The following is a 288,358-nucleotide window of genomic DNA, read 5'->3' as shown; positions in this document are numbered from 1 at the left end:
CTCTTAGAGGAAACCTTGGTTGCGGGGAAAACCTCTAAGGTAACCTCTAACCTCTTTGAGGTTGAAAGCTGGCCCTTCAACCTGGAGAGGGATCTCTCCCTAAAACACAACTACTCTAGGTCACTGTAGTAGTAGGTTTTACTTTAAGTTCTATGGCCAAATTTGTCTACGGAATGATGAAATTTGGTTGGGTTGTATAGAAAATAAACCATTGGGCATGGAGTCTAGGCTTATCAGATGATGCTACAGATTTAATGAGAAAGACACAAAAAGCAGGGTAGCAATAACTCCTTTGACAATTTGAGAAATTTGGAAGAAGAGAACTGAAGAAAACAATATTTTATCTAACTAAACAACAAGTACTAATGCCTGAGAAATAATGAAACCAGATCATAAAGAATCCCAATTTCAGATACTAAGTTTTCCAGACATGAAGAAGGTTTTTAAAACAGAGAAAAAACGGATAGGGAACTACAACACAATAATTTTTTGCAAATGCTCATCAAACACTGTATATATTTAAGATCTGCTCAAATAATACACCAGAATGCTATCTTTTCAAGTAAAAGCCAACCTCGTTTCATTCTTTAGAAATTGTCTTTATAGACTTTACAACAACTATTCACAAGATTATAGCTTCAGACTTAATTACAATAATAAAAAAATACTAAAGTCTTCTAAGTTCACGTATCTGAAATATATATTTAAATTAATAATTTTTTTCTAAAATAAAACTATTTTTTGGAAAATATGTTAACATCTAGGCTAAGAAAAAGTATCTTCATAATATCTCCCTTGATGATAGAAACAGGTCCCTTACTGATAGAACAACTCCCTCACTTGCAAACAGGTCCCTTGCTGCAAAATAGGTCCAGTCACTCTTGAAAAACGCTCTTCTGTTAGAGCTCCTTCTTCCTCGGGTTTTATGGTGTAATTGCTGATGTTGCCATTGCCAATCTTTTTAGTTGCCCAAGTTAAGAATTTCGCTGACATACTGACTGTCAATGTTTCCTCCTTTGTCTGTTTTCAGAATGTGCTGATAATGAGAACGTCAACACTTTTTTTCTGCAAAATTCGCTGACAACGGAGACGCCAACACAACCCTTCAAAATTCGTTGACAACAGAGATGTCAACACAACCCTTCAAAATTCGCTGACAACAGAGATGTCAGCTCTTCCCTGCATTTCTATATGTATAACGCTGTCAGGCACATAATCAACGATAAGCCAAAATTTGTTGTTTCTCAATGCATAATCAAAATTTCAAAATGACCCCTAGCCTCTTAGCTGAGGGTGTTGGCTGCCTTCAGAAGCACATCTACTTTCTCCATTCTCTGTCTTTTGCTTTGCCTGGTTTCCATAGGAACTTTCCCCTTGGTTGCTTTATCTTTGTTCTTTTTAGAACCTGCAATCTTTTTTCTGTTGATTATAAGGTCCTTTAATGGCATGTTGTCTACGTCAATTACCTCCTTGGCCAATTCTGGATTGCTTCTCAACTTTATTTTAAACCTTAATTTGTTTTTTGGCCTTGTATGGGGTCTTTTGCCTCCTTTAAAAGTTTCAAACAATGGAGTTTCTTCAACTTGACTCTCAACTTCAATTTCCTTTCCTTTAATATTTTCTGGTAAATTCTTGTCTATAGGGGATGCTTCAAAGGGCAAACTTACAACCTGAGGAGAACTGATAGCAGAGGGTAAATTTTCAGGGGATGCAGGGTCTAATTTCTTGAGCCTGGCACTTCTCCTTTGATAAAATTTAGGGATTTTAGGACCAGAGGATGATGAAGGGATATTTGTGTCTTTTTGGCTAGGGGTTGGCTCAGTGGGAGCTCCTACATGAGTCTTCCTCCCCTGTTTAATACCTTGCTTCCTTCCACTTCGAGATTTAGGGCGTTGAGGTTGAAAACCTCCCCAAAATAAGAAATGACTCCAAGTTCTCCCTGATTTGGCTAGTTGGTTTTCAATCAACAATTTGAACAGAGCTTTATGGTAGACAAATGATGCAGGCAGAGCCTGCAATACCCAGGATCTCCATTACTCATGCGTGTAAAAAAAATGCGCCTCAAACATTTCCCCAATTCAATTTCCATACACGGCAATCTCACAACTGCCCCATTTTCCATGCGGAAGTTTATCTTTCATGTGGTTCAAAACATTCACCATTTGTTTCAGGCTTTCATTAACGCCATCATATATGGAATAATCTCAAATGCAATATTCAGCAGCATGCAAATTCAAAACCTTGGAAGCCTTCCATTTAAAACCCAATTCATAACTCAATAAAAGATGCGCCATACCATCATTTCAATCCACATAAAACCTTCCATATCAATAAACAATCTCATATATATATTTGTTGGATTGCGCCCTTACCTTTAATCTCTGCGACAGTCATAGACCGAATTCTGCAGCGGACAAAGCTCGTATATCTATCTATCAAAACAAAACGTTATTCAATCGACGGCCTTACACAATATATATATGCTCAGTTACACATACCCACAGCATCCTCTTTGGTGTGAAGGCTTAAAAGAAGTGTCCATTTGGCGGATTAAAAGCGATATCTTTCCTTTAATGTGGATTACATAAACGCCATATACATCCATGCAATACATAAGGGAATCATCATAAACAAAGACTCCCTTATCCAGGACTTCTAATTGTATATACCTTCATGTTATAATTACCACGCAACATATAGGTATACGCTAAGGCATACAGCGTTACTCCTTCCTGTGCAACCGTGGCTATTGATACATGACAGTCATAGTCATTAAGTCGCACAACCAATTTTATAAAACCTTGTTTATGACATTCAACCTTCCACCGCAAGCAAACATACAACACCAAAGAATATTTCAAAGGATTTTTAAACATATAATACACAGAGAATAACTATTCACTTACGCCACGCGCTGGATGTTCTTTCCTCCCCTCTAATATCGCCGCTTGGCTCTTACTTAACCCAAAGGCTCATACATATATATAACCACGGAAAGTTCTTTATCTCCTCTTGCATCGGCGATGGTGATGACTGCTCCTTACCATAGATAACAGCTCCTATGTGATGGACCGACGGCTATGTATGCTTCAGCATTTTACAGTGTTTCGGATCGTTATATTTACAAGTCGCCATGTATCTCTGCTCCCTCCATCAGGTTCGATATACATATATATCACAAATAAACACACGTTTAACTGGTTTGTAGAACCTTCTTCCCCAATGTCGCCTCCTCGGTAATTAACCACACAGCAGGTGTATAATTAATGAATATTCAAAGGTTATACAATATGCAGACCATAGAGATATCCACTCTCGTCTTTACTTGGAGATAGACCATATAAAAATAATATATATGTGAAGGTTTAATACGCTACAACGACACCTTCCCCATACTGATACGCTTTTGCTACGCCACTCCGATCCGCGTTCGTTGCTCCAGAAATTAACACCACAATTTCATTTAGCACAGAACATTGGCATGTCAATGAGCTTGTAAGGAGACCATTCGGAACTGCAATCATGTTCTACGCAGTTATGATTGTGTAGACAGGCCATCGCTTGACTGCTCACTTTCCTGAAACTACAAACACTATCGATGCACATGACACCATTCACCGCGACGCTTTAAGTCATTATACATCAAACGACAGGCAACTATTCCACAGCATGTGCGCATAAGAAAACAAATAGGAGCCATTAAACATAGATTTCTGCCATCATGGATAGAACCAAATCTCAGAATTCATTAAGCAATCAGGCTCATACAGAACATGCTCATAATTACATAAAAACAAACATTCATACAGAACTTTACATTCATGGCCAGATATGCAAATCCATGGCCCTTTTACAAACTGCCAGAAGGCTTCCAAGGAGAAACCTTGCTCCTTCTCACACTCACTCCTCACTCTCACTTTTTCTCCAACTTCTTCCTGTTTACACAGTTTAAAAATATCATTAAATTAAATGCTCAATCCCTTCAATTCCTCAACAAACCCCTAAATCTCTCAACATCCCTAAAGGATAGCTCTTTATCCCTAAAATCCTTCCACTAATTAAATTCCCTCATATCCTTTTATTAAATAAAAAGATATTTACAATAGATCCTCACATTTTCCTATTTTACTCAAATTAATTTAATAAAATATCAAAAATCAACACACCCCCTTTTAACATATTTACAAAATAAAAAACCGCCCTTGATGCTCCTGCATCAACAAAATGAGAATAAGGGTCGGTTCTGGCTCTAAAACAAACGACCATGTGTTTTAAACTCTCTAGTAAATAGGAACACTTGTTCATCCTAACCTGACCAACTAAATGTGCTAGGAAATGAAAGTGGTAAAGATTTACTTGGTTGAAATGCCCTTCACATGTGAAGTACTATTAAGTAATGCGAAGCAGGCCATTCCATTTATCCTCTAGCTATGATCTTTCCACCCTTGTCTTCCAATTTTTGTCTTTGAACTCTGTCTTCAAGAAAAATGGGACATCAATCCTAGCTAATACATGGCTTCTAAAAACCCGCTTTCCATCTATAGGTAGGGTCATAGTCTTTGCTATTATCTCTTTTGTAACTGGGAAAGAGAGTCTGCCAATTTCCACCCAGTTTCCATCGAAACCCTGAGCAAACACATGAGGTGTGGTATCATGATAGTCTGTGCATTGATGGAGGAATTCCTTCCACCTTGCTTGCTGAAATTTTTGTTGGATGTCAGGATAGATCATAAAAAGGTTAGGCATCTTAGGCTCAGTTCTGTTAGCCTTGCCGCTTTTTCCCATTTTGCTGTGTGCTCAAACAGAGGAAACTTACCAGGATTTGATCTTGGATTTCTGTGGAAAACTCGGATGCAATCTTGCCAGGCGTAACCAATTTCAAAGCTAATAATAAAAATTACTAACGGTGAAATGACTTAACAACAGGGTGAATAATTACAATGCAAGGTAAATAATTACAAGGCTGGGTTAATAATTATAGTCAGGAATATTTTCTTTAAACTTGGGATGATTATTGAATTAACCATATCCTATGGCGGCCGAAAACATTTATTTAACAAGTACATACTCCTTTGAGCTAGACATGACACGTTTCCAAAAACCATCATTTACGCTGCTGACATGGTCAGCGCAATTTGAAAAATCAAATTTTGAAAATTATTTTTGTGCTAATAGTCAACTTGTCAACTAAACCCGAAATACTGGTAACCCCATTTTCATCGCATTGTTTTGAAGAAAAACTGCTAAACCATCAATAAGCTAATAATCTCACTGACAACGATTTCCTTGTTTATTACAAAGGAAAAATGTTGATACAAAAACTGTCAACATTTTCTTAAAAGACTTTTGATAAAGCAAAATGTGATAACAAGTTCCTTTATTTAAGATGGATTAGTTAGTATTTTTGAATTAACCTTGGCCTTGATTTTTTTTTTTGTTTATTTATTGATTTATTTTAGTTGACCTTCATTTATTCCTTTAATACCTTATTGTTAAATTTGACCTAATTTAATTTATTTTTTGTATTTTTAATCCTCTTTTTAATAGATTATTCTAATCTATTCCTTTTTAATAAATATTTTATTTTTATTCAAAATTAATTGTTTCATTCTAACCGTTAGAATTAATTATCTCTTCATGATGCTATCTTTATTTAATCTGATGCCTAGATCCGATTCTCCATCTTGTCCTGATAATGAACCAGACTAGATGGTTCAAAACATGTCAACATAAATTTTCTGATGTGATATTTATCGAAAGATTTCTCATATTCAGTGAAAAAATTGTTAGATGTTGGGATGGGTCCCCTAGTGTCAATTTTGGGGCAAAAGCCCAAATTTTATTGTATAAAGATGTAAAGTATTCACAAATTATGGTCACGGAGCGCGTAGATAGTTAGAGAATCATAAAGGGTTTTACCCTTCATTATATAAGTCAAGTCGGCTTTTTGAGGATCTGCCCAGGGTTTACGGACCATGGGATTTTATAAATAGGTGTGTCTTAGAGAGTCTAAGGCATAAAGAAAGGGATGAAGATGAATGTAATGGGTTAGTAGAAGAAAAAGCGTAGAAGTCTTAAAGTAGAAGGAAGGCTCTGCAGCTATGTGCACAGAGGCTTAAAGTAGAGTCCGTAGCTGAGTGTGCGGACCCCTGCATCTGAGTGCGCAGGGAAGTCTTGAGTCTATAAGATGAACTAAATATTAATAAAGAAGATTATTGCAAAAATTCTCGTGTTTATCTCTTTACTTATGTTTTATATGAATGTGCTTATGCTGTGATGAATGATAGGTTTATGAAATAATGATGTATTGATGCGTGACTTTACACAACTTATGTTGTTACTCGAACGCAATTAATATTAATTGTTTACGCAAAGATTATCTTGTCGTATGTTAAAGTTATCAAACACTTAATCCGATCTAAGTAACCACTGGGTTAAGAGTAATCTTTGATGTGCGTAAGTAGTTGAATCGTCTATTCAGGGTCTACGAAAGACAGTCGTAGACCTTCGCGGAGGTCTAGAGGCTGATTAAGGGAGTTATATCGATAAGCCATAAAGGCTTGTCGACCTGCATGAAGACAGATTTAGGGCATTAAACGACATCACACTGATCTCTGGGTGTGAAAACTTGGTTCTAACATCCCCCCATACTACTTCGGGTGAGACTTCAGTCTGTGCTCCACAGATTGATGCTAAAAGAGCCAATAGTGTAGGGATTTGTTTGGTGCAACTAACTCTGAACCTAGGTCAGGACCCACTAAGCCAACAAATGGTTCCATTGCTGGGACTAGGATCTGCTTAAGAGATGTGTGATGTCGCATCATTGGAATCCAACTGAGAAAGAGATTGAAAAGTGGTTAGATCAGAAGATTGATGAGTTTGTGGCTCAAGAAAACAGAAATTTGCGCTTGACAAAAGAATAGTGGTTGGACATATACTTATATACATATATAGAGGAGATCTTCTTCTGCACCTTCTCGATCAAACTATATGAGTGGATCGCTAAATTAGCAGATGACCAAGGAAGGTGGAGGCTTGAAAATCCAATATTGTGGACCCCAGAGCTAGTGCGGAGGTTGGAAGCCTCTGAAGATAAGATTACGTGTGTTGTTGATCATTGGCTTGATTGATTCATAGGATGATTTGTGACAGAATTTGCGGTCGATACCTCAGTTAGCTACAGTGAAGCAGGGCGGTGCTTTTTCAGAGGACTGCAAGGTAAGTATTTGAAATCTTTGAATACTTGGATTAAAATTCTCTTGTGTGAAAAGCGGGTTATGCCACTACCTTGATGTTTGGATCTACGCGAAGTGGATGAATATTTAGAAATCAAGAGAGAGTAGGTCCTAAATAGCTCATTGATAGAACCTCCTTCGAGCGATTACGAGGGAGTGGTACAGGCCTCACCACGAAGTGCTGTACAGTTGATAAAGTAGGGTTTTTCGTGAATATCTCATCCACCCACGCCACCTCCACCTTCACCTCCACAACATACACCTTTGCCCACACCACTACAACACATATTTAATTAAATTTGGAATTAAATAGTGGATGTAGAATTTCAAAATAACCAAAAAACTCAATTCTAATGATGTCCTTCTAATAAAAAATTTCCAATTTTAATGAAATATGTGTTTTACCACTTTTGCCATCATTCAACATGTCAAATACAATGAAGCTGCCCGTTTTCAATGATCCAAATGGATCCAAGAACACTCTCCAAGTCTTGAAAACTTGGAAAATCATGCTAAAGACCAAAGAAAACTCCAATGAGAAAACCTTTCAGAATGGGGAAAAACACTATCGGGAGGCAAAAACACGTGAAATCAGTGAAAATAACAGAGTATCAAAGGTGGATCAAATGAATGCACAATAGTCATCAGATCTGGCCGATTGATGGTCTAGATTTGATTTGCAATTGCAATCGGCATAGGTAGACAACGGGTATTGGCGCAGACCACATGACACTTGTGACAGTGATTGGCGGAGTTAATCTGGACCGTCGATCAAGCGCACAGATCGACAACCCATATTACATCGCAGGATCGCTATCGGAGGAGTGCTTACAAGGGCCCGGGGGTTATTGCGATGAGCGATTGCGATATCGCAATCGGAGCAACCATTATGTGCGATCCGATGAACTGGACCCGATGGGTTTATCGGTAATATTTCATAAGGTTTGAGGTCCGCGGAAAAGCCAATTTTAATGCATTTTCACAGTATTTGGTTATTAAATGAAATGCAAAGGATGAAGGCCAATGCGATAAGCCGGACCCAAAAGGGTCCCTTAAGGCTATTACATGTTGTTTCAAGTCCGGAGAAAGACCATTTTAATGTATTTTCACGATTTTAACAAATTTCAAAAATACAAAGGGGAACTTTGGAGCAGGGCCGTTGCAACATGCAATGGTGACTTACAGGAGGACCTGATAGGAGGATAGGGTAGATTTAGGGACTTTTGAAGTCCGAAATGGACTATGCTTTGGTGGGATTTCACAATCGTGAATGCATTTTCCCGTGTAAAATAGAAAACAACTGCTTTTGTAATTATACAAGATTTCATGGGATCGATGCTCTCTTACGTTACCAAATAGGTGGTCACCTCCCCTTTAGGCATTATGAAATGATTTTGTAACGCTGGAAGAGGGATTCGGGCGGACAGAGGCCCGGGAGACAGAAATTCGAGAAGGAGAAACACAACCCAGATTAGCTTTAAAACCACAGACTGAGAGCAAACAGGACAGGCAGTATTGAAGGCAGTGCCAAGACAGAGTTAAGACAGAGACAAAGAGTGATTTAGAGAGTCTATGTACTCAGAGAAATCTTGTGAGGTTCAAGCAAACTCTTACTCTTCCATTTGTTGTGTATTGAGTCTCAAACTGAGCTCATAATATTGTAAAAACTCTGCTTGAAGACATAATAGAGAGGCCACCATTGAAGGCTGGACCAGGAGATGTAGCCCAGGAGTATTGGGTGAACTCCTTATTAAATTTGCTGTGGTATGTGTTGTCTATTATGTTTTCTTTATTGCTTCATTGTCTATGTGTTTCATAATCCTATCGATCCATTGCATAAAATAACATAGAAAAATCCATGCACATGAGTCTGTAAAACCTTATTAATTGTCTTAGATCTCATTATCAAATCAAGTGGTATCAGAGCTTTAGCTTTACTGAGGTTAGACAAGCTTGTGCTGGATTGGTGAATGATAACTAGGTCAAAGCTCAAATTAGGAGAAGGAGAACTGGTTGCAACTAACCCAGAAATTGGTAGAGTCTATCCTAGGAGGGAAATTGCAGAAGAAAACCCCTTGGAATCAAACTCTCAGTTCATGGACAGCTTCATGATCATGAGAGCCATGGTAGAAGAAATGTATCGAGAATTTAAGAAAGGTCGAAGTGAAGACTCTTCAACCTCCAAACAAGACAAACGAACAGAAGAATCTCTTATAGATGGCCATTCTGAAGGCAAAGGGAAAGGAAAATAGGTTCCTCTGTCCACACCTCCTGACAGCCCTGATAATAAAAAGAAGAAAACATCTCTGATTAAATTAGATGTTAAATTTTATTTGCCAATATATGATGGAGAATTAAATGTAGAGAAGCTAGATATCTGGATTAGACAGATCAATGTGTATTACAGGTGCAGAGCATTGATTCAGACAGGAGTAAAATTCAGCTGGCCAACCTACGCCTTGGAGGAACTGCTTTGGTATGGTGGGAAGGCAAGACACAAGCTGACTTGAAGAAGCATGGTAAAATTCTTTCTGTCTGGAGTGAATTTGTTTATGCAATTAAAAAACAATTCTATCGACTAGCTTATATGCAGCAAGCTATGATGAGTTGGCAAACTCTTCACCAACTAAAGGGGCAAAGTGTACAAAGCTACACCCAAGAATTTAGAGAAAGAGCTTTGATTCTAGGCATTTATTTACACTCACCTGAAACTTTGCTGAAGTATATAGGTGGTCTACACAACTATTTGAGGCACACCATTCTCATGTTTAACCCTACTAACATAGATGAGGTATATGTTCAGGCTACCCATCTAGAGGTTAGAGGCAAGAATGTGAACCTAGAGATTGGGGGATCATCAAAACCCACTGCAAGAAAGAACAAGGAGAAGAGGAAGCATAAATGGAAAGAGAGGAAGGAAAATGCTATAAAAAAGGCCAAACCTTCATGCACTCACTGTAAGAAGGATGGACATGATGATGAACATTGTTGGTCTTTGCATCCGGAGCTGAAACCCAAGAAGTTCGATGGCAAGAAGAAGAAGACAGATGTTGCTATACAAAAATATTTGGGGTCAGACTCAGGTGATGAAACAACAATCGCAGCCACAGGTATAAAAGGTAAAAAATCTGAAGCATCTACTAGTAATTCTGCACAAAATATTGATAGTGAAGAAAGTGATCGGAAAAGACATGAGCTTTTTCATTTCAGAGTTATTTCCAAGCATAAAATGATTGATACTTTGTTTGATAGTGGCTCACAAGTAAACTTAATTTCTAAAGCAGTTGTAAAGAAGCTGGGATTACTAACCACACCTCACAAGAAGCCATATCCATTGGGTTGGATATGTGATAAAAAAAAGCTACAAGTGACTAGACAATGTAAACTTAGGTTTTCTTTTGGGTCAGCATTTGTAGATGAGGTTGAGTTAGATATTGTTCCTTTGGATATATGTGGAATTGTTTTAGGAAGTCCTTACTTGTATGATAGAAAAGCCATTTTCTATAGAGCTAAAAATAAGTATCAACTCATTAAATATGGAATTAAATATATTGTAAGAGCTCATAGACTCAAGCATAATTATAATCTCATAAACTCGAGGCAGATGAAAAGAATCGTAAATTCATGCAAGCAATTTCTATTGATGGTTGTAAAGGAAAAGGAACCTGATAAAACCAATGTATTTGAAGGTTGTAATGCTAAACAACAAGTTGATTTAGAAAAATTTGTTTCAGAATATGATATCCTATTTTAAGAACCTAAAGGTCTGCCACCCAAAAGGGAAATTGTACATGATATTAATTTGCAACAAGATGCTCCATTGCCTAACATCGGAATGTACAGGTTATCTACTTTAGAGAATGAAGAGATCAAGAAGCAAGTATAGGAGCTGCTCGAGAGAGTGTTCATAAAACCAAGCACATCACCATGCGGATCTCCAAGCGTGTTGGTGAGGAAGAAAGATGGTTCGTGGAGGATGTGCATTGATTATAGGGCACTGAATAAAATAACGATCAAGAATCGTTATCCCCTTCCTCACATTGATGATCTATTGGATCAACTGAAAGAAGCTGTTTACTTTTCCAAGTTGGACTTGCATAGTGGTTACCACCAGGTCAGAGTAGTAGAGCAAGATGCATGGAAGACTGCTTTCAAAACAAAGCAAGGGCTGTATGAATGGCTAGTTATGCCTTTTGGATTAAATAATGATCCTGCCACTTTCATGAGAGTTATGAATGATGTACTCAGACCTTTTATTGATGATTTTGTAATTTTATATTTGGATGACATTCTTGTTTTTAGTAAAACATGGGAAGAACATTTGAAGCATGTAAAGCAGACTCTAGATGTTTTGAAGAAAGAAAATCTCTATGTTAAATTATCAAAATGTGAATTTGGTAAAACATCTTTGAATTATTTGGGTCATATTGTAGGGGGTGGTGAATTGAAGATAGATCCCTCTAAGGTTGCAGTCATTGTAAACTGGCCTAAACCCAAATCTGCTACAGAAGTTAGAAGCTTCCTAGGAGCAGCACAATATTGGAGAAAGTTTATTGCTAACTTTTCCTTAATTGCAGCTCCCTTACATGCTTTAATAGGATTGAACAAGGTGTTTCAGTGGGGAGGCAAATAGTAGAAAGCCTTCGACACCTTGAAAGAAAAAAATTAGTACAACACCAGTACTAGCATTGCCAAATCTTCAACAACCATTTGAGATCGAAACCGATGCCAGTGATTATGCCATGTGATCTGAAAATCACTGTTGAGTGATCTCAGTTAAAGAATTATTGAATGAAGGTATTACAGACTCATGTGCTGGTGTGTGTCTATGTTATTTTAGGCAACAGATTGATCAAATTGAAAAATACACAGACATTGGAAAATGGAAAACAACAAGAGAAACGCAGTAAGCAAATGCAAGAACACAATAATTAATAAGGATTTCACCCTATTCTCCAGGGCTACATCTCCAGTCCAACTTTCAGTGGTGGCCTTCTTTTATTGTGTCTTTAAAGCAGAGATTTACAATGAGGAGCTCAATTTGAGTCTCCTGAAATAAAAATGATGCTTGGCAGGGTGGTTCTTGGATTCCCCAAGCCACTAGAGTACACAGACTCTTTTCCTATCCAAGTCTTGACCTCTCTAGTCTTTAATGGAAGGAGCCCAATGTGGTGCTATATTCTCGATAGATCCTCTCAGGTATTTCTTGAATCTCTCAAGCTTTCTATCTTCTCGATGCTGCCTTATGCTGCAGGTTAGGTCGGCTCTTTGTCTTTCTGCTTCTTGCTTTACTGCCACTTCTTTGCTCTCGCTTTCTCTCTGTCTTCATTCTCCTCTCTGTCTATTCATGGCTAAAAGCCAATATGTCTCATGACTGCTCGCTTCCTCTTCCACCCCCGTTGGATCGTCTGTTGCTGCTCGCTTGGAGTTCCCTGTCTCTACGTCTTCATCAATGGCTCACAGGGAGTGACCACTTGTCCTCTTACGAAATGCGCCAGCTCTTCCTCATCGGTTTGGTTTTTCGGTTACACTGTGGAACGAGTCATCCACCAACTCAACGATCAAATCGGACGTCAAACTTCTCTATGCTGCTGCTTACTTCCCCTCTCAAATCCGGTTTCTTCATCGGGCACAATCTCCACCGTCAAATCGAGCCCCCAGATCCTACGACATTCACTCATTTTGCGCGGTTGACTTGCTTGACTGTTAATGCACGATGAGCGATAGTTTTCTCTCTCATCTACCTGCCACACGTCGAGCACTGAATGGAAGTGCTCGTTTTTCTCCAGATCCGCTTATTGCCCAAAGGTGCCCTCGATATACTACCCAAGGGTGCGCTTTCCCCACGGTTTTCTTGGCTTCCATGCGACCGAGTGCTTCGGGGCTTTTCCTTCTTGAGGGGTTTTGCCCAATGATGTGCGATCATGCATCAGAAATGGCCTCCTTTTCCTGATTTGGGCTTCCCAAGTGCCAGTTTTTCCTCCTGCGCGGTCTCCATGGGCCTCAGTCAGCGCGCTTTGACCAAGGTCCTCGTCGTTCCTCGCTGGCTGCAAACTACCATTGTCCAGAGGTCTTCCTGATCACTATGTGCTCGAATTCGAAGTCTTTCCTATTTTGACATAGCCATGGCTCTGTAATAATCTTCATGGATCCAATTCGAATCACGACCTTCCCACTGAAGAAGCTTTTGGACCACCAAAAGTTGGTTCTCAAGCATCGACTAAGTGAGGGTACAATTGTCTCACTTGTCCAATCTCTATCCTCTTTGCACTGCTCGGCTTTGAACCTTTGAGCCTGATTCTGAGGTACTCAACATCTCCCCTCCGTGTTGTCCTCACCTTCTTGTCCAGCACTGTGTCTTCCTGCAATTCATTAAGATATTCAGGTAGCAGGTCATCAATAGAAGGCAATTGACTCCGTTCTTCAGGATCCTCAATCAGTGAGGGTTCAAACAATATCAAGCAATCTGCATTTACAACTGAGTAGATGTGCATGTAAGCTGGGAGATCAAGGCGGAAAGCATTCTCACCAATCTTCTCAAGTATCCTAAAAGGTCCATACCTGATGGGCTTTAGCTTTTTACCTTGACCTTGCATCCTGTCCTTGCTGATGTATAGCCAGACTTGGTCACCAATTTGGAAACTATGCTCCATCCGATGCTTGTCATGCCTTGCCTTGTATTTGGCTTGGCTCTTTTCTAGCTATTCTTGTATTGCCTGGTGGATCTCTTGGATCTGTTCAATGAACTTAGTTGCCCTGTCCACATCACTGTGTCCCTCAACTGTAGTGTCTTTACCAAAGACAAAATCCAAAGGAGACCTTGGTGTGAAACCAAAACAGGTCTCAAAAGGAGATCTCTGTGTAGAAGAATGTTTTGCTATGTTGTAAGCATGCTGCACATAACAAAAATGTTCATCCAAAAGCTTAGGATGTTTTCTGCAATACCCTCTGAGTAACTGGATCACTGTCATGTTAACTACTTCTGTTTGGCCACCAGTTTGTGGATGAAAAGATGTGCTTTTCTTCAGTTTGGTGTCCATCAGTTCCCATAGACTTGACCAAAACTTCCCCACAAATCGGGCGTCTCGATCAGATACAATGGAAGTGGGTAATCCAAAATGAACCCATACATGTTCAAAGAACAGTTTTGCAATTTGTTCAGCTGTAATATGTTTATTACAAGGTATCAAAATACACATTTTGCTGAACCTATCGACAACAACATACAGATAATCATGACCTTTCCTAGATTTAGGCAGTCCTCCAACAAAATCCATGGAAACACTTTCCCAAGGGTGAGAAGGAACTGGTAATGGAGTGTACAAGCCTATTTTTCTATTTCTAGGCTTGCTTTTAGCACACATAGTACACCCTTTTACATATCTAGAAACTGTCTCATTCATTTTTGGCCAATAACAAAATCTTTGTAGCTGTGCAACTGTTTTACTTACCCCAAAGTGACCTGATATTAGAGAAGTGTGTGCTTCTCGAATGATCTTTACTCTTTCAGTTTGTGGAATGCATAACTTCCCACAATGGTATAAGAGTCGGTCCTTTACATGATAGTCCAATTCTTCTACTCTTCTGCCTTGACTTAAAGTTGCATATATATCTTTAAAGTCTATATCTTGAGCTTATTGTTCAATGTAACTTTCATGTAACATAGAATTATGCTTAAGTATGGTAGATGCACTTATAATGGGTCTAGATAACATGTCTGCAACTTTATTATGTATGCCCTTTATATATCTGATGACTAAATGAAATTGTTGTAGAAAACCCATCCATCTATAGTGTCTTGATTGCTGCAACTTAGTTTGGGAGTGTAGATATTGAAGTGGTTGATGATGAATATGTATTACTGTCTCTTTGCCCATTAAGTAATGTTTCGAGTTTTTCACACTCTGCACTAATGCATACAATTCTTTATCATATGTAGGATAGTTAACTAGTATAGAATTAAATGTCTCAGAATGATAACATATGGGTTTACTGTGCTATGTCAACACTGCTCCCATGGCATAGTCACTAGCATCTGTTTGGATCTCAAATGGTCTTTGAAAATCAGGCAGTGCTAGTATAGGCGCTGTACTAATATTTTCTTTCAAGGTGTCGAAGGCTTTCTGCTGTTTGCCTCCCCACTGAAACACCTTGTTCAATCCTGTTAAAGCATGTAAGGGAGCTGCAATTAAGGAAAAGCTAGAAATGAACTTTCTCCAATATTGTGCTGCTCCTAAGAAGCTTCTAACTTCTGTAGCAGATTTGGGTTTAGGCTAGTTCACAATCACTGCCACCTTAGAGGGATCTATCTTCAATTCACCACCCCCTACTACATGACCCAAATAATTCAGAGATGTTTTGCCAAATTCACATTTTGAGAGTTTAGCATAAAGTTTTTCTCTTTTCAAAACATCTAGTGTTTGCTTAACATGCTTTAAGTGTTCTTCCCATGTTTTGCTAAAAATCAGAATGTCATCCAAATACACAATAACAAAATCATCAAGAAAAGGTCTGAGTACATCATTCATTAATCTCATGAAAGTTGCAGGAGCATTAGTTAAGCCAAAAGGCATAACCAGCCACTCATACAATCCCTGATTTGTTTTGAAAACAGTCTTCCATGCATCTTGTTCTGCAACTCTGACCTGATGGTATCCACTGTGCAAGTCTAACTTGGAAAAATAAACAACTTCCTTCAATTGATCTAAAAGATCATCTATGCGAGGAAGGGGATAACTATTTTTGATTGTTATCTTATTCAGTGCTCGGTAATCAATGCAAATTCTCCATGAGCCATCTTTCTTTCTCACCAAAACGATTGGTGACCCACATGGTGATGTGTTAGGTATGATGAACCCTTTTTGGAGCAACTCTTGCACCTGCTTCTTGATTTCAACATTCTCTAAAGCAGACAACCTATACATTCCAATGTTAGGAAATGGAGCATCTTGCTGCAAAATAACATCATGTACTATTTCCTTTTTGGGTGGTAGACCTTTAGGTTCTTGAAACAATATATCATACTCTGAAACAACCTTTTCTAAATCAGCTTGTTGTTCAACATTACAGCCCTCAAATACATTGGTTTTATCAGGTTTCTTTTCCTTTACAACCATCAGTAAGAATTGTTTACATTAATTTATCATTCATTTCATCTGCCCCGAGTTTATGAGAGTATAATTATTCTTGAGCTTATGAGCTCTTACAAAGTATTCGTTTTCATCTTTAAAAAGTAGATATTTTTTCTCAGCTCTATAGAAAATAGCTTTTCTGTCATACAAGTAAGGACTTCCTAAAACAATTCCACATATATCCAAAGGAATTATGTCTAACTCAACCTCATCTACAAATGCTGACCCAAAAGAAAACTTGAGTTTGCACTATCTAGTCTCTTGTAGTTGTGCTTTATCATTCAAACATCCTAATGGGTATGGTTTCTTGTGAGGTGTAGTTACTAATCCCAACTTCTTTACAATTGCTTCAGAAATTAAATTTACTTGTGAGCCACTATCAAACAAAGTATCAATCTTTCGATGTTTGGAAATAACTCGAATATGGAAAAGCTCATGTCTTTTTCTCTCATTTTCTTCATCAATAATAGATTGTGCAGGATTACTAGTAGATGCTTCAAAATTCTTACCTTTTATACCTGTGGCTGCAATAGTTGTTCCATCTCCTGAGTCTGACCCCAAATCCTTTTGAATAGCTGCAGCAGTCTTCTTCTTCTTGCCCTTGAGCTTCTTAGGTCTCAACTCTGGATGCAAAATCCAACAATGCTCATCATCATGCCCTTCCTTTTTACAGTGAGTGCAGGAAGCCTTGCTCTTCTGTGAAGTATTAGCCTTCCTTGCTTTCCATTTTTGCTTTCTTTTCTCCTTATTCTTGCTTGTAGTGGGTTGGGATGGTCCCCCAACTTCTGGACTTCCATTCTTTCCTCTAGCTTTTAGATGAGTAGCTTGTACAGATACCTCATCTATACTAGTGGGATTAAACATGAGGATAGTGTGCCTCATGTAGTTGTGTAGACCACCAATGTACTTCAATAGAGTCTCTGGTGAGTCTAATGAGATTCCTAGAATCAATGCTCTCTTTCTAAATTCTTGAGTGTACCCTTGCACGCTTTTCCCTTTCAACTGTCGAAGTGTTTTCCAATTCATCATGGCTTGTTGCATGTAGGCCAATGGATAGAACTGCTTTTTGATTGCAGAAACAAATTTATTCCAGACATAGATAGTCTTACCATGTCTCTTCATGTCAACTTGGGTCCTGGCTTCCCACCAAACCAAGTCAGTGCCTCCAAGGCGTAGGCTTTCCAGCTGAATCTTTCTCTTGTCTGAATCAATACTCTGCACTCTGCAATAAACATCAATTTGTATAATCCAATTGTCCAACTTTTCTGCATTCAACTCTCCATCATATATAGGTAAATCAAATTTAACATCTAGTTTGATCAAAGATGCTTTCTTTTTGTGTTCAGGGTTGTTAGGAGGTGTGAGAAAGCTTTCCTCTTTCCCTTTTCCTTTTGAGTGGTCATGGAAGTGAGACTCATCTTCTCCTTTGTCTTGCTTGAAGCTTGATGAATCTTCCTCCTTATGTTTTCTAAAGTCCCTATACATTTCATCTACCATGGACTTTATGGCTAGGAAACTATCTATGAATTGAGGGTCTGGCCCCATAAAACTTTCCTCTGACATTGTCTTCTGAGGATAGAATCTCCCAATTTCAGGATTAGTTTCAACCAACTCTCCTTCTCCTAACTTGAGCTTTGATCTAGTTAGCATTCAACAACGAAACCAACACAAACTTGTCTAACCTTAACATCCTAGCACTCTGATAGCACTTGATCTGAAAATCACTCTTGAGTGACTTAGTTAAAGAATTATTGAATGAAGGTATTACAGACTCATGTGCTGGTGTGTGTCTATGTTATTTTAGGCAACAGATTGATCAGATTGCAAAATACACAGACACTGGAAAATGGAAAACAACAAGAGAAACACAATAAGCAAATGCAAGAACACAACAATTAATAATGAGTTCACCCTATTCTCCAGGGCTACATCTCCAGTCCAGCTTCCAGTGGTGGCCTTCTTTTATTGTGTCTTTAAAGCATAGATTTACAATGAGGAGCTCAATTTGAGTCTCCTGAAACAAAAATGATGCTTGGGAGGGTGGTTCTTGGATTCCCCAAGTCACTAGAGTACACATACTCTTTTCCTATCCAAGTCTTGACCTCTATGGTCTTTAATGGAAGGAGCCCAATGTGGTGCTCAATTCCCAACAGATCCTCTCAAAAATTACTTGAACCTCTCAAGCTTTCTGTCTGGTCGATGCTGCCTTATGCTGAAGGTCAGCTTGGCTCTCTGTCTTTCTACTTCTTGCATTACTGTCTCTTCTTTGCTCTCGCTTTCTCTCTGTCTTCATTCTCCTCTCTGTCTGTTCATGGCTAAAAGCCAATCTGTCTCATGACTACTCGCTTCCTCTTCTGCCCCCATCGGATCGCCTGCCGCTGCTCGCTTGGAGTTCCTTGTCTCGGCGTCTTCATCAACGGCTCATAGGGAGTGGCTTCAGTATTTTCACTCACAAACCAAATTGCAAAAATCAAGACACTATAGGTGGATGGGTATCCTATAATAGTTCCATTTAGTCATCAGATATAAAAAGGGAATACACAATAAATATGTTGTCCAAACCAATCATAAATGCATCTACTATACTTAAGCATAACTCAGTCATGCATGAAAGCTATATTGAACAATATGCTCAAGATATAGACTTTAAAGATGTATATGCAGCTTTAAGTAATGGAAAAAAGGTATAAGAATTGGATTACTATGTTAAAGACCAACTCTTGTATCATTTGGGAAAGCTATGCATTCCACAAACTGAAAGAGTCAACATAATTAGGGAAGCACATACTTCTATGATATCAAGTCATTTTGGTGTAAGTAAAATAGTTGCACAGCTGCAAAGATACTGCTATTGGCCAAGAATGCATGAAACAATTTCTAGATATGTAAGAGGGTGTACCATGTGTGCTAAAAGTAAGCCCAACAATAGAAAACTAGGCTTGTACACTCCACTACCAGTTCCTTCCCGTCCTTGGGAAAGTGTTTCCATGGACTTTGCTGGGGGATTTCATAAATCTAGAAAAGGACATGACTATTTATATGTTATTGTGGATAGGTTCAACAAAATGTGTATTTTAATACCTTGTAATAAGCAGATTACAGCTGAACAAATAGTGAAGTTGTTCTTTCAGCATGTTTGGGTGCATTTTGGGTTACCCACTTCCATAGTATCTGATCGAGACTACCGATTTGTTGGGAAGTTTTGGTCAAGTCTGTGGGAATTGATGGACACCAGACTGAAGAAGAGCACTGCCTTTCACCCACAAACAGATGGCCAAACATAGGTAGTCAACAGGACAGTGATCCAGTTGCTCAGGGGTTATTGCAGCAAGCATCCCGAGCATTGGGATGGACATTTATGTTATGTGAAACATGCTGAAAACAATGTTAAACATTCTTCTACATAGAGATCTCCTTTTGAGACCTGTTTTGGTTTTATACTAAGGTCTCCCTTGGATTTTTGTCTTTGACAAAGACATAGCAGTCGCTGGACACAATGATGTGGACAAACCGACCATATTCATTGAACAGATCCAAGAAATTCACTAGGAAGTGCAGGAACAGTTGGAAAAGGGTCAAGCCAGATACAAGGCAAGGCATGATAAACATTGGGTGGAGCACATATTCCAAGTTGGTGATCAAGTCTGGCTGTATATCAATAAGGACAGAATGCAAGGTGAAGGAAAGAAACTAAAGCCAATAAGGTATGGGCCTTTTAAGGTACTTGAGAAGATTGGTGAGAACAATTTCCACCTTGATCTTCCAGCATACATGCACATCTATTCAGTGGTAAATGCGGAAAATTTAAGATTGTTTGAACCTTCTTTAATTGAAGATCCCAAAGAGCAAAGTCAATTACCTTCCATCGATGATCTGTTGCCTGAATACCTCAATGAGCTGTAAGAAGATATAGTTCTGGATAGGAAGGTGAGGACTATGCATAGAGGGAATGTGGATTACCTTAGGATCAGGCTCAAAGGTTCAAAACCCAATAGTGCCAAATGGATAGAGATTGGACAAGTGAGGCAGCTATATCCTCACTTAAGCGATGCTTGAAAACCAACTTTTGGTGGTCCAAAAGCCTTTTTCAGTGGGAAGGTGTGATCCAAATGGATCCAAGAACACTCTCCAAGTCTTGAAAACTCAGAAAATCATGCCAAAGACCAAAGAAAATTGCATGAGAAAACCTTTCACAATGCGGAAAAACACTATTGGGAGGCAAAAACATGTGAAATCAGCGAAAATAACAGAGTATCAGAGGCGGAGAAAATGAATGCATAGTAGCTGTCAGATCTGGTTGATCGATGGTCCAGATCTGATCAACAATCACAATTGGCATAGGCAGATAGCGAGTATCGGCACAGACCACATGACACTTGCGACAATGATTGGCAGAGTTAATCTAGACCATTAATCAAGCGCGCTGATCGAAAACCCATATTACATCGCAGGATCGCTATCGGAGGAGCGCTTACAATGGCTCTAGGGTTATTGCGATGAGCGATTGCAATATCGTAATCAGAGCAACCATTATGTGCGATCCGATGAACCAGACCCAACGGGTTTATTGGTATTATTTCATAAGATTTGAGGTTTGTGGAAAATCCAATTTTAATGCATTTTCGTAGTTTTCGGTTATTAAACAAAATGTGAAGGATGAACGCTGATGCGATAAGCCGGACCCGAAAGGGTCCCTTAAGGCTATTACATATTGTTTCAAGTCCAGAGAAAGACAATTTTAATGTATTTTGGCGATTTTAACACATTTCAAAAATACAAAGGGGAACTTTGGAGTAGGGCCGTTGCGACATGCAATGATGACTTACGGGCGAACCCGATAGGAGGATACGGTGGGTTTAAGAACTTTTGAAGTCCGAAATAGACTGTGCTTTGGTGGGATTTCACAATCATGAATGCATTTTCCTATGTAAAATATAAAATGACTGCGTTTGTAATTCTGAAGGATTTCAAGGGACCGAGGCACTCTTACATTGCCGAATAGGTGGCCACCTCCCCTTTAGGCGTTATGTAATGATTGTGTAACGCTGGAAAAGAGATTCGGGTGGACAGAGGCTCGGGAGATAGAAATCTAGGAAGGAGAAACGCAGCCCAGATTGGCTTTAAAGCCACAGATAGAGAGCAAACAGGACAGGCAGTATTGAAGGCAGTGCCGAGACAGAGTTGAGACAGAGACAGAGAGTGATTTAGAGAGTTTGTGTACTCAGAGAAAGCTTGAGAGGTTCAAGAAAACTCTTACTATTCCATCTGTTGTGTATTGAGTCTCAAACTGAGCTCATACTATTGTAAAAACTCTGCTTGAAGACATAATAGAGAGGCCACCACTGAAGGCTGGACCAGGAGATGTAGCCTAGGAGTATTGGGTGAACTCCTTATTAAATTTGCTATGTTATGTGTTGTCTATTATGTTTTCTTTATTGCTTCATTGTCTGTGTGTTTCACAATCTTATCGATCCATTGCATAAAATAACATAGTCAAATCCATGCACATGAGTTTGTAAAACCTTATTAATTGTCTTAGATCTCATTATCAGTTCATTCAAGGGCTTGGGAAGTGAGGACTCAGATTAGTTTTGGTTCGTTGAGAAGGCTATATGGATGACACAAAATATTACAGATGATCATATACAGAAGGCACAATTGGTTACTACTTTACAAGATCGCGTGTTGACATGTTACATTAAGTAATTCATGGATAACCCATTAGCACCGTTAGTGGACACTCAGATTGCTCTAAACAAGGAATTCAATAGACCTAAGTTTGAATCACAATCAGCCGTTGGATTCAAGCAAATTGTGGTGATGATTGGTGAAAATCCCTAGGAACTGGATTAGAGACTAAAGTGTGGAATCCAAAAAGCCAATATGAATCTCACAGACAGTCAACACTGTGATTGGTTTATAGCTGTGCTCCTACCTCAATTGAGGATTGATTTGTCACAACAAAAGATAGGGACTAAGGCAGAAGCATTGGAGATCACAATGAGGTTACATGAGACCCCTATCGAGGACGCGACATTAGGAGTTCAACAGATTCATGTGGAGTTGCAGAACCTTTGCTTGGAGTTGCAGAGCTTGAAGAAGGAAAAAGCGGCTCGACCAGAGGTGCATGAAGAAGTTTGGTTCCTAAAATGTAAAAACCAGGGGCATGATAAGGATCAATGCCCTATTTTCATGAATTATATGGCATGGGGAGGGCCCATGCCTCTGAGGCAGGAAGCCCTAGAAGGACCAAGTATAGGGCCCACGTAGTAGTAGGAAAACATGTAACAGACAATTGCCACTTGTTGCAAAAATTTGTGCAGGCACCCCAATAGTTATGTTGCAATTTCTGTAAATTAGTGGGCCATGATGAGCATAACTACCATAGCTATGAGTTAATGATGGAGAGAACGCTCATGTATCGAATATAGATAGAAACTCGGCCTCTAGATCAAGGCATTGGGGGAGTGCGCGGAGGATATTAGGGGCGCGGACGAGGCCGAGGAGGAGGAGGAATTAGTAGAGGTCGAGGATAAGTTATTTGCTACAATTACAGAGTACAAGGACACTACGCACGGGAATGTATGAGCCAGATTCACCCATCTTGCTGATACTATACTCAGTTTGACCACACGATAGAAGAATGTCCTATACTGATAGCTAAGATGTAGGAGAAGAAGGCGCAACCTCAACAACCCACCTGTAATTTACTGATGATGAGGGCCAAGCCCCACGAAGGGCATCCCAATGTGAATATCGTGTTGCGAAGCGAAATGATGACTGGTGATGATAAAGGAAAGTAGCCTGAAGAAAGTGAGAGGGTTCACAAGGCTCTAGAAAAAGAAGTTGGATTTGACCTGGAGTGCACAAAGGAAATGTTCATGGAAGCAAGGAAAAACTTCGATGAGGCCTATACTTCAGGAAGTCAGGACAAGATATCTAAAGAAGTTGACCCCTCCATGCTTACCACATTCTTGGAGACTTGTATGAAACTGCTATGTGACAACAAGGCGGTGAAGGGGTACAAGAACTGATAAATAAGTGTGCTGGTAAGGAAGGTGCTCCTGAAGGACACCGCGTAGTCAGAAATATAGGAAAACACAAGGCAAGAACAACACGCGAGATGAGGCTTACCGCGCAAATAGGAGAGTATGAAATGGATCAGGTTATTCTGGATCTAGGGTTGGATGCGAATGTTTTTTCTAAACAGACATGGGAAAGAATGGGGAGACCTGTGCTGCAATGGTCCCTAATTTAGCTGAGGATGACAAATCAATAGAATATTATCCTTATGGGGAAACTGCACAGAGTAACCATAGATATAGAAGGAGTGAGCACGTTGGCCAATTTTGAAGTAATAGAGATTGTTTATGACAACAATCCATACCTTGCACTCCTGGGAATTGATTGGGCCATTGATATGAATGGAGTAATCAATTTAAAGAAACAGACGATGTCGTTTGAAAGGAAATCGCTCTGCATAGTAGTCCTACAGGACCCTGCAGAAGGACCGTACTACACTGAATCGGTTCGCGATTATGAGGAAAGTGATGATGATTTGGACCAGATTTATAAGATAACAATGAGAGATCAAGACTGGTGTTGTGGAGGTAAATCCTCTTTGCGGACAGAGATGATCCCTACTAGCCCAGACCGGGTCTAGCAACAATCACACAATGCTATCACGCAAGTTCCTAATTGCAAATAAAAAGTAGATGGTGAGAACCTACTTGGATTCCAACGCTAGTGTTCGTCGAAGAGATGTCGCCTTCGTTCCTTTGCTTCGGCCGGTCACGATCCACACGATCTCCGTGATTAGATACCTGCACATGCAAAGAACAACACGAAAATAAGCGTAAAATCTAGTAGATGCAATTATATATCAGTGAGAAAAGATATAACTCAACATCAAACATGAAACAATGAGAGTGGAGCCATAATGATAGTCATCTATTATTAATAAATAACAGAGAAGAGTACAACCAAAGTTCTGACGTCAAATCCTTCTTAAGAGGGTCCATCCAGCAAGTCTCTCAAGCATTCACCCTTGGAGGTAGATCTCCCAAGACAAAAACTCTCTCTCACACAAGTTTACACAAGAAGGAAACACTTCACAACCTTCCTTAAACTCTCTAGCAATCCCACACTTGTCACACCAACTACCTATCAAGTTCACACACTAGCAGCAACACTCCAAGCACTATCAATTCCAAACTAGCTGCTCATGGCAATGGTAGAGGCTTAAATAGGAAGGAGTCTCCATGAATGGTGGGAGGATGAGCTTATCTCCAAGGAAGGTGGCTCAAATGACGAAACAGACATGCTAGAGAAGGGAGGGCGACATTTACAAGGCCAACAACCAGGTCTGGAGTCATCTGGAAGGCCGGCTGTTAGAACAAACTCGCCCAAACTGGATCAGCGCGGGTCCATAACTGCACTGGAGCGCTGACATCGCAGCTGAATAACAAAGAAGGTCATGTCAGTGCGATCAGATAGAATAACAGAAATGCTTTCACATGAAATTCGACCAGCGCAGGAAACCCGTGTGCTTCTGCGCTGGCAGTGCATTCCGTCTGTTATGAAGCGCTCGTCAGCGTGTTTATCTTGACAACAGTCGCGCTGATAGCAAAAACTTTGGCAAAGTGGGTCATTTGGCAACATTAGAGAGCATGAGCATGATTAACTTGGACTCATGACACAATAGGAAGACTGACAGGGAAACAGTGACAAATTACTGTGTAACAGATGCCCCCTAAAGCATGAGGCCCGAGAGAGTGGGAGGGGTGAAATGCTTTACGAAACTGGTTGAACTGGAACACCACCAGGAAGAACCTGCACGGATGTACATCTGATAGTTCTGATAATCAATTCCATGTAGTCCAGGCATGGGCGCAGCCATCCAAAAGACATACGAAGGAGGTCTGTGGTATGGACGCAGCCATCCAGCTAAAGAGACCATGATGATAATAAAGGTATGGTCGCAGCCATCCATGAAGACTCAGGCATGGGCGCAGCCATCCATCAATGGGTCATGTAATGATTATAATAATCAACAAAATTGCAACCTGGATTGCAATAGACAAAATCCAGGGTCTTGCGCTCCATCTCGACCTGAACAAAGTACAAGTCCAAGCATGTGAATATGGGAGTTGAAGTGGAACATGCAAGAACATCGTCTGATTGCCAATCAATAATGAAAACTGTTAACAGATGCGAGAGGGACCACCAATAATGACAATGGTCCTCAAGGTACTATAGGTACAATCCACGGCGTGCGAATCAATGAGCTGGCGTCGAACACCCGCAGAATCATTCGATCGGAGGCCAATGATGAAAACCTCGCGTCGAACACGAAGAACCTGCCATTGAGGCATGCAGGCTCTAAGGCACCGAAGGGAGTCTCTAGATCAGCTTCCTGGATAATGAGCTGAAGTCGACAGGAAGTGACCTTGATCAAAGGTGGGCCATAGTGTTTCCCACATCATTGACACGAGACAGAGGAAGAATGTTGTGGTGAATCAGAAGTATGTGAGGTATCAGAGAGAGGTTGTAATTCTGCAGAGGTCAACTTCTCTTGAACATATCGGCGGCACGACAGTGGACTTGGCAGTATTTGACATCAACGGATCAAAGGTCATGGTGACGAGGCAATGAGTAGATGAGAGGTCAAACAGGATAACCCAAACCCATGGAGGCTAGTGTAAAAACAAGATGAGATGTCCCCACCCAGACATGAATGCAGACAAGTGCCATGTTCAAGAGCGACATACTGCCGACATGACAATAATTATGATTCCATTTTCCCCACCATTCCTGGCAGGTACCCAGATTATTTTTGGATGACAATCTTGACGGGGATAGCATATGCTTGGAAGGCGTCATTTCGACGGAGTTCGATGTCATTAAGTTTTAATGAGTTTGACAAAGGGAGAACTCGACGTCCTTTCCTGTTTAGAGAGTCTGAAAAGACAGCAGAAAAGAAAACTCTAGGGGGGTCCTTTTTCATAAAGTTGTGTCTCTCGAGCCCGAAAAAGTATAAAACAATGCTTGAAAGAACCGCCCGACCAGTATGATCGAGGAGTACTTTTCGTAAGTAGTGACTTCGACCCGAAAAGGTAGAAAAGCGGTCAAAAGTACGTCGTTTTGGAGCCAATAACGAGTTCGAAACGACAAAAATCTGGCAATCTTTTTTAGTTTAAACGGTCGAAAAAAGAGCTTTAAAGGCGACCGCCTCTCGTTCTTTTTAACGAGCCGAGAGGGGGGCTCGGCCATCTTTTCTTATTTTACGTCGAAAAAGAGCTTAAAGACGACGTTTCGGGATCAAGTGTGTATAGGACCGTCGTGATTCCACCGGTATGAGAATCTGCACAAGAAACACCGCACGCGTAAATCTGTTCGAGATAATATGTACCACATGCATAAAAACATAGTAAAACTATATTGGCACCAAGAACATGGTAGAAAACATCACAAAAAACCCACATTTATGAAAAATAATACTTAATTATGAAATTTTACCATAAATAGGGGGGTAAGAAAGTTTTTTACCATTGTTACCATTTGGAGCTGTGGAGGACGTGGTGGAGTTGCGAGGTTGACGAAGAAAATTCCATCCCGTGCATGAATCAACCATCCCGAAGTCTGTTCCAGGTAGGTTCACCATCCTCTGCACTCCATTTTGAAGTATTTTAGCTGCATTCTAACAGTGGGAAGTGCTAATTTGGGCGAATTTTTTTGAACTTCAATTCGCTCTCGGTCAGCGCGGATTTCCTTATCGGGTCCACGCTGATCGAAAAATATTTACACAGACCACCCCCGGATTAGCATGGAAGAGTGATGTACTTCCACGTTGACCCGGGAAAAAAATCAAAGGGTGCCATGATCAGCGCGACTGTTTTTAAAATAGTCGCGTTGACGCCGCGAAATAAGTTTTTTAACAAATTGAACGTGTAAAACTTTATAGACAGGACCCTAATGAATTTTTGTGATCATGAAGGGTAAAATGGCTTTTGTTTGGCAGGAGCGAGCTCACGATAATGAGGATATAGCGGCATTTGCTGATGTTGGGTGCCGTAATGCAATGCGGGCGTGCGGGGTGCTCAAATTCTTCCTAACTCCGCGCCTGCGAGCGCAGCCTGACCTTCTCGAGTTCCTGATCAGAGCTTGGAATCCTACTGATGGGAAATTTGTGATTCGAGGCCAAGACATTGAGTTCGACTATACCGATATCTATTTCCTGACCGGGTTATCACGTCGAGGTGAGATGCCCATCCTGGAGGGGCAGCGACCTAGTGGTGAAACTCTGGATATGTTGATGGCCAGGGTGTGCCCACAGGCACGTAAAACGCGGAGTGGGAAAGTAGCTATTCCTACGGTGGAGGACATCATCCTTCGGACCGTACTCTTCATGGTGACTCAGGCAGTGGGATCCTTGGCCAATCACGAGGCTTCGAAGACGCATCTTCTATTGGCTCTCGAATGTTTAAATCCCACCATATTCAACTGGGCTGTAGCAGTAACAACCAGTATGAAGAGACAGCTGACCAACTGCCGACGTGGTGAGTCGAAGCAGTTTGGCTATGGGTCGATTTTAGTCCCGCTCATGCTGGAGCGGGTACCGGCATTACAGCTACAGGACATGGTCGTGGATCCACCCAGAGGCCCCCGAGAGACGAGGGCCAGTCGATGGGGCCATGTCATGCCACGAGGAGGTGGCGGCCGACCAGTGGCATGGGGAGTATACTTCCGAGAGTGGCTGGATCGACAGACTATTTTTGTGGAGGACTGGCCATATGCTGGCATAGACTTCCGTGGAGACCCAGACATGCCGCTGCCTACTGGAGAGCAGTGGGACGATGGTGGTAAGCCACTTGATCTCTTTTTGATTTTTTATTTTTGTTAATGTTTTTGATTTTTCATGTACATGTCTTAACGATGAATGCTATGGTACGCAGATGTAGGACCGGCGAGACCCCTTGGTTTGGCCCCAGAGGCGCGGAGGGATGCTCAGGGCATCGGAGCTCTAGCCCTGGCTCCTCCGGGAGTCAATACGATGGAGACTGTGATACAGAACCTCGAGGGTTTACTGGCAGGGATTCCAGATTACCAGGGGATAGAGGAGGTCCCCATAGCATCTCAGATCCATACAGTGGGGGTAGAACCCAGGATGCACCGCCTTTTGAGGCGGGTGGCACGGGCGGCTGCAGAATACAGAGAGCATAACCCACCACAGTAGACATATAGGTCTTTATTTCCTACTGATGGTTTTTTTTTTGAGAGACATGTGCCTCAGATGTACCGAGAACACGGGCCTTATCTAGACATATACACTTATTTTTTGAGCGCCTTGGTGCGCCACACGATATATATATATACATATTCCTATGGTTTATTATTATGCTTTTATGTGCTTGCTTGTATGATGTTTTGATTATAAATTACGCAAATGTCTATCTAATACATGATTAGCTAATGCATCAGATAATGTGTTTAATCGTCGTGGAATATGCTGATATGTGATAAAATCAAAATTCTTTTCTAACAATTTAACACGTAAGTACAACCTCAAAATGTGACGGTCTCTGACGGAATATTGCCCATTGAGCTGATGGACGACAAGTTGAGAGTCTAGGTTAACAAGCAATGTACGAATATTGAGATTAATCGCCTCGGCTAATAATTCAATAACAACACTATATTCAGCGACATTTTTTGTAGTACAACCTAAACACACACCTTGAAGATCTATCAACTTACCGTGAGGATCGTAGATCACCCACGCCGCAGAGGAAAAATTACGAGTGCTGCGGCAGGCACCATCAGCGAAACCCATATAAGGTGCACCCAACATCTGCACAAGAAGCAAAAACACAATAAGGAGCAATCACGCTTTTCATACCAAGCCGAAAAACATGAAAACATACACACACACACACACACGCATGTACAAATCAAAGCGCATGAATCATGCATAGTACTTTTTCAAGTACAGCCCATTTCGGGGCTTATCAAGAGGATTACCTTCGTAGTCAACTAGCTCGTACGCCCCTTTTTGCAATACTCTCTTTACAATGTAAGGGCCTAGCCACATGGGCTCGAGTTTGCCTGCCCCCAGCTTGTCATTGGCTTGGTCGTATAGCAGGACAAGGTCTCCCTCAACAAAGGAACGAGGATGAACGGTATGGTCAAAATGAGTCTTGACTCTCTTCTTTTGAGCTTCGATGGCTAGAGAGGCTAGGCGACGGGTCTCGTCCAACCGTTCTAGATAAAGAAGCCGTTCCTCCACCGGAGTGGTGTTGGGAAGCAACTCGACGGCTATTTTCAACGAAGGAATTTCACATTCGATAGGAAGGGTAGCCTCCAGTCCGTAAACTAGTTGAAATGGAGTGAAACCGGTGGCATCCTTCACAGAGGTCCGGTAGGCCCACAAGGCGGGAAACAACATCAGATGCCAATTAGACTTATGCATGTCAACAGTACGTTGAAGCATCGTAACCAAAATCTTGTTCACGGCTTCAACCTGGCCATTAGACTGAGGATAGTACGGGGTCGAACTATCATGCCGTAAGCCTAGTTGGGTTGTTAATTTAGTCATCATGTGATTACGGAAATGCTTTCCATGATTTTTGACGATGGCCTGTGGTACTCCGAACCGCGTAATAACATGATTGAACAAAAACTGCGCCACTGTATGACCGTCTTCGGTTAATGTGGGCATCGCCTCGGCCCATTTTGTAAAGTAATCGACGGCAACGATAATAAACCCATGCCCCCCGGCCGAGCGAGGCTTACAGGTTGTATAATCAATGCCCCATTTGGCAAAAGGGCCTACGGTCACTACAGGGTGCAGCGAGGCCGGTGGCGCACGCATCTTCCGCTGGTATATCTGGCATGCATGACATGAGCGGACAACAAGAATGCAATCCTTAAAAATGGAGGGCCAGAAATAACCAGCGCGAAGGATTTTTTGAGTTGTGGCATATCCGGACATATGGCCACCACAGGCGCCAGAGTGGTAGTCATTCAGGACTTTCTCAGCCTCCTCGAGGGTAAGACATCGACGAAGAATGGAGTCAACACCGAGATGGTACAGGGTGTCCCCTATGATCCGATAGGGTTGAGATTGATGGCGGATCCGTCGCCGCGCATCTTTGGAGACAGCGGGGCGGAAAGAGGATGTTTGTAAATAAACGATAATATCCCTGTACCAGGGATCAAGGGTGCTGATCAGAAAAAGAGTTTCGTCCGGGATATGATCCTCCAAAAGAGAGGGTGCAAAAGGAGATGGCAAAGAACAGAGTAATTCAGCAAAGACCAGAGACTTCTTAGACTTGGCAGCAGTAAATTCCAAGTCAAACTCTTGGAGGATTACGATCCATTTCGAGTATTTGCCCCCCAGCAACTGACGCAACAAAATGTACGTCATCGGGTTGCAGTCAAAAATCACGGCCGTGGTGTGCAACAGGATATAATGCCGGAAACGTTGGACGGCGCAGACAGCGGCCAATGCCAACTTCTCAACGTAAGCGTAGCGAGTTTCCGTATCCAGGAGGTTGCGGCTGAGGTAATAGATAACGTGCTCATTGTCGTCATCATCATCCTGCACGAGAACCATGCCGATAGTGGTATCGGCGGTGGCCAGATAGAGAGTATAATCACGATGGTAGTTCGGAGGTCTCAATAATGGAGCAGAGACAAGGAGGCCCTTGAGTCGCTCGAAAGACTCTTGAGCGATATCGTCCCAATGAAAGGGTGTGTCTCGCTTCAACAACCGTGTGAAACCCTTAGCCACCTCGGCATAATTCGAAATGAATCGTCTAAGGAAATTGGCTTTGCCCTGCAAGCTCTGCAATTGCTGTAAAGAAGCAGGGGGAGGAAGATTCAGAATGGCCTCGACTTTGAGGGGATCCAGACGGATGCCTTCTCAGGAGACGATAAACCTGAGTAGTCGGCCTGATTCAACACAGAAGACACATTTATGAGGATTGAGCCGAATACGGTAGTGTCGACAGTGGAGAAAGATCTCGCGAAGATGGGAAGGATGGTCCTGACGCTTGACTGAATGAGCTGGAAGATCATCCAGGTACGGCTGTACAATGTGACGAATGTCATGAAAGGCATAGGACATTGCACGCTGGAAGGTGGCGCCGACATTCTTTCAACCAAAAGGGAGCTTCTTATAGGCAAACGTGCCCCAAGGACAGATAAAAGCGGTCTTATGTTGATCAACGGGCGCAATATTGATCTGGTTATATCCAGAAAAAACGTCCATAAACGAGTAGATTTCGCTTCCTGCACACTCATCAATGAGCTGATCGATGAAGGGTGTAGGGAAGTTATCCTTAGGACAGGCGCGATTAATATCACGGTAATCAACACAGACTCGAATAGTACCCTGATTTTTGTTCACAGGGACTATATTAGAGACCCAATCCATCAGTGGAATGGGGTAAATGAAACCAGCCTTGAGAAGCTTTTCGACTTCTGCTTTGATGGCTGCGGCCTTTCGGGGGTGCATAGGGCGTAGGCGCTGACGAACAGGCTTAGCACCTGGATACGTAGGTATCTCGTGCACCACTATACTAGGGTCGATGCCGGGCATTTCTTCGTAGGACCAAGCAAAGACATCATGAAATTCGTGAAATAGGTCAGTGTAAAGTTGAACTTCCTCTGGAGTGCAAGTGACTCCAATGTAAATGTGCTCAACAATCCCTGGTTTCATAGAGATGTTGATGGGTTGGGTTTGCGTAATGTTTCCCATATTGCCCTCAGAAGATACTTGGTAAATTTGAATAGGTGTTTGAAGGGGCGAGGATGGGATACATGAAGCAAACCGTTCGAGACATGCGATCATTTCCTGATGGGCAGGGAGAAACGAGGAGTGGTGGTGATGATCTGACCAAGGGGGCTCTTCAAGAGACATGGTCTCTATGATGGCTTCATCAGAAGGAAATATTTCCTTTAACGGATCCGAAGTAGCATCATCTCCAAGCCAAGGGAAATGAACATACGAATCGGGAACACCACTCGGAAGAGCAGGTTCAGGAGGGGGAGCCGATGCAGCAACGATTTCGACGTAGTTGAGCTCGGCAGGACTCAACGGCATCATATCACCCCATGCTTCTACCTGATTAGCGGGAGGAAGGACCCACGGATCAGAACGCACGGAAATCATGTTAATAGGGGCAAGATTCGGAGGTGGGAGTGGAAAGACACCCATTAGGGCGGGATCCTTAAAGAGCCCAGCTCCCACACTCTCGAATGATTTAGAGGTATGCTCCATGAACAAAACATTACCTTCGAAAGAAGAGGCGAAGAAGGAGAGTTGGTCCACCGTGACAATCTTCCCTTGATGAGGGAAACGAATGACACGGAAAAGGGAGGAAGCCACGGCTTGCATGGCATATGTCCAGCTACGTCCGAGGAGGAGGTTGTAGGTAAGATTAGCGTCGACAACTTCGACCTCCACTTCTACCGTCTTCCCTTCCAAGGAGATGGGCAAGTGTTGGAGGATACCGTAAGGACAGGACTCTCTTCCATCAAAGGCTTCTAACGTCGTAGGAGACTGGCTCAATGTTGGAGAACCAATAGCTTTCCAGCAAGCAACAGACATGATGCAAGTTGAGGCACCTTCATCAATGACTGTACGATGAATCGTTTTACCATTGATGATGACCTGTATAAGGAAAGCGATTTGGTGAGGCAGTCTCGGCGTATAGCCCTCGAGATCAAAAGAAATCAGATCCGAGTCTATGCCACCGATGGCCGATAGCAAGGACTTCCTCTGGGAGGGGCAGCTCTGGAGGACTTCTAGAGCGGACATAGCAGACAGAGCCTGGGCTAAGTCCTCAACAATGCTGTAGTGCTGAGCAACACGAGCATTCAGGTTGTAAGAAGACTTCCGGAGTACACCTTTTGGAGGGGGTCGGATTGTCGTCTTAGTGCTGGGTCATTCGATGTGGAGTGGACCAGAACTGGACGGAGGAGCGCTGGAGGGGACCTCCGGCTCTTTCCCGGCATGAGATGGATATTCTTTCGCTCGAGTGGTGACATGGATGGGAATCGTCCCAGCCATGAAGACTTGAGAGCTGAATGAAGAAGAGGTTGCGATGGATCTGCCACCATTTGAGTTTGCTGAGAAGGGAAAGGTTCTTTAAGCACAGTGGGAGTCCCAGGGGCACCTTTCAATAATCGACTAACTTCAGACTGCCTAGGGCAGTATTTAGTGTAGTGATCCTCATCACAGATAAGACAAGGATACTTAGGTTTACGTTTGGCTCCTTCCTCAGGTGGAGGTTTAGGGGAGTCCTGTTTGGGCTGTTCGGATTTATTCTTGGATTTCCCTTTCTTTTTCCCTTTCGAGGATTTATCTGCCATGGTGGACTGAACGACGTTTACCTCGGAGGTACTTCCAGAATTAGATTGGCCCTGAGAAGCATTTCCATTAGAAGCATTCTATTTTTGCTTCCCAGGGTCCACGGATGATTTCTTGGGAGACGCGTTTACAGAGCCAATAACACCATCAACAGATGGCTTTGGCGGAGCTTTGGATGTTCCGGGTCTCGGGGCGTCTGGAAAATAATCATATAAAGTACCTGACTGAGAGTATACCAAGTCAAGGTACTGAGCACGCGCGATAGCTTGCTCTTCAGTTGCACAAGCTCCCATGGCGATGTCTCGTGCAATTGCGGGGACAAAGGAAGTCGTGAACCAATCGGTCAAGAGCTGATCAGGGATCCAAAATTTGATCAAGCGACGACGCCATCTCCATTCATGTATATGATCGGATATATGCGTGGTCGTGTCCTGTTTGAGAGACGTAAGGAGATGTGTCCCTGTCTCATACCGAATGGGTAACTGAAAATGAGTTAGGAAAGCCATAGCCAACGAGTTGAAATCTTGAAATGTTCCGCGATTCAACTCAATATACCACTTAGAGGCTGAGCCGGTGAGAGTCCTTTGGAAGAGGCGGAGCCAGATGGAGTCATCAAGCCATGAGTTGGATGAGCACCAAAGGTGATAGGTCATGACATGGGCTTGAGGGTCCTCACCAGCTTTGCCATCGAATTTCGGGCAATCACCGGGTATCTTAGTTGGAACTGGTGGCCAATATGGATTATGAAGAATGGGATCATTCGTTAACTTGGACACATCTGGAAGTTCCAACGTCGCTAAGAAAGGAAACTGAGGATTAAAGGACATTTGTGGCTGTGGCAGAGAGGTAGTACCAGGGTTCCAACCAGGTGGTGGTTGCCCCCACGGACTTTGTCCGGATGGGCCTGGCCCATAAGGGTTCTGCCCATAGGGATTTTGTCCATAGGGGTTCTGTCCATATGGATTCTGTCCATAAGGATTCTGTCCATATGCAGACAGTTGACCCTGGGTCTGCCCCCCAGCACCCCATGGATTAGCAACTTGACCTGCAGGTGCAACGTACTGCTGTTGATAATTCTGGTAAGGAGTGACCTGCATCTGTTGATAATTTTGATAAGGGGTAAACTGAGTTTGTCCCTGGGGTTGCTGGTAGCCATACGTTTGCTGAGCTCCATACTGAGCCTGATAAGAAGGCTGCGCTTGGTAAGAAGGTTGGGGTCATGGCCCACCTTGCATTTGATAACCAATTTGAGTTTGGGGCCCAGAAGGATGTCCTTGAACAGGTTGAGCTTGGACCATCTGGCCGGAAGGTTGGCCTGGTTGGGCTTGGGATGGACTTGTTTGCCCAGAAGGATGTGCTTGCTGGGTACCAGGTTGTCCTTGAGCCACCAAGGGTTGTCCTTGTGGAACAGATGGTTGAGCGGGCTGGACGGCCGGTTGACCTTGAAGTTGGCCAGCCTGTCCAGAAGGATGACTAAGCTGGGCAGTGGGTTGGCCTTACTGCGTAGAAAGCTGACCTGCTTGCCCAGAAGGATGAGTAGGCTGAGCAGTGGGTTGGCCCTGCTGTATGTAAGGCTGCCCCCTTGCCCAGAAGGATACCCCTGTTGGAATGCCGGTTTCCCTTGTGGAATATAAGTTTGTCCAGCTTGTCCAGAGGGATAACCCTGCTGGATACCAGGTTGGCCTTGTTGGATGTAAGGTTGTCCTGGTTGTCCAGACGGGTAACCTTGCTGGGTACCAGGTTGCCCTGGATAACCAGAAGGTTGACTCAGATAAGTAAACGATGGACCACCAGCGGCCGAAGGTTGTCCCTGATAGGGTTGTCCTTGTGGGCCCCCAGATTGTCCTGGGTAAGACTGGCCATAATATTGCTGCCCTTGGGGGGCTTGCACATAAGATGGCTGGCCTTGGTTAGGCGGTCCTTGAAGCTGTGCAGGCATTGCTTGGCCTCCATGGAAAGAGTTGGTACTAGGGTCCCAAGCAATGGATAATGGTACCGAAACCTCAACGAAAGGTTGAGTAGGCAAGGGTTGAGAAAGTTGAAGGTATTGACCAGTAGAATCGTAATAAAAGAGTGGACCTTGCGTGTTCGGATCCTGAACAGCTTGTCCATAGGCATCATATGGCCCCCCTCCTGGAACGGGACTAGAAGAGGGTGGAGCACTTTGTGCAGGGTGGACAACTCTAGGCGAGAGTGCCGGCTGGCCATTACTCACTTGACCGTGAGGGGGACCAGCACTAGTGTTCAAGGCTGAAGACGTTGTTACGGCACTAACAACCGGAGTTGAATGCGCTACACAAACAGTTGGATTCATCGGAACTGAAGTGACAGGTGTAGTGTGGACTTGTGAAACAAAAGATCCCGTGGTGGGAGTGATATGGGGATCCCACATGGTCGAAGCAGGAGTCCTGGCACTTACCCTATCCCTCAACAACTGATAGTGTGGGGGGAGCGGAGAAGTAGCTAGGATGGGAGTGTCGATATTCAACAATACAGGTGTCTCACTCACTCTAGGAGATGTCTCATCCATGTGAGAGGTAGACATTGGAGACGAAACACCAGGGGGGGTAAAAGGAATATCGTCCTCGTCAGGCTCCCAGATGGGGTTCCAATGAATTTCGTAACCTTCGTCGTCCGGAGCACGAGAGTTGATCGGTTGGATACTCGGGATAACAGGAAGAGTATCACTTACAACCGGTACCTCAGGAGCAGTGGAAGACGGAGACCCTTGATCACTTGGAACGGGAGTCGACGGTTTAGCCAGGATGACAAACTTCAAACGAGACCTAAGGGAGTCTAACGATAAAGGACCCTACTCAAACTAACGCACACAAGATCTAACCAGGTAATGTTTATCGTGGCCAAATGAATTTTAAGACGCAAGGACACAACTTGACCTTTTCATGTTTTAAGAGTCGAGAAAAGGACAAAAAGGTGACTCTAGTCGCCTTCGAATGTTTTGTGAGCCCGAAGTGACAAACTGCTCAAGTGAGCCTTTTCTTTTAGGGAGTCCGAAAAGGATCAAAAGTGACTACTCTGGAGAGACTAGGCAAAGGGTTTACCAAACAAATCCGTAAAACTGCATATACACCTTGGCAGTCATATGAAAACCAAGGACTTCCCGTACGGCAGTCAATCTTCCCGAATGCTGTGTTCGGTGTAAGGCGGCAGACACGGCTTCCTGTGGATAAAGGATGATAACCTAGTGGGGTCTCCCCTATATACGCGACGGTACGTGGGAGCTCAAGTCCGTTCTAGACCACTATCGAGCCACAAAAGGAGGAATCACCCAACCGTAGTGTGAAACAACAGTGACTAGGTTTAACGACGCCGGAGCACGTCTCTAGCCTAGACCTCTAATTAGTGAGCGTTATGTTCCAATGCATTTTTAAGTTCATTCAGTTCATTTTATGGTTGATCTTCGATTAAGTTTCAATTTCCAGGTCCTACCGTATGTAATCTCTCACAATTTCCTGAATGCAAACTATATGCCAAAGAATATCATTTCGTTCGATGAATACTAACTACGAGAGAGTTAAGGATTTTTCAAACAAAATGACCACAAACAAACAAGAGGTAGTCTAATGCAGCTAATGACAAATAACCGAAACTTTTCTTTGTTTTAAATTGCTTAATCAATGAAAAGATTCTAATTTCAATTAACTAATTCAACGCAAAAGAGATTGTTCGTTTTATTTTCAATGGCAAAGTGCACTAAACAAACTTCTGAGAAATAATAACAAACAAATGTGAAAAGAACTGGTTGACCCCAAACAACTGTAATCTGTGCCCGGGTAGTGAGAAGTAATCGAAACAATACAAAGACTGGTTCAATAACAATCACCTAGACAACCAAGCAAAGCAAGCAAAGAGGAAGGTTTTCGCAAAACCAAAAGGCAAGTAGTAAACGAATCTTTGTGAACGAGTAACCAAACAAAACCAATCCAACGAAATTGGGATGATAAAACTAGGTCACAAGACACAAAGACAAGATTCGCCCAACAAGACTTCCCAAGAAAGTGATTCAATCTTCAGACAATAGAAATCAAGTCATAAACCAAGTGAAAGAAGCAGGGGATAGCAAAACCAACAGCCTCAGGAGGCAAAATTGAACAAATTCAATTCTACAGGTATCAGCGCGGGTGATACACAGCAACAAAGCGCTGATCAGAAACCACGAGTAGCAACAAAGCGCTGTCAGCGCGGAAGTACACGGTTTAACCGCGCCGGTCCGATTTTCAGAACCGTCGCGACTGTTCAGTGTATAAACGCGATGATCACGAAGTCAAAGAAATAGCTATGCGATGGCAGTGCGGCTGTTTTATTATAAACCGCGCTGAGGCTAAAAAACAGGCACAATCAAGCCAAAAGCTCCCAACCCAAGGCAATCACTCTTTAAAAAATGAAGGCACCTCCCAGACTGAACCAGGAAAGCCAAAAAACAGAGAAACTAATCCCCAATCTTTGAAAAGAGAGAAAAAATCAAACTCAAGGACAAAACATGAACACAAAAAGACAAAAGCCAGCTCCAAGCTGTTCAGTTTGTAAACCAAACAGGAGATGGACTGAAGTGGCTTTGATCTACTTCGCTAATGCAGAGCAATAGCGTTTCGAAGGCTACTTGGTCATGCTTTAGGCTCCGTCCAAAGTTTACAAATCAAACAACAAGGTAAAGAAAGTCTCCCCAGTGGAGTCGCCAAATTGTTGTGGAGGTAAATCCTCTCTGCGGACAGAGACGATCCCTACTAGCCCAGACCGGGTCTAGCAACAATCGCACAATGCTATCACGCAAGTTCCTAATTGCAAATAAAAAGTAGATGGTGAGAACCTACTTGGATTCCAATGCTAGTGTTCGTCGAAGAGATGTCGCCTTCGTTCCTTTGCTTCGGCCGGTCACGATCCACACGATATCGGTGATTAGATACCTGCACATGCAAAGAACAACACGAAAACAAGCGTAAAATCTAGTAGATGCAATTATATATCAGTCAGAAAAGATATAACTCAACATCAAACATGAAACAATGAGAGTGGAACCATAATGATAGTCATCTATTATTAATAAATAACAGAGAAGAGTACAACCAAAGTTCTGACGTTGAATCCTTCTCAAGAGGGTCCAGCCAGCAAGTCTCTCAAGCATTCACCCTTGGAGGTAGATATCCCAAGACAAAAACTCTCTCTCACACAAGTTTACACAAGAAAGAAACACTTCACAACCTTCCTTAAACTCTCTAGCAATCCCACACTTGTCACACCAACTACCTATCAAGTTCACACACTAGCAGCAACACGCCAAGCACTATCAATTCCAAACTAGCTGCTCATGGCAATGGTAGAGGCTTAAATAGGAAGGAGTCTCCATGAATGGTGGGAGGATGAGCTTATCTCCAAGGAAGGTGGCTCAAATGACGAAACAGACATGCCAGAGAAGGGAGGGCGACATTTACAAGGCCAACAACCAGGTCTGGAGTCATATGGAAGGCCGGCTGTTAGAACAAACTCGCCCAAACTGGATCAGCACGAGTCCATAACTGCACTGGAGCGCTGACATCGCAGCTGAATAACAAAGAAGGTCATGTCAGCGCGATCAGATATGAATAACAGACGCACTTTCACATGAAATTCGACCAGCGCGGGAAACCCATGTGCTTCCGTGCTGGCAGCGCATTCCGTCTGTTATGAAGCGCTCGTCAGCACGTTTATCTTGACAACAGTCGCGCTGATAGCAAAAACTTTGGCAAAGTGGGTCATTTGGCAACATTAGAGAGCATGAGCATGATTAACTTGGACTCATGACACAGTAGGAAGACTGACAGGGAGACAGTGACAAATTACTGTGTAACAACTGGGTTAATCCAACAACCGATGGATGAATTCCATGGGATCGTGAAAGCTCTTGTACTTCAAATTTATATGAAGAATTGGAGCACTTGAAAAATAGGTTGCACGAAGTATCTACACTACGCTGTAATATGATGACTAAATCGTTGCATTGTGTATCATCCAAGGTAAGAATTTTGCCTTATTATGATGGTCTAACTGATGTAGATAAATTTTTGGATGCATTTGAAAGGAAAGTATCGAAGAAGCATCGCTTCCAAGTGTTGAATTTGGCACTACGCGCTACACTTGCACGGTGGTGGGGTACGCATAAAGACAATTTTGGCAAATGGCATGAGTACAGAAGAATGATAAGATTGGGGTTTGGTCACCCGAAAGTTCGGCTAAATTAAAAATACGATGGGTGAAATGATCCATGCGATCATTTAGCAAAATGGAATAAGTTTCATGGAACGAAGCCGCAGTTGGAGTGGGTGCATATTTTCTGTCACACTTTAGACATCGTTCCTATGAATTGTTACTTGGAAACAAAGCTCCACCATGGTACCACATAGTGGGACATCTTAAGAGAAGGATTTTTGATGACCTTCAACTTTGAGGATGGGTTCAAAAGCATCGACAAAGCGCTACAGGAGGTTAAGGCAACAATCTTAAGAATACCGTAGGATCCTTTAGACTTGATTCACCTAGATTGGAGCACCAAGTTGTGCCATGCATTGGAATGCTACAATGTGACTGCTGAAGAAGACGACAAGGATCCAAGGAATATTAACATTACGGAGGCAGAAGGCCACCGCGAAGTGGAGGGACCACATATAGAGAATCCAGACATCACCGCACCATTGAAGACTAACAAGTGAACATTGGCACAAAAGCAGAGCCAAAGTTTGTGAATATTTGAGATTACTGGGATTATGCCATAGTAGATAAAGTCATTGAGTTGCTCCACGAATACCAGGATTTGTTCCCTACCAAATTTTCAGACCTAAAAGGTGTCATAGGAGACTTAGGCGTGATGAAGATTACCTTGAAGCTGGACACGAAGCCGATCAAGAAAAGGCCATATCGCCTTAATCCCAAGTATAAAGAAAAGGTCTACTTGGAGTTGGATAAGATGATTGCAGCGGGTATTATTGAACTGGTGGAGGAATCTGATTGGGTGAGTCCAATGGTAATTTAAGAAAAGAAGCAGAAGGATGAAATAATAATTTGCGTAGATCTTAGGAAGCTTAATGATGCTTGCATTCATGATCCTTTTCCAACTCCTTTCACAGATGAGGTATTGGATAATGTTGGAGGGAAGGAGGTATATTCATTCACTGATGGGTTCTCTGGATACCATCAGATTAAGATCGTGCCAGAAGACAGGAGTAAGACCACCTTCGCAACAGAGTGGGGATGTTTCCAGTATAGAACGATGCCTTTTGGCCTTAAGAATTCATCGACGATCTTCTTGCGTGTAGTCATCGCGACGTTCAAAGAATTCATTGACAAGTTCTTGGAGGTATATTTTGATGATTGGACAATGTTTGGGCTAGTAAACTGCCATGTAGCTATTTTGCACTTGATGTTGGATACATGGCGAAGGTATCAGATTGCACTAAACTTGAAGAAATGCTTGTTCTGCGTCCCTTTCGGAATCTTCCTGGGTAATGTGGTATGCAGGTAAGGACTTATGGTGGACCCTGCTAAGATCGCAATAATAATTAATTTGGAGGCACCGAGAAGTGTTAAATAGCTACGCGCAACACTGGGCCACATTGGGTACTATTGGAAGTTCATTAAAATTTATGCCCAGGTTATCGTGCCTATGGAGAAACTGCTGAAAAAGAATGCTACATTTTGTTGGGATGAAGAATGTCAGAGGATCCTGGATGTATTGAAGGAGAAAATGATCACCATGCCAATCCTGGCTTTCCCAGATTGGAAGAAGGAATTTCATGTGCATGTGGATGCTTCATGTATTGCGTTAGGAGCAGTGCTGACACATGCTAGTGAAGGAGAATTGGATCACCCTATAGCATTTGCGAGCAAGAATTTTTCCTAAGGCTGAAAAGAATTACTCGATGACCGATCACGGAGGGTTGTCTATGGTGTACACACTCCAGAAGTTCAGACATTACCTACTAGGAAGACATTTCAAGATGTACACATACTAGTCTGCATTGAAATATTTAGTTAATAAGCCTATGTTGGGGGGGAAAATATGCAGATGGTTGTTGTTCTTTTAGGAGTATGATTTCAAGGTGATTGTGAAGACAAGAAGGTTGAATGTCGGGCCAGACCATCTGTCGTGCATTGAAACTGGAGAGGAGCCTACCAATTTGGAGGAAGGGCTGCCTAATGCACAACTCTTCGCGTTGCACATAACAGATAATCACTTTGTAGACATTATCCACTTTCTAACTACAGGGATGGCTCCAGAAGGATACAACAGTTAACAGAAGAAAGAATTGGTGGTATGTGAAATAAACTTTTCGGTAATTACAGGCCATTTGTATCCTTGATGATTTTGAATGGAATAGTATCCTTGCTAAAGCTCATGGAGGAGCTGCGGGAGGGAATTACGCAGGAAAAGCAATAACGTAGAAGATTCTACGTGCTGGATTGTGGTGGCTGACACTGCATAAGGATTCTAAAGCATATTGTAGGGCATGTGATTCATGTCAGAGAATAGGTAGGTCATCATGGAGGGATGAGCTGCCTTTGAATCCGCAGGTGTCATTACAACCATTTGAAAAATGGGTAATCGATTTTGTAGGACCGATTCAGCTTCCAAGCAAGAAGATAGGTGCACGGTATATCATCATCGCGATTGAATATTTGACCATATGGACGAAGGCACAACCCGTGAAAGAATGTACTGGGGAAACAAAAACGAAATTCTTATTAGAATATGTGTTGACCACGTTTGGTTTCCCGAAGGTTTTGATGAGTGATCATGGAACATATTTTCTCAATGAAACGATCAGTGCGCTGACAGAAGAGTTCCAAGTTTATTACCAGAAGAGTACACCATATCATCCTCAGGCCAATGGCATGATTAAGGCTTTTAATAAGATATTGGAGAATGCATGGACGAAGGTTTGCAACTCGCAGTGGAATGATTGGGACGTGCGTGTACCAGCAATGTTATGGGCATACATAACCACTTGCAAAAATCTTACCGGTCAGAAACCTTTTCAATTGGTCTATGGTGTGGAAGCTGTAATGCCTATGGAGTATATCGTGCATAGTATACGCATAGTGTCTTTCACAGGAATGGCGGACCACAGAGCCTTATAAGATCAACTCGCGCAAGTAATGGAGCTCGAGGAAGATAGGTTTTTGGTTGGATTCCATTAGCAGGTTCAGAAGGAACATGAAAAATCTTGGCACAAATGGCACATCAAACTACACACCTTCAAGGTAAATGATTTGGTTTTATTATATGACAGTAAGTTTGATAAGTTTCCAGGAAAATTTCAGATGCACTGGCTGGGGTCATATGTTATCAAAGAGATTACAGATGGTGGAGCAGTTCATCTCGTGAAGTTGAATGGAGATCCATTTCTAGGAAGGGTAAATGGAAGCCGATTGAAGCCATACACTAGGGATCTGAATCAATGACTACATGATGGTAGCATAGTCTTAGCACTCCATGCAGTTGTAAGGAGGCGTGAGACTATAAACTACACTACCTGGTTTATAGAGCTACACGATAGGGGGGGTGTGCAAAAACGAATGATGTCACAGTACCAGAAGAAGCGTGAAGGGCGCTGCGCTATAGGAGGAGAGACCGCGAAGTGTAGCCAGAAAGTAACCATTATAGTCACTGTTCATGATTTGATTGCCAGGAAATGGTTAAGAGGAGCGAGGGGGTGGTATTTAAGGCATTTAAGGCTAAATCCTTTGGAGATCTGTTGCCAAATTAGAATTTATGAACGAATTTTTGGGGGAACGATCGAATTTGAATTTGAATTCACCTATAAATTATGCATGGTTGTCCAGCGAAAAACACTTTGTATCCTTAGAATTTCTATATTGAGTTGTCGACTATTTATGAATCCTTAGTTTTTCACTAATTTAGTCGTTGCTTCTGTATTTGATAAGTTACCCGAGGATACCCAGTGGTTTATTCTCAGCATGATGTCCAAACCAGGAGAGACTGTTAGTACTGGAGGGGCTGTCGCCTTTGAGGGAGCTGCTCCAGAGGTAATGAGCAGGTAGGCTCTAGCTGTTGTGCCTACAACGCCGAGGTCACCTAGGCCAAAGCTTACACTAGTAAGAGAAGCATCCAAACCTAAGAAGGACAAGCAGAAGAAGCCCATGCCAGTGCACGAGTCACCAAGGAAGCATGTTGCTATACAAGCCCAAAAGAAAGAAAAACCGAGCGCTAAGGATATAGGGAAAGTGGTGGATTTGGAGGCTGAGGAGGGCGTGAAGGACATAGACACTAAGGGAGTGGATCCTATATCCAAGTTTCCAGATTATATCCCTCTGCACAAGGGAAAAGTGAAGGTCAATAAGGACCCATATACAGGAAAATTCCTCCTCAATACACCTCTGTTACCGGAGAATGTCAATTTTTCCCCATCTCAAGCTGGAAGACTAGGATTTGGTGGACCACAAGAGGTTCCCCTACTTGGCCACATAAAACTAGATGAAGAGGGTATTTTACAAGGAATCAGGTGTCACTGTGCTAGAGCCTGTGGAGTGGATTTGCGGAGTGAATCAGTCAGGGTTGCTGAACCTGTTATGGGTGCCCCACTACCACTGCTCCAACATCAACCTCATTGTGATCAAGCAGCTGTTGACCTGGTGCATGACAACTGTTTGTGGTTGAGCGCGCTGATCCCCATTATTGATATGCTAATCCATCAGATCACGATGTTGCCACACTAAGGGTTAAATCTGACCAAGGAGTTTGGCGAAAAGATGAGCGAGCACGATCTCATTGAAAAGATGAAGGATAAGTTAAAATTAGTAAAGAAGCCGCAGGGGTACTCGATCACCTCTATCGCCGTTCCATGCAGATCCTTGCGGGCAAAGTCATGAGAAAATGTCGTGTGGACGAGGTTCCAACGCTAGTGATTTCTTTGGCTGCCCAGTGCGTGGAGGGCGTGCAGTTTAACTAGGTGCACTAACTTTGTAGTGAGTTCCTCGCAAACTGTCAAGAAGCATAGGATGAGAGTAAAACATTGCACTATTCGTGGCTGTTGCTTTCCATTATGCTCATCACTTGGGATCTACTGGAGGATTGTCAGTTTCCTCATGTGGATAAGGATTTGTTGGAGGCTGTAGAGTTTGCATCCCTCTCGGAAGAAAAGGATTCCACACACGTCACATAGACCAAAATCTTCTGGGTGGTGATGGAGGCGAGCATTTGCATGGTCATCAACCGGAAGGCACGGTTGTCACCAATGGTGTTTGAACAACTCTTGGAGTACGCTGAGTTCAAAGCATATTTCCACCATGTCTACATCCAAGCTTGGAAGGATCCGCAATAGAAATGGTTCAACCTCCCTTACTTGGCCACAAAAGATATTATTCAAGAAACAATTAAGCTTTGGTCGACAGATTGGAATTCTCCATTTGATCTGGCCATAGGCACCAACAAGTTCGTGGAAAATAAAAAGAAGGAAGCGGCTAAGTAGAAGTTTCAATAGTTGGCTGAGAAGTGGAGAAAAGAGGTCGAGGAAAAGGCCTGGGTGGAAGCGGAGCATGCTACGAAGTAGCAGGACGAACAAGAAGAGCGCGACTCCAAGTGTAGAGGTAAGTCTCCTTCACCCCAAATGGAGGAGGAATATCAATCAGAGCAAGGCGATGGTGGTCAGGAGGAGCAGGAGAGAACTCCCTTCCAGATCAAAAGGTACAGGGACTAAGGAAAGGAAGGGCCGTGAAAGAAATAAAAAGCTACCAAGCCATCACTGGATGCCATCACTCTGATTGATGGTGACCTTAATGAGATTAGTGACAAAGTACGCGATACCACCGTAGAATTGTTGCAGCAGTTTGAGTAGCAACAATAACAGGCAATGAGTACCATTTAGAAGGATCTACGCAAGCTGCAGATTTAGATGACTCAGATCCAGGTAGGTGCAAGACATACCAGTGCTGCATCAACAAGTTTGGCACCGAGGATCACTTATGCAGCAAAGATGGTTCGATCAGTGGATCTTTAGGCAGTCGCACTGCCAGATGGATCCTTGAATGCAGAGGCAACCTATGACAAGGTCATCGTGAGTTCTTTGCAGAACATAGACCTTGTTAGTGTTAGTGTCTTCACACTTCCATTAGTGATCAAATTGCTCTTTTGAATGCACATTAGGTGTCCCATCCGATCAGCTGCATTCCATTAGGTCATGGATCAACTGATGGTAGTGGTTTCATGTCAATTTCCCTCATGACATTCACCTGCTGACCTGTTCACACATTTTTTTTAGTCATTTACTGTCATTCTGTTTCAGTTCATTTATAAAAATCAGTTTTAGGGTTTAGTCTCACTAGGTCTTAGGGTTTGTCATCACAGTCATCAAATTTGAATAAAAAGGTTAGCAGGCACATGAGGAGGATAAATAAGTTCATAAAATCATAAATTTACTTCTGTTATGCTCAATAATTCTTTTTTACCTCAAAACTATGTTTTGAGGTGAAAACAGAGTTTTTCCATTATTGTACAAATTTCATGTAATTTCAATGTTTCTATATGTAATAAGTGTTCCAAAAGCTGTTCCTGGTGACCTGGTGACAAAGTCAAACTCCTGCCATTCAAAAAAAAATCAATGTAAAAGTCCACCTGCAAAAAGGAAAAAGTCAGAATGTAAGTGAAACAGAGCATTTGTGAAAAAGCTAGCAAAACATTAGAAAAGTGGGTTTGGTTAATGAAAAATTAAAAGAGAGGGATATAAAAGCCAATCCATTTGTTTAAGACTTCATTGTTGCAATTGAAAGTGCCAAAAGGAGAAAAATCGCGTTTTTGAAGAAAGAGGGAAAAAACAGAGGAAAATTTTTGTCATATTGCTGGCGCTGTGCACCTGGGCTTTGGCACTGCACACACAATCGGCATTTCGCACCTGTTGCAGGTTTTCCACTGCATTTTGGTCTGGCATTGCGCACCTACTAGGTGTTGTGCACTTGTTCCTCACGCTGCGCACCTGTTCCAAAAGCCAGAAAAACTTCAAAACTCATCCAAGCCTCCTAAAAATGAAGTTAAAGCTTGTTCCAAGTAAGTAAAGCCTTCCTCCTTGCTCAGGAAAGTTGTGTTTGTATCTTGGGTGTTTGTGGTTTCCTTTAAGCAAAACCTTAGCTAAATTGCTAACATAAACTCTAGCTATCCTCCAAACTGTCTCATAGATTTGCAAGGGTACTTGCTTTCTACTGTTTCTATTCCCTTAATCTATTTTCCCTAAAATCCCATTCCCTCTCCCAAAATCATTAACATTCACTCCCTAAACCCCACTCCCATTTACCAAACCCTAGCCCTATACCCTATTCCCAAACCCTAATTCCCACATCCTATTCCTTCACTACATCCACTTCATTATTAACCCCTCATTCCACATTCATAATACCATTCACTCCCCACATTTCCCAAAAAGAAACCCCTCCTCCTACTATTCACTTCCTATATACACTACTCACCTCATATTTTAAAATCTCTTCATACTCATCTGCTTTCACTTCAAATTCATAAGCATGGAGATAGATTCCGACTATGAGAGGGAAGAGGAAACTCTTAGTGATTCTTCCAGAGAGGCTCATGTACCTAGAAAGCCACACAAAGGAGGAAAGATCATCCGGGAGGAGCCCACTACTCTTACAGAATTACTTGCTTGTCCTCTTGCTGTAACTTGCTTTAAACATCAGTCTTGTTATCAGTTTTGTGAAATGGTAGAGAGGGTGAAATATCATCATGAGCTTGCTAGGTTGTTTGCTCTTCATCTTCACAATGGCTAGGTGAACCTGTTAAACACACACATGGCAGAAAGAATATGAAAGATCAAACATGAGAGTACAATTTTTATTAACAAGAGATATACATTTATAGTACAACATGTGACCATTGGGTTCCACATCCCAAGGTCTCTTGGACTACTTAGTCTATTCAGCTTCCACACTAACCCATTTAGGATTAGGTGTCCAACATTCACCCCCTTAATCCGAAGGGTTATGTATGAGTCCAAGAAGAGAGCTGTAATACAAAATGTGCAAAAAAATGCATGGCAGCACTAGGCTGAATGTGCTCTATGAAATGTTAGTATAAAGGGCGGTGGTTTAAGGATGACCACCAACATTGGAATGCTTAGTGTAGTTCTCGGAACTCTTCCAAAACTGGCAAGAAGCTGAAGTCTTCTGCTAGAGGAAGTGTTCCTATTGTTTTGAAGAGGGAAACCTTCAACCATGAAAGGGAGGTCTCACCCCGCATAAAAGGGAGAACTTCAACCTGAAAAGGGAAGTCTCAACCTATGATGGTTTAAAGATGATCAACAACTTTGGAATGCTTAATGCAATTCCTGGAACTCTTCCAAAACTGGCAAGAAGCTGGAGTCTTCTGCTAGAGGAAGTGTCCTCAATTTTGTTCCTGGAATTCTTCCAAAACTGGCAAGAAGCTGAAGTCTTCTGCTAGAGGAAGTGTCCCAGATTGCCAACTGAAGGCATGCTCAAGGGCATCTTTGTTTCTGGCTACAACTCTGAAACTAGTGTGGCAGGTTGTGGCTCAGGCTCGCTTGATGTAACTTTGAAGCTTGTAGATGACCATCATTTCCCCCCTGTCAGATACAAGGTGAGAAAATGGAGAAAACTCAACTGCAAGACTGTTCAATACTCTGGAACAAGTTCTGACATGTCTTTGGAATATCTTCTTGGCTGTTGATGCCCATTGCCAAGAAGCGATCCATCCAAGATGAATCTTTGTTCTTGCAGGACATTTATTTCTGAAGCATCTGTGTGAAGAATGGGTGGTTTTATGACAATTCTTACATGGATGAAGATCAAAACAATGATCTTTCAAATGGCCAACTCGATCACAGTGTTGGCATTTCACAATCTGTTGTTGTTGTTGTTGCGGTGGAAGAGGAGTAGAAACTGGAACAACTGGAGGTGAACTGTCATGAGGAGCAACTGAATTGTCATGAATAAATCCAGCACTCTGAAACTGAATGGGATTTGAGTAGTCTGGGATATGAAAGGACAAGTCCTTGTCATATCCAAGACCGGTTCTGTGCTTGTTGTGAACAAGTTGTTCCCAAGGTCCGATGATGGGCTTGGGAAGTGTAGACTGAGTTTCTGCATCTGCATGTACAACTGCTACTTTATTGGGCACTGGATTTGAATGAACTTCAACAATATTGTCTCGCTGTTTATGGGAGTCTGTTTCAATCTTCTGAACAAAAACAGATTCAGAATGATGACTCCACTGCTGTAATTCTTCTTGTTGTAGCTGACATTCAAGCTGCAAAAAATCAATCTTTTCCTGTGCATTTTGTAGACATGTCTGAATTTCTGAGAGAGATCCTATGCTGATTTGTAATGTGTCAACAACAGTAGATTGTATAAGAGTTTTCATGAACTCTAATACTTCACTCATTCTGGCCATTTTTCTTCAATGTCAGATTTACATTTTAAAAACTGATCACAATTATTACTTAATGCAAAAAAGTAATATCCACTCACAGTACACAGCAATATATTGTATAAATGTGCAACAAAAGAATTAGGGAATCAATGCATATATATGTAGACAAAAACTATAATGGGTTTTAAATACAATGCCACAATTGGGGCAGCAGCAACTGCAAACTTGCTTTGATCCTTCAAGTACTCCTTCACTTTCAAATCAGAAATGATGGCTATCAAAACTTCAATAATTATAACACCATGTCATGGGCATTGGAATGAATCTCTAGCATGCTGAAACAATGGTGATAAACCTCCTTACATGTCCAAATACTTAGCCAACTGTATAGTGCTGGTCATATATACCATATTATTTTACCATGACCTTTCAAGAGCCTTCCAACTATGCACAGTTTCAGGAAAACCTCCAGGAGATTAGAGAATACTCGCCATTCAGGCATATGCACATTCCAACGCACAATTCATACTTTTCAATGCTTCAAATGATGTGTATATAATGCAAACTATTCCACGGCTTCAACAAAGGTGGCATATATCGGACTTTTAGGAATAGGTTTCCATGACAGCGCAGCCCTTCAAAACAGTTCAACTCCCAAAGAAAACATTCATCGATCAATATAGCACAACATACATACCATATAATACTAAGAAGTCTTCTAACAAATGCAAAGCATACACTGTCTAATACCACAATCCAACAGAAATTGTTAAGACACCGTTTTTCACCATACTATTACATATATGCCACTTTTTCACTGCAAATTTTACATCGGAGGCAACACTCCAGGGACCGAGAATCACTACAACACATTATCAATACAGCCCTCAAAAGTTCAACAGACTTTCCAACAAATATATACCACTGCTTGCATCAAAGATGAAATATTTGATGCCTATGACCGAAATGAACCGCTTGAAGGAAACAACCAAGAGTATATATTCAGGGTGAAGTCCCGAGACTTGCTGCAACGGTAAGGCTAGCGCTGTTACAAATGAGATCGCGTGGTAAGTCGGGAACTGTTACATAACCATTACATGACAGGTCGCGGGGATAGCTCAGTTGGGATAGCCTGAGCCAGATCTTGGATTCTACAAGATGGCAAGAGATTCTTCAGCTATCAACGTCACCTCAAGCTTTGGCAACACTTGGCAACATTGTATCGACTAAAAGCCTGAGAAGATTATTCCACCTTGTGGAGCGTTGCTATAAGCACCATGAGCCTGTGCTTCTTGTCGGTGAAACTGGAGCTGGAAAAACGACAGTTTGTCAATTACTGAGCCTTGTTTCGGATCGGTACCAGAAGCAACCTAACCTGTTCGAGCAGCACCTCTTTACATGACGTGGTTCCTATCTCATGGGTTTGCATAATACCAATGGTTGGTAGTATTCGTTCGCTTGGAACAGCTTATTTAACTTTAACGCGAGATTATGGGCTCCCTACTGTAGTCAGTTTGGTGGCTCGCTTCTTCAATTCATTAATAATCGTTCAATACTGTGAAGCAGCCTTAAGCTATATATAAATTGATGAACGAATTTGGTGATAAGAATACCATATAACACATTACAACTAAATAAACAACACACTGAGTCATCGGTAGGACCTCCATAAGCTGTGATATATGCTTAGTTTGGATATGGCATTTTACAAGTCTCTTGGAATAGACCGTAGAACGCCCGTGCTGCGGATTCCTTTCGACTTACACACCGCCTTAATGGACTCTGTTGGCACTAATCGTAACTTCAGGAGAACTTGCGCTCTGCCTTTCAATTTATTCTCCAATTCTTCATTGTTGAGATCTTCTGTTTCCAAACCATCAGCCAGGGTGGACGTCGCCACTTCCAGTTCAGTAATACGCTACACAAGCTCCTGGTCTCTCACAGTTGAAGTGGTGTCATATTCTTCTATAGTGTTCATGAGCTGCAACAACTGTTCCCGTTGCGTGTCGATGGATGTGAATCGTCATTCATGTGAAAAATGGCAGCATTGATACGCATTGATACACATTCATTTGAAATGTATTGAAACAGTGATTCATTTGAAACCATTCGAATTGATACGCTGAGGTTACACCATTCATTTGAAACCATTCGAATTGATACAAATTGATACAAATTGATACCATTACATTCGATATCATGAGCAACATTTATTTGAAAAACACATTGATATGTACAAATACTCAAAGCAACAAACGTATTTCAGGCAGTATGAAAAACAGTTATGTTACCGGTGGTATGTTGATTCAATAGAGGCGTTCTTCTGCCTTCCGCTCTGGACCAAGTAATCATGCACCAAATTAATCCTTAAGAGGACAGAGGCATTGAGGACAGTGCTCAGGTCAGAACGACAGAGGACAGTGATGTCAGTCAGCAGCGGATTTTAGGTAGAAAATTCTCAGGACAAAGCACATGCAGTGTCAGGAGCAGCTAATTATATGGAGGAGCAGCGCAGGCATTGTCAGGGGTATGGAGGTGCTTTTATATGGAGAGCAGACACCAGCAGCAGTATAATCAGGTTGCAGCTAAAATTGAGCTGAACAAATATTCATGAGAAAATATTAATGAATTTCATGGCAGAAATAAACTGCACAGAAAGGCCATAAAACAAATGGCTCAAGTTAATTATGCAGGGCAGGAATACACCTTCTTTGATACCATGTTAAACACACACATGGCAGAAAGAATATGAAAGATCAAACATGAGAGTACAATTTTTATTAACAAGAGATATACATTTATAGTACAACATGTGACTGTTGGGTTCCACATCCCAAGGTCTCTTGGACTACTTAGTCTATTCAGCTTCCACACTAACCCATTTAGGATTAGGTGTCCAACAGAACCTTTGTGGTGTCTCTTTCACCTTGACACCTGACACCATTGCAGTAGCAACAGGCATCCCTAATGTAGGTGAACAGTGGAATAAGGGACAACATGTGGGCAGAGAACATTATGAGCCTTACATTAAGGCTGGATATCACAGGGAAATCAACATGGTTTCTCCTTTCAAATACTTGTAGAACAATTATGCTCCTCTCATGAAACTCATCATCAAGTATTTCACCTGTGAAGGAAGGTTTTCCCACCTATATACATATCATGTCAGATTGTTGATGCATTTCACAAGAGTGAGGATGATGAACCTCCCATACGTTATATGTAGGAATATTGAGATGATGGCTCTCTATGTGCAAAGGAAACCTTTGCCTCAGTGTTATAGACATTTTTGTGCCTTACAGCATGAAGCATGAAATGTCCATAATCTAAGGGATCCAAAGTCCCTAAACATGTTGTTCCTACCCCTAGAGGAACAAGGTCAGCAAACCACAGCACTAAATATCAGTTCTCCACCTGAAAACACTCAAAAACAAGCTAATTCTGGATCATGTCAACTGCTCCACTGAGCATCTGCGCTGAATGTCAACTGCTCCACTCTGTACCTACGCTGAATGTCAACAGTAATGAAGGCTACCTGCGCTGGGCGAGTTTGGCCAAGTGGCACAGTCATTCCTCAAGGTGTCAATGCCCAGGAAGCTTCCAAAATGACACTTGGATCAGGGAATTCGCCTTGTGATGAGTAAGAGGATCTAGATCTCCAAGTGGAAGCAAGAACCTCCAAGTGGACTCAAGAACTGAAGAATAACTGAAGTGGGAGAGGACACTAGTCAGCTCCATGCCAAGCTCAAGCTGACTCATCCTTTCTCCAAAAATCCTATATATAGAGCTCTCTCATGAGGTCTATGGAGGCGGGAATCTTGTGAATGTAAGGAAGTGCTGTTGGTTTGAGTATAGAACTATTGGGTGATTTGCTTTGAAGGAGGTGAAGAGGAGATTTCTTTCTGCTGGGAGGTGATGCTGGATTGGGCCTTTTATGGTTGTATCACTTCCTGAACTTTACTTCTTCCATTAATAAAGCATTTGAGGTTCTTCTATATGCATGTGTCTCAATGATGTGTTGTTATACTTGTGTATTTGATTTATTCTAATCCTTGAATCAATTATGAATGTATGCTTCTTGTAGTTTCCCTTTCTTGTCATTTTACAGGATCTTGGTGTAGCTGGGCCAGTGAAAGAGCAAGGAGCTGGGAGCAAACAGCAAGGAGAGAAGATTGGATCAACCATTAGCGAAAGACATCGGTTAGTGGATCTCTTTCTCCCCTATTTTACTTTCATAAAGAAGAAATCTTAGATAGCTTTGCTTCGATTGTTGCTGAGGTACTATCACCCTTAGAGTGGGATAGGGTCATTCCGTATTGGATACTTTTCCCAACAACACTCAGCAATTCAACAACATTTACCATTTCTCACTGATTAAAATTGTTTTTTTGCATCAACGAAGCTTGCTAAACATACCATGGAATACCTTCATTGCCCATGAGATTTTCAAAGGCCCTCAGGTGATTCCATCAATGCCTCAAGAGGAAGGAGGACCATCAAGATAGCCAGATGTTCATGAGACTGAAACTACAGGTGTGCCAGTGTTTGTCACTTATGAGAGAGGCACCGGGAGGCTTTTTGTTGCTGCCAGGCGAGTACTATCTCCAGCAGGGGTGGAAGGGGTCTCGTTTTCTTCACCAGACCACAGGAAAATGTTATCTTCACTAGGGGTGAAAGGGACTTTGCCTTCTTCTCCAACTATACAGGTTGGCCAGCAGTCAAAGAGCAAAGACAAAGGGAAACAAAAGATGCATGAGGAGGGCCCTACTAAAGGGCAAGACAGAGATTTTATTTTGATTGAGGAGGATGTCACTGATTTGGGCTCTCAAAGCTCAAAACTCAAGGACATGATTATCAAAGAGAAGGAGGCTGAAATATAAGCCTTATCACTTAACCTTGAGAAGTCCAAATAGATCATCAACTATCTTGAGTAGGAAAACAAGCAACTGGAAGATAAGCAAGCTATTATGGAGCTGCAAATGATTAGAGAAAATAGGCAAATGGCAAAGAAGAGAAAGATCAAGATGACTTCCCTTGAGTAAGAAATTGAGGATGACCGGGACTCATGGTTGGAGAGGGCAAACATTCACCTAGAAAATATGCTTGAGAAAGCCAACAAAGAGAAGAAAATGTTGCTCCATATGGCTTATCACTACCTAACCCGGAACAAAATTTGCAAAACAAGGGTGAAGAGGTTAAAGGTTAAGCTAAAAAGAGCTTTGAGGAGCAAAAAAGAGAAAGATAAGCTCAAGATCTTGGCTGAAGCCTCATTGGCCCAAAAAAGCACCTAAAAAGGATCACTCATGCCAAATTTCAAGAAATTTGGAGCATTTTTTGTCATTTTTGAATTTTTTAATGCAAAAAACAAGTTTTTTCAGCAGTGGCGTTGTGCTTTTGTTGGGGGCATCCATTCGCAAAAAGGTTTATATTTTTGGAATCAGTAGGGAAAATATCCATGATCATAAATGGCTGAGAATTTTGGACAAGTTATGGGTCTCCAAAAGGGCAAAAAACACCCAAAAAGTGCCCTCTCTGCCACTTTTTTGCCACACAGGAAGTAGTCTTGGGAGATTCCATTTTTGGAGGGGCAAATGGACTCCAAATTCAGAAATTCAAGTTGTTCCAGAATGTAGACTCACCAAGATTTCCAATGAGCTATCCTACACCTGATTTGGACTTCGGGAAGCCTTCCAAAAGTGGCCTAGAAAAAGCGTTGTGCATAGGATCAGTGGCGCTGCACATAGGAGGAATTTTGCTAGTTTTGCCTGTTTTTCCAGATTTCGCCTAGTTTTCTCTGCAGTTGACTTTTTCTTGCCCTCTTGGTGAAATTATCATGGTGAATGATGTAATTTGATGTAATTATGGATGTAAAACACTTAATAGGGTAGATACATCAAGTCAAAGGTGGTTTTGAATTGAATGAATTGGTTTCCTTGGTTTTAGAGGCAAGCTGTTCCACTGCCTATATTCCTGTTCTTAGTTTAGATATGGTTGAAACCGCCCCTTTTCTCATGGATTTGACCCTGATAGCTAGATTGAGTAGTTTCCTTGCCTATATCATGTACTTTTTGATTCATTTGAAAAGGTTGGACTTTGGCAGTGTGATCAGGAGCTCAGGACCAAGTGTCGTAAAATGGTCAAAAATAGAAGTGCTCAGAACTGATTTGAACCTGAACGACTGGATAGAGCTCGTCTTCCTGATTTCGGTGCCGCAAATGGTTCGGAAAACAGTCACCGTATGAGAAAGTTATGCCAAAAAGAAAAATGGCCCAATAACATTGAAATTTTCAATTTTTTCAAAAAAATTTAAAATAGAATATTCTGCAGAATATTCTTGGGAATATTCTTTTTGGGCAGGCCAATCAGAAGCCACCATGTGGCAAGCCCGGAGGCCGCCACGTAGCATGGATGACATCATGATGATGTCAGCAGATTTTTTTGGGGATACGTTAAAATTTTGGTCGAATTGTGGTTTGAACCCACGACCAGTCAAACATCATTACCACGTCTTACCAATGAGCCATATAGTTGGGACTTGTTTGAATAGCGGCGGAAATTCCATATGTGTTTTAACCTTGAATGGGTGGGGCCCGAAGGGGGCCAGCCCCTAAGTGGCCAGCCCCCCATACCATGTGATTACGCGCCCATAACCGTGGGCCAGAACATTAATCGCTAGCACGCTATTCAATGCAGCTTAACCACCGCTGGAAAACGCTCACATGCAAACTGAACTGGCAGTCCACTAACGGTTAATGCGTGGTTAAGATGGTGGAGTTCTTGGGCGTACCACCAAATTTTGGCGGACCCGCCATAATTGGCGGAGTTAACTGGACACCAACTAAAGTTAGCTGGAGTCTTTCTAGGACCAGCTGGCAGTTGGGAGTAAATGGCCATAACTTTGGCTAGGAAAGTCCTTTTTGGACGATTTATTTATTTATTTTGGGTCTCTTCAACCTTCTGAAGCCATTGGAATAGGTTTCAAAGCCATCTGAGGTCGTTTTCAGGTGTTTTAGCTTCGTGGAAGTTCTAGGAGCCACTAGGGCCAAATCAGTTTGGGAGCTGCATTGGGAATTGTGCAGCCATTGAATGTGGAACGAAGGTCATTCCTGAAGGTTTTCAGCATTCTGAATCCATTTCTACAGCTTTTTTTTCCTTTTGAGGCATCCTTTTCATTGTTTAGCTTCAGGGAAGCTTTCAGGGCCACTAGGGCCATTTCTGTGCTTGAGCTGTTTGGGGGCTATGTTCATCCATTTTTGGTGATTCAAAAGCCTATTTCTGCTATTTTCAACCTTTTGAGTCTAATGGCAGAGGTTTCAGAACAAAGTGAGGTCATCTTCACCTCAAAATTCTCCATGCAAGTTTAAAGGGCCACCAGGGCCAATTGGGAAAAGTACTGTATAATGTACAATTTCACTGTTTAGTGCTTGGGAAAGAGCATGTTTAGCTAATTCCTATCTTCTGATTCTGTATTTACAGTCAGATATGTCTTTTGAGACACTCATATTTTTGTATTAGCCTTTGTAGCATTTTTAATACAAGAGGACAAGCCTAGTTGGAGATGCTTGGTCTAGCAGATGTAGCTCAGAAGGGGTGAACTGCTTTATCATTTTGATGTCTTTATTTGCTGAAGATGATATGCTAAACAAAACTGATATAAACTATTAAAAAACAAATATACATAACTTGCATACACACATAATCACCTATTCATCTGCAGAAAGTTATTTGTCTTATTTCGCAAGACATCAAACTTCAAGTATGTGTATGTCAAAGAGTTCTAAGTGTTTACTTTGTTATTTCTTTAGGCAGAGCCTGTAGAGGGCCAGGTAGACTTTGGAACTCATCCTCTCTTTAGAGGTGACATGTCCGGTGAATGCCCCTATAGTCTATCTCTGTATAAGAAATAAGAAGTTTTCACATTTCTAGAGGTCACTTGGAGTGTATAGCTCACATTTGAAATTACGGGAAATGGATACCTTGCACCCTTAAACAAGTACATTCCATGTTCAGATCAGATGGTATCAGAGCACCAGGTTTGCTTGACTAACATCACTAGCTTGATTGTGTAGCTTGAAAGGTGTCTTAAGCAGTGTTGAAGATTGACTGCTTTATTATTCTGCAAACTACTTGTTGTTTGAGTTTGTTGAAGCTCTTTTGTTCATTTTTATAATGACAACTTCCATAAGTGAGTTCTCAAAATCATCCTCTTTCACAAGATTCTTTGATGAAGGCTTGAAGCAAGAATTTTTCATCATGATGAATATGGTGAGAGAAATGTATGAGGATGAAAGAAAGAGCTCTAGACTTCAAGAGCAGTTGAATTCCATGAGGGAACAGAAGCAGTTGCTTTCTGACCAATTGCAGGAAATGGAAGGCCGACTTCATATTGCAAATATGAATCTAGAAAGGATGCATGAGTTGGAGACACAACTCCTTGTTGCCAAAGAAGCCTTAGCCAAGTATCAGCTTGAAGAACAGGTAAACAATTCTAGTTTATCTTCAAATTCTTATAAGAATGTTTATGTTGGTTCTTTTGAGAAACATACCAGAGGCATAGGGTCCAAGTTGATGTCCAAAATGGGATATGAAGGAAAAGGATTGGGCAAACATGCACAGGGTATAGTTGAGCCAATAATGATTGAAGTAAGGCCTAAGAATTTGGGTCTTGGCTATGGACAATCTTATGGAGAAAGTTCCAAAGCAGCCATGAAGGCAATTGAAACAATTCCTAGAAGGAGTTTCATTTCAAGTTCTTTATCTCAAGGTTGTAAAGGTTGTATCCTTGAGGAATGCAATAGTTTGAAACATGCTTTGCAGGAAGAAGGTGTGCATAAGAATGCACTTGAACAAGAGAATTGTGAAAGCTCTAAAACCATTGAAGGGATTGATGGTGTTCCAAAAGGAGCTTCTTCTTCATTTGATTCACCTCCTCATGAAGGTAATGAAGGTGAAAGGGAAAGGTATAAATCTAATTTCAATCATATTTCCTTTGATAATGTAAAGCATGGAAAATTTCCACATAAGCATTGGAAAAGAATTGCATGTTCTTTTTGTGGTTTGGTTAACCATAGTGTTTCTAGATGTTGGAAAAGAATGGCCACATATAGGAAACTTTTGAAGGAAAGGAGGCAAGAAGCCAAAATTCCATTGAACAATGCAAATCATGCTGTCAAGAAGATGAAAATGGGTTGCACTTATTGCCATAAGCAATGACACACTGCTGAAAGGTGTTGGACTATGAATCCAACAATGCTTCCACGAAAATTGAAGAATGTGGAGAAAGAGTATGGCAAGAATGGGAAGGAATTTTCCATCATTGATATGTGTCAGGATGATACACATGCTGATATCGATGTGCAGTTAAAGGAAGTGCCTTTGAAATGGATTGGTGAGAAATGGTTAGAATTCTTATCCAATTAAAGTTGCATGTCTTTTGATTGAATGCATTTCTTTGTTAAGGGAATGCAAGTTGCAGGATGGTAAAAGATGAGTATGATACTCACTCTATCGCAACGAAAGTTATATTCATTTCAGCTTTGAAAGTACATGTACATGTGATCGAGGATATTGTACTTATGATTGTACTTAAGATAAAGTTGAAGGATAAACTGCATGCATGAGAATGATATGCATGAGCACAGGGATCATGATGATTTCCTTGTATTTTAAACATGTATGTGTGATTAACTTGAAGGGTTGATTACTTTGTTTTTAACCATGCATGTAATGTAATATTGACTTGGAAAAAGTTAATTTGATCTCCAAGATTGTAAAGAGGAGAAATGATGAAGTGTTTCATCTTTGTAAAAGCCTTCTCATTTGGGAGGCAACTCTTCTTCTGGAGTGGAGGTGCCATGGATGGGCATCGTGACAGCTGGCAAGCCCACATGTTCAGGGGAATATTTCAGCTCATATATCAACAAGTTTCATTGCTGGTTCCTGCAATTTCAGATTTTTCTGGCGAAAGAACTTGGTCGGGATTCGACGAGTACTTGGCTTATGCAGCAAAAAGTCGCCATGACGACAGTTGGCAAGGCAGGACATTTTGGCATCAGTATGCTCTTTTGGCTGAATGGAAAAGGATATTTCTGTTCCTCAAGTGCTGTACAGTTCAGTTCAGAGATTCAGTAAGCTTTTGGGGACCAAAAGCCTTCTCATTTGGGAGGTGTGATCAGGAGCTCAAGACCAAGTGTCGTAAAATGGTCAAAAATGAAAGTGCTCAGAACTGATTTGAACCTGAACGATTGGATAGAGCTCATAATCTTGATTTCGGTGCCGCAAGCGGTTTGGAAAACGGTCGCTGTATGAGAAAGTTATGCCAAAAAGAAAAATGGCCCAATAACATTGAAATTTTGAATTTTTTCAAAAAAAATTTAAAATAGAATATTCCGCAGAATATTCTTGGGAATATTATTTTTGGGCAGGCCAGTTAGAAGCCACCACGTGGCAAGCCTAGAGGCCGCTACGTAGCATGGATGACATCATGATGACATCAGCAGAGTTTTTTGGGCATACGTTAAAATTTTGGTCGAATTGTGGTTTGAACCCATGACCAATCAAACATCATTACCACGTCTTACCAATGAGCCATATAGCTAGGACTTGTTTGAATAGTGGCGGAAATTCCATATGTGTTTTAACCTTGAATGGGCAGGGCCCGAAGGGGGCCAGCCCCCCATACCATGTGACTATGCGCCCATAACCATGGGCCAGAACATTAACCGCCAGCACGCTATTCAATGCAGCTTAACCACCGTCAGAAAACGCTCACATGCAAACTGAATTGGCAGTCCACTAACGGTTAATGCGCGGTTAAGATGGTGGAGTTTTTGGGCGGACCGCCAAATTTGGGCGGACCCGCCATAATTGGCGGAGTTAACTGGACTCCAACTAAAGTTAGCTAGAGTCTTTCTAGGACCAGCTGGCAGTTGGGAGTAAATGGCCATAACTTTGGCTAGGAAAGTCCTTTTTGGACGATTTTTTTTTTATTTTGGGTCTCTTCGACCTTCTGAAGCCATTGGCACAGGTTTCACAGCCATCTGAGGTCGTTTGTAGGTGTTTTAGCTTCGTGGAAGTTCTAGGAGCCACCAGGGCCAAATCAGTTTGGGAGTTGCATTGGGAATTGTGTAGCCATTGAATGTGGAACGAAGGTCATTCCTGAAGGTTTTTAGCATTCTGAATCCATTTCTACAGCTTGTTTTTCCTTTTGAGGCATTCTTTTCACTGTTTAGCTTCAGGGAAGCTTTCAGGGCCACTAGGGCCATTTCAGTGCTTGCGCTGTTTGGGGGCTATGTTCATCCATTTTTGGTGATTCAAAAGCCTATTTCTGCTATTTTCAACCTTCTAAGTCTAATGGCAGAGGTTTCAGAACCAAGTGAGGTTATCTTCACCTCGAAATTCTCCATGCAAGTTTAAAGGGCCACTAGGGCCAATTTGGGAAAGTACTGTATAAGGTACAATTTCACTGTTTAGTGCTTGGGAAAGAGCATGTTTAGCTAATTCCTATCTTCTGATTCTGTATTTACAGTCAGATATGTCTTTTGAGACACTCATATTCTTGTATTAGCCTTTGTAGCATTTTTAATACAAGAGGACAAGCCTAGTTGGAGAGGCTTGGTCCAGCAGATGTAGCCCAGAAGGGGTGAACTGCTTTATCATTTTGATGTCTTTATTTGCTGAAGATGATATGCTAAACAAAACTGATATAAAGTGTTAAACAACAAATATACATAACTTGCATACACACATAATCACCTATTCAGCTGCAGAAAGTTATTTGTCTTATTCCGCAAGACATCAAACTTCAAGTATGTGTATGTCAAAGAATTCTAAGTGTTTACTTTGTTATTTCTTTAGGCAGAGCCTGTAGAGGGCCAGGTAGCCTCTGGAACTCATCCTCTCTTTAGAGGTGACATGTCTGGTGAATGCCCCTACAGTCTATCTCTGTATAAGAAATAAGAAGTTTTCACATTTTCAGAGGTCACTTGGAGTGTATAGCTCACATTTGAAATTATGGGAAATGGATACCTTGCACCCTTAAAAAAGTACTTTCCATTTTCAGATCACAGAAGTGTTGGACTCATTGAACATTTTGTATCAGCAGTTGGCAAGGAATAAAACCAGGTTTCACAACTATTTTGTGGGATTCTTGTGACAGAGAGTTTTGTGTATTGTTTCTTCTTTGTAATGAGTTTTTTCTAATGTTTATATGTATCCACATCTCTCTTTTTCTTCTAAAGTAAATGAATCAAGGTGAATAGACAAAATACACTAATTTCCAATGCTTTGTCTTGGGAATGCATTTGGTTTTCAATGTTTTCAACTATTTGAAGAGGATTCATAGTTTCTTTATGCCCTCCTCAACTCCTTAGCTGTCTTACTCTACCACCTCAAATCCTTTGCTAGTACATGAAGCTCTTGTCTACCCTACCCCACAGGACATGACTATATTCCTGAGTTGATTTCCCGGATCTAGGCTGCCTTCTCCAATTGATCCAGTAACCAACCATAAAATAATCAAACAAAATCCTCTGAACTAATATACCTAGCCTAAAATTAGCATTCATTTCAGTCATTTCAAGCCCTAGTTTCCATGTTCTAATTGAGATTGACAAGGAGAGAGCCCTCTCCCGACCTAGTAGGGCTAGCTACTAGGTTAAGCGTGGTTTGATGTTACCCTAGACCTGCCTTCCTTCAGCCTGAGGTAGATTTAGGTACTAACAAACCTCAACTGAGCCATGCTCTCGAATGAGTGTCTTCACGTGCTACAGGCAAGTGTGATAGAAGAGTTCAGAGCTAAGGGAGCAACGCACGCTTAGCCTCATCAGTGAGTATCAGGTGAACAACAAACAAATGTTCGTTGAGAAGACAAAGGCACTGAAGGCCAAGGACACAATCTAGGTGCATAGTGCTTAGCTGGCGGCCACAGTGGCAGAGGCATGTAGAACGGTGCCAGAATTGCATATCATGGAGGACGCACCATTGGAGGCAAAGATCAGAAAGCTAGTTGTGGGCATGCGCGATGCTAAGACAGAAGTGGCTAGAGTTTAGTTCGAGCTGAACCTAAAGATAAAAAAATTGGAGTTGAAGTCACAGCCTTCAACCCCGCTAGAGGTAAGGGAACAATGTGAACCCACTGTGAAAGATGGAGTCATGTTGGTGGATTCCATGGTCAGGGAATGCACCGTGCTATTTGAGCAAGCCAAAGAGGTAGTAACGACTCTATAGGAAGATCCTAACCTACAGAGATTGAATGCAAAATTCCGCAAGCTCCAACATCAATATGATGAAGTGAGGGAAACGACGTGCACCGTTGCTACAACACAACACCTTGTCACGCTGCAGGAGGCGAAGCAACTACTTACACATATGGAAGCAGCGCAGAAGAAAGAGGCAGTCCTTAAGGCTAGATTGGGGCCTTGCCTGGATGATGCTTACATTTTCTCCACTAACATTCAGGAGAAATTGGCGAACTTGCAAAGTACACAACATAAAATCAAGCAGGATAGTGTAGGACCAGTCATAGAGCATTTGGTAGAGAAGATTAAGAAAGAAACCGCACAGAGCGTAGGTGAAGTAGTAGTTGCACAAGTGGAGCTGGGGAATCTTTGCAGTAATGTTTCTGCACCAGAAAAGTGACTCGAGGGCGAGTCACGATCTTTGTGTTGGGGGGCATGTTGGGATGGGTCCCCTAGGGTCAATTTTGGGGCAAAAGCCCAAGTTTTGTTGTATACAGATGTAAAGTCTCTACAAATTTTTGTCGCGCAATGCGTAGATAGTTAAAGAATCATAAAGGGTTTTACCCCTCATTATGTAAGTCAAGTCAGATTTTTGAGGATCTAACCATGGTTCGCAGACCATGGGATTGTATAAATAGGTGTGTCATAGAGAGTCTAAGGCATAAAGAAAGTGATGAATATGAATGTAATGGGTCAGTAGAAGAAAAAGCGTATAAGTCTTAGAGTAGAAGGAAGGATCTGCAACTATTTGCACAAAGACCTAGAGTAGAGTCCACAGCTAAGTGCGTGGACCTCTGCAGTTGAGTGTGCAGGGAAGTGTTGAGCCTATAAGATGAACCGAAAATTAAAGAAGATTATTGCAGAAATTACTGTGTTCATCTCTTTACTTTTGTTTTATATGAATGCACTTATGCTATGATGAATGATGGGTTTATGAAATAATGATGTATTGATGCACGACTTTACACGACTTATGTTGTTACTTGAACACAATTAATATTAACTGTTTACACGAAGATTATCTTGTCGTATGTTAAAGTTATCAAACACTTAAGCTGATCTAAGTAATTACTGGGTTAAGAGTAATCTTTGATGCGCGTAAGTAGTTGAATCGTCTATTCAGGGTCTGTGAAATATAGTCGTAGACCTTCACGGAGGTCTAGAAGTTGACTACGGGTGGTATATCGATAAGCCATAAAGGCTCATCGACCTACGTAAAGACAAATTTAGGGCATAACACAACATCACTATGATCTCTGGGTGCGGAAACTTGGTTCCAACATCCCCCCATACTGCTTCGAGTGAGACTTCAGTCGGCACTAAACAAATTGATGCCGAAAGGGCTAGTAGTGTAGGGATTTGTTTGGCGCAACTAACTCTGAACCTAGGTTAGGACCCATTAAGCCAACATTAGAGCTTAAATTACCTTTGAAGTCTTATATTTCCAGAGAAATTATTATGGAAGCACTATCAATTATTTGCACAATCTTGAGCTATGATGATGATAATTTTGTAGTTGAAGTCATTCTAGGGTCTATTCTTAGAATAATCTAGTCAACAAAGTTCAATTATATCTGTTACTTATCTGATGCTATTAGTGAGTAGCTAAAGGATTTTCAAAATTGGAAATGCTTTAGAAATCAACCTTACTTAATTTATCTTCTCATATATTATCAATCAACATGTTACCCTCATATCAAGCAAATTGGATTAGAAAGGAAGGATTCTTCTAGCCTATGGATACAAAACTTGAAAAGAAACAAAAAACATAATGATTTCAAACTATCTATCTGTGGATGATTTCATGTTTTATGTGCACACTTTGTTTTATAACGAGTCTCCTCCTATGATATTTTTTTATTAACGTAATTATTCAAAAGTGATGCAGTCAAAAGAGGGGAAGAAGAAGCAACATATAAAAGTCATTGAGTATTCATTTGCAAATAAGAACAATGAAAGTGAGATCAATGAAGAAGAAGCAACATATAAAAGTCATTGAGTATTCATTTGCAAATAAGAACAATGAAAGTGAGATCAATGAAAATTCATTATGATGGAACTCCAAACAACATTGAAGGTAATGCAACAATTGAATGTATAATGAAACGATACAAGGAAAAACCATCATAAAATTATTTTTTATTTAGTTTACCAGAAATACCTTATTAGCATTTGCAACAAGATAGTGTAAAGACTTCAATAATTTTTTTCAATGTTCCTCTTCGATCCTACCAGAGGAAACATGATAATCAATACACAATGTTGAAACATTTTCAAGCAAAAGAGTTTTACACATTCGTCATCTGCACCGCCATTGTTTTCACGGCCTTAAAAAATATTTAAAATAAAAATAAGGTATGAATCCTAGCCACTTCACATTTTCCTGTTCAAGCCTTGAAGTTTTAAAGGAGGGGAAGCAGGTCCATTCTTGCATTATTTGGGCTTGAGTATGTTGGGAATTCCATCATTACCATGTATGAGAAATGTGTGAGCATAGAAAGTCCATTCTGCCTGTCCAATAGAATGCCAAAGCATGATTCTATTTCATGGAATACAATGATTACGTGATGTGTGAAATGTGGGGTGAATGGTTTCTCTCGCCAACTGCTTGATGATATTCTTCAATGAAATATTGGAACTACAATGATAACAAGAAATGAACAACATGGTCATCTAGAAGATGCTGTAATTCTTTTTGAAAAAAAAAATAAAAATCGTCAGGGTATGCACAAAAGGGACATGGCCATAAGGCTTTGAACCACTTTCATCAAATTCATTGTGTTAGCATGAAACTCTCAAAACTTGAAGAGCATGGTTAAGGATCAAATGTGGAGTTTTCCAATTATGCCAATTGAAGATGAAATATCTTTGCAACATCTTGAATGATTTCCCATCAACCGAGTCAGACATATAATAGTGTTGATGAATACTTGTCAATGCACTTTCATTTGATCCATGCGGACTACTTCTTTTCATTGAGGTGTGAAATTCAAGAATTTCACAAAAATCTTGTGCCAGATACTATAGGAAGATAGAGGGAAGTGAAATTCATGCATAACCAATGTGGGGATCAAGGTCTAGAGCACTATATCCATGTCAAAACAATGAAATATAGTCATATAGATTGGAGCTCATCGAAACAAATGTTTTCTAGCTCATTGCTGTGCATTTCCTTGAATAAATTTCAGAACCTTTCGTGGGTAATTTTTAAGGAGCGAGACAACATTCTAACTTGATCTCTAGATAAATGATATGATGTGCTTCTTCACAATCAACCAGTTTTTTATTCCCTTCTTCATACCATTTGGACAATGAGCCTCACCTCACCTGCAAAATCATGATTGATGATGTAATCTAAGTTTGATGAGATAAAAGACACATCTAAGAGCCAATTGAAATACTTGTACATGTTAAAAATCAAATAAAAATATGACCACAAAGCTTCTAAATGTGGATCAACAAAATTTTAGTTCTCATTATGGAGAAGCAAACATAGTCTTGAGTGTTGATACATTGTTGACTGCCAAGCTTCTATTTGGCAAATTTCTATTGGATAAAATCACATTGAATCAACTATAAATGTGGACTTCTAGAACCTTGCATGAACCACAATCATTAGATTACATGATGGAGGGAAATTTTGGACAGGTAACCAGTTTCTTCATATGACTTCACCTTTGGAATTGAACTGTGAGGAGAATGGTCTTTTCAAAAGCAATAGTGAAAATACTATTATTCAATGGTGATAAAACAAAATGGTTGAGTTCTTTGACCAAAATTTTCAATGCAAAGGTCCAAGAGCAATTGTAATTAAACAAAGTCTTTCAGTAGAAATCACATGAGAGAATTTTTTGGCCAACGTGTTTCGAACCAACAAGTGTGGTTCATCATCAGGACTAGATTTCTACCAAAAGACTTTGTTTAGTTCATTATGGATCACAGAAGCTTGAATAAAGTAAAAGCAATTGTAATGTTCCCAAGAAATTAATTGTTCAAAAGACAAAGTAGGATATCAATCCTCGTAGACTATAGTCCTTGATAAAGAGAAAAAAAACCAGAACACCTAATGTCTGGACAAGTTTTGGGGCAGCTGGGCAAGGAAACCCAAAATTAAGGATTGGAGTAAAATTTACTCAATTAATTGAGAAGAAGAGACCCCTCTAGGAAATCTATAAATATATAAGGTTTTATTTCATTTGATCGTCATGGTGGATCAATTTATCTCTATTTTCTTGAGCCTGAGGCTCTCAAGGTTTTATGACCCCTTTGCCCCTTCCAATTTTGGTGGTGAAATATTCCACCCTAGTTGACAAAGCCTTTTTTCTACTTTTTCCTACTTGTTCCGGGCACACGAAATATCATCTGGAAGTCAACAAATTTCTTTGCTTGTTGGTTTATTAAATTGGCATAGTAATATATATATATATATATATATATAGATAAGGACAATGAAAGTATGTTATTTCTAGATCTTGGTTTTGGGACAGGTTTTTCCCTCCATATAGAAGCAACAAAATCTTTAAGTTTTGAAGTAACGCTTGATAGAAAAATTGAAATCTTCACTGAAAATTTAAATCCACATAGATCATAATTCTCTGTGGAACAAGCCACAAATGAACCTCTCTGTGGCTAAAATACTTCTAAGATTTGAGTAACTCATTGAAGCAAAGTGATGATCAACTAAGAACACTGAGGTAGTAATATAATTCTGGGCTGATCAATCCTACTAAGGTAGCGGGTCTTTTGTAGAGGCTTCCTGAGGCATATGCCTGACCAAGTTAGAGTACCTACACAAATCAACATTATGGTAGAATAGATATTTTCCTGAAGTGAGACGTAATCCTCCTGGGAAAAAAAAAACTCGACGACTGTGATTTGGACAAAACTTTGATAGCATCTGTGATCCAATGATGTCATCAGTAAAAATAAAGGCCTTTCAGGTTGGATTGAATCCTCACAAATATTGAAGTTATGAAGGAACGCAAAGTAACAGGTCCCAATAATTGATCTTTAGCTCGAATAGATGTCATTCCTGAATCACCAAATAAGCACCAAGAGCACTTGGATAAAAAGAAATTCCTGAGACTCTGCGAGGGTTTTCTGAGAGATATCAGGTCATCCCCGAAGTATCGTGGTATAAAAAACATGTGTGAGAGTCTACCTAAAAGGCAGTGCCTAACCAGCTTGCCATAGGGCATTAAATACCCGGGGATATGCAGGCTGGTTAATGCGATAACACGGGAGCGGGGAGTTTCTGCATTAAATAATATTTGGACTTTCGCGTGTTATCGGGCTAACCAGCTTGCATATCCCGGGCATTTAATACCCTATGGTAGGCTGGTTAGGCACTGCCTACCTAAAATGGGTCAATTTCTCTTTGTGAAGCAAACCGTCAAATTCTTTGTGTGTAGGTTCCTATTTAGTATTCATAGGGATATGGGGCGTACCCTATTTTAGCTGCAGACAGTTTGAGTAGATACGCTAATTTTCAGTGGACATATCATATTGAATCTGAAATCGGTTGTCGTTTGAATGAAAACAACTAATATTGATGGATTATGAACAATGACATTATTATTACTGAAAAAAACAATGAATTGTCATTGAATGTGTAACAAGAGTATTATATTTTGCTATTAAACATGGTTTATCTCATCACTGTATGAGTAATTTTTTTTTTTTTTTTTTAACAAAAACAAAAAGAAGAAGAAGGGAGAACCTAATTATTTGAAGCCATAGAGAAGAAACCCGCTTAGGATATTACAGTGGTATTAGAGTAGAGATTTTTCCAACCTAGATGGTATTTAAAAATGGAACCACTAGAAACAAATTTCTGGCATAGATCTACAGAATCTTGGAGAAAGTTGGACGAGAAACAAGCAGATATTTTGAGGAAGATGGAAGAGCAGTGAAAAGAAAATATCAACCAGATGCAAGAATGGAATAGAATATTAGAAGAATATAACAAAACTCTCCAACATCTAAGAAAGAAAACTTAGGACTATTAGAAATCATAAAAGGAGAAAAATTTTCTTATGTTGATAATTACTTATGATTTCGTTGTATTACTTATTTTCTTCTTTAATGTCTTCTTATCATCAAGCAATTATAAAAAACATAAACATGTATATCAAGGACACAAGATGTAGGCTCTCATCTAGGGAAAAACCCCTCTCTAGGGGAAAATCCAAAATTCTCTCTCTTCTTCAAGAAATAAATCAAATGAGACAACCATGACCCTTTGACCAAGACAAAGACCTCCTCTAATACACTAAGTTACCCTCCAATGAAGACAAGTCAAACTTTTAAATTTAAGTCAAGGAAAACATCTTAAATGAAGTCAACTAGGGTCTCGACCTTCTCTTTCACTTCTACAATTTTTGGCCCTGCAATACTTCAGTCTTCAGTTCACTTGCGTGTGCCATAAAGTCACAAATTTTGGCTTCCCTTTGATCAGATAAGTGTCTCCTCTTCTTTGCTATGATCTTCCTTCTCTTTTTGGCTATTCACACTCACTTCTTTTACTTGGAACTATTGATCAAATTACTTGCTTGGATTCCTTCCATACTAGGTTTGGTTGAAGGGAAAGTACCCCTAGGGTCCTTTGGGCTAAGACTCTACCAGACTGAAAATTGCTTATTCAAAGAAACACACACACACAGCCATCTTTTTTTACTTTTAAGCAAATTCTAATGTTTAGGGTACATACCTAAGGTCCTACGTTCGAGAAGACCGTTAGGGTGCAAACCCTTCTTGGAGTTCCCTTCTTCTTTCTTTGACCTGAACACCTTCAGCAGGCTCCAAGCAAGCTTCCTCCCGGATTCATTCCAGCCTCAAGCCTCCGACAAGAGCTCCTTCCAAGTCTTACTCAATGATGATATCAAGGATGAATGATCACCAATACACATGGAAACAAGGGTTTCCTATGCAAGATGGGGGAAGTGCAGAAAGCACCAAGGACTTCAGACCTAGTCTAAGGGGAAAAATCTCAGCATAATAATCTTGCTCTCCTTTCTCTCTCTCTCCTTGGCCTTCCCATTGATGTCTTTTTATACCCTCTCCAAAGTAGTTTTTTAGTTAGGAGTTGGTTGGGAACAGTTGGGCCACGGGCACTAACAGGTGATCCAGCAGGTAAACCCGCGATCACCGCCCGAAAAAGAGGAAATTATATTTTTTTAAGTGTTTTAATAGATACACGCGGGTTGGGTATGACAGACCCGCGTGTACACGCGTTTAACTCAGGGCAATGTCGCGTATAGGGAATAAAACACTGTTTTTAAAATTTTTGGACCAGGTCTGGAAGGAGGGGTTGCCCTAGGCCATGAGTGCAGCATCACAAACCATAAGAGTGAGATTTGGAGCTATAACAGATTCCCCCTAATGTATGAGGTCAGAAGGGGAACATGATGGCCGAAATATATTAAGTAAGTACAAGGAAAGGAACTCTGTAGAAAAACCGAGGAGGACTTCACCAGAATTCAGCCTGCCAAGCCACCGAAAGGAGATCAGAAAGAAACACCGTCTGAGGCAGGCATACCCATGCTCAGGAAAAGTAAAGCATGTCCGCATATCAAGTACAAGCGGATCCACTAAGTATACAAGTATAAATGACTGGAAAATACATAATGGATCATCTGATCATAATGAGTAAGTACATGTCTGAATATCACATATAAGACTGTCAATGATGCTGAAAGATGCAACGGATCACTGATATCAAAGACTGATCCAAAAAACGGTACCAACTGAACATGATGGAATAGGATGGTACTACACTGCAAACTCAGGTGCCAGCATATAGGATGTCGACGTGACTGACTGCAACATATAAGGTGGAGTGGTATCAACTAGCAGTAACAGGAGCAACTGTCAAGTGAACCAATGAATGTTGATACAACCTGAGGTCTTCACCGACTGCCGTGGTACATTTCTACACCATGGGAATAAATGATCTGAAGTCGACCATGTGAGAAATCGTTTGATTACCGGTCATTGATGTATACCGTTAACAAACGCGAGACTACTCACCGATAGTGATAATGAGCGTCAAGGTACCCAGTACAATCTAACAAGTGTGAATGGATGAGCTGAAGTCGAACACCTGTAAGAATCTATCAATCAGGAGACAATGATGGTTTCCCACTGTCGATAGCGAGGAATCTGCCACTAATGACTGCAAACCCCAAGGTACTACCAAATGGACTCTAGATCTTTGCCCCAGAGCAATGAGTCGGAGTCGATAGGGAAAGATCCGCTAGAAGGAAGGCATTAAGGCATCCTTCATCAATCTAGCGCGAGTGTAACCCGTAGGCCAATAATGTGGAAGGAATCGGACGAAAAAAGATGTAGTAACCCAACCGAAGTATGTTTCCGGCGTACACAAGATGTGGCTAGCGCACGGCAGAAACCCTCTGAACCAACCAATAATGAAAGCTGACACAGAGGCGAGGTATCCACCAATAGGGTCAAATGGAAACCAAAGTACTGCACGAATCCGAATGTGTGATAATGTATGCTGACGTCGAACACAAGGGAAACCACTCAGTCAAAGACCCATGATACTGATCGATGCTGAGCACAAGGTGACCTATCAATAATGAAAATAGGGCCAGGGTGCGGCTCTAGGCCTGTCCTCAGAGCAATGTGTCGTCGTCGATAAGGACAAGACCCGCCAGCAAGAAGTCAATGGGGACCTTCTCAAACCGGCACGAGTAAAGGACCAATATAACTGATGTGATGATAGACATGACACTGACAACCAGGGATGGCCGACTGAAAAATGAGTCAAGAGACACTGCAGAAAGGCCGACTCAGGTTAACTTCCCTTGAACAAAAGCACGACTCAATATGACTATGTGGCAGCATATAATGAATCTGTATAAGTCCGTCATGCAGGAGGCACGAACGAACCCTCCATATGATTGGAAGAGATAACCAATCGGGGGAGAACTGACTCGATAACAAGGTTATGGTGTACCTAAGTCAAACTAAATCCCACCCATGCGGAGGAGACTTTGCTTTGAGTGCTTTGTTCAAGGGCGACACGACTGACTCTAGCTGCCAACAATAAATGGAAATAACGTCCCTGTTCCCGCTCTTTTTTGGAATATTTAATTTTTTTGTCTTTTTCTGATAAGCTGGAAAAAGAATAAAAGAATGCTATGGTACAGTGGAAAGAACGAGTGTCAGTGAAACAGATGATCTAGTTCCTGGGAAAGGAACATTCCTATGCTCAATGCAGGGAGGTGAAAACTGGTTGGTGACACTCAAAGGTATGTTCCTTCCACGGATCAAGGTATGTCAAGCTGTAGAAGTCAAAGGTATGCAAGGTTGATTTTTGCAGACATCATGGTCAAAAGTTGGCTTAAACATGAGTCCAAGTGAAGCCGGCTATAGGCCAAAAGGTGCAAATGGTCAACATGCAATGCAGAAGTACAACTCAACACACATAGGAGCCTCTAGGGTATAAGGCCAGAACGGAGCGAGGAAGCAAAAAGGAATGAGTCTTCAACGCATAAGTCATGGCAGGACTACAGAGGACTCCCGAGCCTACTCAAAACGAAGCAGCATGGGCAAAAAATGTCAGTGAGGTGCTAACTAGGATGCCCATGTAAAAGGATGGTTCTACCATCATGTCATGATTTAAAGAATCGGCGAGTGAAAATGGCTTGCGAACCATGACATGATGGGGTCGACCCTACGGCAGATGTATCGGTCAAATGGAGGCTAGTATGCATAATGCAACGGAAAAATGGTGTCCCTAACCTATATGCCAGTGAGAACACGATACCTGCCATGATGGGTCAGCAGTCATGGAACCGTCTCGAACCGTCGAAAAATGTCCAAAATGTCCTGAAAAACAACTCAATCTCGACATTCCAAGCTCCCAAGTTAAAAGTGACATGAAACCAAACAAAATAAAATTTTGAAAAACTTATAAAAAGAAATTTTGGACTTACCATTTTCACCGTTTGACTTGGAGAGCAAATTGTGGAGCAAAAGGAGCAAACTTCCCCGTGACTTATTCAACCGTTCAAACTTGCCGAAAACTTCCAAGTAAGCACTAAACTTGTCTTGCAATCAATTGTGATAGTTTTTAGGAAGTTTAATTGATGTTTCACCTTTAGATTTTTGCAAAAAATTGCTCTGCGGCGTACACGCGGGTTGGATGTATATAAATCGCGTATACGACGGCCCTACACGCAACTGTGTATAGGGTAACCCGCGTGTGCGCAGCGAAACATTTTTATACATAAAACTAATGGATGAAAATGATTTTTTCTTCCAGGATGACTCTCACATGGCGTGAAAGAGAGCACTCAGCTGTAGATAATGAAGTCATGAATAATGATGAGGCATTAGATGCCTTACGGGGATGCGGATTGTTAAAATTCTTCAAGTTGCCGAATATGAAAGCAAACGTGTGTCTGCTCGAGAGAATCATTGATTATTGGGATGTCGAGGAAGAAGCTTTTATGATCGATCAGATGCCACTCAGGATAGAAGTGGAAGATATATATTTTATCACGGGCCTTTCCCGAAGGGGAGAGGTAGTACACTCCCGGGGCAGGACCCGGAATAGCCTCAGTGTAGATGACTATGTACAACTTTACTGCCCAGGTCATCGGAAGGTCGGGAGTCAGATCTCTATCCCACACGTGGAGAGTTTGTCACTGCGGATAATCTTGTTCACCATAGCTCGAGTGAATGGATCATCCTCACTACATCAGGCATCACGAGTCAACATGAGCGTAGCAGTGGACTGTCTCACCACGGTGTTTGACTGGTGTACTCCTCTACTTGCCAACATGAAGGAACAGCTTGCTTCTATCAGGAGGGGACAGACCAAGAACTTTGGGTACGGAACCATTTTATGCACTTTCTTCTTCGAGAAGGTTCCCGCACTCCGCCCCAGGGTAGCAGTTCCCATCAGTAGTCCACGTGATCCACGCATGGGCCGGTGGGCTGACTTGATGAAACGTCTGGGGGGTGGGGAAGTACCCAGGAATGCATTTGACGACGACTTTTTTGCTTGGTGGGAGCAACAGATCATCGCCATAGACGACTATCCCTATGCCGGACTGGATTTCCGAGGAGATCCTGATCTAGTGTTACCACCAGATGCAGCATGGGGCGAGATCGGTAAGATTTTTTATTTTTATGATTTTATGATTTTTAGGATTTTTCAAGTATAATGATGAACTTTGAAAAATATTTTTTTTGATGAGATTCAAATGACTAATATGATGATCATGTTCCAGACATTGGGCCCGTGCGACCAGATGGATTCCCACGGCATGGACGGCGTGGCCGAGGAGCCGAAGAGGAGGCTGCGAATGCGGAAAGGACCCTCAACAACGTCCAGCGACACTTGGCGAGATTGAGCTACCAAGTACCGATGGCCGAGATAGAGGACCTTCCTCCAGATATGCAGCGTCATGTGGTTGGGATGCCACGTGACTGGGTTCGCGTCTTTCGGCGCGTGGCCACTGCTATAGTTAGTTATTTAGCTGCTCATCCAGAGCTGAGGCATTAGATATGCCTGACATGATTATGGGCATTTGAGTCCCAATTTTGTATATTTTTGGACACACATATGTACACTCGAGACGCTTTGCGATATATATATATATATATATACAGTTTGACTTTTTGATGCATGATTTTATGATGATGAATGATTGATATGCCAGTCTAATGCTTGATTAGCGATAGAATAAGCTAACCAATTTTGAGATCTTGGAATGTGCAAATAATTAATGTAAGTAAATGATCTTTGCAACAACCTCACCCTTAAATATTGGCAATATAATGATGGATCTCTAATCCGATAAATGTTATTTAACTAAGACACTATCAATTGAGAATCAAGATATACTACCAACGAGTCAATCCCATAAGAGATTGCCTCAGATAATAAATTGATAACAGTTGTATACTCGGCCATATTGTTTGAAGCAGGGCCGATACACACGCCTCTCGATGTCATCAACTGACCAGTTGGGTAATAAAGTACCCAAGCTGCGGAAGCAAGATTCCGAGTGTGCCGACTAGCACCATCGGCGAATCCAAAATAAACCAAATCATCCATCAACACCTGCCAAAGCAGACCAAAAAGTGCTAATATCAGAAAAGGCTCGATAAGATATGTACAAATATACATAAAATACAAAGAAGCCATTGCCTGGTAAAAACTAAGCAAAATACTTCTTTAAATAGAGCCCATTTCGGGGCTCCGCCAGCTTGTTTCCTTCGAAATCAATTAACTCATACGATCCTTTTTCTAAGACTCGTTTGATAATGAAAGGACCGTACCACATAGGCTTGAATTTGCCTGCCCCCAAGGTGTCCTTATCTTGGTCATAGACTAAGACAAGGTCACCTTCAGAAAAGACACGAGGACGGACAGACTTATCATACTGAGTTTTGACCCTTTTCTTATGGGCCTCATTCATCGTGGCGGCATCTCGACGCTGCTCATCGAGATGTTCCAGGTGAACTAGGCGCTCCTCGAGACTCGAAGTCTCAGGAAGAAGCTCGACAACCAATTTCAGAGATGGAATTTCACATTCGACCGGAAAGATAGATTCCATCCCGTAAACTAACTGAAAAGGAGTAAAACCAGTAGCCGTTTTGACGAAGGTTCGGTATGCCCAAAGAGCCAGATACAACATAATGTGCCAATTGGACCGATTTTTATCGATTGTCTGTTGGAGTATCGTCTTAAGAGTTTTATTGACCGCCTCGACCTGTCCATTGGCCTGAGGATAGTAAGGAGACGAATGCTCTTGATGGAAACCTAATTTAAAAGCCAATTCGGACATTAGTTGATTTTGGAAATGACTGCCATGGTCAGTGACAATCTCTCTTGGGATACCGAATCTTGAGATAACTTGATTGAAAAGAAACAAAGCTGCCGTGTCACTGTCGTTCTTATAAGTAGGCATGGCTTCAGCCCACTTCGTGAAGTAGTCTACAGCCATGATAATGTACTTGTGATTCGCCGCTGAAGGCGGATTACAAGTCGTAAAATCAATACCCCACTTAGTGAAGGGACCGACAGTGACAACGGGAAAAAGGGGAGCTGGATGCGTGCGCATCTTGCGAGTAAAAATTTGACACGGGTGACAGCGTTTGACCGCTTCCACACAGTCTTTAAAGAGTGAAGGCCAAAAGTAGTCGGCACGTAAGATGCGCTGGGCTGTAGCAAGCCCTGATAGATGACCACCACAAGCTCCACTGTGGCAGTCATTGAGAACAGACTCTGCTTCCTCTAAGGTTAAACAACGTCGAAGAATTGAATCAACCCCTCGACGGTATAATGTGTCACCAATGATAACATAGTTCTTAGCCAGGTGACGTAACTTGCGACGTTCATCCTTGGAGAAAGTAGAGGGAAACTTCGAAGTCTGGAGATAAACAATGATATCCCCGTACCAAGGGTCTTATGAAGAGATGAGGAATATATGTTCGTCAGGTAAACTTTCCTCATAAACAGTATCCTCTCCATAAGGAAGCTCAGAAATTGGCTCCGCGAAGACCATAGATTTCTTAGACTTGGCGGACAATAACTCGAGGTCGAATTCTTGTAAAATGACTATCCATCTATTATATTTTCCCCCAATCACTCGCCTACTGAGGACAAATTGAAATGGATTAACCGCTGCTAAGACAAAAGTTTTGCGTAGCAAAATATAATGACGGAGCCTCTGGACAGCATGGACAGCTGCCAAGGCCAACTTCTCAACCGGAGAATAGCGGAGTTCAGGGCCTATTAAGCCTCGGCTCAAATAATAAATCACGTGCTCGACGAGAGCATCGTCTTCCTGAACTAGAACCATACCAATGGTAGATTCTGCTGCAGCGAGATATAAAAGGAAGTCTCTACCATAATCCGGTGGACTCAAAAGCGGGGCAGAGACTAATGCCTTTTTCAAAGCATCAAACGACCGCTGCGCAAAGTCGTCCCACACAAATGGAACTCCTTTCCGTAGCAAACGCATGAACCCTTTAGTGATCTCGGCGTAATTTTCTATAAACCGTCTCAAGAAATTGGCCTTCCCTTGAAGACTTTGAAGTTGACGGATTGAGGACGGGGGAGGCAACTGAACTATTGCCTCTACCTTGAAGGGATCAACCCGGATCCCTTCATTGGACACAATAAACCCTAACAATCGACCGGATGTAACCGCGAAAATGCACTTATTGGGATTCAACCGGATTTTATAGAAACGACATCGCTCAAAGACTAATCGAAGATGACTAGGGTGATCTGTTCTCTTTCGAGAGCGAGCAGCGAGATCATCTAGGTATGCTTCGATGACATGTTTGATGTCGTGGAAAGCGTAGGACATGGCCCGCTGAAACGTGGCTCCAGCATTTTTAAGACCAAAGGGCATCTTTCGATATGCAAAGGTACCCCAGGGACATATGAAGGCAGTCTTATGCTGATCCTCAGGACGAATAGAGATTTGATTATAACCTGAGAAACCATCCATAAAGGAGAAAATCTCATTACCCGCACACTCGTCAATAATTTGATCAATAAATGGCGTGGGGTAATTGTCTTTTGGACAAGCCTTGTTTAAGTCCCTAAAATCGATGCATACGCGGATTGTTCCTTGCTTTTTGTCCACAGGGACTGGATTCAAAACCCAATCCGTAAGAGGAACAGGGTATATAAAACCCGCCCTTAGCAGCTTTTCAACCTCAGCTTTAATAGCCGCTGCTTTCCTAGGGTTAACCGGTCGAAGCCTTTGACGAATTGGTTTTACGTTTTCGTACGTCTTGATCTCATGTTGGACTATAGAAGGATCAATGCCGGGCATTTCCTCATAAGACCAAGCAAATACATCGCGATATTCCTTGAATAGGTCGGTATAAATTTGAATTTCTTCAGGGGAACACTCAATTCCGATGAAGATATTCTCTATGATGTTAGGATGCTTCGAGATGTTTATAGGTATCGTCTTTGAAATTATCGACATATTACCTTCAGCACATGTGTGTGTTGGAGCCAAAGGGTTCGATATCGTACAAACATCACTACCAACGAGCTCGGAGAATCTAGATTCCACTTCCTGCAATGGAGGAAGAAAATATGAACGATGGTGTAAGTCTTCCCAAGGTCGATCTATACCCATCATCACTTCGAGGATTGCTTCTTCAGAAGGTAGAACCGAATCCAAGCAGTCCATAGCAGAGTTAGAATCAAAGCTCCAAGCGGGGGCCACATGACCATCTAACTCCTCTTCGGAAAAAGGAGTAGAATGGTGATCTGCAGAGTCTACGATATACTGATATCTAAGCTCAGCTGCAGATATAGGAAATGCCATTCCATTAACTTGTCCTTCAACTAATGTGGTCGTAGGTGAAGGCAAGGTCCAAGGGTCGGAAAAATAATGAGTTCGAAAGAACTCTTCTCGAGAAGACTCCTTGGATGATGAAATAGCATTGATTCTTGCAAAAGGAGAGGGAAGATCAAACGTACCCATCAATGAGGAATACATCCCTACTCCTAAATTCTCAGTCGGCGGGCGAGGGTTATCCACCAAAGGAACAGTAGAGTCGGAAGTTGCTTGAGGATCGATTGGAGAATAGTCCAATTGATCAACCTTAATGATTTTCCCCTCATGAGGAAAGCAAATGACACGAAACAGAGTCGATATAACGGCTTCCATCTCGTACACCCAGTTCCTTCCTAACAGGAGATTATAATCTAGGTTAGCATCTACGACTTCAACTTCGATATTAACGACCTTCCCTCCAACACATATAGGAAAGGCCGGGATAATCCCATGCGGCTTGTGAGAATGACCATCAAATGCAGTTAAGACAGTTGGTGAAAGAACAGCCGAAGGTGAACCAATAGCCTTCCAACATGACATGGACATGACACACGTGGAAGCTCCTTCATCTATAACGGTGCGAAAAATATTGATTTTTCGGTATGTTGACTTTATCTGAAAAGCCATATGATGAGGGAGTCTCTTTTTGACATTTGACATGTCAAAAGAGAGCACTAAAGAGTTAGCTGGATCGACTGATCCAATGGTGGAGAGTAAAGCACTTCTCTGAGACGGACATGACTGGAGAACCTCCAAAGCGGACATAGCACACGGGCTTTGAGCCAAATCCTCCACAATGGAGTAATTTTGGGCGGCCCTAGCATTAGGGTTAATCGTCGCGCGTTTGGCGGAACCTTTCGGTATCCTAGGTATAGTCTCAACAGGAGGTCGCTCAATATGAAGGTCATTACCTCCGGGAACAGTTTTATCTTTAGATGTTTCAGCTTCACCATAATCATGTGACCGAGTAGTCACGTTAACGTTTGAACCCATCATAAAAACATTTGATGCTTTTTCCCCTTCCTGGTTGCCCCCTGAGGAGGTCCCAGGATTCGAATTCGCGCCAGCAAGAAGTTGCTGCCCTTGGGGAAACGGGTTAGTTAACACAGCTTGCGAACTAGAAGTCCCTTGCTGTCCTAACAAGCGCTGAGCATCTTCAATTCTAGGGCAAAGATGGGTTAGATGGTCCCCACTGCATAACTTGCAAGGGAACTTAACTTTCTTTCTCGACTCACCTTTACCACCACCAGCGTTGTTGCCGGATTTATTTGCATCTGGCTTCCCATCCGAATTCTTCTTTTTACCACGTCCTTTCTTTTTCCCATTGGAATTTTGATTTCCTTTGGGGTTATCGGATTGGACGGCGTTAATGGAAGAATTTTGGGAGGCTTGAGGATTAGACATTGTGACTTGGTTGTTAGGAGCAATTTGTAATGACAACTGCTGCAATTGATTCAACAAGTTCACTGTAGTCGAGTCTACTGACCCCATGATACCATCTGCGTGCGGACCTGGCTTTGGCTTAGCTAAATCAACCTTAGATCCAGGAGCATCTGGCAAGTACTTTTGGAGGATCCCAGACTGAGAGTAGATCAGTTCTAACTGCTGGGCCCTGAAAATGGCTTGCTCCTCATAATAGACCCCAGACATGGAGACATCCTTGGAGATCTCGGGTTGCAAAGACTTCAAAAACCACTCTAGACGGTACTCCGGAGGGATTTCGGCTTTAATGAGCCTTTTTCTCCGTCTCCATTCCTGTATGTGATCAGAAATGTGGGTTGCCTTATCCTGACGAAAGGTAGCCAGAAGTTCAGTTCCGGCATCATAGCGGACAGGCAACTGGAAGTGATTCAAGAAGTTATTAGCTAAGTCTGCGAACGATGTAAAGCTGCCCCCTGGCAACTCTATATACCATTTAGCCGCATTACCAGTCAAGGTGCGCTGAAAGAGTCTCAACCTAACCGAATCTTCGATGAGGGAGTTAGATGAGCACCACAAATGGAATGTGGTTACATGATCGCCCGGATCTTCACCACTCTTCCCTTCGAATTTTGGAATGTCCGAAGGGAGTTTGGTTGGGACCGGAGGCCAGGCCGGATTGTATCTGATAGGGTCGTTCGTTAGCTTAGTGAGATCTGGCAAGTTTAATGTTGCCAGAAACGGAAGCCTAGGAGGACCTAGGGGATTCCACCCAGACTGGGCAGAACTCCCAAAGTTCTGAAAAGATTGTCCTGGGATTTGAGAGGCACCAGGCTGCCCCAAGTGACCAGTAGAACCGGCTGAACCAAAAGGCAAGCCTTGTGGTCCAGCAAAATTCGGAGTTTGACCAACTCCTGCCGTATAACCTCCATAGCCTGCAAAGTTTCCTCCTAAAGAATGGTAAGGGGTTGATAACCCCTGATATGGGTTCCAAGCCGAAGCGAGGGGAGGAATACTTTGAAACATGCTAACCGTGGAATACGACCTACCTCCTTGTTGGCCGATAAATGGATTCGCAGTTCCTGCGCTACTAACCCCAGGGTTATTCCAACCTTGGAAAGGATTGCTGCTTTGTCCTATTGAAGAAAAAGGCATGGATCCTACCGTTGGGTTGGAATGTGGGATATGACCACTTCCAAAAGGAAAACCCTGGAATGAAGCCGATCCGCCCATCATGGACGTAGCGGCACTGAACGGAACTGATGGAATACCCTGTGATTGGGTGCCAAAAATGAAGGAACCAGTACTAAAAGCATTGGTTTGGGCATTTCCACTCGTGGACGGAATGGAGGTAGACCCTACCAAAGATGTGCTAGCAAACGATCCGAACAAGGAAGCGGAGGGGATGGAAATGGTTCCTCCCCCTTGCACCGATGTTGGGGTTTGCATAGTCGCAGCACTCGTAGAAGCCATGCTTCCAGTAGTGATCATAAAAGGTAAGCGCGTAGCGTAACCTGGACTCGCTGGTCTATGCGACGGAGTCCCAATGTATTGCAATACGTCTGGATAACTAGATGGTAGTGGAGAATTTGGAATCACTAATGATTCTGAAAGTTCTTCTACCTCTACGTTGTTCTCCGCTTGAAAGCGAACTCGAGAAAGGATTGGAGTGTCCCTCTCTTGTTCAGAAGTGCCAGGCCTTGCTTGGCCGCTAATATCCCCGAGAGGAGGATCAATCCCCGATGCGTCAACCGGCGTGGGACGGACCCCACTGGTAGTATCTCCTCTGCGCCTTCTAGGAGAAGGCTCTAAACTAGGTGGCGAGAGACCACGAAGTCTTCGAGACCGTCTTGGAGACCGGTCAGCCACTTTGAATTTTTTGTTATGATCTAACTAAAGACTCAAAAAATTAAAAGCTTAGCCGACTAGGAGCACAGAGCACACAGTATAAAGTTCCTAAAGATACAGCCAGTCAAACAACTTTCAAGTATTTCCGCTCCGGGTGATTGAGACCGGACACCAAAATATGAGAAAGTGAATCAAAGGGCCTTCCGAAGATAGTCTGGGATGATGAGGGCCCAGTCCTATCAGCGAAGGTATCAGAGGAAGTTACGCTGACCTCCTAACAACAGCCTGCGCCGGTGCAAGCCCCCAAGCTTCGCAAGGGTGCCCTCTGGAAGTGCTGTCGAGAGTGATACAACGTCGACCTCAGGTGCCACGGGATTCCCCTCCGCAGCCACCTATGCAGATCCCTAGGAGAGGCAACTATGGGTACCAACTCGTCGCAGAAGCCAGGCGGAACAATCGTGAGGTAAGTTCGGACAAGTAGGAGAGGGGGTATCTCTCTTCCCTGTCATCACAGACCCTCGTGCTTAACTCCCAGATCCGGAGCTTTTTTGGTCTTCCTAACGCTATTGGATTTACTCTCTTTAATCAGACTCTTATGTTTGACGTTTTATGTGGCCTTGGAGAGTTAACTCTCCATTCGCCTAATCCAAGGCCCTAAAATCCTAAACTTGTTGGTGTAATAACTAAAACAAAAAGTTCTAGTGGATTTTAATTAAGCGCTTGATTTTATTAGGTTGTTCTTTAAGTCAAAGGTAATGGAGGTGAAACTTGTGGTGTTTTATGGACGCAAAAGAAATTAATAAAACTTAGCTACATGCATATGCACTTTTGTTTTCGATGAATAGCAATTTCTATGAGGTTCAGAGGTACTTGTAATATAAACAAATTTTCTTTTTCTTTTCAGACTCCACACTCACAAAAACTAACAAAACTAAATATGCCTAAAAAGAGATGCAAATCTTACCCTAATGCAAGAACTAAATGTGGATGCAAGATTCAAAGACTACTCTAAAAACAAAGAAGGAAAGTTGCTGCTTTACCAAATTTTGTCTTGCCACTGAAATGCTTAGATAGAAGTTGATTTGTTACTAATCATTTCGTCCAAACAATAAAAACAATTTTTAAGATAAAAAAACAAAGCACTTTCACTTCACGAAAAAAGGAAATCAAATGAGAAGCAAGTTTAAGAAAGCGAAACTCAAAAACTTTCAAAAGATTTTCTTTCAATCAAACCAAAAAGTCTTTTACAAAGGAAAGCTCTCAAAAATACTGACACTAATGATTGATAAACAAGCCACCAAACACTTTTGTGAATTGACACCTTTCAAATGATGAAAACTCAACAAAAATACAATGTGTTCGAAATCGCTTTTGACAATCACAAGCAGCAATGAAAGTCCAAAATATCAAAAGACGAGTTTCAAGAAAATGGTAACAAACAAATTTTCCGAAACAAAGGAGCAAATGGTCATAAAAATGATTTCGTTAAGCAAACACAAATGTCACGAAAACAAAATGGACACAAAGATTGAAGACAATCTTCCCACTCTGCCGAAACAGAGCAATCAAGATTCTTAAACAGAAATCTTGTGTGTCAAAAATCAATGACGCTTGCAATCAACGAAAAACAAGACTAGCACTCCTTATAACTAGAGAGAGTTCGAAACAAGATGCCCCCTGTTAAACAGAGAACTGTCACTGGGAATTGACTGTTTTAAACTGACCCAAACCACCAGACAGACATTCAGCAAAAAGAAAAATTATAAATCTTGAAAATTATGTGATATACGCGCCTGCAATTATTTGCAGAATGCGTGTATACGCGACTGTAACTAAGGAAACCTGCGTATACGCGGGTTTACTTAGTGCAACTTGCGTATATACGCTTCTGTAATCCAGAAAAAGTGCGTATCTGAAGTCTTTCAAGAAAAATAAAAAAACACAGACTGAAAAACTGGAAAAGCTTGTAGTTCAAGAAAATATCAGACAGTCAGAACCAACAAACAGAGGGACTGAGCCTTGATTGGCTTGAGGACTACCCAAACTAGGAACAACAAGAGTGTTGTCCCCAGCGGAGTCGCCAATTCTGGTTGAAGGGAAAGTACCCCTAGGGTCCTTTGGGCTAAGACTCTACCAGACTGAAAATTGCTTATTCAAAGAAACACACACACACAGCCATCTTTTTTTACTTTTAAGCAAATTCTAATGTTTAGGGTACATACCTAAGGTCCTACGTTCGAGAAGACCGTTAGGGTGCAAACCCTTCTTGGAGTTCCCTTCTTCTTTCTTTGACCTGAACACCTTCAGCAGGCTCCAAGCAAGCTTCCTCCCGGATTCGTTCCAGCCTCAAGCCTCCGACAAGAGCTCCTTCCAAGTCTTACTCAATGATGATATCAAGGATGAATGATCACCAATACACATGGAAACAAGGGTTTCCTATGCAAGATGGGGGAAGTGCAGAAAGCACCAAGGACTTCAGACCTGGTCTAAGGGGAAAAATCTCAGCATAATAATCTTGCTCTCCTTTCTCTCTCTCCCCTTGGCCTTCCCATTGATGTCTTTTTATACCCTCTCCAAAGTAGTTTTTTAGTTAGGAGTTGGTTGGGAACAGTTGGGCCACGGGCACTAACAGGTGATCCAGCAGGTAAACCCGCGATCACCGCCCGAAAAAGAGGAAATTATATTTTTTTAAGTGTTTTAATAGATACACGCGGGTTGGGTATGACAGACCCGCGTGTACACGCGTTTAACTCAGGGCAATGTCGCGTATAGGGAATAAAACACTGTTTTTTAAATTTTTGGACCAGGTCTGGAAGGAGGGGTTGCCCTAGGCCATGAGTGCAGCATCACAAACCATAAGAGTGAGATTTGGAGCTATAACAAGGTTGAATGCATTGCTATATATAGTGGTTTGAAGTTCCTCTATTGGGCTGACATGGAGAGAGGGAAGGCTGATGTTGGGCATGGAATCCCCCCAAGACAGTTTTGACCGAATCTTTTTGTAGAAGCTCCATGAATTGCGTGCATAGAGTGCGAAAGTATAATAGAATCACAGGGTTGTTCGCCCTAGTTGTTGTAATGTAATGTCGGCTGGATAGACCTACCCATGGTCCATGGACCATGGGATTGTATAAATAGAGTGAGGCTATAAGTTTTAAAGGGGAGACATGAAATCCAGAGAGAGAAGATTGAGTCTAAGTGTAGAGTGTGTCATTGGGTTGTAGAGTAGGAGAAAGGTTCTGTAGCTGAGTGCGCAGAGGCCTAGTAGTCCACAACTGAGTGTACGGACCCCTGCAGATGAGTGCGCAGGGCAGAATGAGTCTGTAATAGTTGGAAGAATCAATAAAAGGAAAGTTTACCATATTTCTGTGCATCTTTTCCTGTTTCAATAAATGTTTGGGTATAATTTATACTATTTATATGATGTGCGAGCTTATTTGAATGTTTTGTATAACTAATTGTAACATAAGGTGTCCAAATACGTGAAGGTAATTAATTGGTATAAGAGAATAAGTAAGGTCGCAGGTGATAACCCTGAGTAGCGCGAAAGCTCCACAGTCCCTAGCTAGGGCTGCATGAAGGCCGTATATCAGGGTGTAAGGGCTAAGAAGCACGTGAAGGCACCTACGTGCAGAGACATCTAGTGAGACCAGTCGAACCTCTCAGACATCTCAAGGGTGTGGAAACCTAGTTCTAGCACCCTCCCATACTACTTCGGGTGAGACCTCAGTCTGCACTCCACGGACTGTTGTCGAAAGGGCCAATAGTACTGGGATTTTCTTGTCCAACTAACTCCGAACTTGGGTTAGGCCCCAACAAACCAAAAAATGGTTCCGTTGCTGGGACCAGGATCTGCATAAGAGATGTCTGATGTCGTATCACTGAAATTTGACAAAGAGAGAAATTGAAGGTTGGTTGGACAAAAAGATTCATGAGTTCGCGGTGCAGGAAAACAAGAATCTGCGGCTATCAAAAGAAAAGTGTTTAGACTGCTACTTATATACAGAGATCCACAAAATTTTCTTTGCATCCTTCCCCGCTGAGTTGTATGAGTGGATCGTGAAGCTAGTAGATAGCCAAGGAAGGTATAAAATCGATAAACCGATTGTGTGGACTCTAGAATCGGTGCACCGACTGGAAGCATCAGGGGATAAGATCACTTGCGTTGTCGATCATTGGATCGATTGAATCATAGGAGGATTCATCATCAAATTCGCGGTAGATACTTTAGTTAGTTATAGCGAGGAAGAACGACGCTTCCTCAAGGGACCGCGAGGTAAGTACGTTAAATCTTTAAACACTTGGATTAAAATGATATTGTGGGAAAAGAGGGTTATGCAAATAAATTGATGTTTGGGGCTACAAAAAGTGGGAAAATCAAACGAGGGTAGCGCAGAACCACAAACTAGCCCATTGATTTCACCTCCACGAGGGAGCAGAGAAGAGCTCACAAAAGTCTCGCCAAAAAGTGCGATCAATCTAATAAGAAAGAGAATTCTGCGCATACCAACTCCACCTATGCCACCTCCAGTTTCACCATTTACACCCCCGTCTTCACCAATACCAACCCCGCCACCATCGCGAAGTAGTATGACAAGCGCAATAAAGCTACCGGTGTTCAAGGGAGTAGGGAATGAAGATCCAGACCAATTTTGGTTCGTGATAAAATCTGTATGGGAAGCACAGGAAGTCATGGATGACAATATAAAGAAGGCAACATTGGTCAGCGCTTTGCAGGGTCACACGCTAACCTAGTACATTAAGCATTCCAATAAAAATCCGAATGTAGGAATCATGGATATCCAAGTGGCACTAAACAAAGAGTTTCGTAGGCCAAAGTCAGAGGCACAGTCAATCATTATGTTCAAGGAAATAACAATGCTACTAGGCGAAACCCTGTGGGATTTAGATCAATGACTGAAGTGCAAAATTTGCGAAGCAAACATGACGTTAATAGATGGGCAACACCACGAATGGTTTGTAGCATCGTTAACGCCGCATCTATGGAATGCGCTGTCGCAACAAAGGCTAACCACTCAAGCCAAGGCCTTGGAGGTCGTAATGAGATTGCACAAGACCCCGATACAAGATCCTAACCTGGGAATTCAGAAAATTCACGCACAGCTGCAAAACTTGTGCCTAGAGATGCAGAGTTTGAAACAAGATAGGACAACCCGACCAGAGGTGCGCGACGAGGTATGGTGCATAAAATGCAAGGGTCAGGGGCACGACAAAGACCACTGCCCGGTGTTTGTGAATTACCTTGTGGGAGGACACACAGAATTCACAATAGTTGTTTTGCAATTTCTATAGATCCATAGGACTTGATGAGTGCACCTGTAGGAGTTATGAGTTGATGATGGATCGAACTCCTACCTACAGAGTTCAAGCCAAAACACGGCCCCTTGACTGGAATGCAGGGTTAGCTTGAACCATATTTGAGGGACACGGACGAGGCCGAGGTGGAGGGGGACTAGGAAGAGGTCATGGACAACTGATCTGTTACAATTGCGGAGGTCTAGGGCATTATGCTCGTGATTTTACAAATCCAACATGACCATCATGTTTGCATTGTACGTTTTTCGATCAGGAGATAGAGGACTGTCCCACACTGATAGCAAGGTTGCGTGACAAGGGAGCACTCCAACCTCCCTCGACCTAGAACCTCCAAATGATGAGGTTTGAGCTGTGTGAGTAGGACCCTAATGTAAATATCGTGCTTCGGAGTGGAATTATGAGAGGGGATGACAAGGGCAAGCAACCTGAAGAAAGTACCTGGGCTCGCAAGGCTCCCACGAAGGAACCAAAATTTGATTTGGAGCACGCTAAGGAGAATTTCATGGAAGCTAAGAAGAGCTTCACGGAGGCCTCCATTTCAGGAACTAAAGATAGACTGGAGCTTGAACTAGACCCATCGGTGCTCACTACGTTCTTGGAAAAATGCATGAAGTTGCTGCACGACAACAAGGCTGTAAAGGGACTACAAGAACTCATAACTAGATGTGCTGGGACCCCGCCAGGAGAACCACCCATAGTCTAGAAGCTTGGGAAACACATGACGTGAATAGGAAGAGAGATGAGATTGACTGCGTAGATTGGGGACTATGAGATGGACCAAGTGATTCTGGATCTAGGATCAGATGCGAATGTCCTACCGAAATAGACATGGGAGCGCACGGGCAGGCCTGCGTTGTAATGGCCTCTTATCTAGCTACGAATGGCGAATCAGCAAAAGATCCTACCTATGGGGAGATTGAAGGGAATCACAGTAGATGTTGAATGAGCAAGCATGCTAGCAGATTTCAAAGTGATAGAGATTGTTGATGACAACAATCCATACCCCATGCTATTAGTAATATATTGGGCCACTGATATGAATGGAGTGATAAATATGAAGAAGCGCAAAATGATCTTTGAGAAAAAGTCACTACGCGTAGTGGTACCCTTAGACCCTGAAGGACCGCACTACATGGAGCCAGTGCGTGACTACGACAACGATGAAGATCTGGACTGCATCTACAAGATAACCGCACAGAAGAAAGACTGGGTAAACCCAACCGCGGATGGTCGAATCTCTTGGGAGTGCGAAAGCTCCTACATATCATATTTTGACGAGGAGATAGAACGATGACAAAACAAATTACACGAGGTAACCATGCTCAACTGTAACATGATGACAAGATCACTGTGCTGTGTAGTGACAAAGGTAAGAGATTTGCCTACGTATGATAGGTTAAGTGAGGTGGATGAATTCCTAAGAAAATTTGAAAAATAAGTACCAGAACAGTAGCGACTCAACGCTATGAAATGGGTATAGTGCGCTATGCCTGCAAGATGGTGGGGTATGCACCAACAAATTTTTTAGGACTGGAGTGAATACAGAAGGATTATGCGCATATGATTTGGGAAGCCACCAATGTGATCCACAAACAAGATTATCGGACGAACTGGCCAGCGCACCCACCTATCCAGGTGGATACAGGCATATGGTGTGGTAGGAGACACGATGAGTAAGTAGTTGCGAATAAGGCAATGGCACAAACAACCCCTTTGGTTGGAACCATGGAGTATGAAAAGACCAAGTGCGCCGAAGGACATCCATGCAGAAGCCTTTAAAAAAGTATGTGAAGCGCTGAACAAGGTCCACAATGAGAAGTAGACTGACTAGGAGTTGTGCGTACCAGCGGTTCTATGGGCTTATAGGACCGCGTGTAAGAACCTGATGGCATAGGCACCCTCGAGGCTAGAATATGAGGCAACCGCTGTAATCCCCATGGAGCAGGAATTGCCTAGTCCACGCATGGCAACACTAGTAGATATGACGGCTCGCGGCGCCTTGAAAGAAGGGATCACACAGCTGAAAGAAGCAGAACTTTTGGGACTTGAGGAAGAAGTCCAACAGGGAAATTTTAGGCTCCAAGAACTTGAGAAAGAAAAGGTGCGATTAAGGAAGAAAAGCGCTCTGGTAGTAGCGGAAGTCAAGAAGTTTGAGGATGAGATAAAGGAATATTTTCTCGATAAGAAGACCAAGGTGACAAAATAGGGTGCACATGCTCCCAATGAAGAGATTGGCGCCTATCGCTGCAAATTGATAAATTTGATGCCTGGGCTTGGACCACACATTACTAAGAAAATCAACCACGGTAGCGCGTTGCAGATGGTAAAGTGCGGGATGCCGCTTGTAATAATGAAGGGTGGGTATTTCCCAGAAAAGGTGATGGATGGCAGGATGAAAATTTAGACAAGTGGTGCGACCACCTGATTAGCTGAGGGAAGTACAACCTTAGCACTCCAGGTAGTTGAAAGAAAGAACGAGACTATAAACAACTCTACACGGGAGCTGCGCGCAGAAGCAAAGAGTCACAAGGTCTGCGACCACGCACGGGGGGCTGTGTTGCCGTGCAGTTTGGCCAGAAAATGACTGTTGAAGTCACTATTCACGATGGGATGTGTTTGGTCAATTTAGTGTGATCTAAATTGCTATTTAAAATGTAAATCTGGGGTTCGTAAACTGACGAAGTGAAGTGTACTATATGTACTAGATAACCATTTCCTTAATCTTTTGTCGTTTTTGAGTTTTTTTTTTAGTTTGTTTTTGGATTTATCTTTCCCTAATGTGTGATGGCGAAAATGAAAGTGAAGTATGGAGTATGGATGGTGATGGTGGTTTCTATAGTGATTTTCTCAAACTTGAAAGTGCTCAAGAAGAAAGCTTTAAAACAACTAAACTGAAATCAATTCTTAAGAGAAAGTAAATGTATCAAACAGTGAACTAATGACAATGGCCCAGTATCCTTGCTGCTGAATGAAAAGAAAGTAAAAACTGAACTTAAAGCAACTCAAACCAAAAATAAAGCAACTAATTCACACTACTTAAACTCTTCAGATCCTTTACCCTTCAGCTCAATCTACCTTGTGGGAAGTAATCATGAATAAGTCAAGCAATATGCTATCTAAATGGCAAGAAATTAAATTGCATAAAAGAAACTAGTCACACTACTTTAACTCTTCTGGTCCTTTACCCTTCAGCTCAATCTACCTTGTGGGAAGCAACCATGAATAAGTTTAAGCAATATGATAACTAAATTGCAAGAAATTAAATTGCAGAAAGGAAACTAATCACACTACTTCAACTCTTCTGATCCTTTACCCTTCAGCTCAATCTACCTTGTGGGAAGCAATCATGAATAAGTTTAAGCAATATGATAACTAAATCACATTACAGTTAGTAATATTCTGATTTCTTGCTAATAGAGTCACTTCACTATAGAAAGAAACCATAAATTGATGAGCAGTATGATATCTAAATAACAAAAAAAAAAAAAAGCAAATCACAATCTTGAAAAGACAGTACTGAAATTAAACTTCAGAAAATGAAAGTTAGCAGGAAGGACAAGATGATCTCATATGTCAATAGTTATCAAAAAGATGAAAATTTGCTCGGGCTGCCTAAGAAAACCTGCAGAAAAGCACTGATCAGTTGACAGTTATAAGAAAACAGAGGTGAAAATATAAACAACAGTGAGTTAAGAAACATCAAATAGTGTGTTATGTACAAGCTAATGATACAAGAACATAATAAAACCAAATGAAAACTTTACAAGGCTTCAACGCGCAGGGGCCCTCTGCCACTTCAGCCGGTCAACAAGTAGTCACACGAATAAACTCAGAAAAGTCTTCTCATATATTAAAACAGCAACATATATAAACAGTGGGGTGATAACACAACAGTTCAGAATTTACATATCCAAAAGATTCTTTACAGCGTTCATTGACGCGTTATTTATAATGAAAAGTGATGAACTAACTAACTAGATTCTACGCTATTGACTGTGTTGTCAAAGACATGTAGATCCCTTCAGCCGAGATCTAGTGTAACTGTCATCATGTCTATTAAATCTCCGGAGTGGTAACTGTTGAATTCAAGTTACGGGAATGATCTCCAGGTGTGCCGGTGTCTTCGTGAGCTGAGGACTGTGCCACGTAAACGTTCACATGCTCAAAACAGAGATGTGCCACCGCTGAACTCCTTAGTTGGCTTTGCCTTTGACCTTCGTTGACCGTGACCTTCCATGGATGATTTGGCTGATTTGAAGGGACACGTTCCATGTATCCGTCACCTGGAGCTTTCCCATGTGGCTCGTTTCTTCATAGGACACCTGTAGCACAGCTTTTAACAAAATAGCTGTGGAATCCTGTGCTGGCTGCGGAAACCTGTGCTGGCTGCGAAACTGACAAGTTTCCGCAGCTGCATGAACAAAAAAACTAAACCAAACAACAGTCATAAGCATAGTCAGAAAACCATGTAAAAAGCTCTTTTTAAACTACAATGCAATGATTTAACAGCTGGGTGGACGAAATAAGTGGAAAAGGAAGGCTGAGAGGGTGTATAGGAAGGTGCAGGTTTGAGGCTCAACATACCCCCACTATGAAGGTGTTGCATGTCCTCATGCAACCAAAATTGAGTTATTTCCCGCTAATCCATATGTTCTGATGCTTCTGCAAGGACATCTAGCCCTCTTTTCTTCTTCCTTGATGCTAACATCATCCTTGGCTTCCTGACTAGGCATTTGAACTTGAGGTTAATCAATGCTCTGCTTAACTTTTTGCACTTCTTCTTCAGTTTTCTGTTTTTCTTTTGCCACAGTCCTAAATGGAGCAAAGTGTTATCATGGAAAATCTTGTCTACTTTACTCTGCTCTTTGAGTGCTTCATTTTCCTGTATGATATGCCTATTTAGGACTTCTAACTCAAATATTTCCTGTTTCAAAGACTGAACTTGTGCATCAGGTGGCAGAGAGGTACTTGGTCCTGCAGTTGATTGTTCTAAGGTTTCCAGGTAATTGTATGCCTCTTGCTGATTAGAATCTACCTCAGGTGTCTTTCTCGGCCTAAACTCAAAATCTGGTGGAGGAGGACTGCTCTCTCTTTCCGGCCGAAAAGGGCTTTTCTCATGTGGAGGACTTGACTCAATGCTTGGCTGAGTTGGAGATTTCTCAAGTGTCTCTTCATCTAAATCAATAAAGTGAGACTATTTTTCTTTGGTTTTATTCCCCTTCCCTTTTAGCCTAGTGCTCCTTCTTAAGTATGAACTAGTACTCTTCTCTTGTGCACTCTGTTTTCCTTTTTACTTTTTCTTGGCTATGGCAGTGGCTTGAAGATCTATTAATCTTTCTGACAGAGGTTGATAATCCTCTTCTACGGATTGCTCAGGGGATGGATAGACCTCTTGAATGGTTCTCTTTCCTTTTTCTTTCTTCTGTTTCTTACTTTTAACTCGGTCTTCTTCTTCTCTTTGGACAGTTTCTTGAATTTCTATTGTAGGGGAATCTTGGACTGCAATGTTTTTTTCTTTCCTCCTAGTTTTCCTTGGAATTTTTGGTGGACTGCTTCCAGAGGCCTCAGACGGCTCTTGGAATTAGTTTCTTGTTAATAATTTCTCCCATGTATCCTTAGTTTTCTTCAACTGATCCTCAATAATAATTTTGATGAGCCCATGATGGTAAAGATGAGGTTCAATATTGCCTACATGTTTTTGAACTGTAAAACTCATCTTTTTCAAACTTGATAGCAGAAAATGAGGCAAATTAAGAGTGTGACCGTCTATGAAATTCATCATCAGTCTGACATGATACATATACATAGAGCCAAAACGACCTTCACACGTGATAAATTTCTGGATGACTAACAGTAGACTAGACCATTCCTCTTTTAATACATGAACATGGATGCCTCTTGTAAATACGGTTGTATCCATACCTTGGTTTTGTAGCATGGTTCTCCATATTTGATCGTCCACACTTCTATTTTTAAACCACCTTTCACCTTCTTGAGGTAGGCCCGTGGCAGCTGCTACTGTGGCCTCGGTCATTGTGAATTTCAAGTCTCCAACCTCCACTGTTTGTCCATTAAAGGACCTTGCAAAAGCTTTGGTCACCTCCTTGTTATAGCCTTTAAACTTCTGGATAAATCGTAGCCATCTGACTTTCTTCAGCAATTCCTTAACTTGAGGATAACCCTCCAAGTATTTTGGTCCTTCTGGCTCAACTCTCAGTAATTTTCCCATCCTCTGTTTTAAATTCCACTGGGAGTTCTTCTGCGTGTGAGGATTAAGGGAAAAAAATAGCTCTGTTACAGGTTTAGGATAACTGTAGTGACTGCAATCAGGGTTTAGAGCAAACTGTAGTGACTACAGTCGGAAATAGAGAACAGTGAATGGAAATACCCAAATTACGGGAGGAACAGTGGGTGAGCAGTGGTAAATGAGTTCGTAAAATGAAATGTGGACACATGTAAGGAGTATGGTATAAGTGGAGTATGAGTGGAGTGATAAGCGAGTGGAGTAATGGCAGGATTATTTCGAGTCGGATGACTGTGTATGAGATTTTACACGTCTCAACAGACGGCTGCGGAAATTACGGCTGGAAAGAGCCGTAATACAATAGGTCACGTCTCAAGAGTACGGGTAATAACTAGAAGTGCAGTCATACTTGAGTTCAAACTCGGAGTAATCATGAGACCATTAGGGAAATGAATGCGAGGTGTGTGGAGTGATATTGCGGAATAAGAGTGATAGTGGGCTAATATATCAAATCATTGCACATAGGAGAACCTGTTATGGTTTAATAACTATACGTAATTATGACTTGAATTGTTATTTGATAAAGATTTTTGATCATACCTTTGGAAACTTTGTCAATTCTTGCTCAAGGCTTCTAACCAGTTGCTCTTCTTTGATATCTTGGAGATGCCCCATGTCTTTAGCTCAATTACACCTGCATTTCATGATTATGGTACTAACAGTTGATTGTATTTTTGAAAACAGAGTGATGCTGGCTGCGGAAATCGTTTCTGGCTGCGGAAACTGCTTCTGGCTGCGGAAACGGTTCCCAGCTGCGGAAACTGAGACAGCACCCCTTTGTCTACACAAAGATAGTTAGAAAACAACTAACTGAATGAAAATAGTCCTGAAGGGGATTTTTTATTGATGGAGTGAAATGGAATGAGTGAAATGAAGTGAAAATGAAGTGGAATGGAGATGAAAATGAGATGGAGGTGAAGTGAAATGACAAGTGAGATGAAGTGAAGATGGAAAGAGAAGGAGAGGAGATTTTTTTTGGAAAATATAGAGTGTCAGGTGTCCCTGATTTTCACTCTATATTTTCTGCATAAGACCGCCAATCTGCGATTGGTTTTCAGGCTTATACACATTTTTTTTTATTTTATTTTTTTATTTTTTTATTTTTTATTTTTTTTATTTTTTATTTTTTATTTATTTTTTTCAAAAACTGAAAGAAACAAAGATTAGGCTGGTGGGAGAGAAGGATTCTTCTCCACCAGCCTTATTGTAGAATTCTCTTGGAACATTTTGACAAACTCCTCTTTTGAAAGTGGCTTATGATAAATCTTTAATCGGTGGCCATTCATAATAAGAGGAGTCTGAAATTCATCAATGGTCTTGATTCTTACTGCTCCATTGTTAAAGACTTTATCAATCTCATATGGCCCAAGCCAATGAGTCTGAAACTTCCCTTTAAAGTCTTTAAACTTGGAATCAAACAGTAAAGCCCAATCTCCCTATTGAAACTTTCTCTCTTTAATATATCTGTCATGCCACTTAGCTCTTTGATGTTGAACTAGATCAGTCTTTAAAATTGCATCTTGTCTGATCTCATCTAGCTCATTCAGCTGCTCCATTCTGTGCTTTTGGGCTTCTGATAGATTCATCCCCAACTGAACTGCCATCTTGAAAGTCTTGACTTGAAACTCAATGGGGAGCAGGACTTCTTTCCCATAAACAAGTTCATAGGGAGAATGTCCTGTTGTGTTCCTCCATGTAGTTCTGTAGGCCCATAAGGCTTCAGGAAGCCTTTCTGCCCAATCTCTTCTGTGTAGATGAACAGTTTTGGTGATGATGCTCTCAAGAACTTTGTTTGTAGATTCCACTTGACCATTTTCTTTAGGATGGTAAGGAGTAGATTTTCTGTGCTTGATTTTGTATTCTTCCATCAGCTTCTCCATCAAGTTAGATGTGAATTGACTTCCCTGATCTGTCACAATTTCTCTTGGGACACCAAAACAAGTAAAAATATCCTCAAAAATAAATTGAACAACTGAATTTTCAGTGGCAGAAGGAAATGCCTTGGCTTCTACCCATTTAGTGACATAATCAGTGCAAACCAATATATATTTCTTTTGTCTAGATGGTGGATTAATGGGTCCAAAGAAATCTAAAGCTCATTTTTCAAAGGGTTTGATGAGTACTTGTGGCTGTAATGGCATTTCATTTGAAAGAGTCGGTCTCTCAACTCTCTGGTAGCTGTCACACCTTCTGACATATTGTTTTGCATCTTTGAAGAGAGAAGGCCAATAATATCCTAAAGAAAGGATTTTATAGGCCGTCCTCTTGTCAGCAAAGTGCCCACCGCATGGTTCATCATGACATGCCTTGAGGATGTCAGGCATTTCATCTTCTCGAACACATCTTCTGATCACACAATCTAGCCCTGTTTTAAACAATTCATTAGAAATCCATGAATAATTTGAACTCTCCTGAATAATTTTCCTTTTCTCATTAGGAAATAAGTGTGGAGGTAGCTTCCCTGTAACCAAATAGTTAGCAATATCTGCATACCAAGGAGTCTTAGTAGTTACTGCAAACAAATATTCATCTGGAAACTTATCCTCTATAGGAGAATCTTCGTTAGTATTTTGGATTCTAGACAAGAAATCAGCTATTGTATTTTGTTTCCCTGGTCTATCCAACACAGTAATATTGAATTCTTGTAAAAGTAAAAGCCATCTTGTAACTTTGCCATTAGTAACAGGTTTGTTCATGAGATATCTAATTGCAGAATGATCAGTATGGACAAAAGTTTCATAGCCTGTTATATAATGTCTAAACTTGTTGATTGCATGAACAACAGCTAAGAACTCTTTCTCAGTCACAGTATAATTTAACTCAGTGGGAGTCAAATTTTTACTGGTGTAGTAAATGGCATAAGGAACTAAATCCTTTTGACCCAACACAGCTCCTAGAGCTGTATCTGAAGCATCTGTAGAAATATGGAAAGGAAGTTTCCAATTTGGCCCTCTCAAAATGGGTGCTTCAGATATTCTTGTTTTCAAAGTTTCAAATGCAGATTGACAATCGGGATCCCACTTGAATTCACAATCTTTTGTAAGTAATTTGAAGAGTGGAGATGCTATTTTGGTGAAGTTTTCAATAAATCTTCTATAATATCCAGTAAATCCAAGAAAACTTCTAACATCTTTTTGACAATTTGGAATAGGCAACTCAGAGATGACTTCAACTTTTGATCTATCAACTTTAATCCCATCCCCTGAAATATGATGTCCTAAAACAATCCCTTCAGTAAACATCATAAAGCATTTCTCATGACTTAATGAAAGGTTTGTTTCTTTACATCTTATAAGGACTTTTTCCAAATTCTCTAATGCCTCTTCAAATGTATTACCATAAACTGTAAAATCATCCATATAAACCTCTACACAATCATGAATTAGATCAGAAAAGATTCCTAGTACTGCCCTTTGAAATGTTGCGGGTGCATTACATAATCCAAAAGGAAGTACTCGGTAAGCAAAAGTTCCCCATGGATAAGTAAATGTGGTCTTGTCTTGATCTTCAGGTGCTACCTGAATCTGATTGTAACCACTAAAACCATCCAAAAATGAGAAATACTTTTTGCCTGCTAAAGTATCTAATACCTGATCAATAAAGGGTAGAGGAAAGTGATCCTTCAAAGTTGCTTTGTTCTATTCTCTGTAATCAATGCAAACCCTCCATTTACCATTCTTTTTAGGTACTATAACCAAAGGAGAAACCCACCGGCTATCTAAAATTGGATAAATGAAGTTTACATTAAGTAACTTTTGGAGCTCTTCTTTCACTATCTTCCTAAGGTTTGGATTCATCCTTCTTTGAGGTTGTCTGATTTGTCTACTATTTTCCTCAATGTAGATGTGATGAATGCAAGTCTTAGGGTCAATACCTTTCATATCGGTATACTCCCATGCAAATGCAGTAGAATGTTTTTGCAAGATTTTGGTTAGCTCTTCCTGTTGTGATTTTTCCAAGTTTTTGTTGATATTCAATGTTTTTCCTGGAAAAATCTCAATGGCGGAACTACCAAACTCTTCCATAGAGAAAAGGGACATTTGTCTAGATGATAGACACTCAATGTCAGAATCCAACTGAAATTGTGTGTGGTCATATTCTGAAGATGTTTCAAAGTTTTCTAATGTGTTCAGAATTTGACTATCTTCACTGATCTCAGAAATGGTAAAGACAGGTTGTATAGTATCTTCATCATAAACCCACTCATTATCTCCTATTTCTGTAATTGCTTTTGCTGGAGGACACAGATTGAACTTCTTTGTCGAATTACCATCAGAAATATACATATCCCCAGACCTACAACTGATAAAAGCATTAGCTGTGGCTAGCCAAGGTCTTCCTAAGATGAGAGGATGTCCTCCTAAATTACTCTTGGGAGTTAAAATCATGAAATCTACTGGATATTCCCAAGAGTCTAAGGAGACTGAAATGTCTTCTAATACACCATCTGGTTTAATAATTGATCGATCTACAACTTGCAATAAAGTAGGTGTAAAAAGAAGATTAGGAAGTTTTAGCTGTTCCATAGTCTGTCTACTCATGATGTTGATAGCAGCCCCTAAATCAATCAAAGTATTTGGTATTTCTACCCCATTGATATGTGTTTTGACAATTGGACTACCGGGATCTACACACTTCTGCATAGTAATTTTTCCCATCATGATATCTGCAATTTTTCCTACCAGGTGGATTCTTCTTGTATCTCTTGGTTTCCTTCCTGGTCTTTTAAGACTCGACTCCTTTATTGTTTTCGCTAGAATAGGAATCTCTTTAATGGCTTGTAACAAGGGAATCTTGATACAGACATTCTTCAATTCCTCTAGAAAATCATAGTCAGGCAACAAGATTTGTTTTTCCACCCCTTTGTCAATTTGTAATATTTCAGGAAAAGGAGGTGTGGATGAAGATGCAGGTTGCTCAACTATAGGAGTTGTGGGGGTTAACTCTTTTTCTTTTTCTTTTTGAGTGCTTGGGTTTTGAAGAGATGCTTCAGAACCCTTATTGGCTTCAAGAGAATCTTCCTTAGAAATGCTTTGATTTTGAGCATCTATAGAAGGCTTATCTAGGACTCTACCTGATCTGAGTTGTACATCATTGAGAGGAACAATCATATAGGCAGGAAATTGTTGACCTTCCGTCATGTAAGCATTTTGAGGGTTTTTGTTATTGGGGTTTGGCAATGGCTGAGAAGGAAGTTGATTTGACTTTTGTTGGAATGGAAGCAAGAGTTGAGAATTTGGATTCTATTGAGAAGGTTGTTGTTGTTGTGGAAATGGCAATGATAGTTGTGGGTTTTGATTTGGAAGTTGTGGAGCTTGTTGGTTTTGAAAAGATGGAGGATATTGATAAAATTGAGCAAATCTCCCATAAGGATTTTGCATACCTTGTACCCATGATTGAAAAGGATTTTGAGGTTGGGACCAAGGTTGTTGCCAAGGATTCCAATTTGGTGGGGGTTGAAAATTCATAGAGTTGTTAAACCCTTGATTTTGTTGCCCCTACCAAGGTCTCCTTGCAACAAAACAGAGAGACTCGATTGTATTTGGATCTTCTTGAAAGACAGCTTTGAGCCCAGGAATTGAAGGACAATCCTTGGTCTCATGATTCTCTGAAAAAATTACACATGTTTCTACAACTTTTGCATCCAAGGGACATTCCCTTAGAGCATGTTTCTTTCTACACTTTGGGCAAAAGATGGCCAAAGCCTCAGCTTCTGCTTTCTGCTTATTGTGAATCTTAAGAGTGTCTAGTTGCTCACTAAGACTCCCTAAGATGTCAGTCTTGAATTCATCAAGCATGTTGCCAATCTCAACCCTACTTACTGATCCAGTTGCAGATTTGTTTGCTCTGATGAGAGAAGGATCTCTAGGCCCTTTTTGAGTTTTAGATTTCCCCCTTGAGAGATGGACACATAGCTCTGCTATATCATGAAGTGGAAGTTGAGATATGTCTCCTTTTCCCATCATGTTCAAAATATCTATCCATTCATCTCTAATGGCTTTTAATAGAAGGGCTTTCAAGGTCTCCTCATCTAAGTTACTTATTTTTTCTCTTTTCAGGTTGTATTGAAATCTTTCAAGTAAATCCTCCAAGTTTTCATCTTCTCTTTGCACCATTTTGAATACCTCATCCTTGTGATTGGTGGGAATACAATAGTCCAGGTACCTATCCAAAAATGTTTGTTTCATATCATTCCAAGTCCTAATGGATTGAGTGAGTAATCCCATGAACCATTTCAAGGCTGCTCCTTTCAATGTTGAAGGAAACAGTTTGAGTTTTTGAGAGTCTTCCAGATAATCACAAGTTCGACACACGACCTCAAACTCAAATAGAAATGTTTCAGGGTCCTCATTTCTTAACCCATGGAAGTTTGGGAGATGACATGGTGAGATGTTTTTCATTGTGGCTCGGGAGTCCTCATTGACTATAGGAAATCCGAATGAGTTATCTCCATCCCTATTTCCCCCAATGTTACCTCTACCTCCTCCATTATTTCCTCCTCCTCCTCTACCTCTACCAAATCCATTTTCTCCTTCCTCTGTCATGGTAGTTTCCCTGGAGACTTCAGAGTCCTCTGGTTCCTCTACTAAGGGTGAACGAGAAGGAATTTCTCCCTCTTCTTCTTCAGATGATTCTACTTCTTCAATTACAATTTGTCTCTCTGTAGAAGGAAGGAAAGGATCTCTTTCTAATTCAGATTCGATGGAAGGTGTGGGAGAGTCAACTACTGCCTCTTGAATTCCAAGAATCCTAGGGCTAGGAGTGTAAGTTGGAGATGATGGAGGTGTCTCTTGTCTATTCCTTGAAGTAGACGGAGTTGTAAAAATCGAACTCTTGGCTCTAGCTAAAAACCTTCCCCTAGAATCTCTTGCTCTATGCATGTCATTTTTTTTTATTTTTCTTCAAGTCGGGCTAATAATTCTCTTTTTGATCTGCCAGGTTACTCTAGGTGCAAGAAGAGAGCATACTCAAGAAACTATTAAACCAATAACTTTCTCTTTTCTGATCCTCCAGATCACACTAAGTGCAAGAGGAGAGCATACTTTGAGAGGTTATCAATTTTCCTTCCTTGAAATTTTCTTGTTTTTTTTTTAGAAATTGGCTACCTAATTTCACTTCCCCGGCAACGGCGCCAAAATGTTTGGTCAATTTAGTGTGATCTAAATTGCTATTTAAAATGTCAATCCGGGGTTCGTAAACTGACGAAGTGAAGTGTACTATATGTACTAGATAACCATTTCCTTAATCTTTTGTCGTTTTTGAGTTTTTTTTTTTAGTTTGTTTTTGGATTTATCTTTCCCTAATGTGTGATGGCGAAAATGAAAGTGAAGTATGGAGTATGGATGGTGATGGTGGTTTCTACAGTGATTTTCTCAAACTTGAAAGTGCTCAAGAAGAAAGATTTAAAACAACTAAACTGAAATCAATTCTTAAGAGAAAGTAAATGCATCAAACAGTGAACTAATGACAATGGCCCAGTATCCTTGCTGCTGAATGAAAAGAAAGTAAAAACTGAACTTAAAGCAACTCAAACCAAAAACAAAGCAACTAATTCACACTACTTAAAATATTCAGATCCTTTACCCTTCAACTCAATCTACCTTGTGGGAAGTAATCATGAATAAGTCAAGCAATATGCTATCTAAATGGCAAGAAATTAAATTGCATAAAAGAAACTAGTCACACTACTTTAACTCTTCTGGTCCTTTACCCTTCAGCTCAATCTACCTTGTGGGAAGCAACCATGAATAAGTTTAAGAAATATGATAACTAAATTGCAAGAAATTAAATTGCAGAAAGGAAACTAATCACACTACTTCAACTCTTCTGATCCTTTACCCTTTAGCTCAATCTACCTTGTGGGAAGCAATCATGAATAAGTTTAAGCAATATGATAACTAAATCACACTACAGTTAGTAATATTCTGATTTCTTGCTAATAGAGTCACTTCACTATAGAAAGAAACCATAAATTGATGAGCAGTATGATATCTAAATAACAAAAAAAAAAAAAAACAAATCACAATCTTGAAAAGACAATACTGAAATTAAACTTCAGAAAATGAAAGTTAGTAGGAGGGACAAGATGATCTCATATGTCAATAGTTATCAAAAAGATGAAAATTTGCCCGGGCTACCTAAGAAAACCTGCAGAAAAGCACTGATCAGTTGACAGTTATAAGAAAACAAAGGTGAAAATATAAACATCAGTGAGTTAAGAAACATCAAACAGTGTGTTATGTACAAGCTAATGATACAAGAACATAATAAAACCAAATGAAAACTTTACAAGGCTTCAGCGCGCAGGGGCCCTCTGCCACTTCAGCCGGTCAACAAGTAGTCACACGAATAAACTCAGAAAAGTCTTCTCATATATTAAAACAGCAACATATATAAACAGTGGGGTGATAACACAACAGTTCATAATTTACATATCCAAAAGCTTCTTTACAGCATTCATCGACGCGTTATTTATAATGAAAAGTGCTGAACTAACTAACTAGATTCTACGCTATTGACTGTGTTGTCAAAGACACGTAGATCCCTTCAGCCGAGATCTAGCGTAACTGTCATCATGTCTATTAAATCTCCGGAGTGGTAACTGTTGAATTCAAGTTACGGGAATGATCTCCAGGTGTGCCGGTGTCTTCGTGAGCTGAGGACTGTGCCACGTAAATGCTCACATGCTCAAAACAGAGATGTGCCACTGCTGAACTCCTTAGTTGGCTTTGCCTTTGACCTTCCTTGACCGTGACCTTCCATGGATGATTTGGCTGATTTGAAGGGACACGTTCCATGTATCTGTCACCTGGAGCTTGCCCATGTGGCTCGTTTCTTCATAGGACACTTGTAGCACAACTTTTAACAAAATAGCTGCGGAATCCTGTGCTGGCTACGGAAACCTGTGCTGGCTGCGGAAACTGACAAGTTTCTGCAGCTGCATGAACAAAAAAACTAAACCAAACAACAGTCATAAGCATAGTCAGAAAACCATGTAAAAAGCTCTTTTTAAACTACAATGCAATGATTTAACAGCTGGGTGGATGAAATAAGTGGAAAAGGAAGGCTGAGAGGGTGTATAGGAAGGTGCAGGTTTGAGGCTCAACAGGATGCTCGACTTGAGGCCAAATGGAGTGGGTGGCAGGAATTTAAGATGCGATTTATGGGCAAGATTTTGGAAAATCTACCGACAAATGAGCATTAATGAACTAGATTTGGGGGCAACGATCGAATTCAAATTCAAAAGGCACTATAAATTACAAAGGGCTGCCCAACAAACAACACTTGGTTATCTGTGAATTGAGCTATTGAGCCGAGCCCTGTGTATTTTGTGCAGAGCATTAATTGAGCCCCTAAGTTTGCGAGTGCTAGATTTCTAGATGGACATGATGGCAACAACTGAAGATGTTAGGGAGATACCAGAAATAACTGTTGAAGAGGTCGCGTAGGCCATAACTATGGGGGATTCTCCAGAAGGCACCGAAATTGTGGCAGAAATCTTAAAATCACCACGCACGCCAAGACCCAATAAGGAAAAACAAGCGATGGTTCCTGTATGGGTGTCCCTGTGGAACCTGATGCGCACCAAGCTGACAATGGAGGACAAGGGTAAACCATCACCATCGAAATTGATGATGAAGAAGAAGACCTAGAGGACCTGATTATCGCAAAAGATGAGGATCAAGGCATGGAGGCGGAAGCTAAGCCTACACCCCCCCCCCCCCCCCCCCCCCCCCCCCCAACAAAGTTGCCTATTTATGTGCCCCCATGGAAAGGAAAGGTTAAAGTGGCTAGGGACATTGGTGAGACCAAGAGCTCGCTCCAGACCCCACTCCTCCCAGACAACATTATCTTTGAGGGCACACACTTGCGATGGGTGCCGGGCTTAAAATTCGAATATTGGGATCTCATTGACCACGAGAAGTTCCCTCACCTTGAGACCCCACACCTCATGAAGCCCAAGCAGAACACCATGATGGGGGTGATAGAATTAGAGCCGCGGAAGTGGTTGCGCAGAGTGGAAAAGTCTAGGTTACTAAATCTGCTCTCAGTGTTGCACTTCCACTGCACACAAATAACCATTTTCTTCATCAAGCAGCTACTCTTCCTGGTGCATGATGGGTGTTTGTGGCTGGAGGAGCCCATCCCCATCACGAAAAACTTGATTCACCACATTTCCTAGCTTCCATGCAAAGGAGAAGACCCCGCAGTCATATCGGAAGGGAAGAGCAATAACTTGGCCGTCACGGAGGCCATGAAGAAAAAGTACAAGCTAGAAAAGAAGAAGAGGGGTTATGCCATCTCCAGCATCAAGGACAAAGTAGTATGCGTGGCAACCCAAATCCTAGCAGGAAAGGTTATGCGCAAGTGCCGCGGGGACGAAGTATCTGTGCCAGTGGTAGCATTGGCTGGGCAGTGCATGGAGGGGGTCCAGTTTAACTGGTCCGCGTTCCTCTGCAAGGAATTCTTGGAGAATTTCCATGAAGCCCAGGAACAAGGCAAAACGTTCCACTATGCATGGATTCTGCTGTCCATAGTGTTTGTGGCTGGGGAATTACCGAATGATATTCAGTTCCCCATAATTGATAGGGATTTATCGGAGGCCACGAAGTATTCTTCGATGAGGCCTTCACCATCACAACAGAAATTGAAGGCAAGCTCGCACACATGTAGGGGATGCACATACTGATGCAGAGAAGCACTTCCGACATAGAGGTCTCCGAACAACGTATGTAGCAGATCTAGAAAGCAACAGCTCAGTGCATTGCTGACCTTGTAGCAGTTCAGACATAGTTGGAGGGATTCTGTGCAAAGATCTCTGCACCGACAAAGTGAATTGAGGGCGAATCACGTTGTTTGTGTTGGGTGCCTATTGGGCATGGAATCCCCCCAAGATAGTTTTGATCGAATCTTTTTGTAAAAGCTCCGCGAATTTCGGGCACGGAGCGCAAAAGTATAATAGAGTCACAAGGTTGTCCACCCTAGTTGTTGTAATGTAATGTTGGCTGGATAGACCTACCCATGGTCCGCAGACCATGGGATTGTATAAATAGAGCGAGGCTCTAAGTTTTAAAGGAGAGACATGAAATCTGGAGAGAGAAGGTTGAGTCTAAGTGTAGAGTGTGTCCTTGGGTCATAGAGTAGGAGAAAGGCTCTGCAGCTGAGTGCGCAGAGCCCTAGTAGTCCACAACTGAGTGTGTAGACCCCTGCAACTAAGTGTGCAGGGAAAAACAAGTCTCTAATAGTTGGAAGAATCAATAAAGAGAAAGTTTACCATATTTTTGTGCATCTTTTCCTTTTTCAATATATGTTTGGGTATAATTTATAATGTTTATATGATGCAAGAGTTTATTTGAATGTTTTGTATAACTAATTGTAACATAAGGCATCCAAATACGTGAAGGTAATTAATTGGTATAAGAGAATAAGTAAGATCACAAGTGATAACCCTGAGTAGCGTGGAAGCTCCATAGTACCTGGTTAGGGCTGTGCGAAGGCCGTATATAAGGGCGGAAGGATCAAGAGGCGCACAAAGGAACTTGCACGTAGAGACATCCAGTGAGACCAGTCGAACCTTTCAGATATCTCAAGGGTGCGGAAACCTGGTTCTAGCACCCTCCCATACTACTTCGGGTGAGACCTTAGTTCGCACTCTATAGACTGTTGCCGAAAGGGCCAGTAGTATCGGGATTTGCTTGGCTAACTAGCTTTGAACTTGGGTCAGGCCCCAACAAGCCAACAACTGACTTGGTGGAGGAGGCTATACTTATAATTTTGAGTCAATTACAAATTTATTTCTTGATGTACAAAGCCCAAGAAGGGTCTATTACATGATGACAAGGACTATGACTCATGACACAAACCCTAGAAGCACTTAATGGCTGCTTTGACCTAGAAACAAAATGAATAAAGCATGAAACCCATGATTATAAAATATTTTTTTCTTTTATAATATTTTCTTTTCTTTATTTTGACAAATACATTACATCATGACTTAAATACAATTATGAAGACCGATACTAGTTACATTTCTCAACACTCCCTCTTAACTAGGGAGGTATTCATAATTTTTCAATTAGTACAAGGTTGACCTCAATTTGAAATGTTCTAAGAAGAGTACAACAACATACCCAATGTTAGATACCAAACTGCCAAGGTATTACATCAAAGATCTAAGTATCAAGACACTATTTCAAAGATCCATTAACTCAAGGATATAAGTGTCATTTCCAAGACAATAATACAAGGATCTAAGATACTAATAGGGACTAGGTGTTATCAAGACAACTTGCCACTATAGGTACCATTAGGCTACAACCCTAGTATCAATCCATTTGGATATAGATACCATCTAGGCCTCCATGCCAAGGCACCCGTTGAGAAATCTAGGGCATTATGATTAGGTGATTTCTCTTGTAATGATAATTGCTTGTGAATGCTTTTTACTTATTTAGATTATTATAGTGTTATTATTCATCAAATAGTTACCAAAGAATAGACAATAAGGATACAAGAGACACAGAATGTAGGCGATCATCTAGGGCCAAAACCTCTCTACCTTGAGAGGAAAACCCAAACGAATTCTTATTCTTATAGAAACTTCAAGTGACGAATTCCAAGACCAAGACCTGATGGGACTCCAAATTAGACATAAATTAAGGCTAATATGACCATCCTTTGGCATATTAAACCTCTCCTTTTGCATTAGATAATGTATTTTTAACTTTAATATGTTCATTAGGGAGGTTTATGGATAATTGTATATTTGTGCCTAATATTATTTATTTTTGTGGAATATTATGAGAATATTGGGCAGATTATGGAGATTTGGAGGAGGAGATAATCTAGGGACCTGCTCCCTACTACAGGAGGATCAATATTAAATGATAAATCAACAATATATTTTGGAATTATGGCACAGATTCTGGAGCTCCAACGATTGCGAAAATCTAGGAATGTGTTCCCTGCCATTTAATGCATATTCCTAGTATTGGGCACTGGATCCACTAATCAAGGGATTTTGGTGGGGAAGTATTCCTCCTTTCATGGGGGATGATTCCTAATCATTTTGTATAAGTACCAAGTTGAATTTTCCTCTAGGGGTTTATTTTTATTAGTCCTCATGTAGAGAGGACTCATATTTTTGTAGCTCCACTTTCATTTCTTGCAGGGATGTAATTGTATTGATGGAAGTAATGACGATTGGCGACATGCTCAGCTTCTAGATCTTGGTATCCTTCATAGGAATCTGAGTTTCCTTGGGCTTGGCCATCCCAGGAGCCTCAAAACCTTGTATCATTTACTTTTCTTGTTTTCACTTCTTATTCACATGCATCTCTTGTTATTGTTTTTTATTTCTACATTTAGTATTGATGATTTCCTGTTGTAGGATTGGGTTAAATGGTTGAAGTAAGTTCTGTTTTCAGGATCAAAAGCATCATTTCATTCTTGTAACAACTTTGGAATGTCATAGTAAGCATTGAGCTACTTGGATTAGTTTGCTTATTCCCAAATCTAGATTTCTGGAAGTCCCTTGTGGAATATAGCAGTAAATCTCTGCTATTTTTTAGAGCATGCTAATGAGCTTCAATAGAGTTGATTCCACTTTCATTATATCAAAAAAAAATTCTAGTTAATAACAAAAATTACCCCATTGCATTTGCACTTCATTAGGTTAGGCATTTGATAGATTTACTAGCTCACTAGTTCTCGAATTTCTAGATTTTAGACTAGTAATTTTCTGCTATTTTTTAGCATGGGTTAACAAAGAAATTTTGAGTGATTCCACTTGGTATGGAGACCTAAGATATCCTAGTAAATAACAAAATTTTTCCCATCCAATTTGGATTTTATTTGCTTGGTCATTCGGTGAATTATAGTTTCATGTAGTAAATCTGATGTTTCCTGTAGTACTCTTCTAGCGAGTATATACTTGCCCAGATTTGCTCAAAAATATTGGTTTTGGTCCCTTGGGTTGACTCATGACCCATAGGGTCTAAATCCATGATTAAGGAAGACTAAAGACCACTTAGGATTTTCCCTTTTACCCATGCAAAACATTTTAGCGATTTAGGTTAATGGACAAATTTATGAATTGGATAATACAATGATGATTTTCTTGATTGCCACATCCAATGAACTCTGTTAATGGATCTAAACTCTTTGAAATTTAATGGTTGGCATTTATTCCATGATCTTTACTTTATGCAATTAGAATAGGTTTCTTTCCTTGTGTTTTCTTTCTTCAAGTAGGGTAAGGTTTCCATTTTGAGAATTTCATTTTCTGCAATTAGTTTAGGATTTGATTTCATTACATGCACTCCATTACATCATGACAACAAAGGAAGGACACATTATAGTGCCGATACCTCTTAATTTTGTACAAACCCTAGGTTGATAATTAAAGTTGGTAGCATTGGGAGTTGTAGCATTCTTGTTGCAATACCGAGGCTCATCAAGACCCTTGATGAAGATTACTCCAAGACCGAGTTACCCTTATCCTTAAGTCATAGAAACTTCTTCCTTGACTTAAAATTTTACCTTAGCAACACTCTTACTACAACTTTGTCCTTCCTTACTGCAATTAAGCTCACTTGCAATTTTTGCAACTTTTCACTCCTCCCTTCAGAAACCCTAGGTTACATGATAGAGGAGATAATGGAGAGATCTATTCTTCTTTTCCTTCCCTATGCCTTCCTTCCTTTCCTAGTTAGCTTAGCCTTCAAACTAGACCTTGTTGACAACAATATTTGATACTAGGACGTGACTATAATTCAACCTTTCTTCAACATATTAGAAACCATAGATATTTTTACACATGTGGAGAGAGGTCACCCAAAACAAATCCAAAATTTCTCTCTTCCTTCTTTCTTTTGTCCTCCTTTATCTCACACTTTCTCCCCTTCACTTGAGTTCAAGTGCCAAGTGTGTAGTAGGATTTGAGAGAAGCCGAGTGCCTTCTTATATAGGATTCTTTTCCAAGACTTGAGGCCAACTTGTCATTGACCTTAGGCCACTTAATCTTGGTGAAGGTGGATTACTTCATTGGAGGACGACTTGTTGGAGGTCCTTGGACTTGGTCTTGGAGGATATTTATAATATTTACAATGAATCAAAATACATATGTAACATGCCCAAATGGGTCTTTAATACATGATATTGACTCAATAAATTTTATGACTTGATGACATTGACAATGGGAGCTTTAACTAAAATAAAATTCCTGGAGCATGAAACCCATGTCTCAAGCATAACAAAATGATTTTATTTTTCTTCTTTACATCAATTATATAAAATAATGATTACACATGTTGTTATGAATACTGAACCTAGTTACATATTTCAACACTCCCTCTTAACTATGGAGGTATTCATAATCCACACGAGGTACTTGGACATTCTCAATCTGAAGAATTATCATAAGAAAAGTTGGATTGGTAACCCATTTACATAGCATCATATCATCCCTCATTGTCACATAGCAAGGCCTTGACTAATAGATCTATCTCTCCATAAGATCAAAGCATAATACTGGCAAGACCAATAATTATAAACACCCTCGTCATTGTCTCTCTCAGAACATACTCCACCTGGGTTCTCTCAGAGTATGTTCCACCAAGACTATTCTTATCTTGGATTCCCATTCCTCAAAGAATATCGGTCCTCCATGACTTACTCTTGTCTTGGATGCCCTAACACATCCTCAAAGAGTATTGGATGTTAGATGCTTACCGTAATCCTCCATTCTATCTTCCTAGGTGAAGACAAGAATGATGTGTCTTTCTCTCTTCATGGCCTTCAGTAAGACTTATGACTGTAAGTCCTAGTCTAGTGCATGACACATGAAGTAGAGAACCATACTTGTCGCTCCCTCTTAACTAGGGATGAATAACCCATTCCATAAGAGGAATGTACCCAAACTCCCTCTTAATTATGGACTTGACCAGGGACTTGCTTCCAACAACTCTTTTGGTGGAGATCATAGGACAACCATCTTCTTGTAGAACTCTTTCCTTTGATGTCATGAATTTCTTGTTTGTCATAGAGTCTACATCTTTTGGGACTTCCTCGTCGGGAATAGAGCATCCAACAATTTCATCCATGAGTCAGTCATATCATTATTCCTTTCATTGGAAAGTGATCCATTAGTCCATATCTGGTCATCTTTCATGCCATGTTTCCTTAAGGATCTTTCATCCTGCTACATGGACATCAATTGCAGAATACATCCACAACTTTTTCTTTGGCAGCCCTACATAAGCCCATCCATATATTATTTAAAATAAGAAATGAACATTAAATCAAAGTTACCTTTGTGATGGTATTTCATCATGACATCTTCCTATGAGCATCAACATCCTGCATACATATTGACACATCTCCAAAAGATATATGTTGTCAAGGGTCTCTTTATTTTTCAAACTTCATCAAGGTATTCATATCTTTCATGGAGATATCATAGTCAAATATTCCAGTCCTTGGATGTTGATTGCCTCTTCCATAGTTGCATATTTCATGATCTCTTCACTTTTTTCTTCACACATTTCTTTTCCAATAACTTCCAATCAGAGTTCCTCCAATTTTAGTCAACCACCTCATATTTCATATGAGGACATATTATGTTGATTTCATCTAGTCAATGTGTGACCCATGCCTTCCTGCATCCTTTCAAAATAGGAGATCCTATATTTTGATCATGCTCTTGAGATAGAGAAATTATCCATGTTATCTGCAACCATATGACATGAATCTATTTTATCAAATAAAAGCATACATACCTCATTATCCTTTTAAGTAATCTAGTCTTCCTTCAAAAACTTCCTTGATTGAAATAACTTCAATTCTTTGATCTCCTTCACTTATTTAAACATCATACCATCATCCCATGAATTCCATACAGGTTGGAATTCCCGGTGAGACACTTGCTTCTTCTAGTAGGTGAACCTTCCAATGAAGATTCCAATAGAGGATCTTGATCATCTTCATCCTGAAAATGCTCCTTTTGAATGATGTATGATGACCTCTATGCTAGATGACTTTATTTTTCCCATAAGTACTACTTATGCTTCTAATGAGGTTACCAAGAGCTACATATTTCTATATGTGACAACCATAGGCTCCTATTTCAAGTATCTTTCATGCTTCTTTATGATGATGTCACGATCTCTTGCTTTCAATCGTATGCTTCTATGATGCCATCTCCTAACATGATGCATCCTATCATGCTTCTAATGATTCCTACCATGATAGTTATATTTTACAACATAAGCTTGAAAATAAATTAGGTGAGGAAGACCTATCTTAACAATATTAAAGATCTTATACTTCCTCCATATTGAATTTATTCTTTGCAACTTCTTCCACTTCTTCAGTGATTTGGGCTTCTTCCCTTCTTCGTTTGTTGCTTTCCTTCTTTATATTAGGACAATCTCTCTTGAAGTGACCATATTCTTGACATCCATAACATTGGATCTGTGACATATTTATCTTCTTCTTTTTCTGAGGACCAACCTTGCCAAATATCCCTTTGCTTCTTGACATGACAAAAAAAATTTGACCCTGCTCATCTGATATTGTATCAATTTTTTCCTTCAACTTGTTTTCTTTAATGTTGCATAGTGACAAAAAATTATTGAATGGTATAGATTTCTCCTCTTCATAGGCCTTTGATACTAGGTTTCCTTGTTCATCATTTAGAGCATTTAGAACAATGGTAATCATTTCATTATCGGATATCATCTCTCCTAGATATTGAAGTTGATTCCTTATTAGATATGCTTTTGTGAGACATGTAGATATCCCTTCATCCTTTGATGCTTTCAATTTTCATAGATCAGATCTTAGTGATCTAATTTTTCCTGTCGTGCTGTCATGGAATAGTTCTACTTGCTTATCATATATCCCTTTTGATGTCTCCAACTTTTTTATACAAGGGATGAGGGAATCCTCGATGGACTCTATAAGAATCCTTTGAGCCCTTAGATCCGTTTTCATATATTTAGATATTGATTTCCCTTCAGATGGTTTAGATACTTTTCCATTGACGTGATCAATAACTTTATTTTCCTCGAGGACTAAGTCTATCCTCCTTTTCCATGCAAGGAAGTTCGATGGCCCAATAACCTTGTTGTTCTCGTTGCAAAATGAAGTCATTTTACTAGATTTAATTATAGAAATAAAGATACTTACTTGTCAAGTGAAGATGAAATCTTAAACTTGACCCCTTTGTTGATGATGATTGATGACTTATTGATGATGTATTGATACTTCTTGTATGATCTTATTTAAGGATAAGGATTTTCTTTTGAGATGTAATCGTTTCCCTCAAAGAGAGGGAGATTGACTTGATATATTTGATGATTACAACACCCTTGATCTAGCTACCCTTGGATGAGTAGTCTTCAAGATGCTTCAAATCCAAGTCCTTCCTTTCTTGAGTAGAGATAGGGTCTTTGAGGTCTTTTTCTTTGATGATGACTTGAGTGAGGATCCCAAGACTTCTTTTGGTGAAGACTTCTTCTTCAACCTAGGGTTTTGACACTTCCTTGTAGATATTGACTTCAAAATTCTTTTTGGATGAGATGATATTATAGATCTATTATGATACTCTTCTAAAGTTTCAGTCCTTAAATTCTTGAGTGTCCCTTGTTGATATGCCCTTCCTTGATTTGTTACCTTAGCTTTGATATCATGTTGAGAAATCTAGGGAATTAGGATTAGGTGATTTCTCTTATAATGATAATTTCTTGTGAATTCTTTTTACTTCTTTAGATTAGGTTCTTCTTTATATTATTCTAGTGTTCTTCTTCGTCAAACAATTTTGCCAAAACATGAACAATAAGGAGACAAGAGACAAATAATTTAGGCGATCAACAAGGGCCAAACCTCTCCAACTTGAGAGGAAAACCAAAACAAATTATTCTTATTATAGAAACTTCAAGAGATGAATTCCAATACCAAGACCCTTGACTGAGATTCCTCCAAGACCAAGTCACCCTTATCCTTAAGTCAAAAAAAATTCTTCCTTGACTTCAAATTCAACCTTAGCAACACTCTTACTTCAACTTTGTCCTTACTTACTACGATTCGGCTCACCTACAAATTTTCAACCCTCCCTTCAGAAACCCTAGGTCACATGAGAGAGGAGATAATCGAGAGATTTATTCTTCTTTTCCTTTGTTATGCCTTCCTTCCTTTCCTAGTGAAATTGACCTTCAAACTAGACCTTGTTGACACCAAACTTTGATACTAGGATGTGATTGTAATTCGACATTTCTGTAGCATATTAAAAACCCTAGATATTTTTGCATGTATGGAGAGAAGTCACTTGTAACACCCCCTCCCAGGTATACCCAAAGTAACCATGCCAAACAGGGTAAACATGAGGACATATGCCACTACAATCAGATTCGACCTCCTATGTCACCTTAAGGAAGTGGAATCGATGAAACATCACATACAATCATCCAACATCATCAACAGAACCCTCAATGGACAAGTCAACCACTTAGACAACATATCCCTGGGTCCCACTGCTGTTCTAAGACTCTTAGGCCATAATGGGTCTCACGCTATGGTTAAGGGAGCGACATGAAACCCAAAGTCACTCTCACAGCCTTGCCTACCAGTGACTATGGACCAAAATTGCTAGTTTGTGCCAGCAACCTTGGCCTACCTGCCACTAACTATGGACCAAAATTGCTAGTTCTGTGCCCGATATTTAAACCACTTTTCTAGTCCGGAATCCTGGCCTCTGCCCAAAACTTGTTGTAATTTCCAGAATTCATTGAAAACATAATAACAATGACGATCAATCGAAAATCACCCTTAGGACTAGGCCTGAGAATCCCCAACTGAGACTTACATTTTGTCAAACACTTGGCATCAATGCAACCTACAGGTCTAGGATACAAGACAGAGCATAAACGACTGAAACAACCTATGAAACATAACCAGAAGGATCACCTCCTTCTCCATTGAAATACTACATCATCCATTAGGTCTTGTATCCATCTATTTAACAATTACAAGTAAATACATGAAATAACCATGCCATTAACCAATCATTCAACCATGCTTATAACCAACATAAAACCATATAAATATCATAGATATGACAACCATTAAATCCACATATAAATCAGTGAAAAATTAAGAGAAATTAGCTTTTATTAATCATAGGCAAATTCGACCAGGTTTGGTACTTCCACGTACCACCCACCCATAGACATGGCTGAACCATATCTCTCTTTCAGCCAGTCACCCCTGTGCCATATTCCAAGCATGAATGTCGGATCTCATAGAATAACCAATCCAAGAACAACCAAGGGAGTCCAAAGGTTAAACCACCTCCACCCTCATCAAATGTGATCACACCAAAATTGGTGCTCTGATCACAAGCTAATAGAACTTGGAATGCCATCCAGAATCCATCACTATCCTTGAGGAATTTTCCGTCTCCTTGTCTCTCAGGCTTTACTGCAATCCAAACCTGGATCACTAGGCCCTAAATTGAGACATCTCCCTCAGACTTTACCATGTATCTTACCAAAACCAGTTAAGGGATTCCTAGACCCTTGTGGAATGAACCTCTAGACCACCTTCGCCTCGAATTCTGAAATCCATCTAGAAAACCAAAGGTCAAAAACTGAAATGAACATCCCAACATACCATGGTATCTAGAAAAATGCTAGGCTAGGTTGAAATCCACTGTCATAATCTGGAAAAACCCATGCCACCAACAACAAGAGAACCATACACCAACATGTAAAGCCATGCATGTCCAAACCATCTAGGAAATCACACATGCAAAAGGTTACCTACAAGTATTCTTGCTGAAGCTGCTTGATCCTACTTTCCTTTCCTTGATCCTTGCTTTCTTTTCCTTTCCTTTCCTTTCTCCAAACTAGAGTGCTCTAAGAAAACTCTAAGTGACCAAGAGTGAGAGAGAGAAAATAATGAGAGAGCTCCAAACTTGAACTAAAAAAAGGTTACCAACTGATCCTCAGAAGACTTTTTATGAATGAGGCCTCTATTTTCTTCATTGTCCATTATTTTCCTTCAATTTCCTCCTCACATGCAACATGTGACCTTTCACCTTACTTTTTTCCTAATTTCCTTTATTTTCATAAATAAATGTGCCAAAATTCCTTTTTTCCTTTTAATGCCTTTGCCTTTTCCTTTTCCAATTTTCCTTAGCCAAAACACACATCCAATGATGCCCACTAGGATATATTTTCCCAACATTCAACTTGGATTACATGACCCTTAACCATGGTCTTATTTTGCCTTTATTAACCTTTATTACATGAAATTTTCACTAGGGCTATTACATAACCCTCCCCCTTGGGGAACACCATGCTCAGTGTTAAACCACACCAAGACCTCAACAAAACCGCTAAAAATCAAACATACTGCCTATGGAGCTTTATAACTTAGCTCGTTGTTGCATTTACAATGAAGAACCTGCTCAAAAGAAAAACATTGTGACAACATGACAAGATAATAACCATACAACTTATTGGAGCTTTATAACTTATCTCATGGTAGTATTTACATCCATATACATATACATATACAAATACCAAAATATCAGCAAAACACATGCCAAACATAAACCAACATCAAACCAAAACTGCTTTGCCTCAACCGAGAAACAATGAAGGATATAGGGTCTGCATCTGATTAGCCATCTACCATGTAGCTTCTTCAAGCCCAACGTGCTTCCACTTTACTTTAACTTGCTCTATGGCTTTGTTCCTGAGCATGCGATGTTTCCACTGCAATATGTACTGAGTCTCCGACTGGAAATATCCTTCTTGCTCCAACTGCAATACAGACCAATCAATAACATGATCAACATCCTTTATATACTTCTTAAGCAATGAAATATGGAAAACATCAAGAACTTTCACTGTTGGAGGTAGTGCAAGTCGATATGCCATTAGTCCAATCCTCTCAAGGATCTCAAAAGGCCCGCAATACCATGGTGCCAACTTGGCACATGAACCAATCCTCAAAGAGATTTTCTTGGGCTTGATGCACAAATACACATGCTCCCCAACCTAAAACTCTTTGAACACCCTGTGCTGATATGCATAACTCTTCTGTTTATCTTGTGCTGCCTTTAGATTCTTCTTTATAACCTGCATTTCCTACTCCATGTCTGTCAAGATGTCCAGTCCAATAAGTACGAGAGCGTTACAAATTCATCCATACAATACCTTGAAAGGAACCATCCTCAAGGGCTCCTGATAACCATTATTGTATGCAAACTCCACCAATGGAAGATATTCCTCCCATTTCCTCTGTTGGTGCATCACGCACATCGTCAGGATATCTTCCAAGATCCTATTGATCCTCTCTGTCTGACCATCTGTCTGCAGATGGTAAGCTATACTGAAGGTCAAATCTATACCCAAGCTTTCAAATATCTCCTTCCAAAACTTATAAGTGAACTTTGCATCCCTGTCCGACACAATCATCTTTGGAGAACCATGTAGTCTCACTAACTCTCTGTTGAACACTTGTGGTACATCATTGGCTGAATATGTAGTCTTCACTGGAATGAAGTGATCTACCTTGCTCAACCTATCGACCACGACCATAATAGAATCATGTTGCCTCACTGTCCTCGGAAGACCTATGATGAAATCCATGGAAATAACCTCCCATTTCCATTCCATAATTGTAATAGGCTATAGTAGACCACCTGAATGCTTACATTCTGGCTTTACCTGCTGACAGTCTAAACATCTAGCCACGAACTCAACCACTTCCTTCTTCATATTCAACCAATAGTAAAACTTCTTCACTGCCGTCAATGTCTTATGATATCCTGGATGACCCAAATATGGTTTCACATGAAACTCCCTCAAGATAAGATTCTTGAGCTCACTGCAATTTGACACATAGATCCTGTCTCAAAACCTCACCAAGCCATCTGCCGTGAGACGATAGTCTGCATCCTGATCACATGTACCTGTACTCTATTGTAACCTGTGCATGATCTCCATGTATTTGTCATCCTGCTGTCCTGCTTGCAAGATCCTATCCTATAACTCTGTCCCATAGGAGCTTATAACTGATATATGATTTATCTGTACCTTCCTGCTAAGAGCATCTGCGACCTGGTTCTCCTTTCCTTTGATGTATCTGATCTTGAAGTGAAACTCACTAAGGGTAGCCAACCATCTAGCTTAACTCACATTTAGATTTGGCGGGTCAAACAAATACCGCAACCCAGTGTGATCGCTCATCACTGTAAATCTCTTGCCCAAAGGATAATGTCTCCACATATTCAATGCATGTATAATCATTGCTAGCTCAAGATCATGCGTTAGATAGTTCTGCTTGTGCTCATTTAGTTTCCATGACCCATAGAACACTACCTATCCTTTTTGCATGAGAACTCCACCAAGTACCCTCTTGCAAGAATCTGTACACACTACAAACTCCGCATCTAGATCCACAATCTTTAGCACTGGTGCATGTGTCAATAACTGCTTAAGATGCTCAAAACTATCTTCACATTCTACCATCCACTTAAATTTCTTACCTTTCCATTTCAATGATGTGATAGGATATGCAATGCGTGAGAGGTTCCTGATGAACCTCCTGTAGTAACCTGCCAATCCCATTAATGATCTCACCTCATCTACATTCTTAGGAGCTACCCATTCCATGATGAACATTATCTTTTATGGATAAACTGCTATGTCGTCCTTGGAGACAACATGCCCCAAGTAATGTACCTCAGTTTCAAAGAAGTTGCACTTGCTAAGATTATCATAAACTGATGCTCTCTTAGTAATCTCAACACTGCTTCTAAATGTTCGACATGTTCTTCCTCATTCTTAGAATATACCAATATGTCATCAATGAATACAATAACAAACTTGTCTAAATAAGGACGCAACACACTATTCATCAAACACATGAATGTAGTTGGAGCATTAGTCAAACCAAATGGAACAACAATAAACTCGTAATGCTCATAGTTGGCACTGAATGCAGTATTGAAGATATCCTCTTCCTTGATGCGTACCTAATGGTATCTCGATCTTAAGTCGATCTTAGAGAACACTGCTGCTCCCTTTAGCTGATCAAATAAATCATCAATCCTCAGCAAAGGGTACCTATTCTTGATCGTTACCTTGTTCAGCTGCCTATAATCAATGCACAATCTGAGAGTACCATCTTTCTTCTTTATGAACAACACTGGTGCGCCCCAAGGCGATATGCTAGGTTTGATGTATCCTTTGTCCAACATTTCCTTTAGTTGCAACTTCAACTCTACCAACTCAAGTGTGCTCATCCTGTAAGGTACTTTCAATGTTGGAGCTACCCCTGGCACTAACTCAATAGAAAAGTATACCTCCCTATGAGGTGGCAACTTTGAAATTTCCTCCGGAAATACATCCTGAAACTGCTGCAAAACTGGGTACCTTCTCAACACAGTAGCATCCTCAGCCTCCTTACCCTTGTCACTAGAAATGTGTACTACAAACATCACACAACCTTTTCTGTAACTACACTTAGCCTGCATAGTGATAACCATCCTAACTGATGTAGGCTTCTTCTTTCCCTACAAGGTCCTCTTTTCCCCATTATCATCCACACACTCAATGGACTTTTTGAAGAAATCCAATTTGGTTTTGTAAAGATATATCCAATCCATACCCAAAAGCATACTATATGAACCCAATGGAAATACATTCAAATGATCTACTCTAGGCATACCATTTAACTCAAATGCACAAGTTCTTACCCAATGGTGAAATCGATTCTTTATACCTGTAGCCAACTGTACCAACCAAGATTCTGCATGCACTTCTTTTCTCAAACCACACTTATCCACCAGGCTAGGATTAATATAACTATAGTTAGATCCAGGATCAATCAAAATAGAAACAACTTGATCACAAATCTTACCATCCATCTCAATGATCGATGCTTGATGATCTGCTTGCCTGTTGTCCACAACTGCATAAATCCAAGGAATGCTATGACCAACATCACCAACTGTATGCGCCTCCTGAGCATTGTATATATGGGGTCTAATACCACTTTGATAGTGCGAACAATCCCTCTTACGATGATCCTTACCACATATCCAACACTGCAATGGTTCCCTACCATCACCTCTAGTTTGCTGCTCTCCATGTCCCTTCTCAGCTGTATTGAATCTCTTGTAAGGAACTGCATTATCTTTCTCACTCGCATCTTGAGGTATTCCTAAATTTGGTGGCCATTTTCCTTTAGCTTTTTCATTTCTCTTTAAGTCATGTTTCAGCTCAAATTTGCACTTCGACTGCTCATAACAGTGCTTCAACTTTCAGATCGCCTCCTCCAACGATCTAGGTTCATCGAACTCAATCCGATCTTTGTATGCAACTAACAATCCACTGATGAATCTATGAACCTTGGGCTTCTCCTCTCTGAGGTAAGGCACATATCTCAAAAACTCCAAAAATTTGCTGGTATACTCCTCATCTGTCATAGAACCCATCCGTAACTCATAAAACTCCTTATCTTTGTCATCATAGTACCTCTCAGACAAGTACTTCTTCTTGAAGAACCTTTCAAATGCATGCCAAGTTAAATCATCTTCATGAATACCTTTAACATTCTTCACATCTTCCCACCAAATATATGATTTACCTTTGAGACTAAAAAGGGATATCCTTGCTTTCATGTTTTCTGAATAATCATGCAATCTAAAGAATTTCCTCATGCCAAGCAACCAAGCCTCCACATCTTGCGATTTCTTCATCTCTCCATCAGAGGTAGGTGGCTTTGCATTTTTGAACTCATCCAGCAAGTGTCCCCTATCATTCCTCCTGTATGGATGATAATGATGATGATCATGATGTCTATTAGAACCAAAACTAGAGTAATACCTGTGCTTGTCACCCATACTATCCGGAGTTTCCAACATCCTGCCATATTTGATAGTGTTAGATCTATCTGACCTATGTCTACCATGAGACTTGCTGCCATATGCCCCATTAGTTTTGTCCTCATGTCCATGGCTGATTCGAAGAGGTCCCTATTGTTGCAAATCTGACAAACTTTGAAGTAATATCACATTCACCTCTGCTTGTTTCTCTTGTGCCTGCATGATTTTGTCATTGTCTTCTTTGCAACTCCTTATTTCTTCCTTCAGGCTTCTCAATGTGTCTGCCAAGTCAGAAGAGTGCCCCACACCATGCTACCCATCTGATGCATAGGGAGATTCTATGTAGTCTACCACCTTGCTAGCCATCTGATCTCTTTCCTACAAGGCATACTATGTCAGCTAAACCAAATCACAATAAATCAATGTACCTTAGCATAAATCAGGGAGGATACATTGTCTGCAAGATCATCAAATTAGCGTGATACATGTACAACATAACCATAATAAAATATAGACATATATCAATAAGTGCATCAACACATAACCATCATACTAACTAGGGTCCAATCATCAATGCAAGACCATATCAACAATGCATGCTATGACCTCATGCATGACAACAACCATTACTCTAGTATACACACTGCCTCATGCAACTATCCACCTGCATACGAAATGCCTAATCAAATACACATATACATAAACACATGTAGTCGAGCATAAGCAATTAATTCTTAGAATCAACCTATAAAACCGATGCATGTAATCAAATAACCAAGAATGCAACCCAATGTACAAGGATGTAATCAAGATGCATATAATTTTATAACCAATCATATACTAATGATGATGCATTCCATAAAATCGACATCAAGTTCCTCATCATAACCTTAATACTACCATGATCAATATGATGCAATGCAATAAGCACATGGAACACAAGTGTAAGAGCCACACACGCAAATGACATGCATGCATGAACAACACATTCACCCATATCTATAGCACTAGATATGACCCAAAGAGAGCGCAACCATGCTCTGATACCAATCTGTAACACCCCCTCCTAGGTCTACCCAAATTAACCATGCCAACGGGGGTAAACATGAGGAGAGACACCACTACAATCAGATTCAGCCTCCTATGTCACCTTAAGGAAGTGGAATCGACAAAACATCACATACAGTCATCCAACATCATCAACAAAACCCTCAGGAGACAAGTCAGCCACTCAAACAACCTGTCCCTGGGTCCCACTACAGTTCTGCAGCTCTTAGGACATAGTTGCTCTCATGCTATGGGCAAGGGAGCAACCAAAAACCCAAAGCCGCTCTCATAGGCCTGCCTTCCAGCGATTGTGGACCAAAATTTCTAGTTCTGTGCCAGCGACCCTGGGATTTAAGCCACTTTTCTAGCCCAGAATCCCGACCTCTGCCCAAAACTTGTTGTAATTTCCAAGATTCATTGAAAACACAATAACAATGTTGATCAATCGAAAATCACAATCAAGATTAGGCCTGAGCATCCCCAACAGGGATTGACATTCTGTCAAACACTTGGCATCAATGCAACCTATAGGTCTAGGATACAAGACAGAGCATAAACGACTGAAACAACCTATGAAACATAACCAAAAGGATCACCTCCTTTTCCATTGAACTACTACATCTTCCATTAGGTCTTGCATCCATCCATTTAACAGTTACAAGTAAATACATGAAATAATCATGACATGAAACAATCATTCAACCATGCTTATAACCAGCATAAAACCAAATAAATATCAGAGATATGACAACCATTAAATCCACATATAAATCAGTGCAAAAGTAAGAGAACTTAGATTTTATTAATTGTAGGCAAATCTAACCAGGCTCAAGACTTCCACGTATCGCCCGGCCATAGACATGGCTGAACAAAATCTCTCTTTTAGCCAGTCACCCCCATGCCATATTCCAAGCATGAATGCAGGATCTCATAGAAAAACCAATCCAAGAAAAACCAAGGGAGTCCAAAAGTTAAACCACCTCCACCCTTATCAACCATGATCACACCAAAACCAGTGCTCCAATCACAAACGAACAGAACTTGGAATGCCATCCAAAATTCATCACTATCCTTGAGGAAATTTCCATCTCCTTGTCTCTCAGGATTTACCACAATCCAAATCCAGATCACTAGGCTCTAAACTGAGACATCTCCCTTAGGCTTTACCATGTATCCCGCCAAAACCGGTCAAGGGATTCCTAGGCCTTTGGGAATGAACCTTGAGACCACCTCCACCTCGGATTTGAAATCCAAATGGAAAAAATCAAAATGAACATCCCAAAATACCATGGCATCCAGAAAAAGGCTAGGCTAAGCTGAAATCCATTGTCATAACCTGAAAAAACCATGCTACTGACAACAAGAGAACCATACACCAACATGCAAAGTCATGCATGTCCAAACCAGTTAGGAAATTACACATTCAAAAGGTTACCTGCAAGTATTCTTGCTAACGGTGCTTGATCCTGCTTTCCTTTCCTTGATCCTTGCTTTCTTTTCCTTTCCTTTCCTTGCTCCAAACTAGAGTGCTCCAAGAAAACTCTAAGTGACCAAGAGTGTGAGAGAGAGAAAATAATGAGAGAGCTCCAAACTTGAACTGAAAAAATGTTACCAACTGATCCTTAGAAGCCTTTTTATGAATGAGGCCTCTATTTTCTTCATTTTCCATTATTTTCCTTCAATTTCATCCTCACATGCAACCTGTGACCTTTCACCTTACTTTTCTCCTAATTTCCTTTATTTTCATAAATAAATGTGCCAAAATGCCTTTTTTCCTTTTAATGCCTTTGCCAATTTTCCTTAGCCAAAACACACATCCAGTGATGCCCACTAGGATATATTTGCCCAACATTCAACTTGGAATACGTGTCCCTTAACCGTGGTCTTATTTTTCCTTTATTAACTTATATGACATGAAATTTTCACTAGGGCTGTTACATCACCCAAAACAGATCCAAAATTTTGCTCTTCCTTCTTTCCTTTGTCCTCCTTTATCTCGCATTGTCTTCCCTTCACTTGAGTTCAAGTACCAAGTGTGTAGTATTCCTTGAGAGAGGTCGAGTGCCTTCTTATATAGGCTTCTAGTCCATGACTTGAGGCTGACTTGTCATTGACCGTAGGTTGACTTAATCTTGGTGAATGTGGATTGCTTCATTGGAGGCCAACTTGTTCGAGGTGTTTGGAGTTTGTCTTGAAGGATCTTTAGACTCTTTACAATGACTCAAAATACATATGTAACATGCCCAAATGGGTCTTTAATACATGACATTGACTCAATAGACTTTATGACTTGATGACCAAATCTAATAGCTCATAATGGGAGCTTTAACTAAAATAAAATTCCTTGAGCATGAAACCCATGTTGCAAGCATACCAAATAATTTTATTTTTCTTCTTTACATCAATTACATAAAATCATGATTACACATGTCATAAATAAGATCAAACCTAGTTACATATTTCAAAAACACCAACCCTCAGGGATCCATGTATCATCAAGGTCAAACACTAAAACAAAGCTCCACAAGAGCAAGATACCCTCCCACACTAGGATCTAGACATCATCAAGGCTAGACAACAACTAAGATCTCAATACTAACTAGGCCATGATGTCCGGCCAAGTGCCATTATACATGCAATTTTATGGTACTCATCTCTCCCTCTCAACCAAATCATAGATATCCACCAATCCAAGCATGCTTATTAATTATTTAAACTTCTCAGGGAGATATCCACACATCAACTACTTATTCATCCGTTAGAACATCCATTAGCTTCATGACCCCAACTGGTACTAGTACATTATCATCAATATATTAGTATAAAATCTGGTGTCTTCAACCATTATGATGTTGCTTAGTTCATCACTTTATCCGAACAAATATCCATGGAAGCTTCCTTCTTCAATTTATTTAGTAGCACCAAACTCAGTGTCAACACTTCTCAAAACATCCGAGTCTTTGTTCACGACACATCAATATTAGTGATCACTAGTGTGTTGGCCATTCCAACAACTGTATTCTCCCAGCTACAAGGCTCTTTATTTTGCATCATATCATCATCAAATAACTTCAATCTTCCAAAAAAATCATTCTTCATATGACAACAAAGTCACCTTTAAATCAACAATGTAAACTTCAATGTCATTGGGGTTGGGTCAAAGCATGGAACTAGGTTACACTTTTTGGTAAGTGAGGGTGCGTTTAGGTGAAAAAAGATGGTTCGATCGAGCATTTTAAGCACTCGATCAAGCTATTCTTAAGCACTTGATTGAACTCCTCGAGTGCTAAAAAAACAACTCAATCAAGCATTAAAACTAAATCTCGATCGAACTCATGTGTAACCCTAGGAGCTCGATCAAGCCTTAAAGCTGAAAATTTTAAAATTTATGTAAATATCAATAATGATATGCAAACTTTAAAATTGTAAGTATTTAATAGTTAAAAAAAACCAAATTTAATTACTAATTACATTTGAATATGTAATTAACAATGATGTGGATTAATTTCTCATTACATTTCTAGCGTTTTGGTGTATAGATTTGAAAAAGAATTCTATCCCACTTGCAATTGAAATTGTAATATTCTTATATTTATAATTTGGTAACTTAAAAATTAGTTTTTAATATGATTTAAATTTTCAATGTTATAATTTAAATAATAAATTTATTATAAATATAATTTAAATAATAAATTGATTAAACATAAGAAAATTTATCAATTTGATTTTAATAAATATTATAATTTTTTATATGAATAAGTGTAACTCAAAAATATGAGTTTGGTTGGAAATGTATATTTTATAAAATTCATTGAAGAATTAATAAACACAATTCCCTTAGTCATAATCATATCTATTAAATTCAAACTATATATATATATATATATATATATATATATATATATATATATATATATATATATATATATATAGATATATCCACTTGTTCAGGAAAAGAAATGAGTGCAGTAATAATTAACATAATAAGTAAATTTATCAATTTGATTTTAATAAATATTATAAAATTTTTTATATGAATAAGTGTAACTCAAAAATATGAATTTGATGGTGCTGGAAATGTATATTTTATAAAATTCATTGAAGAGTTATAAACCCAATTCCCTCTGTCATAATTAACGTGCTTGTAATAGTTGTAAGTTATAATAAATATAGTTGTAATGGATGCAATGGCATCTGCGGTTGGAAATATCTCTCAAAATGTAAAATGTGATTGCACTCAATTCGTTTGCACAATTGCAAAGTATACATAGAAATTTTTACTTCTGACTTAGGTTTGCAATATATATTTTTAAAATAATAAAAACATAAGGAAATCATAAATTTTAAAACATTATTTGACTAATTTGAATTTGAGTAATCTAGATTTAAATGTGTGTATGAAATTATTTTTAAAATAATAATATTATAAAATTTAGTTTAGTTTAGTTTTATTTATTTATTTATTATAATTTGATTTATTTTTATTGAAAATTTCTACATAAAAAAATTATAAAATGATTAAGTATAAAAATATGTTATATTTAAAATCAAAACAATAAACAATTAAGAATTTCAAAGTTGAAAAAACAAAGTTAATTTTTTTATATAAATTTATCTATATATTATTATAATTATTTTCTTGATGAAATAAAATAAAATAAAATTTGGATTTATAATTAAGGAAAATTAGAGTTTGGAATATATTTGAATATTTATAAAAAATATTTTTGTGGAATAAATAATTTTTATAATTTGTTTAAAGACAAGTATTGAGAGGATTCATTTTTTCTTTTTCTTTTTTTAGATAATTATGATAGCTTGATCGAGCCTTTGTTTAAACACCTTAAGAGCTCAATCGAGCTATTTGAAATTTGAATTTCAAACACTCAATCGAGCGTTTTAAGCACTTGATCGAGCTATTGAGGGCCTAAAAAATAGAGTTTTAGCTTCTCTTCTACATATTTCTCTGCAACACCATTTTGTACCCTAGCAGATTCCAAACAGAATTTGTCCTTAGGTGGTGGAGTTGATCATGTTGGATTGGCGAAGGAACCCTCTATCCAATGGCATATGAGTTTGACATTTTCGAATTCATATGATATTTTTTATCTAATTTTTTTTAAACACAATGCTTGAAACTTTTTTGGACAGCTTCAAAGAGGCTGAATAAAAAATCAATAACATGAAATATACAAAACACAAAAATTTAAAAAAATAGAAATATCTTCATTTACCAATCCTCTTCAAAAGTGTACTCTTGGTTTTTCAAAAATATAATTTTGAATAAAAAAATATTTTTTTAATATGAAAAACTTATCTCTCTCCGTGTAGATCATGCTCATATATATATATATATATATATATATATATATATATATATATATATATATATATATATATATATATATATATATATATATATATATATATATATTACACATTTTAGACTAAGTTATGCTACATGAACACACACATACCTCTTAAGATGTATGAAAATTTGCAAGGACAAGCGTTTCATTTAATGGAAAATTGACATATTATATGACACTAAATATTTTTGCAAAAAAAAACATTAGGACAACAACATAATTCTCCACAAATTTTATTTTTACTCTGAATCAAAATTCACGGTGCTTATATGAATTTTGAGGGCTTCAATTCGATAAAAGAGGAAAAACTTGAAATTTCATCACCACATTTGGCCCAAAAGTGTAACCCATATTCATGCATTTTCCCGGTCCTTACAACTACCTCTTTTCATTACGCTCATTACAAGGTCATCATCAAACACGAAGCAAGATTACAACTTTACAACCTCTTGCAAACTATGCCCCTGCAAATCTTAACAACAAGTATAACCAAGAACAAACACATGAGAGCATGAAATTAACTTTATCAATCTAGGGTTATCATGATATCACAAGGAGAGCATATAGAGTTATCACAATGTAGATAAAACACAGACCTAGTTAGAAATCAACTAGGGGTTACACTTTCATGCCCTAAATTCTTACAACAATCTTTGCTAGGGTTTTTTCACAAACCGTAGATGCCATCATTAAAATTAAACTAGTTAAAGTTAGGGTTTCATGCATAACAAAAGTAATTACACCTAGGGTTTCATTCCTAGGATCTTATATCACCTTCAACAAGAGTTTTGTTATAAACCTTGATCAAACCCTAAAAAGCTAAGGTTTCATCATATGTCCTAGATACTATCAACAAACCCTAAAAGGAAAGGGTTTAATAATGAACCCTAAAGGTTAGGGTTTTACCAAAGTGAACAAAAGATAGATAATATGACAAGGGTTGATTTAATCTAGAGATTAAGCACCCTAGCCATACAAGAATCTTTGTGATTCTATAGTAAACCCTAGACATAAGAGAGTTAGCAAATCAAGAAGATTGTACTTTCTTATATCATGAAAACATGTTACAAATATTGTCATCTTACACATACCTTGAGTTGCTTCTTTCACAAACCTTAAAAGGCTTCTTATCTTTTCAACAATTTTTCTTACAATTCTCCCTTTGAAGACTCCCTCTAAATCTAGCCACAATCCTTTCTTTCATCTACATTATTTAGAATATACCTTCCAAGGAAATTACAAGAGAAAGGATTATAATTGAGAAATAATAATAAAGATAAAGAAATCAAAATAATGAAAAAGATAAATAATACTTATATTTTGTAAGAAGGTGAAAGCTTCTTCTTGAAGGGCTTCCTTTTTCATGAGATCAACATTTATTTTATGACCTCAACATTTACTTGACAAGTACCACCAAAAGGATACAAGTAGAAGAGTATAATTACAAACTAGGGATTTCATAGACTCTTTAGAGAAGGATAAATTCTTAGGGTTTTTCTAATCCAAACCCTAAGTTTCTAGACTTTATCTTTCAAGACATCAATTCTAGGGTTTCGAATCCAATTCTGTACTTACTAGGGTTTCCGATTTCTCTCTAGACTACCTACAAACCATAGATACCCAAAACTTAGATTTCTATGAGGGAATAAAGTAGAATAGGGTTAAGGTGATCAGAAGGAAGAAACATGGCTATGAGGACGAGCGTGTCAAGGTTCCCAAGCAAGGTATAGTTACAAGAGAAGGGGGGTCTGCCATGGGTGATCTTAGTCACTCCTTTCGTTATCGTGGATGAAACAGGCTCCCATCTCATCTATGGCACCAAAGAAGACCTCTTCCCTCCCTGCGAGATATGCTGGGCCTAACTCAATGCCCTCTATGAGATGGATCAGTGGGCATGGCACTATGCTCTTTGCGACACCCTTAATGGCCTTTCTGCTTAGATGGCCGCTCTCTTTTCTCTTCCTCGATCCTTTTCTGAGTTGTCCTCCTCCTTTGATGATTTGGAACTCCAAGGTGATGGATCAAGATATCTTTTTTCTTGCAGCGATTTGAGAATTTTTGGGTTTTTTGGGCCCCATGGTAGATGTGGTAATGATTGCTCACAAGAAATAAAGCATACAAATATGATTAAGGACGGGATAGGGTAGGGGAAGCTGATCTCCCAGGCAGAAATGTTTTGCAGCAAATGGAAGGGTCCTTCGATTGTTTGCTACTCTGGAGGTCCATATCTGGCATATCTATCCATTAGGATAAGGGGTAACAACAAATCGATTAGTTTTTATGAAGAAATGAGAAATAATGATGGGTCCTTTGTAGACCCATCAATAAGTTGCGAGAAAACTTTTCTTTCTTGTAAGGATGAAGATTTCTAAATTTTTGAACAAACCCCAACATGAAGATCGATCATCTTGTGGACTCGAATGGATTCAATGGTGAGAGATACAAAATTGGCGATATATAAAAAAATTGGTTTCCTAATAGAACTGCAAAACCTGATCTATGCGGGCAGATCCATGCAAGACCAAAGGCACTTACAAGATTATGGCATAGAACAAAATTCCTCGATCATCAATAATTTTAGGTTTTGGCGGGGCTCAATAGGATCTAATATCCCCAAGGGTCCGGGTTTAGCCAAAGGACAAACCAGTGGATCTATGTCATTCAAACACGCCCTCAAAGGAAAGGTTGCAACATTAGGTAAACTTGAACAAACCCTCAATATTCATGGGCCCTATATTGTAGAGAAGATGAATGATATTTCAAAAATAATATTAGATCTAGCATATATCAATAATATATGTACACCATATCAATCCTAGAAAATCATTTGCAGGTTCAACGGTTTCTGGCTGAAACCTGTGAATATTTTTCAGTGGATCTTTATGACTTGGACAGTTAACTATGAGATTCAATTATGCTCAAAGGTTTTCTTCATAGTAAAATTTGAGTCATCAGAGATCTTAGATCAAGTTTTACATGATGGTCCTTGGTTTTGGGGAAACACGAGATTATTTATCACCCCATGGTTCCCAGATTTTGATGCTAATATAATGACGATTTCCAAAATACCAGTCTGGGTAAGATTGCATAACTTACCCCTCCACTTCTGGCATCCAAAAGTACTGGAAGGAATCGACATCAGGTTGGGGAGATACATTAAGATGGATACACAAATAACTAAAGAAGAAATTTATACTTTTTCCAGGATATGTGTTGAGGTAGATCTCAGTAAAGGACTAGCTGATCATATCCTTTTGACACAAAACAACCACTGCTGGACCCAGTTCTTAGATTATGAGAACACTTCATTTAGATTTTGTTTATGTCTTCAAACTAGACATCTACAAACTACATTTCCTTTGGCAAAGAAAGGTCCCAGGAGGAAAAATAAACCTGTCAAAAATCCAAAGAGATGACACTTCCAAACACCACAACCCAATAATGAAGAGGAAGAGGAGGACTTGAGACCACCCATCACTGAGAAAATCCCAAATCCATATACATCCTTAGCGAATGAAGAATTGACTCAACATGAAACTTGGGGATCAGCTTTGCAAAATCCAAGAGAAGAAGATCACTCAGGCCAATAATTGTCAAAGGAGAAGGAGATAAGGATTCAAACATCCTTATATATCTAGGAGTTCAGACTCAGATAAGGAACATATGAGGCAGACAAAAGAGAATCAACTAATTATTATAACAACCACTCTTGATCAAGGAGGATGGCGAAAAGTATAAAAGAAGAAAGGGAGAAAAGGGTGACTAAGATTTTCTTCTTAGCCCTAATTTTAATTTTAATTTTTTAGTTTTTTTTGCTCTTTTTTATGGGAACCATCTTTTTGAGTGGTGCATCTTGGGAATGCACTATGTACATCTACTTATGTAACTTTTTATAATTAACAGAAATTTAAAAATTTTCTACGGAAAAAAAAGAATAGCGTTAAGGTTTCTCAACTAGGGCTAACAACCTCCAACATTATGAAGGATACAAACCCTAGAACCAAAATGGGATTTCAAAACCTTAATATAAGATGGATTATACCTTATAAGAATAAAAACAATTATACATAGCTTAAGAATTACATACCTTATTTCTCTGAGATTATAAGAAGTTTGATGCAAAGGTCATGATCTTCTTCTTCCAAAGATGTTGAGTTCAAGGACTACTTGAAGGACTTCTTCAAACATGCTTCCTTCCATTTTAATATGGATGCAACATCTCTATTTCAAATATTTTCACATGATTTATAGTTCACTGTAGATTTGATTTCTGAATCATCTGAAGATTTGAGACCACTGCTGAATCAAGGTGTCTTGTAGTGCTTTGTATTATCCTCAAAACATGTCTCAGAATTACTGCCAATGTGGATCATATTGTCATGTTCAAGATTTTTCATTACTATATTTTTGCAACATAGAACCATGTTGTAGTAGAAACTCACATAAAATAGTAAAGATTGTTATCATATTGTTTGAAATTATTGGATAGAAGCCTCAACATTTTAGATCCTTATGAAAAAACTTCGGATCCTCATGATAGAGCTTTGGATCCCCCAACTTGCAACTTTATATTGTAGCATATTCTTGTCAATTGATGTAAAGGAGGTATTTTATAAAATGCTTGCATTACTTGATATGCTCTGGACTGTATATGACCTCCTTTGAAATTTCAAAATGTGTCTCAGAAGTTGTAACACAATTAATTCAAAATTATTTATAGAAGAACTACCAAATTTCTTTAGAGATATGCCAACTCAAAGTAGATGACCAGAGTCAAATATCTTCAAGCTTCATTTTGACTTCTACTTCACCTTAGCTTCGATACCATGTTAGAAAATCATAAAGGCAAAAATATTTTATTATCTTGATAATTACTTGTGATTTCTTTGTATTTCTTATTGTCTTCTTTAATGTCTTCTTATCCTGGAGAAATGATCAAAAAAATAAACATGAAGATCAATGTCACAAGTTGTAAGCTATCACCTAGGGAAAAATCCCCTCTCTAGGGGAAAACCCAAAATTCTCTTCTCTTCTTCAAGAAACATATCAAATGAGACAACTAGGACCCTTTGACCAATACAAATACCTCCTCCAATCCACCAAGTCAGCCTCCCATGAAGACAAGTCAAACTTCCAAAATCAAGTCAAGGAAAACATCTTAAATCAAGTCAACTAGGTCTCGACCCTCTCTTTCACTTATGCAATTTTCGGTTTTTGATCTTAGTCATGTACCTTTGGTCCTACAATAATTCAATATTTAGTTCACTTGCAAGTGTGGTAGAAAGACAAAAATTTCGGCTTCCTTTTAATTAGATAAGTGTCTCCTCTTATTCGCTATGATATTCCTTCTCTTTTTGGCTATTCACACTCTCTTCTTTTACTTGGAATTGCAGATTGAATTCCTTGCTTGGATTCCTTCCATACTAGGTCAAATGCATTGCTATATATAGTGGTTTGAAGCTCCTCTATTAGGTCGACATGAAGAGAGCAGGGTGACTTGATGGAGGAGGCTAGAATTATAATTTTGAGTTAATTACAAATTTATTTCTTGATGTACAAATCCAAATAAGGGTCTATACATGATGAAAAGGAATATGACTCATGAAACAAACCCTAGAAGCACTCAATGGGTGCTTTGACCTAGAAATAAAATGAATAAAGCATGAAACCCATGCTTATAAAATAATTTTTTCTTTTATAATAATTTTTCTTTTCCTTTTTTTGACCAATACATTACATCATGACTTAAATACAATAATGAAGACCAATACTAGTTACATTTCTCAATAGCGATGACTTTTGGAATAGTGGCAAGAGAAAAAAATCAAATGATGTTAATAATAAGCCCGAGCATGAAAGAAAAAGTGCAAGAAAAGTGGAAGCAAAAGGGAAAGCATGGACATGGCTGTATCCCTCTAAACAGAATGAAAGTCCTAAAGATGAAACCATATCTCGTGAGAATGGTGCTGATAAAAAACAACCAAATCTCAGGGAACATAATGGTTGTCTCAAGGAAAAGGACACCCTTTTTGATAACCACATTGTTCAAATTTCAGAGATGCAAAATACTGAAGGAAAGATTGAAGGTATCCTTTGTAGGGAGGAGGGTGAAGATAGAAGTACCGCCTTTGATAGCGTGATGACAGGGTTTCACCTTGAACTCAACTAAAAAACAAAGGTACGTTCCAATGTTTGGTCATGGCTATATAAGAAGCATGAGGAAAATATTTAAGCATATGCTTATGATCATTTAGTATATACAAACACTAAATATAGAAAAGTCATAGGATAGTGAGTCTAGATTGGCCGACCCCATGGCGATTCATTGGAAGAAAAACGTGCTGACACCATAAAGCATATGTTGAAAATAGCGACAAGAAATGCTAAATATAGAAATGCTAAAAATAGCATTGCTATAAATAGAATTTCAGGATAAATTCCAATTTTAGTTAGTCCCTGAACTAAAATTGAGAATTAAAATTCGAATTTGATCTTAGCAGTTGTTTGAAAAATAATTAATTAATTCATCTTGAGTTAATTAGTTGGAGAAAATCAAACATGAAGTCTATGTGAAGACATGCAACAACTTTTCCTTTGATTGAGGAAGTAATCCCTTAATTAAGGAGATCAAGATGAGTTGTACTTTGAGTTGTAATTAGTTAGCTCAACTAACTGAGATAAGTCCAATTAGATTAGTTCCAACAGTTTGTGGAATTGATTGTGAGTTCAGTTAGTTAATGCATGCATGCATGTAACTAGTGTACTTCAGATAACTGAATATTCTCTCATAAATAACTCATGCATGTCATTTCAGTCAGAGACCCAGTTGAGATCAGAGGAAGGGACAATGTATTTTTAGTTGCAGGAATATTCCCATGAGGATATCTCTTGCATGCAGAAGGAATTCATTCCTTGAGGATTGCGCAGTTTAGTCTGAGGACAGTGTGGCTAGAGAGGACCTAAGAGAAACTGCACAAGGAAATAGGAGGCTTGGAGGACTAAAGGAAGGCATATGTTGTGTCTATTCAGTCTATGAGCAACATTGAGGGATTGTACTGAGAGCTAGATAACTTGTGAGCTAAAGCTTTGTGTAATCCAGAGACATTTCCACTTGTATGATAATACAGATAGCGGGGTTTTTAGCTAAGGCTCTCCCTAGAGTATTCTTCTGTGTTTCATGTGTGATTGAATCTTCTTCTCTGTTATATTTGTTCTATTTGAACTTGCTCAAAATCGATTAAGCTTCCACAAGTTAGACTATAGAAGTAGATTAAGTATTTTGCTTTAATACATTACATAATCAGTTTACTCTATAGTGAAATTTATACATGGTATCGGAGCAAAGGTAATCAAAGTAGAGAACAATATACAAAGAAGGGCGAAGTTCGAAGTTTGAAGTTCTTGATTATAGAAATCAAATTCTTATCAGATCTCAAATTTCACCAATGGCGTTCAACGGTTTGAGACTCGAGTATGCCCTAGATGGAAGCTCAAATTATATAGCTTGTAAGGATCGCATGGAAGTGATATTAGAAGACAACGGTTTGAAGGACTTCATTGATCAAGAAGTCCCCAAGCTAGAAGTTGTTAATGCCCAATAATTGGTGGAATGGAAGAAATGTGTGGCTAGAGAAAGGAGGATTCTTTTGGAGGGAGTCCGAGACCACATTGTCTTGAGTCTCCATGGGAAGGAGACACCATTTTCAATGTGGAAAACATTGAAGGATCTATATTAGAACAACAACGATCAGAGGAAGTTGGCGCTGAAAGATAAGCTTCAAAAAATCAAGTGCGAAAAGGGCGACACGATCTCTACATATCTGAACAAGCTCACCACCTGCAGGGATGAGCTTGGATGTGTAGGAATCATGACAGCCGATGATGACATGGTGAGTCTTGCTCTCCTCGGTCTTCCTAAGAGCTGACATAGCTACCAAGACTCAGTAAATGGAAGAGAGAAACTGCCAGATTGGGAAAGACTTTTGTTGGATCTGATGCAAGAGGAGATAAGGAGAAGCACCAAAGATGGTTCTTCATCAAAGCATGATGATGAAGAAAATCTAGCCTTAGCGAGTAAGGTGAGGAAAGGGAAAGGTAAGGCTTCCCATTCCAAATTGTGTTCTTCGCATGGTGGGAAGAAGGTTGACAAATCAAAAGTGTGATGCTTTCATTGTCATGAGGTGGGCCATCATGCTAGGAATTGTCCATAGAAGAAATCCAAGAAGGGATCCTCGAAAGGATCAAATGGTGAGGCATTGTCCTCATAGTTCAAATTGGATTTCACCCTCATCGCATGCATGGTTTCATCGATGGTGGGTTATGTTTGGTACCTGGACAGTGGAGCCTCATTCCACATGACTGGTGATAAGATTTTATTCAATACCTCGGAGGAGAAGGACCTCCAGATGCGCATAGAGATGGGTGATGATGGAAAATACCATGTTTCAAGTGAAGGCACATTGTGTTTCAGAGGGAGCATGTAGCTCCTCTCACCCTGACTAATGTAAAGTATATGCCTAGACTAAAGAAGAACCTGGTATCTGTCACTATGTTGGAAGACAAAGGCTATGATGTAGTCTTTAGTAAAGGAAAGGCATTCTAGAGGCACATCGGCATGAGACAGACCAAGAGGATTGGGATTCGAGTAAAGAATCTCTACAAGCTGGAGGTAGATGACTATGTTGCATTGAGTTCCAAAGAAGAGTTGGTGCAAATCCAAGATATTGGCGAGCTATGGCATAGAAGATTGGGCCACTTGCACCATAGGGCCTTGAATATCATGCAGCAGATTTCTACTGGAATTCCCAAGGGTAAATTGGAGAAAGTGGATACATGCAAAGGTTGTACCTTTGGTAAGTATGCAAAATCTTCCTTTCAGGATCAAGATAGTCGAGCTAGAGCAATCCTAGAGTGCGTTCATACAGATGTGTGTGGACCATTCTCGACAGCCTCCATTGCTAAACAAAGGTATTATGTTATTTTCAATGATGATTTTTCTCGTAGACGTTGGATCTACTTCATGCAGAAGAAGGATCAAACCTTCTCAAGGTTTTGTGAGTTCAAAGCCTTGGTTGAGAAAGAATATGGAAAGAAAATAAGGGCCTTGTGAAGCAAAAATGGTGAAGAGTATGTCTCTCAACAATGTAAGGACTTCTATGCAGCAGAAGGAATTAAATGGGAGTTGACGACACCCCATAACCCACAGTAGAATGGGGTGGCCGAAAGGAAGAATAGAATGATTGTGGGAGTAGCTCGAGTGATGCTGCATGACCAAGGCCTACCACTGGGGATGAAGACACCAGAGGAGGCTTTCTCCGGGAAGAGACCAGATGTGAGTCACTTCAGGATCTTTCGCTCATCGATATTTTTCCATGTGACCAAAGATGGCCGGAAGAAGCTAGAGCTAATAACTGAGTTGGGGATACTTGTGGGGTACATTGATACACCCCACAACTATCGGGTGTTTCTTGCCTACCAGTCAGAGGACAGTAGGTAGAGATTTGAAGTTTGACGAGCAGAAGGCCATGCAAGTTTCCCTTGAGAGTGAGCTTAAGTTCCATGTAGAGGAGGAACTTTTGGTTCCTAAGGAGGAGGAGCCTCAGAGTAATGCGGAGTAGCTGCATGCAGAGGATCCAGGAGTGGAGACATCCACTCATGCAGAGTCTTCCAGAGATGTGTGGAAACACTCAAGGGAAGCTGACAGATTGTTGATGGATGCGAGAGAGAATGTGGGACAACCATCTTCTCAGCACAGACAGAGGAGGTCACTTGAGCAGTACATTGGTTACATGGCCCTGGATGGGGAATGTATAGAGACCGAACCATCTTCCTTTGAGGAATTAGTGCAGCAGCTAGTCTGGGTTGATGCTATGGTGGAGGAGTATGACTCCATAGTTTGGAACAGTTTTTGGGATGTTGGACCAGAGGACAATTCAGTGGTGAGTTCCTGATGGCTTTACAAGGTAAAGCAAGTAGCTGATGGTAGTGTTGAGAAACATAAGGCAAGGTTTGTTGCCCATGGTTTCTCAGAGGTTGAGGGGATCTACTATGATGAGACTTTTGCTCCTGTAGTAAGGTACTCATCTATCAGATCGATGTTGGCACTATCAGCTCAAATGGGTTGGAAGATCTATTAGATGGATGTGAAGACTCCGTTCCTCAATGGCAAGATTGAGGAAGAGGTGTACATAGAGAATCCGGAAGGTTTTGAGACCTTCGATCGTGAGTCGCATGTGTGCCGACTCAAGAGAGCTTTGTATAGGCTGAAGCAAGCACCTCGTGCTTGGTACACCAGGATCGACAACTATTTCATCGGGTTGGGCTTCACCAAGAGTGAAGCGGATGTGAACCTATACCACATCATGGTAGAAGGTAAGCCATTGATCATTGTTCTTTGCGTTGATGATCTGATATTGACAGGTGATGATCAGTTGATCCAGTCTTGCAAGGAGAACCTTGCAAGAGAGTTTGAGATGAAAGACATGGGTCTCATGGAAGTGTGGCAGAAGGATGGGGAAGTGTTTGTGTCTCAAGGCAAGTATGCCAATGAGATACTCAGGAGATTCCACATGGAGAAGTGCAAGCACATGCAGAATCCTCTAGCAGGTAACTGGAGGAGGGAGGATGCTACTTCAGGTGAGGTAGTAGCTACTACTATTTATTGATAGCTTGTGGGTTCATTGATGTATTTAGTGAACACACGACTAGATTTGTGCTTTGCGGTGAACCAACTGAGTCAAGCTATGGTTCAACCTACCAAGCTGTTTTGGAAGGCAGCGAAGCATGTGCTGAGATACCTTAAAGGCACATCTCAGTATGGATTATGGTACAAATGGATAGAGGGAGTGAAGCTTCAGGGCTTCACAGATGCAGATTGGGCAGGGAGTCCATCAGATCAGAAGAGCACTTCAGGAGGAATTTTCAAACTTGGTTCAGCTACAGTTTCTTGGTACAGCAAGAAACAAAGGTCAGTTGCACTTAGCTCAGTAGAGGCTGAATACATGGCTGCTAGTCAGGCAGCATGTGAGGCCATTTGGATGCGGAAAATTCTAGTTGGATTGTTTGATTAGAGGATGGATCTAACTGTGATCTATTGCGATAATCAGAGTTGTATCAAACTCTTTGAGAATTCAGTATTTCATGATAGGTCCAAGAACATCAATATCCAGTATCATCATCTTCGAGACTGTGTGGTGAAGAGGATCATGTTGTTGCAGTATATTTTGACCGAGGAGTAGGATGCAAATATTTTGACTAAGGCATTGTCAAAATGAAAATTCGAGTTCCACAAAGGCAAGATCGGGGTGACAGATAATCCCTTTCTTGTTGAGAGGGAGTGTTGAAAATAGCAACAAGAAATGCTAAATATTGAAATGCTAAAAATAACATTGCTATAAATAGCATTTCGAGATACATTCCAATTTAGTTAGTCCCTGAACTAAAATTGAGAATTAAAATTCGAATTTGATCTTAGCAGCTATTTTAAAAATAATTAATTAATTCATCTTGAGTTAATTAGTTGGAGAAAATCAAACATGAAGTCTATGTGAAGACATGCAACCGTTTTCCCTTTGATTGAGGAAGTAATCCCTTAATTAAGGAGATCAAGATGAGTTGTAATTAGTTATATCAGTTAACTAAGTTAAGTCCAGTTAGATTAGTTCCAACAGTTTGTGGAACTGATTGTGAGTTCAGTTAGTTAATGCATGCATACATGTAACTAGTGTACTTCAGATAACTGAATATTCTCTCATAAATAACTCATGCAAGTCAGTTAGGTCAAAGACCCAGTTGAGATCAGAGGAAGGGACAGTGTACTATTAGTTGCAAGAATATTCCCATGAGGATACCTCTTGCATGCAGAAGGAATTCATTCCTTGAGGATTGCGTAGTTTAGTCTGAGGACAGTGTTGTGCGTGAGAGGAGAATTCGCACAGGTGGCAGCCAGAGGACCCAGGAGAAACTGCACAAGGAAATAAGAGTCTTGGAGGACTGAAGGAAGGCATATGCTGTGTCTATTCAGTCTATGAGTAGCATTGAGGGATTGTACTGAGAGCTGGATAGCTTGTGAGCTAAAACTTTGTGTAATCCAGAGATATTTCCACTTGTATGATAATACAAATAGCGGGGTTTTTAGCTGAGGATTTCCCCAGAGTATTCTTCTGTGTTTCATGTGTGATTGAATCTTCTTCTCTGTTATATGTGTTCTATTTGATCTTGCTCAAAATCGATTAAGCTTCTGCAAGTTAGATTGTAGAAGTAGATTAAGTATTTTTCTTTAGTACATTGCATAATCAGTTTAATCTACGGTGAAATTTCTACAACATAGAGAGGAATATCAAGATGTTATCATATCTTTAGGGCAAAAAGAGAAGGATTCAGGGCCCGAATCTCTTTCCCCAAGTGTTTCCTCTTGCAACTGTAAAGGTTTTAGAAGGAATTTTACTGATTCTTTGAGAAAGAGTTCACATATACTTAAAAGGGGATTACTTATTTGTTATTATGAAGGCTATGGCAGGAAATTTCTAGATAGCTCCAAGTTGAAGAGACATATTCTCATCCATATGAGAGAAAAAACATTTTATGTGTTTTCATGCAGTTTGTGGCTGTGGAAAAATATATGCACATGATTGCAAGTAAAAAATTCCACACTAATTCCACACATGAGAGGAGTTTGGCCAATACGATGAAGCTTTCCCCTTAGACATACAGATTCATAAACTTCTTGAAGGTGTCAAAACTTCTGATCACCAAATATTCACTACTTAAGGAAGCGGTTTTTCTTCATTTCAAAAGGACAAAAAACAATGGCAGTGTCATGAACATGCAGGAAGGGTAGATTTAACCTGGTGTTGTACCTATAAAATGTTTGACACAACTCTGAAATATAGGCCACAATTTACCCTTCATTAGTTTGGTAAATGATTACTTAATGACACTTGAAAATGTTTGGGATGGAAATAGCTACAACAAATCTCTTTCAAAGGTGTTTAAGAACCTTCAGATTGGTATCACACACCAAGATATCAGAGAGACACTGAGAGTCACCTTTGTAGGGTCATCTCTATTTTTAGTTTTTATATATGGTGTGCAATCAATGATCCAATAGATCCTACTATTTTAACATCTAAGAAATATTGTTGAACATTAGAGTTTGGAAGGGCTTTGTCATTCTAGGATTATTTACTAGGACCTGATTCAACTAATGGTGCAAGTATAGAGCCACCGAGAGAGAAAACACACTCTAATGGATCTTTTGTTACTGTGATACCAATTAAAAAATCAGTCAATCAAGTGAATAAGGAGAGTGGTTCAAGGATTTTATTATCTTCTTGCATAATTATTTGTGCTTGGGTTCCTCTGGCTCACAAGTTGAAGAGCTTATGCGATATCAAGGCATTGTTAGAGTATCTTACTTGTGAGGGTGACATGCTTTATGGAAACTTGTGCAAAGTGGATATTTTTAAATACAACAAGCATTATTGATGGTCAAAAAAAATCCTTGTACTTGTGCATTTATTTCTTGATCACGATCACTTTCATATAGATATTATGTCTAAGCTTGGTAGTAGTTTCTCCCTTGGACCATTCATTGTGGTATTGGTTTCTTGCACTATTCTAGCTATGGTTGCTACACTTCCTCTTGGACAATTTTCCTTCTTTCACATTCTTCTCATAAAAAGGGGTTTCAACACGTATGATTATATTGTAGCAGTGAGGGAGCAAGATCAACAAAATATGGATGGAGGAATACAAAATCCTAAAATGTCACATGCAACCTCTGTCTCAACATTTAGTGGTCCGGGCTCAATTAATGCTTTAAAACATGGCTTGTGGTGTAATCCCCCATGGTTTTTGGTTGAGGGTCAGCATGTTGTATTTCTAGTAGATAAATATCAAGTCCTCAATCAAGAAGGGTAATGGAAGTATAAAGAGGATGCCTAGTGAACGAATGACACAAGGACATAAGAGGCCTGTGAAACTAAGTCCTTGGGCCCTTCCTCATATGAATGTTGAAGAGGTTTCAAGGGTAGCGAGAAAAAGGTCCAAAGTTCTGCATCCCATATCCAAACAAGATGGTATGACAATGATAGAAACATACATTAGCCTACAAAACAACAATAAAGATCTAAGCATATAATTAAAGTATTTAGCTGACAATAAGAGATGAATTTACAAGCATGGTAGGACACAATCTTCCATTAACCATTTCCCTTTTGCAAGGTATTTAAAGTCAACTAAAGTTTCTTCTGAATCTATGAATAAGTCAAATTTCAATGGCAACAATGGTATTATGGATATCAACCAGCCAATTATGGAGGGCTCTGTTGGACCGACTTCTCTATAGTTAGAGGCACGTAGTGCACTTCAGCAGTAGGAAATCCATATGATCCAAGATAGGGCTTTGACTTCTCCCAGTCCATCATCTTCTCCTTTCATCCCACATTCAAGGTCATCAAGTTTCATTAAAGACAACCTAGGGAAAATGAACACAAAAAAGAAGACTATGCTCGAAGATTTACAAGTCATTTCGAAGAGTACTTTTCGGTGGGTCCAGTACATCGGTCTAGTGGACTTCTCATTGCTTGAGGATAACAAATGTGGGGAAGGGGGGACTATAATGTTCCTAATAAATTAATTGTTCAAAAGATAAAATATCCTATTGATCCTCGTAGGCTATATTCCTTGATAAATTGGAAAAACCCAACACACCCAATCTCTAGGCAAGTTTTATGGCAGTTGCAAAGAAACCCAAAATTGGGGATTGGAGTAAAATTTACTCAATCAATTAAGAAAAAGAGACCCCTCTAGGAAATATATAAATATATGAGGGTTGATTTCATTTGATCATCATGGTGGATCAATTTATCTTTATTTTTCTTGAGGTTGTGGCTCTCAGGGTTTTAAGACCCCTTTACCCCTGTCAATTTCAGTGGTGAAAGATTCCACCCTAGTTGATAAAACCTTTTTTTCTATTTTTTCCTACTTTTTCTGGCCATAAGAAATATCATCTAGAATTCATTGCAGTACCAAACAGAGTTATTTAAGCACAATTTCCATGCTTTGGTTAGCTACTTGGATGATCTCTTCAACCATGTAGTTCTTGAAGATTTTCCACAGGTATGGTCACACCACATCATCCACCCAATCCAAAAATCAGGTTCTAGCTCAAATCCCAATAACTACAGAATGATCATGGAGGGCCACACGTTCTCGAAGTTGTATGCTATTTCTCTACATAAGAAGCTCTCGATTGAACTTGAGTAGAGACAACTCAGAGATAGGGGACAAACATTTTTTTGACTGGCTCATCAGACCATTGACCACATCTTCACCCTCCTGGCTATGATTGAGGAGGCATGACAATGCTCTTCAAAATTCTATTGTTGTTTCGTAGATTTTCGTAAATCTTTTGACTATGTTTCGAGGGAAGCCTTAATCCAAAGACTCAAAGATATTTGCATCTTTGTGACCATATTAACAACTATTATGTGCCTATATGAGTCTGTCCTTGGTCGTCTTCACGTGACTCATTGGATGTGTGATTTCATCCGAAGCACCATTAGGGGTAAATAGGGTTGTCCATTGTCCCATACCCTATTTGGGATATATATTGATGAGTTGGAGGCATTCCTACACAAACATATCTAGGACACAGATGGATTTCTTCTTCACCAGGTGTTGATATCTATTATACTCTTTGCTGACGACGTGATCTTCTCTCCTCATCCCCCGGTGTATTACAGAGGAAGTTGGATGCCTTAGCTTTGTTTTGTGAACTTTGACAGTTGACGGTCAACCTAGGTAAAACCAAGGTTATGATCTTCAATGGGGTGAAGAAAAATTCGGACCTTCACTTCCTATTCAGAGGGGAGGAGGTTGAGATCACCAAAAATTATACTTACTTGGGGGTGCAATTATTAGGTCCTTGCTTCTGTTTGTGACCAACGCTTCAACCTCGAATAAAAAAAGGATATGGATCCTTAGCCCTTCTTGAGAGATAATTCTTTCGACATCACTTCCCATTAGGGGAATTTTGAGGTCTAAAATGGGCTCCTAAGAAAAATAACCAAAACAAAATTTATAAGAACCAATAGGATTCAAGATGATGATGTCAACCATGGGGGATGATTCACCATTTTTGGAATAAAAAAGTAAATAGATTAAAAAATAATAAAATAATAAAACTGCTTTTTCAACTCGTATTTTCAACTTATCTCCCTAAGGTTTTACTCAAATTTTGAGTGGGAGTACTCATTAGATGCAAAATTTAATTCCTCATCCAAGGATTACCCATGTTTCATACTTTCAATGGACCCCCCTACATGAAAAAATGAGAAATACATGAAAAAACTTGATTGCAATAACATTTTTCATGTATTTCTTATTTTTCATGTAGTAGGTCCATCGAAATTATGCACGTGTACTCCTTGGACGAGGAATCAATTTTTTCATCCAATGAGTGTTTTTGCTTGAAATTTGAGTAAACCCATAGGGAGATAAGTTGAAAAATTAGTTTTTTCATTTTTCCCTCTAAAATTTGATGATGTAATCTAATATTATTTTATTATTTCCACTATTATTTTATAATTTACTTAGGAGGCCCATTTTAGACCTCAAAATTCCCCTAATGAGGACAACTCGTCCGAGATGAGCCTCATGGACACCTTGATCCGTCCCACTGTTCTATGTGGCTCAGATATTTTGGGACCGTCTTTAGTTGAGTAAGATTGGACTTTAGCTGAGAGAGTCCGGATTCTTCTTCTCCACCACATCATTAGATGGAAACAGATATTACCTCAACACATCATCCTTACAGAGTTTGGATCTTAGCCCTTTTAGCTTGAGACGGTCTTCAGATTGGTTTCATTCTTGCATTGTGTTTGGAGCTTTGAAAACTCGATAAAGAGTAGGGACTACTATCCTTACTTGGCATATTTATCTTCTGAGACTATTTCTCATTCTACTCTCTTGGGTCAGGATAGATGTTGGTTTACAGGAATTTCAGATCTCGTAGAGTCAGTGGGCATTCAGTTGGATTGTCTCCCTCCTTTCCAAGATTCCTTAGGTGCACCTAATCTCCTTTTACCTACTCGACAGGAGCTGAAAAAGATCACCAGGGAGGAAATCTACGTGCAGTTCATCTAGGTCAATTGGGTCAATCCTCTGGGAGGCATGCGCCCAAAGATGGCCTTATATGTTGAGCACTTCTTGGAGTTGAGAGATAGGCTCATTGTTCAACCCCAGTATATGATTCTCCATTGGATGCATGCTCTTCACATTCCTCTAGGCTAGTTTAGAGTAGGTTCTCATAGAATTTGGGTAGAGATAGATCACTAGATTGATAGATTAGACAAAATCTGCTAGGCATGTCATTTATAGGAAGTGGAGATTGAGGTGCACTTCATTTTTGGATGCCTTGTCTACTATGAGATCATAGGAAGGTTCCATTGCTTGTTTAGATATTCTTAGACCTGTTATCACTCAGGTTGTTCCCCAAAAGTTGTAAGAAAAGGGAATACGACTGAGGTAACCACTAACCAATCTGCAGCCAGAGAGGGCTATCTCTTTATGATTTAGCTTTGTTTTGGAGTATATTAGGCTAGTTATGAAGTACAAGTATTTGTTTGATTTTTGGATGGTGACATTCAATAGAATGGGGGTGTGAAAATGAGAAGTTCAGTCCATTGGGCTAATGGAGTTGTGAAGGTGAACTACTGGGTATGGTTTCTTTGACAGAGGGAAGAACTACAGAGCAAGGTAATTAACCATGGAACAAACTGTAAGCTGAAATCAGGTGAAATGGAGTCAGGGGGTGAAGGGCAATCAAGAATCCTTCATCATGTTGACAGAGGGAAAGTGGATGAACATTGCCAGGGAGCAGTTAAGAATTCCTTAGCTATATTCAAGATGTAAGAAACAGGGGAAACAAGAGCAATCAAGAATTCCTGCTTATGCTAGTCCTGAAGAAAACATTTAAAAATAATAGGGATTGAACACAGAGTACAGTTAAGTAAGTTTTGAGTTATTCTTTTTCTTTGTAATTTAGAATATGATATATAAATGATATATAAAACATAGAAATAGTAAAACATGAGTTAAAAATACTTATTGATCCATGAAATAATTCGAGAATTCTGCAACATAGTCTTCTGCCATCAATTCCACAACCAGAGAGTTCAGCAACAAAGCATTCCAACAACCTTTTATTCAGAAGAGTTCTCAAAGTTACAGCGCAGTTCCAGAATGGTATCACCAACCCCTAATACTTAGCTTGGGGAGGTATTTGTACAAAAATGTTTACAAAATATCTCAAAGAGATAATATCTTGCAATAACTTCTTTCACCTACTCTACAGGAGAAGTAAATGATCTTGAAAACAGGGAGAAATGAATGCAGAAGTAAGAGATGTTGTGCTGGCCGCTCAGTTGGTGAGATGCATTGATTATTTGCTCAGCGAGTCGGCCAATGGATACTTTAATGACATTCCGCGCTGCTGGCGTTGCTTTCTTGGGTGCTTTAATTGCGCTTTAATAGACCATTGCCCAGCGTGATTTTTATCTGCTCTTTTCTCCACTTTATGATATCTGTTGTGTTCTGGGAAAAATAAACAAAACTTTGAAATCCGCCTACAAAATTTCCAGCATACTTTGCCACCACTGGTCATCTGGTAATTGGTGTCTGCACATTTTTATTAGAGTTTCATCAGCATCTGTGTACCTGAAGAAAGTAGGCTGGACTGTGAAAAGATGCCTCACTTCATGCTCAATAAAAAAAAAAATTTCTGAATTGTCATACAGGCTCTGTCCAGATGGGAGTGCCTTCTCTCCTGCAGAACTTGATGATGTTGTGACTTGATTATCCACATATGTATTCAACCCGTGAGTATAGTATGCATGTGTCATCAGTCTATAGTCATTGGTTAATAAACTGGGCAGACCCTTTTCCTCCAAAGCTGTAAATTTCTGTGTGAAAGCATTTATCTCCATTTGCATGTCCTGGCACTTCCTCTCCAGATTTTATATGAAGTTCCTCATAGTCAGAACTCTTTTAATTGTTAGGATGGTGCTTGTCCTGTCCCTGATATCCAGTGTTGCCAGCTCTTCCTTGGTGTGGGTGTTCAAAAACTGTATTAGCCTATTGGCCTGTTCGGGCATGTGTCCCAATGAATCCCTGGCCTTTTGAATTTCTACTTGAGTTGCTGTCACCAAATCAATCTGCTCATGAATTATCTATATTGATTTCCATATATCAGTGATGGATTGGCCAATGTTGGCCCACAAAATGCCCCTGATTTCTCCTAGAGGCTTGTCTAAGGAGAGGTCCTTTTCCAATGCCTTTACTTTATTCTCTAATTCTTTTACCTCCCTTGTTTTCTCTGCCACAGTAATTTTAGATTTGTCATAAATTATTTCCAACTTGGCCAATTTCTATTTAGCATCCTTTAATTCTGATACTTGGAGTCTTAGATCCTCCATAGCCTTTATTAATTCCTCAGTGGTCATGGTAGTGCTGCTACTTGCTGTTGTTGTCGCTGAAGTACTTGGTGTTGTTGATGCTGGGACAGTAGGAGGGACTGTTGTTGTAACTGGCGGAGGAGAAGTTGTAACTATTGGAGCTATTTGAGATGGATGGGAGGTCGACACTCCCTGCTTTTCCTGTAGTGCTTTCTCCAATGCCTGCTCTGTTTCTGCCAATCTCTCATTCACTTTCATTAGTAGGTCCATCATGTCTTTGTGTGATTTCTGCTCAACAATATCTGTAGTTTGGGGATGCATGGTAATGGGAAACTTGAGCTGTTTCCTGAGAGCTGCAATGTATTCTTCCTTCTTTTTTATTAATGCTTTAATGCCTTTGGCATCCTTGGGATCATGTCTCAACTCAATGATAATTTCTTCCAAGGATTTTATCCTGTTATCCTTGGCTAAAGAGGAAGCCTTTTCCAACTCTAATTGGGCAGAGGTATTGTTTAATGAATTCTGCAATTTGTGGGCCAAGAATGCCTTATCTGCCAATGTGGAGTATACCATTTCTCCAGTTTTTTTATGCAACTCAATCTGGTCCATTGGATGAATGTCTTTGGCTAATACTTCCATATTGGTCTTGATGTAATCAACAGCTAACTGTGGTTGCTGCATCTTGGGCTTAAAGTGACTAAGAATCATCTTTCCTTCTTGAATGTCATATGCCGACATTAACCTTTGTTGATTTGTGGGGGCCATCTTCAGTAAGTGATTATAAAGTTGAATTCTTATTGGCTCATTCTTTGCCTTTATTTCAGTAAATGTCTTCTTAATGTCAGAGCCTTGCCTGCTTTGTGGCCTGGCAGAAGAGAATTCCACACTATGTTGTCTTCCGATCTCCTGCCTGTGTGAACTGGCCGATGTTTCTGTGACTGGGGATGTATCCTGGCTGACTACTCTTTCTTCCCTTAGACTATCTGTGGTCTCTTGAATAAACTCCTCCTCTGATAGGGGGTTCAATCTCTGCCTTTTCTCCCCTGGTTGCTCTGCAGAACTACTGATCGGTGTGTCTTCTTGCCTGTCCCTTTTCTTGCCTCTTTCCTCATTTAGAGGAGTTTGTAGTGCAGGGATTTCTGGGGCCTTTGTCTGAGCTAGAGGAACCTGCCCTTGGCCTTGTTCCTTTGATGTAGCTGGTTGGTCTGTCATTATGTCCTGCTCTGAACCTATTACCTCCTTGCACTTCACTGACCCTGTGCTGGGTTTTTATGTGGGCTGTTGAGAAGTCCCGACAAAAGATGTATCACCTCCTGTGCGTCGGGGCAGCTTGAAGGATACCTGTCCAAAAGAGTCCAAGTCAAGTGTTTTTTCAAGCTCTTTCATGGATTTTTCCAATTTTTCTTCCTCAGTAATCTCTTCAACTAATGTGCCTTCTACCCATTCTTGTTGGTTAGCATACTGTTGAATTTCAGGGATCTTGTGGTGAACATATGCTGTTAACTTGTTTTTCACTCTTTTATAACTTATGAAATGTTCGGGGTCATATGGTGCCCAAAAAAAACTTTGTTTCAACTTAAGTTGCTCCCTTAAAATCTTGTCAGCCTCTTCCCAGGCTTCCCTTTTATTGAAGACAAACGGGCCCAATTGATTTCTTATTTTTAGCTGTGCCTTTTTCTTGGTAGCATAGAAATGAGTCAAATCTGAGCTAACAAATTGCCTAAAGTATTCCAGGGCAAACAGTCTCATAGGCACATACTTTGGAAGTTTATAGGGGCACAGCTCACAGCCATATATCCTGATCTCTGTGTGATTCTGGTAAAAGTACCAGTCACCTATACTGTAGCCTTTTGAGAGATGTAAAATTTTCTGCATTTCACCAGAGAGTCTGGCAGGAGGAGTTGTCATCAATAAAGAAGAGGTTGGATGTATGAACAGGTCAATGAATTCACAATAAGTATAAGGGGAGTCACTAACACGGTGGAAGACTGAGGTCCAGAAGATTACAGACCTTCGCTCTCCTTTGAGATCCAATTTTCTAAGGGGAATTTGAAAACTATCTGGTTGATTGTATAGCAATAGATGATATATGTATGATGTGTATTTAAACACTCTTTCTCTATCCAGGCTCATGAATTGCTCATGGATCTTATCAGCTATGAAGGTGGCATAATCATATTTGACTGCAGGGGTTGTCCTGGAGTAAACATGGACAACAAAACTAAGGTAGTCTCATCAACATACTCACTGGTTTTAAATCCCAGGATGTAGGAAACCATGTCTACAATGAATTTTCCTGCTTCAGTGAACCAAGTATGCAGATAAGGAGGAGGTTGCTGGGGTTGGCAATTTGGTTTCATGAATAATTGAGCTATTCTAGTTATCTCTGCATTGGGCAGTTTGGCACCTTAGTCAAGCAAGAATCCCATGGAAAGAGGAGCCAGAGGCTGAGTTGGCTTAAAATGTAGCATCTCATTTATATATTCAGGGGTAATGTAAAATAAGACAGTCCCAGATGGAGCCATAACTGCTCTTTTAGTGGGGTCATAATTGGCACAGCATAAGTGGATGATATCAGGGAGCACATTTACTGAGGGAAGGTAGTACATGAGCATGTTGGACTCCCAAATTCCATAGACATCGGTATTGTTGCGGTAGCTATTCCTAATTTCACAAAAAGCTTGGAGGTGAGGCTTGTCACCAATTAAGTCATTAATCTGGAAATCTCTGTCAACAAGGGGAAACCATTCCAATTCTTTGTGTGGTGCTTTGAGGGGCAATATTGAGGGCAACAGGCACAGGAGTTTCCATGTTTGCTCACTTTATTTTTAGTTGTGGAAGTCGGGTTTTTTGCGGAAAATGGACAAAACAGGTTGTTTGCGAAAAATGGAAAAAACAGGGATGGTTGGGGTGTATTTTTCAAGAGCTATAGACTGAATTTGTGCGATTTTTGGTTTTACGGATGTAACTCAGAGAAAAAACTGGAAATACACAGGGTTTGGAGGCAATTGAGTAAATACCTGTGTTTTTGGGATGCATACGAGAGTAAATGGCAGGTTGGACAATGATTTGCAGAGCAGGATGCTGGATTATGGAGGCCAGGTGGCGGACTGGAGCTCCTGTAGTCTCCTGGACGTAAATTTGTACGCAATGGCTTTGTAATAACAATGAACAGAAATGAGCGAAAACGACAGTTTAACAGGCTTTTTTAACAAAATTTGGCTTCGCGGGCTTTTGGCGCGTTTTTTGGGTGACGTCAGCATGACGTAATATTTGTTGTGTAGCAGGGTACGGCAGGTGACGTGGCAGATGACGTGGCAAATGACACGGAGGTGAAGTGGCAGATGACGTGGGTGATGATGTCAGCGGGGGGCGGTAAATGGTATTATCCCACACCGCTTTTGGACAAAAGCTGTTTTGGGCGGAGGGGTCGCGATAACACTGGGCGGGCACCACGTGTTTCTTGTATGACAGCAAAACCGCCATTTTCCCAAGCACAAATCTTTGGCCATCGGAGGGGTTCTGATATTGCTGTGGGTCGTCCGATGGGAAAGCCCAGATCGGATGGTTGATAGTGGATGGAGTTGGCGGAGGAGTATGGCATGGGGACCCGCCATCAATTTAAAACATTTTTCAAAGGTTTGGGGGTTATTGTGGTTGATTGCAGGGAGGCTTAAGTGTTGATTAACCAAACGTTAATCAACCCTGATAAATGCGCGCGCGAGGAGGGTTGTGCATAAGGTTTCAGATAGACCTTGGACCCCCTTAAAACATTAATACATGGCTATAAATAAGCCCGGGGCGAGATATTTAAAAATTTGGGGGTTTTTATGTATTTTACAAAGTATGGGTATGGGGAGAACTATAGGGGTTTAATATAATAAGGTTAATGTGTCAATATGAAGGGTATTTTTGAACAAAAAGGGCTAAGTCGTAGAGTCAAAGACTTAGGCTTAGGAAAATAAGAGGGTGCTAAGTTATGAGTTGGATAACTTATGATAATGGACCAATAAGACTTTTTACACAAGAAATGTGGCTTCATGTTTTAAGCAAAATGTTATTTTACTTAAACATTTTCATGAAATGGAGTATTCTTAGGAGTATTGAGTAGATCTCAACATCCTTGAGGGGATGTTAGTAAATGTTCTTGGAGAAATGAGGAGGGAAATTAGTCATGCTTCAACTATTTTGCAGCCACCTTGCCATGGAACTTATGATATCCATGAGATAAATCATTTTCAAAGGACAAAATTTCTCACAAACCTACTTCAGCAACACCAAAACTGCCTACCCAGCCTAATACAACTAACATTTTCTCTTCCTTTTGATTGGGTGCATTTAAACTAGCAAACCTTTACCCTTTTCTTTTCTTTTCACTGCAATTCTATCTAAGTCTGCCCTTATTTCTTCCAGGGGCTCAGATTTAACTGTTGAGCACCCTTACTTCTCTACCTAACTACTTATCTGCCAAGCTTGAACTGTTTGGACAGATCTTATTCTCTAGTTCTAAAACAAGAAATTTAAACATGGACTGGCTAGGATTAAGCTGTTTTGGCCATCCATCAACTGTGGCAAGAGTGAACTGATTGCACACAAGTGAGATTCTTTTGCAAAAATAGGACAATAGTGGCATTTTGGATTAGCACACTTTCCTGGTCTTTTCTTTGGGGTTCATTTTCTTTCTTTTTGACCAATTCATTCTTTTTGCCCTTTGATTTTTCTTTTAGAGCATACCCTCTTTTCATTTTTTAAATTTTTGATTCTTTCAAAATATGGAACCTTTGCAGCATGGCAAGGATGAACATATTTGGCATTTCATCAGTCAATCATGAAATATGACACCTATTGGTATAGGAGAATAACAAGACCCTCACCAAATTTTTAGGTATATCGATCAGAGATGTTTGGCCCTATGTATGTAAGAGTCTCTTAGGTTTTGAGCGCATATTCTTCAGCCTCCCATCAGACCAAACCCCATAGATAGGATCACGACATTTTTGAGGGTACTACCTTCAGACAAGGGCACAAAGAGACTGATGGATACCAGTATACATCCAAACACTAGATCAGTGAGGATTCATTTGACCTCACCCCACCAAACGAGATCTTAACAACATATGCATCTTTGATTTGTTCATGGGAGACAGACTAGGTCCTGCAAACCTCATCAGCGAGCGAAATCCCCCATGCAACAATTTAGTGGATAGTCCACACTTTCCACCGGAACTTCATCGAGCCAACAGACTTTTTTGAGTTTATTCAGTGTTCTTCATTTATCCTTAGATGTTAGGAAATATGGGTTTGATCCTCAGACCTATTAGCTCCTATATCTTCTCTTCCAAATCCAGATGTTAGTTTACTTCATGCATTGTATCTTTTATAAGAGACTGTATGGTTCTCTCGCTTTGTATGGACATGATTGTACTCAACATTCCATTTGACCTACTTTGTGGTCAACAGTTGGACATAAATATAATTATATTATATTATCTTATCTTATCTATTGTTTGGTTGATTAAATTAGCACAAGAATATAAGGACAACAAAATTTTGTTATTTCTTGATCTTAGTTTTGGCACAAGTTTTTCCCTCCATATAGAAGAAACACAATCTTTAAGGTCTGAAGTAACATCTGGTAGAAAAATCGAACTCTTCATTGAAACTTTAAATTTGGACAAGTCATAGTTCTTTGTGGAACAAGCCGCAGGTGAACCTCTATGTAGCTAAAATATTTCTGAGATGTGACAGAATATCTGAGTAATTCCTTGAAGCAAAGTGACGATCAACTAAGGACGCTGAGGCAGTAAAATAATTTTGGGTCGATTAACCTTACTGAGGTAGTAGTCATTTTGAAGAGGCTTCCTAAGGCATACGCCTAACTAGGTCAGTGTACCTACATAAATCCATGTTATGGTAAAATAGAGGGTTACCTAAAGTGGGACATAATCCACTTGGGCAAAAAACTCGATGACTATGATTTGGACAGAACCGTGATCCAATGATGTCATCAATAAAAATAAAGATCCTTTAGGCTAGATAAAATCCTCACAAATATTGAAGTTATGAAGGAACACAAAGTAACAGGTCCTGAAAATTGATCTTTATGTCGAATCGGTGCCATCCCCAAATAACCAAATAAACACCAAGGTTTCTTGGATAAAAATAAACCTGTGACTCTGTGAGGATTTTATGAGAGATATCAGGTCATCCCTAAAGTATCAGAGTCTACAGATTGTGTGCGAGAGTCTAACTGAAACGGGTCAATTTCTATCTGTGAAACAAACTGTCAAATTTTCTATGGTAATCTCACCCTTTGAGGTCAATTTGAGTAGCTGTCTATTTATAATTCATAGGGATATGGGGTGTACCCTATTTTAGTTGCAAATATTCTGAGTAGATACGCTAATATTCAATGGACATATTGTATTGAATTTGGAATCAATTTTTGTTTGATTGATGTAGTAAGATTGATGGATTATGACCAGTGGCATTATTATTATTGAACAAATAGTGAATTAATAATGAATGTTTAATACGAGTATTTTATTTTTCTATTGAACATGGTTTATTTCATCATTGTAAGAGTAAAAGAAATTTTATTGTAAAGAAAAAGAAAAGAAGAAGAAGGGAGAACCTGATTATCTTAAGCCCTAGGACATAAATCTACTTAGCATATTACAACAGTAGTGAGGTGCTTGAATCGAATTGAACATTTTCTGATTGAATTTTTATCCTCATATGGTTTTAGTGTAGGTTTGGATGATTTGGTTCTTGCTCACTATGTTTCTCGGAGAAACATATTTACAAAAGAGCTAGGAAATGAGCTTACTAAAATTTCTAGGCTTATGAAGCATATGGGGGTAGGAAGATATGATAATGCCATCATTTCATTTCAAAAGTGGAGAAACATCTACTTGGAGTGCAGGAAATTTTTACGAAGGCTATATCTTCCTCAAGTTCCTTTTATATGATGGTTGATAGTGGAAATTCAAGATATGCAAAGAAAATGGTTCAACAACTTGACTTCTTAGGGATTCAAATGTTTAAAGGGAGGAATACTTTTCCTGAGATTTATTATTTTTTTTTTCACATCTTCCATTCAATGGTTCTTTTTCTTTCAATCCACAAAAGAAAGATGATTCAACTGAAGTTTGTGGACTTGTTAAATCTTCCTATGTTTTTGGATTAAATCCCTTTGAGGAATTTATTCATTAAAAAAAACTGGGAACACTTTTTTAGAAACTAATGGCCTTTCTACATGATCTGATGATCTAATATGATGGGATAGTAAAAAATTATTGTTGAAAATTATTCATTCGGTTTGAATATGAGAACAAAAACTCTTCAATAGCATGTAATTCATCAAACAAGAGGGAGTATGTGAGTTTCTTGGATCATTCATCTCCAGGAGAATTGTAGGGACACTGGATGTTATAGCAATTGCAAACCCGAATTACAAAGCACTTACTGATTTCGTTCAAAAAATATTTCTCCTTGGGACATCCTTAAAGAAATGTTAATGAGTAGATGTCATTATTCCTTACAACCAAATGATCGACGTGTAATTATTCACATGATAATATTTTGTGTTGATGAAACAAAATTTGAGTAGAAAGATACAAGAATTCCAGAATCTTTGAAGAGGATTCCTTTGGAATATTTTGCTCTCTAAATTGTTGTTGAGTAAGTGGATCTGTGTGTTTCATTTTTCGTTTTAAGTTTTTTTACATATAATCATAAAGATATCTTACTCTCCAGGTCAATCATCTAACCAATTTAATTTAGAATTAATTTTTATATGTGAAAGTTGACCTTTATAAAAACTTGTGAATGAATTGCTTGTTGTTTTAAGGTCTCTAGTTGATGATTGTCTTTACCTTTAATATTAAAGAAAACTGCACTGTAGAATCTTGAATATTCTCTCCCCAATTCAATGATCCTCAAAACTGTTGAAATAATGTATGGTTCAAATTTGAATAGCTCAAAAACTAGTGCAAATTTTCTTGAAAGAGAGTCTTCAAAAGAAGAGTCACTTTTAGAATCAAGCATTGCAACAAAGGCATGAACAATATTTTTCTTCTGGCACTATTAGGAATGGAATTGAGTCAATTCATATATCTTATCTATGTCATTGGATTTATTTATCTGATGTTGAAACATCATTGACCATTGACAATATTGAAGGAAATGATGGTCCAAAAGGTGTAACTTCCAAAACAACAAAAGATCAAGCAAATACGCCAAGTCCTATTTCATTTAGTAAACTTGCATTGGATGATGTTTTGTGCTGCTGATGCAAAATGTTACTGTATCATCCTATAGTCCAAGATTCTCCAATATGATTTCAAGGAAAGATGAATATACAAAGTGATTGCCTTTGGATATCTAGTTCATCAATGGAGGCAGAAATGTCCAATGTCAATTTGTTTATTGATAGTGGTGATGAAGGGAGTGAAAAATGCATTAAAGAGTAGAATGACGATGAGGGAATCCATGAAGATTATGATGAATAGTTGCTTAATATGGAAAGTGAGGATGATTTCCCACACAACAGTTCTTCTTTGTGTTCCTTCTAGTCTGCAGAATGGCCCCAAAGTTATAGAGAATGAATGTATACATATAACATTGTTGCATCTTCTTTGGTTGGATGAAATGCCAATCAATATGTGAACTCCAAAGTTCTAAAAAAGATAGTTTATTAACATAGGATGCAACTTATTGGGATTTTATGAAACCATAACTTATAAAAAGGAGGGATTTGAAGAAAATCTAGGGTATATACCACTCTCTACATAAGGTGAAAATAAAGATGTATTTGCTAGTGTTGGAAAATTGCAATATAACAACTATCAATTCATATTTTCTTTATTCCTTAATACTTTCTTATGAATCTTATTTATCTCTTGTGTTTCTTTATTATATCTTTTCATCAAACAAATATCAAGGTCAAAACAATTAAGACAATGGACACATATATTAGGCTCTAAGCTAGGGAAAAACCTATTGAGAAATGTAACTAGTTTCGGCCTTCATAATTGTTGTACTCATTTCAATACACATCCTATATAACAAACAAGAAAATAAAAGAAAACAATATTATTATTAAAGCATGGGTTTCATGCTTATTATTGATGGTCTTCTAAGTAAAAGAATGTTTTTCATGCTTCTAGGGTTGTTAGGTTCAGGCAAAATATAATTGTAAAAAGAATTATTTTTGAGTCTAAAAAGTATTGGAAAATCCTAAAGTACAAGTCAGCCCTGGTGGCATTGAGTTAGCCTAAAGGAGGGAATTTGAACCCTTGAGAAAGATATATAAAGAATTAGTTCGACCTCATTTGGACTCACTCATCCATAAGTTCAATCTATAGTTGGGAAGTTGGAAGAAGGAGAGCAAAGGTATAACAAGAGGAAAAAGGATGAAAATATCTTTTTTTGGGGCTCTATCTCTCTCACACATGTGAAATTATAGGGTTTTTGGGTTGCAGAAAGAGGTCAAAGTTGTAGGTCTGATTTCCAATAGGACAAAGTGTAGTAACTAGTAGCTAGAAGAGAGAATACTCTATCTAGACTTCATTGACCTTGGGAATACCTATATTTATCTACGAAGGTTCTAGGAGGAGGATGGATTAGGGTTTTTGAGGAAGCTGCAAGGCCGAAATTGGAGGGTCAAAGTTGTAGGACGAGTTGCAGTATTGAAGCTGGTTGGTGCAGAATCAAGGAGGGACATGAGGAAGGGCTGACTTGGTACTAGGAGAAGGACTTGGTCTAGGGTTTGTGTCTTTGTATCTCATTTGAAGCAGATTCTAAGAAGAGAATAATTTTGAGGTTTTCCCCTTGGAGGGGTTTTTCCTTGGATGAGAGCCTAATATCTGTGTCCTCTATTGTTTCTATTACTGTTCTTGATGTTATTTGATGAAAATATCTAACTAAAGAACATAAAGAAGATAATTAAGATTCACAAGCAAATATCAAGGTTAGGGAAAATAAGATTAATAGCTGGCACTATCCATTTATAATATGGTATCAGAGCTAAGGTGAACAAGGGAGGCAACTGGAAGGACACTAGAAGGAACTAATTATTAATGGGAAGGGAAAAGGAAACTATCAAGAAAATACGAAACAAGAATACTTCAAGAAGGATTGAAGACTAATTGGCAGAAGACTTAGAAGGAGGGTTTCTACTAAAGAATATCAATACTACATCAAAGGAAAAGTACAAGAAGGGTGTTGGTATCTCTTGAATAAGTATCTATTTGGAATACATATTTGAATAAGGCATCAAGGATCTTGGAAGCTATTGTTTGAAGAATCCAAGGAAAGCATATTTCAAAGACATTGTTGAAGACTCTTCAAGGATATTGAAGGCATCAAGAAGGTTGAAGACATCATCAAGGAGAATCTTGGACATCATGTATCATATTATTACATCATGTCAGAATCTATAGGTCACATGGGTTCTTTCTGCAAAGAGAGAAATAAGCTCGTTGGAGCATCAAATTATCTAGCATGGAAGAAAAGGATTGACATGATGCTCATAAAACAAGAAGTAATGGTCTATGTTACTGGGGAAATTACTAAACCAAGCAAAGACAAGACACAAGAAATAATAAAGTACAAGAAAGGGGAAGTAAGGGCTCAAAGGAAAATAGTCGAAACTATTAAATATTTTATGGTTCCATTTGTTTCAAACTTAAAAACTTCCCTATGTATGAGAAGCTCGTGAATTTGTACTTTGTAAGAACAATAGGACAAAAGATGTCTTTGTGGAACAAGTTACATAAAATGTTGAAATTAAAGGATGAGGATGTGACATCCTTTCTCATGAGAGTCTCTCAACTAAGAGGCCATTTGCAAGGAATTGGGGAACCATTTACTGATTCTAAAGTAACCATCTGTGATCTAAGTGGATATTGGTGGCCACCTTCCTATTCCACTTGGACACCCACCATTGTTTCTTTTTAGTTTCCTTAATTGTAGCACAACTTACTATTTTTGGCATTTTTTCGGGTTCTGAACTTTTAGAGCCATTTTGAGGGAATAAAAGACGTTTTTAGGGAAACCATAAAGACCAAGAAAGTACCAAACCACTTCAATTATTTTTTTCATCCTCCACTTCAAGATATTTGAAATGAGGTATTATGATAGCCAAATGAAGATCGTATGCCAAAGTTACGACCCCAGGAAGTTGATGTCCCAATTTACCCAAAGATGGCCCACAGTTTTGGTGCTTCATCTCCTAGGGTAAGGATGTTTAGGTTTTTCCATCATTTCTAAATAATAATTAGGTCTTTGAGCCTCATTGTAACACAGTTCAGAGGCATGTAGCCACCACATCTCTTCTAAGAGATAAGCTACCATCGCTTGAGCTAGTTTATTTTTATTTCTGTATGTAAGCATATTTTAGTTCTTTGATATTAATGAAATGAAGTTTTATTTATACTACATCTCTATGTATATGGGTATTTCTATATTTTGTTGCATTCCTGCATAAGTCCAGAACAGTGGTATCGGAGTGGTCTGCTCTTTCTCTGTTTTTCTTTGTGTTGGCTTGTTGGGGCCTGACCTAGGTTCAAAGTTAATTAGCCAATCAAATCCCATTACTACTGGCCCTTTCGGCAATAGTCTACAGAGTGCGGACTGAGGTCTCACCCGAATTAGTATGGGAGGGTGCTAGAACCAATTTTCCGCACCCTGGAGATGTTTGATGAGGTCAGCTGGTCTGCGCGCAGCTTGCCTCATGCACTTTCCTGATATTCAGCCCTCGCACAACCCTTACTCAGGGTTGAACCCTATGCTCTATGTTATTACCCAAGACCTTATTTGTATGTTCCAATATTAGTTCGTTAAGTGCCTTAAGTTACATTTAACAGCATAAATCATTCATACAAATGCGCGCTGTAAATAAACCATATAATTGCAAATAATAACAATCAAGCATTAACCCAAGAATAGATACATAGAATTAGAATCAAACTTCTCTTTATTATTTCCTTTCTCGGTTACAGACTCAACTCCGCCCTGTGCACTCAGCTGCAGGGGTCTGCGCACTTAGTTGCGGACTACTAGGCCTCTGTGCACTCAGCTGCAGAGCCTTCTCATACTCTACGACCCAGAGCACACTTACGCACTTAGACTTGCTCTTTTCTTCATTATCTATTCATCCTCAAATGTCATGATGTCTTTTACAACTTAGAGCCTCTCTCTATTTATACAATTCCATGTTCTGCAGACCATGGGTAGGACGACATTACATTCCAAGACTAGGGCGGACAACCTTATCACTCTATCCTACTTTCACGCCCCGCGCATGCAATTCGCGATATTTATAACAAATTCTGGTAAAAAATTGGGCTTTAAGACCCAAAACATGCCTTGGGGGGATTCCATTCCCAATAGGCCCCCAAAACATGGTCACTGAGCTACTGCTTCCTGGATCTGTTGCATGCATTATTCTGAAACCTTTGTATCAGGAATGCTTTTCTGCATCTATATGTGTCCCCCTTGCATGTGTTTATAGTCCCACTCTAGCTTCTGGGTCCTTGGAGCATGAAGACTGTGTGACCACTGGTTAGTCAGATAGCTGGGCCACTCGCATAGGGCTTTAACCTGCTGCCATTCACCTTGCCTGGGAAAGGTTCACCATTTAGTTTGACTAGCTGTACCGTGCCTTCGTTTGTGACTTCCTTAACAATGTAGGGTCCTAGCCAGTGTGTTTGGAACTTCCCTAGGAACTTATCAAACTTACTATCATACAATAGTACCAAATCATTGACCTTGAAAGGGCATAATTTAATATGGCGATCATGCCAGGCCTTCTCACGTTGCTTTTGTACCCATTGCTGAAAACCAGCCAGGAACTGTTCCTCCTCAAGTTCTTCCAGTTGCACGAGTCTTTCTTCTAAGGCTTCATGGTCCGTCATACTTGTTATCATTGCTATGCATAGACTTGGTACAATATATTCCATGGGTATGACAGCTTCCACACTGTAAACCAACCAGAAAGGTGTCTGTCCTATCAGTTTCTTGCATGTCATCTTGTAAGCCCATAATACTGCAGGTACGCACAGGTCCCAGTTGGTCCTCTACACATTGCAGATTTTGGTTAGCGTAGCCTCCCGTATTTTGTTGAATGCTTCTACTATCCCATTGGCTTGTGGATGATACGGTGTACTCTTCTGATGATACATCTGGAACTCTTCTGTTAGCACACTGATGGTTTCATTTAGAAAATGTGTTCCACGATCATTCATTAAGATTTTTGGGTAGCCAAATCGGGTAAACACGTGTTCAAACAAAAACTTCACAGCCGTAGCGGTCGTGCAGTCTTTGACTGGCTGCGTTTCCACCCAGCGAGTCAGATACTCTGTCGTGGTGATGATGTATCACGCGCACGTTTTCCCATGAGGTTTGATAGGTCCCACAAATTTGATTGCCCATTTTTCGAAGGGCTGTAGTGTCAATTGTGGATTCAAAGGAATCTCGTCCCTCTGCAATGGTTTCCCTATCCTTTGACATATGTCATAGGCCTTACAGTGTGCTTTTGAATCTTGATGAAGGATTGGCCACCATAATCTTGCGTGGAGAACCTTTTGCGCAGTTGCTTGTCTTGCATAGTGTCCTCCTGCAACATCCCCATGTTCTTCTACGAGGATCTGACTTCGTTCAAACTTAGGTATGTACCTTCGCAATATATCATCATTTCCCATTTTGTATAGGTGCCCCGCGATGACAGAAAAATTTTCTACATTCACCACCAATTCCTTCTTCTGCTGGACAGAGTATTCCTTCGGTGTAGTTCCCGTTGTCAGAAAATGGATGATGTCCTCAAAGTGTCCATCTGCTATGCACACAGCAAAAAGTTGTGCGTTGGGTAGTCCTTCCTCCAGACTTGTAGGTTCCTCTCCTGTCTCAATACGCAACAAGTGATCCGATCCCATGTTCAGTCGTCCAGGCTTTACTACGATCTCAAAGTCATATTCTTGGAACAAGAGGAGCCACCTTCATATGCACCCCCAACACAAGCTTATTGACCAAGTATTTTAACACGGAATGGTCGGTATACATTTTTAAATGTCCTCCTAGCAAATAGTGGTGGTATTTTTGGAGCACGTACACCATAGCCAATCCCTCGCTTTCGGTTGTGGAATAGTTCTTTTCTGCTTTAGACAACCTGTGACTTGCGAACGTGATAAGGTGATCCAAGCCTTCTCCACCTTCTTGTGTTAGCACCGCGCCCAATGCTATACATGATGCATCAACATGGACATGGAACTCCTCATCCCATTTTGGGAAGACTAGGATTGGAGTGAAGGCCAATTTCTCTTTTAGGACATCCAGGCTCTTCATACAGTCATCATTCCAACAATACGTGACATCTTTTTTCAATAGTTTTTCCATCGGTGCAGTGATTTGGGCATAGCCTTTGATGAACTTCCTGTAGTACCCTGTATTCCCCAAGGTAGCGCACAACTGCTTAACACTTTGCGGTGCTTCCAAATTCAGAATTACGGTAATCTTTGCGGGTTCTACCATTCGTCCTTGTTTGCAGACCACATGTCCCAATAGGTTCCCAAAGGGGATGATGAACGTACATTTTCTTAGATTTAGCACGATTTGGTGTCGTCGGCAAGTATCCAACATCAAGCGTAAGCTCGCTACATGGTGCTTAACCAATCTGAATATGGTCTAGCCATCTAGATAGACCTCCAAGAATTTGTGGATATAATATTTGAAGGCTACAACAATTATGCGTGAAGAAATGGTCGGCGTATTTTTAACCCAAACGACATAACTATATATTGAAAACAACCCCACTTAGTCGCAAAGGTGGTCTTGCTCCTATCTTCTCGCACGATTTTAATCTGGTGGTACCTTGAGAACCCATCCGTAAATGAATATACTTCTTGTCCGTTGACATTTTCTAATACTTCATCTGTGAACGGAGTTGGGAACGGGTCATGTACAAAAGCGTCATTCAATTTCCTCAGGTCCACGCATATTCTTATTTCACCCTTTACTTCTTCTCTTATAATACCATAGGGCTCACCCAGTTTGATTCTTCCACCAGCTCAATTATTCCAGCTGCGAGCATCTTGTCTAGTTCTACACACACCTTTTCTTTGTATTTCGGGTTCAAGCGATAAGGCCTCTATTTAACCAGATTTGCATAGGGTTTTAGGGTGATTTTCATTACCCCTAGATCACCAATGATCCATTTTAAGTCCGTCATCTTGGTCGGAAATAAATCTTGGTACTCACGTAGTAACTCAGCGACCTTATCCACCATAGCGTCATCCCAGTAGTCACAGAGCGTTGCATACTTTGGTTCATCCTCCGTACCAACGTTGACTTGCTTTGTTTTTACCGACGCGGTTATATCAGGGTCTTCAATAAAGGGCCCTTGAACCTTGTGATAGCCCTCAGTTTCTGGAATGTTCACCTTTTGTGGATCTTCGTCATTGTCTTCCACATTTATGTTGTAACACTCCAGTGTGCAGTTTAGCTGAGTTGCCCAGCTCAGCTGAAGTACTGCCCTTGGTTCCTAGGGTGTCTTAAAGATCGCTACCTTCACCACTTGCAGTGCATCATCAACAGTATCCCACAAATGATCCTCAAACATGAAGGTTAATAGGAACCCTTCACGTAAGATATCCCATTCATTTGTACTGTGGCGGTGTTCCGCCTCAGTATACCAATTCATAGGTATAATATCCAGGGTATGACAGAACAGGTGCACCCACTTAGGTTGTGGCTCTTCCTCGTAGACCTTTGTCCATTTCGCGAGTTGTGCACATGGATCATCCCGTCTGTCATATTTTTCTTTTAACCGCATCTAAGGCTTCCCAAACCGTATGCTCATCACCTTGCTGCATTCACGCCAATCCTCGAAACTTTGTCGGTGTGTACCCCACCATCTTGCGGGCATAGTGGGCAATACCCACTTTAGTGCATCGAAATGTTGCAGCTCGGGTACTTCTTTTTTGAATCGGTTCAATAAGTCATCTACCTCGCTCAACCCGTCATAGGTAGGAATATTTTTGCCCTCCGTAATTATGCAGCGCATCGACTTCATCATCATGTTGAACGTGGTTACTTCGTGTAACTAGTTTTGCCATCATTCCATCTCTTCATCAAAGTCCGATATATAGGAGCTTTCGCGCTTCCACGAGACTCAACCATTTGCTATTGGGTTTACCCAATCCTCCTCTTGCGCGGTTATCTGGTAGATGCAATCCAACTCGTCGTCACTGTTGTAGTCGCGCACCGGCTTTGTGTAGTGTGATCCTTCTGCAGGGTCTAGAGGTACCACTACACATAGTGATTTTTTCTCAAAAATCATCTTGTGCTTCTTTAGATTTATCACTCCATTCATGTCAGTGGCCCAATATATTCCCAAGAGTGTGGGATATGGATTGCTATCATCCACAATTTCTATTACTTCAAAATTGACTAGTGCGCTTACCCCTTCAATATCTACGGTGATTCCCTGTAATCTCCCCATTGGTATGATCTTTTACTGATTTTCCATTCTCAGCTGTATAGGTGACCATTGCAAAGGAGGCCTACCCATGTTCTCCCATGTCCGCTTTGGCAGGACGTTCGCGTCCAACCCCAGGTCCAGAATCACTTGATCCATTTCATACTCCCCGATTTGTGCAGTCAATCACATTTCCCTCCCTGTTCGCGTCGCATGCTTCCTGAGCTTCTGGACTATGCACGGTTCTCTTGGCATGGTCCCAATACATCTAGTGATGAGTTCTTGTAATCCTTTCACAACCTTGCAATTGTGCAACAACTTCATACATGTTTCTAAGAATGTAGTAAGCATGGATGGGTCTAGTTCAGGTTCCAGTTTGTCTTTACTTCCTGAAGTGGAGGCCTCCGCGAAGCTCTTCTTGGCTTCCATGAATGTCTCCTTAGCACATTCTAAATCAAATTCTGGTTCCTTCATTGGAGCCTTGCGAACCTAGGTACTTTCCTTGGGCTGCTTCCCTTTGTCATTGCCTATCGTGATACCGCTTCGGAGCACAATGTTTATGTTCGGGTCCTCCTCACGTGGCTCAGGCCTCGTCATTCACAGATTCTACGCCAGTGGAGGTTGAAGTGTTCCTTTTTCATGTAGCCTCGCTATCAGTGTGGGATAATCCTCTGCCTCATGGTCAAACATCACGCAATACACACATGAGGGACACATTGGATTTGTGCAATCTCAGGCATAATGTCCCAGCCCTCTGTAGTTGTAACATATTAACTGTCCTCGACCTCTTCCTGGTCCCATTCCACCTCGGCCTCGTCCGCGCCCCTGAAATCCAGTGTGTGCCATCCCTGCATTTTGATCGAGGGCCCGTGTTTTAGTTTGAACTCTGTAGGTGGGAGTCTGACCCATCATCAGTTCATAACTTCTACAGGTGTGCTCATCGTGCCCTACTGATTTGCAGAAATTACAGAACAACTGCTGGGAGTTCTACGTATACTTCTATAATAGATGGTAATGATCGATAGCATGCTTTCCTCCTATCTGAAAAATCGCGCACCATAATGCAGGTGACGCGCTCGGTCCTGTTTGTGCCACCGGTCTCAGTGGCATTGGTCCTCCTCCCACTAGGTAATTCACGAATACTAGGTAGTGGTCCTTGTCATGTCCCTGGCCTTTACACTTTATACACCATACCTCCTCGTGTGCTTCTGGGCGAGCTGTCCTATCTTGTTTCAAGCTCTGCATTTCTAGACACAAGTTCTGCAACTGCGCGTGGATCTGCTGAACTCCCAGGTTAGTGTCTTGCATCGGGGTTTCGTGCAATCTCATCGCGGCTTCGAGGGCCTCAGCCTGAGTGGTTAGCTTCTGTTGTGCCAGCGTGTTTTGTAGGTGCGGTGTTAACGATGCTATAAACCACGCGAGGTGTTGCCCATCTGTTAGTGTCATGTTTTCTTCACAAATCTTTCACTTCAGTCTCTGATCTAGATCCCACAGGTTTTCACCTGGCAGCATTGTGATTTCTTTGAACCCAATGACTGACTGTGACTCTGACTTCGGCCTGCTGAATTCTTTGTCTAGCGCTGCTTGGATATCCGCAATTCCTGCATTCGGATGATCATTGGAATGCTTAATGTACCATGTTAGTGCACGATCTTGCAGAGTGCTGACCAATGTTGCCTTCTTTATGTTGTCATTTGTGACTCCCTGCACTTCCCATACAGCCTTTATCATGAACCAAAATTGGTCTGGGTCTTCGTTCCCTACTCCCTTGAATACTGGTAGCTTTATTGTGCTTGCCATATTGCTTCGTGGTGGTCATGGAGGTGGTGTCGGTGAAGACGGGGTTGAGGATGGTGAGACTGGTGATGGTGTAGGTGGGAGTGGTGTGCGCGAGATTCGCTACTGATCCGAATGGAAAATAACATTAACCCATGGTATATATCCACCCACGTTATTCATCCACCCATGGTATTATAAGTGGCATCCACCCATGGTATTTATCCACCCATGGTATTGTAAGTGACATCCACCCATGGTATTTTCCCATGGTATTGTGACATCCACCCATGGTATTCATTCATCCATGGTATTTTCCCATGGTATTGTGACATCCACCCATGGTATTCATTCACCCATGGAATTGACACGTGGTATTGTGACATCCACCCATGGTATTCATTCACCCATGGAATTGACCCATGGTATTGTAACTGAGAAATACTATAAGTAACAAGTCACATTTTGTAAAAGGACAGATTTTCCACCACAATGTAACATTTATAGTTATTATCAGTTTTAATAAAAAATTTCTTTGTGGTTTTATTTACTGTGTGTTCTGTTATTTTTTTCTAGCATTGCAATTCTTCAGATCTTGCGTGCCTCACCCACAAGATCCAGATTAGTGGTATCAGAGCAGGTTACGATTCCTTGGGAACGAGGGTTTCATGCATATTTCAGTTTCAAATTTTTGCAGCAATATTCAACAAACTTCAAGCCAACCTCCACAAAGCACTTTCTTGGGCCAAACAGGAAGGAATTTTGTTTTTTTTTTTCATTTTTTTGCAGGAATATTTTTTTGTGCAGAGACTTTGCAGATCAGATATGAAATTTTGGTGCAATATTTAAAAAAAATAATAATATATCTGGATTTCTTGTGAAAAAATACCAAAATTCAATTTTTTTTTTTGGATGAATAGGAGTCTAGATGAGGGAGATATCACTGACTTAAAATCAGCTATGTTGTAGAATTTTTTTTTTGACGACAACTAGTGGACGACGAATCTCTTATCATTTTTTGAAGATTTTTGTGCATAATTTCAAAAAAAAATATTGTATATCTGAGCTCCTCTTGAAAAATCACCCGCTTTCAAAAAAAAATTGGGTCAAATCGGAGTTTGGATGTGGGAGATATCGTTGATTTAAAATCAACTATTTTTTATTTTTTTATTTTTTATTTATTTATTTATTTTATTTATTTTATTTTATTTTATTTATTTATTTTATTTATTTATTTACTTATTTATTTATTTATTTTTTCAGAATTTTTGTGGCGGCGGAAAAATTGCAGCGCGAATCTAAGATTCTAGTGTGTCTAGATAAGGATTTCCAACACATGGGAAGATGCAAAATGGTCCTTCTACTTCCAAAAACAGGTTATAATAAATATTCTGATTATATTGACGGAGTTTTGTCCATTTTAATTTTGGAACAACATTCAGAGCGGGTTCCCATTGGAGACGTGCCCTCCCAACCCACTTTAGTAGGCACCTGCTTCACATTCATCAGTTTCAGCATAGAAACATTCAACTTGAGTTATTTGGAGATGTGCCCTCCCACCCCTGGCTATGTAGGCACCTGCTACTTCATCAACAACCAACATCACGGCTATGGATCAACCGCACAATATCCTTGTCATCAAAGTCCATTTGCTAGGCCGCACACTGTTAGTATCATAGTTCGTCACAAGCATCACAGGGTATCTCTATCCTCGGATCTTAATTTTGGTTATGGGTCATCCACAAACCCACACTTCATGAAGTCCATTTGCTAGGCCGCACATTATCAATATCACAGTTGGTCACAAGCATTACAGGGTATCTCTATCCTCGGATCTTCGTTCATCATGGTTCTGGGTTAACCACATAAAACCCTTCTCTTCAGTGGCTCTTCGTATTCAACAAAGGCTTCGCAGGAGGGAACTTCACACAATGGGGACCATTGCTTCTTAAGGAGGGAGGAATGATCCGAATGGAAAATAGCATCAACCCATGGTATTCCTCCACCCATGTTATTCATCAACCCATGGAATTTACCCATGGTATTGTAAGTGGCATCCACCCATGGTATTGTAAGTGACATCCACCCATGGTATTTATCCACACATGGTATTTACCCATGTTATTGTGACATCCACCCATGGTATTCATTCATCCATGGTATTTTCCCATGGTATTGTGACATCCACCCATGGTATTCATTCACCCATGGAATTGACACGTGGTATTGTGACATCCACCCATGGTATTCATTCACCCATGGAATTGACCCATGGTATTGTAACTGAGAAATACTATGAGTAACAAGTCTCATTTTGTAAAAGGACAGATTCTCTGCCACAATGTAGCCTTTATAGTTATTATCAGTTTTAATAAAAAATTTCTTTGTGGTTTTATTTACTGTGTGTTCTGTCATTTTCTTTCTAGCATTGCAATTCTTTAGATCTTGGCAGCCTCACCCAAAACATGCCTTAGGGGGATTCCATGCCCAACACTTTGCATGGCCCCAATGAGGTCATGGTATAAGGAGTTAGGGCTCAATCTGGTTGAACCTTTACAAGACAAGCCTCGCAAAACCTGATGACCTTCCATGGCGAAAGAAAAAAGACGAGGAGGCAGGAGATCCTTTCAAAATACTATTTGAGGAAGCCCTCCAGTGACAGAAGAATGCAATGATGGATAACTTTGCCTGGATCCTTCGATGGCTACCCATAAGTGACACATCTTCATCTAACAACCACTCTTGAGGCACCACTCTTTTTAAGGTACAAGTTAACTTTGATATTCCCATATTTGAGGGCTAGATAGATGTAGACATCGTAGATAAATGGTTAAATATGTTGGAAGGACATTTTTTAGTTCATGAATTTTCCAATCAGGAAAATATTACTTTTGCACTTCTCAAAGCTACCCCACATGTCAAGGACCAGTGGGAAACCTACTATGAACAAAAGGATGAGAGGGAATCTTCATTGTTTTCAACTGCACCCACTTGGAATTATTTCCAAGACGCCATCAAGGAATAATATTACCCTTTCAGGAGCTATGCAGATAAATACATAAAGTGGACCATGCTATATCAGGCAAGGTACCAAGATGTGTCGAAGTTTACAAATGCTTTTCATACCCTTCACATGAAGTTGGGTATCAAGTATTTTAAGTGACATTTCGTACTTAAGTATCGTGACTGTCTACACAAGTACATCCAGGACAAGATGGAGTTCCTAGATATCTCCTCGCTTGGCATGACATACCGATACGCTATCAAGATTGAGTAGAAGTTTAAACAAAAGAAGCGAGGCTTTGGATTTGTGAATCTAAAGCAAGGAAAAGACACCCCCAAACCATAGGTAAACGGATAAAGCCAAGGTAGGGTGACCTAAGACAATCCGCTGAAGCTGAAAGAAAAGAACAACACCATGATGACAAAGAAGGACACGAGAAAATGGTGTGAGTTCCATAAGAGCTCCACTCACAACATAAAGTGAGTGTCGGGCCAAGTAGTTATTGGTGGCTGAGTTGAAGGCTTTCGAATCAGATGCATGTTCCGATTCTGAGTCAGAACTCGATAAGGGGAATGAAAAAGGGATGTAGATGATTGATGCGGAGACCAGTGCCACCATGGCCACCACAAAGATCCATAAGAATGAGCCTAAAGACCCAGAGGAGGGAGAACACCTCTTCCACTAAGAAATATGGGTGAAGTGTTCTCTGTTGCAGTTCATCGTCGACGGCGGGAGCCAAAAGAATCCCATTTCAACGGAGGTCATGAAGCAATTGGGACTATCGACTACAACTCATCTGCATCCATACACCATCAGGTGGCTTCACCAAGGATGAGATCTCCATGTCAGCCAACAGTGTTGCCTTCCCTACATCATTAAACCCTTCACAGATGAGGTACTATGTGATGTTGCTCTTAGTGAAGTGTGTGATGTATTATTAGGAAAACCATACTTGTGGAAGTGACATGTTGTATATGAGTCTATGCCTCACTTTGTGATTATTAATTTTGGCAATAAGTTGTACAAGATATCGGAGGTAGCCCTACCTACCACCATCTCTTTGAGCACTGCAAAGTAATGCAGTAAGATTATTTTCTAGACCACAAAATTTGTTTTCCTTATGATTCGCCCTCAAGGCAAGAAGAAGGTTACAACCAAGAATTCCATATAGGGCTCCTTGACATAGCAATAACATATCGACAAGGTCATGGAGGAGTACAAAGACCTTTTTGCCTCACCTATAAGGGTACCTCAGCACTGCCAGGTCAAGCACTCCATTGATATGACCCCCGATGCGCCACTACCCAATGGATCGATCTACCGACACTTTGTTATGGAGAATGATGAGATCAAGAGGTAGATTCATGAACTATTGCATAAAGGGCACATAAGGCCAATATCATCACCTTATGGGAGCCCGATTGTCTTGGTACAGAAGAAGGACAGGACCTGGAGACTCTGTATTGATTATTGAGCGCTGAACAAGATCACTGTTCGGAATAGGTACCCAATCCCACAGATTGACGACCTTCTGGACCAGCTCAAGGGGGCCAAATATTTCAACAAGATTGACTTGAAGTCCAGTTATCATTAGGTTCCTATTGAACCCTCCAATGTGTGGAAGACTGCCTTCAAATCCAAGGAGGGCCTTTTTGAATGGTTGGTCATGCCTTTCGGGTTGACGAATGGCCCCACAAACTTCATGAGAATGATGGACGACATCTTGAAACCCTTCACCAATGCATCCGTGGTGGTGTATTTAGATGACATCTTGATCTTCAACCAGAGCTGGGAAGAGAACCTCCACCATATTTGACAAGTCTTTCAAACCACGGGACAACACAAGCTATGTGCCAATTTGGAAAAATGAAATTTTGGCATGACCCAGATTCAATAACTTGGGTACATCATTGATGAGTAGGGTGTGAATTTGGACCCAGCCAAAATACAAGTAATTTTTTATTGGCTAGCCCCAACCATTCTGATAGAGCTCCACAACTTTCTGGGTCTTTCCAATTTCTATCACAGATTCTTGTTGGGGTTCTCTCATAGCACTTGGCCTTTAAGTCAAGTCACCAAGGGCAGAGCGAAATAAAAGTTATTTTGGTCCAAATCCCAACACAAGGCATTTTTTGAGTTGAAGCATCGACTCTACTATGCACCAATACTCACATTACCAGTCCTGCAACAACCATTTGAGATTGAGACAGATGCCTTCGACTATGCTATTGGTGCAGTTCTTACTTAGCAGGGGCATCCAGTGGCATATCATAATGAGACATTTTTAGGCATAATATGGAAGTATCCCACCTATGACAAATAGATGTATTCCTTTGTGTAGGCCTCCCCACACTGGAAGCATTACATTATGGGGAAGGAAATGATCATCCACATATACCATCGACCCCTGTAGTTCATACACACACAAGGGAAGTTGCAGAATGATCGCCATTAGAAATGGTCCACATACCTGCAAAAATTCCTTTTGAACATTAAGCACAAGTAGGGAAACACCAACAATGTTGGAGACTACCTCAGCCAACCACCGGTCATGGAATTGACCACTATGCTCGACTCTAATGGGAACGAGGCTACAGAGTGGCCGCATATTTACAAGAGCAATCCAAAACTTGACAACACATACCAGACACTCCTGGAAGGTAAGAACGTTCCAAATTTTCACCTCCAGGATGCATTATTATGCCACATGGGACACATTTTGTTCCTTCAGGTGGGCATACCAAGATTATTTGGGAGGTGCACTATCGCTGGACATTCCAAGGTAAAGAAAATAGTGGCAATGTTGCAAAAGTATTTTTGTTTTCCTAACCTTCGACAGCATGTTAGGAAGTACATTAGATCCTGCACTATCTGCATCATTGCCAAACTGACCATGAAGAAGCAAGGCCTATATATTCCTCTACCTATTCCTATTCAACCTTGGGAATCCATCTCCATGGATTACATGTCGAGCCTTGCTTCTACTAATCATGGAAACGAATGTGCTTTTGTGGTCATCAATAGATTCTCTAAGATGGCCATTATGGCGACCTACAAGGAGAGCATCATAGTAGAATCCCTTGATAAGCTCTTCTTTGAATGAATGTGGGTATGTTTTTGGATCCCAAAGTCCATTATCTTAGATTGGGACAACAGGTTCTAAAGTACATTTTGGTCAAGGCTCTAGTCGATGTTGGATACGAAGCTCACTAAGTCCACGACTTTCCACCCCGAAACTAATGGCTAAACAAAGGTCGTCAACATGATGATCGTACACATTTTGTGTATACACAACTCAAAGCATCCATGCACATGGATGAAAGCCTCCCTTATGTCCAACACAAATACAATAGAGCTATCCATAGCTCAACTGGCCACATTCCCTTTCAGGTGGTGCTGGGATTCCAACCACTAGATCCCATTGATGTGGTCATACCATTTGTAGCTACTCAGGAAAATTTGGCTCATTTCCACTCCAAAGCAGACAGGGCTAACAAATTCATTGAGTGCATTCATCACATCCACCAGCAGGTCCATGACATATTGGACAGAGACAATGCTAAGTACAAGCAGCGCCATGATTAACATTGGGTTCCACACAAGTTCTAGGTGGGCGACAAAGTTTGGTTACATTTGCAGAAGGACCGTCTCGCTAGGCCCCACCACAAGATTCTCCCACTCTGATATGGGCCTTACACCATCACTAAGGTTGTAGGGGACAATTATTTCTAGCTCAATATTCCACCATTCCTTGGCCTGCATCCAGTGTTCAATGTGGACCACCTTCGACCATAATTTCCACCATTTCTAGACACATCAGACATTACAGAACAAATCACACCAAAAAAGTTAAACCTAGACTGCATGGAACATGCCACAACTAATCGAATCATGGACATGCAGATCAAGAACACTCGCCAACAAAAGATCCAACTATATCGGGTTGTCAAAGTTGACCAACTCTTGCACCAAGGAAAGTGGCTCACCAAGGACCAAGTTCAGTAGAGGTTTCCCCATCTCATGGAGGCACTCAATGTAATGGGGACCATTGATTCCTAAGGGGGGAGGATTAATCCAGATGGATATTGGTGGTCATCCACCTATTCCGCTTGGACCCCCATCGTTGTTTATTTTCAGTTCCTTAGTTGTAGCACAAATTACTATTTTTGGTAGTTTTTTGGGTATTGAACTTCCGGAGCCGTTTTGAGGGACTAAAAGATGTTTTTTAGCGAAAATGGAGAGATCGAGAAAGTCCAAAACCAATTTACTAGTTTGTTTTCGGCCTCCTCTTTGAAATCTTTGAAGTGAGGTATTATGATAGCCAAATGGAGATTATATGCCAAAGTTACGACCCCAAGAGGTTGATATACCATTTTACCCAAATGGTGCCCACAATTTTGGCGCTTCATCTCCTAGGGTTAGGATGTTTAGGGTTTTCCATTGTTTCTCAATAATAAATAGGCTTTTGAGCCTCATTGTAACACAATTTAGAGGCATGCATCCGCCACATCTCTTCTCAGAGATAAGTTACCATCACCAGGGTTATTTTATTTTCATTTATGTATGTAAGCATATTTCAATTCTCTGATATTAATGAAATGAAGTTTTATTTCTGCTACATCTCTATGTATATGGATATTTTTGTATTTTGTTGCGTTCTTGCATAATTCTAGATCAGTGGTACCAGAGCAGTCTACTCTTTCTCTATTTTTCTTTGCATTTCCCCAACGATGTCAGGTTATAAGGAGTTAGGGCTCGATCTTGTTGAACCTTTGAAAGACTAGCCTCATAAATCCGACGACCTTCCATGGTGGAAGAAAATAATGATGAGGGGATAGGAGATCCTTTCAAAATACTTCTCGAGGAATCCCTCAAGTGACAAAGGAACATAATGATGGATAAATTTTCCTAGATCCTTCGACGACTATCCACAAGTGACACATCTTCTTCCAGTAGCGACTCTAGAGGTTCCACTCCTTTTAAGGTACAAGTTAACTTTGATATTCCCATATTTGAGGGCCAGATAGATATAGAGGCCATAGATAAATTGTTAAATTTGTTGGAAGGATATTTTTCAGTTCATGACTTTTCCAATCGAGAAAATATTACTTTTTCACTTCTCAAAGCGGCCCCACACGTCAAGGACTCGTAGGAAAACTACTGTGAACAAAAGGATGAGAGGGAATCCTCATTGTTTTCAGCCACACCCACTTGGAATTATTTCCAAGATTCCATCAAGAAACAATATTACCTTGTCGAGAGCTATGAAGATAAATACATAAATTGGACCACACTATGGTAGGGTAGGGACCAAGATGTATATGAGTTTACAAATTTTTTCCATACCCTTCGTATGAAGATGGGTATCAAGGATTCTGAGTGACATTTTTCTACTCAAGTAACGCAACTGTCTACACAAGTACATCTAGGACAATATGGAGTTCTTGGACATCTCCTCGCTTGGCACGACATATCGATACGTTGTCAAGATTGAGCAGAAGTTTAAACAGAATAAGTGAGACTTTCGATCTACAAATCCGAAGCAAGGAAAAGGCATCCCCAAAGCACAGAGCAAAGGAAAAATCCAAGGCGGGGTGACTCAGGATAACCCGGTGAATCTACAAGCAAAGAACAACACCACAGAGATAAATAAGGATATAGGAAAATGGTGTGAGTTCCAGAAGAGCTCCACTCACAACACAAGTGAGTGCCACGCCAAGTAGTCACTTGTGGCCGAGCTTAAGGCTCCCGAATTAGACGCATGTTCCAACTCTGAGTCGGAAACCGACAAGGGGAATGACAAAGGGAAGCAAATCATTAACATTGAGCCTAGTGCCACCATGACCACCACTAAGTTCTAGAAGAATGAGCTTGAAGATCTAGAGGATGGGGAACACCTCTTCCACTCATAAATGTGGGTGAAAGATTTTTCCACTATAGTTCATTGTCGACAACGGAAGCCAAATTAACCTCATTTAAATAGAGGTCATGAAGCGACTGGGTCTACTGATTACAGAACAACTGTAGCCATCCACCATCATGTGGCTTCACCAAGGATGAGATCTCCACGTCAACTAGTAGTGTCGCCTTCCCTACAACATCAAGCCCTTCACGGATCAAGTACCATGTGATGTTGCTCTTCTTGAAGTTTATGATGTGTTATTAGGAAATCCATACTTATGAAAGTGACATATTGTATATGAGTATGAACCTCACTCTGTGATTATTACTTTAGGAAATAAGTTGTACATGATATCAAATGTAGCCCTGCCTACTGCCATCTATTTGATCATTGTAAAGAAATGCAGTAAGATCATTTCCTAGACCAAGAAATTTGTTTTCCTTATGATTTTCCCTTAGGTCAAGAAGAAGATTGTGGCCACAACTTCCAGACAAGGCTCCTCTGTGCAACATCAGTAGATGGAAAAGGTCATGGAGGAGTACAGGGACATTTTCACCTCACCTACAGGGGTACCTCTGCACTGTCATCTAACCTCGGGTGCGTCGCTACCGAATGGATTGATCTATCGAACCTCTGTTATGGAGAACAATTATATCAAGAGGTAGATTCAAGAGATGTTGTAGAAAGGGAACATCAACCCAAGCTCATCACTCTGTGGGAGCCCGATTGTATTGGTATAGAAGAATGATGGGACCTGGAGACTCAGTATTGAATATCAGGCACTGAATAAGATCGCTATCCGGAATAGGTACCCAATCCCACAGATTGATGGTATTCTGGACCAACTCAAGGGGGACAAATATTTCAACAAGATTGACTTGAAGTCCGGTTATGACCAAGTTCCTATCGAACCGTCTGATGTGTGGAAAACTACCTTCAATTCCAAGGAGGGCCTTTTTGAATGGTTTGTCATGCCTTTTGGGTTGACGAATGCCCCCACCACCTTCATGAGATTGATGGATGACATCTTTTGACCCTTCACCAATGAATTCGTGATGGTGTATTTAGATGACATCTTGATCTTCACCTAGATTTGGGAAGAGTACCTCCACCATATTCGACATGTCCTCTAAACCCTATGACAACACAAGTTGTGTGCCATTTTGGAGAAATTCACTTTTGGCATGACCCACGTTCAATATTTGGGGTACACAATTGATGAGCAAGATGTGCATGTGGACCCAGCCAAGATACAATTCATTTAGGATTGGCTAGCCCCAACCACTCTAACAGAGCTCTGAAAATTTTTGGGTCTTGCCAATTTCTATCGCAGGTTCATGTTAGGGTTCTCTCATATCACTTGACCTCTGAGTCAAGTCACCAAGGGTGGAGCGAAAGAAAAGTTCTTTTGGTCTGAATCCCAATAGAAGGTGCTTTCCAAGTTGAAGCATCACCTCTGCTCTACACCAATACTCACATTACCAAACCTACACCAACCGTTTAAGATCGAGATAGATGCCTCCAACTATGATATTGGTGCAGTTCTTACTCGGCAGGGGAATCTACTCACATATAAAAGTGAGACACTTTCAAACATAGTCTGAACGTATCCCACCTATGATAAAGAGATGTATTCCATTGTGTAGGCATGCCGATAATGGAAGCATTATATTTTAGGGAAGGAAATGATCATCGACACAAACTACCGACCCCTGCAGTTCAAACAGACACAAAGGAAGTTTTAGAACAATCACCATAAAAATGGTCCACATACCTACAACAGTTCCATTTGAACATTAAGTACAAGAAGGAAGCACCAAAAATGTTGGATACTACCTCAGCTGACCATCGGTCATGGCAATGACTTCTGTACTCGACTCTTATGGGCACGAGACTGCAGGGTGGCCGCACCTTTACAAGAGCAAGCCAAAATTCGGTAGCACATACTAGACACTCATAGAAGGTAAGAAAGTTCTAAATTTTCACCTCCAAGTTGCACTTTTATGCTACCTGGGACACATATGTGTTCCTTCAAGCGAGCGTGCCAAGATTATTTGGGAGGTGCACTACAGTTGGGTTGCTAGAGATTTCAGTGTAGAGAAAACAATGGCATTGTTGCAGAACTATTTTTATTGGCCGAAGCTTCGACAGGATGTTGGGAAGTACATCAGATCCTGCACTGTCTGCGCCATTTCCAAACTAACCATCAAGAAATAAGGCCTATACTCCTCTGCCTACTCCTAGTCAACCTTGGGAATCCATCTCCATGTATTACATGTCAGGCCTTCCTTCTAATAAGCATGACAATGACTGCATTTTCATGGTCGTAGACAGGTTCTCTAAGATGGCTATTATGGTGGCCTAAAAGAAGAGTATCATAGTAGAAGCCAATGCTAAACTCTTCTTTAAACAAGTGTGGGCACATTTTGGGATCCCACAATCCATTACCTCATATCGGGATATCAGGTTCCTAAGTAAATTTTAGTCAAGTCTCTAGTCGATGTTGGATACCAAGCTCACTAAGTGCACGAATTTCAACCCACAAACTGATGGCAAAACAGAGGTCATCAACAGGATGATTGTACACATTCTATGTATCTACAACTCCAAGAATGCAAGCACATGGGATGAAAGCCTCCACTATGTCCAACACAGCTACAACAAATCTCTCCATAGCTCAACTAGCCACAACCCCTTTCAGGTGGGGTTGGGATTCAAGCCACTATGTCCCATTGATGTGGCCATACCATTTGTAGTTACTTAGGTAGATTTGAATCATGTCCAGTCCAAATTTGACAAGGCTAACAACTTCATTGAGCACATTTATCACATCCACCAGTGGGTCCATGACATATTGGAAAAATCCAATGCTAAGTACAAGCAACGTCATGATCAACATTGGGTGCAACACAAGTTATAGGTGGGCAAAAAAGTTTGGTTACATTTGCAGAAGGAGCGCCTTGATGGGCCCCACTATAAGCTTCACCCGCTCCGATATGGGCCTTACACCATCACTAAGGTTGTAGGGGACAATGCTTCCAAGTTCAACATTCCACCATTCCTTGGCTTGCACCTAGTGTTTAATGTGGACAACCTTTAGCCATACTTTCCACCATTACTAGACACATCAGACATTGCAAAACAATTTACACCAAAAAATTTAAACTCAAACTGCATGGAACATGCCACAACTAATCGGATCATGGACACATTTATCAAGACCACTCACCAGTAGAAGATCCAACTGTATCAGGTTGTCAAATATAGCTAACTTCTACAACAAGGAAAGTGGCTCACCAGGGACCAAGTTCAGTAGAAGTTTCCCAATCCTATGGAGGCACTCAACGCAATGGGGACCATTGCTTCCTAATGGGAGAGGAATTATTTAGGTGGATATTAGCTACCACCTGTCTATTTCACTTCTACCTCCAACATTATTTCTTTTCAGTTTCCTTAAATGTAGCACAACTTGCTATTTTTGGTAGTTTTCAAGTCCTGAACTTCTGGAGCCATTTTGAGGGACTAAAGGACGTTTTTAGTGATAACAGAGAGACATGAAAAGTCCCAAACTGGTTGACCATTTTGTTTTCAGCCTCCTCTTTCACATCTTCAAAACTAGGTATTATGATAGCCAAATGAAGATCGTATGCCAAAGTTACAACCCCGAGAAGTTGATGTACCAATTTACCCAAACGGGGCCCACAGGTTTGGAGCTTCATCTCCTAAGGTTAGGATGTTTAGGGATTTCTATTGTTTCTCAATAATAAATAGGTCTTTGAGCCTAATTCTAACAAAGTCCAGAGGCATGTAATCGCCAAATCTCTTCTCAAAGATAAGCTACCATCACCAGAGCTAGTTTATTTTTATTTTTGTATGTAAGCATATTTCAGTTCTTTGATATTAATGAAATGAAGTTTTATTTCTACTTCATCTCTATGTATATGGGTATTTATGTATTTTATTCCCTTCCTGCATAAGTCTGGATTAGTAGTATCAGAGTGGTTTGTTCTTTCTCTATTTTTCTTTGCATGTCCCTAATGAGGTTAGGGTATAAGGAGTTAGGGTTCGATCTAGTTGAACCTTTGCAAGACCAACCTCACAAAACCTGATGACCTCCCATGGCAAAAGAAAAGAAAGACGAGGGGGTAGGAAATTCTTTCAAAACACTGCTCGAGGAAGCCCTGGAGTGACTGAGGAACGTAATGAAGGATAAATTTTCCCAGATCCTTCAATGACTACCCACAAGAGACACATCTTCATCCAACAGTCACTCTGGAGGCGCCACTCCTTTTAAGATACAAGTTAACATTGATATTTCCATATTTGAGGACTAGATAGATGCAGATGCTATAGATAAATGGTTAAATCTATTGGAAGGATATTTTTCAGTTCATGACTTTTCCAATCGGGAAAATATTACTTTTTCACTTCTTAGAGTTGTCTCACACGTGAAGGACTAGTGGGAAACCTACTGTGAAAAAAGGAAGAGAGGGAATCCTCATTGTTTTCAGCTACATCCACTTGAATTCTTTTTGAGAGGCCATAAAGGAACAATATTACCGTGTCAGGAGCTATGAAGATAAATACATAAAGTGGACCACACTATGGTAAGGAAGGGACCAAGATGTGCTCAAGGATTCTGAGCGACATTTGGTACTCAAGTACCATGACTGTCTACACAAATACATCCAGGATGAGATGGATTTCCTGGACATCTCCTCGCTTGACACAGTGTACTGATACGCTGTTAAGATTGAGTAGAAGATTGAAAAGAAGAAGCGAGACTTTGGATCTGCGAATCCGAAGTAAGGGAAAGACACCCCCAAACCACAGAGAAAAGGACAAGCCAAGGTGGGGTGACCTAGTATAGCCAGTTGAAGACGAAAGCAAAGAACCACACCACAAAGACAGAAGGACATAATAAAATGTTGTGAGTTCCATAAGAGCTCCACTCACAACAAAAGTGTTGAGTGTCAGGCCAAGTAGCCACTGGTCGTCGAGCTGAAGGCTTTTGAATCAGACACATTTTTCGACTTTGATTCAGAACCCTATAAGGGGAATGACAAAGGGAAGCAAATCATTGATGTGGAACCTGATGCCACCATGGCCACCATTACGATCCAAAAGAATGAGCCTGATGATCCAGAGGAGGGGGAACACCTCTTCCACTCATAAATATGGGTGAAGGGTTCTCTGTTGGAGTTCATTGTTGACAACGAAAGCCAAAATAACCTCATTTCAATAAAGGTCGTGAAGTGACTGGGCCTACCGACGACAACAAATCTACATCCGTACACCATTGGGTGGCTTCACCAAGGATGAGATGTCTGTGTTAGCCAATAGTGTCACCTTCCCTACAACATCAAGCCCTTGATGGATGAGGTGGTACTATGTGATGTTGCTCCTCTTGAAATTTGTGATGTATTATTAGGACAATGATACTAGTGGAAGTGACATGTTGTATATGAGTCTAGACCTCGCTCTGTGATTATTACTTTGGGCGATAAGTTGTACAGGATACCAGAGGTAGCCCGCTTACCGCTATCTCTTCGATCACTATAAAGCAATGTAGTAAGATCATTTCCCAGACCAAGAAATTTTTTTTCCTTATGATTCACCCTCAGGACAAGAAGAAGTTTGTGGCCATGGCTTCCAGAAAAGGCTCCTCAACGCAACAGTAACAAATGGACAAGGTCGTGGAGGAGTACTGGGACATTTTCGCCTCACCTACAAGGGTACCTCTGCATTGTGAAGTCAAGCACTCCATCGATCTAACCCCACACACGCCACTACCCAACGGATGGATCTATCAATGCTCTGTTCGGGAGAATGATGAGATAAAGAGGAAGATTTAGGAATTGTTGTAGAAAGGGCACATCAGACCAAGATCATCGCGCTGTGTGATCCCGATTGTATTGGTATAGAAGAAGGATGGAACCTAGAGACTCTGTATTAACTATCAGGCATTAAATAAGATCGTTGTCCAGAATAGGTACCTAATCCCATAGATTGCTGACCTTCTGGACCAGTTCATGGGGGCCAAATATTTCAGCAAGATTGACTTGAAGTCCGGTTATCACCAGGTGCCTATCGAACCCTCCAATGTGTGGAAGACTACCTTCAAATCCAAGGAGGGCACTTTTGAATGGTTGGTCATGCCTTTTTAGTTGAAAAATTCCCCCACAACCTTCATGAGATTGATGGATGACATCTTGTGACCCTTCACTAATGCATTCATGATGGTGTATCTAGATGACATCTTGATCTTCAACCAGAGTTGGGAGAGCACCTCCACCATATTTGACAGGTCTTTCAAACCCTACATTAACACAAGCTATGTGCCAATTTGGTGAAATGAACTTTTGGCATGAACCAAGTTCAATATTTGGGGTACATAATCGATGAGAAGGGTGTGCATGTGGACCCTGCAAAGATACAAGTCATTTAGGACTAGCTAGCCCCAACCACTCTAACAGAGCTCTATAGCTTTCTAGGTCTTGTAATTTCTATCTTAAGTTCATGTTGGGGTTCTCTCATATCACTTGGCCTTTAAGTCAAGTCACCAAGGGAAGAGTGAAAGCAAATTTATTTTAGCCTGAATCCCAACATAAGTTGTTTTCCTAGTTGAAGTATCATCTCTACTCTACACCAATACTCTTATTACCAGACTCGCAACAACCATTTGATATCGAGACAGATGCCTTTGACTATGTTATTGGTTCAGTTCTTACTTAGCAGGGGCATCCAATGGAATATCACAATGAGACACTTTCAGACAAAGTTCAAAAGTATCCCACCTATGACAAAGATATGTATTCCATTTTGCAGGTGTGCCAACAATGGAAGCATTACATTATGTGTTAGGAAATGACCATCCAGACAGACCACCGACCCCTGCAGTTCAGATAGACAGAAGGAAAGTTGCAGAATGATTGCCATAATAAATTATTCACATACCTACAAAAGCTCCATTTGGACATTAACTACAAGATGGGAAGCACCAAAAATGTTGCAGACTACCTCATCCGACCACCGGTCATGACATTGGCCACTGTTCTCAACTCTTGTGGGCACAAGACTACGAGGTGGACACATCTTTACAAGAGCGATCCAGAATTTGGTAGCACATACCAGATACTCCTATAAGGTAAGAAAGTTCCAAATTTTCACCTCTAGGATGCATTATTGTGCCACCTAGGACACATTTTCATTCCTTCAAGAGAGTGTGCCAAGATGATTTGGGAGGCGCACTATAGCCGGGTCGCTAGACATTTCAGTGTAGAGAAAATAGTGGCAATGCTACAAAGTATTTTTATTGGCCAAACCTTCAACAGGATGTTGGGAGGTGATGAGGCTCATTGATAGGTAAACTATAAGGGTTACAATTCCACTCTCCAACTTATTAAAATTAACTTTTCTCACATTTATTTACAAATTTTGTTATATTTTTCTTAGTGAGAAGGGTAAAGGTGAGTTACTATGTCATGTGGCCTAATATGTATTAAATGAAGGAACTGGAGCCGTTTTGGGTTGACTTAAGTGGAGGAACTCAAAATGGGCAAGAAAGGGAGATTTTAGGAGATTTGTCTCCCTCCTTAACTCCTCAAATCATTCGAATATTCCTTTACAATATCTCATCAGCTCGGAGTTACTAGCAACCAAGCAATTCGAGTCCATTGGAAGCCAAGCTAGTGACAGTTAAGAAGGAGTCATTCTCAAGTTAGGAAGCCAAGTCTCCCTATTTTCTAGGGCGGTGTTGGGATCTCCAGTTTTGTATAAATAAGAGAGCCAAGGGACTCATTAGGATTCAATTTTTTGATATAGCCAAGAGGCAATTTGAGCTGAAACATTGTGACTGTTATTGTTATGTTTTATTTGACATTTTTATGATAATGAGAAATTTTACCTTGATCCAGCACTAAGTTGACTCAGAGGACTGAAGCTCTTGGGTTAGTGCCCAACCTTAGCAATAAAAGTTCCTCTTTTTGTATATGTATTCTTAGATTAAAATGATAGTTAGCTACTGAAGTTTATTTATATTTTGTTTAGCTTAACAAGTATTTGAATTATTGCTTAACCTAGTTTCCATTAGTTTGAAGAGGTAGATAAGTGGTGCAGTAGTGAAGGAAAGTACTTCAAAAAATCTTGTGATAGTGGCCTCTATCTCATCTCCCTCATGGGATCATGATTAGAGGGCCCCACTCTCACAGCCCCAAAAACAAAGTTTGTCTTTTGGTCATGGCATAGCTTAGGGTTCATTCTTAGCTAGATCATTGTTTATGATTTCTTGGAAGCACCTGTAATTGTTATCTTGTTTCCTTAAGTTTGTTGTAGCTTAAAAGGAATTCCATTTCATAGATCTAGTCCTTAACAATAGATAGATCAACTTTCTCAAATTCAATTCATCTTTTCCATGTTGACATGTAGTGATGCATAAATGAAATAAAAACACTATTTGTCGCAGGGATTGTTGATCTACAATGAAGAACTCATCCAACTAGCTTCACCTAGGACCTCTCCACCTTTTGCCAAGGCATACCGTCCCATGGTCCGAACCTTTGTTTTGCAGCCACCATAAGCAATCCACCTTAGAAAAACCCAACCTCCTTGGAGTGCTAGGCTTATTATTGGGTAATGTGCACCTTCCCTACACCTTCTATCACCATCATACATATATCCAACACCTCAAATCAATTTTCTTACCCCCCCAAGCCCTTCAGCTAACTTCCTATAGCAAACCAAGACATCCTGTAGCAAATTAGGACATCCTAAAGCAGCTTCCTGAAGTAGCTACAAGATCTCATGTAGTAGCCTGTTTGACCCTATTTTGACCAAATATGCTACTATAAGAGAAGGTTAGGCCCTCATCTTGGATTCGATGTCTGGCAATGCCACCTGAGATCAACCCTCCCATCCCTTCTCCCTCTACAAGATTAGACAAAATAACATAGAATTTACATTTCTGAATTTAGCAATTAAAATATTCTTTTTCCTCAAATGTAAAATGAGGTAGTTAGTGCATGTATGTATGAGTCCTAGAATGATAGAACAACTTTCCATTTCCCAACAGTTCTAATAGTTAGAGGATAAATTGCAAGGTTAGCATAGTTATTTTCTGCAAGTAAATTGTGTCATTTCCTAGCTAGATGATTTATGGAATTTCATAGCATTTTCCATTTAGTAACTTTCATTTCCTAAATAAGCAAGCATTTACTTTCCTGCATTAGAACTAGCTTTACATTCACTATCAGTAGTCAGACTCCATCTAGTCAATAGAAGACTCGTCTTGAACCCTAGTGGTCTAGCACCCCAGTTGAGAAGTGACATGAGTAGAATGTTGCATCTGTTGTGTATATCACACTGTTACCTCCAAGTTTGTACGAAAACCCAAGTTGATAAAGTAAAGTTGGCAGCCCTAGGAGTTGCATCATCCTTGCTGCAATACCAAGGCTCATCACTTTTTGGCGCCATTTCCGGGGAGGTGTCTAGTTAGATGTAATTTATGCTTTTCTTTCTAATTTTCATTTAGTAGGTAGATGTTATTCTGCTTTCCTTTCTGTTTTGCAATTAATTCTGAAAAACACATAAAAGGAAAAAAATATTTCATACCTCATAGGGGTAGAGACAATTTAGGGAAATTTCTACCAAATACCCCCACACCATCAGACAATCAACCTTCCCTCTTCTTCAGTGGTTGTCAACTTCCCTCTCTAATTGCAGGGGAGTTAGAGGACCCATTAGGTGAGAAACCAGATATCTTTGAAGAGCCTATTGGGGAAGAAGAAGAAGAAACCATTCCACACACTTACACCATGACTGAAAACATAAATAGGACTGAAAGAAAAAATAAAGGTGCTTTTCCCATTAGAGAGACTAATGGAGATGCTAGGATGAAAAACATAAGCCCCTCTGCCCTTCCTCACTTCCATGGCTTAACCTCAAAAGACCCTGATAACTTTTTATTTTAGTTTTCTTTCATCTGTAGAACTTATGATTATACCCCTGATTACCAGAAGTTGAAGCTGTTTCCATCCACCCTTAAGGATGCAGCCTTGCGTTGGTTCATGGGTTTACCTAGTGACAACATCACTACCTAGGCTCAAATGAAACAATCCTTCAATGACAAGTATAAGGACTATTGTAGGTCCAAGGACACCAAGGGGGAAATCTTCAGGATGACCTTGGGACATGATGAATCCTTGGAGGATTACGAGGAAAGGTTCCAACTTAGCTACAAAAGGTCCAGATGCACCCTTGATACTAAATCACTCAAGTTATTCCTTCTTAGAGGGATCAGGGAAAATATCCTAGAAACCCTAAACATGCTGTCTAGAGGGGAGATCTATCAGCTATCTTATGATGATATCAAGACAATTTTCAAAAATCATTCTAGGTGATGAGCCCCAGAAATAGGTAACTATATGGGCTCATTATGCCTCTTATTTTGATTTAATCCACCATTCTCAGTAGTTTTGTGCATTTTTTTGAATATATTTATGTCAGTAGAGTGGATTGGGTTAGTCACTTTTCCATGTAGTCTAATAAGTGTTTATTGCATATTTTTTGGACAATTTTGGACAAGGACCAGGAATTTATGAGCAAAATGGCATCTAAACTCAAGGAAATAGGGAGGAGGACTTGTAGGAAGGGTGTCTCCTTCATTAATGACCCCTTTCCTCGAATCCTCCATCAGCAGCTCAGAGTACAAAGGCCCACATTGATGATTCCAAGGGGCAGCCAAGCAAGTCAAGTAGGACTGCTGTTATCTTCAGTTCTAGGAAGCCGAGTTCCTTAATTTTAGGAGGATTGTTGGGAGTCCCCATTTGTATAAATAATAAGGCTTCGAGCCTCAGTAGGTTAGCCAGTTCTTAGTATATTTTCACACTTTTGTGCAGCCTTGTACTCAGCTCATTTTCGAGCTCTTTTTGAAGACAGTTTATGTGATGTAACTGCTATTTTTTTATAAATGAAGATGGAACAGTTTTTGAGCCAGCACTGATCTTTTCCAAAGGGCTAAAGCTCTTGGGTTAGGGCCCAACCCAAGCTTCCCAACACCTCCTTTGTGTATTTATATGTTTTTTCTTTCATTCATGAGATAATTTATGTTGTTTAGATTCATCTTGCTTTGTTAAAAGAGGTTGCTTTTGATGATTAACATAGTTGTTTTTGCAACAATCATGCAAGAAGGTTGCTGTAGTGACAAAATAAGATTCAAAAAGGCCACAACAGGCCCTGATCTCCTTTCTCCCTTCTTGGGACTATGATTTGAGGTCAAGGCACTATTGCTACCACCAAAAACACAGTTTTTGCTCTTCCATGCAACTGCTAGTGTGATAACCTGATTTGGAAAAGTTGATATTAGTTCAGATTCACTTGCTTAGATCATTTTCTGTTCTTTTACCATAGTTCTCCACATGATTTTCTGTTCATAAGTGACTATTCAACATTTTTCTGTTTGTAGGTCAGAAATTAGGTCAAGATAGAAAAAGCTTTGTTTTCATGGTATAGTAGTTCTTCCTTTGATCAGTTTTTGTGCAGATCTATTGCAGGACCTTCCAGCTCACCATCCATCCATGCAATAACTAGTGCTAGATCACTCCTCATATATTTCCTAGCTCATTCGCAACATTTCACCAATCTGCCCTAATTTCTGCGTTTTTTCCATAAAGCTGCTTTCTTGCCCCTTGAACAAATCCAACCATCTCCTTTGTCCCTGATCCTTCCTTAACAAGTTATAGACCCCCCAACACCTTCATCCATCCTTCATTTCCCCTCTCCCATCATTTTTCCACCTTCAAACCTCCAAAAACCACTTTCGGCTCCTCCTGTAGATCCTCCTGTAGAACCTCCTGTAGATCCCTTGCAGCCTCCTGTACAATTTCCTGTGAGTGATTTTTCAAAGTCTGATCGCAATTGAAGTCTTTAGAAGGGTACTAGGGGCTTCTTAGGACACCTCCACATATTCCTCACCTTCTGCAAAAGCCAACTCCATCTTCCTTTTCCACCAAACCTCTGCACATCCACAACCAGTGAAAACACAAGCATAATAATTCCACACAAAAATGCTCAAAAGTACAAAAAGATGATTTCTTCTCATTTCTTTTCAGAAGTAGCTTGAATAAATGAAATTTACCTTTTTATTAGTCAATGACACTCATTTCATCAGTTTTGATCTCTTTTCCTGCAACAGTAGGGTTAGTGGGTAGACTAGGGTTTGCTAGGGTTTGCATTTCATTTCAGTTTTCATTCTCTTTTTGCAAGTAGAATAGTCTCTTTTGAGCTAGCTTTCTTTCATCACAGTTAAAAGCTTCTTCTGAGAATTCATAGAAGTTGGCTTAAGCTCCTAGCGAACTTGCACCAGCTGATCAAGTGACAGCCTGCAGTAAGAGCTAGTACTTGTGCATACAACATCGTCTCTCCCAAGTTTGTTACGAACTACTAGGTTGATAAAAGAAAAGAAGGGAGCCCCAGGAGTTGCAGCATTATTGCTGCAATACTTGAGCTCACCACCTTTTTAGCGCCATTGCAGGGAAGTGTCAGAGTATTTTGTGATTACTACTTTTCTTCTATTTTCTACTACAACATTATGCTAAGTAGTTTATTTCAGCAAGAGTAGAGTAGTTGTTTTCATTTTTCAAAAGTAGATTAGACATTTCTTGCTTTCATTTCCATTCTGCAATTTCATTTCAGCAAGCGTAGATTAGGCATTTCCTGCTTTCATTTCAGTTATGCAATTTCCATTCTAGCAAAGTAGATTAGTCATTTCCTGCTTTCATTTCAATTCTGCAATTTTCATTTCAGCAAGTTCATTTTAGTTAGTTGCAATTTGTTGTTCAATCCATTTCAGTTTTGCAGGAACAAGCAAAAAAAAGAACAAAAATCACCCAAAAAGAGATTTCCTTTCATGCCTCGTAGGAACAGAGACAATTTAGGAAAATTCCTACCCAACACCTCCACCACATCACTAAGTCACCCTTCTCTCTTCTTTGGTGGTAGTGATCTAGAAGAACCTATAGGTGAACCTCCAAAGATATACGAAGATCCTATAATAGAAGAAGAACAAGAAACCATTCCTCTTGAGACCATCGCTGAAAACAGAAACGTTAGAGGAGATGGGGAAAGAATAGAAGGTGCCTTTCCTATCTGAGAGACCAATGGGGACACAAAAATGAAAAACATAAGTCCTTCAGCCTTACCTCACTTCCATTGATTGATTACTGAAGACCCTGATACCTTCTTGTTTGAGTTTGATGTTCTCTGTCTCACCTATGACTATGCAGAAGACAAGCAAAAGTTGAAACTGTTTCCCTCTACCCTCAAGGATGTAGCATTGCGCTGGTTCATGGGGTTACCTGGAAACAATATCACAACTTGGGCCCAGATGCAGCAAGCCTTTAACAACAAATATTGGGACTATTGTAGGTCAAATAAATACCAATGAAGAAATCTTTCGAATGACCATGGGAAGTGATGAATCTTTAGAAGACTATGAAGAGAGGTTTCAACTCAATTATAAAAGGGCCATGTGCACACTTGACCCCAAATCTCTAAAGTTGGTTCTTCTCAGAGGAGTCCCTGAAGACCTTCTAGATACCCTCCATTTGCTGGCTAGGGGAGACATCTACCAACTACCTTATGATGACATAAATATTGTGTTTAGGAACCATTCTAGGTCAGCTAGAAAGAGAGGTAGGGGAAGTCAACCTTTATCTAGTACATCCTTATCCAGTTCATCCCTTAGAAATGAACTTGAGAATCGGTTGGAAGATTTCAAGAGCGAGGTGAGGTATACTCTTGCATGCAAATGGATACCTCATATCAAAAGGAAACAAGACGAAGCTGAGAGGGCTTTGGCCATCTTTTGTCCTAGGTGCACTAGAAAGCATCCTAGGAACGAATGTCCATTGCACTCTATAGAAGTGTGTTTAGTCTATGAAGAAGACCATCCTACGAATCAGTGCCCTTCCTTTCCCAAAATTAAAGCTGCATATCAGGGGGCCGAAGGAGCCACTGAACCACTCTATTTCATGAACCAAAGGAGGCCGCATGGACCCAGACTTTACCAGTAGGGGATGAAAGGGACATCCCAGACTTATTACAACCCCAATCTAGCCACTTCCATGCCCTCTTGGAGTCCCCCTGCTCATCCTTCCTGGTCCAAACCCCCTCCTTGGTTGTATCCTCCTTAGTACCAGGCTCCGCCAGTTGCTCATTCATTTCACTCTTATGCTCAGTCACAACCTTAGTGGAATGCATCTCATTAGGGGTGGAGGCCCCAGTACAACTCTCCTCCCACTCTTTTGCCTCCACCACTTGCTCAACCATAGCCATTACCTCCTGCTCCACCAAGACAACCCCAAATACCTGCTCAACCAAACCTGAACCCCAATAACAGACATGCCCAATAGGTATATACTGGAGAAACATCATGCCCAACCTATGCTATGGAGATTCAGGAGATTAACCTATGATCTGGGAAGGTTCTCCCATATAGCCAACCTCCTCCTAAGGATGATGAGGAAGAGAAAAATGAAAGTGAACCAAAGCCATTCCACCTTTTCCTGAAAGACTAACTGGGACCACACACCGGACCCCAGAAGAAACTGAACTTCTGGGAGAATTGAAACAGTTATGTGTAAAGATACCACTTCTCCAAGCCATAAAATATGTGCATATATACAACAAGATGATCAAGGAGAAGTGCTTCAAGCACCCAGGCAGGCGCAGGAAAGATGCTCCAACTATCAATGTCATAAGACAATTGTCCGACCTGATGTTGGGGCAGGTAATCTGTCTGAAATATCTAGACCCTAGGATTCCTGTAGTCGATGTCCACATCAATGGCACTGTCATCCCCCATACCCTGATTGATCTAGGGGCTACCATTAATGTGATGACCAAGGACACTATGCTCAAGCTCAACCTTCAGGGTTCCCTAAGAAAGACCATAACAGTACTGCAGCTAGCATACTACTCCACTGTGACCCCTGAGGGGATTGTGGAAGATGTAATGGTCTCTATTGATTCCTAGGAGTACCCCACTGATTTCCTGGTGCTCCAACCAAAGGAAACTCGCTAGGTATCCTCTCATCCTGGGAAGACCTTAGTTGGCTACTGTAGATGCCTACATCAATTGTCGAGCTGGGAACATGACAATCAAGAACGGGCATATGTCCAAACAGCTAGTCTTATATCCTCCTTCCCAACCTCTGTTAGAACATGATTTACCTCTTTGGCTAGAGGAGGAAGATGAGGATGAAGTCTCTTCCGCACCATTGTGCACAGTGGAAGCTACCATGGGGGTTCCACAAACCGGGGATGATCTTATTAAGAACTTGATTCAGAATCCACCCCCTAGTGTGTTGCCATTAGAAGAGCTTGTGGAAGAAACCCAAGCCAATCCTTTAGTTGATATCTGTGTGGCTGATCCGACTTCTCTCTGAGTTAAAAATGTGGAATTCGGCCCGGAAAGAACCTTGAAGATCAACACATCCCTATTCACCTCTTAGGAGAAAGAACTGTGGCTTATTGAAAAATCACTTAGATGCTTTTTCTTGGAGCTCTAAGGAGATGAAGGGAGTCCACCCTTCAGTTTGTACTCATCACATTTACATTAAAGAAGATTGTAAACCAGTCAAGTAGCCTCAAAGGAGGATGAATCCAGCCCTTAAAGACACTGTCAAAGAAGAACTACAAAAGTTGCTGGATGCAGTATTCATCTACCCTATTTTTGATAGCGAATGGGTTTCTCCTTTGGTGGTAGTGCCAAAGAAAAACGGGAAGTGGAGAATCTGTGTAGATTATCGGGAACTAAACAAGGCCACCAAGAAGGACCATTTCCCTTTGCCTTTCATAGACCAAGTGTTAGATGGCCTCGCAGGGAATAAGTTCTTCTCCTTCCTAGATGGGTTTAGCGGATACAACCAGATCCAAATCAGCCCGGAAGACCAAGATAAGACCACTTTCACTTTTCCTTGGGGTACTTTTGCATACCAGGTCCTTCCTTTTGGGTTTTGCAATGCTCCTTCCACTTTCTAAAGAGCAGTGCTAAGCATATTTGCTGAACTGGTTCATGACTCAGTGGAAATCTATATGGATGACTTTATCCCTTACGGTTCTAACTTCTAGGAAACTTTGACTAACCTGGGAAAAGTTTTAGCCAAGTTTATTGAAATGAACCTATCCCCCAGTTCTGAAAAATGCGAATTCCTGATGACTGAAGGGACCGTGCTAGGTCATACAATTTCTTAGCGAGGATTACAGGTGGATCCCAATAAAATTGCAATCATCCAAAAGGTTCCACCTCCTCAAAAGGTAAGAGATGTTCGAAGTTTCCTAGGCTTAGCAGGGTATTATAGAAGATTCATCAAGGGTTTTAGTAAGCTAGCCTCTCCATTGTTTGGTCTTTTAGGAAAAGATGTTGAGTTCATATGGATTGAAAACTGTCAAGAGGCTTTGGATGCCTTGAAAGCTAAACTGATAACTGCCCCAATTCTGAGAGGTCCAAACTGGGCCCTACCTTTCCACATTCACATCGATGCCTTGAACAAAGCAATAGGAGTAGCCTTAGAGAAAGTTGATGAGAAGCTTCCTTATGCCATATATTTTGTCAGTAAAAACTTGTACAAGGCGGAATTAAATTACACTGTAACCGAAAAGGAGCTCCTAGCTGTAGTCCATTCCCTAAATAAGTTCAGACACTACATCACCAGCTATCAAAAATTCATACACACAGATCATGATGCAATTAGGTATTTGATGAATAAACCAGATGTAAATTCTCGCATTATTAGATGGTTAATTTTATTGTAGCAATTTGATTTGACCATTGTTGATAAACCAGGTAAGGAAAATGTTGTTGCTGATTTTTTGTCTAGACTAGATTTGCCTACAGGTGAAGAAGGAATGGTGGATGATTAAATTTTAGATGAAAACCTATTTTCTATTTCAGTACTCTCTCCATGGTTTGCTGATATAGAAAATTACTTGGTTTCAACACAGTTTTCACCACACCTGTCCTCAAAAGAGAAGAGCAAAATCGTGAGGAAAAGTGCCCCATTCACCTAGATTGGGGGCAATCTTTTTAAACTTGGCCCGGATCAGATTTTGAGGCGATGTGTCAGGGAGGAGGAAGTTTTTGACATTCTCCTAACCTGTCATGATGGGCCCTGTGGGGGCCATTTTGCAGCAAAGAGGACTACCTTCAAAATTCTGCAAGTAGGTTCCTATTGGCCCACTCTTCATCAAGATGTCAGGAGATATATCAACCAATGCGACCGATGTCAAAGGATGGGGAAACCTACTCCAAAGGATGAGATGCCCCTGCAACCTCAAGTGACTTTCGAGCCATTTGAGAAGTGGGGCATAGACTTTGTGGGTCCTATCAACCCTCCTTCAAAATAAAAATCTTACATCATTGTGTGTACTGATTATCTGACAAAATGGGTAGAAACAAAGGTGATCAAGGTAGAAACAGAAGAAAAAGTAGCTGAGTTTTTGAGGGAAAATATCTTCTACAAGTTTGGCTATCCAAGAGAGCTAGTCACAGATCAAGGGAGTTAGTTTACCTCCAATCTGATTGAAGACCTACTCACACATCACAAGATTAAGAACAAAACTTCCACCCTTTATCATCCGCAAGAAAATGGACAGGTGGAAGTCACTAACAGAGCTTTGGAAGGGATTTTGACTAAGGTTGTGAGCAACAGCAGAAAAGATTGGGTAGATCGATTGGTTGAGGACACCTGGGCCTATAACACCACATGGAAAACCACCACAGGGTTCACACCTTATGAGTTGGTCTATGGGAAGAAGGCTCAGCTGTCAATAGAATTTGAATATAACACATTAAGGATGGCAACTCAGCTGGACCTAGATCTTAGCCATGCACAAAAGGAAAGGTTACTTCAGCTAAATGGATTGGATGAGCAGAGATTGCAGGCCCTTCTCCACTCAGAGGTAGTCCAACTTCAAAGAAAAATATGGCATGACAGACACCTCAAAGAAAAACAATTCTAGGAAGGAGATTGGGCACTGCTGTATGACTCAAGATATAAAGATTTCAAGGGAAAACTGAGGACAAGATGGCTGGGACCATACACAGTAGAAAAATGCAATGACAATGGTTCAGTCCTGATCCAGACCATTGATGAAGAAGCCATCCCCATGCTCGTCAATGGGCATAGGTTGAAGATCTACAAGAAGCCCCTTTCCAAGTAGGAATTCATTGAATCTGAGGGAAACAGTGTTGGTAGTGGAGCAGGTCTCTGCCTCCACTCCACCCACACCATGAGTAAAAAAACAAAAAAAAAAGATCCCTTGGTGAAAACCTCTTGGAGGTGCCCAGGGTAGGCAGTGAGGGTGAAAACCTCCTAGAAGTGCCCCAGCTGTCTCTTAAAAAATAAAAAAAGAAAAAAGAAAAAAGCAAAAAGAAGGAAAAAACAGAAAAAACCTAACTTCTTTTGAATGCATTGCAGATTTCAGGAGGGTCACACAAGAGGAAAAGGACATGTCCAAGCTGCATACACCCTTGATAGTTCATTCCTCCATTTCCCTTGTCTTTTCCCAGGTCTTGGACTCACTTGTTCTGAAAATTTTGTATCCTACAGGAAACTCTGTGCATTCTACAGGAGGCTCCTGTGGAAACTACAAAGAACTCAAAATTGAGTTTAGAAAAGAATCCGAGGGCTAGAAATTTGTCTAGTAGGCTTGTGGACCTCCGTGCCACCATTCATCCTCCTAATTCTCCATTCCATCCCTGAACACCCACATTTCCACTCATTTTTTCTTCCCTGCACAAAAAACACAGAATTCTGTTTTTGTTGTCTTTTAAAAAAAAGATGAATAAAACAACAACAATCTTCACTTATTTCTTACCTGATGCATTCCAGCTGTTATTCCTTCCATTCAGAACCTTCTTCAGCTATCTTTTCAATCCCTTCTCAAGCATCAACCTGGAATTTTAGAGGGAGAAGCAGCTACAGGAAATCTTGCAGGATTCCTGTAGCAGTTGATCCCTTTAAAAAAAACAAGCTCCAGAGGTAGGGTCAGTGAAGCCAAGATGTATGCACGTGTAAGGAGTGGTGTCTAATCAAAAATCACCAGCATAAGCCACCAGTTTAGAGGCTATGAACGCCAGCAATAGTAGCGGAAAAAAAGAAAAAAAAAAGGTGCAAAGTCCAAGCATGCAGAGCACGACAACGACTAACAGGTAAGTGGCTAAACTCGTTCCTTTGTTGAATGAATATTATTTAGGAACTGCATGAACTATTGAGATGGTCATGATTAAATGGAATTGGTGGCTAGCTAATTGGCCACCCTTGTTCCGTTCAAACCACCCTTGTTGAGTTCAAACGAGCCTCGTCCAATTCAAACAGCAGTTCAGAAGATGTAGTCAGCATGTGTGGTTCGTCAACTTGGGAAGAAAAAAACTCAGAAATGGTAGTGGTGGCGGTGTATAACAGGAATAATGGAAGTGATGGTGGGCAGGTGACATGAAAAACCATTATGACACTCGAGTAGGACCAATGGTTCAGATGGGGATAACGTACCCATCCTACCACCTCACCTCGTCACCGCAAATCACGCTATCAACTTAAGTACAGTGTGGTCGAAGCCTCCACCACCTTTTTTTTTCATTTGCATCGATGAGTTCTCGACTGCAGAAAATCACCTACCACCTTCAGAACAGCGAGCTAGTCATTCTCTGCCAGTTTTCAAAACCCTCCTGCTTATCGGGTTCTACAGGAGCGGAAAACATAGTCTACAGGAGCAGAAAACACCGTCTACAGGAGCCTTTCTATAGGAAGGCCAGAGAGCAGCTCTACAGAGGAAAAATTTGGAATTTTTTCCAAATTCGAGCTTGAAAAGAGGTAGGCTCAGAAACCCACTCTGCATGTGATATATCTACAGAAGGTGGTGGGAGTAGAAGCAAAGTATTGGGTTGAAAAAGGAAAAGAAAGTGAGCACAAAATTCTTCCTGTGTTTTTCTAATTTCCATACAGTCTCTCCATTTTTTTCTCTGCACTAGAAGTCTCTTTTTCTTCCCTGTATTCTCCTATAAAGAAGAGGTGCAATCATAAAAATTCAAGCCTGTGAAAATCATGAATGTGCATTTGGAAGCCCGTTTATTTTGTGAAAAAAAAAGAAAAGCATTGTTTTATATACTCTCTATTTTGTTAAAATATTGATTTCCTCAACAAAATAATAACCCGAGAAGTACATTCAGGTTGAGAACAGGGTTTGAAGGGAGGAAAAATTGCAAATTGATGTTGTGAAAAAGAAGAACATGAAAAATTCCTGATTCTAGAAAGACAAACCTCAACGATTCCTCTGTTTCCAGTTTTGAAAGTTTGTTGCCTTCCTCCTCACCTGAACATTTCCAACAGTCACTACACACATGACAGGAGGTTTTATGAGAAAGGATCCTTTGAACTCCAACAAATTGCATGAACACCTAGAAGTGGTAGCCCTCTTCACCAGGGCAAACTAGATACCTTTCTTTGAGAGAATTCATGGATATGATGAGGAGGTGACAGAGGAATTTTTAATGTCTTTAAGACCCCATTCAAAAACATATACTACAGTGAGTTTCAGGGGTTTGACCATAGAGCATACACTAGAATTCATCAACAGAGTCACAGATCTTCCACTTGGGCTTCCCTGGAGCAAAGAAGAAAAACCATTAGGACAGGTTGCTAAAAAGACATTTTTTTTCAGCCTGATCAACATCTTGTAGAAGACAAGAATGGGGTCAGAAGGACAAGTATACCTGATCCATGGGGAGAGGTCAGCTACCAAATCATTAAATACATCTCCCGTGAAGGAAGATACAATATAATCTATGGTTATTACTTTAGATTATTGCATGACCTGAGATATGGAATGGACCTACCTGCATATAGAAAACTCAATCTCCCATATTTCCTCCTCCAATCTTTGATAGAATGTGGCACCAAGTTGAATGCAGGGGTTCTAGATAAACTGGCCCACCATGGGCTCATCAAATTGCTTATAGAGGATGCCCTCCACACATACACCATCCCTATAGCCTGGGAAATTTTCAGGAACATGTCTAGAGAAGATGACATCAAAACTCTTACTGATGACCTTAGCCCATTTGGTAGTGAAGAGGAGGAGCAGAAAGAGGAAATTGAGAAGGAAATCCATGAGGAAGCACAAAATATTCAAGTAGAAGAAGAAAAAGAAGAAAAATAGAGAGAAGAAGAGAAACATGACAAAACCACAGTTGAACCTAAGGCAGAAAAGAAAACAGCATCAAAAGTAGAGAAGAGGAAGAGAACAAAAGCTGGGAAAAAGAAGCCCAAGAAAGCCTAGAAAAAGACTGCCACAGGGAAGGCAGAAACTCAGCAAGAAAAGGAGAAAACACCACCAGAGATAGTAGAAACAAAAGCTAAAACAACAGACACAAGAAAAACTGCAGAGGATGAAGAAGAAGAACAACAAGAAGAAGTGTCCCCTGAGACACTAGCAAGGGAAGCAGCAGCTGTTCTTGCTGCACTGAGCACTCCAGCTAAGCAAAAGGGGAAAAGAAAAATACAGACATCGATGTATTTCAAAGCCCGGAGGAGCACCAGAATTAAGGTGGGCAAGCCCCAGCCACCTTCGAAAGAACCTATTATCATTGAGGATGCCCCTACTATGACAAAGGAGGAATCTCCCTCCAAAATCTCCATCACCTACGAGAGAGGGAGTCCTAAGACCTCCACCTGGAAGGAAAGGATCAAATTGATGGACTCTAAAGTAGTCCTACAAGAGGCACAAACCTCTCTACAGGAGACACTGGCCAAGCTCAAAGAAACTGAAAAACTGGAAAAGAAGGCAGAAGAACAGTCCCAAGAGGAAGGTAAGGCAAAAGGGATACCTGAGCCTGAACCTCAGCCTAACTTAGGCTCCTACTACAACCTTCTAGTAGGTGGGAAAATCATCCCACAAAAATTTGCAGTGCCTCTTTTCTTCAAACTAGAAAAGGAAAGAGTCAAGACCCACACCTAGATGCAGATTGCAAAATCTAAAGGAGTCGAAGATATAGGGCACATGGAAAACAAGCTGAGAGAGATGAGTAGAGAATTGGGCATGGTAAGGCACACAAAGAGCATCAGAAGAGCTCAACTACAGGAGGAAAATGAATTGTTGAAAAAGAAGCTACAAGAAAGGGAACCTCAAGGAGGAAATAAGCTGTCAATCTTGGAAGGACAGCAGCAAAAAGAGGGACCCCAGGCAGATAGTGAAGCAGCAGAGAAACAACAACAAGAAGAAGAACCACAGACTGATAGTGAGGCACTGATGAAACAACAGCAAGAAAAAGAATCCCAGGCAGAAACTGAAGTGTTGATTTTGAAAAGGCAGCTACAGGAAAAGGAAGCCCAGCTAGCCTACATGGCCAGCTGGGCAATGGAGGCCTTGCAGTGCAGACAACCAACCAAATCATATGCACTGTATCTCAAAGATCAGTGGCTCCAATTCCAGATTAATACACTGGCCCAGAGGGGCACAATACCATTTCAAAATTATGGCCAATTTATGCATTTATGTGATCACAGCTCAGCCGAGGATAAAGAAAAGCTAGCAGAATTTTACCTACACAACATGGCACTTACTGACATGAATTTATGGGATCCAAATGCTACATTGGGAGATTTGCAGCTAATGGCTATGGCTTCTTGGATGAGCCATGAAGAAAAGAGAGCAGTGGAAATTCAGAAAATAATGGCAAAAGAGCTAAGTGAGCCCCTGATGATTAGAGCAGAACCAGTAGAACCCTTGGATCTCATCTATGCCCACCAACACCTTGCAGCCAATCCTCAAGTTGCCCCTGACTATGTTGACAGGCAAGCCCAAGCTATTGCTCATTTCGAGGATATGGAGAGATTGTTTGGCGATGACTGCCTTCATGCCTGCATGAGAAGGTGGAATACATTGTCACATAGCCTAAGGATCAGGGAGTATCACTCCCCAACTAGAATGAGGGAAGCCATGAGGAGAGTGCCCCTATATAAGCAATCAATGCAAAACTTGAAAGCCAACTGGATTGGTCTTAAATTCAGTCCTCCACTGCTGCTAGGACTGTTGGAAGGAGTTAAAGAGGAGGAAGAATAGAAACAATGGGAGGAAGTGGATAGGAAAGTAGGTTTCCATGACAGAGAGGAAGACATCACATCAGAGGCTTGGGATGTCAGGGAATCTGTGAGAGCCATTAAAGATGAAGAGTTAGATTAGTTTCTCAGAGGATGAGTAACCCATTCAGCAGGGGGTGATGATGAGCCCCAGAAATGGGTAACTATATGGGCTCATTCTGCCTCTTATTTTGATTTAATCCACCATTCTCAGTAGTTTTGTGCATGTTTTTGAATATGTTTATGCCAGTAGGGTGGATTGGGTTAGTCACTTTTCCATGTAGTCTAATAAGTGTTTATTTCAGATTTTTTGGACAATTTTGGACAGGGACCAAGAATTTATGAGCAAAATGGCAGCCAAGCAAGTCTAGTAGGACTGCTGCTATCTTCAGTTCTAGGAAGCCGAGTTCCTTAAGTTTAGGAGGATTGTTGGGAGTCCCCATTTGTATAAATAAGAAGGCTAAGAGCCTCAGTAGGTTATCCAGTTATTAGTATATTTGCACACTTTTGTGCAGCCTTGTACTCAGCTCATTTTCGAGCTCTTTTTGAAGACAAATTATGTGACGTAACTGCTATTTTTTTGATAAATGAGGATGGAACAATTTTTGAGCCAGCACTGATCTTTTCCAGAGGGCCAAAGCTCTTGGGTTAGGGCCCAACCCAAGCTTCCTAGCACCTCCTTTGTGTATTATATGTTTTTTCTTTCATTCATGAGATAATTTCTGTTGTTTAGGTTCATCTTGCTTTGTTAAAATAGGTTTCTTTTGATGATTAGCATAGTTATTTTTGCAACAGCCGTGCAAGAAGGTTGCTACAGTGACAAAATAAGATTCAAAAAGGCCACAACGGGCCCTGATCTTCTTTCTCCCTTCTTGGGACTATGATTTAAGGTCAAGGCACTACTGCTGCCACCAAAAACACAGCTTTTGCTCTTCCATGCAACTGCTAGTGTGATAACCTGATTTGAAAAAGTTGTTATTAGTTCAGATTCGCTTGCTTAGATCATTTTATGTTATTTTACCATAGTTCTCCACATGCTTTTCTATTCATAAGTGACTGTTCAACATTTTTCTGTTTGTAGGTCAGACATTAGGTCAAGTTAGAAAAAGCTCTGTTTTCATGGTATAATAGTTCTTCCTTTGATCCATTTTTGTACAGATCTATTGTAGTACCTTCCAGCTCACCATCCATCCATGCAACAACTAGCGCTAGCTCACTCCTCATAGATTTCCCATCTCATTCGCAACATTTCGCCAATCTTTGCTAATTTCTGTGTTTTTTCCATAAAGTTGCTTTCTTGCCCCTTGAACAAATCCAACCATATCCTTAGTCTATGATCCTTCCTTGACAAGTTATAGACCCCCCAGCACTTTCATCCAGCCTTTGTTTCCCCTCTCCCATCATTTTTCCACCTTCAAACCTCCAAAAACCACTTTCGGCCTCCTCATGTAGATCCTCCTATAGAACCTCCCGTAGATCCACTGTAGCCTCCTGTAGAATTTCTTGTGAGTGATTTTTCGAAGTCTGATCGCAATGGAAGTCTTCAGAAGGGTACTAGGGGCTTCTTAGGACCCCTTCACACCTTCCTCACCTTCTGCAAAAGCCAACTCCATCTTCCTTTGCCACCAAACCTCTGCACAACCACAACCAATCAAAACAAAAGCATAATAATTCCACATAAAAATGCTCAAAAGTACAAAAAGATGATTTCTTCTCATTTCTTTTTAGAAGTAGCTCTAATAAATGCAATTTACCTTTTCAGTAGTCAATGGCACTCATTTCATCAGTTTTGATCTCTTTTCCTCCAACAGTAGGGTTTGTGGGTAGACTAGGGTCTAGGGTTTGCATTTCATTTCAGTTTTCATTCTCTTTCTGCAAGTAGAATAGCCTCTTTCGAGCTAGATTTCTTTAATCACAGTTAAAAGCTTCTTCTAAGAATTCATAGAAGTTAGCTTAAGCTCCTAGCAAACTTGTGCCAGTTGATCAAGTGACAACTTGCAGTAAGAGCTAGTACTTGTGCATATAGCACCGTCGCTTCCAAGTTTGTTACGAACTACCGGGTTGATAAAAGTAAAGAAGGAAGCCTCAGGAGTTGCAACATTATTGCTGCAATGCTGGAGCTCACCACTAGGGTTGCCGGAAAGAAGGGTAGGGCCAGTCAATATTTGGCCAGTTCCTCTTCCTCCAACACATTTATCAAGAGTGAAATTGGAAACATGTTGGAATAAAAGTGAAATGTTGCATACCAATTGTTCTAAAAATGGACACCATGCAGATCAAGAGGAAGTAGGAGGAAACAGAGAGATCATTCGCTGTTTTTTGCCCTATATGCACTAGAAGGTACCCCATAAATGAATTTCCATTGAATTTTATAGAGGTCTGCTGAGCCTATGAGAAAAACCACTCCACATATAATTTCCCTTCTCTGTCTAGATTGAAAGTTTTATATTAGGGAACTGGAGGTGGGGCTGAACAACTCTGTTATATCAACCAAAGGAGGCCTCAATAATCTTGACCATACCATTAAGGAATGAAAGGGGCATCCTATTCATATTACAATCCTAATCACAATTCATCCCTTCCCCTGTGGTGTTATCCTAATCATCCTTCATGGTCCACATGTTGGAAATAATACTGAGAGGTGGGGGTGAATCAATATTAACAGATCAATAAAACTTTTCAAATTTCATGCTCAGAAACATATACGCTACTTCAGTTAAGTGAACCAGCGTGTACACGCTACTGTGTCTAAAGCAACTAGCGTATATCCAGAAATCTTATGATTCAGTTAGCTTATCTTCAGTAAATGCATCAGAACATTATTAACCACATTGACAGTAAACAGGTGCAGTATAACAGAACAGATCATCACATAAAAGCCACACACATGAACACCATGATATAAGGTGGAAACCCAATGTGGGTGAAAACCACCTGCTGCAAGTCGTCTCTTTCTTTCTTTAATAAGAAACTTCAGTTTACAATCTTTTGTACTGGTGCAGCCTTATACCAGTACGCAGGCTACAACCTGCAGAGGGCTACAACCCTCTCTCGTTTTCAACTACTTTTGGAAGGGAGCTACAACCCCCTCAGCTCTTGTACTAGCCGATCCATTTACTAGTACGTAGGTGCTGACCCTACAGAAGGCTACAACCCTCTTTCCTTCAGGGACCACGTTTCATCAATTTTCAGACTGGATCCATGAGTATAAAACAAACATTACTGTAATACAATCATCAACTTATACTTGCATCATAATTCATTAAAAAACCCAATACTGAATCACTGAAACCCTGTCACCAAGAACACAGAACCCAAACTAGAGCCCAGAACTCTGCAACAACCACCAGAATCAACAACAACCTGAAATATCAAATCTTATTATGCATACGCTACTTCACTGTACCAAAACCACGTGTATACGCGCTTTCTCCAAAGGCAACCCGCGTGCAGATCTAGAAATAATTACTTATACCTTCGCTGTCAGATCCGACCCTTGCCAAGTGTCCCGAACAGATAACCAGCAATACCAGATCTTCTCACTTCGTCAGACACACATTTCTTGCACCCTTTGCCTAATGATCTTCTCCTTATATAGCCTTAGGCACTTCACAATACCATGGACCAAAACCATAGTAACACAATACCATCAACTTCAAAACTAGGGATCGACACGCCCGTCGAGACACCATGGTCCAAAACCATAGGCACAACTTCCAAGGACTAACTGCCACGGACCAAAGGTACTTTTCACATGTATGCGCTTTTACTGAAGCCAACCTGCGTGTACACGCTGGTTTTCCTTAATGAACCTGCGTATATCTCTTTCTTGTCCTGCTGTACTGAGATCTGTCCTCTGATCAAGTTGCCATCACTTGTACCTATCTCTGAGTGAGTTTCCATCAAGGACAACACTTGTATCATAATGCCAACAATCTCCCCCTTTGGACTTGATGGCAACCACCACACCAAGTCACTCTCCCCCTTTGACATCAAGGGCAAAGGGCGGACCAAGATATTCTCTTCTTTGGTATACCTTCTGCTGTCCATACTCCCCCTGAGTACCTGCTGAAATCTCCAAAAGTGCTCCCCCTTTGTGTATGCCAAAGTGTACCAATCTATCCATGCTCCCCCTGAGCGAATGCAGGTTCTAAGACCAGCAATAACTAACATTTATATGATCTGTACCATACGCATAAGCCTGCAATACCATTTCAACAAGATGTATCATTTAATGCCAACAATGAATAATTTGAAGTATATGCTCCCCCTGAGCGTGAGCCAACCATGACTGAACCATTTCCTGAGTCTGTTCTGCTGCCCTTTATGCTTCCCCTGAGCCTGAGCCAACCATGACTGAACCATTTCCTGGGTCTGTTCTGCTGCCCTTTCTGCATATACGCGACTTTGCAACCTATAACTCACGTATATACACGACTTGTCTTCATTATATCAGCGTATGCAAGATGGAATACTTAAATTCATCACTTTCAGATTCCCCTGTGTCTGTTGTGTCAGCTGTCTGAATTATGCCAAAACTTTCTGTCTCTGTCTTCTTTAATTCCTGGAACTGTGATGATGTATGGTCCTCTTGTTTTGAATTTTGAAATCTGCTTCTGCATTCCCTTGCTTTATGCCCATAGTTGTTGCATGTATAACATCTTACATATTTCATGTTCCTTCTATCGCAATCAATTGCTTTGTGTCCATATGCGTTGCAGGCAAAGCAATATCCTCTGAAATACCTGGGATGTGATGATCTTTTGTAATGGTCTTGACCCATTCTACTTCTACATCTGGCTGCAACATGTCCAAGATTATGACATACATAACATTCAACATTATTCAGTGGAGGAAATAATCGTCTATAACTTCCATAGTTAGGAGTAAAGGATCTTCCTTGAGGAATTTCTTTCCTTGGTTGTTCCTTGTTCAGCATTTCAGATTTCTCATTAGAATTCCTTGCCTCACCTTGTGCACTAGATTCACCTTCAACATATTCATGAAAACCAAGACCAGTTTTGATAGCAGGAGACCTTTGACTATTAAGAATATCATCCAAGACCTTAGTACTATCTTGAAATCATAAAAGCTTATCCTTTTCTTCTATTTTACCTTTCAAGATATTTACCTCAACTTGATGTTGTTCTTCCTTTTTCAGATACTGATTCCTTAGGTCTTCTTCAGCTTTTCTTCCTTCTTCCACTTGTCGCTTTAGTTTGATCACTTCATGTTCTTGATCTTCAAGATCTTCTTTTAGAGAGAGAATCTTTGATTCAAGTCTCTGAATAGTTGTGCTATGATCCTTTACTATATCCTGTAATTGCTCCCTTACGCTAGTTTCTGTCTCCAATTGTTCTTTTAATTTGGCAACTTCTTCAGTTTCTGCATTCTTCTTTTCATGTGCCATGAGACTTTTAATATCTTCGCCATTATTGGATGAAGCATTCTTCTTTTCATGTGCCATGAGACTTCTAATATCTTCACTATCATTGAATGAACTTTTAATATGGGTATAATAGCTTCTACCATCTTCTTCAGATATCTTTCCTTTGTTATGAGGGCATCTAGCAGCATAGTGACCAACTCTACCACATAGAAAACATTTGAAAGGTAGCTTACCTTTAAACCGTCTAGTTCCCCGTTCAAGATTCTTGACAAAATTTACCTCATCTTCTTCTTCTGACACTTCGAATGCGGCTTCTGGTGGTACCTCTTGTCGCATTTCAAAAGCAGTTAAGATCCCGTGAAGCTGTGACATGGTGATTTTCTGCACATTCTCCTTTTCTTCTATGGCAGATACTTTAGAATCAAATTTAGCAGACAGAGATCTCAAAACCTTTTCAACTAAGACAACTTCCTCAAATTCTTCACCCAGATCCCTCATACAATTTACAATCTCATCCATACGCAAGAAATAATTAGCTATGCTTTCATTACTATGCATCTTAAGAGTTTCATACCGGATTCTGAGAGTTTTAAGCTTTGCTCTTTTTACCTGATCATCTCCTTCGTAGCTTGTAATGATTTTGTCCCATATTTCCTTGGCTGATTTGAAATGCATGATCTTCATAAATTCTGATTGTGTCAAACTACTCAATAGGACAGTAACAGCTTTGGCATTGAGCTCATATTGCTTTTTCTCTACTGGATCTGTAGGAGTTGCTGATGGGAATTTGTATCCTCCTTCTACGATTCCCCAAACTTCTGCTCCAAGTGATTTTAGATATGCAGTGGTTCTTATCTTCTAGTGAGTAAAATTGTTCCCGTCAAAGACTGGTGGCCTGATGTGTGCCTCTCTTTCTGGATTAGCCATTCTGATGGATCTTTTCCTTCAAGCGATCAAGCTTCCTCTGAAGGACCTTCTCTGATACCAATTGTTGGAAATAATACTGAGAGGGGGGGGGGGGTGAATCAGTATTAACAGATCAATAAAACTTTTCAAATTTCATGCTCAGAAACATATACACTACTTCAGTTAAGTGAACCAGCGTGTACACGCTACTGTGTCTAAAGCAACTAGCGTATATCCAGAAATCTTATGATTCAGTTAGCTTATCTTCAGTAAATGCATCAGAACATTATTAACCACATTGACAGTAAACAGTTGCAGTATAACAGAACAGATCATCACATAAAAGCCACACACATGAACACCATGATATAAGGTGGAAACCCAATGTGGGTGAAAACCACCTGCTGCAAGTCATCTCTTTCTTTCTTTAATAAGAAACTTCAGTTTACAATCTTTTGTACTGGTGCAGCCTTATACCAGTATGCAGGCTACAACCTGCAGAGGGCTACAACCCTCTCTCGTTTTCAACTACTTTTGGAAGGGAGCTACAACCCCCTCAGCTCTTGTACTAGCCGATCCATTTACTAGTGCGTAGGTGCTGACCCTACAGAAGGCTACAACCCTCTTTCCTTCAGGGACCACGTTTCATCAATTTTCAGACTGGATCCATGAGTATAAAACAAACATTACTGTAATACAATCATCAACTTATACTTGCATCATAATTCATTAAACAACCCAATACTGAATCACTGAAACCCTGTCACCAAGAACACAGAACCCAAACCAGAGCCCAGAACTCTGCAACAACCACCAGAATCAACAGCAACCTGAAATATCAAATCTTATTATGCATACGCTACTTCACTGTACCAAAACCGCGTGTATACGCGCTTTCTCCAAAGGCAACCCGCGTGCAGATCTAGAAATAATTACTTATACCTTCGCTGTCAGATCCGACCCTTGCTAAGTGTCCTGAACAGATAACCAGCAATACCAGATCTTCTCACTTCGTCAGACGCACATTGCTTGCACCCTTTGCCTAATGATCTTCTCCTTATATAGCCTTAGGCACTTCACAATACCACGGACCAAAACCATAGTAACACAATACCATCAACTTCAAAACTAGGGATCGACACGCCCGTCGAGACACCATGGTCCAAAACCATAGGCACAACTTCCAAGGACTAACTGCCACGGACCAAAGGTACTTTTCACATGTACGCGCTTTTACTGAAGCCAACCTGCGTGTACACGCTGGTTTTCCTTAATGAACCTACGTATATCTCTTTCTTGTCCTGCTGTACTGAGATCTGTCCTCTGATCAAGTTGCCATCACTTGTACCTGTCTCTGAGTGAGTTGCCATCAAGGACAACACTTGTATCATAATGCCAACACCACGCCTTCTCCTTGGTCTTATGCACCTCAATACCCTTCACAACCTACCAATCAGTCATTTCAGCCATATGCTCCCCCACATCCTCAGTGGAATACCCCATCACAAGGGTGGAGGCCCCCATTCAGCCAATCTCTAGCCTTACTGTCTCCACCTCTATCTCAACCACAACTCCTTCATCCTGCTCCACCTATGCAACCTCAGATGCCTACTCAACCAAATCCGAACCCAAACAACAAACAAACACAATATGTCTACAGTGGAGAGACATCCTACCCTGCTTATGATGTGGAAATTCAAGAAATCAACCTGAGGTCTGGAATAGTGCTTCCAGATAACCAACCTCCATATCCACCTGAGGAGATTGAAGAGGAAAATGAAGAGAGTGTTCCTAAAGCCAATCCACCTCCTTTTCTTGAAATATTGCTCTATCCTAGTCAACGCACCCTAGAAGAGACTGAAATTCTAGGAGAATTGTAAAACTTGTGTGTTAAAATCCCACTCCTCCAAGCCATCAAGGATGTTCCCATATATAAAAAGCTAATCAAGGAGAAACTCTTCAAACATATTGGGAGGAGAAAGAAAGACACCCCTACCATTAATGTCATTGGACAATTGTCTGACTGAATGCTTGGGAGAGTGATTTTCCCAAATTATCTAGACCCTGGAATTCTTGTAGTAGCAAGATGCGCACATTGATGGAATCATTGACCCCCACACATTAATTGATCTTGGGCTTGCCATCAATGTGATGACTAATGGGACCATGCTCAAACTGAATCTCTAAGGATAATTAAGAAAGACCACAACAATATTGCAACTTGCAGACAGATCCACATTAGCTCACGAGGGAGTTGTTGAGGATGTGATGGTCTCTATTGATTCCTGGGAGTACCCTGATGACTTCTTAGTTCTCTAGTCCAAGACCAAATTCAATGATTATCCTCTCATCCTGAGGAGGCCATGGCTAGCCATTGTTGATGCTCACATAAGTTCCAGAGCTAGGAACATGACCAATAAGAATAGACATTTTTCCAAACAGTTGGTCTTGTACCCTCCTTATCAGCCATCCCTAGAGCATGACTTACCCTTATGGTTGGAAGAGGAAGAGGAAGATGAGGTATATCATACCACATCCTACCCAATTTGTACCCTAGATACTATTATAGGAGGGGGGTAACTTGGTGAGTATGACCTAATTGATCAAATCCTCCGGAAACAACCCCCCAATGCCATGCATCTTAATGAGCTGGTGAAGAAATATGAAGATAACCCTTGTAATGATTTGTGCCCAGTTGACTCAATTCCTGCTCATATCAAAATGGTAGAATTTGGTCCATCTAAAACATTGAAAATCAACCCCTCTCTTAGCCCATCAGGAAGAGAAGTTGTATAACATGCTGAGAGAATGGATGCTTTTGCCTAGAGTTATAAGGAAATGAACAGAGTGCACGCTTTGGTGTGTACTCACCACATCTACATCAAGGAAGGCTGCAAGCTAATGCGCCAAACTTAGAGGAGAATGAACCCAGCCCTCAAAGACATAGTCAAAGAAGAACTACAGAAGTTGTTGGATGCAGGGTTCATTTACCCCATCTCAGATAATGAATGGGTGTCTCCTCTAGTTATGGTCCCAAAGAAGAATGGAAAATGAAGGATCTGTGTGGATTAAAAAGAGTTGAACAAAGCCACTAAAAAATACTATTTCCCTCTACCTTTCATTGATCAAGTCTTGGATGGTCTTTCAGGGAAGAAGTTCTTCTCTTTCTTGGATGGATTCAGTGGTTATAATTAGATCAAGATCATCCTAGAGGACCAAGATAAAATCCCATTCACTTGTACTTGGGGTACCCTTGCTTATAGGGTCCTTCCTTTGGATTATGTAATGCCCTTGCTTCTTTTCAAAGGGCAGTTCTGAGCATATTTGTTGAGCTAGTCCATGAATCTATAGAAATCTATATGGATGATTTCACTCCTTATGGGTGTGATTTCCTAGAGGCTCTCTCTAACATGGGGAAATTATTAAGTGCGTGCATTGAAATGAACCTATCCCTTAGTCCTGAGAAGTGTGAATTCTTGATGAATGCAAGGACTATTCTAGGTCACTCAATATCCCAGGAAAAAGTGCAAGTGGACCCAAATAAAATTGCTATCATAAAAAGGGTCCCTACTCCTTAAAAGAAGAGGGATGTCAAGATTTTCTTGGGCTTAGATGGATAATATAGGAGATTTATCAAAGACTTCACCAAAGTAGCCTCACCATTGTTTGCATTGTTGGCCAAGGACTCTGAATTTTGCTAGTCAGAAAGTTGCCAAGATGCCCTAGAAATATTGAAGGACAAGTTGACTACTGCACCCATACTCAGAGGCCCAAATTGGGCTCTTCCTTTCCACATCCATGTTGATGCATCTGACAAAGTTATAGGAGCAACTCTAGGCCAGATATATGACAAGTTGCCTTATGCCATTTACTTAATTAGCAAAAATCTGTCCAAGGCTGAATTTAACTACACTGTGACTGGAAAGGAACTCTTAGCTGTTATCCACTCCCTGAACAAATTCAGACACTACATCATTGGTTATTAAAACTTTTTGCATACTGACCATGCTTCCATCAAATACTTAATGAACAAACCTGATGTGAATGCTATAATTATTAGATGGTTTCTTTTATTACAACAATTTTATTTAACTATCATTGATAAGCCTGGTAGAGAAAATGTAGTTGTATATTTTTTTTCTAGACCTACTTTTCCTACAAGTGAGGAAGGAATGGTTGATGATTAGCTGCCATATGAGCATTTATTTTCTATTTCAGTTCTCTCCCCATGGTTTTCTAGCACAACCAACTACCTGGTTGCTGCACAGTTCCCTCCAAATATGTCATCCAAGGAAAAGAGAAAAATTGTAAGAGCACCCCATTGACTTGGATTGGAGGAAATGTCTTCAAGTTAGGCCCAGATAAAATTTTGAGGAGATGTGTCAGGGAGGAGGAAGTCTTTGACATCCTTCTAGCCTGTCATGATGGGCCTTGTGGAGGTCACTTTTCAGCCAAGAGGAAAACTATCAAGGTATTGCAAGCTAGCTACTACTGGCCCACTCTCCACCAAGATGCAAGAAGATACACCGGTTGATGTGATCGGTGCCAAAGAATGGGGAAACCTACTCCCAAGGAAGAAATTCCCTTGTAGCCTCAGGTGGCTTAAGAACCATTTGACAAGTGGGGCATGGATTTCATTGGGCCCATTGATCCACCATCAGGGTAGAAAAAGTACATAATTGTGTGTACTGATTATTTGACAAAGTGGGATTAAACCAAGGCTGTCAAGGTAGCAACAGAAGAGAAAGTGTATGAGTTCTTAAGGGAAAATGTATTTTACAAGTTTGGGTACCCTAGAGAAATAATCATCGATTAGGGAGCTCAATTCACATCACATCTGATTAAGAACTTGCTGAGGCAGCATAAGATAAAACATAGGAAGTCAACTACCTATTATCCTTGGGCCAATGGAAAAGTAAAGGTCACTAACAGAGCATTGCAAGGCATCATCACCAAGGTTGTGAGAAGTAGTAGAAGAGATTGGGTTGATAGACTAGTGGAGGCCACTTGGGCCTATAATACAACCTCAAAGACAACCAATGGCTTCACCACTTATGACTTGGTCTATGGAAAGAAGGCTCTGCTCTCCATTGAGTTTGAGTACAACATTTTGAGAATGGTAGCACAATTGGATTTGGATGTTACAAAGGCATAATAGGAGAGGCTTCTCCAACTCAATGGTTTGGATGAATTCAGGATGCAGGCCCTCCTACACACTGAAGTTATTCAAGTACAGAGGAAGGTTTGGCATGACAAGAACATCAAGGACAAGGTTTTTCAAGAAGGGGATTGGGCTCTTCTATATGAATCCAGGTTCAAGGACTTCAAAGGAAAATTGATGACTAGGTGGTTGGGCCCATATCTGATAGAGAAGTTCCATGACAATGGGGCTGTTCAAATCAGGACCATTGATGAGGAAGGTATTCCCTTGCTTGTCAATGGATACAGATTGAAAGCCTATAAAATACCTTTGTCCAGGGAAGAGTTCATCAATACCATTAGTAAGGAGGTAAATGTGATTGGAAGTGTCTTAGCTTCTAGGTCACACAATTCTTGAAGATTGTTTTTATTTTTGTGAAAAAAAAAGAAAAAAAAATAAAAAACAATAAGGGGCCTAGATGAAAACCTCTATGAGGCATCTGAGGCCAACTCTTGGGTTGAAAACCTCCTTGAGGCAACCCAAGAGTGAAAAAAAATAAAAAGATCCCTGGGTGAAAACCTCCTTTGAGGCACCTAGGGTAGGAAGACAGGTTGAAAACCTCTTTTGGGGCGACCTGTGTGTCTTTCAAAAAAAAAAGGAGAGAAGAGAAAAAAACCAAAAATTCCATGGCAGGGACCTCAAACCTGCCCACTAATAAATTATGTGATTTTGCATGTTTTTGAAGGCAATAAAAGATTCAGAGCTACATGGACAACATGCCAAGAATCATCTCATTTATTCCTCCATCCACTTCATCTCATTCATTCCTACCATGTCCCCATCACTCATCTCCATTTTCAAGCATCAAAAATCATTTTTTTGGCATTTTCTAGCTTGCTACAGGATGTCTTGTAGTTGCTACAGGAGGATCTTGTAGCACTACAGGATGTCCTGAAATGTTACAAGAAAGGGGTCTCAATAGGAAAATCACTATGCATGCCTATTCTAGGTTGATCTAGGACCCTAAACCTCATCATACCTCACCCATAATCAATGTTCCAAGGCATCATATCCATACCTAGCTCCGTGTCATTCAAAAAGCACAAGAAAATGAAAAAAAAAAAGAGAGAGGCCCAAACGACATGTCCTCCTTTACCTCAACCATTCACCACTCCATCTGAGCCTTCATCACAATTCTCCAACCCTACACCACTACCCAAGCTCCCTCTAAGAAAAAACACTAAGGAAGAAAAAGGCAGCTACAGGGTTTCCTGTAGCAACCTGTGCCATCATTGCAACCAGCTTGAGCATGCATTCTCCTTCTCAACCAGAGCAGAGGGGAGCACCAACATCACTAAAGACCTCGTTTCTCCTAGCCAAGGTTCCACAACAACAACAACAACAACAAGGATGTACCAAGCACCTGCACACATATAACAACAAACATTCAACTACATAAGCAGGAGGAAATGAACATGAACGACAAAAAGGAACACTTACCTGAGCAACAACACAACAAGCCAATCCTCTAGCATGCATTGATCAACAAAGGTAGGCACAGGTATGGCCACTCATCCAACTCTTCCCTGAGTATGATATGATGAAAATGTATAAATGTTGAAAAAATTTCTTTTTTATAAGCTGGAGGTGGCCAGTTAACTTGACCACCCTCAGCTCATGATAAAAAAGAGAACTCCAAGTCAGCATGCCACGTTGGAGTGTCAAATCAATGGGCATCAGTAAAAAAGGTGGTCGATTCAGTTATGTGGGAGTGGGTGATGATTACGAGGGGAAAGTGCATGATCACTAATGGTGGGCCAACAGTCCCAATTAGGAAATCCCATACCACTAACAACCAATACAACGCTCCAAAATTCCAAACTTTCATGCACTTATTGCTCATTTCGAAACTAGAGATATTGGGACCAACTATGAAGCCATCAGAGAGTTGAAACTTGTTTTGGCCACCCTATAGGAAATAAAGCTACAGGGAACTCAAAAAGCTACAGGAAGCACTGGAATTCCACAAGAAGTCTGCAAGGGGGTGCCTAGGGTCAAATTGGTAAAAATTCTCATAATCCCAAGCATCATAGTGAAAAGTAAGTGGCCCATCTCTCCTGTGTTCATGATTTGATAACTAAAAAGAAAAAAAGGAAAAGGCTCTGCAATCTTCTAGTAATTACAGTGGGCTGGAGAATTAGATAGAATTTTGGGAATTTAAGGGAATTGTGTGGATATAGAAAAAGGTATTAATTGCAGTCATCCTCCAAAAATATTCTAATATTTCAGCCACCCTGAAACTTATACTAAAGTTAGCCTACAAAACCTCCTACATTTAGCTATAACTAGAGAAGAGAAATGGGAGGTGGATTCAACAGAAGAGAACACACAGATACATCAAGGATTCACCTTCATTCCCCTGTGGTAGATATCTTTAGGAGGCATCACTAGTTGGGCTTCTTTGAGTTTCTTAGGGGGTATGATGATGATATAGCCCATGAGTTTTCCATGGCACTCAACCCTTAGGCAAGAACAAGTGCTACCACTATGGTGAGAGGGTTGTCCATTACAATCAACCCTGAGGTGATCAGCAGAGTAACCACACTTCCTCAAGGGGTACAATGGAGGAGGGAGGAAAAGGCTAGTAGCACCTTTGCTAAGAAAAATTTCTTCCTAAATGATGAAGAGCCAATTGAAGACAAAAATGGGGCTAGGAGGGAGAGCCTTTCCTATCCTTGGGATGAGGTGAGCTACCACATCCTAAAATACATTTCTTGTGAAGGGAGGATTAGTGTAGTCTATGGCTACCAATTTAGACTCCTCCATGAGTTGAGGTTCAGAGATGATCTACCCATAAACCAAAGGCTTAGTATGCCTTATTTCCTCTTGCAATCAATTATAGACATGATCTAGAAGGTGCAAGAAGGGAAACAACATCAATTAACACATCATGGACTCATTAACCTAATAAACGAGGATGCCTTGAACCAATTGAGAATTCCTATTCTCTGGTCCAAATTTAGAGACATGGATAGAGAGGCTATCCTCGAAACCCAAGCCCTTGAATATGGTGGGACCCCGACCTCTAGTGATGAAGAGGAAGAAAAAAAAAGAGGAAGAAGAAGAAGCAGAAGCAGAAGTGGAAGAATAAGAATTAGAAGAAGAAGAGAAGGCAGAAACAGACAAAACATAAAAAGAAGGAGAAGAAGAAGAGAAAGAAGAAGAGGAGGAGCATAAGGCAGAGACCAGCCCTGAGAAACATACTAAAGAAGGGGAGAGATCTCCAAGATTGTCTCTTGAGCCCACTAAAAAGGAGGCAGTTGTTGCCTTGGTTGCCTTGAGCACACCCATCAAGTCCAAGAGGAAAAGACAGAGGCAGACTCCCCTCTATTTTAAAATAAGAAGAAGCACTAGGATCAAGCAGGGGAAGCCACAAACACCTACAAGAACTCCCATCATAATTGAAGAGTCACCAAACAAGTAGGAGGAGCTAGGTTCCTTAGGAATGAAGAGTGAGGAAGGAACATCACAAAAAGCAACCCCAAAGGCTCCCATCACCTATGTTAGGAAGCTTGTCACCAGGTCAACATCAGCAAAGCAAACCAAGGCACCTGTGACCCTCTTACAGAAAGGAAAAATCCTGCTACAGGATCCTCAAACAATGCTACAGGAAACACTGTCAGTGCTACAGGAAACACAGAAAAAGCTACAGGAAGGACAACAAGGGTAGAGAGAAGGAAAGGAAGAAACACCATAGGTGCAAGAGGGGGAAACTTCTCCAAAAACATCTGAGGGAGATTTTCCAAAGTTGTAGGAGCCTAGCCCACAGCCAAATCTAAGTTCTTACTACAATTTCATTGAGGGAGGCAAAGTAATACCACATAAATTTTCAATCCCTCTCTTCTTTGAGCTTGAAAAAGAAAGGGCAAGAACACATCGCTGGATGCAAATTGCCAAGTCAAAGAAAGTAAAATATGTGGGCCATATGGAAGAAAAAATCCTAGAGATGGGAAGGGATTTGAGTGAGTTGAGAGACAAAGAACACATCATGAGATATCAATTACATGCAGTAAAGACATGGTTGAGGAGGCATTTGTAGGAAAAAGAGAGCCAATTGTCCTCCACGGCAAGCCTCTCCATGGAGGCACTTCTATGCAGGATTCCATCCAAATCATATGCACTATACCTAAAAGATTAATGGCGACAATTTCAAATTAATACATTATCACAACAGGGGACCATGTCATTCCAAGACTATAGACAATTCATAGAGCTATGTGACAAGAGCACCCTGGAAGACAATGCTAAAATATATGAATGTTACCTACATAACTTTGCCTTGAAAAATTTGAATGTGTGGGGCCCTAATGCAAAGTTGGGGGAGTTGCAGCTAATGGATCTTGCATCATGGATGAGCCATGAGGAGGATAGGGCTAAGGAAGTGAAGAGAATAGTAGAAAAAGAGGAAGGAGAGGCCCTCTACATTAGAGCAGAACAAATAAATTCCATAGCTGTTATTAGTAACCACAAAATCATTTCCAATGATGCTCAACTTCCAACAAGATACCTAGCTACACAAGAACAATTCATCTACCATTTTGAAAACACTTTAAGGTTATTGGGACTAAGATCTAGCAAGCATGTCAAAGGAGATGGAGCAACCTTCCACACAATCTAATGATCATAGAGTATCACTCCCCTGAGAGGTTGAGAAATGCATTGGAAATGACACCCCTATATAAGAACGCCATGAAGAGACTAAAGATCAATTGGATTGGACTAAAACTCAGTTCACCCTTGCTGTTGGGTCTGTTAGAAGTAGGAATGAAGAAGAGGAAAGAAAGCAGTGGGAAGAAATAGATAAAAATGCAAGGTTCTATCCTCAAGAGGAAAATCCATCAATAGAGGCTTGGGATGTTAGAGGGGCCACAAGAGCTATGAAAGATATGGATATAGACTAAGTTGCTAATATGATGAGCAACACTTTTAGTAGGGGGGTGATGACGAGGCTAATAAATATGTAAACTATATGAGTCAAAATTCCACTCTCTAGCTTATTAAAATTGACTTTTCTCACATTTATTTACATATTTTGCTTAGTGAGAAGGGTGAAGGTGAGTTACTATGTCATGTGGCCTAATATGTATTAAATGCAGGAATTGGAGTAGTTTTGGGTTGACTTAAGTGAAGGAACTTGAAATGGGCAAGCAAGAGAGATTTTAGGAGATTGGTCTCCCTCCTCAACTCCTCAAATCATTCGAATATTCCTCCACCATATATCATTAGCTCGAAGTTACTAGTAGCCACACAAGTCGAGTCTATTGGCAGCCAAGCTAATGACATTTAAGAAAGAGTCATTCTCGAGTTAGGGAGCCAAGTATCCCTATTTTCTAGGGAGTTGTTGGGAGCTCCAATTTTGTATAAATAAGAGAGACAAGGGACTCATTAGGATTCAATTTTTTGATTTAGCCAAGAGGCAATTTGAGCTGAAACATTGTGACTATTATTGTTATGTTGTATTTGACATTTTGACGATAATGAGAAATTCTACCTTGATCCAACACTGAGTTGACTCAGAGGGCTTAAGTTCTTGGGTTAGGGCCTAACCCTAGTAGCAGAAGTTCCTATTTTTGTATATGTATTCTTAGATTAAAATGATAGTTAGCTGCTGAATTTATTTATGTTTTGTTTAGCTTAACAAGTATTTGAATTATTGCTTAACCTATTTTCCATTAGTTTGAAGAGGTAGATCATTGGTGCAGTAGTGGAGGAAATTACTCAAAAAAATCTTGTGACAGTGGCCTTTATCTCTTCTCCCTCATGGAATCATGATTAGAGGCCCCCAATCTCACAACCCCAAAAATAGAGTTTGTCTTTTGGTCATGGCATAACATTCTTAGCTAGATCATTGTTTATGATTTCTTGGAAGAACATGCAATTTTTATCATGTTTCCTTAAGTTTTTTGTAGCTTAAAATGCATTCCATTTCATAGATCTAGTCCTTAACAATAGATAGATCAATGTTCTCAAATTCAATTCATGTTTTCCATGTTGACATGTAGTGATGCATAAATGAAAAGAAAAATAGGTTTTGTTGCAAGGATTGTTGATCTGTAGGGATGAACTCATCCAACCAACTCCACCTAGGTCCTCTCCACCTTTTGCCAAGTCATACCATCCCATAGTCCGAACCTCTATTTTGCAACCATCGTGAGAAAGCCACCTTAGGAAAATCCAACCTCCTTGGAGTGTTGGGCTTAGTCTTGGGTAATGTGCACCTTCCCTACACCTTCTATCACCATCATACATCTCTCCAACACCTCACATCACTTTTCTTGCCCCCCTAAGCCCTTCAGCTAACTTCCTGTAGAAAACTAGGACATCCTGTAGAAAATTAGGACATCTTGTAGCAGTTTCCTGTAGCAGCTACATGATCTCTTGTAGTAGCCTGTTTGACCCTGTTTTGACCAAAGATGGTAGTATAAGAGTAGTTTAGGCCCTCATCTTGGATTCCATGCCTATCAATGCCACTTGAGATCAACTCTCCCATGCCTTCTCCCTCTACAAGATTAGACAAAATAGCATAGCATTTACATTTCTAAATGTAGAAATTATAAGATTATTTTTCTGCAAATGTAAAATGAGATCATTAGTGCATGTATGTAGGAGTCCTAGAATGATAGAACAACTTTCGATTTCCAAACAGTCCTAATAGTTAGAGGATACATTGCAAGGTTAGCATAGTTATTTTCTGCAAGTAAATTGTATCATTTCCTAGCTAGATGATTTATGGCATTTCACATCATTTACCATTTAGTGACTTTCATTTCATAAATAGGCAATCATTTACTTTCTTGAATTATATATAGCTTTACATTCACTGTCAGTAATCAGACTCCTTCTAGTCAATAGAAGACTGGTTTGGAACCCTAGAGGTCTAGCGCCCTAGTTGAGAAGTGACATGAGTAGAATGTTGCATTTGTTGTGTATATAGCACTGTCACATCCAAGTTTATACGAAACCCTAGGTTGATAAAGTAAATTTGGTAGCCTTAGGAGCTACAACATCCTTGCTGCAATACTGAGGCTCATCATGAAGTACATCAGATCCTGCATTACCTGCGGCATTATCAAACTGAACATCAAGAAGAAAGGCCTATATACTCCTCTGCATACTCCTATTCAGCCTTGGGAATCCATCTCCATGAATTACATGCTAATCCTTCCTTCTACTAAGCATGGAAATGACTACATTTTCGTGGTCATAGACAAGTTCTCTAAGGTGGCCATTATGGCGGCATGCAAGAAGAATATCACAACAAAAGCCATTATTAATCTCTTCTTTGAACAAGTGTGGGTAAATTTTGGGATCCAATAGTCCATTATCTCATATTGGGACAATAGGTTCCTATGTACATTTTGGTCAAATCTCTGGTAGATGTTGGATACTAATCTCACTAAGTCTAGGATTTTCCACCCCCAAACTGATGGCCAAACAAAGGTCATCAATAGGATGATCATACACATTCTCCATATGTACATCTCGAAGCATCCACGAACATGTTACGGAAGCCTCCCCTATGTCCAACACAAGTACAGTAGAGCTCTCCATAGATCAACTGGCCACAACCCCTTTCAGGTGGGTTTAGGATTCCAGCCACTATGTCCCATTGATGTGGTCATACCATTTGTAGCTACTTAGGCAGATTCAACCCATGTATAGTCCAAAGATGACAGGGCTAAAAATTCATTGAGCGCATTCAACACATCCGCCAACAAGTCCATGACATATTGGATAGAGCCAATGCTAAGTACAGGCAATGCCATGATCAACATCGGGTGCCACACAAGTTCCAGGTGGGCGACAATGTTTGGTTACATTTTAAGAAGGAACACCTTGTTGGGCCCCACTACAGGCTTCGCTCACTCCAATATGGTCCTTACAACATCACTAAGGCTGTAGGGGACAATTATTTTGAGCTCAACATTCCACCATTCCTTGGCCTGAACCCAATGTTCTATGTGGACCGCCTTCGACCATTGTTTCCACCATTACTAGACACATCAGACGTTGCAGAAAAACTTACACCAACAGAGTTAAACATGGATTGCATGGAATAGGTCACAGTTGATCGGATCATGGACATGTATATCAAGAACACTCGCTAGTAGAGGATCCATTGTACCAGGTTGTCAAATTTGGCCAACTCCTGCACCAAGGCAAGTGGCTCACCAGGGACCAAGTACAGTAGAAGTTTCCCCATCTCATGGAGGCACTCAATGCAATGGGGACTATTGCTTCCTAAGGGGGGAGGACTAATCCAGGTGGATAATGTTGGTTACCTACCTATTCCACTTGGATCCACACCGTTTTTTTTTGCACTTTCCTTAATTGTAGCACAACTTACTATTTTTGGCAGTTTTTTGGGTCTTGAACTTCTGGAGCCATTTGAGGAACTAAAAGACGTTTTTAGGGAAAACAGAGAGACCAAAAAAGTTCCTGATCCGGATTTAAATAGGAACGCAATAGATTACAGAGATAACCATAAATATAGAGATGCGATAGCCATAAAAACAGAGATGCAGCGGAAATAATACTTCATTTCATTAATGGGGAATACTGAAATATGCTTACAAATAGAAATAACCCAGCTAGGGCGATGGTAGCTTATCTCTGAGAAGAGATGTGTCGGCTACATGCCTCTGAACTGTTTCGAACTGTGTTACAATGAGGCTCGAGGGCCTATTTATTGTTGAGAAACAATGGGAAACCCTTCACATTCCAAAACCTAACCCTAGAAGATGAAACGCCAAATTGTGGGCCCTGTTTTTGGGTAAGTTGGTACATCAACTTCCCAGGGTCGCGAATTGGTCGTCCTATCTCCATTTGACGCGCATGATAGCCCGTTGGAAAGATCTCTCCAAGGACTACGACGAAAAAGACAATTTTTATCAAAAAAATCGCTGGCGGTGGATTTCCCAAAAAACGTCGTTTAGGGCCTCAAAACGGCTCCGGAAGTTTAGGACCCGAAAAACTGCTAAAAATAGTAAACTGTGCTATAATTAAGGAAACTGAAAAAATGGAAGAGACAGTTGTGGGGGTCCAAATGGGATAGGTGGGTGGCCATCAACATCCACCTGGATCATTCCTCCCCCCTTAGGAAGCAATGGTCCCCATTGCGTTGAGTTCCTCCCTGAGACGAGGAAGTAACTGCTGAGCTGGGTCTCTCGTGAGCTGTTCTGCAATCGCTGATGTGTCCAGAAATGGTGGGGAGCATGGTCGACGATGGTCCACATTGAACACTCGGTGCAAGCGAAGGAATGGAGGAACGCTGTGCTTCAAAGCATTGTTTCCCATAGCCTTGTTACTGGTGTAAGGACCATGTCGAAGTGGTCTGAGTTTCTGATGTGTTCTGGTAAGGCGCTCCCTCTGCAAATGTAACCAAACTTTGTCGTCCACCTGAAACTTGTGTGGTACCCCTCTGGGTAAGGAGAAGTTGTTCCTGTGTTCTGTCATGACTGTATCCCTCTGTTGCTGCTGCTGTGTGGAGGAACCCTTCGCGGGGGTCATGGATGTAGCAACGATCTTCCCCTTACTTTGGGAGTGAACCAGACAGAAAATAAATTTCCTAGTCTGTGAGATGAGCTTGCTGCCTTTCTTAGCAGTAATCAAAGAGGTGGCGGTAGGTGGGGCTACCTCCGGTATCCTGTATAATGAATTATCCAAAGAAATGATGACAGCGTGAGGCCTTGACTCATACACAGCATGTCGCCTCCACAAGTATGGCTGGCCTAATAGTACATCACAAACATCTAGAGGTGTAACATCACACAATACCTCGTCTGTGAAGGGCTTGATGCTATAGGGAAGGCGGCACTGCTGGTGAACTTTGAGATCTCATCCTTCGTGAAGCCAACCGATACTGTATGGCTGTGGGTGTGGTGTAGTTGGTAGGCCCAACCGCTTCACGACCTCTACTGAAATGAGGTTCTTTTGGCTGCCACTGTCGACAATGAATTGCAGTGGCGAACCCTTCACCCACATCTGTGAGTGGAAAAGACGTTCCCCCTCCTCTGGATCTTCGGGCTCATTTTTCTGGATCTTGGCAGTAGCAACAATGGCACTGGGATCCGCATCAATGATCTGCTTCCCTTTGTCATTCCCCTTGTCGGGTTCTGACTCAGAGTCGGAACATGCATCTAATTCGGAAGCCTTCAACTCGGCCACCAGCGACTGCTTGGTCCGACACTCACTTGTGTTATGAGTGGGACTCTTGTGGAACTCACACCACTTTCCTGTGTCCTTCTTCGGCTTCGTGGTGTTGTTCTTTTCTGACAGGTTGTCTTGGGTCACCCCGCCTTGGTTTTGTCCTTTGGGCTTTGGATTTGCAGATCCAAAGTCTCGCTTCTTCTATTTGAACTTTTGCTCGATTTTGACAGCGTATCGGTATGTTGTGCCGAGTGAGGAGATGTTCAAGAACTCCATCTCTTCCTGGATGTATCTATGTAGGCAGCCGCGGTATTTGAGTACCAGATGTAGCTCAGAATCTTTGATACCCAATTGTGTGCGAAGGGTATGAAAAATGTTTGTGAACTCCGGTACATCTTGCTCTCGTCCCTGCCGCAGTGTGGTCCATTTGATGTATTTGTCCTCATAGCTTCCGATAGGGTAGTACTGCTCCTTGATGGCATCTCGGAAGTCATTCCAAGTGGGTGCAGCTGAAAACAGTGAACCTGTACTTTCATCCTTCTGTTCGCAGTAGGTTTCCCACCAGTCCTTGACGTGGGGGGCTGCTTTGAGAAGAGCGAAAACAATCTTTTCCCGACTTGAAAATTCATGAACAGAAAAATACCCATCTAGCAGATTTAACCATTTATCTACGGCATCTGCGTTTATTTGACCCTCGAAGATGGGGATTTCAAAATTAACTTGTACCTTAAACGGTGTGGCATTTCTAGAGTAGCTGTTGGAAGCCGATGCGTCGCCTTTGGGTAGCCGCTGAAGGATTTGGGCAAAGCTGTCCATCATCGCGTTCCTTTGTCACTCGAGGGCTTCTTCGAGCAATATTCTGATAGGATCTCCTGCCCCCTCATCTTTCTTCTCATCCGCCATGGGAGGTCGTCGAGATTTGCGAGGCTGGTCTTGCAAAGGTTCGACCAATTCAAGCCCTAACTCCTTATATCCTGACCTCGTTGGGGACATGCAAAGAAAAACAGAGAAAAAGCAGACCGCTTTGATACCACTGATCTGGATTTAAATAGGAACGCAATAGATTACAGAGATAACCATAAATACAGAGATGCGATAGCCATAAAAACAGAGATGCAGCGGAAATAATACTTCATTTCATTAATGGGGAATACTGAAATATGCTTACAAATAGAAATAACCAGCTAGGGCGATGGTAGCTTATCTCTGAGAAGAGATGTGTCGGCTACATGCCTCTGAACTGTTTCGAACTGTGTTACAATGAGGCTCGAGGGCCTATTTATTGTTGAGAAACAATGGGAAACCCTTCACATTCCAAAACCTAACCCTAGAAGATGAAACGCCAAATTGTGGGCCTTGTTTTTGGGTAAGTTGGTACATCAACTTCCCGGGGTCGCAAATTGGTCGTACTATCTCCGTTTGACGTGCATGATAGCCCGTTGGAAAGATCTCTCCGAGGACTACGTCGGAAAAGACGATTTTTATCAAAAAAATTGTTGGCGGTGGATTTCCCAAAAAACGTCGTTTAGGGCCTCAAAACGGCTCCGGAAGTTTAGGACCCGAAAAACTGCTAAAAATAGTAAACTGTGCTATAATTAAGGAAACTGAAAAAATGAAAGAGACAGTTGTGGGGGTCCAAATGGGATAGGTGGGTGGCCACCAACATCCACCTGGATCAGTTCCAAACCAATTATTGGTTTGTTTTTGGCCTCCTCTTCATGATCTTTGAAACAAGGTATTATCATAGCGAAATGGAGATCGTATGCCAAAGTTACGACCCTAGGAAGTTGATGTACCAATTTACCCAAATAGGGCCTACAATTTTAGCACTTCATCTCTTAGGGTTAGGATGTTTAGGGTTTTCCATTTTTTCTCAGTAATAAATAGGCCTTTGAGCCTCATTGTGACACCTTTCACTGGCATGTAGCCACCACATCTCTTCTTAGAGATAAGCTACCATTGCCCGAGCTAGTTTATTTTTATTTCTATGTGTAAGCATATTTCAATTCTTTAATATTAATGAAGTGAATTTTTATTTCTGCCGCATCTCTGTGTATATGGGTGTTTCTTTATTTTGTTGCATTCCTGCATACATCTGTATTAATGGTATTAGAGTGGTCTGCTCTTTCTCTGTTTTTATTTGCATGTCCCCAAAGGTCAGGGTATAAGGAGTTAGGGATCGATTTGGTTGAACTGTTACAAGACCAGCCTCACAAAACGAAATGACCTCCCATGGTGGAAGAAAAGAAAGAGGAGGGGGCAGGAGATCCTTTCAAAATACTGCTCGAGGAATCCCTTGAGCAACAGAGGAATGCAATGATGGATAATATTTCCCAGATCCTTCGACTGCTACCCACAGGTGACACATATTCATCTAGTAACCACTCTGGAGGCACGACTCCTTTTAAGGTACAAGTTAACTTTGATATTCCCATATTTGAGGGCTAAATAGATATAGAGGCCATAGATAAATGGTTAAATCTGTTGGAAGGATATTTTTCAGTTCATGACTTTTCCAATTGGGAAAATATTACTTTTGCACTTCTCAAAGCTTCCCCACACATCAAGGACTGGTGAGAAACCTACTATGAACAAAAGGATGAGAGGGAATCTTCATTGTTTTTAGCCGCACCCACTTGGAATTCTTTTCAAGATGCCATCAACGAACAATATTACCCTATCGGGAGCTCTGAAGATAAATACATAAAGTTGACCTCGATACAGCAGGGAAGGGACCAAGATGTGCTAGAGTTTACAAATGTTTTTCATAACCTTCGCATGAAGCTAGGTATCAAGGATTTTAAGAGACATTTGGTACTCAAGTACCACGACTATCTACACAAGTACATCTAAGGTGAGATGGAGTTCTTAGACATCTCCTCGCTCAGCATGACATACTGATACGCTGTCAAGATTGAGCAGAAGTTTAAACAGAAGAAACAAGACTTTGGATCTGTGAATCCGAAGCAACGAAAATGCACCCCCAAACCACAAAGCAAAGGACAAGTGAAGGCGGGGTGTGTTATATACCTAGGGGGGATAATATGGGGTACCAAGGGAGGTACCCAAGGTAATAATATAATAATGGGATGGGCCATAGTAATAAATAAGGTGGTTAACCCATATCATGTAAGGTACCACAAGTAGTTAATAATAATGTAAGGGGCCCATGGTATTAGTTGATGGTATGAGGGAACCATGGTAATGACCCATGGTATTGTATGTATGAGGCCTATATAGAGGCTAGAGACTCCAAGTCAAGGAACATAGTCAAGGATTATTGTATGAACAGACATATGGCTTGTGGAGTGTTCTCTTTCCTTAAGGAGTGAATGTATGGTGTTGCCCTACCTTAAGGGTTTGATATCAATAAAGAGAACCATTTCTATCTATTTTGATCTTGTTATTCTTAGGTTTATTTATATTCTCATAGTATTTCTGGGTTAGATCTATAACAAGTGGTATCAGAGCACTTTCTTGGGCACAAAAGTGGAGAATTTTTTTTTAATTTTTTGCAGGATTTCGGGGGCGACGAGTTGCAGATCAGATCTATAAGTTTTGGTGCAAGATCTGCAAAATCTAATTGCAGATCTATATTCTTTGTGAAAAAATAGCCGATTTCAAAAAAAAAATCGGTTGAATTGGAGTCCGGATGAAGGAGATACCATTGATCTAAAAATCAGTGGGGTTGCAGACAATTTTTTAGGGCAGCGAGTTTCCGGCGCAGACGATATGAAAAATCTAATTGTAGATCTAGAATATTTGTGAAAAATACCTAATTTCAAAAAAAAAATCAGTCGAATCGGAGTCCGAATGAGGGACATATCGCTGATTTAAAATCAGCTCTTTTTTGCAGAAATTTTGGTGACAGCGGGAGAGTTGCAGCGTAGATATGAAATTTTAAGTGCCGGGATCAAGATTTCTATCATATGGGTAGATGCAGAATGATTGTTCCATTTCTGAAAACAGGTCATAATAGGGATTCTGAGCAATATTGACGAAACTGTGACAATTTCAAATTTTCGCCAAGTAAGTGAATTTCTCGCAAACCCTCTTCATGGAGAGGCTATATTTTACAGGGAAAGATGATGGTCGTACTATTGAAGAATTCATACAGAGATACAAGTCCATACATGGGACATATTGGAAGATTCCAATGAAGCTTAATATGAGAGATGGGGCTGAAAAATGGTGGTTATCACTTGACCACAAGCAGTTGACCAAACTTTCAGATACAGAATTTGAAAAAGTTTTTTTGGACAAATGGTCTCGAGCTAGAAAAAAGGAGAATGAGACACATAAGGGGTTAATTGCTACGGGTGTCTCCTTATTGCAGGTTCATGGATTCATCAAAAAGGAGAAGATCGTTGTGTCTATAAATCCTAGTTGTAAGCATAATTTCATCAATGTTAATTTGGCAAAAAAATTGCAAGTTCCAACAAAACACATTGAAAATACACAGGTTGATGATGAGAATGTTCAAGTGTATAAGGATTTGAAGATTTCTATGGATAAGTATGTGTTGCATAGTGATTTTTATGCTTCAGATATGGATAACATAGATATTGTTTTTGGATACCCTTGGATGGAATCAGTGGGTACTATCAATATTAATGTATAGAAGAAATTCTTGAAGCTGTGGTATAAAAAGAAGAAAATTACATTACAGGATATTTCCATCAATAAACAGGTAGAGTCCACGGAGGTTGATGCAGAAGATGTTCCAGGGTCTGACATATTAGATGATGAGCCAGTGATGATAGACCATCAAACACAAACAGAGGCTGAAGCAGACAAGGTTACAGGAGCTGATACATCGGAGGAGGGCTCAGTGGTTGAAGTCATATTGGAAAAGAAGACACCACAACAGGCACCACAGCAGGGTGAATTAAAGAAAAAGACACTGTGGGTTAAAACTTCAACATATCATCACCCACATCACCCCGCAAGAAAACAACCAACAAGATGGCAACCAATTAGCCACAAGGACAACAACCTCCGTATGACGGATAGCGAGGAGAGAAGATCCACCTACTACACATCAACACAGAAGAGCCGCCATGGTCAACTTCCATCTCAAGCGAGCGAGGCACCAGCGAGATCGAGGGTTCACTTTTCTCTTGGATGGCTAGATGCACGTGCGTGGTACCAGTGGACTACTCTTTTGAGTAGATCTTATTATCTGTGTTCTTCCCATGTTTTGGGGACGAAACATGCTAAGGGGGGTGGAGTGTTATATACCTAGGGGGGATAATATGGGGTACCAAGGGAGGTACCCAAGGTAATAATGTAATAATGGGATGAGCCATAGTAATAAATAAGGTGGTTAACCCATATCATGTAAGGGACCACAAGTAGTTAATAATAATGTAATGGTCCCATGGTATTAGTTGATGGTATGAGGGAACCATGGTAATGACCCATGGTATTGTATGTATGAGGCCTATATAGAGGCTAGAGACTCCAAGTCAAGGAGCATAGTCAAGGATTAATGTATGAACAGACATATGGCTTGTGGAGTGTTCTCCTTCCTTAAGGAGTGAATGTATGGTGTTGCCCTACCTTAAGGGTTTGATATCAATAAAGTGAATCATTTATATCTATTGCTCTCTTATTGTTTCTGGGTATATTTTCATTATCTTATATTTTTAGATCAGGTCTATAACAAGTGGTATCAGAGCACTTTCTTGGGCACAAAAGTGGAGAATTTGTTTTTTTTTTTTTTCAATTTTTTTTTTTTTCTTCAGGGATTTTTGGGTGGCAAGTTGCAGATCAGATCTATACGTTTTGGTGCAAGATCTGCAAAATCTATTTGCAGATCTGTATTCTTTGTGAAGAAATAGCTGATTTCAAAAAAAAAATCGGTTGAATTGGAGTCCGGATGAAAGAGATATCGCTGATCTAAAAATCAGTAGGGTTGCAGACAATTTTTTAGGACAGCGAGTTTGCGGCACAGATCTGGATGTCTTGGTGCAAGATCTGCAAAATCTAATTGTAGAACTGAAATATTTGTGAAAAAACACCTAATTTAAAAAAAAAACAGTCGAATCGGAGTCCAGATGATGGAGATATCGCTGATTTAAAATCAGTGTTTTTTTCAGAAATTTTGAGTGACGGCGGGAGAGTAGCAGCGCAGATCTGGAATTCTAGTGCCTGGATCAGGATTTCTATCACATGAGCAGATGCAGAATGATTGTTCCATTTCTGAAAACAGGTCATAATAAGGATTCTGAGCAATATTGACGAAACTGTGACAATTTCAAATTTTCACTAAGTAAGCATATTTTTTCAAACCCTCTTCATGGCGACTCTATATTTTACAGGAAAAGATGATGGTCCTACTATTGAAGAATACATAAAACAACATAAGTGGGTATGGAAAAACCATTGGAAATGGTGGGCAGTGGAGGATTTTAGAGATGAGGCGGCCACATGGTGGGGATTACTTAACCAACCGAAGTGTTACAACCTGCCTCATGAAGAATTTGAAAAATTCCTTTTAGACCGATGGTCTCATACTAGAAAACAAGATAAGGAGAAACATATGGGGTTATTTCCTACTGGTATATCTTTATTGCAGGTTCATGGATTGATTCAGAAGGAGAAAATCGTTGTATCTATAAATCCTAGTTGCAAGCAAAATCTTATAAGTGTTAATTTGGCAAAAAGATTGCAAGTTCCAGCAAAACACATTGAAACTGCACAAGTTGATAATGAGGATGTTCAAGTGTACAAGGATTTGAAGATTTCTATGGATAAATATGTGTTGCATGGTGATTTTTATGCTTCAGAGATGGATAATATGGATGTTGTTTTGGGATATCCTTGGATGGAATCCATGGGTACTATCAATATTAATGTGCAGAAGAAATTCCTGAAGCTCTGGTATAAAAAGAAGAAAATTACATTACAGGATATTTCCATTAATAAACAGGTAGAGTCCAAGGAGGCTGAAGCAGAAGATGTTCCCGAGTCTGACATATTAGATGATGAGCTAGTAATGATAGATAATCAAACACAAACAGAGGCTGAAAATGTTACAGGGGCTGATACATCAGAGGAGGGCTCAGTGGTTGAATTCATATTGGAAAACAAGACACGACAACAGGTACCACAGCAGGGTGAATTAAAGAAAAAGACACCGTGGGTTAAAACTTCAACATATCATCACCCACATCACCCCGCAAGAAAACAACCAACAAGATGACAACCAACTAGCCACAAGGACAACAACCCTCGTATCATGGATAGCAAGGAGCCTAGATCCACCTACTACACATCAACACAGAAGAGCTGCCACGGTCAACTTCCATCTCAAGCGAGCGAGGCACCAGCGAGATCGAGGGTTCACCTTTCTCTTGGATGGCTAGATGCACGTGCATGGTACCAGTGGACTACTCTTTTTGAGTAGATCTTATTATTTCTGTTCTTCTCATGTTTCGGGGACGAAACATGCTAAGGGGGTGGAGTGTTATATACCTAGGGGGGATAATATGGGGTACCAAGGGAGGTACCCAAGGTAATAATGTAATAATGGAATGGGCCATAGTAATAAATAAGGTGGTTAACCCATATCATGTAAGGGACCACAAGTAGTTAATAATAATGTAATGGGCCCATGGTATTAGTTGATGGTATGAGGGAACCATGGTAATAACCCATAGTATTGTATGTATGAGGCCTATATAGAGGCTAGAGACTCCAAGTCAAGGAACATAGTCAAGGATTATTGTATGAACAAGCATATGGCTTATGGAGTGTTCTCCTTCCTTAAGGAGTGAATGTATGGTGTTGCCCTACCTTAAGGGTTTGATTAATAAAGAAGCATTTCTATCTATTTCTATCTTGTTATTCTTGGGTTATTTCTATTATCATAATATTTCTGGGTTAGATCTATAACAAGTGGTATCAGAGCTATAACAAGTGGTATCAGAGCTACAACAAGTGGTATCAAAGCCAGGAATAATAATAATAATGTAATGGGCCCATGGTATTAGTTTGATGGTATGAGGGAACCATGGTAATGATCCATGGTATTGTATGTATGAAGCCTATATAGAGGCTAGAGACTCCACATGGAAGGGAGAGTGAAGGATTATTGTATGAACAGGCATATGGCTTGTGGAATGTTCTCCTTCCTTAAGGAGTGAATGTATGGTGTTGCCTTACCTTAAGGGTTTGATCAATAAAGAATCATTTCATATTATTTATGGGTTTATTTACATTATCTTATATTTTCATATCAGATCTATAATATTCTTGGGTTAGAGCTATAACAAGTGGTATCAGAGCACTTTCTTGGGCACAAAAGTGGAGAATTTTTTTTTTTAATTTTTTGCAGGATTTCGGGGGCGGTGAGTTGTAGATCAGATATGTACGTTTTGGTGCAAGATCTACAAAATCTAATTGCAGATCTATATTCTTTGTGAAAAATAGCCGATTTAAAAAAAAAAATCAGTTGAATCGGAGTCCGGATGAAGGAGATATCGCTGATCTAAAAATCAGTGGGGTTGTAGACAATTTTTCAGGGCAACGAGTTTGTGGCGCAGATCTGGATGTTCTGGTGCATGATCTGCAAAATATAATTGTAGATATGGAATCTTTGTGAAAAAATACCTAATTTCAAAAAAAAAAATCAGTCGAATCGGAGTCCGGATGAGGGAGATATCGCTGATTTAAAATCAGCTCTTTTTTGCAGAAATTTTGGTGACGGCGGGAGAGTTGCAGTGCAAATTTGAAATTTCATTGCCTGGATCAAAATTTCTATCACATGGGCAGATGCAGAATGGTTGTTCCATTTCCAAAAACATGTCATAATAGGGATTCTGAGCAATATTGACTAAACTGTGACAATTTCAAATTTTCGCCAAGTAAGTGAATTTTTTTTCAAAACTCTCTTCATGGCTTCTAGCAAGGTTCTATATTTTACAGGAAAAGATGATGGTCCTACTATTGAAGAATTCATACAAAGATGCAAGTCCACACATGGGACATATTGGAAGCTTCCAATGGGGCTTAATATGAGAGATGAGGCTCAAAATGGAATTTATCACTTAACTACAAGCAGTTGACCAAACTTTCAGATGCAGAATTTGAAAAAGTCTTTTTGGACAAATGGTCTCGAGCTAGAAAAAAAGAGAATGAGACACATAAGGGGTTAATTGCTACGGGTGTCTCCTTATTGCAGGTTCATGGATTCATCCAAAAGGAGAAGATCGTTGTGTCTATAAATCCTAGTTGTAAGCATAATTTCATCAATGTTAATTTGGCAAAAAAATTGCAAGTTCCAACAAAACACATTGAAAATACACAGGTTGATGATGAGAATGTTCAAGTGTACAAGGATTTGAAGATTTCTATGGATAAGTATGTGTTGCGTAGTGATTTTTATGCTTCAGATATGGATAACATAGATGTTGTTTTGGGATACCCTTGGATGGAATCAGTGGGTACTATCAATATTAATGTACAGAAGAAATTCCTGAAGTTGTGGTATAAAAAAAAGAAAATTACATTACAGGATATTTCCATCAATAAACAGGTAGAGTCCACGGAGGTTGACGCATAAGATGTTCCAGGGTCTGACATATTAGATGATGAGCCAGTGATGATAGACCATCAAACACAAATAGAGGCTGAAGCAGAAAAAGTTACAGGTGTAGATACATCAGAGGAGGGCTCAGTGGTTGAAGTCATATTGGAAAAGAAGACACCACAACAGGCACCACAACAGGGTGAATTAAAGAAAAAGACACCGTGAGTTAAAACTTCAACATATCATCACCCACATCACCTCGCAAGAAAACAACTAACAAGATGGCAACCAATTAACCACAAGGACAACAACCCCCGTATGACGGATAGCGAGGAGCGAAGATCCACTTACTACACATCAACACAGAAGAGCTGCCATGGTCAACTTCCATCTCAAGCGAGCGAGGCACTAGCGAGAACGAGGGTTTACCTTTCTCTTGGATGGATAGATGCATGTGCATGGTACTAGTGCACTACTCTTTTGAGTAGATCTTATTATTTGTGTTATTCCCATGTTTCGGGGATGAAACATGCTAAGGGGGGTGGAGTGTTATATACCTAGGGGGGATAATATGGGGTACCCAAGGTAATAATGTAATATGGGATGGGCCATAGTAATAAATAAGGTGGTTAACCCATATCATGTAAGGGACCACAAGTAGTTAATAATAATGTAATGGGCCCATGGTATTAGTTGATGGTATGAGAGAACCATGGTAATGACCCATGGTATTGTATGTATGAGGCCTATATAGAGGCTAGAGACTCCAAGTCAAGGAATATAGTGAAGGATTATTGTATGAACAGGCATATGGCTTGGAGAGTATTCTCCTTCCTTAAGGAGTGAATGTATGGTGTTGCCCTACCTTAAGGGTTTGATTAATAAAGAATCATTTCTATCTATTTCGATCTTGTTCTTTCTTGGGTTATTTTCTATTCTCATATATTTTTGGATCAGATCTATAACAAGTGGTATCAGATCTATATTCAGATCTTGTTATTTCTTGGGTTTATTTGCATTGTCTTATCTTTTATATTAGATCTATAATATTTCCGGGTTATATCTATAACAAGTGGTATGAGAGCACTTTCTTGGGCACAAAAGTGGAGAATTTTTTATTTTTTATTTTTTTTTTAGGATTTCTGGGGCGGTGAGTTGCAGATCAGATCTGTACATTTTGATACAAGATCTACAAAATCTAATTGCAGATCTGGATTCTATGTGAAAAAATACCCGATTTAAAAAAAAAAAATCAGTCGAATCGGAATCTGGATGAAGGAGATATCGCTGATTTAAAAATCAGTGGGGTTGCAGACGGTTTTTCGGGGCAGCGAATTTGCGGCCCAGATCTGAACGTCCTGGTGCAAGATCTGCAAAATCTAATTGTAGATCTGGATTCTTTATGAAAAAATACCCAATTTCAAAAAAAAATTCAGTTGAATTGGAGCCCGGATGAGGGAGATATCGCTGATTTAAAATCAGTTCTTTTTTCAGAAATTTTGGTGACGGCGGGAGAGTTGCAGCGCAGATCTGAAATTATAGTGCCTGGATCAGGATTTCTATCACATGGGCAGATGCAGAATGATTGTTCTATTTCTGAAGACAGGTCATAATAGGGATTCTGAGCAATATTGACGAAACTGTGACAATTTCAAATTTTCGCCAAGTAAGTGATTTTTTTTCAAAACTATCTTCATGGCTTCTAGCAAGGTTCTTTATTTTACAGGAAAAGATAGTTGTCCTACTATTGAAGAATACATAAAACAAAAGAAGTGGGTATGGAAAAACAAATGGAAATGGTGGGCAGTGGAGGATTTGAGAGATGAGGCGGCCACATGGTGGGGATTACTTAACCAAACGAAGTGTTACAACCTGCCTGATGAAGCATTTGAAAAATTCCTTTTAGACAGATGGTTTCATGCTAGAAAATAAGATAAGGAGAAACATATGGGGTTATTTCCTACTGGTATATCTTTATTGCAGGTTCATGGATTGATTCAGAAGGAGAAAATCGTTGTGTCTATAAATCCTAGTTGCAAGCAAAATCTTATAAGTGTTAATTTGGCAAAAAGATTGCAAGTTCCAGCACAACACATTGAAACTGCACAGATTGATAATGAGGATGTTCAAGTGTATAAGGATTTGAAGATTTCTATGGATAAGTATGTGTTGCATGGTGATTTTTATGCTTCAGAGACAGATAATATGGATGTTGTTTTGGGATACCCGTGGATGGAATCAGTGGGTACTATAAATATTAATGTGCAGAAGAAATTCCTGAAGCTCTGGTATAAAAAGAAGAAAATTACATTACAGGATATTTCCATCAATAAACAGGTAGAGTCCACGGAGGTTGACGCAGAAGATGTTCTAGGGAATGACATATCAGATGATGAGCAGTTGACGGTCGACAATCAAACACAAACAGAGGCTGAAGCCGAAAAGGTGACAGGTGCTGACACATCTGATGAGGGTTCAGTGGTTGAAGTCATATTGAAAAAGAAGACACCACAACGGGCACCACAGCAGGGTGAATTAAAGAAAAAGACACCGTGGGTTAAAACTTCAACATATCATCACCCACATCACCCCGCAAGACAACAACCAACAAGATGGCAACCAATTAGCCACAAGGACAACAACCCCCGTATGACGGATAGCGAGGAGCGACGATCCACCTACTATGCACAGAAGAGCTACCACGGTCAACTTCCATCTCAAGCGAGCGAGGCACCAGCGAGATCGAGGGTTCACCTTTCTCTTGGATGGCTAGATGCACGTTCATGGTACCAGTGGACTACTCTTTTGAGTAGATCTTATTATTTGTGTTCTTCCCATGTTTCGGGGACGAAACATGCTTAGGGGGGTGGAATGTTATATACATAGGGGGGATAATATGGGGTACCAAGGGAGGTACCCAAGGTAATAATGTAATAATGGGATGGACCATAGTAATAAATAAGGTGGTTAACCCATATCATGTAAGAGACCACAAGTAGTTAATAATAATGTAATGGGCCCATGGTATTAGTTGATGGTATGAAGGAACCATGGTAATGACCCATGGTATTGTATGTATGAGGCCTATATAGAGGCTACAGACTCCACATGGAGAAATAGTGAAGGATTATTGTAGGAACAGGCATATGGCTTGTGGAGTGTTCTTCTTCCTTAAGGAGTGAATGTATGGTGTTGCCCTACCTTAAGGGTTTGATCAATAAAGAATCATTTCATATTATTTCTGGGTTTATTTGCATTATCTTTTCATATTTCTGGGTTAGATCTACAACAAGTGGTATCAAAGCTATAACAGGGTGACCCAGGAAAACCCATTGAAGCTGAAAGCAAAGAAAAACACCATGAAAACAAATAAGGACATGAGAAAATGGTGTGAGTTCCATAAGAGCTTCATTCACAACAAAAGTGAGTGTCAGGCCAAGCAGTCATTGGTGGCCGAGCTGAAGGCTTCTGAATCAGACACATTTTCCGACTCTGAGTTGGAACCTGATAAGGGGAATGACAAAGGGAATCAGATCATTGACGCAGAGCCCAGTACCACCTTGGCCACCACTAAGATCTAGAAGAATGAGCCTGAATATGCAGAGGAGGGGGAACACCTCTTCCACTCATAAATGTGGCTGAAGGTTTCTTTTCTGTAGTTCATTGTCAAAAACAAGAGCCAAAATAACTTTATTTCAGTAGAGGTCATGAAGTGGTTGTGCCTACTGACTACAACACATTTGCAACCGTACACCATTGGGTGGCTTTACCAAGGATGAGATGTCTGTGTCAGCCAACAATTTCGCCTTCCCTACAGCATCAAGCCCTTCATGGATGAGGTACTATGTGATGTTTCTCCTCTTGAATTTTGTGATGTATTATTAGGAAAACCATACTTATGGAAATGACGTTGTATATGAGTCTAGACCTTGCTTTGTGATCATTACTTTGGGCGATAAGTTGTACAAGATACCAGAGGTAGCCCCACCTACCACCATCTCTTTGATCATTGCAAAGAAATGTAGTAAGATCATTTTCCAGACTAGGAAATTTATTTTCCTTATGATTCAACCTTAGGGTAAGAAGAAGGTTGTGGCCATGGCTTCTAGACAGGGCTTCTCCACACAACAACAACAAATGGAGAAGGTCGTGTAGGAGTACAAGGACATTTTCACCTCACCTACAAGGGTACCTCTACACTATCAGGTCAAACACTCCATCGATCTAACCCCGGGCTCATCGCTACCTAATGGACCGATCTATCAACATTATGTTCTAGAGAACGATGAGATCAAGAGGAAAATTCAAGAGTTGTTGCAGAAAGGGAAAATCAAGCTAATATCATCACCTTATGGGAGCCCAATTGTATTAGCACAGAAAAAGGATGGGACCTAGAAATTTTGTATTAACTATTGGGTGCTGAACAAGATCACTGTACCTTCTAGACCAGCTCAAGGGGGAAAAATATTTTAGCAAGATTGACTTGGAGTCTGGTTATCACTAGGTGCCTATCGAACGCTCTGATGTATGGAAGACTGCCTTCAATTCCAAGGATGGCCTCTTCGAATGGTTGGTCATACCTTTCGGGCTGACGAAAGACCCCACAAACTTCATGAGATTGATGGACGACATGTTGCGACCCTTCACCAATGAATTCATGGTGGTGTATAAATTATATGACATATTTATCTTCAGCGAGAGTTGGGAAGAGCATCTCCACCATATTCAATAGGTCCTTCAAACCCTGCGACGACGCAAGTTGTGTGCCAGTTTGGAGAAATGAACTTTTCGCCTCACCCAGGTTTAATATATTGGGTACATCCTTGATGAGAAGGGTGTGCATGTGGACCCAGCTAAGATACAAGTAATTCACAATTGGTCAGCCCCAACCACCCTAATAGAGCTTCGCAGTTTTCTGGGTCTTGCCAATTTTTATCACAGATTCATGTTGGGGTTCTCTCATATCACTCGGCCAAGGAAAGTCACCAAGGGTGGAGTGAAAGCAAAGTTCTATTAGTCTGAATCCCAACATAAGGCATTTTCTGAGTTGAATCATTTCCTCTGCTCTACACTAGTACTCACATTGCCAAACCTACAACAACCATTTGAGATCGATATAGCTGCCTTCGTCTATGCTATTGATGTAGTTCTTACTTAGCAGGCGCATCCATTGGCATATGACAATGAGACACTTTCAGACACAGTCTGAAATTATCCCACCTATGACAAAGAGATGTATTCCATTGTGCAAGTCTTTCAAGAATGGAAGCATTACATTTCATGGAAGGAAATGATCATCCACACAGACCATTGACCCCTACAGTTCATATAGACACAAGGGAAGTTGCAGGATGATTTCCATCATAAATGGTCTACATACTTGCAATAGTTCCATTTGAACATTAAGTACAAGAAGGGAAGTACCAATAATGTTGCAGATTGCCTCAGCCAACCACTATCATGGCGCTGACCACTGTGTTCGACTCTTGTGGGCACGAGACTGCGGAGTGGCCACATCTTTATAAGAGCAATCCATAATTCAACAACACATACCATACACTCTTGGAATGTAAGAAAGTTCCAAATTTTCACCTCCAGGATGCACTATTGTGCAACCCAAGACACATCTACATTCCTTCAAGAGAGCATGTCAACATGATTTGGGAGGTGTACTACAGTCGGGTTGTTGGTCACTTCATGGTAGAGAAAATAGTGGTAGTGCTGTAGAAGAATTTTTATTGGCCGAATCTTCGACAGGATGTTGTGAAGTACATCAGATCCTACATTGCATGTGCCATTGCCAAACCGACCGTCAAGAATAAAGGCCTATATACTCCTCTACCTAATCCTAGTTGACCTTGGGAATCCATCTCCATGGATTACATGTCGGGTCTTCCTTCTCCTAAGCATGGCAATGACTGCATTTTTGTGGTCGTCGACCTATTCTCTAAGATGGTCATTATGGCGACCTGTAAGAAGAGTATCACAACAGAAGCTCTTCTTTGAATGAGTGCGGGAATATTTTGGGATCCCATAGTCCGTTATCTCATATTGGGACAATAGGTTCCTAAGTACATTTTGGTCAAGTCTCTGGTCGATGTTGGATACCAATATGATTAAGTCCATGACTTTTCACCCCCAAATTGATGGCTAAACATAGATCTTCAATAGGATGATCGCACACATTCTGTGTATGTACAACTCAAATCATACACAGACATGGGATGAAAGCCTCCCCTATGTCCAACACAACTAAAACAAAGCTCTACATAGCTCAACTGGCCACAACCCCTTTCAGGTGGGGTTGGGATTCAATCCACTATGTCTCATTGATGTGGCCATACCATTTGCAGCTACTCAGGTAGATTCGGCTCATGTCCAGTCTAAAACTGATAGGGTCAAAAACTTCATTGAGTTCATTCATCACATCTACCAATAGGTCCATGGCATATTAGACAAAGCTAATACTAACTACAAGCAGTGTCATGATCAACATCGGGTGCCACACAATTTTGAAGTGGGCAATAATGCTTGGTTACATTTGCAGAAGGAGCACCTCGATGGGCCCCACTGCAAGCTTCGCCTGCTCCAATATGGGCCTTACACCATCACTAAGGATGTAGGGGAAAATTATTTCGAGCTCAACATTCCACCATTCCTTGGCATGCACCTAGTGTTCAATGTGGACCACCTTCGACCATACTTTCCACCATTATCGGACACATCAAACATTGCAGAACAACTCACACCAACAGAGTTAAACCTAAACTACATGGAACATGCCACAACTGAATGGATCATGGACATGCAGATCAATAACACTCGCCAACAGAATATCCAATTGTATCAGAGTGTCAAAGTTGGCCAACTCTCGCACCAAGGCAACTGGATCACCAGGGACCAAGTTCAACAAACGTTTCCCCATCTCATGGAGGCACTCAATGCAATGGGGAGCATTTCTTCCTAAGGGGAAAGGACTGATCTAGGTGGATATTGGTGGCTACCCACCTATTCCACTTGGACCCCCACCGTTGTTTCTTTTTAGTTTCCTTAATTATAGTATAACTTATTATTTTTGGTAGTTTTTTAGGTCCAACTTCCAGAGCCGTTTTGAGGGACTAAAAGATGTTTTTAGGGAAAATGGAGAGACTGAAAAAGACTAAAACCAATTGATATTTTTTTTTGGCCTCCACTTTGAGATCTTTGAAATGAGGTATTATGATAGCCAAACGAAGATCGTATGCCAAAGTTACGACCTCGGGAAGTTGATGTATCAATTTACCCAAACAGGGCCCATAGTTTTGGCGCTTCATCTCCTAGGGTTAGGATGTTTAGGGTTTTCCATTGTTTCTCAATAATAAATAGACCTTTGAGCCTCATTATAACACATATCAGAGGCATGTAGCCGCTATATCTCTTCTCATAGATAAGCTACCATCGCCCGAGCTAGTTTATTTTTATTTCTATATGTAAGAATATTTCAATTCTTTGATATTAATGAAATGAAGTTTTATTTATGCTGCATCTCTGTGCATATGGGTATTTCTGTATTTTCTTGCATTCCTACATAAGTCTAGATCAATTTGTATACTAAATGCTTTACCACCGGAATGGAGCAACTTTTGCGACAAGCATCTACTCCAAGAAGGATTTAACTCTCTTTGATGAGTTATGGGCTTAATGCATATTGGAAGAATCAAGGATCAACGTAAAATATGATATTGGATCAGATGAGCAATCTCAAGCCTTTCTACCCTGAGTCAAGAAGTTGAAGAAGGGAAAGTCTAAGAAGAAAAACATGTCCAAGGTTCAATGCTTTTGGACACTTTAAAAGGGATTCTCCAAACCAACAAAACAACAAGAGAAGGGAAGGGAGTGAAGATCTGTCGAAGCAGTGGGGGAACCTAAGAAGAAGGAAAAAAAGGAAAAATTGAAGGATCTTTAGTACTAAAGAAGGTTCACTAACTGTCAGGTTATTTATAGGGATTAATCTCTCTTTTAGGATAGTATGTTTTGCATAACATCATCGAAAGAATCATATGATAGTAGCATGTCTAAAATTTACATGATTAAGTTGCTTTGTAGAGATCATCTAGATAGATGGATAGATAGACATTTTGCATATTGATGATCCAAGCCATTATCTAACATTATGTTAGAAGAAGTCATATTGCTTAGGTGGATCATCAGGATCCTGGAAGAACCATAATCATGAAAGGTTCTCGGAAGAAGCATTATGACTAAGGTTAGTAGACATTCCATGTAATGTGGAATCAATACTAGTAAAGGGATGAAAGAATGTAATGGGTCAAGGTGTAGGCTCTTTGTGAGATATATGAATAAATAAATGTTAGACTTTAAGCTTTTGTGCCCTTCTTTTGGAAAATTATGATCTAGATTAGCCACACTATTATGTACATCTTGTGGACGTTTCAAATCCAAAACGGGATCCATCTTCAGGACAAAAAGTGAGTGACTGATTGAAAGAAGAGTTAAACGACCAAAAAAACCAGATACATATCTAATGAGTGAACAAAAATATTAAAAAGCTGACTAATTCTTAATATATATATATATATATATATATATATATATATATAGATATATATATCTATATATATATATATATATATATATATATATATATACACACTTCAACGCCGGATTCCCAGCTGAAATAAACCTAACAAGTAAAGACTATGTGTGGAACCAGAAACTCGATTATGAAAGTGTCCTCTTCAGATGTCGATCTTGCTTTGAGACGGGCCATCTAGCCAAAAATTGCCCAAAAGCCTCCCAGAAAAATTCTGCTAGAAAAAACCACCACAAATCTACATGGTGGGAAGGAGCACAAAAAGAACACTACACTGTCATCAAAGAAGAATACTCTAGAGAAAACTCTGAATCACAAGAAATCGGGCAAGAAAGAAACAACTCTCAAGACAAGCAGGGAGAAAGCCCCGCCCAACAAATCAACAGCTATGAGGATTCGAATACCGCACAAAATAAATCTTCATTTAACAGCAAAGCAGATCTCCTAGACCAAACTTCTTCTCTGACTATCTTCAAAAGGACGAACACAATAGATCACGAAGCTAAGACACCAATGTCCCAAGAACCAGAAGAGATGAAGGAGATGCAAGATAAAGGAAGTTGGAAGACCATAGAGAAAAAAAATAAAGCTACAGCACCAATCTCGCCAAGAAAGACGAGGAGCCAGATAATTAAAAACTAAGAAAATTGTAGGTCCGATAGACCAATTTGGTCTCAGTGGACGTTAACCACCACCACCATCATCATCATAAACTAAACCTACATTAATAAAACACATATATAAAATAAATAATAATTAATTATAAACAATTAATATATTTTAATTAATTATAAGTAATTAATAATTTATTTGTTGAAATAGATAAATAATAATTAATTTTATTTATAAATTAAATTTTGTTTTTTATTTATTTCAGATTAATATAAATAAATAATAATAAATAATTTATTTATTTTTGATATTATGAAAATTAATTGAAACCTAATTCACTTAATTAATAATAATAATAATTTTATTTATTTATTTGTTTAAATAGATAATTAATAATAATAATAATAAATTTTATATATAATAAATTTTAATTTTTAATTATTGAAATAACTAATTACTATTATTAATAACAAATAATTTATTTAGTTATGAAAATTGATTGAAACCTAATTCACTTAATTAATATAATAATAATAATAATAATAATGTATTTACTAATTTGTAATAAATAAATAAATAAATAATTATTATTAATTAATTAAATTAATAAATTTTACTAATATTTTTACTTATATTCATTATTAATAATTATTTATTCAGTTATGAATAATAATTAATTATTTATTCTTAATAAATAAATAATTATTATTATGAATAAATAAGCATTAATAATTTATTATTTAATTTATTTATTTAATAGGATAACTAACTAATGAATTAATTCATATGTTAGTTAAAATATTTATATATATATTAATGAGATTCAAGGAAATGAGAGAGGGTTATACCTGGGATACTATACCTCAAAAGATCTTGAAGCGTTGATATGCCTAATTAGGGGAAGTCAATTTATATTGATCTCATTCCCACTATCCCTGTTGAGGTTATGCAGATATTTCATATTCTCTAGTGCCTCTTTGATTTTCCTCTTTTGATAATGATCTTCCTTAGCGATAATTTTGGCATTCTCCAAACAAACATGATGCTTGGTTTTCGAGGAGTGTTCTACAAGGGTTGAAGTGTGTGATTTCCCATTCTTAATATTTGCTTCGTGCTCTTTAAGTCTTCTTTTTAAAAAGTGCCCTGTCTCTCCAATATAACTCATGCCGTAAGAACAATCAATCTTATAAACTCCCTTAAGTTGTTTCTGATCAATGCTATCCTTGATAGACCTCATTCTTTGCTTAATTGTTCAACATGTCGTGAAATGAGTGAATATGTCCTTTCTTAAAATCTTAGTAGTCTTATCAGTAACTCCTTGAATGAATGGAAGTAAACTTTTCTGCAATTTTCTTGAGGGCCCTTGGAGAGGACCTTTCCTTCAACTCTTTTTATAGCTTTCTTAATATCGTTCTCCTTGTATCCTATATCCTTAAAAACAAAGGTTAAGTGCTTAATTTCTTCATTAAGGTGATCATTGATTTTGGTAGAAATGGATCAGGAAACATTGATTTCAATATTGCAGAAAAATTCAATAGTTTGGACAACGGATTAGTAGGGATGACAAATTGTGACGTCTTGATGGGTGAGAGAATCTCTAGAAGCTCTCCTGAAATCAAGAATAAAGACTGCGGAATTAATCCAGAGAGTATGAGCAGCGTGGTTTTCTCTGTTTGATGGAACATCAAATGCCTTGATAATTCAGACAATGCAGGATGCCCAATTAAGGGTGTTTATAACAATGGTTGCTGCATTAAAAACCTGAAAGATGAGCACAACAATTTGATAGTCGATGGTAGCAGCTCCAAGGAGGTAAACAATTCGAAAATCAAAAAAGATGATAACAGCTCCAATGATGTCAACATTGGAGGGAGGCATAAGATATTGAGCTTGGATGAGCATTTTATGATTAGACCCAATGAGTGCGACCATGAGAGTAGTGAAAATTGCGGGAAGAATAGTTCAGTTTTTAATAGAAAGGAGTTTGGTAGTTCAAATAGCATTGTTTCGAATAACATTGTTTCAAAATTTGAGCCTAAGAATAAGGTTATTAATATTTCTTCCCTAGATCTCAGTCCTAAAGCAATTAATATTCGCGGCAAAGGCTTGGGATTCACGGTTACTCCTAAGAGCTTTCCATTTGAGAGCATCATTTGTAACATTGAGAATGGGACTCAAGGCCTCTCCTTAGATGACAAAGAAGTATTAAGACATGAATATTCCCTTATAATGAGGAAAGCCAGACCACCAAGAAGTAATTTGAATAAGGATGAGAAGGTTGCTCTCAAGTCCCTTCAAAATAATGACAAGATCGTGGTGCTTAAGGCAGATAAATGAGGAGCAGCTGTTGTTTTAGATAAATATTATTACATTCATAAAATTAATGAGCATATTAATTGCGGTAGTTATAGGAGACTTAAGTCCAGCCCCATACCCAAGGTTATAAAAGAGGTCAAGAAGGCAATTTTGGAGTCCAACCTTGATGATAAAATAAAAAAGAAGTTAATTCCTTCCTGTGAGGTTATCCCTAGAATTTATGGGTTACCAAAAATACACAAGGAAGGGGTCCCTCTTAGATCAATAGTCAATACCATTGGATCCCCCACCTATGAATTAGCTAAATATGTTGCTAAGATCCTGAAGCCTCTTGTTGGGAACACATACTCTTTTATAAAGGAATCTAATGATTTTTTAAAACTTATAAAAAATGAGAGGGTTGATAGGGATGAAATTTTGGTAAGTTTTGACGTAGTATCCTTATTTACAAAGATTCCCTTGGATGAGGCTATTCATGTTATAAAATAATTCACTGATCCAGAAACAACTTAAATTGCAGAGATTTGTTTGCATTCCATTTTTTCCAGTTTCCAAGGAAGTTATTAAGAGGAGATATATGGAGTCACAATGGGATCCCCTCTCTCATCGATTGTTGCCAATTTATACATGGAGTATTTTGAGAGAAAATCCCTTGACTCATATCCTTTGAAACCAACATAGTGGAAGAGATTTGTTGACGACACCAACTTAAAATGGACTCATGGTAGGGATGAGCTTGAGAAGTTTTTCAATCATCTTGACTCTATCTCGTTAGAAATTAAGTTTGCTATGGAGCTTGAAGAAAATGATAGAATTACCTTTTTAGATGTCCTTGTTATCAGAAAGGAGGATGGTACTTTGGGACACCAAGTCTTTAGGAAGAAAACCCACACTGAAAGCTATCTTCATGCTGATTTGTACCATCATCCATCCCAAAAATTTGGTGTCCTTAACACTCTTGCTATTAGGGCCCTTAGAATATCTAACTCTAATCACCTTAATGAAGAAATGAAGCACTTAACTTATATTTTTAAGGATATAGGATACAAGGAGAAGGATATTAAGAAAGCTATAAAATGAGTTGAAGGAAAGGTCCTCTCCAATGGCTCTCAAGAAAATTATGGAAAATTTTACCTTCCATTCATTCAAGGACTTATGGATAAGATTGCTAATATTTTAAGAAAGAAGGACATATTCACTCAGTTTACGACATGTGGAACAATTAAGCAAAGAATGAGGCATGTCAAGGATAACATCGATCAACGACAACTTAAGGGAGTTTATAAGATTGATTATTCTTATGGCAGAAGTTATATTGGAGAGACAAGGTACTCTTTAAAAACAAGACTTAAAGAACACGAAGTAGATACTAAGAATGGGAGATCATGCACTTCAGCCCTTGTAGAACACTCCTTGAAAACCAAGCATCACATTTGTTTGGAGAACGCCAAAATTATCACTAGGGAAGATCATTATCAAAAGAGGAAAATCTGAGAGGCACTTGAGATGATGAAATATCTGCATAACCTCAACAATGATGGTGGGAATGAGATCAGTAAAAATTGACTTCCCCTGATTAGGCATATCAACGCTTCAAGATCGTTTGAGGTATAGTATCCCAGGTATAACCCTCTCTCATTTCCTTGAATCTCATTAATATATATATATATATATATATATATATATATATATATATAGATATATATATATATATATATATATATATATATATAAACATTTTAACTAATATATGAATTAATTCATTAGTTAGTTATCCTATCAAATAAATAAATAAAATTATTATTTATTAATTATTATTTATTCATAATAATAATAATTTATTTATTAATCCTCGATGGGGGTGTCCAATATACGAGAAAATTGGTCTCATGTTGGAGTGTCGAGCCAGTTGAGCCTCCACGCGTAGCACAAATGCCTTAAAGGCCCATTGGGACTTGGGTTGGACTCCCGTGAGCGATACTTAATGTGAAGTGCAGGTAGGAGGGTGGCCATTTGTAGTTGTTGGGTGATGAGGAGGGAGTGTTGGGCGTGATAGAGTAGTGAGGTATTGGCACCCTAGCTTAGGCTAAGGCTTGGGGTGAAAATGTAGGACGAACTCAGGGTAGGTGGATGTGCGGGGGACTGGAACTTGCAACCAATCTAGTTGTGGGATCCGAGGGAGAATTGGAGCAATCGACACAACGAGGGATACAATTGTTGGGTTGGAGATGCTAGTTTTTTGTAGCAGTGATCTAGCCTTGAAAATTGGTGGAGAGGATAAGGCACAAGATTTTTAAAGAACCCATAAACCGTTTGGTGAAATTCCACTTGGATTGTATTTTATTAAAATAATTAATATTTTTAATGGCGTTCCTAAGTCTAAACTTAGGGAAATTAAAATATTAATGGGTATTAATCAAAATATGTGTGAGAATGATCTAGAAGTCAGATCAAGTCATGTTTTAGTCTTATCTATCGATTAGAGACTTAATCTTGGCCGTTGAACACTCAACAAGAAAAGTATAAAATGGAGGTTGTGGTTCATTTGAAAACACATAGAGAGATTGAGGAAATCGATTTTCTGAGGTGAGAAGTTCTCAAGAGGAAAATTGATTAGGGAGATATTGCAGCTGAGGGGCAGAGAGAATATAGGAGAATGACTTTATAGAAACTACAGAACAGAGAGGTGGAGAGAGTTTGCAGAGAGACAACATAGTAGGTGGGCGAGCTGACGCAAAAATGCTACCTTTCACGCAGAATCTAGAAATTCCGGAACAAAAAAAACTGTTGGGAACTATCAGGAGAGCTGACACAAAGGAAACATAGTAGCTAGGAGAGATGAAACAGAAAATATGCATGTCACGTAGAATATAGAACTGTCGAAACAATCGAAACTGCCAAGAATTGCTGGACCAACTGAGAGGGTTGACACAAAGGGCAGAGAAGTTGATGCAAGGTTGATGCAGAGTCAACACAGAAATAGTCAGGGTTAACCAGTCTTGTTTCCGAATCATCCAGAATTTTTCTAGGTGAAGTGAGGTAAAACTCACTTAGATTACTAGATGAGGATCCTAGATTTGTATTCAGATATTTCTCCTGCATAATGATAAACCCTTAGAACCGTTGCATCATTTTTCCCGCATTGGGTTTTTCAGGGACTATTGTGTCAAAAAATAAGTGTATCCTATGTATCACGTTCTTTACTCTATTTTATATTTCATGAGATCAAATATTTAATTAATGTAGGCTGCAGAAGTAATTTGTTTCGGTATTCAGAAGAATAACTTGATGAATGTAATTTAAAAATCAAGTAGGCTAAGTAGATTCAGATTTGTTACAGTAGGGGTTCCTTTGAGTGTAGGAATTTTCACATGGTATTAGAGCATTGATTTCGAAATAGGAAGAGTAGATCCAATTCTAAGTAGTGAGGCCAAAAGATGCATTTGGTAGCAATTTGAATCCCCTTGAAGGGATTGCGCAATCCTTGTTGGGAAGCAGAGATCTGAGGAAATCTCTCTCTGAGTGAGATGACAGAGAGGTATGATTTCCAGTTCACGAGTTTGCATAGGTTGAGGGAGTGACACAAAGCCTTAGTGTAGTGCTTGAACGGCATAGTTTCTACCAGGGTAGAAATCTGCTAGAAAAGAACGAAGACATGTAGAAGGGGAATTTTCTCCTTAGAGAACTTTTTGCCAAAAAGTTCAAATTTCTCACTTGCTGAGCAGTCCTAAGTAGTGACTAGAGGAATCAGTTTGACGGTTGGGTGAGATGGCATTGCATGGGCTTACAGATGATGACAGGTTGGACGAAGCCTCCAACTATGTCATATGGAAGACTAGAATCTTAGCTGTTATGGAGGAATATGATCTCGAGGCTTACGTCAATAGTGTTGTAGCTGTTCCTGCTGAAAATGATCAAAAGAAAAAGTACAAGGCCGAGTAGGGGAAGGAAAAAAGGCTCATTCTCAATGGAGTTCGAGATCATGTGGTCTCACACTTGCAGGGAAAGGATATAACTCGAGAGATGTGGGAAGCCTTGTCTTCTCCATATTAAGGCTCTTCCGAACAGTGGAAGATGTATTTAGAGAAGAAGTTGCAGCAGAATTTGATGCAGAAAGGAGAAGGGGTGAACATCTATCTTCAGCATCTTCAAGAAACTAGAGACCAACTTAATGCAGTGGGGTCCACTCCTCAGCCAACTGCGATGGTGAGGATAGCCCTGAATGGAGTCTCAAATGAATGACAAGTTTTCGTCCAAAGCATATTGGGCAGGGAAAAACTACCTTCATGGGAGTTGATGTGGTCATCTCTTCAATAGGAGGAGTTAAGGAGGGATCTAGTGAAGGTCAACCTTAATGACAGTAGTGGGAGTGGCACAAAGACAAAGGAGGAGGAGGAAAACACAGTTCTAGCATCGAAGGGACAACAAAAGCTGAAGCGAAAAAAGGATATTTCGAAGGTGAAATGTTTCAAATGTGGCGAGATGGGTCAATTTGAATCTCAATGTCCTTTGAAGCAAAAGGATAAAGATGAGAAGCATGATCCAAAGGTTGCTTCAACAAATATTGACAAGGATGAATTTTTCATGAGTGCCCACGCATCTCCAAGAAGGAGATGGGGCAATATTGAGCTATAGTCGAGAGGAGTACATGTAGGCAGGATCCTTGAGGAGTCCACCTCTTGGATCAATTCCTTGCTACAGGAGCCCAAGATTTAGAAGTAGCAAGACGGACTTAGTGTTAGATGATGCAGTGGATTGTTTGGAGGACAGATGTAGTGTCTTGGAACCAGAGACTGATCAACGTAGAGCAAGGTTGGCAAAAGTGCAGATGGCATAGTGCAAAAGTAAGCAACAATGTAGAAGATTCAGAGGGTCAGAAATGGTCAGACTCCAACATTCATTGTATTATGTTGAACACAGTTAAGTTCAACTAATTTTTGATGTTTTTCAGTTGCTTCTCTTAGCAATTGATTTGCAGTACAGATGCAGTGTTAGCAGTGGCAGTGCTAGTAGCATAGCAAATGCAACGTTTGAGAGGGAGCTGTAGTATAGATGCAGCAATGGTAGTGGCAGTGTCATGGGAAACAGTACAATAGTAGCAACAACATAGTGTTGGTGGTAGCAACAATGTAGAAAGGAGGTGCTTCAGAAACAGAGCAGCATGCAGGTGGACATTGTTGCTATAACACTTTCCTTGCTAAGAGGGAGTATTAGTTTTTGGTATCATCAGAAGTTCTCTAGCCTTTAAAATTGGTGGAGTTTCTAAGACACATGAGCTCTAAAGAACCCATAAACCATTTGGTGAAATTCCACCTGGATTGTATTTTATTAAAATAATTAAAATTTTTAATGGAGTTCATAAGTCTAAACTTAGGGAAATTAAAATATTAATGGGTATTAATCAAAATATGGGCGACAATGATCTAGAAGGTAGATCAAATCATGTTTTAATCTTATCCGTTGATTAGAGAATTAATCTCATCCACTGAAAACTCAATGGGAAAAGTATAAAATGGAGGCTTGGGGTTCATTTGAAAACACATAAAGAGATTGAGGAAATCAATTTTATGAGGTGAGAAATTCTCAGGAGGAAAATCGATTTGGGAGATCTTGCAGTTGAGGGGCAGAGAGAATCTGGGAGAAGGAATTTCCAGAAAATACAGAATAGAGAGGCATAAAGAGCTTGCAGAGAGGTAGTGTAGTAGTTGGGAGAGCTGAGGTAGAAAATTTGTTTGTCACGTAGAATCCAAAATTGTTGGGAACTGTCAGAACAACCAGGAGATTTGACACAGAGGCAACGTAGTAGCCAAGAGAGATGATGCAGAAAAGTTGCCTGTCACGCAGAATCCAAAACTACTGGAACAACCAAAACTGCCGGAACAGCCAGGAGAGCTGACGCAGAGGGTAGAGAAAGTGATGTAGGGCTGACGCAGAGCCAACGTAGAAATAGTTGGGGTTAACCAATCTTATTGTCGGATCAACCAAAATTATGTTGGGTGAAGTGAGGTAAAACTCACTCAAATTTTCCGCCAATATTTTCTTTGTAAAGGATTATTAGATGAGCATCCTAGATTTGTATCCAAATATTTCTCCTGCATAATAATAAACCCTCAGAATTGCTGCACTAGTTTCCTTGCATTGGGTTTTTCAGGGACTATTGTGTCCAAAAGTAAGTGTGTCCTATGTATCTTGTTCTTTGCTCTGTTTTCTATTTCATGAGATCAAATATTTAATTAGTGTAGGATGCATAAGTAATTTTCTTCAGTATTCAAAAGAATAACTTGATGAATGTAATTTTAAAATCAAGTAGGTGAAGTAGATTAAGGTTTGTTGTAGTAGGAGTTCCTTCGAGTGTAGGAATTTTCACAGGAGAGTGTGGGTGGTGTGCATTCGTTTCCCCTTCCTCACTTTGGTTCTATATCTAGAAAGGGGTACCTCCTCTGGAGAGGAAGTGTGGTGGATAATTGGGGTCTTGGTTCTTTCTCTGGAGTGGCCTGTCCACTTCAGCAACTGGTAATGCACCCCCCAGTTCGCCGAAAGATAGGGAGAGGGATATGAGAAGAATTGCACTAGTGGGTCATGGCTCCCTAATGTCAAAGTGTTAAGAAATGTTTTTTTTGTGTTTGGTTCATATCAGGATTGTGTGGTGGGTTGCACTGGGTAGCTAGATTTGTCCCTGCGATTGTGCAACTAGTGGTGGTGGCGTCGACTATATGCCGAGAGAGAGAGAGGTCACACTCGTAGAGGAGGAGATGGTCACCGCATGGAAAATAATCCGCAATAGGGTGTGCCCAGTTCAGACTCGAAGTCGACCGAGAGCCGCCATTATGATGTTGAGGCAACCATGTCCCCAGGTCGCTCCCTCGGCCACATAGAGGCTCTGACCACCTTGGACTCCATTGCGACACAATTGAATAATCTCCATATGAGCATGGAGACTCTGAGGGAACAACGTTATGATGATTAGAACGAATTGGTGGCCTACATCAATGACCTCCAACACACGCAAAATGATCTCCTAGATTCCATAGACGGCCTTCGACGATAGCTCCAACGAACAAATGACCACCTCTGGGCTCTGGAGACTCGGGTGGAACATATTGACTACCATACGCATGAGTAGGCTACGTTCTTTGTTCCCCCGCCACCGTTTCCTCCGAACCCACCCTCGTAATGTGTATTTCTGGTAAATTCTCCTTTTGTGCAACTTTTGTATCGGAAATAACCAATGACATGGGTTGTCTTGGCCTCTTCACAGGCTTAATCTTGTTTAGAGCAGGACTCATGTTAGCTCTCAAGCCTAATACTTTGCTTGGTGTGGCAGCAATGATGTATTCAGACTATCTGGTGATGATGTATTTTGTTCTTGAAGTTATGATAATATAAAGCATTTTTTTTGACCAAAAAAAAAATAATTTATTTATTTATTAAGAATAGATAATTAATTATTATTAATAACTGAATAAATAATTATTAATAATGAATATAAGTAAAATTTATTAATTTAATTACTTAATTAATAATAATAATTTATTTATTACAAATTAATAAATACATTTATTATTATTATTATTAATTAAGTGAACTAGGTTTCAAGCATTTTTCATAAAAAATTATTATCATAAATAAACAAATTATTTATTATTATTAATAGTAATTAGTTATTTCAATAATTAAAAATTAAAATTAATTTATAAATAAAATTAATTATTAAAATTATTATTATTATTATTAATTAAGTGAATTAGGTTTTAAGCAATTTTCATAAAAAAAAAATTATCCAAATTAAATAAATTATTTATTATTATTTATTTATGGCCATTTCAAATACATTAAAATTAAAAAATAATTTATGAATAAAATTAATTATTATTTATCTATTTCAACAAATAAATTATTAATTACTTATAATTAATTTAAATATATTAATTGTTTATAATTATTTATTATTTATTTTATATATACATTTTATTAATGTAGGTTTAGTTCTAATATATATATATTTTAAAAAATTAGTCGGCTTTTTAATATTTTTGTTCACTTATTAGGTATTTATTTGATTTTTTTGGTCGTTTAACTCTTCTTTCAATCAATCACTCACTTTATGTCTTGAAGATGGATCCCCTTTCGGATTTGAAACGTCGACAAGATGTACATAATTTTGTGGATGATCTAAATCATAATTTTCCAAAATAAATAAATGAAAGCATAGGAATGCATATTGGTTATAAAGACTTTGGATAAAATTCATATGTATAGAATGTTGTGGAAAGAAATTTGATCATAAAATATGCTTAGGTATATGGATATATGATGCTTAAAAAGAATAAGGATTTGACTTTCTTAAGGATTTATAAAGATTAAGACTTTCTCTAGAATATGTAAGATAATAATTAACATCCAATATAGTATCCGGAAGAAAAAGTTATAACTTGGTAATCGAGTTCAATCCTTGGGCTCGTTGATGCATGAAGCAATATTCATATGGATATGGACCATTGCGGATGTTGATGGAACAAGAAGGTCACATAATGAGGTAATTTATCTGGTTAACATATTATTTTGCTAACATATGTTGATTTTCATTATCGTTGGTTATTTGATTAACATATTATTTTTCTACCTGGTAGAATGTTGCAGGGATACATGATGAAAGTTGAGGCAAGTTCAATTGTATGGATGAAAATGTATGAGGATTATTGAGGGAAGCTCAATAGTTGGTACCTAGAAACTGTGAAGTCATGATGTGGACATCTTGAGGTTAAAAGGTAGTAGTGCAATAAGATAACCTGAACGTCAAAGGAAGACCACTTTCCAGAAGAAGCTATGATTACCTTGAATTTTGTAAAGGCTCAATATAATGCCTTCATATCGAAGAAGAAACTGATGAGCAAGAAGATTGGTCTGGAACTTGTCACAAGATTGAAGAGAGAAGGTGGCTCCATAGTACCTTGAAAGCAAGAAAGCTCGATGATGCAGATGAAAGAGGGAATCAGACAACTATGAAGAACTGGTAGTTGATAATATTATGAAGTCAATTTGTAAGGCTTGTTATGATGACTTCCCAAATAGAAAGGAAGTCTAGATCTCCTCTAATTTTTAGAGGGAGTAAAGGTGTCTCCTTGTATAGGAGCAAGGTTCTATTCTCAAGATTAAAGGAGAATAGGGATGTCCTCTCTGGTTTAGAGGGGGTGATGTTGGAAATCACATGTGAATTCTCCTCTTCGGGTGATGAAGAAAGAATGAAAAAGGATTGGATAAGCATTTGTGGTTTCCTTGAGGATAGAATATCCAAGAAAGGAAAGGTATCAAAATTCTTTGAGGATGTGACAGGTATCTAAGAGAAGAGTGTAGAAAAGGATCGATATTCTTCGAGGACTCAGGATTGGAGATCCAAGATAATAATAATACTAAAATTACATATCTTGTAGACATCTGGATGGGGTATGTACCTTGTATTGGTTGTGTGGTATCACATGTAAATCCTCTCAGCATAATGCTCTTGATTAAAGAAGAGCTTGTCTAGTTAGGCCTCAGAGATAATGTTGGTCATGATGATGATGCTTATAGTATGTCTTATAAATCCAAATATTCTTGTGATAACTCTTCAATTTGAGATATGATGTTGTATTGGTTGTACAATTATGAATACCTCCCTAGTGAAGAGGCAATATTGCGAAATGTAACTAGTTTCGTTCTTCGTAATTGTTGTACTCATTTCAATATGTATTCTATGTAACAAACAAGAAAAGAAAAGAAAAAGTTATTATTATTAAATCATGGGTTTCACACTCATTATTGATGGTCTTCTAGGTAAAAGCATGTTATTCATGCTTCTAGGGTTTGTTAGGTCTTAGTATTTATTGGCATGAGTCAAAGGAGTCAACATCATGTTTATAAGACCCTTCTGGGTAAAATGTAACTGTAAAAATATTTATTTTTTAGTTTATAAAGTCCTAGAAACTCCTAAAGTACAAGTCAACTTTGGTAGCATCAAGCCAGCCTAAAGGAGGGAATTTGACCCCTTGAGAAGGCTATATAAAGGAGAAGTTCGACCTCATTTGGACTTACGCGTCCACAAGTTTGATCTATCAAGAAAGAGTTCGATCTGTAGTTAGGAAACTGTATGAAGGAGAGTGAATGTCTAAGAAGAGGAAGAAGGATGAAAATATATTATTTTTGGGCTCTATCTCTCTCACACATGTGGATTTCTAGGGTTTCTGGTTTGTAGGAAGAGGCTAAAGTTGCAGGTCTGAGTTACAGTATGACAAAGTGGAGTAACTTGTAGCTGGAAGATAGAATACTCTATCTAGACCTCATTGACCTTGGGAATACATGTCTTGCTCTAGGAAGATTCTAGGAGGAGGTTGGATTAGGGTTTCTGAGAAAGCTACAAGGCTGAATCTGCAAGGCAAAAGTTGCAATACAAGTTGCAGTATTGAAGCTGGCAGGTTGAAGTTGCAGTATTGAAGCTAGTTGGTGCAGAACCAAGGACATGAGGAAGGGATGAATTGGTACTAGGAGAAGGACTTGGTCTAGGATTTGGGTCTTTTTATCTCATTTGAAGCAAATTCTAAGAAGAGAAAAGTTTATTGGTTTTCCCTAGATGAGAACCTAATATCTGTGTCCTATATTCTTTCTATTATTGTTCTTCATATTGCTTGATGAAAATATCTAAATAAATAACATAAAGAAGATAATTAAGATTCATAAGAAAATATCAAGGTTAAGAAAAATAAGATTAATAACTGTTATTATCCATTTTCCAGCAAAACCCCTCCAAGGAGAAAACCCTGAAATTATATTATCTTCTTATAGAATTTGCTTCAAATGAGACAATCAAGATCTAAACCTTAGACCAAGTCCTCCTCCTAGTACCAAGTCAACCCTCCGAAGAGACCTTTCAATTAGGTCAAAGTCAAACCAACTCAACCAGAGACAAACCCTTCTAGCACTACACCAATCTCAGAATTTCAGCCCCCTTTATAACAGAATTTTAGATTTGCAGTTACTTCAGAAATTTCAGCCCCTGTAACTACTCCAAAAACTTGCACATGTGACAGAAAATGCCCAAAAACACATCTTCTTTCTTCGGTAGGGTTTTCTCCTATATTCATTTTCCTTCGTTCTTTTGTCTTTTTCTTTCTATTGCAGATAAAACTTGTTGATGTTGTGTGTCAAGTGAGTTTAAAGATGTATCTAGCCTTGGATGACTTGTCTCTGTCAGGGCCGACATGTATTAGGAGGTTTCCAGGACTTTCTAGACTCAAAAATAAATTCTTTTACAAAGTACATCTTACCCAGAAGGGTCTTATAATCATGATGTTGATTCTCTTGATTCATGACAATAAATCCTATGACCTAACAAACCCTAGAAGTACAAAGGTCATGCTTTTACCTAGAAGACCATAAATAAAGAGTATGAAACCCATGCTTTAAAATAATAACTTTTTATTTTCTTATTTTGTTTATTACATAAGATACATATTGAAAGGAGTACAATAACAATTATGAAGATCAAAACTAGTTACATTTCCAACATCTAGAAGCGTTGTTGATGGTGAGGCTAGACATGTTATTGAATAGAGAGGACAAGGCTAAAACTTCATGCAAGTAGTTTTTAATGGAGTGAATGTACTAGCCGGAGTTGGCCTTCTTTCTATCCCATATAATATTTCAGAAGCAAGTTGGATAAGTCTAGAATTGTTGTTGATGTTTCTATTCATTTGAAACCAGTACATGTATGAAGGAAGAATCTCCTACACAAGTTAAATGGGCTATGATCTATTTTGAATCATTGCCAACAAATTTTGATCACATATTATAGGTTGATGATGCTAGTGGAATAAAACCGCATATATATTTTTGTAGATTTGGAATCATTTCACAACAAGAGGATATTATCAATTGATTTATCATAATATAAATCAATAATATGCTAGAGGATATTGTTGATAATATAAATCAATAATATTATCAATTGATTTATCATCATAGAAGATGTGGGATGGAAATCATGGAAGTTGAATGGAAAAATTTTTGTCCACTTCCTTGACTTCAATTAAGGGCACAAATAAATTTTCAACAGATGAACACTTTGGGTGATCTTATTGTTCATATGAAAATGTACATTGAAGTTATCTTTGGTGATATTAAGCTGCATATTTACTTGTTATTTGCATTCAAGGGATTACAATTTTACTATGTAGAGGTGATTTTTATGATGAATATTGTTACCCCTCAAAATGCATAAGTATTTTGATATTTTCAGAGGCATGATAGTGGTCCTATTATAGGAAGAAAATATTGTTCTGCGACAATGATATATCTAAATTGAAAAATCTAGTTTCATGTCTAGGAAATATTGATGGGGCTATGAGAAAAAATGGAGATTTTTTAGCCTATAATAGTCATCATATTAGAGGAGCTATGATATATTAACTAGCACAAAAGAACATCGAGAAGGTTTTTGATTAAGGAATTTCATGGTCAACCAATAGGACACATTTATTTAATGCAAACTGGGGATTACAATCCTCAACATAAGTGAATTTTCAACATGAATGACTAGGTATGACAACAAGTTTTTAAGGAGAATCAAATTCTCAATAGGTACAAGGTTAGAATTATGAATCCTTGACTTTCTTGTAGACTTAATTAGAGCACTGTAAAAAAATAAAATCTTCCCAAGTTTAGTGTTTGTAACTAACAGAGTTATGACGTACTAGTTTAATTTGCTAACATTGATCATCGAAGGATGAATCTATATGGGTTATGAATACTTAACAAACCATGTAAAAATTATTGGAAATGGGGGGTTGTTTTTATGATTTTGTTTCAAGGCCTATTCTATAGAGATAACCTCAACGAGTGCCAATGATGTTGGCTATGAGTATGTATGTAACTCACTCAATTACACAAGTGAACCTTCAATTGTTGTTTTCGATGAACAAAACCAAATATTTGTCACCAAATAATAATTCATAGTTAGAGAAATTGTATATGAAAAGAAAGGCTATTATAGAGAAAATAATACGGAAAGGATAAATCCTAGAAACAATGACACAGAAAGGTGCCTTGAGCATGAGGATATTAGTCAACAATAGTTTTGCAGTTGTAAATTTTGATTGTACATGTATCAAATACATTGAGGATAACACATAAATAAAGGGGAGGGGAATGTAATACCCATGGTTAGACCCCAAAATTGTAAATTTAATTGTGAATATGATAAATAGGTTGGTGAGGTAGGTTCCATCAATATTTTCATACATTTGTGTGCACATATATGTTTTAAGGCTGATTTGATTATGTATTTGGGTAATATAATCTATATTATTAGGCTAGTAAGTCGAGTTTGATTGAGACCTATGTGCCTTGGTATGTATAATGTGTTAGGTCGATAGGAAAAAGTAATTATGAGTTTTAAGGCTAGAGTGCCTATGAGATTAGGCCAAAGATCCTTTGTGGTAAAAGGCTAGTGGGCCTAGTAGACATATTATTTTTTGTGAACCAAAGGATGAAAATAGTATAGAGGGATGAGACTCCATGACAGGAAAAGCATCATGATATGAGATTTTATTATAATATTATAATATATTTATATTATAATAAAAATTAAAGGGACACCATTCCTATAAAAAGGTGATTCCCCTATTTAGTTAATAATCAATTAGTAAAGGAAAAGCGTCCCTGGGTGAGGGCTTGGAGGGCACCTGGAGACTGATGATGGAAACAAGAATTCCTAGAGTTTTAAGACTCTATACATCCCTATCCAACCAACATCAAAAACTTGGAGGTATTGGTACAACCCGAGGGACTATAGGAATAGAGAAGGGAATACTCTACTTGGGTGTGAGGTTGAGGGGGGATGTGATCATGTTGGTTGGGGGCTATTAGGTTTGGTACCTTAGCCCTATTATGTGTTGTATTGGACATGTACCTGGCTCACAAATCCAATTCCAAGTGGAATCACAACCCTAGCTTGAGGGTGAGCGATTGCTAAGGGAACTAGGGTAGCACAGTCTATGACTCAGTGGCACGTCTGAGTCCTGTAGCTAGTCAGAAAATTTTCACAGATAATTGCGTGGGACCTATTTGTTTCATGTCTATGTATTTTTTGGCATACTATTTTACTATTTGGTCTTGCTATGTTTATGCATTTTTTTACAGTATCAGTAATGTTGCATGTGGCATCGCCCCAGGTCGGAAGTCAGGGGATGTTACAAGAAGAATCTAGATCCATTCATCAACCATAGTGGAGGATGAATCTATCATTGAAAGGTATAGTTAAGGAAGAACTCGAGAAGTTGCTTTTTTTGAATTTCATTTACCGTATTTCAAACAACCAAAGCACCTCTCCTCTTATCATTGTTCCCCAAAAAAATGGAAAATGCAGAATTTGTGTTGACTATAGGGATTTAAACAAGGATACTTAGAAGGACCATTTTTCCCTACCCTTCATCGACCAAGTGCTAGACAAATTATCAAGGAAAAATTACTTCTATTTCCTTGATGGATTTAGTGGTTACAACCAAATCCAAATCATCATCTAGGACTAAGAAAAAACCACCTTCACTTTCCCATGGGGAACATTTGTGTATAGGGTATTTTGATTTGGACTTTGCAATGCTCCAACCATGTAAATAAAAGTTCTTGGTATATTCTTCAATCTCATCCATGAATGTGTGGAAGTATATATAGACAATTTCATGACACACAATGACACCTTCATGTTGACTCTTGCTCATTGGAAAAAGTACTCAGAAGATGTGTGGAGTCTAATGTTGCTCCCAGTAATGTCAAATGCACCATGATGTTGAATAAAGGTATTTTCCTAGGACATCATATCTCTCCTAGAGGTGTATGGGTTGATTCATCGAAAATAAAAGTAATACTCAAAGTCCTTCCCCAAGAGACACAAAAGGGGGTAAGAAATTTTCTAGGAAAGATTGGATATTATAGACGCTTTATTGAAAATTTTATGAAAATTACATGTTCATTATTCTTATTACTCACAAAGGATGTTGAATTCAATTATACTAATAGGCACAATATTTTTTTGAATGATTAAAAGAAGAATTAATAACAATGCCCATCTTTAGGGGAAAAAATTGGCCCTTCCCATTCCATATATCCACATATGTGTCAAACACCGCTATTGGAGTTGTGCTTGGACAACAATAAGAAAATCATAAGCCATATCACTTGTAATTTATCAATACAAATCTTACACCCACCAAATTAAACTACACTATCAAAAAAAGAGAATGCCTTGTTGTAGTACATGCTATAAATAATTTTCACTATTACATAACTTATTCTATAATTTTTCACATTGATCATGTAGCCATACAATATTTTATAAATAAATGCATTACCAATGGTAGAGAGACTAGATGGTTTTTATTTTTATAATAATTTGACATTACCATCATGGATAAAGTTAGGAAAGATAATGTTGTTGCTAATTTCCTTTCCTAACTTGTGAATGATGGGAATGCACCATCAATTAAGGAAACTTTTCCTAATGATTGCCTTTTTGTAGTATCTACTCACACATCATGGTTTGTAGTTGTGGCTAACTACTTGGATGCAATTAAACTCCCATCACACTTGCCTCTGAAATAGTGATAGAAAATCATTAGGCAAAGTGGTGGGTACTCCTAGATTTAAGTATGTCTTTTCTACACAGGACCAGACCTAATCATCTAATGATGTGTGAGAGAAGATGATATATATGACATCCTAAAGCCATGTCATGATGGAACCTACAGAAAATAGGACAACTTATAAAGTACTCCACCTCACGTACTATTGTCCCACTATCTTCCGTGATGATAAGTGTTACACGAAATATTGTCACCATGACTATTTGCAGTCAGTATGGGTCTATCATCACTCATATTGTCCTCCTTAGCAAGTCTCAAACCTCATCTCTTCATGTCAAGCTTTAAAAATGAGAGAAAATCTTTGAAAATCAATAAAGATCTGGTTCCGCACTTTCTCTTACTGTTACCTGCGGTCCCGCACCCCTTGGTCATGTTACCTGCGGACCTGCCCGCTCTGCCTCTAAAGGAGTGGGTGTGGACCCCTATGAAAGTAAAAAAGGCGCAAGTTTATTCTTAAAAACTCACTTGTGGTTAATTCTGGATGCTTCTAGAAGGAATCTTGATGTGGATGGTTCGCTCCTAGGTGGTTCATGCATCCCATAACTAAAGGAGCTAATCCCTTGATGAGAGGAGCTTATCCCTTTGAAGGAGGGCTTTATCCATTTGAAGGTGGACCTAGTAACTTCCCTCCATTGCACTATAAATTAAGGCATTGGGTTGGTTGCTAGAGAGGTTAGAAGCTGAAATTTTTTTAGGGTAAATGCTGTTGGAATTGAGACTTCCTAGTTAAGCTTGAGAGGAGAGATTACATACCTTTTGGCTTCATTGGGAAGAGAGTGAAACTTGTCAAAGTAGAGGAGATTCTTGCTGGACCCTCGGAGGAGCTTGTACAACATCAAGGCACCAAGGTTGTAAAGTTATTCTTTGATTAAAGTTAATACAATCAGATTCATTTTTCTCAATAAATTGTCTTATATGGTTTATTTCATGAATTCCTTGATCATCATGATAAATATGCTTTGTTATATTGGCTTTTCAGGTGCTATTTAATGTGTGTGCTTGTTTGTGTTTGCAGATTCTTTTCAAGGGAGCTCATTTGGATCAACGGAGCGTGGCTTCCACAAACTAGCACTGGACCCGAGGTAGGCCTAAAACACCTGTTTGCCTTTATTTATAAATTGCATATTTAGAGAAAGATAGAATTTGTTTGGTTTGCTTGTCGCTAGATATCATTAGATACTAGGGAGGTCGGTCTTGTCTGCAAGAACGACTTATCCAGCCGACAAAATGGCGAGCATATTGGGGACTTGGATTTTTTATTTTTTCCTTTGCTTTTTGTTGAGCCTCAAACCTACACCTTCCTATACACCCTCTCAGCCTTCTTTTTCCAGTTACTTCATCCACCAAGCTGTTAAATCATTGCATTATAGTATAAAAAGAGCTTTTTACATGGTTTTCTGACTATGCTTATGACTGTTGTTTGGTTTAGATTTTTGTTCAGGTAGCTGCGGAAACTTGTCAGTTTCCGCAGCCAGCACAGGTTTCCGCAGCCAGCACAGGATTCCACAGCTATTTTGTTAAAAGCTATGCTACATGTGTCCTATGAAGAAATGAGCCACATGGGCAAGCTACAGGTGACGGGTACACGGAACGTGTCCCTTCAAATCATCCAAATCATCCATAGAAGGTCACGGTCAACAAGGGTCAAAGGCAAAGCCAACCAAGGAATTTAGCGGTGGCACATCTCTGTTTTGAGCACATGAACGTTTACGTGGCACAGTCCTCAGCCCACAAAGACACTGGCACACCTGGATATCATCCCCGTAACCTGAATCCAACAGCTACCACTCCGAAGATTTAATAGACATGATGGCAGTTACGCTAGATCTCGGCTGAGGAGATCTACGTGTCCTTGGCAACGCAGTTAATAGCATAGGATTCAGTTAGTTAGTTTCAGCACTTTTTCATTATAAATAACGTGTTGATGAATGTTGTGTAGAAGCTTTTGCGATGTAATTTTTGGAATTGTTTCTATTAGCACCCCACTGTACTTTGTTTTATATATTTTTCTGCTGCTTTAATACATGAGAAGACTACTTTGTTGAGCTCGTTCTTGTGACTGTTCGTTGACTGGCTGAGGTGGCAGAGGGCCCCTGTGCACTAAAGCCCTGTATAGTTGTCATTTGATTTCATTATGTTTCTGTCTTCATAATCATTATCTTGTATATAACATGCTGTTTAGATGTTTTTAAATTCACTACTGTTTACATGTTCACTTCCATTTTTTTATAGCTGTCAGCTGATCAACGCTTTTCTGCAGGTTTTCTTAGGCAACCCGTGCAAATTTTCATCTTTTTGATAACTATTGACATATGAGATCATCTTGTCCTTTCTGCTAACTTTCATTTTCTGAAGTTTAATTCCAGCAATTTTCTTTTTCAAGTTGTGATTTGCTTATTTATTTTTATGTTACTTGGACATCATACTACTCATCAGTTTATGGTTTCTTTCTATAGTCAAGTGACTCTATTAGTAAGAAATCAGAATATTACTTATTGTAGTGTGATTTAGTTATCATATTGCTTAAACTCATTCATGATTACTTCCCATAAGGTAGATTGAGCTGAAGGGTAAAGGATCAGAAGAGTTGAAGTAGTGTGATTAGTTTCCTTTCTGCAATTTAATTTCTTGCAATTTAGTTATCATATTGCTTAAACTTATTCATGATTGCTTCGCACAAGGTAGATTGAGCTGAAGGGTAAAGGATCAGAAGAGTTGAAGTAGTGTGATTAGTTTCCTTTCTGCAATTTAATTTCTTGCCATTTAGATATCATATTGCTTGACTTGTTCATGATTGCTTCCCACAAGGTAGATTGAGCTGAAGGGTAAAGGATCTGAAGAGTTGAAGTAGTGTGAATTAGTTGCTTTGCTTTTAGTTTGAGTTGCTTTAAGTTTAGTTTTTACTTTCTTTTTCATTAAGCAGCAAGGATACTGGGCCATTGTCATTAGTTCATTGTTTGATACATTTACTTCCTCTTAAGAATTGATTTCATTACAGTTGTTTTAAAGCTTTCTTTTTGAGCACTTTTAAGTTTTGGAAAATCACTATAGAAATCACCATCACCATCCATACTTAACTTCCATTTTCGCCATCACACATTAGGGAAAGATAAATCCAAAAACAAACTAAAAAACTCAAAAACGACAAAAGACTAAGGAAATGGTTATCTAGTACATATAGTACACTTCACTTCGTCAGTTTACGAACCCCAGATTGACATTTTAAATAGCAATTTAGAACACACTAAATTGAAAAAACACTTTTACTTTGACTTGAGAAACTGTGTCTTTGTTTCCGGTTTTTGGCTTGATGTGTGTGGGATTGGGTAGGTTCAGTAGATCTTGAATTATTTTTTGTTTTTCGTACTTTTGGAAGAGGACCGCACCCTCTGCTTGTAATGAAGTGCGGGCATCCCCGCACTTTTATTTTACACATAGAGCGGTACCGCACCTGGGTATACTGGGGGCCCGCGGACCCTGTCAAAATTTTGAAAAACTTAAAATTTTCTCTTTCAGTCAGCTTAGGATTTGTTTATTTGTTTTTAGCCTCTGCCTAGATCTACACGTGACTTGTCAGAAACTTTTCGTAGGTTAATTCCATTGGCATTAGGGTTTTAGGTGAAATTCCTAGAAGTTTTGTGTATTGGGCTTGATTTTCGTTTGGTCTTGTAGTAACTCAAAGCTTGGAAGCCTTAGAAACCTCAGATCACCTTGGTTTTTGCTGGCCTTCTTATGAGTTTGACCGTTTTGTAAAATCTGCCTTTATTGAGGAATCCTTCTTGTTTTTCTCTTTGCGAAACTTCGAAAGAACTTGTGTTGAAAGTTTTGGATTTCATTTTTAGAAAAGAAAACAAAAGCTGGTTGTTTTTTGACTAATTTGTGATTCTGGACAAATTAGTCCTTAGTTTGCTCATAACTAAGTAAAACATCCTTGAAAAGAAATCTTGTAAGCTTTTACTTCAATTAGTTTTTTAGAATTTATAGATCTCAAGATTATATTTTTCAATAGTTTTCAGTGTTTTATAAAAGTAAAAAAATCTCTTTTGAAAAAGTTTGTTTTAGTAGTATTTGAGTGTTTGAAAAGAAAGGGAAATTTTCGTGAGCATAACTAGTTGTCTCGTTTTTTAGTTCATTGGAAAAGAAAAAAATCTCTTCTTTTTATTTTGTTTGTTAAGGAAATATTTGTTTTTCAAAGCATTTGCATTCTCAACTCTTTCTTTAGCTAGAAATTCATTGAAGAAAAATGATTGTTTTTCATCTTAAGTGCATTTTTAGTGATTTGGAGTCGACTCTTCACACCATAAGTTTCATCTCCGCACCTTTTGACTTAAGAAAAAACCAATAAAAATAACGCTTAAAGTAAAATATATCTAGTAATATTTTTATTTCTAGGGCTCTTTATCACCAACATAGCTTAGGCTAGTATCTTGGAGTAGGGAGTAATTAACTCTCTAAGATAGTAAAACAAACAAGTAGCTATATCTTGCGGTAGGAGATAAATTCCAATTGTTACATCTATGCTCTAGGAAGATCCTCTTATAGGAGTCAAACACGAGATCATGTTCGAACCAGTGGGGTAATCAATCCTTCCTCATTGGGAACGATACTAGATATACACGTATTAAAAACGGTAAACCTCGGATTAACCATTGTCGAGGAGCCTGGGGTCACTTGTTGGTAAACCTTGGATTATGTTAGTATCTTGGAGTAGGGAGTAATTAACTCTCTAAGATAGTAAAACAAACAAGTAGCTGTATCTTGCGGTAGGAGATAAATTCCAATTGTTACATCTATGCTTTGGGAAGATCCTCTTATAGGAGTCAAGCACGAGATCGTGTTCGAACCAGTGGGGTAATCAATCCTTCCTCATTGGGAATGATACTAGATATACATGTATTAAAAATGGTAAACCTCAGATTAACCATTGTCGAGGAGCCTGGGGTCACTTTTTGGTAAACCTTGGATTATGTCAAGGAGCCTTCAAGGGGATTGAGCTTGCTACTCTGCCCTTGCGTGTGTATCAGATCACAGACTGTTCCCCCAGGTATATTTGTTTCTGTTGGTAACCATAGTGACCATATTCTATAGGATTCTTTCCTAAGGTGATGGTAGAGGGAAGATCCTAGAGCAGACGTCAGCTAGACTCACTTGGATTTTCTAGGGGGTTCTCTTCACTCGAGATGGTTTAGTGGAGAAAATTGTGCCAGTCTATTCATTAAGTAGGTTGCTGGGGTAACTGTTCCAACTGCCATTTCTGTATTGAATTCTGCGACGTTGGATTTCATCACCAACTAGTGTTTTCGGTACGGAAAGTTACTGTTTGTGTGTGGTTTGACCTCCTAGATTCTTTAGGCATGTGATTCAAAATTGTTTGGTTCTTTAGAGACTTTAGGTGGTTTTCATTGATATTTTTCTTTGTTTGCATGTGAAGTAGTTAAAATATTTAATCGTCGCTGAATTACCGAGGAAGTCGCGTAGACTTCGGGGCCAACCTCCTGAGTTTTCACCAAGCCAGTTTGAAGGGCTACAAGCCCCTGTAACTCCTAGTGATAGTAGAGTTGGGTCACCTGAAGAAGGAGAGTATTCTTTGGTTGTACATCCTGATTACCAAGTTCAAGCACCAGAGTATATTTTATAACCTATTTCTTTTTCCGAAGTTACTAGTAGTTTTTCTTCTACTAGTGATTTAGCGAAGAACCTGAAATATCTAAACTTGAAACTGAACCTGCTACTACTCCAACATCAGGATTTGTCTCTCCAAATTCCAGTGGTCCTGGTTCACCCAGGGTAGAAAGAGTAATTACCCAAAATCTTCCTTCTGGACTTATTGTTATTGAAGAACTTGTTACTTCGGAAGAAGGTATCCCTATCCCTGAAAATCAACCAGCTATAGAACTTAGGGAGCGTGAATTGATCTTTTACAGTCCACCTAGGAGGGACACTTGGTATCTTTCATTGACCAATTTTTTGGAAAAACCAGGACTAAGTTTTTCATCACCTCGCATTCCTTTTCACCCAACACCTAGGGGTTATTATCCTTCGTTAAATATGGCGAGATAGTCATCCATGTTTTCTCAATCTCCAGAAACCTTTTTATATGGCGGTCCTTCTATTCCCTCTGGGTATCAGTCACTTACTGGTACATTTTTGGGAGCACCTCCTCAACCTATTGAACAAGGGTTATTAACTGGTAGTAACGGAACTAAGCCGTTGAGTGTAGAAGATATTCTTATGATGTCAGGTACCATTCCAAATCCACAACCTCAAGGTGGCCAGTTATCGCCCGGGGGGCAACCTCAAGGTACCCAATTATCGCCTGGGGGGCAACCTCAAGGACAGTACATTGCTCAAGGTCAACCCCAGACTCAGTATGTACCTCAAGGTCAACCCCAATATCAATATGTACCTCAAGGTCAACCCCAGTATCAGTACGTGCCTCAAGGTTATAAACCTGAAGGTCAGTACCCAACCCAAGGTTTCCAACCACCTTCAGGTCAATCATTTGTCCAAGGAACTGGAAATGTACCTTTGAATTATCAACCCTACCCTCAACCCGGTTATGGTCCTCAATATGTGCAACCTGCTATGGGTCCGTACCCCGGAATGAACTTAGTGTGGGATCCATCTCAATCTCAACAGATCTTGCAATCGAATGTGCAGTTGTCATCTCAATCTGGACAACCCTTGGTTTCTGGTTCAACCCAGCAACCTATCAACTCTACAATTCAAACTTCTGCACCTTCTGTAGTTTCTCAGCCTGGGCCTAGTTCGCCTCGAACTCTACCTCAAACGACTGCTGCAACTGCTGCAACATCTGTTCAATCTACCCCACCTACTTCCGGAGTATCTACAGCTCTGGTTTCTACTGTTCCTGTATCAACTCCTCAAGCATCTTTACCTCAGTCTGGACCCTCAATTCAGACTTCAGTTCAAATGCTTGTAGGACAACCTGGTTCAAGTACGGTTGTCACAAGTCAACCTCAATTTACTTATCAACCGTACCAGGGACAGTACCAATTCGGTCCTGCTGTGCAACAACCAATTTATCAGCATCAACCGTACCCTGGATATACATATTAGCAACCTCAACAACCCCAGTACGGTTCAGTTAATCCTGGTTTTCCGAGAGGATATAATATCCCAAATGCAATTCCAATTCCTAGTTATCCTGGATATCCTCCTCCTGGGGCTGGTCTCATGACCCAGGGTTTCAGAGACCCTAATCGTCAGTTACCATTCATTGCAACTTTGGACTTTCCTGATTTGTTGTGCCTTATGAACGATCCAATTAATTATCTTCCGTTTTGGCTGCCAATGCCGAATAAGTTGCCTAGTGATATTCCTAAGTTTGAAGGTAAATCAGGAGAGGATCCGTCGAACCATGTGATGACTTATCACCTCTGGTGTGTGTCTAACTCCATTTCAAATGATTCAATCCGTTTAAGGCTTTTTCAATGCACTCTAATTGGTCTTGCAGCCAAGTGGTACATTGAGTTACCGCGAGCCACTTTTTATAACTTTAGTCAGTTAGCTACTTCGTTTTTAACTCATTTTCAGTTGCCAGTCAGATATGACAATGGCACAGAATTATTAACTTCATTAAAACAGTCAACGTCCACTTACATTTCAGATCACATTCACGAATGGAGATGTCGACGAAGTTTAGTGGAAGTTTTTATTCCGGATCAGATCTTAGCAGAATGGTTTGTCAAATCTTTATTACCGAAAATCACTGAGGATGTAGCTAAGGCAGGAGTCGTTACTGAAGAGCAAGTAATTTCTCAAGCTCAGTACCTTGACTTAGTTTATACGTAGTCAGGTACGTTACACGAGAAAATGCCCGACCTTCCTAAACAAAATCAAATAACTTCAGCTCCTTCAGGGTCTCATGCTGCTGATGGTATGATTGGTACGGTTAATACCAAAAGTAAGAAGAAATCTTCCAAGAATTCTTCTCCTATCATAACTTTACCAGATTCCTCAACAGGAGATTCTTCCGCGGAAATTTCCGCCGATATTCATGTTGTAGAGTCATCTACAGCCAAATCAAAATCCGACGGTAAAAAGAAAGGGAAGAAGAAAAATAAAACAGATAAAAATTCAAAAGAGAAAACAGAAAAAACAGAATCTACTGATGAGAAACGCAAACTTCGTTATCCTTGTCTCATTTGTGATGAAGAGCATTTTACAAGAGACCGCCCTCATCGCGCTGAGGTTACGAAAATTGTCCAAGGTTCCCAAACACCTACTGTTTTGAAGGATCCTTTTCCTAGTCAAGACAGTAAGATGATAGGTTCTTCCTCAAATGCCTCCGAAGAACCCATAATGATGATGTCCCATGTTAGGATTGCAACACGATCGCAAGATTATGGAAGTAAAAGTCCTGTTGGTGGTAAGGAAGCAGAATCTTCTAATTCGAACCCATCAAATTCAACTCTCGGTTCTGATCCACTACAGATCGAGAAACCTAACCCAGACTTAGTAATCAAACCGCCCGCTAAGGGTATACTTCGAAAGTCAGCTTTCAATCCACATGCGAGAGCGGCTCAGAACTATAACATTGTTGAAGATTTGGCTATTTCACCTTTAGCAATGTCGGCTTTGGAGGTGCGGCAATCATGTCCAGCACAGCGTAAATTGCTATTGTCGACTATAGGAGTTGTTGACATTCAGGACTCAAACCTTATAATTTTCGATCTAGAAAATAGTACACCTCGCTTACCTCATCAAATGGCTTTCCAGACTCCAGTGTTAGTAAAAAACAAACCTTGTTATAGGACTGTGATTGATGAGGGAGCCTCAACGTGTATTATGTCGATCTAGTGTTGGAGATCGCTTGGTTCTCCTACACTTAATCAATCCCCGATGATTCTAAAGGCCTTTGATGGCCGTGGGTTCCATCCTTTTGGCATTCTATAGGATTTACCTATAGGGGTTGAAGGCAAAACTGTTAATCTAGATGTGGAGGTGGTTGATGCCCCTCTAGATTACAACCTTCTCTTGGGTCGTAGTTGGTCTTACACTATGATAGCTGTTGTTTCATCAGTCTTTTGGCTTATAAAGTTCCCTCATAATGGAAAGATTGTAACTATATACCAGCTAACTTACTTTTCATCCGACCCAGCCTCTTCTGAAAGTATCCAACATGTCGGAAAAACAACTATCCCTTATAAGGATGTTGGAGTAGGATTAGTTAAAGATTCTGGTTTACTAGGAACTTTTTCCTTTCCTCCTCCAAACGTATCGTCTTCTACTGCAACCATTCATATGATTTCATCAGACACTATTGTTTATGATGATCCTTGGATCGTACCTTCCGAATCTGAGATAGATTCATTTGGTGATGCTATGCCTTTGAGTCCATATGAAATTGCATATCAGGCCGTACAGTCATTTTCCGACCCTTCTTCAACTGAAATTGACTTAATGAATGTGGTCCATGAAGAATCACTTTCAACATCAAACTCAGATTCAACAACGTTTTCCGAACTTGTTCACACTGATGAGCAAATTCGTGAAATCCTGTGTGTTGATGATTTACCATGGGAAGATCTTCATCATAGATCTTTGTTTTTACCTGAGATTGATCGCTTTGAAAATGATTTTTCATCTATTTTTACGACTGATTATGTCAAGGAACCTCAGAATCCAATGAAAAATCCTTATTCTAAGTTAAATTTGGGAAACATTTCTCGAACTATTCCTATTGACATTTCGGTTAAGCCTGGAATTGTTGAAAACATTCATATAGGTGCCTCTTGTATGGAAAATGAAATTCAAACATAGAAGGCTCTATTTCAAGAATTCTGCGACGTGTTTGCCTGGTCATATGAGGAAATGCCAGGAATTGACCCAACAATTGTTGCTCATGAAATCAAAACTTACCCGGATGCTAAACCCGTGCGGCAACGTTTACGTCAGATCCACTCGCGAAAAGTTGCTGCTATTAAAGTAGAAGTTGAAAAATTACTCAAAGCAGGTTTCATTTATCCAATTCCCTTAACGGATTGGGTATTGAATATTGTTCATGTTAACAAAAATCAAGGAACAATAAGAATATGTATCGATTATAGGGATATTGATTGAGCCTATCCAAAAGACAATTACCCAACTCCCTATATCGATCAAATCATTGATGATTGTGCCGACAGTGAAATATCATCCTTCATGGATGGTTTTTCCGGATACAATCAAATAAATATTCTACCTGCTGATCAACCAAAAATGGCTTTCATTTGTCCATGGGGGACATTTGCTTATTGAAAATTACCTTTTGGGCTCAAGAACGCCGGGGCAACTTTTCAAAGAGCCATGTCTTACGCATTTCATGACATCAAGCACATTGTGCAACCCTATCTCGATGATTTACCTGCTCATTCATTACATCGAGCCGATCATCTCATCCATTTACGAGAAATCTTTATGAGGTGTAGGCATTATCGAATTAGGTTGAATCCACAAAAGTGTGTTTTCTGTATAGAAACGGGTCGGTTATTGGGGTTTGTTGTTTCGAAAGTCAGCATTCGTGTCGATCCCTTGAAGGTTGAAGCTATTGTCAAATTGCCTCCTCCTTCGAGTCTTCGCCAACTCCAAAGTTTGCAAGGGAAAGCAAACTTTTTACGTTGATTCATTCCTAACTACGCTGAGATCACAAAGGGTTTTACCCAGTTATTGAAACAGAATACTCCATTCTTTTGGGATGAGATAGCTGACAAATCTTTTGATGCACTAAAACACGTGTTGACCCATGCACCGTTATTGCATCCTCCCAACTACAACCAGGACTACTTCTATATCTCGCTACCTCGCATTCCACCATTGGAATGGTGTTAGTTCAGGAAGATGAATTTGGTAGTGAACATGTGATATATTACCTTAGTTGAAATTTAAATCCAACTGAGCTAAAATATTCACATGTGGAGAAATTGGCATTGGCAGCTGTTCAAGTTGTCCAACGTTTTCTTCATTACATTTTACTATGCAAAACTATAGTAATTTCCGGTTGCAACCCTATGATCTATATTTTGACCAAACAATTGCTAGGGGGCAAGTACTCCAAATGGATTGTCATCCTACAGGATTTTGACTTGGAATTTGAAAAATCTAAGTCAAAGAAATCTTTAGTTTTTGCGGAGTTGATAGGTGACTTCCCGCGTGCTGACACTAAAACTGTGGCGGAGGAGCCCATTGTGGACGAATCCTTGTTTCTAATCAACACTTTAGATCCATGGTATGGGGATATCATAGTTTATATCCAAACCCAATCCTTTCAGCCAGAAATTTCAAGATCAGAGCGTTGGAAAATACGATTCCAGTCCCAACAATTCAAAATTATTGGAGATACACTTTATCGTCGTGGGGCGGACTCTGTTTTCCAACATTGTTTAACTCATGAGGAAGTTGAAAGGGTTCTAAATGACTATCACTCTGGAGCGTGTGGCGGTCATATGTATGGGTTTGCCACAACCCAAAAGATATTGAGCGCTGGCTATTTCTGGCCGTCTTTGTTTAAAGACTGTATTAACGCGGTCTGAAAATGCCACAACTGCCAAATTTTTGATCGAAAGATGTGCGCTCCACCTGCTCCTCTCCACCCTATAATTGCCGTCGGTCCTTTTGAAAAATGGGGTATCGATTTTATTACATGTAACCCTCACTCAGCCGGGGGGCACGCGTATAGCATCCTTGCAGTAGATTATTTTACCAAGTGGGCTGAGGTGATGCCTACATTTGAGGCAGACGACAAAATTGCTGCGATTTTCATGTTCAATCATATAATTGCTAGGTTTGGTGTTCCACAAGCGATTATCATTGGTCATGGGCATCATTTTCGAAACATTATGATGACTGAACTAACAGACCAACTTGGCCTGCGTCACGATAGTTCAACTCCATATTATCCACAAGCTAATGGTCTGGTTGAAGCCATCAACAAAGTTCTAGTAATCATGATCCGACGAATCATTGGGATTCATAGGTCGAATTGGCATAACATTCTATTTTCAGCGCTTTGGGCATATCGAACCTCAGTAAAAACATCAACCGGTTTCACTCCTTTCCAACTAGTTTATGGTTTGGAAGCTGTCTTACCCATTGAATGCGAAATCCTGTCATTGCAAATGGCCATAGAATTACTTTCAGCCACTTCCAAAGAGGAAAAACGTTTGTTGTACTTGGCTCAGCTAGATGAGAATCGACAAGATGCTGCATTAGCAATCGAAACTCATGCCAAACATATTAAAGCTCAGTATGATCGAAATGTTACCCCTCATAATTTTTTGGAAGGAGAACTAGTCTTATTGTACGATTAAGCAAATGATAAATTAGGCGCTGGAAAATTCATACCCATGTGGCATGGTCCTTATGTTGTTAAGCGAAAGCTGGCAAAAGAGGCCTATGAATTGGAAGACTTTGACGGGGTCTCTTTAGGTAAACCCAGAAATGGTCTTTACCTGAAGAGATATTATGCTTAAATCTGGGTGTGGAGATTTTTAGGTAGGTTAGTTTTCTTTCTAGCTGGTGTGTTTTAGATTAAAAAGTGTGCTTAGCTTAGAGAGTGTTTTTGTCATTATTCCTGCTTATCTTGATTTTACTCTGGATATTGCAGATGTTGACGTCTCTCCAAACATACATTGGTCTTGCTGATGGTGCTTGTCGTAATACACAGAACATTTCTTCCGCAGCTTGGGTTATCTATTTGCCCTCTGATGAGTTGGTATCTATGCATGGGGTAAGCCTCGGTCAAACAACGAACAACATTGCAGAGTATAGTGTAGTGATTGAGTTATTATCTGAATCCATCTCATTTGGGATTCGGAGTTTGATTGTGAGGTTAGATTCTGAACTCATTGTATTACAGCTTAATAGAGTATATGCCATTAGAAATCCAGTATTATTGAGATTTTTTTTTTGAGTTTGTCTCTTGGAATGTGAATTTGACTATATTGAATATCAGCATATTCCAAGATATTTAAATACATTAGCAGATGCAATTGCTTCTCGAATGTTAAGTAGACATTTGCAATAATCATACAAGTAAATTTAAAAACATTTCATAACATGTTTTACAAGATAAGCCGGTAATAGTGATATAGTATAGCATAGAAGTGTGTCAAATTACGTCTTCGATCACAGGTTGAAAAACACCTTATGATGGCAAAAATGATAGTACAAAAAGCAAAAATGTCATATGAGTCTACAACAGGCGATCATCCTATCACTGGTGATGATCATGATAAGAAACCACTGTACGGGACACCCTACAAAGGAACCTCCTGAAAGGTCCTGGGACCCCAATCACATAGCGTTGTAGCCTAAGAGGAATGTCATCTATGCTGGTCTCTAGAATGTCTGCTGTCAAACACTCTAGATGGTTTTCCAATTCGGCCAAGGTCTCTGTAGATTCGTCCTGTGGGGCTGGTGCTGCTGCAGCTGGCTGTTTCCTCTCATAGGGCTGGAGAGTGGTTAGTCGCCATGGACCTACATCTGCATTTGAAACTTTTACTATCAATTTTGGGATGATTTAAAAAAAAATTAAATTAAATTACAAAATGCTGAAAATGATTTTACCTGAGTCATCCCATTACTCTCCTAGTGGAAGGGCCATGTCTGGGTCACCACGATAATCTATCCCAGCATAAGGAAAATCCTGAATAGCAAATACTTGGTTCTCCAACCAATGAAAATACTCAGGAGTTAATCGAACGACTTCTATTCCCTCCTCAGGATGACGGGCCATAACCGCAACCCAACGCATCAGTTTGGGCTCTCGGGGAAGTCCAACTCCAATGGTAAGATGCTGTGGGACCAACATTGGGACCCTCTCTAGACCAAAGCTCACAACTAAAGCACTGTATCCAAAGTTCTTCAGTTGTTCGTTCTTTGCTCTAGTCATTTGGCCTTTTACATTAGCCAACACAACCTCATACCAGTTGAAGATGGTGCCTCGAAAGCAGTCTACTGCCATCCGCATTTGGGATCCAGTGGCCACATGTAGTGTTGCGCTTTCGAAGAGCCTGGTAACTGTAAATGCAATCACTTTGAGCTCAGGACGAGAGATGGTTTTGATATCAATCCCTTTGTCTCTAGTTTGGTCGTTACAAAACCCTAGCCGGAGGCTGTCGACAGACTGGCCACCTGGCCTAGTCCCAAATAGAGTCAAATGTTCACCTCTCTTAGGCAAACCAGTCAAAAAGTAAATGTCTTCCGGCTCCATTTCTAGCTGGTGACCACCAATAAAGAAACACTGGTCCTGTATATTCCACCTGTCTACCAGCCACTACAAAAAGTCCACCTGGGCCCTCATGCCAGGTATGGCCCAGAATTTGTATAAATCGCATGCCTTCAATGCATCAATCGAAGGTTGATGATTAATCGAGGCGAGATCCACATCCTCGTGCTCTCGTTCTTGCCAGTCAAGCATGATGTATACCCTACATTCAATAAAAATGTGGATTAGAATATTTAAAATCAAAATTTTTGGGTGAAATTTGAAAATTTTAAGTTTGAAAACCTATTCTGTGGGGACCGCACCCTCTATGTTAGAGACAGTGCGTAGGTCCGCACTCTGCCTTCACAGCAGGTGCGGGCCCCTGACATTTTTCCTTTTACGAAAAGGTCGGGGTCCGCAAGTTTCCTATGCTATGCCTGCGGACCCTTGCGCGTGGGTTTTTAACCTAAAAATTTCCTAAAAAACAAAATAAAGGCCTAAAAACAAATTTAAAATGGATGAAATGAAAGAGTATGATGATGTGGATTACCTAGAGGTGACGACGTTCGATTCCAACAGACGGATTTTCCGCAATCTTCACGGGAAATTTCTGACCAAATGCTCTCTTTTATCACTCTGAAGTCAAACGGTAAAAATGAATTTACAAAAGCCCTTTTTATAAGCTTTTTTGAATAAATGAATTTTTAATTTGTTTATTTTTCACTTTAAAGAGGTAACTTTTGAAGCATTTTTATCTATTTTAAATAGGTATGAGTAATGTTTGAGTTTTTGTGCAAGATAACGGATTTCTCAGGCAAAATTGATCATTTTTTACAAAAAACATTATAGTCGCCTTTAAGCTCTTTTCTGACTCCTAAAATATGAAAATATTGCCGAGTTTTTCTTTTTAAGCTCATTAAAACGGAACTAAAAAGACAGTCCACTTATAGCCCTTTTATGACCATAAAAACATGAAAAGATTGCCGAACTTTTGTCGTTTCAAATTTGATATTGGTTATAAAACGACGTGTCATTGGTCGCTTTTTTACTTTTTCGGATCAGAGGCACTAATTATGAAAATTACTCCTTGGTCGTAATGATCGAGCGGTTCTCTCAAGTATTATTTTATACTTTTTCGGGCTTGGGAGACACAAATTTATGAAAAAGGACAACCATGGAGTTTTCTTAAGTTTTTTCAGACTCTCTAAAATTGAAAAATGCCGAGTTTCTCCTATACTGGACTCGTTAAAATTTAACAGTAAAGGACTTGTTCAATTACAAACAGGAACAGACCACTCCTTCTTAGGGTTCGAATTTAAACTAAGTTGGACTCATCCAAAGGATGAGCTTATAATCAAGCAAATGGTATCCTCCTCAAGCTTGTTAAAAATAAATAGGTACTTGCCAGAAATGGTGGGGGAAAAGAGAGAAAAATGAGCCTGTTTGTCATACTTTGTGTCTCAGAAAAACATTTAACCACTCTTGAACATGACACTTTTTATTCACTTGGGTTGGGAAATCCTTTGCCTAACAGTTGATCAAACCATATTGAAAGTCTTCAGCCGGTTTCTGGGTATTAACTTTGGGTCAATTGTCACCAAACCATTTGCTGTGTTGTTATGTGTTCAAGAGGTCAGTGTGAATAAACCATTCATTTGCAAAATATCTGTCATCCATCTTGACCATCCCTGAGTCAGTCCTTGCAGCTATATTTCTTCAAACTTGATCTATGATTTCGTGTTGTGGGCTTCCTACGATGGATCGCTTTCTATCGACTTCAGCTCATTATCTAGAAAGATGATCTAGAAACTGTCAGTACCTTGGGATCTGCATGCCTCAATGGTAGGTTTCTCGCCTTCGACAATAGGTTGCATCATTGACCTTCGATCAAAGGTTTCTGTGATATGTTCGACATCAACACATATGTTCACATTTCATGGATTGTACTGAGTACTTTGAGAACCATTGACATTACTGGTGGTTTTTCTCACTCTTGTTAACAATTTACATCATTGACTGGTAATCAAGTGGTTTATACCATGTTCGACTTCGACACTTTCATTCACATGGATAGAATCGTACTATTTCTGGAGGTAGAAATCAAGACCCTGGATCTAGTTTCCACCATCCAGGCTGCGAGGAATTTTGTATTCATTATACAATGGACTATTCATAAACAGATTGTTGCATCCATACTTTGTCTACATGTGTCTATACTTGTGATGTATTACAAGATCATTCCTATATCAGAGCAGTAGTTAGTTTTCTAGTTAGTTTTGATCTGAGTATGGGAATGCCTACCTCAGCGATGATATGATCTCATATATATATTTTGTATTGAATGTTTTTACAGGTTCCAACCAGGCTCTCCACAAGATGGTCCTCGAAATGATAAAGTACTTCACTCTTCTTAGATGATAAATGAAATCCTCATCTACTACAGACTTCGCACTTTAGGGGGCAATCTGTTACATGAAATATTTTCACCATGACTATTTGTAGTCAATATGGGTCTATCATCACTCATACTATCCTCCTTAGCAAGTCTCAAACCTCAGCTCTTCATGTCAAGCTTTAAAAATGAGAGAAAGTCTTTGAAAATCAATAAAGCTCTGGTTCTGCACTTTCTCTTACTGTTACCTGTGGTCCCGCACCCCTTGGTCATGTTACCTACGAACGTGCCTGCTCTGTCTCTAAAGGAGTGGGTGCGGACCCCTGTGAAAGTAAAAAAGGCGCAAGTTTATTCTTAAAATCTCACTTGTGGTTAATTCTAGATGCTTCTAGAAGGAATCTTGACGTGGATGGTTTGCTCCTAGGTGGTTCATGCATCCCATAACTAAAGGAGCTAATCCCTTGATGAGAGGAGCTTATCCCTTTGAAGGAGGGCTTTATCCCTGTTGTTGGGAAAAGTATCTACTCAGAACGCCCCTATCCCACTCTAAGGTGTGACAGTGCCTTAGCAACAAACAAGGAAAACTACTTTCGTATTCTTCTTTATGAAATGTAAACGAAGAGGAATAGGATGAACTAACCTGTGTCTTGCGCTAGTCCGTTGATCCAATCGCTCTCCTCTTTGACAGCTTCCGCTACCTGCTCCCTTACTTACCCAGCTTCACCAAGTTCTTGCAAGATCACAGAAGAGGAAAACTACACAAAGACATAGATTTACATTCATAAATAGCTTAGGATCAGATTTAAGCTAAACATGCAAATATAACAAAACATCATTGATATACAAGCATGTAGGAGAAACTCAAATAGTTTTATTGATATAACAAGAAGATTCAGGAGGAGATACAACCAAGTGAGTCCCGATCCAGCATCTACCTCCCAGCAAAGGAATCCCTTCTTCACCTCCAACAAAGCATAAATCACCCAATGCACTAATCTCAATCTCAAAACCAACAACAATTCTCTGCAAAGTACAAAATTCCAGCCTCTGGATCTCTGGGATGAGGGATCCATATATAGATGTAAGCATAGAGGATGAGTCAGCTTATGATTTGAATTGTGGCTTCTCTCTGTCAGTTCTTGCTTACACTTGGAGACTGAGAGCCTCTTACACATCCTTGGTCGATCTCAGTGAGGCAAGTGTCATTGGGGAAGATTCTGGAAGCTTCCATTATCTGTCCACCTCGCGGAATGCCACTGCCATTTGTCATTTCCCGCTCAGCGCACCCTGGTAGTGCATTTAGGTGCGTTGCAACGCACCTAGCTAGTGTACTGGGGTGCTATGCAACGCAGGTAGCTAGTGGAGCAGCTGAAATGATCCTGATTTGACTGATTCTGAGTAGTTTCTGGTGGAGAACTTCTGGGAGAAGCTGTAATTGGTTGACCTTGTTCCTTTAGGGGCAGGAACAACACTTTTAGGGACTTAGGATCCCTTGTTTTATGGACATTTCATGCTTAGAGTTGTAAGGCATAAAAATGTCTATAACAGTTGCCCCCTAAAGTATGAGGCCGTTTATCGGGTGAAATGCTTTATTAGGAGGATCTGAAGTTCTTTCAATGCTGGGAGGAGACCTGTAATAAGATACAATACAATACATTATCTTCATACTGTTTTCATGATCTAGCTGAGTCGGGCATTCCCATGCTCAGCTTTATAAATTCATTTTTATGTACATAGGACAGACAATCGTCTGATGGTAGATTGATGATTTTGATGAAGTCATCATCCTTTTGGTAGGATGATTATCTGTGCTGCAATGCTGTACATGTCAATGTCTTTGTTTTTCCTGAATATATATCGCAGCCCGGATGGATGAAACTAGATCCGGGGTCTTCAATCTTGTCCGATCTTCACTCGAAGTACAAGTCGATCCATGTGAGAAATGTTTTGAAGTCGAACATGGAAAGACATCGCTTGATTACCAGTCGATGATGTAAACTGTTAACAAGCGCGAGAGGAATCACTGATAAGGATGATGACCCTCAAGGTACTGCAGTACAATTCACGTGGTGTGAATAAAGGACTTGGCATCGAAAACCACGCAAAATCTTTCGGTCGAAGGTCATTGATGTATACCTGTCGCCGAAAGTGAGAAACTTGCCATTGAGGCATGCAAGCTTCAAAGTACTGAATGGGGTGTTCCTAGATCAACTTCTCGGATACTGAGCTGATGTCGACAAGAAGCGATCCGTCAAAGGAGGGCCTTAATGAATCCCACATCAATGACATGGAACGGAGCAAATGATTTTGATGGAGGTGAAAACAATCTGATGATATATGGTTTAGGGTGGTGGTCATGAAAGAATGAAGTATAATGTATGGTAGTGGATGGGACACGGGTGACTTCTCTGGATGACTTCTCTTGAACATGTCGGTGACACTTATATGATGGATTGGTAGCATTTTCCCCAAAAGTGGATGGTATGGCGTGACCATGGTGATGTGACCGGTGAATGAAACAACCCAACCCGACTCAGGCACGGAGTGGAAGTGTCATGTTCAAGAGCGACTTGCTACCAATAAAGATTCTTTGAGTTTCTTCCCAATTTTTCCCCGTCATTGCTGACCAGTACCTCTTTATTTTTGTCAAGCTTGAGGAGGATAACATATGCTTGTTCTATAATTTTCCTTTTGGGCAAACCCATCGCTATGTTTTAACGAGCCTAGTGATAGTGAAACTCATTCTCGTCTAAAGACAAGTTTGTCGCTATTAATGTTTTTAACGAGTTTAACGACAAAGATAACTCGGTCCTTTTAATTTTTAGAGAGTCTGAAAAGGTACGTAAAGGTAACTCCGAAATTCCTTTTTCGTCATGTAATCCCTTAAGTCCGAAAAAGTATAAAACAATACAGAAGGGATGAATTTTCAATAGTTTTAACGAGCCGAACAACACAAGCGCTCGATCTTTTTGTGCAATAATCCCTCAGGTCAAAAAATATTAAAATCTAGAGGAGGGATAGCACTTCTGGTCGCTTTAACGAGCTGGAAGGCCAAAACTCGGCAATATTTTCATGTTTTATGAGTCAGATGAAAAGATCTTAAAGAAGACTCGTCTTTTGAGGAACGAGTGATAAAATGGGTAGCAGCTGATTCCAGGTAAGGGTTGGAATTTTCCAAGCACGGCAGTGTCACAAGGATGACTAGTGAAATCACTCTTCGCAGCTGTTCCTCAAAATGGGTAAACAATCAAATGGAGGTGAATGATTGGCCAATGGAAAAGTGGAGGTGACGGTGCAAACACGACCAAGGCTTTAATGGCTGATAATGTTACATTCACGATGGTTATTTACCGGAGGATAGTTCATTTTTTAACGAGCTTAAACGCGGATTGAAACACTTGCTCGGTCTTATGTTTATTTTTTAACGAGCATGAACTATGTGCTAAAACTGCTCGATAATCCAGTCATATGATAAGAATGTCTCATATAAAACGACAACATTTAGATTTTTGCCCCACATCCTTTCTTTATGCAAGTTAGAAAACGACTAATCCTACGAGTTTAAAGGGTTAGCCTACGGGTTTAAAGGGAGGACCTAAAAATTTAAAAAATAAATAGCCGCCCCTTGCTTGCACTCTAAAAGGTTTGCATGCCCCTAGGTATAAAATACAATTTCAAGGTTACCCCTCAATTTGCAAACAAAACATTTGTTCTATCAGGAAAGGCCTACCTCTTTCAGGTTACCAAAGATTGTCTCATTCGCGTTACAAATGAAACACTTCCTCGGCGATGTCTACCGAAATAAACAAAGGTGAGCAGAGACAAGTGCCACTCACATAACTTTGACAAGAGAATATTTTTCTAGAATAACCCCTCTTCCACTGACGGACGGGGTACAGACTAGTCATATTCTCCCGCGGAAACCTATCCTATACCCGAAGTTTTCCTGCCGAAGTAGACCAGGACGCATGCCCCCTGGGTTCCAGTCATATCCCTCCGAATTACTCGCGCTCATCGGGAGGACGGACCGTGGGTTGAGACATTTCTTGCATGAAGAGACCATTTAGGGATGGTATATGACTATTTGCGATGCGTGATCCGGGAAATGAAAGCTGTTCCACGAGCTTGACCACTCTTCCTTCGTGCGGAAAACACATTACTCTAAAGAGTGAGGAGACGATTTCTCCCATGCAATAAATATAGTCTCGCCCAAGGAGTAGATTGTAATCTAAGGGCCCTTGGACTACCATTACGTTCATTTGAACTGTCTTCCCTCTCAATGTTATGGGCACATTGGGGAGGATCCCTAAAGGTCGACTGGTTCCTTTATCAAAGCCTGTCAGATTTCTCATATCAGGCAAAAGCGATGGCGAACCAAGCGCTTTCCAAGCAGTAGAGGAAAGGATACTCACAGAAGCCCCCTCATCTATGCTGGTACCAGCCATGACCATTCTATATATTTGGACGATAATTCTGAATGGTATGCTTGTTGGTAAACGGGGTCTGCCTAGTTGATTCCAGTCGAAGGAGACAACTAGGTTGCTTGGAGGTGGGACCGAGTAGACGGCCGGGTACGGCTCTGACGAACTTCCTTCCTGCGGTAAAGGAATGGGTAGGTTGCCCCCGTGTTCGTCGGAGTCTGTGTTGATGAAGAGAATTTGGACGGTGTCATCCTTGTTCTCTCCAGTGACTGTGTCATTCGAAGATAAAACCTCTGAAGGCAAGACCGGGTCAACTGCCGCCTCGACCTTTTGACTTTCGTCGGGTATGGATTCAGCTGGTTCATCTTCAATGACAGGCGCTTCAGCTGACCACTTGAGCGGGCCAGCTGGATTCTCAACTAACGAAGGACTCGGCAAGAGTTTTTTATATCCAGGAGGAAGTCGTAACGGTGAAACCGGACGATCATCCAAAACTCTTTTAGCTTCATCTAAGAAGGGACAACGGTGGATGGCGTGATCGCCTTCGCACAGTTTACAGGGAGATCTAGCTCTCCCTTTTTGTCCTGGGGCTTCACTTTCGCTAGTTGACGGTGTGCTTTCAACATGGCCATCAGAGGTTGACGACACCAGATTGTGCAAATGGGGAGACCAGTCCCTTAGTATCCGAGGGATGCAAGGACAATCTCTGTGAAAGTGGTCTCCCTTGCAAATGACACATGGCGATTTAGGCCTGGTCAGTGCAGTGTGTGTATTTTCGTTAGACGACACTCGTTTGCCCCCATTCGCTTTTGGCTCCTCCTTCTTCTTCTCTTTCTTCTTCTTTTCCTTCTTCTCCTTAGGAACTTGACTCTTGGCTTTGCCAGCCCCATCAAGCGAAGAGGAAGGAGGAGAGGAAGAATTAGAGGAAGTAGAAGGTTGGTGGGTAACTCTGGACTGGTCTAACTGCTGATTCGATTGTTCAGGAATAGTGGTGTTCTGAACGACATTGGTTGAGAAGAGCCAGACTGGAAAGCCAATTGTCAGTCCTGGAAGCGACAATGTGGCCATATGGGGTGCACCAACATCTCCCCAAGAGGAGAAGGGACTAGGATTTCCACCAAGGGGAATTCCTTGGTTGGTAGACTCCATTTTCTCAACCTAAGATCAACGTAGGAAAAGGGTATAAATATTTTGTTTAAAATAAATTTTAAGACGCTTGGACACAACTTGTTTTTTCAATTTTAAAGAGTCGAGAAAAAACAAAAGATGACTCTAGTCTCCTTCGATTTTTAATGACCCTGAAGTGACAAGTGCTCAGATGGACCTTTTCCGTTAAGGAGTCTGAAAAGGAACGAAAGGGACTGCTCTGGAGATCTAGGTAGAGGGTGTGCCAAACCAATCACAAAACTGCAGAATACGTTTTACGGTACGGCAGTCAATCTTCCCGAATGCTGTGTTCGGTGCATTGCGATCAGTAGGGCGGTCGACATGGCTTCCTATGGATAAAAGGTTTTAAGCCTATAGGGGTCTCCCAATATATACTCGACGGTACGTGGGAGCACAATCCGTACTGGCACTTATCATCTCACACTGGAGGAATCACCCAACCATCAGTGAGGACAACAGTTACCAGGCTTTACGACGCCGGAACACGTCTCTAGCCTAGACCTCTATGTTGTGCGTTAAGTTCCAATGCGTTGTTAGATTCATTCAATTTATTTTAAGTTGATATTTCTTAGAAGTTTGCCTTTTTGGATCACCACGAGATGTAGATGTAATTCCTAAATGCAATCTAAAGATGATAAGCAAGCTTTTATCTCTTTTCAACAATGAAAATCCTAGCTACAAGGGGAAAAGAAAGACACAATCTTTTCTCAAAGAGCAAAGAGCACACTGTAAATGCACTTTTCCTAAATCAAGCCAAACAGACTATCATTATGCAAATGAACATATGCATGTATTTGTTTTCACTTTCTTAATATTGATGCCTAAAAAGAAAGTTGATGTACAAATCTGAATTTGCTTTCAAGTGAAAAACACAAACAAGCTTCTTTTCGAAATCAAAAGGTAGAGAAGATTACGACACTTTATGATTTTGAAATAAACATTCGTTTCGACACTAGAAAGAGACAAATTCAAACCAAAGGTAAAAGTAAAAATATAATCAACTGTCAACAGTAAACAAACTTTCTCCTAAGATCAAAATCGACACTTACGACAGATCTAAATTTGAGGACGACAGTATGACTATTCTACTCTTCAATGGAAAACTGTAAATGATGTAACAAACACACAAAGAACATCTACAGTATTTTTGTACAAAGGAGGCGGAATTAAGGCAAATAAAAGGAGTTTTCAGACAAGTACACACACTGATAATAGGCTGCAAAAATCAGAGATAAAACTAGACAAAATGAAGCAAAGAACCTCAGCTGCACAGGGCAAAGGCTGATCAGTGCACCTGTTGCACAGAGAAACTAAATTGCAGTGCAGGTAGCCCTCTTGGGACCTGCGTTGAAATGCAGAACCTCTTCACAGAGCCTGCACTGGGGCAGAAACGAGACTTCTATCCGGGTTCTGGGTCACGGTTTGCAGTTTAATCTATGGATTTTTGCCGAGTAAAAGCAATCAGTAAGGTACAATCAGAGGGATGATTTAAAGGAGGACTAAGAGCTATCTGTTGTTGGGAAAAGTATCCAATACGGAATGACCCTATCCCACTCTAAGGGTGATAGTTCCTTAGCAACAATCAAAGCAAAGCTATCTAAGATTACTTCTTTATGAGATGTAAAATAAGGGAGAAAGAGATCCACTAACCGATGTCTTTCGCTAATGATTGATCCAATATTCTCTCCTTGCTGCTTGCCCCCAGCTCCTTGCTCTTTCACTGGCCCAGCTACACCAAGATCCTGCAAAATGGCAAGAGAGGGAAACTACAAGAAGCATACATTCATAATTGATTCAAGGATTAGAATAAATCAAATATACAAGTATAACAATACACCATTGAGACACATGCATATAGAAGAACCTCAAATGCTTTATTAATGGAAGAAGTAAGGTTCAGGAAGTGATACAACCATAAGAGGCCCAATCCAGCATCACCTTCCCAACAGAAAGAAATCTCCTCTTCACCTCCTTCAAAGCAAATCACCCAATAGTTCTAAACTCAAACCAATAGCAATTCTTTACATTCACAAGATTCCAGCCTCCCCTAGACCTCATGAGAGAGATCTATATATAGGAGTTTTGGAGAAAGGATGAGTCAGCTTGAGGCTGGCATGAAGCTGACTAGTGTCCTCTCCCACTTCAGTTCTTGAGTCCACTTGGAGGTTCTTGCTTCCACTTGGAGATTTGGAACCGCTTACTCATCACCAGTCGAATTCCCTGATCCAAGTGTCATTTTGGAAGCTTCCTGGGCGTTGACACCTTGAGGAATGACTCTGCCACATGTCCAAACTCGCCCAGCGCAGGTAGCCTTCTTTGCAGTTGACATTCAACGCAGGTAGACAGTGGAGCAGTTGACATTCAGCGCAGATGCTCAGTGGAGCAGTTGACATGATCCAGAATTTCCTTGTTTTTGAGTGTTTTCAGGTGGAGAACTTTTGTTGAGTGCTGTGGTTTGTTGGCCTTGTTCCTCTAGGGGTAGGAACAACATGTTTAGGGACTTTGGATCCCTTAGATTATGGACATTTCATGCTGCATTCTGTAAGGCACAAAAATGTCTATAACAGTTGCCCCCTAAAGTATGAGGTCGTTTATCGGGTGAAATGCTTTATCAGGAGGATCCGAAGTTCATTCAATCGCTGAGAGGTGTCCTGTAATAAGATACAATACAATACATTATTTTTCATACTGATTTCATGATCTAGCTGAGGCGGGCATTCCCATGCTCAGCTTTAAAAATACATTTTTCTGTACATAGAACAAACAATCGTCTGATGGTAGACTGATAATTCTCTGTTGAAATTATCATCCTTTGAGTAGGATGATCATCTGTTGCACATGTCAATGTCTTTATTTCCTGAATATATATCGCAGCCCGGATGGATGAAACTAGATCCGGGGTCTTCAAACTCGTCCGATCTTCACTCTAAGTACAAGTCAATCCATGTGAGAATTTCTTGGAGTCGAACATGGAAAGACATCGCTTGATTACCAGTCAATGATGTAAACTGTTAACAAGCGCGAGAGGAATCACCGATAATGATGATGACCCTCAAGGTACGATAGTACAATCCACATGGTGTGAATAAAGGACTTGGCGTCGAACACCACGCAAAATCTTTCGGTCGAAGGTCATTGATGTATACCTGTCGCCGGAAGTGAGAAACTTGCCATTGAGGCATGCAAGCTTCAAAGTACTGAGGGTGTTGTTCCTAGATCAACTTCTTGGATAATGAGCTGAAGTCGACAAGAAGCGATCCGTCAAAGGAGGGCCTTAATGAATCCCACATCAGTGACATGGAACGGAGCTAATGATTGTGATAGAGGTGAAAACGATCTGTGAAATATGATTCAGGGTGGCGGTCATGAAAGGATGAAAGATGATGTATGGTAGTGGATGGGACACGTTTGACTCTTTCTGAACACATCTCTTGAACATATAACGACACTGATGCGATGGATCGGTAGCATTACCCCAAATGTGGATGGTTTGGCGAGACCATGGTGATGAGACCGGTGAATGAAACAACCCAACCCGATGAGGTACGGAGGAAAAGTGTCATGTTCAAGAGCGACTTGCTACCATTAAAGCTTTGAGGTTCTCCCAATTTTTCCCCAATCATTTCTGACCAGTACCTCTTTATTTTTGTCAAGCTTGAGGAGGATAACATATGCTTGTTCTATAACCTGCCCTTCGGGCAAGCCCATCGCTATGTTTTAACGAGCCTAGCGATAGGGAAACTCGTTCTCGTCTAAAGACAAGTTTGTCGCTATTTAATCATTTTAACGAGTCTAACGACAAGGAAAACTCGGTCCTTTTCATTTTTAGAGAGTCTGAAAAGGTACATAAAGTCAACTCCAAAATTCCTTTTTCGTCATCTAATCCCTTGAGTCCGAAAAAGTATAAAACAATACAAAAGGGATGAGTTTTCGATATCTTTAACGAGCCGAACAAAACAAGCGCTCGATCTTTTTGTGCAATAATCCCTCAGGTCCAAAAAGATTAAAATCTAGAGGAGGGATAGCTCTTCCGGTCCTTTAACGAGCTGGAAGGCCAAAACTCGGCAATCTTTTCATATTTTATGAGTCATTTGAAAAGAGCTTAAAGAAGACTCGTCTTTTGAGGAACGAGTGATAAACAGGGATAGCAACTGATTCTAGGTACAGATTGGAATTTTCCAATCACGGCAGTGTCACAAGGATGGCTAGGTGAAAACACTCTTCGCAGCTGTTCCTCAAAATGGGTAAACAATCATATGGAGGTGAACGATCGGCCAAATGAAAGTGGAGGTGGCAGGTGCAAACACGACCAAGGCTTTTATGGCTGATAAATTTACGATCACAGTGGTTATTTACCAGGATAGGTTCATTTTTTATTTAAAAATGAGCTTAAACTCTGGAGGGAACATTGCTCACTGCTTATATTTATTTTTTAACGAGCATGAAGACCGCGTTAAAACTGCTCGGATCTTGCGTTTATTTTTTAACGAGCATGAACTTTATGCTAAAACTGCTCGATTACCCAGTCATAAGATAAGAGTGTCTCATGAAAGATTCCATTTTTTATAGAGCTTGCGCCTTACCAAAGCTATGCTCCCTCTCATCCTTTCTTTATGCAAGTTCGGAAACGGCTAACCTAAAAAGCAGATAAATAACCGCTCTTTCCTTGCACTCCAAAAGGTTTGCATGCCCCCAGGTATAAAATACAATTTCAAGGTTGCCCCTCCTCCTTCTCACCTCTGCTTTTCTTTGGGTGTTCACAGCTACTTGTCGTCTTGCTAGTCCAATTTTAACGATACTTGTCTTCTCGTTAATTTTAACGGGTCTATACGATACTTGTCTTCTCGTCAGCCCAACTTTCAACAGATTTTTCGCAAGATCACAAGAGAACAGCTACTTGTGACAAGAGAGCAGCTAATTGCAACAAGAGAAGAACACTACTCAAAGACAAAACATTTGTGTTATTGAGGGAGGCTTACCTCTTTCTGGTTACCCAAAGATTGTCTCGTTAATCTTTCAAACAAAACATTTCCTCGGCAATGTCTACCGAAATAGACAAGGGTGAATGACTGGTGCCAAACACGTAACTTTGACAAAAGAATCTTATTCTAGAACAACCCCTCTTCCAACCACGGATGGGGTACAGACTAGTCATATTCTCTCGCGGAAATTCCACCTTATACCCAAAGTTCCCCTGCCGTAGCAGGCCAGGATGCATGCCCCCTGGGTTCCGGTCATATCCTCCCGGATTACTCGCGCTCATCAGGAGGACGGACCATGGGTTGAGACACTTCTTGCATGAATAGACCATTTAGGGATGGCACATGACTATTTGTGATGTGTGATCCGGGAAACGAAAGTTGGTCCACGAGCTTGACCATTCTTCCTTCATGCGGAAAACACATTACTCTAAAGAGTGAGGAGACTACAGCTCCCATGCAATATATATAGTCTCGTCCAAGGAGTAGGTTTTAATCCAAGGGTCCTTGAACGACCATCACGTTCATTTGAACGGCCTTCCCTTTCAATGTAATGGGCACATTGGGGAGGATCCCTAATGGTCGACTGGTTCCTTTATCGAAACCCGAGAGATTTCTTATCTCAGGCAAAAGCGCCGGGGAACCCAGTGCTTTCCAAGCAACAGAGGAAAGGATACTCACAGATGCCCCTTTATCAATGATAGTGCCAGCCATTACCATTCTGTATATTTGGACTATGATTCTGAATGGTATACTGGCTCGCAACCGGGGTCTGCCTAGTTGGTTCCAATCAAAGGACACAACCAGGTTGCTTGGTGGTGGGACCGAATACACGGCCGGATATGACCCTGACGATGTTCCTTCTTGCGATAAAGGAATGGGCACATTGCCCTGACGCTCGTCAGAGTCTGTGTTGATGAAAAGAATCTGGATGGTGTCATCCTTATTCTCTTCAGTGAGGGTGTCATTTGAAGATGAATCTTCAGTGACGGTGTCATTTGAAGATGAAACTTCTGAAGGGAGAACCGGGTCAATTGCCGCTTTGACCTTTAGACTTTCGTCCGGTCTGGATTCAGTAGGTTCATTTTCAATGACTGACGCTTCAGCTGACCACTTGAGCGGGCCAGCTATATTCTCAACCAACGAAGGACTTGGCACGAGTTTTTTGTATCCAGGAGGAAGTCTCAACGGTGAAACCGGACGATCTTCCAAAACTCTCTTCGCTTCGTCTAAGAAGGGACAACGGTGGATGGCGTGATCGCCTTCACACAGCCTGCAGGGGGATCTTGCTCCCCCTCTTTGTCTTGAACCTTCACTTTCGCTGGTTGACGGTAAGCATTCAACATGGCTATCAGAGGTTGATGCTCCCGAACTATGCAAACGAGGGGACCAGTCCCTTAGTATCCGGGGAATACAAGGACAATCTCTATGGAAGTGGTCTCCTCTACATATGACACATGGCGATTTAGGCCCGGTCTGTGCTGTGTGTGGATTTTTGTCAGATGTCTTTTGCTTGCCCCCAGTCGCCTTAGGCTCCTTCTTCTTCTTCTCTCTCTTCTTCTTCTCCTTCTTCTCCATGGGAGCTTGGCTTTTTCCGGCTCTACCTTGCGAAGATGAAGGATTGGAGGAAGAGTTATAGGAAGTAGAAGGCTGGTGGGTAGCTCTAGACTGATCTAACTGTTGACTCGACTGCTCAGGAACCATGGTGTTCTGAACTACATTGGTTGAGAATAGCCAGATTGGCAGGCCAATTGTCAGTCCTGGAAGCGACAATGTGGCCATGTGGGGCACACCAACTTCTCCCCAAGAGGAGAAAGGACTAGGATTTCCATCATGGGGAATTCCTTGGTTGGTGTGTTCCATGTTCTCAACCTACAGATCAACGCAGGAATAGGAGGTGATTATGTTCCGTTTTAAAATAAATTTTATAACGACGCTTTAGAAACAACTTGCTTTTTCACTTTTTAAGAGTCGAGAAAAAGCTAAAGATGACTCTAGTCTCCTTCGATGTTTTAACGAGCCTGAAGTGACAAATGCTCGGATGGACTTTTTCAGTTATAGAGTTTGAAAAAGGCCAAAAGAAACTACTCTGGAGTTCTAGGCAGAGGGTGTGCCAAACTTTTCGCAAAACCACATAATACATTTTACGGTACGAGTGGTCGATCTTCGTGAATGCTGTGTTCACTGCATTGCGATCAGTAGGGTGGTCGACACAACTTCCTATGGATAAAGGCTTTGTTCCTATAGGGGTCTCCCAATATATACGTGACGGTACGTGGGAGCACAAGTCCGTATTGATACTTATCGCTTCACCATGGAGGAATCACCCAACCACTCAACGCTAAGATATCACATTTAACGACGCCGGAACACGTCTCTAGCTTAGACCTCTATGTGTTTGCGTTATGTTTCAAAGCGTTGTTATGTAAATTCAATTTATTTTAGGTTGATCTTGTTTAGCAGTTTGCCTTTATGGATCACCACGAGATGTATGGTACAACTCCTAAATGCAGTCTAAAGATGAGAAGCAAGCTTTTTCAATCTTTTCAACTTATGAAAATATTAACTACTGAGGGAAAAGAAAGACATCATCTTTTCACACAGATCATAGAGCACACACTAATGCACTTTTTCCTAAATCAACATGCAAGCTGTCAAAATGCACATGCACAATGCAGGTATTTCTTTTCTCTTTCTTAATGTTGGTGTACTACAAAAAGAAAGCTATTGTATAACTTTGAATTCAATTTCAAGTGAAAGCAAACAAGCTTTTGTCCAAAATCAAAAGACACCTTAAGATTTACTTGTTTCAACACTAGAAATACATAAATTCAAACCATATGACGAAAGCAAAATCTCAATCAGCTATGAACAGCAAACAAACTAACTCTTAAGATCAGAACGACACTTATCACAGGTCTAGATCTAAGAGGCCACAGCAAGACTAGTTCACTATCGTTATGGGAAACTGCAAATGATGTAAGAAATACACAAAGAACAAATACAGTTTCTTTATACAACCGAGGCGGAATAGTGGCAAAGAAAGGTGGTTTCAGATAGGTACATTGACTGATAACAGGCTGCAAAAACAGGGATGAAAACAGGGCAACAGAAAGCAGAGAACCCCAGTTGCACAAGGCCTAACTGGTTCAGCGCAGGTAGAACACAGTCAGTTTGACATTCAGCGCAGGTAGCCCCTTTGGGACCTGCATTGAAATGCAGACTGCCTTCACAGTGCCTGCAATGAAGGAGAAACTCTCGTTTCTCTTAGGTTCTGGGTCACAGATTGCTCAAAAATCAACAGTTTTTGGCCAAATCAAAGCTACCAATCAAGTACATACTAAAGGATGATTCAAAGGAGGATGAAAAGCTATCACTAAGAGCTGTTCAGAGTCCTTGTGGATCAGCTCTTCAAATCATAAACATGCCCAGAAACTGAGCTAGAGTAGCTGCCCTCTACTTTGCATTTGAAAGATCCAAATGCAGTTCGATTCGGTACTCCCTGTGTTTAGGAAATGAATAGCAAAAACACAAACAACCAACAAGATACGATCCCCAGCGGAGTCGCCAATTTGTTGTTGGGAAAAGTATCCAATACGGAATGACCCTATCCCACTCTAAGGGTGATAGTTCCTTAGCAACAATCAAAGCAAAGCTATCTAAGATTACTTCTTTATGAGATGTAAAAGAAGGGAGAAAGAGATCCACTAATCGATGTCTTTCGCTAATGATTGATCCAATCTTCTCTCCTTGCTGCTTGCCCCCAGCTCCTTGCTCTTTCACTGGCCCAGCTACACCAAGATCCTGCAAAATGGCAAGAGAGGGAAACTACAAGAAGCATACATTCATAATTGATTCAAGGATTAGAATAAATCAAATATACAAGTATAACAATACACCATTGAGACACATGCATATAGAAGAACCTCAAATGCTTTATTAATGGAAGAAGTAAGGTTCAGGAAGTGATACAACCATAAGAGGCCCAATCCATCATCACCTTCCCAACAGAAAGAAATCTCCTCTTCACCTCCTTCAAAGCAAATCACCCAATAGTTCTAAACTCAAACCAACAGCAATTCTTTACATTCACAAGATTCCAGCCTCCCCTAGACCTCATGAGAGAGATCTATATATAGGAGTTTGGGAGAAAGGATGAGTCAGCTTGAGGCTGGCATGAAGCTGACTAGTGTCCTCTCCCACTTCAGTTCTTGAGTCCACTTGGAGGTTCTTGCTTCCACTTGGAGATTTGGAACCTCTTACTCATCACCAGTCGAATTCCTTGATCCAAGTGTCATTTTGGAAGCTTCCTGGGCGTTGACACCTTGAGGAATGACTCTGCCACATGTCCAAACTCGCCCAGCGCAGGTAGCCTTCTTTGCAGTTGACATTCAACGCAGGTAGACAGTGGAGCAGTTGACATTCAGCGCAGATGCTCAGTGGAGCAGTTGACATGATCCAGAATTGCCTTGTTTTTGAGTGTTTTCAGGTGGAGAACTTTTGTTGAGTGCTGTGGTTTGCTGGCCTTGTTCCTCTAGGGGTAGGAACAACATGTTTAGGGACTTTGGATCCCTTAGATTATGGACATTTCATGCTTCATTCTGTAAGGCACAAAAATGTATATAACATTATCATAAAGGGTAATTAGAGCATTTGTGGATCAGTTGTTCAAATCATAAACAAATCCAGTGAGTGGATTGAAGTAGCAGCTACTTTGCATTTGATAATGTCAAATGCAGTTCGATTGCTACTTCTGTGTTTATGAAACAAACAACAAGAGAAACACAAATAAACTAACTAGACACGATCCCCAGTGGAGTCGCCATTTTGTTGTTGGGAAAAGTATCTACTCAAAACGCCCCTATCCCACTCTAAGGTGTGACAGTGCCTTAGCAATAAACAAGGAAAACTACTTTCGTATTCTTCTTTATGAAATGTAAACGAAGAGGAATAGGATGAACTAACCTGTGTCTTGCGCTAGTCCGTTGATCCAATCGCTCTCCTCTTTGACAGCTTCCGCTACCTGCTCCCTTACTTACCTAGCTTCACCAAGTTCCTGCAAGATCACAGAAGAGGAAAACTACACAAAGACATAGATTTACATTCATAAATAGCTTAGGATCAGATTTAAGCTAAACATGCAAATATAACAAAACATCATTGATATACAAGCATGTAGGAGAAACTCAAATAGTTTTATTGATATAACAAGAAGATTCAGGAGGAGATACAACCAAGTGAGTCCCGATCCAGCATCTACCTCCCAGCAAAGGAATCCCTTCTTCACCTCCAACAAAGCATAAATCACCCAATGCACTAATCTCAATCTCAAAACCAACAGCAATTCTCTGCAAAGTACAAAATTCCAGCCTCTGGATCTCTTGGATGAGGGATCCATATATAGATGTAAGCAAAGAGGATGAGTCAGCTTATGATTTGACTTGTGGCTTCTCTCTGTCAGTTCTTGCTTCCACTTGGAGACTGAGAGCCTCTTACTCATCCTTGGTCGAACTCAGTGAGGCAAGTGTCATTGGGGAAGATTCTGGAAGCTTCCATTGTCTGTCCACCTCGCGGAATGCCACTTCCATTTGTCATTTCCCGCTCAGCGCACCCTGGTAGTTCATTTAGGTGCGTTGCAACGCACCTAGCTAGTGTACTGGGGTGCTATGCAACGCAGGTAGCTAGTGGAGCAGCTGAAATGATCCTGATTTGACTGATTCTGAGTAGTTTCTGGTGGAGAACTTCTGGGAGAAGCTTTAATTGGTTGACCTTGTTCCTTTAGGGTCAGGAACAAAACTTTTAGGGACTTAGGATCCCTTGGTTTATGGACATTTCATGCTTAGAGCTGTAAGGCAAAAAAATGTCTATAACAATCCCTTTGAAGGTGGACCTAGTAACTTCCCTCCATTGCACTATAAATTAAGGCATTGGGCTGGTTGCTAGAGAGGTTAGAAGCTGAACATTTTTTAGGGTAAATGCTATTGGAATTGAGACTTCCTAAATAAGCTTGAGAGGAGAGATTACATACCTTTTGGCTTCATTGGGAAGAGAGTGAAACTTGTCAAAGTAGAGGAGATTCTTGCTGGACCCTGGGAGGAGCTTGTACAACATCAAGGCACCAAGGTTGTAAAGTTCTTCTTTGATTAAAGTTAATACAATCAAACTCATTTTTCTCAATAAGTTGTCTTATATGGTTTGTTTCATGAATTCCTTGATCATCATGATAAATATGCTTTGTTATATTGGCTTTTCAGGTGCTATTTAATGTGTGTTCTTGTTTGTGTTTGCAGATTCTTTTCAAGGGAGCTCATTTGGATCAACGGAGTGTGGCTTCCACAAACTAACACTGGACCTGAGGTAGGCCTAAAACACCTGTTTGCCTTTATTTATAAATTGCATATTTAGAGAAATATAGAATTTGTTTGGTTTGCTTGTCGCTAGATATCATTAGATACTAGGGAGGTCGGTCTTGTCCGCAAGAATGACTTATCCGGCCGACAATAAGGAGTATGTAAAGAGGCGTGATAGTTTCCAAAGGATGGGATGTACAATTTAGTATGATGAAATGCCTCTATAAATATAATTGGTGGTAGATCCCTTTGAGAAGTGTGCCATTTATTTCATAGATCCTATTAACATTATGCCTTGGTTGAACTCCTACATCTTAGTTTTCAAATACTATGTTATAAATAGGACGAAAGCAAAGCACTCATGACATCTACATATCAAGTGGTGGAAAAATTTCTCCATAGAGAAATATTCATCAAATTTGGGATACTTATGGAAATTGTCATGAATTAAGGAGATCAATTCACCTCAAAGTATATCATAACCATTGCAAATCTCTACTAGATTAAACACAAGATAGCTATGCCATATTAACCGTAGGCCAATGGGTAGGTGGAAGGAACAAATAAAATCCTCGAGAACATTTTAATGAAGATTGTTTAACCACATATTATGGATTGGGAGAATAAACTTCCAAATTCATTATGGGCATATAGAACCACATGGTGGAACACCACAAGATGCACTACATACAAGTTTTTGTATGAGAAACAAACTATCATGCCCATAGAGAATAAAGTAAAAACTTTGAGAATTGCACTCTGTTTTGGAGAATTTAGCATCTATGGATAAACACTAATAATTCACTAGACAAGTAGTTGTGCCTAGAACAATAGTTTAAAGTGTTTTCAACTTTCCCTATGAACAATAGATAAGAAGAGAGGATAGAAGGCCTACCTATAGTCTCTCTTTCCACTCGTCTCCCTTGTATCAATTCCGTTGTAGAAATTTCACCTGTAGATCAAACTAGTAATGCAATGTACTAAAGAAAAACACATGATGTACTCCTACAAAACATTAAGTGGAAGCAAAATCGATTTCATGAACAACATCAACCATAAGCACATATAACTGATCAAGAGAAATAATCATACATAATACAGATATATCATTGGGGAAAGCACCAACATAAAATCCCCAACACTTTATTATCAATCAAGTGGAAATCCTCTTTTGTTTACAAAAAATATCAGCTCAAGGGATATCCTGTACTCTCTGCAATCAAAAGATGAAGATCATAAACTCACTATGCCTCAATATGTAGGCCTCAAGTCCACCAATCCCCTATTTCCTTGTGCAATTTTCATTGGGGTCCAATTCATAACATGTGAGCATTGGCCCCAAATCATACCTGCTGTCAACCATAGGTCCAACTATGCAATCCTTGAGGACACTAGTTCCCCCTGCATGCAAGGAATATTCCATGGGAAGATACAAGCATCTGATAGTACATTGTCCCTCATCTGATCTCAACCGGGTCTCTGACAGAATTGACATACAACAGTTATCCATGAGTGAATCCTCAGTTATCTAAAATAATAGTTGTCACATGCATGGAAGCATTAACAAACTATATTTTATTATTTTAACAACTTGTTAAAATAATCTAACTGGACTCGACTAGTTAGAACTAAGTCAACTGATTCTCTCATTATAGAACTCATACTTAATTCCTCAATCAGTGGAGAGAATAAAGGATAAATTCCTCAATCTGTGGGACAACTAATTTGCATGTTCTCACAAAGACTTCAAGTTTAATTTTTCCAACTAA

At 40.1% G+C, this 288,358-nt stretch overlaps 1 protein-coding gene across 1 annotated transcript; it reads right to left on the bottom strand.

The window, feature by feature from the left end:
- Positions 1-156,978: 156,978 nt before the first annotated feature.
- LOC149181438 (uncharacterized) lies at positions 156,979-157,326 on the bottom strand. Its single transcript, XM_089414217.1, has one exon. It carries the CDS (start codon positions 157,324-157,326, stop codon positions 156,979-156,981), a length of 348 nt encoding a protein of 115 aa, XP_089270343.1.
- Positions 157,327-288,358: the final 131,032 nt, after the last annotated feature.

The sequence above is a fragment of the Pinus tabuliformis genome, chromosome 3_2 (assembly GCF_031772625.1).
Source record: "Pinus tabuliformis cultivar Carrire ecotype Pingquan chromosome 3_2, CPIR1, whole genome shotgun sequence".
Classification (NCBI taxonomy): domain Eukaryota; kingdom Viridiplantae; phylum Streptophyta; class Pinopsida; order Pinales; family Pinaceae; genus Pinus; species Pinus tabuliformis.
This window is presented reverse-complemented; position numbering and strand designations above follow the sequence as displayed.

Bases quoted from the DNA above. Each gene is read 5' to 3' on its own strand.
- LOC149181438 (XM_089414217.1), bottom strand. From the start codon at position 157,326: ATGACGGACCATGAAGCCTTAGAAGAAAGACTCGTGCAACTGGAAGAA.